Source organism: Lemur catta, chromosome 8 (assembly GCF_020740605.2).
Source record: "Lemur catta isolate mLemCat1 chromosome 8, mLemCat1.pri, whole genome shotgun sequence".
Taxonomy (NCBI): Eukaryota; Metazoa; Chordata; class Mammalia; order Primates; family Lemuridae; genus Lemur; species Lemur catta.
Genome location: NC_059135.1, coordinates 653,066 through 895,452, shown reverse-complemented (window position 1 = coordinate 895,452; position 242,387 = coordinate 653,066). Strand labels below are relative to the sequence as shown.

The 242,387-nt window shown below is 50.0% G+C and overlaps 4 protein-coding genes across 18 annotated transcripts; 2 read left to right on the top strand and 2 right to left on the bottom strand.

Annotated features, from left to right (window-relative positions):
• Positions 1–6,312: 6,312 nt before the first annotated feature.
• On the bottom strand, positions 6,313–76,833 carry LOC123643943 (high density lipoprotein binding protein). Of its 6 annotated transcripts, none has more exons than XM_045559884.1 (28): positions 76,568–76,833; positions 38,993–39,060; positions 36,811–36,922; positions 35,024–35,181; positions 33,761–33,976; positions 29,377–29,583; positions 29,035–29,250; positions 28,268–28,474; positions 27,959–28,066; positions 26,940–27,044; positions 26,483–26,561; positions 24,568–24,707; positions 23,013–23,117; positions 22,771–22,884; positions 21,833–21,919; positions 21,547–21,678; positions 18,096–18,314; positions 15,657–15,878; positions 14,627–14,845; positions 13,911–14,049; positions 12,018–12,172; positions 11,343–11,447; positions 11,049–11,183; positions 9,984–10,127; positions 7,807–7,992; positions 7,215–7,331; positions 6,926–7,054; positions 6,313–6,795 (listed from the first exon to the last, which is right to left on the bottom strand). In XM_045559884.1, exons 3-28 carry the CDS (start codon positions 36,884–36,886, stop codon positions 6,709–6,711), a joined length of 3,807 nt encoding a protein of 1,268 aa, XP_045415840.1. In that variant the 5' UTR covers positions 36,887–36,922; positions 38,993–39,060; positions 76,568–76,833; the 3' UTR covers positions 6,313–6,708. The 6 variants fall into 6 exon arrangements, with proteins under 6 accessions (XP_045415840.1, XP_045415841.1, XP_045415842.1 ...); XM_045559885.1 differs by lacking the exon at positions 76,568–76,833 and adding an exon at positions 76,104–76,280; XM_045559886.1 differs by lacking the exon at positions 76,568–76,833 and adding an exon at positions 42,919–42,974.
• On the top strand, positions 76,311–108,047 carry SEPTIN2 (septin 2). 2 transcript variants are annotated; one of them, XM_045559889.1, is made up of 13 exons: positions 76,311–76,608; positions 84,928–84,957; positions 86,082–86,202; positions 93,022–93,108; positions 93,910–94,033; positions 94,971–95,105; positions 95,264–95,381; positions 99,243–99,344; positions 99,731–99,876; positions 101,568–101,651; positions 102,827–102,884; positions 104,193–104,295; positions 105,944–108,047. In XM_045559889.1, the coding sequence occupies exons 2-12, from the start codon at positions 84,949–84,951 to the stop codon at positions 104,292–104,294; spliced, it is 1,086 nt and encodes a 361-aa protein (XP_045415845.1). In that variant the 5' UTR covers positions 76,311–76,608; positions 84,928–84,948; the 3' UTR covers position 104,295; positions 105,944–108,047. The 2 variants fall into 2 exon arrangements, with proteins under 2 accessions (XP_045415845.1, XP_045415846.1); XM_045559890.1 differs by lacking the exon at positions 76,311–76,608 and adding an exon at positions 76,893–76,968.
• A 1,766-nt stretch (positions 108,048–109,813) lies between these two features.
• On the top strand, positions 109,814–229,822 carry FARP2 (FERM, ARH/RhoGEF and pleckstrin domain protein 2). Of its 6 annotated transcripts, none has more exons than XM_045559874.1 (28): positions 109,814–109,873; positions 125,780–125,986; positions 163,556–163,660; positions 164,555–164,597; positions 165,849–165,927; positions 168,608–168,705; positions 170,855–170,969; positions 176,515–176,662; positions 185,038–185,133; positions 187,437–187,600; positions 188,280–188,348; positions 188,857–188,914; positions 193,904–194,159; positions 206,408–206,580; positions 211,552–211,641; positions 212,065–212,198; positions 212,747–212,828; positions 214,840–215,077; positions 218,153–218,283; positions 221,386–221,454; positions 222,196–222,285; positions 225,919–225,939; positions 226,165–226,247; positions 227,061–227,179; positions 227,446–227,609; positions 228,444–228,551; positions 228,768–228,919; positions 229,193–229,822. In XM_045559874.1, exons 2-28 carry the CDS (start codon positions 125,804–125,806, stop codon positions 229,350–229,352), a joined length of 3,228 nt encoding a protein of 1,075 aa, XP_045415830.1. In that variant the 5' UTR covers positions 109,814–109,873; positions 125,780–125,803; the 3' UTR covers positions 229,353–229,822. The 6 variants fall into 6 exon arrangements, with proteins under 6 accessions (XP_045415830.1, XP_045415831.1, XP_045415828.1 ...); XM_045559875.1 differs by having other exon boundaries at positions 109,818–109,859; XM_045559872.1 differs by lacking the exon at positions 109,814–109,873 and adding an exon at positions 112,161–112,294.
• A 106-nt stretch (positions 229,823–229,928) lies between these two features.
• Positions 229,929–240,473, bottom strand: STK25 (serine/threonine kinase 25). Of its 4 annotated transcripts, none has more exons than XM_045559878.1 (12): positions 240,291–240,473; positions 239,970–240,089; positions 235,394–235,624; positions 234,617–234,673; positions 234,140–234,248; positions 233,343–233,500; positions 233,071–233,256; positions 232,768–232,913; positions 232,416–232,530; positions 232,003–232,074; positions 230,971–231,107; positions 229,929–230,615 (listed from the first exon to the last, which is right to left on the bottom strand). In XM_045559878.1, the coding sequence occupies exons 2-12, from the start codon at positions 239,997–239,999 to the stop codon at positions 230,576–230,578; spliced, it is 1,281 nt and encodes a 426-aa protein (XP_045415834.1). In that variant the 5' UTR covers positions 240,000–240,089; positions 240,291–240,473; the 3' UTR covers positions 229,929–230,575. The 4 variants fall into 4 exon arrangements, with proteins under 4 accessions (XP_045415834.1, XP_045415837.1, XP_045415836.1 ...); XM_045559881.1 differs by having other exon boundaries at positions 235,394–235,694; positions 240,353–240,473; XM_045559880.1 differs by having other exon boundaries at positions 240,353–240,473.
• Positions 240,474–242,387: the final 1,914 nt, after the last annotated feature.

Below are 242,387 nucleotides of genomic sequence, written 5' to 3'. Positions count from 1 at the left end.
CACGGCCCCGGCCCCTGGTGGGCGCAGGCGCAGCGTGCGGAGGGGAAGCTCCGAGCGCGTCTCCGCAAAGACATCCTCCAGAGATCTGACCTCTTGACCACTTGTGACGCAGCCTCCCGTCCAAACCCTCGCACTGTTTCGGCCTTTTTAATATAAAGTTCACATTGACAGACACCTGGGTCCGGACTTAATGCCACAAGGGCGTTGTCCTCTCTCAGGTCCCCTCCACAGAATGAGAACTGAAGCCTGTGGCCACCAGGGCCCTTTCCACGTCCAGGATCCTAGAGCAGCACCGTCCGGCGTGGGAGCCACTCAGTGCCACACGTGGCTGTTCGGTTCAAATTTAAATTCATTAAAACAAAATTTAAAAGTCCGTTCCTTGGTCGCACTCGCCACCCTCTGGGGGCCGAGTCGCCAGGGCGTGTTACTTGCAACCTGCCTTCCCTCAACCCGGCAGGCCCCACACAGCCCCCGGGTGGCCCGGTGCTGGAGCCCTACACGTGGACTGCCACCACCAATCACGCCACCAAATATATTCCCAGACGTACAAAAGCTGACAGACGAGCTTAGCCAAGTGACGCTGGCAGAGCAGATCCCTGGCCGGCTGCTCCCGGCACCTGGAACCCAGCAAGACACCTGTGCTGCTCGAGGCTGTTTCCTTCCTTCCCTCCTTTCCCACAAAACACGGCTTGAAAAGCATCCACAGACCCAGAACCGTCTGAAGTAAGGACGGGACGGTGTCCCCAGGGGAGACCCCTTTACATCCTGTGCAGCACAAGTCCCTCACCGGGCTCCGCCGCAGCCCGTCCCGAAGGTCTGGAGCAGAGAGCCCGGGGCCACCGAGCCACTCTGCCACCAGGAGCAGAGGGCCAGGAGCCCCTGGGAGCGGACGTCGTCCTGGGATGCCCTTTGCCGGTGACTGGCCGGAGCAGGAGTGCGCAGGTGCATCAGGTCGGGGAAACGCCCTCCGAGCGCCCCCAGGATTGGCCTGAAGCCACCGTGTCAATGCCACCCGCAGGGCCTGCCGGGCCACACCCCTGCTGGCTCCTCCCTCCTTCCCAGTTTCCTTGTTCTGGTCCCGGCACAGGAAGCCAGGTCAGGGTCTGGGCAGGTGCCCCAGGCCCAGGGCACGAGGCACCGCTGCAGCCAGGCCTGCCGGGGACCTACCGCTGTTCCAGGGCCCAGCGCAGGAGACGTCAGGGGCTCCCTGGCAGTGCCAGGCCTCAGGCTGCTGGGAGAGGCTGTGGGGCCAAGAGGACGAGGGTCTGCCCAGAGGGATTTCAGCGGGGGGAAGATGGCCCTGGGGAACAGGCTGCTGAGCTGGGGGCTCCCCGGCGGCGCCGTGCAGAGGGAGGGCATGTGGGCAGTGGCTCCGGGGGGACAGGCCGAGCACCAGGGAGGAAGAGGCTGGACCCCTCCTCCTCCTGCAGGGGGCAGGGCCGCACCCCATCAAGAAGGGGCCTTGAGCGGGTGGGAACGTGCCTAAGGTCACACTCCAGGACGTGGCGGAGCTGGCACTGCCACCTGGGTCTTCTGGTGTCCCAGACCCTGGTGAAACCCTGGTGCCACTCAACACATGCTACATATAACCTCATGGAGCCTCAGTTTTCCCCCCTGTAAATGGAGCTTGCTGGGCTCCAGGCAGAGGTGACACTTGGGGCCGTCCTTGCTGAACTCCACCTCTCCCGACCCTCCCAGGCAGCAGCTGTGACAGCTGTGGCTGCCACTGAAATCTCTAAGCGAATCAGGCCCCAGGAGGTCGCCCTGTGCGCCGGCCGGAGCCACCACCGTTCTCACACCGAGGTAGGTCCCGTTCCAGCAGCTGGCAGGCCCTGCCCAGCCAGCGGTGCCAGGCCCCTGTCCCGCCTCCTCCGGGGACCAATTGCCGGGCAGGGTGCGTGTCCTCCAGTTTCCGCGACCACCCGGGCAGGGCCCCTCCCAGCCCTGTGCCCGGTGCTGGCCGGACCCTGCTGCGGAGACCAGGCTGGTGCCAAGTTGGCCCTGACCTCCGAGGCCTCTTCCGGAAGCCACTGTGCCAGGTGGGAACCCACCCGTGCCGCGTGGGCCACAGGGAGGAAGGTGAGGGGACAGACTCCTGGGGGCTGAGCTCACGCCCCGGCCCGTCAGGTGCCCCAAATGCCCTGGGGCGCTGGGTGGCACCACGGTGTCTCCCCCAAGCCCTTGGGGGCAGAAGCAACAGGGGCTCAGGGCGACTTTGGACACCAGCCCTCGGGAGCCTCCGCTTTCCCGCCTGTCCAGTGAACCCACCAGAGTGAGCACGTCACTCTGGGGGCCTTTGTGGCTGGAGCATCCTCTGTCCCCGTCCCTTCCGCAGAGAGCGCGGAGGAGGAGCCTGCTCACCCCGGGGGGCTGGGCAAGTGTGCGGATGCCGGTGTCACAACCCTTGGGGACCCAGAGACCTCCAGCCCTGGGTCGCAGCCCAGTCCTGGCCCTGGGTGTCAGGGCCCAGCAGGGCCTGGCTGTCTGGGCTCACAGCTCTGCCTCTCTGGGCCTCAGGTAGTCAGAAAAGAGGGGTCGGGCTAGAAAGCCGTCCCTCCCGACCTCCCACGGCCCCGCTGCAAACCCTGTGGACAGCGGGGGCCCAGCTGCCCCCAACCCCACCTCCCTCCCGCCCAGGTCTCTCACTCTTTGCCCCGTTTTGCCAACCCGTTACCTGAACAGTGGTCTCTGTCCTCCCACAGAGTCCCAGAGGGCGAAGGTGCAGCACAGCCAGACCCTGCCAGGGCCAGCCCAGACCTGTCCCTGTCACCCGCCTTGCCTGGCAGGGCTGAGCCGGGGTCCCGGTGTCAGGAGCTCGGGTCGCGCAGCCGCGGTGCTGACCTGGGGGCGCTGTCTGACCCCTGGCCTCAGAGGCCCCCCGCGGGCGGAGGGGAGCCGGGTGTCTGCAGGCCAAGCCCCCTCTGCGCGTCCGAGGGCCACCAACCTCTCAGCGCGGACAGCGCGTGGACACACAGGTGCCGGCCAGGCCTCCGGCACAGGTTTCCTGCCAGGTTCTGCCAGAAGATAAGTTGACATCTTTCCAGAAGCATCAGGCTGTGCGTTTCTTCATGCGGGGCTGTCGGGCTTCGCTCTGCGTGTTCTTAGGCTCTTCCTCACCCATCAGTGTTCCTGGGATCTCGGCACGGCCGAGTCTCCCCGTCACTTGTTCCTTTTGGTTCCTCGCCTGACCTCTGGCGGACGGGTAGAAGCGTTCCATGTTTCTTTTTTTCCTCGTTCCGCTTACTTAGAACGGATGGCATCTATTTCTGTTATTTTAAGGGTCACCCTTACATTCTTCGGCACATTCGTAACTACACATTCTGCTAACAGAGCCTGCGATGGATTCAGTTTTGTCCCCTTTCTGTACACGTAACAAGGACACGCGGTTTTTAAAGTGCTTTGATGCGTACGGCCAAACTCGTCCTCAGAAAAGGCTCTTTCCAAACCACACCCTCGCGACACGCCCAGCCCGCGGCCACACGGGGCACAGAGGGCGCCGCGCTCTGCTTGTGTTCAGGCTTCGCTCAGCGGGGCCAAGGGCACCCAGCCGCGCCGCCGCACACGCCTGCCGGGCGCCAGGAACCGGCACGGACCGCCGAGAGCGGAGCCCGACACGGGCTTGCACCCAGCAAACCCTTTATCACAGACTCCAAGTGTGTTTCCTGCCAGTTACTTTTATTGTTGCTTCTCACAAGATTTTAAGATAAATTTATTGAAACACAAGAAAATGCTCAGGTCACACCCTGACAGGTTTCCAGGTGACCACAGCATTGTCACCAGCGCTTGGGCCAAGGCCAGGGTGCCCCTCCCCCAGGCCCCTCCCCCCAGAGCAGCCACCACCTCAGCCACCAGGCCGGGCCGGGGCCGAAACCACAGAATCCACAGCCGCGCCCGACTCCTTTCAGGGGACGCCACAACCACCAGCTTTACCCGCAGCGGCGCGTCCAGCCGGCTCTCCCGCCGCGGGGCTGTGCCCATTCTGCCGGGCGTCCCCTTCTTGGCTTGGGGTCGTTTCGCCAGTGTGGGGTGAGTGACTCCCAGCTGGGGACCAGCCCGCCCTCCGCCGCAGGGATGCCACTTCCTGGTTCACGGCACCTTGTCCCACGCGGGCTGCGGTGGCTCCGCCCGCTCTGCACCCTCAGTCCAGCCTGACAACTCTCGAGCCGGGACCCGCCCGGGCCTGGCAGCAGGAGCCTTTCCCGGGAGACATCAGACGCCCGCGGTGGAAGCTTCTGGAGAGGCGTCCACCGCGACAGGGGCAGAGCCGCAGGGCAGCTGCCACTGGGTGGTGACCGGAGACCAGGCGGCCACCTGGGGTCACCACCGGCTCCTGCTAACACGACTCCAGAGGACGCAGTGCAGCCTGGGGCCGCCGGGAGAACCACCCCGAGGACGGGAGCCACCGCCAGCACTGGGTCACAGCGGCGGGAACACAAGTCTCAGCCTCCACATCTGCTTCCGGGTTTTATTTCAGAATTTATAACATTCCAGTGTCATCCGTATTCATGAGTCTTTACACACGTTTGCATATAATCTCCAAATTCCAAAGTTCAGGCCGAGGGCCGGACCTGGCTACCAAACAGACGCTACGGGAGACATTCAGCAGAGGACCCGCCCAGGGCTCCCGACGGCACCGCGAGCTGTGGCAGAGCCACCGTCCTTCCGTAAACTTTATTAACAAACAAACAAGGCGAGAGAGACCCCTGAAGAGATGGGGGAAGGGCTTGCGTCTGTGACACTCGGCATTGCGGGAAACGTGCAAGTCTGTGGAGAGTTTAAAATCTGCCTTCAGTGGGAGGGCAGGGGCCAGGCCTTGCTGGAGGACACGGAGGAAGACGGGACGGAACGGGGAGGGAAGCCACTTGCCGGTAGGAGAACGTCCCCAGACTCACGCAGACGGGAGGGAGGGGACGGTGCTTCTTGCCCACCGGGGCTCCCCAGGAGGGGCAGTTCCTGGGAAGGGCAAAGGCGCCTGCCCGCCCCGTCTGCATCCGCCCTCGGTCAGGGTCACCCAGCCAGTTAGGCCAAAGGAAACGTTCTCTCCTGTCCCAACTTCCCGCTCAGACCCGCCGGTGCTCGGAGGCTGCTTGGGCCGCTGGCGGCAGCGCGGGCTGAGCAATCCTGGTCTGTTTGGGGGTTCCAGAGCCGAAAGCCGACCCAGCTCGAGGTACTCCACGGCGGAGAAGCGTGGGGCTGGGTGTCAGGCAGAGCGACTGCCCCAGGGAAGGGCTGTGGGACCCGGCACAAGCAGCTTAGGGACTCATACACCTGGGACAGGGCAACGTGCTGGTGGCCCTGTCACCCCTTGGGGACAGGCAGGGAGGAAGACCAGAGGACTCAGAGACTAGGGCCCCATCCTTGGTCCTCACAGCATGGCAGGGATGCCTCTGTGTGGACCACCCGGGACCACCTTTCCTCTCGCCGTACACCTTCGGCCATGCCAGCTGGGGAACGGCCTCTCACGCCAAGGCCGGCGTCTGACACGCAAGGTTCCCTGCCATGAGCGTGAGGAAGACGGGACCCTCGGCTGGGACGGAGCGGCCCCTGCACCCAGCTGTTGAGGCCTCACTCGGCTTCACCTCTGGGTCCAGGCAGGTCACAGCCTCTACCCCAGGACCGTGAAGCTGCCTCTCAGGGCCAACGACCCGGGACCTGTCCCTCAAGCCTGGGTGCAGCGCCCCGGTGGCCGGGGCTGGCCGAGGGGCCACAGACCCCCCTGTGGTCAAGGGTGGGCAGCAGCCTGGAGCCCCGCACAGGGCACTCCCCAGCTCCACGGCAAACCCACAACCACCAGGAACGTCTGCATCGAGAGACAGGCGTGGGGTGGCACTAACTGCACACAAGGCCACGGCCAGGCGGGCTGCGATAGGAAGGTGGCGGCTGGACACGGGGTCCAGGGCAGGCAAGGGGGCTGCAGGTGGGCCACAAGCCCAGCTGCTACCTGAGGCCGTTTGCCCTACCTGCCCTGCCCGCCCTGCGCGTCTCAGGTGGCAGCAGGCACCGTGACATTCACAGGGGACCCGGATGGCACAGACAACCTGCACAACCTCACCTCCGGGCTTCGCTCGCCAGACCCGGGCTGAGGTGTGGCGGTGGGGCTGGGGGTGGAGACATCTGGCGCTTTCAGACCCCGAAGCAGGTGACATCAGGACCGTCGGAGAACCCTGTCACCGCTGCCTCCTGGGCCCCAGGGCACCGACCTCCCCCCGCCAGAGCCGGCCTTCCTCCCCCCAGGGGGCTGCCGGGCAGGCGTGGCGGCTGGCAGCGCCTGACCACAGTCCGGCGGGAGGTGGGAAAGGAAGAGGGCAAACGTTTTGGCTTTTATAAAGTCAAGGAAATTTATTTCCTGAGGTCATGACACAGGAAGTCGACCCCTAGCCACGGCTGCGGAGCTCTCGCAGTGAAGGTCAGAGTGTGACTGACATGCCGGGTGGACCAGAAGCTGGAGTCTGTCATCTCAGCACGAGACGCTCGATTACCTTTGCTTAGTGTTAACACGCGGAGGCCCGGAGCCCAGTGTCGGGGAGAGGCCCTGAGCGGCCGCCGGCCCGGAGAAGCCGCTCGGAGCCGGCCACGCCCGGCTTCGCTGCGGGACCTCGGGAGGGGAGATGTCGACAATTTGCGGAGGCTCCAGCCGCTGGGTCGGGTTCAGGCAAACCGTCGCGTGGCTGTTCAGGTCAGCAGGCTGGAGAGTTCGGCTGCTGGTCATTATCGTTTGGGGCCCCAAGGGAGGGTCTTGGGGGCCACTTGAGCCCCAAAGCTGGGAAACTCCTCGGAGCTGCTCATGTCCGGAGCCTGTGCAGGGAGGACACAGCCTCAGCAGGGCTCCCGCTCCCGACCGCGGAACCGCTTCCAGAGCCGCTGCAGCCTTGCGCCCAAGCCTGCCCCGAGCCCCCCGCCTGCCACCCCCCGGACGCCGCCTGACCTTGTCGCTGCTGCTGGCGGTCCAGGGAGCGTCACGCACCACGAAGCCTTTGGACGGCGCCTTGGACTCCTCGTGTGCTGGGGGCTTCATGTAGACCTGCAGCGCCTCGCTGTCCACCACGTCGGCCAGCTGCGGAGCACGGGCTCTGCTCAGCTCGGCCTGGGAGGCGCGGGCGGCGCCCACCTCCTCGCCCGCCCCCGCCTGCCCTGGGGACACACAGGCCACCTCCTCCTCGTCACCCAGAGCCAGGTGCCTCCGAGCAGCCTGGGCCGCCCCCGCCCCCACTCACGTATTCCTCCTCCAGGTTGAGGACGTGGTCGATGGCCTCCTCCACGTTCTCCGGGAGCCCGGTCACAGTGACGCAGTTGGGGTCCGGGGCTCCGCTCTGCGGGAAGCGGATGTCCACCTGGAAGGCGCAGACATCAGCTGAGGGGCTCGAGGCGAAGGCTGGGCCGAACGGCCCCACCAGGCGCCTGCTCCTAACGAGGGGTCTTCCCTCTGACTCAGTGACAGCTTAGAAATCAGGGTGCGGAGTTGTTCCTTCACAAGTCCCCTGCACCCTCAAGTTAGACCAGGGCATTTTGGCAGCACCTTGCTGTGCATTCTCGCATGAAGCTCGACTCACGGAGGAACCTGTCGGGTGACGGCCGAGGTCACAGGCTGGCTCTGCCCTCCCACGGCCCCCGCCCGGGCTGTGGCTGTGTCTGTGCTGACCAGGGGCCTGGCCTCGCCTCCTGGGGCCAGCGTGGCCTTCGCCCCGCCCCCGCCCTTGCCCCGCCTTCTGCCCTCGCCCCACCCCTCTCCCTGCCCTCACCCCGCCTTCTGCCCCGTGCAGCCTGCAGCCTGCAGGACACCAGGCCGTCCCTGAACGGGGGGCTCACCTTGAACTCATCCATGATTTTGCGAATGGCTTTGCCGCGGGCACCGATGATGCGGGCGTGGACACGGTGGTCCAGCGAAACGTCCTCCGAAACCATCTGCTCAAGCTCACCCACGATTCTCAGGATGGCGTCCCGGGCAGCTTCTGTGTTCTTCTCGTACCCCGTGATGGTAATTTGGTCCTGGGGCTAAAAAGGAGGGCGCAGTCAGAAACCGGGGCGTCTCCTGGGGCTCCGCGGCAGGCAGGTGCCGGCCCAGCAGCAAGCACAGGTGGCACACGGCGGGCACACCGGCGTCCCCTCGTCGGCCCGGAAGAGAGGAGGAAACCGCAGCGGTGGCTGGTTTAGAAAGACAGGTCAACAACGTCCATTCAGCTCCGGCCCCTCCTACGCCCCACCGGAGTCAGTTACAGGACCAGAAAGGACACCTGATCGGCGAGACCGAGGAGACGCTGGCAGGTGAGCGCTCCAGTCACCAGGACAGAGCAAAGGCCCCTCAGCCCCTTGGCCTCCGGCTGCTCTGCCCACGTGGCCGTGGTCTGGGGGTGTCTCGGGGTCACAGACTGACAGGCCAGCACCCCACAGCCCACGCAAGCCTCCCCACTCGGAGCCCCCACCTGCTCCGTCCTGCCTCGGCCCGGACGGATGGATGGACGGACGGACAGGCTCCCGTACCAGACTCGGCGGCCACAAACACAAGTTGGGGCAGACGGTGGGAAACGTGACAAGACAGCCCTGACTCACGACCTCCAGGGTGGGAGAGGACAGGGCACCCATAACGCAAGAGCAGAAACCACGATGGGGCCCGAGAACAAGGACAAGCTCCTAGAAAGGAAACAAGGAGCAGAAAGACCTGCCCCGGGTGACGGAGAAGACCCCAGGGGACAGCAGGGCAAGAGCCTGGGCGCCTGCCGAGACGACAAGCAAAGTGCACAGCAGGGGTGGCTCCCCCCCTCCCAAGTCACGGCACGGCCGGGTCACGGCATGGCCAGGTGTGGAGCATCACCGACAGCAGCGTGACTCGCCCCAGAGAAAGCTGCGCATGACGAGGGTCTGACTGCCCTGCTCCGCGTGACTCACGGGACCCTGGCTGAACTCGTCCAAACACTGAACAATGGCTTCAGAAACTGACGATTACTTGGGAAAGGAAAAGGAAACATAGGTGAGGGTGAAGGGTTTCGGGGAGCTGAACTCCCCAGACTGAACCAATGATGCTAACGAACGCACCAGCGAGACGCAGGAGGACGGCTGCAGGCAGCCCCTCCGGGCCTGAGTTTCAAAGCCTGAGAGGCAGCGAGGGGCCGGGAGACACGGGGCAGGTGGGCAGGAGACCACCACGGCATGAGCACTGTCTCCACGTGGCTAGAGAGACCATGGCCACCAGGGCGGGCTGGGCTCCTCCCACGTGCGAGGCAGTGGCAACCCACGCAGTGAGCAGACCCCCAGCAGGGCAGCCAGAGCTGGGGGAGGTGGCCCAGGGGGGTGCAGGGTCCACTGACACGGGGGCCACCTTGGAGAGCCCACGCCTGTGGCAGGGGGCGCAGCGCAGGCCCGAGAGCCCGAGAGCCAGGGAGGCCCCACATGGAGGATGGGACTGCCCCCCTGCGTGCGGCCTCTGGCCTCCCTGCGTGGAGTCTCTGGCCTCCCTGCATGCCATCTCTGGCCTCCCTGCGTGCGGTCTCTGGCCTCCCTGCGTGGAGACTCTGGCCTCCCTGCGTGCGGTCTCTGGCCTCCCTGCGTGCCGCCTCTGGCCTCCCTGCGTGCCGCCTCTGGCCTCCCTGCGTGCAGCCTCTGGCCTCCCTGTGTGTGGCAGGGGTGGGGGTGGGGGCAGGGGCGGGGCAGGTGGCAGATGTCTCGTGTCCACTGCCTGCCTTGGGCCCCAGGAGACCCAGGTGACACGTGAGCACACTGCACCTGTCGGCTCGAGCCGGAGCCCCCGCTTCCCTGGCAGGAGTCACCCTGCGCGCCCGACTGCGCGTGGTGCTGAGGACGCCTCTCCCGCCCGCACACGCCAAGACTCGGCCTGGGCTGAAACCAGCCCTTCGGGGACCTGCCGTGGCCCCCCATCTGGTAGCACCAGCAGGGTCTGCTTGGTCACCAGCCCCCAGGCAGGGCCAGCGAGGGCCCACCTGCCCCGACAGGCCCCAGCCAGGGCACCTCCCCCGGGATGTCACTCTCACCTGGCTGCCATCGTCCTTATCAGGAAACTGGATGTTCACATCATGTTCCAGGCGGATTTGGGTGATCACTGCCCCCTTTCTGCCAATGATTTTGGGATGGTATTTGGGGTCCACAGTGACGCTTAGCTTAAAACTCCTCAAAGCCTACAGGAAACACGTGAGAATGAGGCAGAGAACAGAGCGCTGGTCCCAGCGAGACACGGGCTGTCACCTGGGAAACCAAAGGGTGACGCCTCGGCTTTCTGTGATGCTCTGTGCTCCAGAATGGTTACCGTTCCCTCGTGTGACCCACCACCCTCAGTCCCCGCTAACAGCGAGAACCCGGGATGCGGCCACTCCACACCAGGCACAGAAACCCTTCAAAAACGGGCTCTTGCCAGGTTTCTGACAGTGACTGGGGGGGCGACTGGGCTTGGGAACTGGGGGCCCTACTCTGGCCTATGTGAGCAGGGTCCGACCACTACGTAAAAAACATCCTGGGTCTTCTCGGGCTGGGCCACGGAAGTCGGCAACCGGGTGCTAAGGGGTCTGTGGACAGGAGTGGCCTGGGCAGACGACAGAACACCAAGACCCGAATGGCCCGCGGGCAGATTTCCGAGCTCCGGCCTTCCCCTGAACACGCGCTGATGGGAAACGGGAAGTTCCGGCCCGCGGTGAACGGCCAGGCCCGACACCGTCACTCCGTGTTTCCTCTGCAGAGCAGCAACTGCCACCGCCCCCAGCAGCACAGCACCCACAGGCCTTCCCGCACCAGCCCTGCCAGGGGCAAGGTGGGGCCTCACCCCTACTTCCCAGCACCTCAGCCTGAGACCACCCTGTGCTGCAGAGGTCAGTGGGCCACCCCCAGCCTCTACCTTTTCAGGAAGCCCAACTGTGTCACCTTTCCACTGAGAACGGTGCCCTGTCCTAGCCCACGCCCCAGCAAGCCCTCTGGGTGCCGACTGCTCCCGGCACTGCCCGGGTCCCCCTTCCAGCCGCCCCCCTGTAACTGGGACACTGGATCCTAAGTGAGCCTGGGGCCGAGACCCACGCCCCGCCCCCGCCCCGCGTGCCACCCTCACTCACCCGGTCCTCCTGCTCCGCCTGCAGCTCCTTCACACGCTCCAGCAGCCCGGCCTTGGCCCGGTCCAAATTCGCAGCGAGGCCCGTGATGGCAATGACGTCAGACTGCAGCTCGGGCGCGGGGACGTGGATGTTCACCTGCGAGGACAAAGGGCAGACCTGACAGCTAGGCCCGCAGGGTAGGGGGTAGGGGGGCCGGGACGCCCACCCACGTGATGGCGGACTTCGGCGGGGCCCAGGAGAGGACAAGACGCGAGACCACCAACCCCGGGACGCGGCCTCCAGGGGAGGGTCTACCTCGAACTCATCCATCATCTTGCGGATCCCGCTTCCCTTCTGCCCGATGACGTATCGGTGGAGGTCAAAGGGCACTTCCACTTCGATGGTGACAGGAACCAGTGCCTGCAGGGAAGACGGTCATGGCTAGGCTGTGAGGGTGGAGGACAGAGTGACGCTGGCAGTTTGGCACCCAGACCCTCAACTCAAAGGTCCACCGCTTCACCTCCACGAACACCCACAGTGTTCGGCATCCCTGACGCACAACAGGCCTGTGAGTGGCCTGGCTCTGCCCCGCGGCACGCGGCTCGGCACAGCTCGGTGCTGTGGCACACGGAGCAGCAGCACTCGGCACTTGCTGCGCCAACAGCTCATCTCCGCAGGCCTGAGCCGGGCCTGGCTACAGCCCCATCTCACAGGGTGGCAAACTGAGCATGGAGGCCCATTCAGACCGCTGCAAACGCGGCCCTTCCCCGGCCCCCACAGCCGTGGACCAGAGGGCTGCCCCCCACATAGCTGCCCCGGGAAGGGGCCTCCACAGGCCCCGGCCAGCTGAGCACGGCCAGCCAGTGGTGTTCACCCAAGTTCACGAGACACAACTGAGACCCGGCAGCCTGCCCCCCCTCCAGCCCCCCCCACCCCGCTGCTGACTGGCCCCTGAGGCCCTGGGAGGGGCAGGGACGGGGCCAAACACACCTCCAGGGCTTCCTTGGCAGCCTCACACTTTTCTTTCCGGCCAGAGATGACGATGATGTCGCATCTCCTTGGAGAGCCAGGGTCGGCCTCCTTGGCCTCTCTCCCGTCCCCAGCATCGTCCCCGTTCTCCTGGACTGCCGGCTCCACGCTGTGCCCTGGGGGAGGGGAGAGGCACGGCTGGCGAGGGCCCTGACACCCCGTGCCGCGCTCAGCGAGCATTTGTTACCTCCCGCTGCACACAGGGCGGGGCAGGGCGGGAGGACCCGCCTGTGCTCTGGGAGGTTCCTGGTCTGAGCGGGGGCTCCCGGGCCGGGGGGTGGGGGAGGCCGGGCCGGCCCTGCCGGCTGTGCAGGGAGGCTGTGCCCGGCATCTCACTGCCCCACTCTGGAAATGGAGCTAACGGCAACTACGGCAGAGGCTCAAGTGCGACTGAACAAGTCAGTTTTCAGAGAAAACCATCAGGCCCCACAAAGCAGGCCCACTGCGTGCGTTTGTGGGGCCTAACAGTGGGGCAGGGCGCGCAGGTGAGCCGGCTCAGGTGAGGTGTGAGGGGCTCTGGAGATCTACGAGGGGCAGCGACGGAGACGCCACGACACACCCGCGCCAGCCCCGTACGTCAGTGTGATCCCACACTGGGAGACCACCTGCACCGGAACCCACGCCAAGCCACACCCGCCCACGGAGCGAGACAGTCCACGAGTCCACACGACGCACGGGGACAGACACATCTCCCCAGAGCAACTGCGGCCCAAGGCGGGGGTGGGGCCATGAAGGATGCTCTAAAATCCGGCAGTTTGAACAGCGACTACAGATTAGGTGATCGTGTTACATAATGTTAGGTCTGATCCTGACGCAGGCACCGTAACGTAATAGTCCTTGTTCTTAGAAAACGCTATCGATAAAGGCACATGTCTAAAAACCACACTCAAAGGTGCGTGTAAAGTGTGAGAAAGTGTGCGTGTAAATGGGGAAGTTGGCTCTGGATACGGGGAAACAGGGTGCTACTCCACACAGCTTTTCTCTACTGTGAGATTACGTAAAAATGAAAGTTTACGGTAACTATTCCAGTGTGAAACGTAAATGGTGTGCAGTGTGATTTTATCAGTAGTTTCCTTCTTAAAAGTGCCTGGGTTCTTAGGGAAACAGAGGCTTGACAGGCTGTGCGTGACATGCTCGCCGATGCCAAGACAGGGGACATCCAGTGACCTCGGCAGGCCTCAGGGTCACCTGCTAGACCAGGCAGATGGCCCAGGGCTGACACACAGAGAGAGGACACACCTCCACTCCACGCACAAGGCCGCAGGAGGGGGGGGGCCGGCCCTGCACCCCACGGGTCAGGTCACGCAGCGCCCCGCCACCAACCCTCTCTCCTGGCCCCCGTCTGTCTTCTCTGTCACGCGCACACTGGGCCACAAGGAGGGTACCCGGAGCTAACAGGCAGTTCTAGAAGAGCTGCCAGCCACCTAGATGGTGCCCTGCGGCCAAAGGTCGCAGCTGACCGACCTCACAGGGGCCGCACCCCGGCATGGAGCAGTGGGACAGGGACGCTGCTATGGGCGGGGCCGGCAAGACCTCGCCACACACTCAGAGCAAGTGAGGCCACGAGCACGACTGGGACTGACCGTCGGGGACTTCCCGGGTAAGACGCTGCGTGCCTCTTTACCCTGTCTTGTCACCGTGTGTCTCCAGAACACACCAAGGGCACCTTGTCACCCTGGGAGTAACGGACACAGCCCATCCTTCAGAGACCAGGGAGGGGACCCTGAAGTTCTGGGAGCCCCCGAATATGCGGATGGTGGCTCAAGCTGAGGCCAGAGCCTCACCCGGGTGCGCGGCAGCCCTCACGAGGGGAGGGACTGCCACCCACGGTGAGCACAGGCTAAGGGGGCCCACCTGGGTTCTCCTCTCTGTCTGGGAATTTAATCTGAACGTTGAAATCCCGGGTAATCTGCTGGATTCTGGAACCTTTGGGGCCCATGACAGATCGATGGAACTTCTGGGGTATAGCACATTCTATCACCACCTGAGCTTCCTGGAGGGAGAAACACAAACAAAAAAGAAATAAACAAACATAAATTCGTCAGCATCAACTAACTTTTCACACCGTCTCCCAAGGCTCTACAGCTCTGGGCGGCGCAGACGCCCCCTCCCTGAGCCGACCCGGAGCCCCAGGCGCCACTGGGGGAGGGGGAGGGCCAGGCCCCAAAGGGGGGGCTTTTTCCTTAAAGGTTTCCCAGGACATGAGGGGCCATCCCTGGAGGACAGCCACGTCAGCCACGAGCGGGGAGGGTCCAGACACATGGCGGGGTGTGCCGGAGGGGCGGGGCTGCTCTCTAGAGGGGGCTTCACTCTCACGCTGCTTCTCCACGATCCACGCTGGCGCCTGTTCCCCCTCCTCACAGAGAGGAGAAGAAAGCTGACCCCTCGTGTGGGCCATGCTGCCGCCCAGAGGAAGGTGCTCTCACAGGCAGCGTCCTCGCAGACGCCTGGGATGGGCCCGGGCAGGCCGGCAGGGAGGACGAGTCCAGGAGCCCCTTCCCGACCGACGGGGCTGCGGAAGAGCAGCCACCAGGGATGACAACCCCACCCCGAGCACCCCAGGCGCCTACCAGGTCCTCGATGATCTCCTGAATGCGTTTCTTGGCCGCCTCTACACAGTCCTTGGCACCCTTGAGGGTGACTTTGTCACTCTGTGTGCCAGAGCGCGGGAAGCTGACCATCACCCCGCCGTACTCCTCCGCAATCTCCCGTAGGACCTGGCCTCTCCGGATGACAAAGTGGCGGTGGTGCCTGGGGTCCACCAGCATGTGGTCTTCAACCACATTGTCCTGCGGGGTTGAGAGGAGGAGTGACAGTGACATGCCCCCGTGGCACCTCCCAGAGCGGCAGCCCAGGACCAGCCCTACCAGGCTCTGGATGAGGCCCCCCACCAGGTTCTGCATCAGGCCCCCCACCAGGTTCTGGATCAGGCCCCCACCAGGCTCTGGATGAGGCCCCCCACCAGGTTCTGCATCAGGCCCCCCACCAGGTTCTGGATCAGGCCCCCACCAGGCTCTGGATGAGGCCCCCCACCAGGCTCTGGATCAGGCCCCCACCAGGCTCTGGATGAGGCCCCCACCAGGTTCTGGATGAGGCCCCCCACCAGGCTCTGGATCAGGCCCCCCACCAGGTTCTGGATCAGGCCCCCACCAGGTTCTGGATCAGGCCCCCCACCAGGTTCTGGATCAGGCCCCCACCAGGCTCTGGATCAGGCCCCCCACCAGGTTCTGCATCAGGCCCCCACCAGGTTCTGGATCAGGCCCCCCACCAGGTTCTGGATCAGGCCCCCACCAGGTTCTGGATCAGGCCCCCCACCAGGTTCTGTATCAGGCCCCCCACCAGGCTCTGGATCAGGCCCCCCACCAGGCTCTGGATCAGGCCCTACCAGGTTCTGCATCAGGCCCCCCACCAGGCTCTGCATCAGGCCCCCCACCAGGTTGTGGATCAGGCCCCCCACCAGGCTCTGGATCAGGCCCTACCAGGTTCTGGATCAGGCCCCCCACCAGACTCTGGATCAGGCCCCCCACCAGGCTCTGGATCAGGCCCCCCACCAGGTTCTGGGTGAGGCCCCCCACCAGGCTCTGGATCAGACCCCCCTACCAGGTTCTGGATCAGCGCCTCCAGCTCCCTCTGCGCCTCCCGCACGGCGTCCTCCTTCCCCACGATGGTGATCAGATCCTGGTCCTTGTCCTCGGCTGCCGGGAAGATGATTCGGGCTCCGGTGCTGTCACGCACCTTGCGAATTTTGCCACCCCCTTTGCCGATGAGGAATTTGTGGTATTCGGGCTTGGCACGCATGTCCACGGTGAAGCTCTTGGTTTGCTGCAGAGACCAACCCCAAGGACGTCAGCTGGATGCCACCCACCTGCAGCACCGCACGGGCGGATGAGAGCCTGGAGGATGGCGCTGTCTGTGTGGGTCACCCTCCCCTTACAGTGTGACCTGCGTCCTTATATTTTGCCTGCACCCCCAGAATGGGGCTCATCACACCTCACCTAGTCCGACAGACAAACGCCCGGCAGACCATACTTGAACCTTTTCTCCACAACCATCGGGAAGATGCCAATGGGGAAGAGCAGGCGGACTGAGAACCCAGGTCCTGCCAGATACGAGCAAAGACCAGAGTGCTCCAAGCCACTCTTGTCCTGCCCGGGGGGTATGACAACGCACAGGATGAGGTGCTGGCAGGGCCCATGCCCTGAGGAGTGGGGTGCACCCGGCAGAGCACCCACACGCGGAGAGCTGCCTGGCTCCTTTCCTACACACGCGCCAGAGACTGGCCCACACAGACCTGCCGCCTTCCCACTCCGGCTGGGAGAGACACAAGCCGACACAGACACAGTTACAGAAGGGCCCTCGGAGCTTTCAGGGCAGCACAAGGCCCTCGTGTGACACCAAGAAACCAGGGCCCAGGAGAGCGCCCGACACGATGACCTCATTAGGACACCAGTGCGGTCAGCAGCCTCACGGGAGAACACGTCCCCTGCGTGACTCTGACGCACACGTGTGCCTCCTGCCTTCCCCTGGACCCGAGACCTGGCGCACAAGCATGAGGAACACAGAGGAAAAGACCCACCAGCACGCAACATACTAAGTAACTGACCTTTGCTACTTTTTTTTTTTTTCTTGCTATGTTGTCTGAGGCTGGACTTGAACTCCTAGGTTCAAGGGATCCTCCCACCTCAGCTTCCCAGGTAGCTGAGACCACAGCTGCCACCACTATGCCTGAGACAACCTGCTGCTCTTCAGACAAAGAGATTCACAGACAGGAGCATGGCTGAAAAACCGATGAACAAGGCAAGTCTAGTCCGGCAATATAGTAAAAGACGACCTATGGAAACCAAGTGGTGTTTACCCAAGGAATGCAAGGTGGTCAAACGTTAAAAAAAATTTAATACAATCTGACAAAAACAGGATCATGTCAGTAGATATAGAAAAAACATCTGACAAAATGCAACACCCGTTTCCCCTCAAAATTTTCACCAGCTGAGAACAGAAGGGAATTTGGTGGTGCATCTGCAGGGACCCACAGCTGACCCAGTGGACACCCTCGTCCTCCGCAAGCCTGTCCTCCCTCTGACCGCCACGCGCCGCAGCACTGCAGAGTCTGCACACACACCACGAGATCGAAACACAAGGCATACGGAGTAGAAGAAAGAAATGCAACCGCCCATTCACAGATGACTTGACTTTCACATATGAAACAAGAACCTACAGAAAAGTTACTACAACTAATCAGTGAGTTTCATTTAGCACTCTCACGAAGCAAGGTCAACACACAGAAATACAACGTATTTCCACACACTAACTGAGCAAGTATCATTTACAATAGCACTAAAGCAAAATATACGCAAGTTCTGTCGGCTAAAAACTACACAGCCCCAGTGAAGAATCAAGACCTGACACCAGAGCGGACGGACGGGGGGTCACAGGTGCGGCGTCCTCACCCTGCCCGGGCTCCCATGAGGGCAACACCGCCCCGTCCACGGCTGGCCCAGGCTGGCGTGCCTCCTGCCGGCTGACCCCAGAACGCACAGAGAAACGCGCAGGATCCAACAGCCAAAGCCATCGTGCAAAGAGCGAAGCCGAACGCAGCAGCCGCAGCGCCCGACGCCCAGACCCCCCGCAGCGCCGCGCTGTCGCTGGAGCGCAGGAGCCCAGACACACACCCGCATGCGGTTGAGTCGTCTGCAGGTGACGGAAACTAGCTTCTCACTGCTGTGGTGGTCACATGACTAAGTCTGTAAAAACTCAGAATTACATGCCAAGAATGGTGAATTTTACTGTAAGTCTCACTTACAGAGAAAGCCACCCAAGAAACTAATAAGCCAAAGAGCAAATTTTGTATATTACATACACGGGGGCATGTGGACCCGGCAAGGCCCTTCAGTAAGAGCAAAATCAAAAAGACGTGAAATTATAAAGACGTTTTCTGACCCACCGCACCACAAAGAAAGGGCATTTGGGGATGTCCCCAGTGAGCAAGGACCAAGCCCCTGTGGAGACCCACGCTGCGACCCCTGCCCGGGAGGGGCTCACCTTCTCCTCTGCCAGGTGCAACAACTGCTTCTTGGCCTTCTCCACATCGGAGGACGGGCCCCTGATGACAACAGTGTCGCTTCCAGAACCCTCCACGGGGAAGTGAATGTGGACCCCGCCACACTCCTCCATGATGGAGCGGATCAGACGGCCTTTCGTGCCGATGAGGGAGTTGTGCAGCTTGGCAGGGATGGACACCTCCACCTCGGCGATGTTGGCCTGAAACCAAACACACGGCAGGACGGAGAAGTCACATTTCTGCGTGGCAGACGAAGGCCGGGGACAGAGCTAAACCGTGGCCTGGGAGGTGCTGGGCCGTGTGCACTGGGCCGGGGTGGGGCGGGGGGTGGCGGTGCCCACGGTGCAGGAGGAAAGCTACGATTCCAGATCAAACACAGCGATTGGCTGCTTCAGCCAACGGCCTGGCTCTGCGGGCAGGGATGGGGCCGATACCCGTGGATAAACTCTTCCTGGTAAAGCAGAGTCTGCTTCTGGCCAAGACGGAACAGCAGGGCCTGAATTTCCTGCCCCACAGACAGGAAGCAGGTGAGCCCTCCGACCGCCCCAGCTGCTCCTGCGGCTCAGGACAGAAAAAACAGCCGCAGCCCAGGGGCCGAGGCAGCTGCAGTCTGAGGTCAGAGCCCCAAGACAGCAGCAGAGAGAAAGAGCCCGAGAACGGCAGACCACACACACAGTGACAGGTAGGAAAACTGCCGCAGGACTATGGGAGACAGCGCCTGCAGCTCACAGCCTGGGCCTGGTACTGTCCTCAGGAGCCAGACGGGAGAGCCGCAACCTTCTGGGACATTGGGTGTGACACTCACAAGGACCTGACCTCAGGAGTGGGAAATATTTGGGACACGCTGAACAGTCCTCTGATTCCACCTAACAAACCTTAAAAGCAAGTCCTAAAAGGAGCAAACAGTTTCAGAGCCACTTCACAGAGCTAAAAACTATTCAGAGGAATAAAAAACACCCAATTAAAAAATACCAGGTTAGCTGGGTGTGGTGGCCACACCTGTAGGCCCAGCTACTCGGACGCTGAGGCAGGAGGGTCACTTGAGCCCAGAGCTTGAGGCTGCAGAGCTGTGATGACACCACTGCGCTTCAGCCTGGGCAACCCTGTTTCTTAAACAAAATAAACAAAACAAAAAACACCCAAAAAAACAGACATGCAAAGAAATGGGGGAAAAAAAACCAAAAAAACAACCCATAATGAGGAAAGAAAATAGAAAACCACCCACAAATGACACAGATGTCAGAATCAGCTGGCCGAGGACACTGAGGTATTACATTGTCTATGATCAGAAGCCAAAGGAGAGACTGAACGTGTCAACCACTGACAACACGGACAGGATCAACAAAAGATGCAAACTGAACACGACAACAATGTCGACATGAGAAACGCGCTAGAAGGGACTACAGGCAGATAAGACGTTGGGGCAAACTAACAAATTTTTAAAAACACATGAAGAAAAACAATGTCGTCCCTTCCCCAAAGCCAAATAAACAAAGCATCATTAGGACCATTAGTCCCCAGGTGACTGGAGTCCCTGGAGGGAGGAGACCAAGAGTTTAACAGAAAAAAATATTAAGAAATAGTGACCAGCCAGGCGCGGTGGCTCAGGCCTATAATCCTAAGCACTCTGGGAGGCCAAGGCAGGGGGATCGTTTGAGCTCAGGAGTTCAAGCCCAGCCTGAGCAAGAGCGAGACCCCATCTCTACTAAAAAATAGAAAGAAATTAGCCAAACTAAAAATAGAAAAAATTAGCCGGGCATGGTGGCGCATGCCTGTGGTCCAAGCTACCCGGGAGGCTGAGGCAGGAGGATCGCTTAAGCCCAGGAGTTTGAGGTTGCTGTGAGCAAGGCTGACGCCATAGCACCCTAGCCAGGGCAACAGAGCAAGACTCTGTCTCAAAGAAAAAAAAAATAGTGACCAAAACTTCTCCAAATTTGATGAAAACTCTAAACCCACACATCCAAGAGGCTCACTAAACACCAAAGAGACATGAAAAAAATGGCAGTGAAGTCTCAGCAGCAGCCGGAGGGAAGACCCTTCGCGCATGGGAAGAAAGCAAAGGCCGTCGGGTTTCTCACCGGAAACACGTCCAGGGAGAAGATGCTGAAGCAGCCTTATGTGTTATAAGGAAAAACTGCCGACTAGAAATCTATATCCAGTAATATTTTTCAAAATTGAAGGAAAACTTTTAAAAGTTTCAGACATAGGAAAAGTGAAAGGGTTCCTCAGCAGCAGAGAGACACCTTCAGACAGAAGAATGAAAACACGGATCCCCACGATGAAATGAAGAGCTCTAGAAGTGCTAACTACAGGGGTAAACACGTAAATGTTTCTACTGTTTAAATCTCTCTAAAAAAATTGAGTGTTATGTTAACAATGTATCGCGAGGCCTGTAACATGCAAAAGGCCTGACCACAGAGCCAGGCTGGGCAGGAACCAGAGCTGGACTCCCGAGAGCTGGGAATGGACACCAGGAGCCTAAGGCAGCAGAACAATAACACAGTCGAAACAAAAAGAAAAGCAATCACAGTAAATGTAATTTAACCACATTCACCAAATATATGTAACAAATACGTGACATGTAACATATGTAACTATAAAAGTAATTAAATGCAAACATCACAATTTAAAAAGCAGAGACAAGTTTAATTTTGAAAGCAACCCTCTGAAAAGAAACTTCAACATCAGGTAAAGCAGACTGCACAGCAGAGCTGACCACCAGGGATGAAAGGTCACTGCACAATCACACGTCATGAACGAGGGGACAGCAGTATAGACAGCAAAAGGGCAATCTAGGACAACTCTAAAAAAATTCACAGTAATACATTCTGCAACTTGGATAAAACAGAAAACTCCGGAAAGGTCCCAGTTACCAAGCACACACAAAGACACAGATGACCCACCCAACGGGGAGACATTACCCTGCAATGAGAACAACGGTGGTGACACAGGTGACGTGGACAAGTGTCAGACACTTTGCAGAATGAAAGCAGATGGACCCACTTAACCCAAAGTACAGAAAATCCAAACGTGTTCACTGTGGCCGCAAGGCGAGGGGCTGGCGGGGGTGGGCGTGGGGGTGCTGAGCGGGACTGGGGGGGCGGGGGAGCCTGTCGTGTCTGCAGTGGACACACCATCCCGGCTGTGAGGGGCCCCACGGATGTCCGTCTCCAATCTACCAAACTGCACCCCGTAAATACGCCCAGTTTACTGTATGTTAATTTTTTAAAATGGAAAATATTGTGAGCACCAACAGATGTGATTTTCAAGTAGCATAAAAATTAACAAAAAGAAAATGTTTAATAAAACAAGAACCCAACTCAAACGGCCTCGTGAGCGAGCACTGTGAGCCGCACGGCGGAAAACTGACAGACGGACCAACGGGCACAGCCACACTCCTCACAAAACCGGTGACAGAACACCTGCCATTACCAGGTCTTTCTGAATGGACAGGATCCGGCTGCGGGCGGCTTCGCAGTTGGCGCGCTTGCCGGTGATGACGATGGTCTCCGAGTTGCTGTTCTCCGCGGGGAGGTCGATTTTGGTGTTGCTTTCTTCCCGAATCTACGGGAGAGACCAACACGAGGGGCTGACTGATCTCCCCGCAGCTGAGCCGCGCGCAGGGCTGGGAAGCGGAAGAGACCCCCGACCCGCAGAGGGAGCAGCGCAGGGCTCTGCACCGCGGGCGCCAGGCGCGAGGCTCGGGCTCCCCGGTCACCTTCTTGATGTTGGCGCCGCCTTTCCCGATGATGTTCTTGTGAAACTGCTTGAAGATCGGAACCGAAATCGAATAGCTATTTTCCACCTTACAGACAAAAGAGACGGCACAGCTCACACCCGCGGCAGGAGGGAAGCCTGGCGTCCCTCTCCCGGAAGGCGGCGCGGGCGCAGCAGGGCACCAGGCTGGGCACGCGGGGATCCCCCCAGACCCGACTCTTCTCCCGGCCTCTGGCCTTCAGGTCGTGAGGAAAAGGGAGATGCCGTGTCCAACAACCCACCAGGCGTGTCACGTCACCTGATGCGGGGCCCCCCGAGGCCAAGAGGGGATCCGCGCCACACACCACCAGAGCCGGCAGGGACCCGGCTCAGAGGGCAGCGCAGACCCGGCGCTCCCGGGAATCTGCCACTCGGGACGACGCGCGTCAGCACGCGGTGTGGGGTCCCGACACCACCTCTCGGGGAGGCCCTGGGGTCAGCTGTGGCCCCCCCGCCCCCGTGTCCGCGAGCATAGGCCTGCCAGTCCCCACTCGGTCACCTTCCGAACCTCCTCCCACTGCAGTGTTTGAGGAAAAGAACTCAACGTCTGACTCCTCGTCTCCCTTGTCCTACATCTCTCTTCCTACTGGACGGGAGTTTCTCCATCCAGGTGTCTGACGACATCTCAGGGCAACCGGGTAACCGGGCCTGAGAAAAGGGAACCTCGTCCCTTGACTCCCACAACACCCAAGTCTCGACAACTAACTGCCCCTCTGACCAACCAAGCATTAAGAGAGATGCCGTCACCACCGTCCCAAGTCCCAGGGATGGCGGCCAGCCCAGTGCTTATGTGCACGCCCCAGATCAGGGCTTCTGGGGACCAGGGTCACCTTTGATGCCCCCAGACCTCCACACCACCCCTGACCTGTCCCACAACAAAGAATTAAAACATTCCCCCACCAGATCTGCCACCATCTTCTGCATGTATTTTGTGCATTTTTCCACCTCATTCTTGGGCCCTCGGAGTTGGACGATATCACTTTTTTGTGCTGGGTCTGGAAAGTTGATGATAACCTGGAACAAGTCGTCAGGAGACTGAGTACGATTATTAGGAAGCACCGGATCCCAAACTACCAAATATTTCTAAAGAGTAAATCAGATCACTCCTAGACAGACAAACAATGTCTCTGCGAAACCTTTACCTCTGGAAATTTGTCACGAATTTCACGGATCCGTTCACCCTTCTGCCCAATGATTGTGCGATGAAATCTCTGCTCAATGATTAGATCCTTGGTACGCTCATTTTCCTAAAAACACAATCAGAGTCGACGATGTGCTTTACCACTAGCAAAGTAAGCAAAAGCCCCTTGCGCCAAGCGGCACCGCAGAGCCCTGGGGACAGCCGGCTGTTGCCGAGCAGCAGGTGAGGTGACGCAGCCCTGGGGCAGCAGCCACTGGGGTGCTCACTGGCGCCGTGCCCTCTGCCAGGGGCCCCGCGCTGCTGCTGGTGCGTCATTCTCCTGAACAAGGCACAATTAAAGAACTGATCGTAGGACCCTTCAACCAAAAGTGCCATTATGGTGGTGACAATCACCAAAGCCACTCAGTCAGTACTTCTGTTCTGACAAGGACTAGACACGAGCCGGCTCTTCCCAGAGGTCAGTGCTCCGCACAGCAGGAAGCTGTCCCTGCGGAACATGGGCTCGGAGCCCTTCCCTGCGTGAGTGACTGAGATGGTTCCACACAGGCCACCAAACACAGGTGGTTCTCAGCCTCCTCTGCATGTCACACACGACAGTTTGAAGATTTCTGGGAGACTCAGGATCAGACTGGTATCAGGTTGACAGAGAAATAAGGGTTCAGCAATCAGTAACTTGGTCTGGGCATCAGACATACCAGAGCAAGTGACCCTGGAAGAAGGATGAGGAAGAGGAGAACACAGGGCACAAGGCTGGGGACGAGCTCAGGGGAGGCCACGTGACACCATGGACAACAGCTGAGGGACATGGAAGAAGCCCTCCAACTTGGGAGCCCTGGTTGGTCACTCGGGGGACACGGTGAACAGAGAATGCCTGGGACGCACGCCTGGTGAGAAGCCCTGGGGCCTGGCCAGCCGCAGACGCTGCCACCGTCACTCGCAGAGCCCGACCGTCCTGCACTCTCGGGGCAGCCAAGGCTGAGAAGCACCGTGTGCGGCGGGACTCCCTGCAGCTGGGGCACCTGCACTCACGTGAGCACGTGCGAAGTGTCAGGAGGCCCAGAGCAGCCCTTTTGCCTAGAGGCAGCGAGCGTCAAAGCCCCCGAAACCCCCCGGTCTGCACACACGACACAGCAGCGCTGCCCAAGTCGGCTGCACCTGAGAACCACCTGGGCTGCCTTGAGAATTGGAATGTGACCACAACGTCCGTCACACTCTGGAGTTGGGGCCCAGGCGCCTTCCGAGGCCGAGACCCCACCCCACAATCGCGGTGCTTCTCCGGCACAGCACGCAGCCCCTGGGGACAAGACGTGCGGGTTCCCTGGGGTGGGATGAAACAAACTTGGCCCCAGGGGGTCAGATCCACACCCAACCCAAGGTGGGATTTGTGGGCTTCCATGCTCCAGGCCCGCACACCTCACACGCTGCTCCTGACAAGGAGACGACAGGCGTGAGGCCCCGCCCCCGGCTCACCATGCAGCAGACACGACGCCCCACCCGGGCTCACCATGCAGGATGCAGGAGGCCACACACCCGGCAGGCCCTGCCCCCCGGCTCACCATGCGGGATGCCAGCTCCAGCAGCTCCCGCTTCGCCTGCTGCACGCCCTGGGGGTCCCCCTCGATGCGGATCAGGTTGCTCTTCTCGCTGTCGGGAGGGATGCGCACAGACACCTTGTACTGGTCTTTGATTCTGTTTACTGCGACACAATGGAAACACGCCTTGGACACAGAACCTACAATGATCCACCAAGGACCAACAACCAGACAAGACGATCAGCCTCCAAAACGAGAATTTCCATGGACTGAAGTGAAAACCAGTTACGATCTTCACCCAATCGCAAGGCTTCTGGGGCGTGGGCCCCAGCCTCGACCCCACGTTGACACTGCCCTCAGCTCTTCCAATGATGGTGGCTGCCACCTGAGACTAAGCTGGTCTGGGGCACGGCTTGGCTTCAGCGCATTCAAAACCACACATGTTAACAGGAGACAAAAGCTCCCGCCAGCCTCTAAGAGCCACACAGCGGCCAAGCTGCTGCCCAGTGAGACCCGTCTCCAGCTCAGACTCAAACCAAGCACTTCGCTGTCCCTACGAAACAAGCACAGCTGCAGACCCTCCTGCTGCCACCTTCTCGGGAGAGAACCCTGTGCCCTCAGCTCCAGATCCAGGCCCCCAACTCCGGAGAAGCCACGTCACCAGGAAATGAGGCAGGCGTTCTGCCCATCGCGTGCAAAGCCAAGCCAAGCTCACTGGACGGGCCACCGTCCCCACCGGGTGCCCAGGCAGAGCCAGGAAGGAGGCCGTCTCTGCCCGGCTGACACGGAGATGCAGCCACTCCTGGTGACACAGCACAAGAAGAGCAAAGGACACAGGCGCTGGGCTGCAGACTTCAGAGTATGAAAAAGAAAATGAGTGTCAGGAAGTGGATCAAACAGAAAACAGGGCAGAGACAATTCTTCGACTACACTAAGCTAAGTGGTTCTATAATTTTTAGGAAGCAGAAACCAGAAATTAATGCCAGAATTACACCACTGGACCTCCTTGTATTTTTTGTCTAAGTAAACACTGCAGTTAACCAAAACAAAAAGCAACGCCACAGAAGCAAGCTGATGGCCTGCACATGCTTCGCGCCATGTGCAAAAGGCCAGCAGTGCCTGCGGTCACCCTGTGCTGAGATTCCTGACCCTGTCACACGACACCCACAGAACACGGGGTTGACACCAGAGCACACACACAGGCCACGGCAGAGCCGACGAGCTTATGTTCACCACTCACACAGACGGGCTGCACGGGCCCCAGCCGTGTTTCCACAGGTCGGGTTCCCACAACCCAGGACGGGACCCTCTGTCCACTGAACCACGCAGGAGCGGGGAGGGCCCCCGCACCTGCCACCCGAGAGTGGAACACAGGGGTGGCCTTGCTTTCAGAACAGGTCAGCACTGCCATGTGGGGACGGTCACGCAGGCAGACTCGCAGCTGAGTGCACGCTTCGCACGCTTCTGATGTCACCACACACTTGTGCCACATCTATAACCCGAACCTGGCTGACATAAGACACCCCTGCCAAGCTGTTTTACTTGGGCATGAATCTAGAAATTTCCTGCTCCTCAGCGAGCTCCAGGTCAGAGGCATGTTGAGGAGTGAACACACGAGTCCCAGAAACCGGAAGTAAGGCTGGAATGTGAAGCGCAGTCCCAGGGCCACCGGCAAACACCTGCCCCGGGCATTGCCCTGGAGGCTGACCAGTGCCGTTTCGGGGAGCCAGAACATTCACCTGCGGCCGAAGAGCTCGCAACCACACGCAGCCCCGGGGGAAGGAGTGGCCTCTGTCGGCAGGTAGAGGAGGGTGTGGGGAGGAGAGCACATGGCCAGGAGCTCGGCCAGGGCTGCCGGAACTGCAGTCCTCGTCCTCACAGCTGGCACTCGCTCCGGCTAAGGCTCCCGGCACCACTGCCACCCGCCAGCCCCACTCACTGTTGGCTCCACTCTTCCCAATGAGGTGTCTGTGGAACTTGTGGTCAATGTTGATCTCCACGTAATCCATCCGGTTAATCTGGGGTGGGGAGGGGGGACGGCAGGTCAACACAGACAAGCGCTTCGGTCCTGGGACGTGCCTGGCCGTTCAGACCAGGAGTTAGCACCCAAATCCAGAGCTGTCAACTGTTTCCTGTTCTTGCACTTGGCGGGCGGGAAATGCTGCAGGATTGCTCCTCTGGCCCCACGGAAGGCCCCTTCCTCAAAGTAAGGTCTCCTCTGCCCCCGTCTCTTCTGGGACTGCGGCAGCTTCTAGCTGCCCCAGGACCTGTGACTCAGCCCCTGCGGCAGCCTCTGGTGTCTCTGCACCCATTCACAAGGATCTGACGAGATCACCGTCCACCCACCGCACCAGAGCCTGCCTGGCCACCAGCACACAACACACGGGACCACCTACCAGATCTTTGACCATGACTTCGATCTGTTCCTGGGCTACATTTACGTCCTCGGTGGGGCCTTCCAGGGTGATCTTGTCCTCGCCTTCTGTGAACTCAATGTGGACCTGCCGCGCCACAAGGAAAGAGAGGGCTAAGACTAAACGGCATGGCTGGCTGTGCCCCTCGGCTCCCGGTGTGCAATCGCCGATCCTCAGAGAGCCCACGGCTGCTACCCTGGGGACAGCAGCTGATCCCAAACTGCTTTGCAAAACGACGAGGAGAGGCCAGATCCAGACACGGCGCAAAGCTGGCAGGGAGGCCCAGCACTCGGGACTCGGCGCTGTGGTCCCACGACCTCCCCCTAGCGACAGCACGGTGCTGCCCCTCAGACGCACCGTGTCCAGCGTTTGGGAGCCCTGCTGCTCCTCCGCTGCACACGGAACACGAGCGCAGAGGTGACATTTTAAGACAAGTGCGGGTGCCCCACGGTGGCCGCACAACTCGCTCTACGTGGACAAGGCCTGCCCCAGTTTGCCACACTCAAGGCGAGGATTTCGGGAAGGGAGACGGGCCCCACGGAGCCACTGTGTCTGTGTGGACCAGGGGTGTGAAGCTGGAAAAAGTGAAACAACTAAAAAGCAAGTTGGAAACTAAGTGTGAGCACAACAGGGACACGACGGGACGGGGCTCCCTGGCCGCCTCCTCGCACGTGTGGCCCCAGCGCCGCCGTCTCCCTCGCTGGACTGGGCAGACTTCACATCCACACTCACACGACACGGATACAGAGCTGCTCCTCACACTAGTAGGTTATTATGCCGCGGTCACTAAGCGAGACACGTTGCTTACACTACTTCCTTAGCCTAGCGATGCCCTCCCTCAGCTCAGCACTGAGGCCACCGTGTCAGGCAGGATGACTGAGTCTGGAAAACGCTCTGCCATCTCCAAAGACGCCCGCGGGACACAGCGCCGTGAACCGTGCTGGAAACGGATGGCAGAAAACAAGATAAATCCCGCATAACAGATTACGACGTCTCCTTACCTTGGGCATCTGCTGAGTGATCTTGGCCAAGTTCTGCCCTTTCTTGCCAATGATGAAACGGTGAAGCCAAGAAGGGGCAGTGACAGAGGAGACCGTGAAGCTGTTGGCCTAAGAAAAAGGGAGAACAGCCGTGGATTTGCAGAGCTCGTCGTGTCAAAACAAAAGCCAGGCCGCTCACGTGGCTCCCAGGGCCACTGCTCCCCAAGCCACACAGCCCCTGTCCAGGCCTCGGCGTCTGCGACTCGAGGGCCTGTCCACGGAGGGCCTCGGACCTCCCCGAGGAGACACGCCGCGCCGAGAGGCAGGTACCTTGGCATAGACCTCCGTCAGCGCCTGCCCCAGCTTCTCAGGCTCGCCCCGAAGTATCACGGTCTCGGAGACGCTGTCCGAGGGCGGGATCTCGACAGAAACTCCAGTTCTCTCCAGGATCTCCTGCAGGGAGTTGCCCTTGGGCCCGATGACGTACTTGTGCTGCGACTTCTTCACCTCCACTGCGATAGTCGTGGTCTTCTTTTTCTACGTGAGAGGAGCGTGAGGGTGGACAGAGGGACAGGAGTGGAGGGGGGTGGGTGGCAACATCACTGCCGAGAGAGCAGGAAATGGCCAGGGGGCCCAGACTGCACATGCTGGTCCCCGACAAGCGAAGGCCACAACCACGCAATCCTGACTTTCCCCTCAGCGTGGGCACCCGAAACTGCTAACTCCACCCGGAACACTTGAAAACACCACGTCTTTACCCCAAATTAAGGAATAAGTTTCAGACCACAAAGTCCGCTGAGTTGAGCCAACAGTTTAATCAAGGAAGCGGACAACTCTGTGCTGTACACCCTGCCCTGGGGCAGCCCCGCTGGCAACCTGCCAACACAGCCCGAGGCCGCGGGCAGGGACGCCACGCAGACAGGAGAGTAGGACACCACCTGCTGAGGGAGGCCTGGGCGCCAGTCTCTGCTGGACACCCCAGTGCAGAGATAATCAGCTCCCTGCTCCAGGGTAAAAGGCGACGGGGCAAAGCTGGGCCTTCGCAAGTCTCCAGACCCGAACCCTAGTCCCTGTCTGCGCCGTGAGGACCCGCACACCTTTTCCTCGTAGATCTTCCTGATGCGAGCCACAGCCTGGGCCAGCTGCTCCTTCTCGCCCGTGAAGACGATCTCGGTCCGGTTCACGCTCGGCGGGGGGATGTTGATGCGCGTCCCGGTCTCCTGCATGATCTCGCCAACAAGCCTATTGTAGGGCCCCGCGATGAACGGGTGGAAAGCTTTCTCCACTTCCAGCCTCTCCACAGCACGTTTGTCCTGGAAAGGAAAGGACGGACGGATGACCCAGGCCTCTGCGGACAGCTGGGGGCACACGGCTTTCCAGGGCCACAGGTGAGCCCCCGGCCGCAGGCGGGCAGGACACAGGTGTTCCCGAGTTCCCACCTGCTCGGCGGAGATGAGCAGGACTTCATGGCGAGCTTTCTCAATGCCCTCTTTGGTGCCAGTGATCTTGATCTGATTGCTGGGGTCATCTGGCCGTGGGATCTGGATTTTGGTTGCAGTTTTTAGCTCCAAATCTTGAAGTTTCTCTCCGTTTTTGCCGATAACAAAGCGATGGTGTTCTTTGGGAATGGCAACAGTTGCTGAGGCCTACAGCAGGAAGAGAACCAAAAAAACCCCCCCAAAATATTTATAGGTTCTCAAAGAACACGCTTTTCCGCGACATCCTCTCTGGCTGGGACGCCACCCTTGCCTGTTGTCACCCGCCAGCCCCGACCCGTCTGCCAGAACAGCGAGAGCCCAGACGCTGCGCAGGCGGCCACCTGCCCTCGACGCCGAGCAGGCATGAGGCCCAGTGTCCCTGCACCACTGCCCGACACCCACTGGACACATCCCCACAAAAGGAGGTAACAGAAAATGAAATAGCCACAAACGGACAGCAAGAAGCACAGGACCCAGAAACCCTGGGAAAAGTGCCACTTCACTGAACCCTCCTTGTAACAGGAGGCTTAGAACCCAGAAGTCAACAGCCTTAACTTGTGCCAACAACAACCAGTTAGAAAATGTAAGGAAAACACAGCATTTCACGCTGGGCACAGTGGGAGCACCTGTAGTCCCAGCTACTCAGCGGGCTGAGGCAGGAGGATCACTTGAGCCCAGGAGTTCACAAGCCTCTGTCTCAAAAATAAAAAAAAAATTAGAAGACACACCTTAAAAGATCTAAAAGGTTTAAATTATAAAGACGTCAATGATCAAGATTAATTTGAAAAGACTAATGCAATTTTGAATAAAAAGTTAATTATAAAAGTTGCACGACAGAGCAAACAAGAACAGATAAGACGCCCGTGAAGGGAACAGCACCACACACAAAACACAAGCACCGCCGTCGAAACGGGGAGGTCTCCCGCGCAAGGCAGGCCGACAGGGCAGAGCCGCAAACCCACAAACAGACCTAAGTCAGCAGGAACATGCAGGACGCAACAGAAGCAGCACTCGGACCACTGGGGCAGACGGTCTCTTGCAAACGGTGCTGACAACCGAGAGCCACACGGAAGACGGTGGAACCGGGTCGGGCCTCGCCCCACTCGCCACGCAGTCCAAACACCAGGAACTGAAACCAAGACCACCCTCACAGGCACCAGCAGAAACAAGGATACACTTTCTTATGACTGAGAAGTAAAAAAAACCCTCCTTGACAATGACTCAAAATAATAAAAGACTAATAAATCTTACTATGTGAAAATAAAACTTTCACATAGCAAAACACATCAAGATAAAAAGAAATGACAAACTGGAGAACATTACTTTTAACTTTCATCACTGATGGAGGGGTTTAGAAAGCCCTGGGATATTGAGCTACTGAAAACTGAGCAAGATGAACAATTGGATGGAAAAATGGGCGAAAGAACAGACATTTCACAGAAAAAATGCAAGTTAAAAGCATATTCAGCTACCTCGTAGACTGGCAAAACCCCAAGCAGTTGACGAGCCTGGCTCCCTGACGCTGCCGACGGAAGAGCAAACACACAACTGCCAAGGACGGGAGTCAGCTGCCGATGGCCGAGTCACACCTGCAGTCACCCTCGGACCCAGCGTCTCAGTTCCAGGAATCTACCGCAAGATGCACTGGGCCCAACAGGAACAGCACAGGCACATGGCTTTTACTGTGACACAATGCATGACACCCAGAGCCTGGAAAGCACCCAGACACCCATTCATGAGCGCCGCATAAATCATGGTGCCCCCACAGAGCACCACGTGGCTGCAAAAGCAATGAGGAAAATCACTATTTACTGACAGTCGACAGCTCCAAAAACAGTAAGGAGAAACGCAAGGTGTGGAACGGGCTTTGGCAAGCTGTGTTTCACTTCTGTTCTCAAACACAAGCAACGAGGTACAAGCCAGGGAGCAGGAACGGTCACCCAGGAGAGGAGGGAGGAACAGGGTGAAGATGACAGGCTGGGGAGATGTCTCTGAACAGACCTTATTATAGAGCTTTGACTTGCAAACACGTAAATGTTGAAATAACTGCTAAAAACTGAAAATAAAGGGAAACAAATGCACCAAACTATGTAGCAAGACGACAGGACAACCCAGAAAAAAGAATTAGTTCGAGTGATTGTAAAACTCTACCATATTTTATCTTAGTTAGAAAAATATTAAACTCATGGTTTTCTTTTGTTAAAAGAAAGCTCCACTTTCCCAGCTCTGTCCTCCGAGGAGGACCAGGAGCTCTGCCAGCCCAGTCGTAACGGGCACCTGGTGTCTAGAGTGGAGTCTCTGACTGCAGCTTCCTACTCAAAGGGTCCAGAGCTCGCGGAGATACAGCTGAGTCAAGGTCTATGGAAGGAAATACATAAAATTAGCCCTGTCGTCTTTCCATGTTGGAAACTACAGTGATAGAGCCTCATGGGCTGTGACGCTGTGACACAGGGAACAAACCCGCAGGCCCCTCTGGCTGAAGATGTGGCCACTTCAGCATCAAGGACGACTGTGACAGACACGTCAAGAATTCCCGAGTTCATAATGACACCACAAAGACTCGCCGATCCACACTGACGATGCCAGACTGCCGATTCAGTTTAAAAATTGGTAAGCGGGAAAGGATCAATTATTCAGCCAGTACTTCCCACTCGACTGTGGATGAAGCAAAGTTCTTTACAGAAATATCAACTCATGTATGAGCAGGGATAGAAGCAGAAAACCATGTTTGCAGCCCTTCCTGAATGCAGGCCAGGATCCCCAATGGATGACGAAACTATTAAGCAAAACACTGACGGGAACTTAAAGGACAGGTGAGCTAAAGACACTTTACTACCGACCGACCTCAGACCAGCGCACGCAGGAGGAGCAGCTACACCACACACACAGCGCCACCTTCGAAGTTCTTGCCAAACAAGCTGAACCTGGACGTAACCGAGCCCCTCGAGACCTAACACCAGTTCACCAGAAACAGCACAAGAAATCAAACACCCACTTTCCCCAATAAATCAGTGGCATTAAAAAGGGGGGCAGGGTCCCATCAGAGAACGATGGACTTGAGACTGTACAATCGAATGCAATGTGGAGACTTTGTCTGGACACTGATTTGAACAGACAACTGAAAACGACAAGTTAGAGAAAATAGGAAAAGTCTAAACACAGACTGGGTCAAAAATGTATATGATACTAACAAACCATCATCACTTGCAGTGAGCTAATGGCACAATGGTTACAGACACACCTACATAAAGAGAGGCCACACTGCAGTATTTATAGGTAAATAACGCGCATGAGATTTGCTTTAAAATTAGAACGTGGGCCAGAGACAAAGGCCTTCCAGTGGCCCGCACAGCCCGTGCTGCGTCCCTGCCCCCGCCGCACCCACGCACAGATGCGCCCCAATGTCCCCTGGCGAGCAGACACCAGCCACAACAGGAAACAGTTACAAGCACCATTTTAACCTTCATGACAACGATTTAATTCCATGAAACCAGCAGGGGCTTGGGACCATCATCCTGATGTGCCACGTGGCTGAGTCGCTGTCAGGGTGCACCAGCACCCGCCGTCCCCACCCCCCGCTGCACCCCAGGGTCCTGCACCAGGAGCCCCTCTAGGCAGGTTCCCATCCACCTACCACCAGGGCGAGCGCCCACTGCAGCCTGCAGAGACTCAGCCGCAGAGGAGGAACTCCCGGTTCTAAATAAATCCACCTAGCATGAAGTGTCACACCACAGTTTAATAAAATTCTCTATTTTTCTTGGTGTTTAAGTGCTGCCACTTAGGGAGAAACCCATCATGGACTCCCTTATTTACCACGATGGCTCTCAACGTCCACGTACTGGCATCAGACTGCCAAGGACTAGGGAACTGGTTTAAAACAAAACTTTAATTTATCATACGCTAAGTTTGAGGCCTAGAAACGTGTATTTCACAAATGCCCCAGCAAAGCGTTAGGAACGCCACCCAACAAGCCCAGCTCTGCCACGCATCTCAATCTCTGGGACAAGACTCACTTCCAGTGCAGCCTGGCCTCTAGCCCCAGCCACGCGCAAGACGGAGGCGGGAGGGCTGCTTGAGGCCAGGAGTGTGGTACCAGCCTGGGCAACAAGGCGAGAGCGTCTCCAGAACAAAAGAAAATTTTCAGTTCATTCACTCAGATAGCAAAAACAGTAGGTGTCCCAGTTCTATTATTAATTTAGTGGTTTTTCCCCTAAAAATACCAGGTGGCTCTGCATGTTGCTGTCCCACTGATAGGAAGAATCCCGTGAAGTTCTACCCCACGTCAAGAACTGGGGACATGGCACCAGTGCTGTCACTCAGGAGAGGGAGGACTGGGGACGCCCACCTGTGTCTGCAGTCTGGCGACAATGTCCTTCCGGGCCTTCATGACGGCGTCCAGCTTCCCTGAGACCATGATGGAAAGGCCCTGGTCTTTGGCCAGCGACAGCTCCAGGTGAGCACCGGTTCTCTGCATGATCTCAAGGCAAATCTTCGCTTGTTCACCTTCTCCAAACTGGTTCATGTCCTTGTATCTTCTCTCCTCCAGGGGCACGTGGAACACCTGCTCCGGATCAAAACAGACACAGTTAAGAGATCAAAGAACAGAAGGAAGGTCAGTGGGACCCTGCCCTCACTAAGCAGCCCCCACCTCACCCAGGCACTGAGCCAAGCCCTGGGACAAAGCAGGTAAAGGGCAAGAGAAAGCGCCTTCGGCAGGAGGCTGCCATTCTGGTGGGAAGAGCCACACCCACGACGCAGAGCAGGGCTGGAGAGCAGCAGGAGAGACCCTGTGACCAGGGTGTGCGGGCAGATGCCAGCAAGTCGAGGGGAAGAGCCCGGGTTTGCAGGCAGGAAAGGCAAGGAGGCAGCAGGTGGGAGTGGGCTCTGCCCAGCACCCCAGGGGACCCCCCAGTGGTGGAAGTCAGTGAAGGGTTTTAAGCAGGACACTTTCTGCCCGTGGCTCAGGGTCCTCCAGCGGCTTTGCACCGAATGGATGGAGGACGGGCAGGGTGGAAGGAGATCCGCTACCCTGGTCTGGGGCCTGAACCACCAAGCAGACAGTGCCACATCTAACAAAACCGTCAACACGGTAAAAGGTTAGAATGGAAGGACAGGGTGCGGCTGGTTATGAGTCCAGAGCTGGCGGGAGAAGACCTGCGGGCACATGGCTTCAATCACACAGGGGCTCTGAAGTCTGCCAACCTCTCAAATTCAGGTAGCAGAGAGAAGCACGAAGGAAGTCAAAGAAAAACAAGAAGCTGGTTAACTGCTTTAAGCAAGTGGGATGAAGGGCAGAGACACACCAGTTCTTAACAGATTTGCTGACACGGAAGGAGCAACCTCAGCAGTGGGAACAGGGAATGGACAGCAGAGAGGGGAACAGCAAACGGGACCCACGGCTCTGGCAAAGGCTGCCCAGAACCAGCCGTGGCCAGCCCTCAGGTGCACGGCACGCACGGCTGAAGCTCTGCCCCCACAAAAGCCTGGGGGAGACCAAATGTGAAGGCCTCATCCCTTCAGCAACCTGACGAATTCTCACTTTGCATGTGCCAGCACCCTTCCATCAGATCCCACTGGAGGGACAGGCTGAAAAGGGTGGCATTTCTACCTGAGTGATGACAGAAGCCTTGATGGGCCGGATCTTGCTACTCCAGGCTCCGGCAGGTTCCTGGGCACCTTCCAGGCACGCTGCTTTCTCGGGAAGTGGGGGGAAGGCATCTTTGTAGGTTGGAGGGTCGCTCTCCTCTTCTGAATTTAAAGTAGCAACTGGGCCAGCCGACGTGCGTAAGAGGACACACACCACTTTCAGTGCTGTCTGAAGAAACACTTGCAGGATACCAACTGCCCCATGGACCCCCCACCCACGGCCCCTCATCCCAACCCTCCTCATTCACAGCAACAGGGAGGGCCTGGGGACCAGGCCCGGCACCCTCTGAAGGTGTGACTGCAGGCGGTCAGGGACCCTCCCACCCTCCCGCAAAGGCGCCTGCCGGAGCAATTCTTAAGTCCTCAGGAGTCTTCTAATGTCATAGGAAAAAGTCACAACTACGATAGTGACAGGCATAGAGCAGGCCCTTCCATTTGTGAAACAAGACAGCGGCGCCCGTGAGAACCACTGTGGAGGCAAACTCCGGCTGGGCCTCCACCGCCGCGCACAACGCTGCGCACGGCTCCCGCGGGGGCTGCAGGCTCCGCTCTCCCCCAGCCCAAGGCAGGGAGCAGCAAGACTTGTTGGGGATCGGGCTCCCTGATTATTAATCATTGCCATCTTCCACAGTGCCCCAATTGGACATGTTTCTGTCCCAGAACCGAGATCTCCATGAAAGCAAGGACGTGACTGCTAGACAGCCACCAGTCCCCAGGGCTGTGTGGCATCTGGCAACAGCCATGCCCGGTGGAGAAGGCTGTGGAGCCCCACCGCGTCCTGGTCGCACGGCCACGACCCCGCCGGCGCCAGCCTCCCCCTCTGAGCAAGCGAGCAGCACAGCCCGCACGGCCTGCTGGGTTGGCCGGAAGGGTCCGGGCCCCGCACCCAGGACAAAGCGGCCGCAGCGGCGCCGAGGGCTCCACAGCCAAACAAGCAGCTGCCAGAAACGCGGCTGTGAAGCACGGCGGGTGCGACTGAGGACGTAAATTTTAAATTTTACTTAATTTTAATCTAACAACAGATACTCAGTTACTGGAAAACTTTTAAGTATGTCTGCAACAACCTGAAATAGAACAATCTACTCTTTCAAGTGAAATTTTTATGAAATCTAAATACAGATCAAGGATTAGCATTCAAATGGAAATTATCTGCAGTTGTAAATATACACCAGATTTCAAAGAAAAAAAGAACATGAAATCAATGTTTTGATTTTTTTTACATTAAAGAGATGTTAAAAGGACAATGTTTTATATTGGAATTAAGTAAAATACATCAAACTTAATTTCACCTGTTCCCTTTTACGTAACGCAGGGACCAGAACACTGAATCCCACACGTGGCTGGCGCTGTCCCTACCGCGCAGCCCCGGTGGCACCGCGGCTGCCCCCAGAGCTCAGAAGGGCGTAGCCTCCCCCTCAGGGAGGGCGCCGGTGCCCTGGGACACTGCACGGCCCACACTTCCCTTCACCACAATTAGGAAACAGCAGTTTTGAAAAGGATCACATTAACCACCAACAGTCAAACTCACCACCTTTCCAGACACCTGTCCGCACTGTAAATGTCACTGTGCCCAATTCACGCTGCATGCCTGGCCGATCCCATCCGCACACCCAGCAGTGAGGGGCCCCAGCCCTGTCCCCCGACTACAGGGCCGAAAGGTGCTTCTAGAAAAGGTGTGAGACGGGGCAAGAGCGTGGGGGGAGTGGTGCCCCAGGAGGCAACGAGAAGAGCACAGAAGGGAACCATCACCTTTGATCTGTTGCGGAACCAGCCCACTTCGATGTTCGGCAAAACTCTCTTGGGTCAAAACTGCAACGGAGCTCATGGTTGGTCTCACGCCCACACACAACCGGGTAAGCCACTGGAGCAAGAGAACAAGTCGAGACAACAAGAAGTCAAAGCATCGTCAAAGTACAACTCTTAATTATCTACAGATTAAGTTTTACCAGCAAACTATACATTTTTACTCTCCTTTCAACCGCTGATGTAGGCTGACACCCAAACTGTCACCACGTGATGAAAAGGAAAACCAAATGCCAGTGCAGGACGGTCCCAGAAGGGCTAACTGTCCCCGGGAAGCTGCCCGTGGTCACGCAGGCAGGGAAGCGCCTCCTCGAGCTCACCTGCGGCTACGTGACGGCAGCCAGGATGCTCGGGAGACACGCTCTGCACCCCCGTGTCCCCGGTGGCACTGACGCAGCACCACCCCGGGTGGGCAACCCTGGAGCCGGCCCCGGGCACAGGTGAGCACCAGGACCCCTCCTAGCAGCTGTCTCAGCCTTGTTCACGCGTCCACCGCATGCCCCTTGATGCCTACAACATGCAGCGTGACAGCTGCAAAAAAGCCAACCCGCCTCCACACGGGGCTCACCTGGGCTCCAAAGGGAGCCACCTCCCAATCCCGACTTGACCAGGAGGCAGGTGTGGGTGCCAGGGAGAAGCAGCCTCACAGCGCTCGGCTGTGACACCTGGCAGGCCACGCGGACCTGCCCACTGCCCCGGACATGGGCTGACCGGCCGTCCTCTCCCGACCGTCTCCCAGGTGTGGGAGGGACTCACAGCAGGGAACCGACCCAGGGACACAGAGTCCCACGGTGTGGGAAATGCACGCACTCAGCACTCTGGGGTAGCAGTGTCGGCTGCCTCTGCCTCTTGCTCCCCAGCTGCAGCAGGCAGTCCACACCGCCAGCTCCCACACACAACCACAGTCCACACCGCCAGCTCCCACACAGTCCACACCGCCAGCTCCCACACACAACCACAGTTCACACCGCCAGCTCCCACACACAGCCACAGTCCACACCGCCAGCTCCCACACACAGCCACAGTCCACACCGCCAGCTCCCACACAGTCCACACCGCCAGCTCCCACACACAGCCACAGTCCACACCGCCAGCTCCCACACAGTCCACACCGCCAGCTCCCACACACAGCCACAGTCCACACCGCCAGCTCCCACACACAGTCCACACCGCCAGCTCCCACACACAGCCACAGTCCACACCGCCAGCTCCTACACACGGTCCACACCGCCAGCTCCCACACACAGCCACAGTCCACACCGCCAGCTCCCACACACAGCCACAGTCCACACCGCCAGCTCCCACACATTCCACACCGCCAGCTCCCACACATTCCACACCGCCAGCTCCCACACATTGCACACTGCCAGCTCCCACAGTCCACACTGCCAGCTCCCACACACAGTCCACACCGCCAGCTCCCACACAGTCCACAGTCCACACCGCCAGCTCCCACACATTCCACACCGCCAGCTCCCACACAGTCCACAGTCCACACCGCCAGCTCCCACACACAGTCCACACCGCCAGCTCCCACACATTCCACACCGCCAGCTCCCACACACAGTCCACACTGCCAGCTCCCACACACAGCCACAGTCCACACTGCCAGCTCCCACACACAGTCCACAGTCCACACTGCCAGCTCCCACACAGTCCACACTGCCAACTCCCACAGTCCACACTGCCAGCTCCCACACAGTCCACAGTCCACACTGCCAGCTCCCACACAGTCCACAGTCCACACTGCCAGCTCCCACACACAGCCACGCACCTACTGGCACCACCTGGACAAAGAATGCCAGAGGGCCAAGTAATGTAATAAAAAGTGGGTTTTTATGTAATTTTGTGACATAATAAGGCCTCTTCTCAAGTTCGAGAAAATTCTTAAAGAGAAGCAAGACCCAAATTCAGATAATCCTGAATAAACATAATTCACATTTAAAAAAAAAGATTACAACAGAGGGGACATGGATGACGACCGAGGGGCGCAGGTCTACAACTGCTCACGGGAGGCCACAGGGACATCCCTGAGAGCCACGAGGAACATGGGACGCAACATGGAGACCAGGGACACACCCTCGCGCTCCCAGGCCCCACATAGCCCAGGGACGGCAGGGACACTCACCAGCAAAATGGTCAGTAGCCAGAAAGTCCGTCCTGGTCCTGGGGCCGCCTGTCAGCCGCCAGCTTTTGCTGTGGTGGGAAAGGAAGGGCCGGGGGAGGGGAAACCAGAGCAAAGTTACTCATCTACATTTCACAACCCAGGTCTTTTTACCTCCCAACAGCACAAATACTCGGGAAAGTTTCTTGGGGAGGGGAGGAGGAATCTCTGCTCTTAAAACACATCACAATAAGCCTGAACCAGCTACAACTTTCAGAGGACAACTTGTTCAGGGACCTGAGGAGGTGATCCCTTGAGTGCCAAACCCTTTAAATTTAATCATTTGATGTAAAATCCTCCCCAAATTGATGGTGTTCTCTTTCTTGCATGGCTGAGAGTACATGCGGTACACCTCCCCTGTACCCCATGTACCCTCTGGGCTGCTGGGCCAGAGGACGGGCTGTGAAGCCGGGCTCTGGGGTTCTTGAGCTTCTCGGGGCGACCAGGAGCTGCTATCTTTAAGAGCGCTCTGTAATTTTAAGGTTACGCTGTTCGTCTTGCTGTCATCCTGTGAAAGTCCTTCGGTTCCTTCTAATCCACTGGGGATTTAGAAACCAGGTCATAAAATCGCAGGATTGGAAGGAACCTTCAAAGGCTGGCTGGGGAGGACCAAGAGCTACTCTGCAGAGTAAGTGGGTGTGAGTCATTTCTGCCTCGGGGGACTTCTAGAGAGGTGAGGCCACTGGCAGGCTACCTGCCACTGTACGCAGCCACAAGTGCTCTTAGACTGCGAAAAGGTGGACTTTCTGACGGGGTGAGGCTGGAGTCTAACGTGGGAGAAGCAGTAACAGCAACAGGAATGTCCTCCTCACTGGAGACTCACACCCAGCAACCTTGCCCGAAAGACACGAGGTCAGGAGTTGAGAGGGTAGTTCACGGCAGTGGGGGGTGCAGCACATTGCAAGGGTCTCACCCTCCCAGCAGAGAACATGGACCAGTGGCAGTTCAGGATTACAAACCTGATCAAGACTTTTTAAAAACTCTAAATACAGAGCTGAGTCACGTAGGAAAACTGCTCCAAGCCAGAGGCCAGAGCCACTCTGGGGCCCCAGACACAGAGATGTACCCCAAAACTGAAGGGGGCAAGGTGGGACAAACTGATCCGAAATATTTAAGAAAACGTCTCTGTTAAATCAAAGTGTCACGGTAGTACAATCCCAAGTTGGCAAATGCTCCTTGAGATTCTAAGTATCTGGCCAGTCTGGGGCAAGATGGGGTGCCCCAGGCTGAGACGCCCCCACAGGCGCTTGCCTCTGCATCCTTGTACCCCCTTCCCCCCCTCGGCACCCCCACTCTGGGCTGCCTGCCCTCCCGGCTTGGCTCCACCTCCCACCTGAGGTGGTCCCAGCTCCACTGTCCTTTCTGAAACCCAGACACACACTCCAGCATCAAGCCACGTTCATGCACGCGAGCTCAACCACACCCATGCCTCTGTCCTGCCCTCCCACTGACCAGTCGCCCTGCTTGCCAGGACGGGGCAAACTGTCAGTGCCCAGTGACAGCCACGCCACAAGCCTGGGAAATGCAGTCACTGCCCACGGCAGCTCCCACTAACTGCAGCGCAGAGCCGTGACAGGCCGATCCCCACTCTGAGCTGAGTGCCAGTCTCCTGGGACACCCATTAACCTTTCAGAAGTCAAGTCCGACCAGCCCTCGTGCTGAAAGAAGCCTCAGCAAAAATGCACCTGCTCCCAGGGAGCAGCCCCCCAAGCGCCCCACATGCGCACAGTGGACCTCCAGACTGGTCTGACAGGATATACTGGGTCCCTGGCCTCCAGATTGCACATGGATCACAACCAGACACATTTAACATCCAGGGTTTTGGTGTATCAAGCAAGACAGCTTTTCTTCTAAACAACTCAAAACCTGTTTTTAAAGAAATCTATTTTAAACACATACTTGATGACCCATGTGTAAACTCAGACCTAACTCCCACCTGAGACTCTAGGGTGGGTATTACAAAAGGCTAGACTCACCCCTCTTTCTGTGACCCCAAGCCAGTGATGCCCGGCCCAGCCATCCACCTGCCTGTGGCCTAACAAGGCAGCACCTACGAAGCCGTCCCCCAAAGCTCCTGCCCAGGCCCCGAGCGCTGCCTTCACAGACGACACCCACAAGGTCCCATCCTGCTCCTTCTGGCGCCGTCCACGGCCACGCAGCAGCGGTCAGGGCGGTGTGCTCCCCACCCGGCTCCTCCCGACGCTGTCCCAAGTTCCCTGGGGACCCCAGGCAGGCCCAGTTATCAAAGAACAGAGGCCACACATGTGGTTTCTTGGAATCTGGCTCCAATAATATTGCTCAAGTCAGGACTGAAAGAGACCTTAGACATTACTCTAATTCAGTTTTTGGAGACCAGCAGGGACAGGAAATTTGTGGCCTTCTGAGTGAGCCTGGGTCCCCCTCTGCACGGCTACGAACCTTCTGCCTTCAGCTATGATGAAATCTCCAACTTCTTCTCCCCTTCTGGCCACAGAGAACATGACTCCTCTCCTACAACACTCCTGGGGCAGGTGCAGTCCTTCCTCCTGACTCCCTCAGCTCCCCCCATGCGGCCCCCAGTCCCTTCAACATTTCTGGTTGCCCTCAACCACGTTCCCCACGGGAAACTCGGATCAATCACCATTCAGGTCCACCCAATGCAAACCTCAAGCTACTCTAAACCTGAACTTTAAATTTTGTTTCCCAGAGTGTAAACGTCCACAGCAAAACAGTCACATCTCAAAATATAATTCTGCAGGAAACCGAACTAGAACTAAAAGTAAAGGGACAAGGTAGAAGCCCAGACCCTCTTCCACCCCAAGAGGCTGGAGCACCCCGGTCCCCGCAAGAGACGGAAGTCATGACAGCTGTGCCCTGCGTTTGAAACCCGCTAACAAACAGGCAGCAACACAAAAGGCTTTAAGTAAAAGATTCTACTTTCCTGCTTCTAAGCAAGACAGCGTTTAAGTGGATTCCCTCGCGGCACGTCTGCCAGCCACCCATGCAAGGGGCACGGAGCCCGACAGACGCGTCGGTGAACTTCAGCCCCAGCTCCTGGGACCCCGAGTGCGTCCCCTGCCGGGCGGAGCCGGGCCGGGGTGTCAAAGCCTCCAGCTGGCAGCAGGACTTCGCCTCCCCAAAATTAAAATCGCTTGCTTTTACCCCCAGGGAAGCCTCGCAAGGGACTTTTTCCAAGTTGCTCAAGATCACAAACCAAACTTGAGAACATAAACCAGGACCCCGCCGTGCCCGCGGCCTGCGCCCAGCCCGGAGCCGGACGTCCCGCACGGCCAGATGCCACCTCAGCAGGCCTCCCCTCCCCCGCACGGCCGCGGGCGGGACCGGCTTAAAGGGACAGGGCCGCTCGGCCTGGCCGTGCACCGAAGCCGGAGCCGGTATTTTCCGTAATGCGGGTTCCCGCGGCCCGGCCCTCCCGCGGCCCCGCCGAGCCGGGGCAGGTGGACGTGGCGGTGCCGCGTGGCGCCCGCCCGGCCCGCGCCGCGGGGGCGAAGACCCCGGCCCGCCCGCCCAGGACGCGGCCCCCAGCCCCGCCCCGCGGTCGGCGCGTCCGAGCGGGGGAGGGGCGCCCTGGGGGAGGGGCGGGCCCGCCGACGCCCCCGGCCCGGCTCGGGTCGGCCGCCCCTCCCCCACCGCGACGGCCGCGGACCGCGAGGCCCGGGCGCCCCCGCCCCGCCCGGCGGGAAGCGGCGCTCGGACGCGGGACTCGAGAAAGTTTCTCCACTTCTGGGGCCGGCGCGGCCCATGCGCAGTGGTGACACGTAGCCGTCCCCTCCCCCTCGGGGACCGCACGGCCGGGCCGCCCGCCGGCGCCGGGACGAGGGTCGCCCCCGCCCGCAGCCCACCCGCCGCCCCGCGCCGCCCCGCGCCGTCCCGCCCCGTCCCGCGCTCACTCGCGGCCGCCGCGCGGGAGGAGACGGAGCGGCCGAGCGGAGGGAGGAGGCGCCGGCGGCCGCCCGGCCTATATAGGGCGGCGGCTCCAATCCCGCCGGGACACGTCACCGCCCCGCCCCGGCCCGCTCGGGCTCCGCTCGCGGGGGCGGGAAGTCGCCCGCGCCCGCCCCCGCCGTGACGGCGCGAGCCGGCGGTGACAGCCTGGCCAGCGCAGGTGTCGCCCGCCCAGGTGTCGCCGGCCCAGGTGCCGCCCCGCCAGGCAGAGCAGAACGAAACCCCGAAGGGCCCCGCACTGCGCGGCTGGAGGCGTCCCGGGCCCAGGCAGGAGGCGACCGGCGGTGTCGGCTGCTGCTGCTCGGAGAGGGGGCAGCGGGGCCGGACGGGGATGGGGTGCGCTCCCCCGGCGACACCGAGCGGAGAGGTGACACCGAGCCGAGAGACAGAGGCCCACCGTGGCCGTTCAGCGCGAGGACGTGCGTTAGGGTCGCGCACTGGACAAAAGCAAGCGGCCAGACTTGGTTGTTTGCAGGCAACAGCGAGAAGGTCCTCACCAACTGGAGGAGGGGTGACAGGCCTGAAGGGCACAGCCGCTCCTGCCGGCCCCTCACTGAGGACAGGGCAGTGCGATGTCCTGGACAGGCAGGCGGGGCGGCCAGCAGGCCCGTGTGCACGCAAGGTCGGGGAGGCCCCCAGCCTCCGGGACATCCCACAGAAGGCAGAGAAAACCTGCTGCCTGAAGCAGAGAACCAAGGCCCTTGCCGTCAAAGCAGCGCTCTAAGTCACCAGGACGGTAAGTGGGCAGGTGGGACCTCCTGAGACTTGGAAGAGCCTCTTTAGGCACGAGGGAAACTCTTCAGAGCCCTCTGTGTCTCCCTGTGTTTGCAGGTAAGTCTTCCCACGGGAATCGACCAACCCGCAACCAGAACCGCGTTTTCTGCTGTTTTGTTTGCCAGGGTTCAGCACTGAGAGGAAGATGAGGAGAGGAGGGCTGGGGATTCAGTACCCCAACAGGCCACTGTCAAGGACCTCCCGGTGACACTAGGAAGTCAACACAGTTACGAAGTTGGCACAGTACCTAGTGCACTGGAGACCTTACAGAGCTGGTTAAAAAACATACAATTAGCAAAAAATATTGTAAAATCGAATGTTAAATTTGTGCTGCAAACCATCCCACAGTGTCTCTGTGCTGACAATCATGACCAGCTGTTCTTTCCAGCGAACTTTAGGACTTCCGTGACCAGACAGCGTGTGGGCTCCAGGGCTGCCTGCCTCCCAAGTGGAACAGCAGTCTGTGACATTTAGGTTTTCAGCCCTTGAGGGGACAGAGAGTAGTAGTTCAGGCCTGCTCAACGTAAAAGGTTAGAATAGAGACATTCTCCAACCCTACAAAGTCATGATCCCCAAAAGGGCTATACCCCGAACAGAAGGTAGGTATCCCCCGCCACAAAACAAGAACCCCAACAAAGAAAAGCCCACTAGCATAGCGAGACTACAGGATGCTTTCCCTGACTGCCCCGAGCTGGGAGGTAGGAGGTAGGAGCATCTCTTGACAATGGACTGATACTCTACAAGGGGTTGGGCTCAAATCTCTACAATGCCATTGGTGCAGGAACCCATAGCTGAAACTGAGAAATTAACAAAACAGAAAGCAAACCCATTCAGGAAAGAATAAATCTCATACCGGACTAACAAGGATACCCCCAGATCAACCCATGCTGCAGAGAGGCTAAAAAGTCTAAAGTTCAAAAAGGCTGAAATAGGAGCAGACTCAAGAACCTCAGATAACACAATTGTAAGACTGGGACTAAAAAGCATAAATTATAAAGATATAAGATATAAAAAAATCAAGAGATAGAACAAATGAAAGAGGGTTAAGAACCACGGATTAGAGGATGAGAAATTCCAACATATGTCTCACAGGAGTTCTAAAAAAAGAAAATATAAAGCACAAAAGAAATACTGGAAAAATGGCTGAGAAAATTCTGGGATTTAAAGATACAACATTCCCTCCTCTCCACGAAAAGACAGAACAAGTGGCTAGCAGGATAATTTAAATTCATCCACACCAAAACTTACTTCAGTGAAATCTCAGAGCACCAAAGACAAAAGCAGAACGTAAAAGCAACTAGAGAAAAAAGAAAGGTTCCCATGAAAAGCACCGTGGGACTGAGGGCAGACTGCTTACGATCAACAATATACCGGAGGATAATGCATTAACACCTATAAATTATGCTGAAGGAAATTACTGTCAACCTAGAATTCTTTATCTCATTGACCAATGAGAATAAAACAGATGCACCCAGACAGAGCTCAAGCAACTACAATCAATAGGTCACTGCTGAAAAAGACCTGAAAGAAGGAATATTGATAAAGAAACCACTAATCTAGATACAATGAACCAAGCATTGACCCTATACTAATAACAACAATAAAATTAGGAGGGAATGAAAATGTAAGAATTAAAACACTTGGAGGCAATAATGTAAGGTGGGAGGGAGATTAAAGTTACAATATTCCAGGATCCTCATTGTGTGAGGAGTGGCTACAGGTAATTAACTTCAGCCCTTGTTGACAATGAACGCTAAAAATTTAAAGTTTTTAACTTTCAAGCCAAACTCTCATTCAAATGGAAATTGTTGGCAATGTTCTAGATCCTAGATTAAGTGATATATTCAGAGGTACTCATTACAATATATATTATTACTTACCAGTTACATTATATTGTATTACTAATTACCAAAGAAAAGAGAGGAAATAAGAAAACAGAATAGAAGACATGAGAAATAAAAGAGAAGCAATGAAAAGGTAAATAAAACACAAAATACAGTAAGAGAAATAAATTCAAATATCTCAGTAATCTAAGTGTTAAGAGACTGAACTGGCCAATTATGAAATCAGCTACAAGCTACTTAACAGTCCTAAACCACAAGGACATGCAGGTTGAAAATAAAGGGATGGAGAAGTACCCCTGGCAAACGCTAACCACATGTAAGCCAGCTGGCGGTGTTACCTTCAGGTACCACAGCCTGTATGAGAAGAATCGTGAGAACAAAGAAGGTCAAGAATAAAAAATTCCATCAACTCTGATTACACATATCTAATAACACAGCTAAAACATGTAAAGTAAAAACCGAAGGGTATTAGGAGAAGTCGATAAATATATATCAAGACTAAAGGGAGAGACTTTTGCAGGACTGTGTCTCAGAGGTAAAAATAAAAAACACAAATAAAAAATAACAGGGGCGACTGATCCTTGGTAACACAGGCTGAGACCCGGCTGGGCACAGCGGTGCACACCTGTGACCCAGCTACTCGGAGGATCACTCGAGACCAGCCTGGGCAAGATAGTAAGACGGTATTTAAAAACCAAAAGGACAGAAGATTCAAACAACATAATTAATAAACCCACTATATTGATTGACACTCTTTTCCCCAATCATACATTCAAAAAACTGGCCAAGAGGTAAGTAAAACAAACAAACAAAAAAACCCAAAAACACACCTCAATAAATAGTAAAGAATAAAATCATAACAACATTCTCTGACCACACCTCAATTTTAAAATTTGCTTCTAAATAACTCATGAGACAAAGAAGAAATGTGAAAATATTTAGAACTGAGCAATAAAGCAGTTATACATTCAAACATGGAATGAAGCCAGAGTATATTCGTTAAGAGGAAAAAGTAAAAGTTAATAAGCCAATTTATCTACTGCTGAAACTAGAAAAACAAAGAATATACCTTCAAAAAACTAGAAGGAAATAAAGGAAACTAATGACATAAAAGACATGTACTAGAAAGGATAAACAAAACCTATAGCCAAATCTTTAAAAAGACCAGGTAGATCTCTGGCAACCATGATCAATGAAAAAAGAGAAAAGGCATAAAAAGGCAATATTAAGAATTAAAGGGGGATCAAAAACTACACCTATAAGACACTTGGAAAAATATAAAACTTCTATTAAAGAAAGTATTGTTGAAAATTTGAAAACAGATGAAATGGGCAATTTCTAGAAAAATGTTACCCAAACTGAGTTAGAAATGGAAAGTTCGAATAACCAATCCTCTGCAATCTTAAAAAAAAAAAAAAAAAAAAAAAACCCCAAAAAAACCCCCGTGTGTGTGTGTGTGTGTGTGTCTACATATATATACAAAAATCACAACAAAAAGGCAAAAGGAAGGCCCAAATGCTTTTGTAAGGAAGTCAAGAGACTATCTCCAATACACAAAGCTAGGAAACTTTGATACATTCCAGACAAGGCTAACAGGATAAAGGAATGTGTGACTCCTACCTAGGTACATAAAAGCAAACCGATTCAGAAATATAAAAATAAATATCATGATAAAGTCATGTTTATGTCAGCCCTATGAGGTGGTATAACATTGGAAAAATAAATAAAAGTAACTTACCATATCATCAACACCAAGGGCAAAAATAATTTACTCCTCTCAAAAGATGCCAATAAAGAATCTGATATAATTAACCTATTCCTGATAACAGCTAGGAATACAAGCACAGTTCCCAAACTAGATGGTGGGTGCCCACCAGAACCCCGCCGTGGGACATTCACACTGGAGCCCGGAAGACGGGGTGCGCCTGCGCTGCATCTATCTCAGCTCACACGAGATCCTCGCTAGGACAGCACAGCGGAAGAAGGTCTAAGGACTGGAAATGAATCAAAGCTGCCAGCTTCACAGCCAACACAACCATGCAGGTAGAAAGCCCAGGAGAATCTGCGGACACACTATTAAAACTCATTACAAAGTTCAGTAAGTTTCCTGGAAACAAAATCAACACACAAAAATAATCATGTTCCAAAACACCAGCAACAAACTGAGAAATCCAAAAGGAAAAGAATATGATTTATAGAGAATATTACAAAAACCCCTGTCAAAATACAGAAATGACCTAAATAAATGGAGACAGGCCATGTTCATCTAAAGGAGGACAATCATAAAGACTGATCCTCCCCCACACTAGAAATCAAGGTAAATGCAACTTAAATCTCAAAAGGTGTGTGCATGTTAATTTGAAAACCAGATTTTATGCAATTTTTATTTATACAAGATTTCTATGGATTGTAAAACATTGACTTGTAAAACAATATTTACATACACAATTTTTAAAATATTTCCATACATAATTATATTTATGTAACAAAATTTATACACAAGATCAAGGATGAAGAACAGCCAAGACAACACTGAGGACGACAAGGTGCAACTGCAAAGATGTGGAATCAACCCAAGTGCCCATCAATTCGTGAGGGCGTCAACAAAATGTGGTGTGTGTATACTGTGGAACACTACTCAGCCACGAAGAAGGATGAATTAAGGCCTTTTGCAACAATCTGGATGGAACTGGAGACTATTATCCTAAGTGAAAGTATCTTAGGAATGGAAAAACACAAGATGTACTTGCTATGAAATTGGAACTAACCATGAGCATACATGTGGCACAGAGGGAAGTAAAACTCAGTGGAAATCAAGTAGCAGGGAGGGGGGAGAGGATGGGCAAAAACCTACCTAGCAGGTACAGCGAACACTATCCAGGTGATGGGCATGCTTACAACCCTGACTCAAGCATAACAAAAGTGATTCATGTAACCAAAAACATTTGTACCCCTGTAATATTTTGACATAAAAAAATCTATATAATAAATTCAAATATCTAAAAAAAAAAACCCAAAAAATAAACAAGTACAAAAACCAAGGTGGAGGAGGACTTGCCCTCCCCACTATCAAGATTTTACAGCCCCAGTAATTCAGACAGTGTGGTGCTGGTGCAGGGACAGACACAGAAAACAAAGGGACAGAAAAGAGGTTCCCATATGGACATCAAGGTACACATGTCACCTGCAGCAGACAGGGCCTGGTGGACCAGCAGGGCGAGACAGACTATGCAATCAAGGGCTTTGGGAAAACTGGCGATCTACAGGAGAGAAAAACAACGTCCTTACTTCATACCACTCGCAAGGCCTAATTTTTTATTAGTATTATTATTATTTCAGAAGATTACGGGGGTAGAAACATTTTGGTTACATGATTTGCCTTTGTGCAGTCTGAGTCAAAGTTATCTATGTGCCTATCAACAAGATACTGTATCCATTAGGTATGAATTTACCCATCTTCTCCTCCCCACGACCATAGCACAAGGTCTGCTAAGCCTTAAGATGGAAATATTCCATGTGAGAACAATCTCAATTCTAGATATACACTTTAGGAAAGATCTCTCCCATGTGAGCAAAAGGAAACATGTACAAGAAATGTTTCACGCATCACAGTGTTGCTAATAATAGCCAACAACTTCAACAACCTAACTGTCAATGGACAAACGTGGGTAACGGAGGTGTACAGTCGATGCTGCCTATCCTCCCCTTGCTTTAGCAGACTGCGTGACAGGAACTCGCCGGTGTGAGGCCATGCCGACTGGGCAGGAGCAGCCGTGGACAGCGGTCACCTCCAGGGCTGTGGGACGGCGACTGGGAGGCACTCGGGCCCCTGCTCAGCAGCAAGACAGTCCTGCAGGAGGCAGCAGTAAGGGCGGGCGAACTGAGCAGTCATGCTCCCATACTGAGAGTGGTGGTCAGGTCAGGCCAGAGAAATGTTTTTACCCCTCTTGACGACTGAAAATCTTAAATTACATAATATATGTGGCTCGTGTTATATTTTTCTAAGTATAACCCCTTTTTAAGATTAAGCTTATTTATACTTGGCCTTGTAGCATATTCTAATAACAAATGTAGCAAAACTAGGTTCTTTTCTTTGGCTCAGATATAATATTTATTACTGTATGTATACTCAACTCGGAGGCCTAAATTAAAGTGGCACAAATTGAGATTGAGAGAGAAACAAACAGCCGCAGTCCAGGGCCTCCCGGGGTACCCCCTTGTTCTTTCTCCACTAACTATTTCTGTCAGTTTCACTTCTTTTCAGGAAGTAACAGGAAGGGTAACTTAGTATTTTCTTCAATGACACTGTTACTCTTCCTTAGATTCATGTATTTCTAGGTAATGTAAAAATATGTAACTTATGTTTTAGCTAAGTCACTACAGACACGTGTAATGAGAATAAACTGTATAAAGAACACAAAACCTGTTGCCAGGAAATCTGTGATCAGAATATTGCTTGAAAAAAAGTAAACAATTAAATTAAAAAAAGAATCGCTTGATACGATTTGAGCCACCTTGGTTAGTCGTTTCAGCTCTCAACTTTTACATTTCACATTTATAAACTTTGGGGGCCTTTTCTTCAAGTTGTCGAAAAGATAAGGGAGAAAACACCTAAAAAGAACCTGCCCGATAGTAGGTATGTCGCTGGGCACGTAATTCCACTAAATGAACACATTTAATGGAGTGCTCTATTACATTAAATTTACAAATACTGAAATAATCAACTCATATTTGTACAGCTGAGTAAGGAATAATATTTACTTAGAGTCTAGTTCAAGAACATGTACCAGATTAATATCCCATAAAACTTTTTTTAAAAAAAGAGGATGAGCAGCCAGGCACCCCCGTAATCCCAGCACTTTGAGAGGACAATGCAAGGCAGGGAGGATCACGTGAGCCCAGGAGTTCAAGGCTGCAATGAGCTATGATCACGACACTGCACTCCAGCCTGGGTGACAGAGTGAGTGAGACCCTCTCTCTTAAAAAAAAAAAAAGATGGGACAAGTGTTTTTAGGTTCATTTCCACAGAGATGACAGACTACTCTCTCTCAAACTGTGCTGACCACATGCAGCTAGTCTGCATCGATGTGCAGTGCATCTGAAACACAGAACAGATTTTGAAGACTGAGTACAAAAAAACACAACGTAAAATACCTTATCAGTAATTTTTATATTGATTACATGAATAAGATGATAATATTTTAGATTGGGTGAAACTAAACATATTATTAAAATTAATTTTGCTTTTCTTTTTTTATATTTTTAAGGTAGATATTTGAAAATTTTAAATCATATATGTGGTTTATACTTTTAATTTGAATAGCAGTTCTCCAGAGTGACCATATTTTCAAACCAAAACTGAACTATAACCTGACAAAGGACTTTTTTTCTTATTAGTAAACTTTATATAAGAGTCTTAAAGGGAAAAAGAATCTCAAAAGCTTTATTACAAATCTTTTATGTATAATGAGTAAATTCAGATTAGGGGAGAAATACAACATTGGTATTCACCTCTGTCTTGAAAGCTCCTCCTCCACCACAAACAGGGGTGTGGCCGCCCATAGCTCCTGGGGACACGGAGCAGGCTGAGTTTACACCATTTCTCCTGGACGCCAACCCATCAAAAAAAATGGGCCAAAGATACAAACAGACCTTTCATACCAATGCAGGAAACATTTATTTAATTTATATAAAAAATGCAAAAGAAAAGTAGGATGAGATTTCACATTTCTGTCAGTTTGGCAAAAATAAAGTTTGATGACTGGCAGAAAAGGTGTGGGCAGACTGGTGTGGCTCGAGGGACTGGCATGATCTCTTTAGAGAACATATGTATTTGATTACATATTGAAATTTAAACTATATTCTTTGACCCAGCACCTCCTACTGCTTAGAAGTCCTCACATATGTGCCCAAAGATACAAGCACACTTCATTTTATTGTGCTTGGCTTTATTGCGTGCCACAGATGTGGGGTTTTTGGTACATGTTTAAGGTTTTTGACAACCCTGTGTCAAGCAAGTCTATTGGCACCATTTTTCCAACAGTACGTATTTACTTTGTGTCTCTGTGTCACAAAAATGGTGCCAATTTTGGTAATTTCTGTAATATTTCAACTTTTCGTCATTATACCTGTTATGGTGACCTGAGCTCAGTGGTCTCTGATGTGACCGTGGCCTACTGCTGTGGGGGGGCCAAGGCTGCGGCCACGCAGGTCAGAGAGCTCGGCCTGCGGAGATCGTGGGCTCCGACTGCTCCAGCCGCCGGGTCGCCCCTGTCTCTCTCCTCCTCCCTGGGCCTCCCCACTCCCTGAGACACAATATCCAAATCAGGCCAATTAATAACCCTACAAAGGCCTCTAAGTGTTCAAGTGAAAGGAAGAGTCCCATGTCTCTCACTTTAAGTCAAAAGCTAGAAATGATTAAACTTAGTGAGGAAAGCACATTATTATAAAAGCTGAGCCAGGCAGAAAGCTGGGCTTCTTGTGTCAAACAGTCAGCCAAGTTGTGAATGCAAAAGAAAAGTTCTTGAAGGAAATTAGAAGTGCTACTCCAGTGAACACACAAATGATAAGAAAGCAAAATAGCCTTTTTGCTGTTATGGGGAAAGTTTTAGTGGTCTGGATAAAAGATCAAACTAGTCACAACACTCCCTTAAGCCAAAGCTTAATCCAGAGCCAGGCTCTAACTGTTCAATTTTATGAAGGCTGAGAGACATAAGGAAGCTGCAGAAGAAAAGTCGGAAGCCAGCACAGGCTGGCTCATGAGGTTTAAGGAAAGAGGTGTCTCCATAACATGAAAGTACAAGGTGCAGCAGTAGGTGCTGATGGAGAAGCTGTGGCAGGTTAACCGCAAGGTCTAGCTGATCACTGATGAAGGTGGCTGTCATAAAAAACATAGTTTCGATGTAGACATAACAGCCTTCTATTAGAAGATGCCATCTAGGACTTTCACAGCTACAGAGAAGTCAATGGCCTTAAAGCTCCAAGGGACAGGCTGACTCTTGCTAGAGGCCAACGCAGCTGGGGGACTTGAAGTTAAAGGCAATGCCCATTTACCATTCTGAGAATCCTAGGGCCCGTGTGAATGACGCCAAGTCGACTGTGCCTGTGCTCTATACGTGGAAGAAAGCCTGGACGACAGCATGGTTTACTGAATATTTTAAGCCCACTGTTGAGACCTATTGCTCTGGAAAAAAGATTCCTTTCAAAATACTGCTGCTCATTAACAATGTATTGGGTCACCCAAGAGCTCTGATGGAAATGTACAAGGAGATTAATGCTTGTTTTCATGCTAACACAAGGATCAAGGAATAATCCTGACTTTGAAGTTGTATTTAAGAAACACACTTTGTAAAGCTATAGCTGCCATACATAGGGATTCCTCTGACGCATCTGGGCAAAGTAAATTAAAAATCTTCTAAAAAGGAGTCACCATTCTAGGTACCATTAAGAACATGATCCATGGGAGGAGGGCACAACAGCAACACTAACAGGAGTCTGGAAGGAGGTGATTCCAACCCTCATGGACGGCTTCCAGGGTGCAACACTTCAGGGGAGGAATTATGAGTAACTGCAGATGTGGTGGAAATACCAAGAGAACTAGGATTAGAAGTGGACCCTTAAAACAGGAACTCAAAGTACTGTAAAAAGTTCTTTTTTAATTTAAAAAAATTAAAAAGTGGATCCCAAAGATGTGACTGAATTGCTGCAATCAATGATCAAGCTTTATGGGTGAGTAAAGAAGGTGGTTTCTTGAGATACAGATTACTCCTGTGAACACCGCTGAAAGGACAAGAGAAGATTCGGAATGTCACATCACCTTAGCTGACAAAGCAGTGGCAGGGTCTGAGAGGACTGACTCCAACTGTAAAAGAAGTTCTATGGTGGGCAGAACTCTACTAAACAGCATTGCATGCTGTTTACAGAGAAATCTTTCATTAAAGGAAAAGTCCATGAACGCAGCGAACTTCACTGCTGTCTTATTTTCAGAAATTGCCACAGCCACCCCAACCTTCAGCAGACGCCAACGCCAGCAGCCACCAACACCAAGCAAGACTGTTTACCAGTGAAGAGATTACAACTGGCTGAAGGCTCAGATGATTGTTAGCATTTTTTGCTAAAGTATTTTTCAATTAAGATACATATATTGTATTTCTTTAGACAAAATGCTACTGCACGTTTAATAGACCCCAGTATAGTGTAGCCATAACTTTTATATGCAGAGCAAAACAAAAAATATTTGGTTTATTCACTTTAATGTAGTGGTATGGCAAACCCACAATATCTGAGATATGCCTGTATACGTATTGCAGCATTTCTGTAGAATCAAAAAACTAAACATGTGTGGCTTCTAACAGTAGGGGACTGGGTAAACAAATGATGTCAGAGCACTAAGTGTCATAACTGACCTCCAAAAGTGACCCGCAGAACGACCAAACCCCCACCCCCACAGTAACCAGCGATGCCATGGGCAGACTGAGCACCAGCACCCACGACTGATGCTATATGCTCAGTAAGACTCAGCTTGACTTGCTCTCAAACTTGCTTATGCCAGTTTTGCTTGTTAATGTAACTACATTTAAGAATAACACAAAATAATGAAACATGAGTAAAGAGAAATGTTTCTATGAATATTAAGTTTGCCACATGGAAATTCCCAAGAAAATTAGGTGCTTTAAAAAAAATTATGTCAATTATGGGGGAAAAAAATCTTAAAAATATCAAATAATCCTACATTCTAATTGCTTTATAAGTTTCTTAAATTCTTGATCCACTTAAAAGAAACATGCTGAAAATCTTTGAAGTATTACGCATTTGACTTATGTTAAGAAGAGAACACGTAGAATTTAATCAGCAGACCCACCTCAAATAGGAGGTCTTAACCCTGTATCAATGGATCAGTGAATGAACAAACCCCTGTGCCTCAACACAGGTCAGTCAAGAGAGCTTCAGCCATGGACTGAGTGTCGCCAAACAAGGAAGGGGCAGCTCTGTGTTGTGCTGGTATGTGACCAGCGGTGCTGAAGGAAGAGGGATACATGTTTGTATGTGCACAAGATCTCTCTAGAAGGACGCTAGAATGTCACTGAGAATAGCAAGAGGAGGACGGGGGCCCAGAACCCAAACAATACCAACAAGAACTGCTCGAGGGGCAGATGGTAACCCTAAAAGACAGCCATACAGCTGGGGTGGTGGCTCACGCCTGTAACGCCAGCACTTTGGGAGGCCAAGGTAAGAGGATCACTTGAGGCCAGGAGTTCTAGACCAGTCTGGGCAACACAGTTGAGACCCCGTCTCTACAAAAATGTAAGAAGAATTAGCCGGGTCTGGTAGCACGTGCCTGTAGCTCCAGCTACTTGGGAGACTGAGGCAGGAGGATCGCTTGAGCCTAGGAGGTCAAGGCTGCAGTGAGCTATGAGCACACCACTGCACTCCAGCCTGGGTGACAGAGTGAGACCCAGTCCCTTAAAAAAAAAAAAAAGAAAGAAAAAGAAAAAGACAGCAATTCTACTGTTAAACTGTGGAATGTGAAGTTGGGAGGGGAACACATGAAAAACCAGCACGTTCGCAGACCACCTACCTCCTAACAGTGTGTTTACCAGGAGCTGAGTGCTCATGAGAGCTCTGTGCCAGAGGGGAGGGCACTGTGTTATGCGTCACTCTTCACTTTTTCGATAAAGATATTTTCATCTGGCTGGGGGGAGAGAGGTGCTTAAGTAGCATCGGCTACTGCAAAGCAGTGAAAAGCAGAGTCACAAAAATTATTTTCTTTGATGTTTTATTGAAGCGTATTATCAGCAGAAGTCTGAGGTAAGACTTTTTAGTTGTTAATTTCTTTGGGAGGGACTGGTGATTACTAAAAGGATGAGACTTTATATTAACCCATTAAAACCTTTGGGAACGGGAGAAAGGCAGGTAAGAGCTATCTGAAAGCATGGGAAGGGCAGTGCCGGGGCGGTTCCGTCCAGGCACCAGTGCACAACCAAGAGCAGCTGGGAGCAATCTGTCAAGACGCCTTTCACCTGCACGTGAACAACAGGGTGCCTGAGAGTGGGCACGCGCCCCTGGATGTGCCTCCTGGGGAGAAATGGCAGAGCCTGTTCCCCACTGTGCAGCTTCCTCCACTGGGGGGCTAATCAGCTGACAGGACTCCTGAGGGTCTCCTCCACCTCAAAACTCTTTGATGGGCTCATTAAAGAAACTAACCAATGCTTCCAGGTGAAAGTGCATCCGTGTGACCCTTGGGTTACCAATGTCTACGAATGCCATGGTAACACGAGCCCGCCACCTTGCGCCGTCAGGTGTTTGGCAGCGGCTGGTGTACACACGTCCTCCCCACGGGCTTGGGGCCCCACCGCAGGTCCCTGCCCCAACCGTGATGGTGCCTCTGGGAAGAGGACAGCAAGGGCAAGAAGGGAATGGAGTGGCTGTAGGGGAGGGCTTTCCTCCTCAGTCCTATAATTTAAAAAGTACTTTTAATTTCCCTACTATAAATCCAATTAAACTTCAAGAAACAAAATAATTTGAAATTTGACCAAGGGCAACAATTTAAACTTGAGAAGATTTTTTTTCTTCTTGCAATTTACACATAAAAGTTTCATGAGCTAGAATTAACTTAGCTCATGTTTATAAAAAAACTTTCTTATGAATACAAAGCTAGCTACAGCCATGGGTGGAAATACTTAAGAATTTGAAAGATTAATCTTGGGACCAGTCTTTATCCAAATAGGAATGTAACGCTTTTCTGCAAAGGAGGAAAAAACATCAAAAAAGCCAAGTCTTGAGGTTCTCCTCCAGGGTGTAGAGCACGGGCACTCAAAGGTACCCACTTATCTGTTTGGTGACACTGAGCACGCCACCCTCGTCACTTGGCCTCATTCGTCAGATGAGGTGGGACTGCACTGCATCTTCCAACACTGTCCTCCTTGAGTCTACTAGTAAGAGAGTAAAGCTCACTTTCGGATTTAAAGACTTGGCGGAAATTCTTCACAACACAGCTGTCTCTGCAAAGAGCTACTTCAACATTAAACTGCACTAATCCAAGGAAAATATCCAGACCAGAGCAGAGGTATTTCCTCCACCCGGAGTCAGACAACTGAGGTGCTGGACTCAGACTAGGACACAACCGTGGGAGAGAAAAACTGACATACATCTGGGCAGCAAGAGCTTAGGTGTTCCATCTGTCAAGAGAACAAACTGTGCAGAGCAAGAACAAACTATTCACCACACTGAGGAGGGAGGGAGAAAAAAGGGGGCCATGGCAGAGGCGGGCGGTGCAGAGTGAAGACCAGCCGAGAGGGGACAGGATCGAGCGGCTGGGTCCAGAGCTGGGGGTGCCCCCTCTAGAGCAAACGTCGACCACACACCGAGCATCCAATAGGGATGAGCGTGGTGGCAGGAACACAAGCATTAGACAGCGGTAACCCTAACTACTGTGTGAAGAATGGATTTTAGACGGGCAAGAGCAGGGACAGTGAGAATCAAAAGCTAAAAAAATCTGGAAACAAACACAACTTTAATAAGCAGACAGGCTGAATAAACCATGCTACATCCAAACAGCAAGGCAGTGAACAGCACAAGACACAGGAGGAAGCCCTCCACACGCTGCCACGCAGAGTCTTTAGGGTCCACGTGGTTAATGAGAAGATCCGTGGGAGAGAGCAGGTACGGGGGGGGGGGGCTGCCTTTCTGTAAGAAAGAGTTGGAAATACAAACACACATATATGATGGTTTGTATTTTCAAAATGGAACAACAGGAGACAGTGGGGGAAGGAAAAGATGGAGGACGAAACCTAAGCTCATCTGAATACGATTCATGGCTTTCCTTTTCAAAGCATATAGGTCAGAAAAGAACTACAAAAATAAATTTAAAAATACGTCTTGCTTCTTAATACTGGTTGCAAGAGGGGGTTCAGTTAGTGAAAATTCATTGAGCCACATACACTAAGGATTTGCATAGTTCTCTGAATATTTATTATGTCAATAAAAAGTTTACTAAAAAAAAGGAAAGAAACGAATCTAACAATGTCACATTGGTGGCATAATCAGAGAATACTTTAAAATACAATAATTAGACAGTATATTCCAAGTGGGATATAGCCTAATAATGTTATTAGCACTGTTACTCTAAAAATATTATGTTATAGGATAAAGAGAGTAGGTAATTAAGTTAATGTCATTAGGAAGCACAATTTTTAGCATAAGAAAAACATACTCATTGGAGTAGAAACCCTGTATGGAATTTATCATTTGAATTCAAAAAATCTAAACTCATGTCTCTTTTTTCTCCCCCTCCAAAAAAAAAAAAAGAAAAAAAAAGGCACTTCCAGGGACCGTTTGCCATGGAAAGTGATGCAGTGACAGGCAGACCGTGGTGTCCACACACCACTCCTGCCGCAAGGACTGGGCTCCTTGGGAACGCGGCTGAGCAAGTCTGCCAACATGATGGGATGGGACGTCCTGCTGGGAGACAGCTCGGAGCTGCACAGAGGAAGAGCACAGGAGCCAACTTGGGTGAAGTAACACGGGCACCAAAAATGGCGCCAATGGGTTGAAACACAATTATTAATATATAAATATTCACAAGTTTATGATGCTAGGGGGGAAAGCTACAAAAATGTATTTTGCCCTTGGAAGCTGCTAGTCCCAAAGCATTCTAAACACTGACAAAGAAATCATTCATTTCTCCTGTCTTCCCAGTAGGAACTGCATTTCAGGGCAACCAAAACTGACAAGAGAAACCTTCTTTAAAATAAAAATGCCAACTAATAAATGTAGAAACAGAATTAGAAAAATCTCCACTTTGTAACTGCCAGTTGTAGGCTGAACAATGGCCCCCAAAGATATTCAAATCCTAGTTTCTGGACTTGGGCACGTTAAATTAAGAATTTTGAGGTGTGGAGATTATCTTGGATTATATGGGTGGGACCTAACTATAATCACACATGTCCTTTAGAAGGGGCCACCAACCAAAATGTGGCCTCTGTAAGCTGGACAGAGGCAGACACTCCCCTCCAGCCTCCAGGAACCGGTCCTGCTGACGCCAGACTCCCGCCCAGTGTCACTGATCTCAGCCACACTGTGGCAATTTGTCACAGCAGCGACAGGAAACTAATACACCAGTGGAAGAACAGATACAAGCAAAGTGGCTGTTAAACCCAGTAGATAACTGGCTCAGAAAGAACTTTAAACGGAATGGAACCAGACTGTCCACACTGCACCCACCGATCAACCCGACCACCAGACCTCAGGCCTCCTGGTGCAGCCCAGCATGAACACGGTGCTGCCCATGCAATGTTCTTGACACCCTCCCCCAAACCGCCCCGGCCAAAAAATAAACACAGAAATCTGATTAATTAATCATCCAGACCTAGCTGCCAGTTGACAGGAAATGTGAGGATTAGAGAAACACATTAAATAGAGCCACAAACAACATAATCGACCAAACCCAGCAGTGGGACATTCTACAGCACGAACTGCCCCATCACCTTCACAAATACACAGCATTAAAAACAAAACCAAAAGAGGAAAAGGACTGTTACAGATTTTCTGATACTTAAGAGGCTAAAACTAAATGCAATGTGGAGACCTTCTTTGTATTTTGATTCAAACAAAGTGTAAAAATAATTTTTATGACATTTGGAGAAAACTGAACACACAACAGATGTTCAGTGATATTAACAAAGTATAGTTGATTTTGTTAGGTATGATAACGGTACTGTGGTTGTAATTTTTTAAAGCCCACATCTAAAAGTGCATGATAAAGTAATTAGAGGTGACATAAAGTCTGACATTTGCTTTAAAATACTCAAATGAAAAATAAAAATATGAGGGGTGAGCAGAAATAGGTAAAACAAAAATGGTAAAATGCTGACAACTGTTAAAGCTATGTGACAGGTATATAAGATATCATTATTCTCTTCTATTTTGTGGTAGGTTTCAAAATCTTCCTAACAAAAAGCTTTAAAAAAGAAAAAGAGCAAAGAGCACTACTTATCAACGTCTACAGGGATGCTGCCAAAGCTGCACTCAGAGGGTGAATCAAACTTGTAAATTTTATTATAAGGAAGAAGGAAGATAAATGAACTAAGCATTCAAGTCAAGATGGAAAGAGAAAACCAAAGAAAGTACAAAAACCAATAAACAAAAGAAGAATTGGAGAAATGAAAAATAAAAACAAAAAACCCAGCTACCTTGGGTCAATCAAAATCAAAATCACTTTCTCTGAAAATAGCAATTAAAGACCAATTAACTCTCTTGTCTATTGTAAGGGAAAACTCCAGGGCCAAGTTACAAAATTTTTATTTCTTAAAATACCTTGTGAGTCACTTTAAAATATTAAATCATATATTGTGATATTTTACATGAATTTTAAGTATACTTCATATATCTCCACATCTTTGAAAGGTACTTAATTGTTATATCAATAGTACAGGATTTCTTTCCCAATTAACCATACTGTTTATGGAACTGTAGATATGGATTTGATTTTACTGCCTTTACTCTTCATAAATAAAACTTTACAGAGATTTCAGAAGAAAAAAAAGGACACACATACACACACACACACACACACACACAAGATCACAATGATACAGTATTATCTTTGCCTGGTTTTGAAATAAGAAGTGTTACAAATGGTAGCAATTACTTCTTCCCATAGCTCCCAAGGAAATTAGAGCTTCTTTGTCCCATGAGGAACCCACACGATATTTTTGTATCTCACTGACATCAATTGGGTTCTGAGCCCATTAAGGGACCAATAACTACAGTCAAGGGGCCAGGGGGATGTGCCATGTGCTATCAGCCACAGCCACCAGGGTCCACCGCGCAGCTGAGCCACCCTGCCCAGAGCACCTGGCTTGTGCACAGTAGAAAGGCTGGTTCCTCATGGAGAACCAGGGCACCACTTTGCTCCCCAAACAACCAGTGGACGCTGCACAGAAGAGATGATCAATTACAAATCATTTTACAAACACGTAAAATTTTAAACAAAACACTAGCCCAATAAATCTATCACTAAATTTAGAGAACAAGACACCATGACTAACTAGGGTCTGTTCTAGGGATTCAGTAATGATTTAATATTAGGAAATGTGTACTCACAGCTCAAAGGAGGACAAATAAACATATATACATAACTGACAGATGACCATTTCAAAGATGCCCAAAAGACTAATGAGATTCAGCATCTATTCCTTGCTTCCTATAGAATTTAATTAACATCAGCAAATGGCCATATGAACAATATTTCTCAGAAGTAACATATTTACTGAAAAGCTGAAATTATCATATTAAAAGCTAAAATTACCAATATTAAAATTAAAATTAAAGCTAAAATTATCATACGTCATTTTCCTGAAAAGCTACAATTATCATGTAACTAAATTATAAAGATGTTACTACTGTCAAAGACTGCCAAACATGCAGTCTAAGGAGACATAATTCAGCAAGGAGACAAACACCACTGTTTGCAGATAGTCTTCTAAAAGCCCCTCTATTAACATGAAGCCTAGTGACACTGAAGGAGAGTTCAGTAAGTGGGCAAAACAGGGATTTCACATACATGCGTGAGAAGCATGACTCATGGAGAGGACACCAAATCTCAGCCAGGAGACTAGTCACAAAAGGTGTTTGTTCCCCTCCAGGTTCAGCAACATCCTAATGAAATCCCAAAAAACATCTGCAACAGGCTGAATAATGGCCACCCAAAGATACCAAGTCCCAATCCCTGAAACTTGAAAATGTTACTTTATTTCAAAAAAGGATCTTTTCAGATGTGATTAAGTGAAAGGCAGTGAGATGCAGGAGATGACCCTGGATTACCTGGGTCACACAAGTCCCTACAACAGAGAGGCAAAGAGCAGTAACAGACACACAGGGACAAAGCCACATGAGGATGGGGGCAGAGGTGGGTGAGATGTGGTTACAATCCAGGGAACGTGGGGATTGGCACTGGAAGACGGTAGCAAACAGTGGCCCTGCCAGACCGTGGATTTCCAACCTGCAGAGCTGTGGGAGCGTAAATCTATGCTGTTGTGAGCTACCAAGTTTGTGCGAGGAAACTAATGCAATATACCAGTAGGATTTTTTTTAATTGTGAAAGGATTCTTGAATTCACCTAAAAATAAAACCAGCCTAAGAAATAGAAATTTTGCAAAAAAAAAAAAAAAAAAAAAAAAAGATTGGGATTCACCTACAATTAGCAAAGCATACTACAAAGCAATGGTAATTAGTACTTGGTGTTACTGTCTAAGAAAGAGGCAACTGATGAACGAAACAAACTCGTTACAGTATCTATGAGTTCATCATTTGATACAATTGCCATTTCAAACCAGCAAGGAAGGATGCCACTAAAGGAATTAGGCCAATTTGCTATCTACTTTGAAAAAAATATAAAGTTTGATCCCTACCTCACAACATACTCCAAAATAAATTTCAACTGAATTAGAGATTTGGATGTAAACAATCAAGCCTTGATGAGCTAGAAGATTAAGGAGCAAAACCTGTGACTTGGGGTGCAAAAATCCTACAATAATACACACTGCAGAAACCATTAACAAAGATACTGATTCATTTGACCCTATCAGAGTGTAAGAATTTCATATAGCAAAGATAGCTAATATAGAAGTCAGGATTCAGTTTTCCTATTTGGAAACCATCTGAATAGTTAGGATATATGAACACACAGTCATAGAAAATTAATATGAACTGCTCATAAACACACCAATACATGTTCACTCTCATGCATCCCTTACTGCATGAAATCAGCAAAGATGAAGAAAAGTGATCACGCAGTTTTTATGATGGTAAGGGAAAAAGACTATGCAACAGTGAAGGATGCATAAAATTAGAAGGCAATTCAAAAACACATAACAAAAAATAGAAACATAATACACAATCTAATTCAACAATCACACTTCAAAAAAGCTACTCTCCAGACATGCCTGCAGAAGAACTCAGAAGCAGCGGCTGACAGCAGCACTGTCACAGGCAAAGCGTGCATCAGTAAGGAGGTGGTGACTACCCGGTGGGACATCAACACCATACAGTGTGACTGTGCTGTCACCAACCACAATGCAACAGCTCATGGAACACTCTGGAAAGGGTACAGACTACTATGGATTAAGTGAAAATTATCAAGTTGCAAAAAGACAGTATACAGGACTTATTTTTAAAAACTGGCAACATGGACTTCCCTGTGGAGAGTGTCCATATCCGCAGCTGGGGTATCAGAGCCCAGGTGGAGTAAGGAAGATGCTCATGGGAGGATGGGGGGCAGGGGGAGTAGTGAGGATGTCAGAGGCCAAGCAAGATGGATGGGGAGAGCACAGGGCAAGTTGCACAGAAGGGGCAGCAACAGGAGACTGGTTATGTACAGGGGGACTAATCAAGGAAGTAAACATATTAGGGACACTGCGATCCAGGAACATCACTATTGGAAGAACACTGCCCAGTTGGAAAGGGAGAGACTGGAATGAACCCTGTGGTGTTGTGTTTTTCAACACAGAGATATAAAGTAAAGCAGACAGTGTGTTAAAAATACGTGTGCAAGTACATCTGTCTGCGTTATGTGTAAATATCTTCACACGTGTACACAAGCACACACACATCCTGCAGCCCTGCTCACTCAAAGGGCCTGGGCACAGCACACTCCAACAACCACCTCCCTGGTGCCCAGACCCTGCTGCTCTGAGCACCATCAGCACACGGAGGGGAACCAGGCTCCTTGCAGAAAAGGCAGCACCCAGGTCTGGGGCAGGGAAAGCACAGGAAGAGCCCAGAATGTCCTGCGGTACCAGAAAGCAAGGACAAGAATGATGGGGACATGCCGGAAGGACATGAGAGGGGGAAACGGCACAGGAGCTGGTGTGAAGGGCTCCCACAGGCCAAGTCTGGGACAACATGAGAACCAAAATAATATAATGACAATAAGGTGATTATTCTGCTAAATTACATGGGAAACCAGGAGCCAATATTGATATAAATAAGTGGACTGAAAGTCTGACAGTCGGGGTTTGACTCAGTCTCGAACGCAGCTCCCCAGAATATACTCAGTCTCGAACGCAGCTCCCCAGAATATACTTAAGTACAAAGACCTCCCAGAGGTCGCCGGGAAGGCACTGCCTTACTCAAGTGACTAAAGTAACCATCACTGGCAGTGGGACACGGCAACCTGTGCCATCTGACAGGACGCATAAGAACCCAACACCCCTCCACTCTATTCCAGCCAGAGCAAAACCTAAATCTAAGCACAAGGCAATGCCAGGCACGCCCACGCCAAGGGGCACTGTGCAAAATAACTGCCTGTAATCACTGCAAGTGTCTAGGTCAGGAAAGTCAGTGAGGCAAAGGAGCCACTCCAGTTTGAAGGAGACCAAAGAGACCCAACAGTGAACTGTTAACTGTGATTCTGAAATGGATCCTTCGAGGAGGCAGCAACGCACTGACGGTGACCTTCCGACTGGGATGTGGCGTTGTGCTCGAGGAGGAGCGTGTCTTGTCTGTGGCAAACACCAGAACAGCCAAGGCGGGAGGTCTCACAGTCCCAATACTCTCAGGCAGTGCAGAAAGTGCTGCACCTTACTCGCAACTCCTCTGTGAGTTCAAGGCAGTTATAAAAAAATCAATGGTGGATACATGCTACTTTTGTGATTAGAAAAACGAAACACTTTGACTTGGAAATAAACACCTTAATGTGGGAAAGGAGTGGCAAACAGCATTGACCATTCAAATTCAAAGTCAAAACTCAAATTTTGATTATGTTTAATCATGTGTTCAACTACTAAGATCAATACACATTTCACCCCCATTTTAAGTAGCATAGCATAAAGCTACTGTTATACTAAAGATATTTTTATGATACTGAAGTCTATCACTCAATCATGTCTTCAAAGTTCATGAAAGCAGATTTTTGAACCATCAGAAAATGTCCAGGAAGCTACTGACAGGGCAGCCTAGACGTGCACAGCAGCACGGGGAGCCCCCCTGCCCACGCTGACCCCCCCAGCAGGAGGCAGGAGTCCTGCTGGAGTCCTGGGTGCTGCACGAGAAGCTCCAGAGGGCAAAGGCACAGGATATCGGCTCCATATCGCAGCCACTCGAACTGCAGAGCCCTCATCACAGCCTGCCCTAAAAGACCAGCAAGAGGCAAAACTCAGACACGCAGATGGAGCAGCCCACGACACACGCGAGGGCAGCACCGTTTAGGCAGGCTGAGAGGGGAATGCCCACATCCATCAGCAGTGACAGCTTGAGAGAGGAAAACACACGGGCACACACATGCACACTTCCCTAACGCTCCAGAACTGGGGGAACTAAACAGTAGGACAAGCAAAAGTACATACGGAAATGAAAATATTCTCAGGAGAAAAGACCCTGACATCACCACTCCCATCTCTGAAATGCCAGGTTCTCCTTAAAGATTCAGCCCCAAAAGTAACAGCAAAGCCTGAAACCCCAAGGTCTTCACTTGGAGGAAAGCGAGGGCTGGAGGTTCACACAAGTGCTCCTGCATGGGCCTGTGCTCGGTCTCTCTCCGGCTCAGCAGCACCCTGGGCAGTGAAGGAGACCCTCAGCCCCGGCTAACCAAGTACGAGAAGGTGACACCAGCCACGACAGAGTGCACACACTGCACATGTTGCTCCGAAAGCAAAAGCATCTTTCACAAGGTCAAAGGAAAACCAAACCACAATTTAAAAAATTAACTGTTGACTCTCCCCTAGTAAGACAGCCTTTTTGTCTGTGTTTGCCCAAACTTTCAGAAAAGAACTGCACTTACCAATCTCAAAGGGACATGATGGTGATCATCTTGGACACCTGTGTCAACTAAGAAGCAGCATGACAGGGCCCCCTGGCTGTGGCTGGCTCTCATCGGGACGCCCCGGAGACTGCAGAGCTGAGGCCATTCGGGCCTCAAAGGCACCTCAGAGCTTTGGTCTCAGGGGCTGGTGAGTCGCTCCAGGCAGGAGCAAATGTATCAAAATAGAAGCCTCATTTCAGAAGAAAAAAATTGTAGTCTTCAAATTGATCTCTCACACACACCAATTTAAGCCAATGCTAAAGACCACCTAATTTTGTACTTATCAGAAAAGGTCAAAAAAATAAACATAATTCAGTAATATCATTTGAAACACTTATAAGTGAGCTAAGTCTTAATAAAATTAGAAAGCATATCATGTAAGAGCAACATATACATGCTGCAAAATAAAACACATGAGGATAACTCAGTACACTGGACTTCACGGCCACCGTCCCACAAGGCTGGGAGGACAGCACGCATCTGCCGTCACAGGGCAGCACACAGCACGCATCTGCCGTCACGGGGCAGCACACAGTACGCATCTGCCGTCACGGGGCAGCACACATGCACGCATCTGCAGGCACCCGGGCAAAGGCACACAGCACGCATCTGCAGGCACCCGGGCAAAGGCACACAGGGGTCAGCACACGCACTCGAACACAGAGGACACAAAATCAAGGAAAAACAAGTTTAAAAGTTCTACTCACACGCACGTCAGGGTCTTCTATTTATAAGCTACAAGACACCATCAAGTAACAAGGTCCCTAACTGTCAACTAGTCACAGAAGACAGGCAGAAAGATCACACAGGGCCATTCTTTCCTTTTTTTTTTTTTTTTTTTAATTTTTAAAGGAAAAGTTCCCTATTCTAGATAACAAGGAGTCAGAAATCACAAATTTTACACTGAAAACAGGGAGCCTTGAGGGGAAGAACCACTTCTCAGCAAGACACTCACCTCAACGTCAAAGTCAAAAATGGGAAGAGTGCCAAACAACCCCCTTTCAAAAATTATTTCTCCAAACACTATACTTGTTGCTTTCTCTTTTCCTCCTTAGCTCTGTTTGTTCCACAGGTCTAGTCCTTTCGGGATAAGAGCCTTTTCCTCCACTCGCCCCATTTCCCCTGGGGCTGTCTGTCGTGGCAACCTCTCCAGAAGTGCAGCTCTCTCCAGAGCCTCCACCTGTAAGTCTGATCAGCAGGAGGCAGTTGCTATGCAGGGAGTCGCCAGCAGGGTACCCACGGGAAGACTGCTCTCCCTCCCCCGCGAACACACACGCCCAGAGGTCTGAAGGAGACCACAGAGCAGGTGGGCCCAGCCACCTTGTCCTTGTGTGCCTGATCCTAGGTAAGAGAGTCTCTGCTGACAGTGCCCTGCCAATTCCCATTAACTCAACTGCAGCTGCCAGGCCAAGTGTGGGGCAGGCCTAACGCTGCAAAACCACCAAGTTCACGCCACAGAATTTCCCTAGAAAGGGATTTAGAACAGTTTCTGCAGATAATGATGCACACTGACCGCACCTGGTTGAAGTCATTCTCCCCTCGAGAAAGAAACCACAGGCAGCACCTGGTCCAGCCAAACTAGCTGTGACAGAAAAGTCAGCCTGCACTGTGTGCAGAGGCCAGTGTCATAGGTGAGAAGACAGTGTGTCCAAACCTCTGGACAAAGTTGTTCCCCTAAGCCACACACAGAGGCCACAAACCCAACAGTGGCCCAAGAACACAAGAACAACATGTACAGAACCAGCCTCCAGAAAGGAATTATTTCTACATGGAGCACGTCCCTTAGAGCCTAAAAACCTAGTCTGGATTCTGGTAGCGTGTTATTATTCACCAAAAAGTCAGTAAAGGACAAGAGTTCAGAACATTTTGAGCCATCAACACCATCCCCCTATCTGTTCATCTCCCGAAAACACGTACGGGGCACCTGCCACATCAGGCTACTCTGCTAAGCCCCGGGGTCCAAAACAAGTAAAAGCATCATCAGTGCAGCAATACCCTAGCAGTGGCTCATCCTGCAACCCAGACTGGGGGCGAAAGCAGCAAAACAAAGAGGGGAGCTACTCGAGGAGACTTGTGTATTCATCAGATGAGGTCAGGGAGGTGGCTGCAGGCTTTAGAGCCGGACTGCTGACAGGATGATGCAAACACCAACCCAGCATGAGTCCAGACTGGAAAACCGATCCCCCAAAGGCAGCTGTAGATGGACTTGGTCCCAGTGCTAACAGGCAGGTCACTGCGGAAATGGGCCCTAAATGCATGAATGGCTTTAGGACTGGGACTTCAATTTGTTCACTTCTTACTCAAAACCTGCTTATCAATGTGTATTTAATATTTGGTGAAAAATAAATGCTGACTGAGTCAATCAGAGATATTCAAAATTCTAGGGTCACTGCAAAGGCCTAGCTGGCCTCACTCCTGGACTAAAAAGAGTTGTGTGGACACGATACCACCTTTTTGATTCCGAGCTTTAGAGAAGCTCACAGATACTCAAACACTAGGTAAATCCACCAAGGCTGAATGTTTAAACGTGTTAACTTCTAAAAGCGAGGTCCAAGATAAAGAAAAAATAATTACAAACCTTGACTACTCTGGGCCTGCCTCCTTTCCTGCAGAAAGGAGTTGGTATCAATACCCACCTCATGTTACTTGTGAGGACTGAGCTTATGTGCAGAGAGTACTTAACCCAAACCTGGCACAGAGCAAACAAGAGTGTGGATCTTCTATCACTATTATCACCCATGTGGACGCCAGCCGGCCGGCAGCACAGCCCCAACTCAGCCACTCCTGCAAGAGGCTTCACCCACCAGGCTCTACTCTCCCCAACCAAAAAATGGGGCCTGTGACAGCTACACCCTAGAGCCCTTAAGGACTGACCCTCTAAAAGAGGGCTTTTCAACCTCAGCATTGCCGACATCGTGAATGAGAAAACTCCGTGCTGTGGGGGCTGCACTGCATACCGCAGGGTGCCGAGCGTCGCTGGCCTCAATTACTAGATGCCACGGCACCGTGAGCCACACAACCCAGAACACCCCCAGACACTGCCAGACATCTGCAAGTCCTCCCCGCTGAGAACCACTGCTGGAAATAACGGGCATGATGACTGGCATACAGGAAGCAACGAATAAAGTTTTAATAGGTGAGTCTTTTGTATCACTTGTGCATTCTTGAAATGGATCACAAAATCAGATGTTATATGAGTGACTGTCGGCTCCAAGTGTTATCCTTCCAAATTTGAAAGCTAAATTTCTGATAAACTGAGTTGACCAAGGGTTCTGGGCTATCAGAGCTGTTTAAAAACAAAACAAAAACATCAAAACCACTCAAAGGTTCGGCCTCTTTAACTTAAAAAAAAAAAAAAAAAAAAGAGCTAAAGTGATACAGACCAAGAAGCACCCAAAGTCACAAGGCTGATTACAAATAGGTCGAAACTGAAGCGCAGGTCTCCCAACCTGCGTCCAATCAAAAACTACCATCCTCACCTGGATAAACATCCCAAACCCTCCAGGAACATCTGAGACTATCAATATCAGGACATTGAAATAAAAGGCAAACCCGAGAGGGTATTACGAAAATGCTTATTTGGAAAAAAATTCATAGTGATTGCTCACTGCTGCCTGCTAACTTCTGGCTTCTGCATCAGTCTCTCTGCCACTCCTTGTCCCAGAAGAGGCCTGCTGCCACAGCACCGGGGCTTTCGGGATACAGCTAAGCCTCCTGAGAGGATCCTTCACCCGTGGCGGAGTCTAGAATGGGATGGGTGGGGGCTAAATTCATACTGGTGGTATTAATATGTTAATACCACAGCAAGCTTGCTGTAGTGATGGTCTACCAATGAATGAAATTTTCAGCTTCAAAATATTGTAAAATACACTTCAACAAAAAAAGTAAAAATTGGCAATCCCCCATGACTCTTCCCTAAGAAATATCTCCAAAAGTATGATTTTATCTTTGCCAGATCCTTTTTGTGCATATATTAATACATGGTTTAGATAAAAATAGGATCTCATTATATGCACTCTATCACCACTTGCTATACCTATTTCCATTTAAAAAGACATCATGGCCACCCTTCTAAGTTTTACATAAAATTTACTGCACGTTGAATGGAGTGAACATAATAAATCCTCCACTGATGAGTCCTTGAATTAACTGCTTTTTTAAAATTTTGCAATTATAAACAACGCTGAAAACAATATCCTCTGCTCACGTGGGCCACCTCCACAGGGCGAATTCCTAGGAACAGAGTTATATTACAGGGAATGTACCGATAGGTATTGTCAAGGTAACATTATCCTTCCAAAAACTTAACTATTTACACTCATAATGTCTGGTTACAGTGTACCCATCCTCCTCACCCCTGACAACAACTAGAATGGTCATGTTTGTTTCCTCCCAGTCTGACATGGGGGAAATATGACTTCAATGGCAATTCCCCGATCATCAGTGAGAAATGAAATCTGGTTTAGCTCGTGGCTGTCTGACTTTCTCGACTGTGAAGACTGAACTATTGACAACCTCTGTTCACCTTTCTATCAGAGTGTTTGAGCACATATATATATATATATATATATATATTTTTTTTTTTTTTTTTTTTGGGAGACAGAGTCTCACTCTGTCACCCCAGCTAGAGTGCAGTGGCATGATCACAGCTCCTGGGCTCAAAGGATCCTCCTGCCTCAGCCTCCTGAGCAGCTGGGACTACCGGTGAGCACCACCAATCCCAGCTAATTTTTCTATCTTTTTGTAGAGATGGAGTCTCACTCTTGCTCATGCTGGTCTTGAACTCCAGATCTCAGGCGATCCTTCCGCCTCAGCCTCCCAGAGTGCTAGGATTACAGGCATGAGCCACCGTGCCCGCCCTCAGCACAAATTTTTAAGACAAAGCAAAATCCACAGCTGGGCAATAGAACAGTAGGAATGAACAGAAAGAACTACGAATTTAAGTGAAACTCAAGTTGTAAGCTAAAGATAATTGCTAAAGGGCACCCTTGCAAAACTGATGAGAAAATACAATGAAAGAGGACATCTTTTGCCTCCATCATTGACACAGTAGACGACAATGTAGGCTGATGATCTAAGATACCTAAGCCCACCAAATTCTACTTTAGTCACACATATTAACTACCCCACTTTAAGGGAAGGGCTCTCCAGAAGGTAATTTTGGTTGCAGAAGAGTAACAAAGTACACACTAAGTTTTAGGGGGTGCACAGACTTCTGGGTAGAGGGTAGACTGAGGCTGGCAGGGTCAGGCAGGGCAGTGAGGCAGAAGGTGAAGGCACAAACTCGGGAGCCAACCACAAGGCCAGAACCCTGGCTCTGCTCGAACTCCAGTCTTGGCCTCAGTGGCCGCCTTCCCCAGTAGACGGGGAAAAAGGAAAACGCTTGGGTGGTCTGGCCCATGGTCACCTCACTGGTGATCTGTCCCATCGGGGCTCAGTCCCCTGCCACAACTATCCAAAGGCGGCACTGAGGGCCTGGAGAGCCGACTGCTAGGAGCCCCGCCTCCTCCTTGGCACCCCCCTCACTCTGCTCCACGCTGGTCTTCTAGAAGCTGGCACCCCATCCCTCCAACGTGCTAAACACACCCCTGCTCCACACTCTCGCACTGCCTGTTCATTACCTTCAGAATGCTCTTTCCCAGAGAGCTGTCCATGGCTTGCTCGCTCAGGGCAGGTCTGAACCAGCTGTCACTCCAAGGCCATAGCAAGGCCTCCCCAACTAGCCGTACAAGCACAACAGAACTGTTTTATTCCTCATTGTACCCCACCTCCCAGAACAATGTCTAGCATGTGGCAGTTGTCAAATTAATACATTTAGTTTCCTACCTTCCTAAAGCACCACTAAAATGATAGTAAATAATTATTTTTTAAAGACACAAACCACATAAACAAAGAACATGAATGGAGGTGAGAGGCCAGAAACTGGAAACAGACCCAAATGGGCCGAGTCCTACATCAGCGACAGGAAAGGCGAGCAGCACTCGGAACGGACTGGAGAAATGGGTTAGAAACAGAAATGGTGCAAAAGGTAAGCAGCAGGAAGACCTCCAGATTCACCCCACAACTCTGCACCGCCAAGCAGCTGTCCCTTGCCTGCCCTGGCCGAAGGCTGGAGTTTTTTCTATGGAAAGATAAGAGGAGTTATTACATCCATGGAACAAAAAATAGGAGGTCATAAAACAGGAATAGAGAGAACAAGAGAAAGCTGTTTGAAATAGAGAAAAACTCAAGAGTGGGGCCAGAAGAAGGGTACAAAGCTTCAGTTCAATAAGACAATACGGCACAGCTTGGTGAATGTACTAAATAAGGTATCGTACATTTCAAAACCATTAAGAAAGTAAATCTTAAATACACTTGTTCACCACAAAAAATAACTATTTGAGGTGATGGATGTGTTAATTAGCTTGATTTTACTATACCACACTGTTTTCACAAATCGTAACATCACCCCATAAATATGTACAACTATAATTTGCCAATTTGCAATAAAAAAAACCTTTGGAAAAAAAAAAGAAAATGGAAGACCTAAGAAAATTAAGAGGGCCAATCCACAACGTGCAACAGTAGAGGTCTAGAGAGAAAAAACGAATGGGAAGAAATCAAAGTAAAAAAATCAAGAAAAATGCCCAACATTGACGAAAACAAGTTTCCAAGAAAAGGGGACCAAAGAGTAGGCAGGACATTGGATGAAAATAGACTCCAAAGGTCTGTTCTGGCTGCTTTGAATTTCACAGAAAGACGAGCCCTCAAGCTTTCATTGAGGAAAACACAGTCACGTACAAATATTATGTATCAATAAATAAAAAGAAGAACCAGAAAGGCTTCAGCCTTCAGCATTGGAAGCTGGAAGGCAGAGGAGCAAAATGACACCCAAACTTTCACTCACGTGTGAGGGCAGAATAAAGCACGTGCAGACACACAGGTTCTCAAAACTTTATCTCCCACGCACTTTTTCTCAGGCAACTAGCAGTGAAGGGTATGCTCCATCACAACCATAGTAAAACCAGAAAGAGGAGGACATGGGTTCCAGAAAACTGTGGGCCCAACACAAGAGGGACTGGTGAGACCTGCAGGACTGCGGGCACAGTCCAGGCTGCACCGGGTCGGCTCTGTGGAAGAGACTTACTCAAGATGAAATGAAGAGTGCCAGATTTCATCAGAGGGAAGGGACTGAATTTCTTGACAAGAGATTTAGACAATTGGTACAGAATTTGGGGTTGAATTTTAGTGATAAATATATAGAAAACTAGGCAAACAGCAACGAAATAAAAACAAGACACGTATTAACCTCAGAGAAAACAAAAAGTTATCCAGAAAAGTAATCCTAGTACACCATTTAGCTCAGCTGTCAATGGCACTGTGTAGTCATAATATAAACAATAAATACTGAACTAACCAAATTACGGATATACCTACTTCAAGCAGCCATGCATATGCACAGAGATGGCAGTGGGTGAAAGAACCTTCCTATTGACTCTCAGCGTCCAGTGAAGAGAACACACGCAACAGGGTGCAGGGATACGCACAAGCAAGCCGTGCCAACGTGCTCTTCGGGGCTGGAAGTAAAGACCCAGGGAATCAACTGAGGCTAAAGCCGACCCTCTGCAGGGAAGAAACATGGCCAGGAAAGGACACCAGCACTTTTTCCTTACAAGCTTTTCTAGAATTAGACCCTTTAAATTACATGAAGTTCTAACCTTGATTTGAAATAAAATTAATTTTAATTTTAAAATTCATATGAATGCCAATAAAAAGCAGCAGGGAGAACATGCACGGCCAGTGCTTTGCTACCAAGTTAACAGCAAGCATCAGCGAGGTGACTCACACAGTGACACCATGCCCAGACATGTCTCAGAACACAGCACAAGTCTGGTGCACCTTTAAAGGTATTCGAGGAACTTCAGCATGCCTGCTAAGACTACAGCCTACCAGGAATTTCACTTCTAAAACGTCTCTGATTCTAGAAATACAAAAATTAAAAAAATAAAAATAGACAAGAAACCTTGCTTTAACCCAAAATAATGTTATCAATTTTTAAAATGTTACACACGTGACAAGAATTTCTTTTCATCATCTTCTTGTTTTCAAAATGCTAAATGTTGTGGTTTTTACAAGTTAAGGGAAAAGCATTCTGATGCATTACACTGGTTGGGGTTCTCTGGCTGCTTTTCTACTTTGTCAAAAGCCTTTAGATGCATCTTTGACTTTGTGCCACCATAACTTGGCAACTGAAAGCTCAGCTGTGTGCTATCCTTCCTCCAGAGCTTGATTATTGCTTAACAGAAAAGGGAAAAGCTTTCCTATGACCACTTGCCCGTGGGATGGATGCACACTGAAGGGCCAGGCCAAAGAGAAACAGCACTTGTTACTCCAAAAAGCACGCTCTCCACCCAAGCCCTTTCGGTAAATGGAGAATCTATCTGAGCCGTGAAACATCGCAAGTCATCCCAGTGGACACAGTGTATCATCTGAAATCCCATCCAAGTCCGAGCGTCTTAGGACTGACTGAAGGGCATGAAGCCTTTCACCGCACGGTCTCAGCTAAGCCCTCTGACATTCGCGATGTCAGCAATATACCAAATGCGCAGCAGTTGCCCATACATGCCACCAAATATAAATGTCATTCCTCCTCTTTCCTAGTCTTCCTGTCTAGAACATCCTATCCTGTCAACTCCACCTGGAACAACTCTTATTCACCTCTAAACCCCAGTTAAGTACCACATTCGTTTATTTGAGACAGAGTCCTGCTCTGTCACCTGAGCTAGAGTCAACTCCACCTGGAAAAACTCTTATTCACCTCTAACCCCCAGTTCAAGTACCACATTCTTTTTTTTTTGAGACAGAGTCCTGCTCTGTCACCTGGGCTAGAGTGCCATGGCCTCAGCAACCGTAACCTCCTGGGCTCAAGTGATCCTCCTGCCTCAGCCTCCTGAGTAGCTGGGACTACAGATACGCACCACCACATCCAGCTAATTTTTTCTATTTTTAGTAGAGATGAAGTCTCACTCTTGCTCAGGCTGGTCTTGAACTCCTGAGCTCAAGTGATCCTCCCGACTGGACCTCCCAAAGTGCTGGGATTACAGGCCTGAGCCACTGTGCCGGCCAAGGACCACATTCTTTATGAAGACTTTCCAGCAAATAATCACTGCCTCCCGTTTCCTATGCCCACACCTTGTATGTATTTGTTACTGCACTTACCATACCACAGAGTAATTACTCTTTCACAAGTGCATCTCCCACACTAGACCACAAGCTGCTTTACCTTTGCACCCACAGAACCCTTAACAGTACACAACAATTTCCAGTAAATAAGTTTTGAATTGAACTGCTGAAGAAGTGTGCCTGAAAGTCAGACAATTGGAAGACCAAGACAAGAAAGCCAAAGGAAAAATAATGATTCAAGAAGAAATTCTCCCGTAAGTCCTCTGAGAAGTCAGCTTGCCCACTGGAGAGGGCACTGGCCCGGGTATCCACCTCAGCAAGGAGGCACGGAGGGACAACTGCATCCTACAGGTGCTCTCCTTACATCACTGCACTTTCACCTGAGTGACATCAATTTGACCCAAGGTAAGATGAGGTAAGCCCTTAAACAGTGCTTAGCACATATTAGAACTAACAGTAGTAACAGGAAAGTTTAATCCTCATTGTGAATTACTTAACTGGCTTTCAAATGCTGTCCCTGAGACTAGAGAAAGTACACTCCATTTTCTCCAAGTCTAAAACTCTCAGTATAGGTTGACTGATGGGTGATGTCTCAGACACAGAGATACGGGAATTCAAATAATGGAAGCCATTCTTAACCAAATGCCTTTTCAACTACTTTAAAACACTGCTTCCGAGTATCTTAATATCAAATGCACTTAATGAGTGTAGCCTGGAGGTACTTACAGCATACAGCATTCGAAATGATCAAAATATAAACCAAAGCACTAGGTTTCATCCAATGTTTTAGTGTCCCAGGTTTGCTTCCACAAATGAACCTTAAGCTTACTATGTAGTGTGGCACTACCAGCAGCCTCATAAAAAAATCTTGTGATTTACGCAATCTTAATAAGGTTTTAAGAAAGTTGCCTGCTAAGAAAGTGACAGATTATCCCTAAGCAGACACCAAAAAAATGTGAAGTCATTGCCTGATGGCTTGGGGTAGCTCTGAATATAAAACTCGAAACTGAAGGGCAGAGCACCGTTGTTACTAAACATTACGACTCATCACATCCCTCCAGATGTTTCATTTGACCATAAACACCGTTTAATAAGCGAAACTCAAGCTGATTTCTCCTCTGGTTTTACATGGTATCCCAACACCATGTGAAGTCTGACCCCTCATTTCCCAAGTCCAATGGGAGTGGATACGCAGCAGCGAACCCGGAGCACCCAACACTGTGCTGGGGAGCTACCCACGAAAACGCCCTCGCAACATGTCATGGTGTCAGAACAGCTCAGGTTCCCAACACCATGCTGGTCACCCCTTTGGGACCCAAGAAGTGTTTCCTTTCAGCCGGGGTAATCTTGGAAAGCTTCCTGTACGAGGGGTATTTGCGCCGGGCCTGGACGTGAGTCTCGGACAGGGGCTGGGCTTCCAGGCCACGCGGGAGGGATAAAGGGGCGCCCCAGGCCGGGGCCGCGCGCACCCGTCCCGGGCCGGCCGCAGCCCCCTCCCGTCCCCGAGCCACGTCGCTGCGAGCCGGCCCGCGGAGCGCTCCCCAGGTCTCACCTCGGGACCCGCACCGGGAGGAAGCTAGGGGCCGCGCCGGCTCCGCCCTCCCCCGCGGGGCGGCGGGCCCCTAGCTCGCGCGCAGAAGGGCCACGTCCCCGGGCGGGACGCCCAACTCGATGGTCTGCGCAGGGGCCCGCGCCCCACGTGACCCGCGCGCAGCCAATCCTAGGTAGGTTCCGTACCATCGAGACGACGGCGGCCGGAAGGTAGACCAGCTCCGCGCGACGACGGGCCGCCCCCCGCCCGGCCCCGCTCCGGCGCCCCCGGCTCGGTGCTGCAGCCATCTTCCTGGAGGAGAGGAGCGGAGGCGAAGGCTACCCCTCCGCGGGATCGCTCCTCACTCATGCTACCGCCAGCCCTCCCCCGACCGCCTCTTGTCCTCCGTGCTCACCTAGCTCCTTCTAAAGAAGCGCCCTTCCCCCTACTCTAGTTACCCACCACAAGGCGGAGATTCTCATTACCTGTTCCACTCTTATTAGCGTAAGAAAACCAGGCTCATAAGGTAGGAACTGTGGCGAAACAGGGACAAGCCGCCATCTTGGTAAAGGAGACGAGGCTACGCTTGACCTCCCCCCCACCCCCAGCCTCTATATGGCCAACCGCCGTGGGAGGGGCACAGCGCCTGCGCAGAGGCGAACAACGCGGCCGAGTCTGGGCCTGCGCACTCGGAGGCCGGCCGCATGGGGGCGGGGAGAAAGGCCGGGACGCCCTGGGCCAGGAAGGAGTTGGCAAAGGGGCGGGGCGGCTCAATGACGCAATCCGTGTGCGCGCGGGGCGGGGCGCCAGGCGACCGCCGGCGCTGGGCGGGTCCGCGGCGGGGTCAGTCGGCGCCAGTTCTCGGAGTTCTCGGGCTGGTCGGCGGGTGAGTGTCTCCCCGGTGGTTCCGGCCGGCGGTTTCCGCCGCCGCGGAGGCGCGAGCCGTGGGCTGACCCTCCCGAGGAGGTGCGGGGGACGCCCAGCTCGCCCTGTCCCCTCGGGCGGTGGTCGGCCAGCTCCAGGGGGCGCGCGGGCGGGGCGGGGGAGGGGTGGCCAGGCCCGGGCTCTCCCCACCGTGGACGCCTCCGTGGGAGCGGGCGGGGCCGGGCGCGGACGCGGGACCGGGGCTCCGGGGACCCCGTGCTGACCCTGTGGGAACCGCACCACAGCCTGAGTACCGGGCCGGGGGCGTAGAGTGCCGTCGAGGTCGGGGAAGTCTGGGCGGGCGTGGAGGGACCATGCGGGTCCGGGTCCGTCGCGCACTGGTGGGCGTGTGGCCATCTTGTCTCTGTAACGGTGCCATTTCGTCCGGGGTGTGGAGGACGCGCCGCCTCCCGGCCTGCCCGAGCTCCTGCGCTGGCCGCGGCGGATGAGGGGGCAGAGCGACGAGGCGCTGTCCGCGGCGCGCCTTCCGCGGGAGCGGGGACAAAGGGCTGCACCGGCGGGGAGAAGGGCGGAAAGCCCGGGGTGGGGGACCGTGGGCAGGCCTCTGAGCAGGGCCGCCGTGGTCTCGGTAAAGCCCTAACTCTGAGGTAGCCCGCAGGCCCGGACAACTACTTTTTTTTTTTTAAACCTTTTTGTATCTTTGTGGCGTCATTTCTTGTCAACACCACCCCAACCCTGTCTGTCCGTACACACACAAACACATGACCCAACCACGCTGAGCTTCCTTTAGCTTAAACTGCTGTGGTCTTGTACACATTTGGCCTTCACACAGACTTTCCTTCTGTCCGGAACGTAGTCACCCCCCACCCTCTGCCTTCCGCTTGTCCAGTCCCTGCTCCCCGCTTAGGGATTCAGCCGTGATTAGATTTGCTCCAGGCTGGTTTTCGTGTTCCCCTGATGTTCTAGATAGTAGTTGTCCACTAAACCGCTAGTGCTCTGAAGGGCAGGGCATGCGTTAATCGTGTCACCCTTACCTATTACCTAGATTGCTGATCGGCACATAGTAGGCTCTCAGGTATTTTTTGGCCAGATGTGGTGGCTCACCTGTAATCCCAGCACTTTGAGAGGCCCAGGCGGGAGGATTGCTTGAGGCCAGGCATTGAAGACCAGCTGGGTAACATAGCAGGACCCGTCTATATGAAAAATAGAAAATGAGCTGGGCGTGGTGGCACACGCCTGTAGTCCTAGCTACTTGGGATGCTGAAGAGGGAGGATCGCTTGAGCACAGGAGTTCAAGTGATGATCCATGGTGGAGCCGTTGCACTCCATCCTGGGAGACAGGGAGACACTGCATCAAAAAAAATATTTCTTGAATGACTCAAATTATTCTAATACTTCTAGGTATGTTTAATGTTTCAAAGTAGCCTTGCCATCATAAGGAAAAATACGGTGTCTTCCTGTTGCTTCTAACTTGAGACTCATTGTTTTCACTGATTATTTTTGTTAGCTCTCAATAAGGGATTCTTTGCACCACCCAGCAACCTAACTGGAAATGTGTATTGTGACATGTAATCTTGGCATTGATCTCCTTCTTAGCTGTAAAAGTCCTGATTTTTTTTCCGTTTTCCACCTTGATCTCTCTCACCAGTACCACAGCCTATGGTAAAGAACAAGAGCTTTTTGATCGGATCACATTTGCATTCTGACTGGCTATTGAACTGGCAGGGTAACCTAGGGAAAGGGAGTGGGGCTTCCCTCTGTCATCATTCTTAAGTGTGATTCAGGTCCCTTTTTATTCCCAATTCCAAAATAGAGAAACTGCTGTAAAAGAAAAAGTTGTGGGTTTTTTTCTGGTGGAAAGGCAACACCAAAACTCATTTGGCAGCAGAATCAAGGTGAGGCCACGTACATAGTCTGTATTTATCCCACTGTTGTGCTAATGGTCATGTACGTCATGTTGTGCTAAAGTTCATTTGATTGTGGCGGTACTGCCCGGGACCCTGTTGAAAGTATTATGTGGTGTAGTGTCTGTACCTTCCTCACATCCAAAGAATCTGAATGCCAGACCTTCTAACACCTTGGATAAGAGATCATGGACCTTCAGGGTCCTACATTACAGGGACATTTTGTGGATTTGGGATAATGTATATAAACTTAAGAATAACATGCCAGTAAGTGATAATTCCCGTTTATAAGTATTCCACTAATAGAAGTACCACTAGCAAAATAAGTTTATGTTACCAAAAATCCACTTTTATCCATCTGTTCTTCATCTCCCATCTTTTGTTTTGGGAAAATTGGTGTGGAAGAAGGAAGCTGTGGATCAAGAATAAAGAACTTTCAAACAATTTCTGACATCTGGAATAAGTATAATCTGAAGGAATAAAATTTTTATTTGACCACATTTTTGAGATTTGGGGGTTCTAACTGGTCTGTAACTGAGGTTTAAATTAATCACAGTGCTTGTCAGTCTGCTGCTGCATCAGGGCATTCTCACCGAAAACCAGTGGCTCAATCATTTTGCATTAGTTAACAGTAAGAGAAAATCATTGTGGATCCAAATTATGTTTCAGAGGAAAACTGAATATGGCAAGTACTAAGTAGATGGCAAGAGGACCTTGGTAAAATTCAAGCACAGTTGAAATGTCAATTTAAGACAAATGATTTCTTCATTTTCCTATATTTGCGCATCAAAATAAAGTCTTGGTGGGAAGAAACTGATAGGGAAGAATGAAAGTCCCTTTCCCTGCAGTGGAGTACCCTCAGCCATACTGAACAGAGGAAGGGACTGTGGGCAGCGCAAAGTGTGGCACTCTCAGGGTGTGCACGTGCAGGTGGTCAGAGCAGGCACAGGGTCCTTTCAGTGGCCAGAGTGGCCCAAGGGTCAGTGGGGCTAAGGTTCTGTGGCAGTACAGGAGAGGTGCTCCATGACATTCCTGTGTCACACTGTGGGTTTGGCATCAGATACATGTAGTAGCTGATAAGGCAACTGCCCACTCCTTTCTATCAGGCATTTATCCTCCTGTGTGAACTTGAATGTCATTTTATCCAATACTTTAAGAAAAAAGCCACACCATTAGGAATTTCAGCTAGAATTGGACCAAACAATGTACTAATTTGGAGAAAATAAGAATGATTTGATTGATGTAGGACCTGTTCTCTCTCTCCTAAATTTGTTCCTACATGATTGGAGGTTTTTTTTTAAACTATTGTGAATGGCATTTTCACCCTCACTTTCCATTCCTTGGTAGTCATTGCCAGTACAGAAAGGAATGTATTTGACATCTATCTTATATTCGATCACCTTACTAAATTATCTTATTCTAGAATTCTTTAACCAAAGTGTTTGTTTTCTGTGTATTCCTACCAGCAGAAAAGTTTTTGTTTGTCTTGTTTTCATTTACTTGTTTCACTGTGTTGACTAAACTCGCCAAGGTAATACAAAATAATGATGGTGAAATTTGGATATCCAGATCTTATTTGGATCCTGATTCAAGTGAAAAAAATAAGAAAGTTGAAAAATGTGAATACTGATTGGATATTCGATTACGTTAAAGAACTGGGTACGGATAATGATTTGTCTTATTTAGGAGCCCTTATTTTTAGATATGCATACTGATACGTAAATGAAATGTTACATCTGCTATTTGCTTCATAATAATCCAGGGGCAGTGGTGGAGGTGTGGGGATAGATGAAATGGCATTGGCCTTGAATTGCTGGATACTGGGAGTCTCGTGGGGGTTTTGTAGTTGCTTTTGTATGTTTGAAATTTTTCATATAAATGTTTTAAAATAATTATGGTAATGGATATTCCTGCAAAATTATTGATTGTAGTTTAGGCCGGGCGCGGTGGTTCACGCCTGTAATCCTAGCATTCTGGGAGGCCGAGGCAGGCGGATTGACCAGCCTGAGCAAGAGCGAGACCCCGTCTCTACTAGAAATAGAAAGAAATTATACGGACAGCTAAAAATTTATATATATATAGAAAAAATTAGCTGGACATGGTGGCGCATGCCTGTAGTCCCAGCTACCCGGGAGGATTGCTCGAGCCCAGGAGTTCGAGGTTGCTGTGAGCTAGGCTGACGCCACAGCACTCTAGCCCGGGCAACAGAGTGAGACTCTGTCTCAAAAAAAAAAATAAAAAAATAAGTAGATTGATCATTCCATTGTTTAAAGAATGGAATTTGCCATTGCTTTTCAGAAATACCCTGAATGATGTTTATGCGGTTTCCTCGCTTAGCGTGTCATCAGGGTTAGTTGCCAAGTTGTGCGCCTCATCAGCGTCTGCACGAGAGGCCTCTTCCTTCAATTCGTTGTTGAAATGGCTGATATTGACAGATGCTTTTGGTACATTTCTGGAATCTAATTGCTAGCAAATATTGAGAATTTTTGTGTTTATATTTATAAGTGAGATTGACCTATGGTATTCATAGTTCTTTGTTTCTTTTGACATCTCCATTTGGGTTTTTTATTAAAGCCGCTGTCATGATAAAACAAATCAGAGTGTTTCCCTTTTTCTGTAGAAGCTTGGAATAGATAAATGACACTGGCATTTTCTTTTCTTTTCTTTTTTTGTGCATATTATGGGGGTACAAATGCTTAGGCTACATATATTGCCCCTCCCCCTCCCCCCAGTCAGAGCGTCCAGCATGGCCATCCCCCAGATGATGCCACTGGCATTTTCTGTTCAGGATTAGATGGGATTCTTCTCTAATCCCATCAGGTCTTGGTCCATTTTTGTTGATGTGTCTTTAATCAACTGCCTAGTGGTGGTGTTCTAGGAAGGTTTTCCAGTTTGGGGGATTTTAAAAAAAAAATTTGATTTTACTATTTTTTTCATTTAGAGAGGGGGTCTCACTCTGTTGCCCAGGCTGGAGTGCAGTGGTGTGATCATAGCTCACTGCAGCTGAACGCCTGGGCTCAAGCGATCCTCCTGCCTCAGCCTCCTAAGTGGCTGGGACTACAGATACGCACCACTGCACCTGGCTAATTTTTTAAAAATATTTTTGGTAGAGACAGGGGCTCACTATGTTGCCCAGCCTCCCAAAGCATTTTTTATTAAAGGATGCCAAAAAAAAAAATATTGGTACTCAACAATATTAGGAAATGAACAAAATGACTCAAAACAGGAAGAAGAAATAAAGAAAAACTGAAATTAGGAGAAAATAAGAGGGTAAAGCCAAAAGCTGGTTTTCTGAAACAAATTCCTCACAAGCCCAATTAAGGAGAAAAGAGCAAATGTATAAAAGAAGGTATTATCACAGCCACAGAAAACTACATGTAGCATACTCCATACTCCATCCTGGGCAACAGAGCACGATCTCCTCTCTAAATAAAAAGTTAAAAGATGTAAAACCCAAATTCTCGTCTGAGTTTATAAACTTTCACTGGGTCCGATCAGTTTTGCTCTTCTCTTCTTTCCATTGCTTTCTAGAGCTAGCTCGTGGTTTTGCTTTTGTTACTCTCCTTGATCTAGGGGTTTACCCAAGAATGTGACAAATTCAAGTTATTTTTTATCTCTTTCCCTCCTAGTTTAAACAGATTGTGATTTGAGAGCATTGACGGAAAAAACTCGCTTTGAAAATTTGTTTAGACTTTTTTTTGTAGATATATGACTTTTTAAAAATTAAAAAAAAATTCTTCTCTTTATTGATTCAGCGTTCTCTGTTAAATTTATTGGTTGTAATACTCAGTTCTTCTCTGCCTTTGCTCATATTATGTTTATGCAGTCCAGTTCTAAGAGAGGTATTTAAAGTTTCCCACTTGAATTGTATTTTTATTAAGTTTAGCTTGTATTTTTCCTGGGTATTTATCTGCCTTATGTATTTATCTGCAGTAATTATTTGAATATACAGGCTTATGAATGTTATATTTTCCTTATAAGTTGTTCCTTTTATCATTGTCACTTAATGTCCTTGTTCGTCTGATTAGTTCTTGTTACTTTAAATCCTGCCTTGGATTTAGTAATATGTCTCCTACTCTGTTTGCACAAGGTGGTATTTTCATCCTGTCCCTTTTTTTCCAGCCTTTCTTTGCTACTTTGTGTTAAGCATATTCTTCTACATAGCTAAGAGCTGGGTTGGGTTTTTTTGTTGTCGTTTTGTTGTTAGCCTACTCTATCTCTTTTTTTTTTTTTCCCCCTCAGAGACAAGGTCTTATTCTGTTGCCCAGGCTGGGGTCAGTGGCGTGATCATAGCTCACTGAAACCTCCAACTCTGGGCTGAAGTGATCCTCCTGCCTCGGCTTCCCAAGTAGGTGGGACTACAGGCGTGTGCCACAGTTCCCAGCTAAGTTTTCAAGTCTTTGTAGAGACAAGGTCTCATTGTGTTGCCCAGCCTGTTCTCTAACTCTGGGCTCCAGGGATTCTCCCACCTCGGCCTTCCAACGTGCTGGGATTACAGGCGTGAGCCAACAGGCTGGGCCCTGTCTCCTTTTTTAAGGGGAGACTTTGTTTCTTTCACATTCTGATGACTGATATTCTTAAATTTTATCCCTTGTGCCTTGATTTTGGGGTTACTATTGATTTTGTTTCCTCTTGTTCCTTTTCCGTATTTTTGCTGGTTTTATCAAGTTACTGTTCCATGTTTTTTTCCTAATTTGGAAGTTCAACTGTAATTTTTCTTTAATGATTACCTTTCATAGTCAGATTCTTATCTCCTTATTTGAAGACAAGATGCCAAACTCATTCTCCTGCCAAAACTATCTGTACTCTATCAGACCCTTTCCCTTTCCCTTTAGGTGGTTTAATTCTCTTCTTTCACTCTTGCCCCCAACTCTTAGGTTTTGCTCAGGTAGTTTAATATTTTTAGTTCTAGACTATGACTAGGGTTTTCCTGGAGTATTCTTTCTAGTCAAATGACCTTAATTTACTACTGTCTTACACAATCCTAGAGAGTTGGTTAATGTATAGACTCTGGTCTGTTCTTCTCAGGAACACTTTCTTCTTTAATATTTTTTTATTTTTCTCTGTATCTCGCTTTTTCTCCTGGGGGAACTCGTACTGTTAACGAGGTAGGTAAGGCCAGTAAGAGGAGAATCAGGACTATAACCTTAATGTTCTATGAGATTCAATACTGCAGAGTTAAAGGTTCGTGAATCCCATTGCTGTCTTACCTTCCTTAATCAAGGGAGGGATTGGGGAGGCCCTCATTTCTTTCAAGGTAGTTGGAAACATTCAGCAGTGAACGGTATGCAGTATTCACAAATGTTAAGGTTTGGAGAGAAAAATAGGGAGACAAGATAGTGTAAGAAGATTTCTAATAAGTTTCTAATCTCCAGAGGGAATAAAGTTTGACTATAGTCATCTCTTTTGATGTTGTTACTGAAGGTTGGCCAATAGACTCCATGTTTCCCAAAGCTTCAGGGTTTATAAAATTTGTATAAAAATCCTACATATCTTTAAAACCATTGTCACACTTCTCAAACACTCAGATGCCTTCGGTCCTTTTTCCTTTACTTATAAATGTATAAATGTAGTTCACGTTGCTCCCTGTGGCCCAGTGTCAAACTCTAATTCTCATGTAGCTCCAGGAATCTCCAACAGATGATAAACGTGTTCAGGTTATAGTGTCCTGGGTAAGGGCATCCCTTCCTCCTTGAAAAGTTTGAGAGAAGGGAAATTACCATAATTGCAGAGGTCAGGAAGGTTTGTCTTTTTCATCCATTGTGTCCCTAGTGCCTGGCATGTAATCAGTATTGAAAAATAAATGTTTGCATATTGGTGAAAATATGGAATGTTCACGTGTATGTGTATGTATGTGTATCAGTTGCTTTCATCAACTTCTAATTTTTAAAATCTAATGTGTCTTTATAATGAGAGAGGATTGTTTCATTATTCCGGAGGAATTATTTGAGGTAATTGAGAAGCTAAGTGAAACAGAAGCTATTGATTTCTATGTATAAGTCTTTTTACAGGTCAAGTCATACTGTTAAATATGTGTGTGGTTTTTTTCTTAACAGATAAACGAAACTTCACAAAAGATGTCTAAGGTAAGATCACACTTCATCATATATAGTATAAAGAGAAACTGCTTTATGTTTTCAGACCGTTTATAGTCAAGATTTATATGATTCATTATTTTTAGTACAACTAATGTATTTGATTCATTAAGACAAAGAGGTCTAATTGTCATCCTAAAAGCTTTGAGCTTTCTGTTTTTTCAGGCTTCTATTCTCATTCTCTCTCTCTCTCTCTCTTTTTTTTTTTTTGAGACAAAGTCTCACTCTGTTGCCTGGGCTAGAGTGCCATGGCATCAGCCTGGCTCACAGCAACCTCAGACTCCTGGGCTCGAGCGATCCCCCTGCCTCAGCCTCCCGAGTAGCTGGGACTACAGGCATGCGCCACCATGCCCGGCTAATTTTTATATATGTTTTTAGCTGTCCGTATAATTTCTTTCTATTTCTAGTAGAGACAGGGTCTCGCTCTTGCTCAGGCTGGTCTCGAACTCCTGACCTCGAGCGATCCTCCCGCCCTTGGCCTCCCAGAGTGCTAGGATTAGAGGCGTGAGCCACCGTGCCCGGCCTCTGTTTTCTAAATACATCAGTAACAGTCCATTTATCCACCTAGATCATTCCCAGCAGAGCAAATAATAATTTAAAATTCTACTAATTTATTAGGATGGAATTGATGGGGCTCTCAGATTTGATAGATTGGTTTGGAACAGCCCTTGCCAGTTATCCAGACCCTGAGATAAATTCGTCTAAAGGGCATACGCTGAGAAAAGTGGAACTTATGGTTAAAATTGCAAGATTATTATTTCTATTTGCCTTTTATTGTTGAGTCTGTGGGTGTTCCTTACTACTCAGTGTAATCATATTGATTTTTGCTTTATATATAACTACTCGTGTGGAACACTTGATAAGCAATAAAGAAAATAAAAATTAGCCGTTCTTCTCCCAGCCAGAAATAGCCACTGTTAACGTTTCATGTAAATCATTTTTATACCTGCACTGTCAGTTTTCTGATAGAAGTAAGACTTTTTGGAACTGTTGATTTATCTGTATATATTTTTTAATTTGTGAGAGTGACTGATACTTTTTGTCACGTGTCTAACTTACTGTGTCTTAAAAGCAACTACTACTAAATCTTTTTTTTTATTTTAATCCTGTTTTAGCAACAACCAACCCAGTTTGTAAATCCAGAAACTCCTGGCTATGTCGGATTTGCAAATCTTCCCAATCAAGTACATCGAAAATCAGTAAAAAAAGGTTTTGAGTTCACACTGATGGTAGTCGGTAAGAAATTAATATATATTCTCAAACTTATTAAACAGGTATCTCCTTTTCCCAACCTGTGGAGTATAATAGCATGACCTGTAAAGTAAGAGGAAAATTCCTTTATTGGCAGAATCAAATAACTTGAGAATTTGAAAATATATATGTATTTTTTAGAAAATTTTACTCAGAAGTAGAATTATAATTTTTCTATTACTTCCTTATTTATATGTATGAAAAGGTTTTACTGTTTCTGTGGCTGCTGGCCTCCAGTGACCCTTGCCTCCTGGTATTCACAACCCTCCTAGACCCTCCCACACTGAATAGAGTTCACCTCTGTCACCAGCAGGGCTTGTGGAGATGGCAGTGTGAGACTCCTAAGACTAGGTCATAAAAGACACTGTGGCTCCCACCTTCCATTCTCCTGAATTAGTCACTCTGGGGGAGGCCAGCTGCCATGTTGAGAGGACACTCGTGCAGCTTTATAGGAAAGTCCCCCAGGCCAGGACCAAAGCCTGCCACTGGCTACCTAAGCGACCCATTTCAGGAACATCCTCCAGCCCCAGTTAAGCTTTCTGATGAATAACTACCATTCCAGCTGACATACTGACTATAACCTTATAACAGACCCCAAGCCAGAACCACCTACTTTTAGACACTCCTAAATTCCTCACCCAAAAAGTCTGGAAGATAATGTTTGTGGATGTTATAGGTCTCTAAGTTTTGCAGTAATTGTTACATATTAGCAGATAACTAATACAGTCGTATTTAATTAGAATTGTGTTTGTTTAATTACCATTTAAAAATTTACTAACTCCTAGAATTTCAGTGGTGGACTTCCCAGCCTCCAGAACTGTATGAAATAAATTTAATTTTCCTTTTTAATTAACTAGTCTGTGGTCTTCTGTTATAGCAACACAAAATAGACTAAGACAAGCCCTCCTAACGTGAATAACTAGAAGATTGGACAAAATACATGAAACAGCTCCTTTAAGACATTGGACAACAGGCAATGCAGGATTTTGATCCTTAAGTGAAAGAAAGCAAATTATATGACTATGAAGTCACTCTGGCTTTCTGCCATTTACCTGCCCTGCCATGGGGGAAGGTAAATCAGGAGCACAGCAGTCTCACAGGGCTGAGGTGACAGATCACAGTTCAGGGACGCTGACATGACTGGGGCTGGTGATAGTGGGGCTGAGTTCCATAAGAGAGAAAGAACTCCAGAAATACTCACTAGAGATCCCGTTGAAACCTTGGCTGAACAAACAACATACAGGTGGGTAAGAATCCATGAAGCTGGATGGAATATAACCGCCGGGAGACTGTAAGCTCAACTGAAGACTGCTCAGGATCAGAGAGCTCATGTGCTCAGGAGATGTTCGTGTTTCGGTCATGCAAATGAGAGAAATCTTACTGAATACCCAGGGCATTCAGTAGAAATTCCAGAAAATTTTTGCGTGGGAGTAGGGCTCAACTAGAAATAAAGGCTGTTCTAAAGCCTCCCAGGCAGAGCTTAAAACAAGCCTGGAAAGGATCAAGTCCATTTGCAAGTAAGTTAACTACTTGCTAGGGCAGAGTGATAACTCATTAAAGACAGACATCAAAATCCAAGCATTTACAGTGTAACATTTATAATATCTAACATCTAATAAATTGTGTGGTGTCTAAGAATCAAAAAAATGTACATAATCAGAAATATCAGATAATAGAAACAGATCCAGAGGTGATAGAATTGGCAAACAAGAACTTACAATTTTAAGTGTGCTCCCATACTGAAAGGAAAACATGAATGTAATGAGATAAATGGAAAATACAAAAAAAAAATCAAGTTGAGCTTCTAAAGATTAAAATACAACATCTGAAATGAAAAATTTTTAGGATAGGCCTAACAGCAGATTATACAGTACAGATGAAAAAGCACAAAAGATGGTATCTGAACTAAAAGCACAGAAGCCAGGCACCGTGGCTCATGCTTGTAATAGCAGCACTTCGGAAACTGATGCAGGAAGATCACTTGAGGCCAGGAGTTTGAGGCTAGCCTGGACAACATAGTCAGACCTGTCTCTACAAAAAATAAAAAAAAAAATTAGCTGAGTGCAGTAGCACATACCTGTAGTCCTAGCTATTTGGGAGGCCAAGGCAGAGAATCACTAGAGCCTAGAAACTGGACGTTACAGTGAGATGTGATCGTACGACTGCATTCCAGCCTGGGCAACAGAGTGACACCCTGTCTGGAAAAGAATAAGTAAACAGACTGAAGCACAAAAAAGGAAAAGCTGGAAAAAACAAGAAATTGAATAAACCTTCGGTGACCTTCAGTACACTATAAGCAGCCTAATATACGGATAATTATATCCACAGAGAAGAAAGGAAGGCAAAAAAATTGATCAAAAAATGAGGCCTGGAAATTTTCCAAAACTGGTGAAGATTGTAAATGCACAAATCCAAAAAGCTCAACCAATACCAGGCCAAATAAATATGAATATAAAGAAAACTGCACCAAGACACATTGTAACAAGTTGCCAGAAACTACTGGTGAAACGCTAAGTAGGCCAAACCTAAAGAAAAGCTAATCAGGTGAAGAGAAAAGTCTTAGAAGTAGCTAGAAAAAAGGAGAACATTGCTTACAGAGAATCAAGGTTAGAATGACCACTGACTTCTCATTATAAACAATGCAATCTATAAGGGAATGACATTTTCAAAGTACTGAAGGAATAAAACCATCAGCCTAGAATTCTGTGTTCATCATAAATATCCTTTAAAAATGAAGGTTAAAAAAATGAAGATGAAATAAAGACATTTTCAGACAGATAAGCTGAGAGGATCTGTCACCGTCAGACCTGCACTATAAGAAAGATGAAGTGGTTTTTTTGTTTGTTTGTTTTTGAGACAGGGTCTCACTCTGTTTCCCGGGCTAGAGTGCCGTGGCATCAGCTAGCTCACAGCAATCTCAAACTCCTGGGCTCAAGCAATCCTCCTGCCTCAGCCTCCCGAGTAGCTGGGACTACAGGCATGAGCCACCATGCCCGGCTAATTTTTTTCTATATATTTTTAGTTGTCCAGTTAATTTCTTTCTGTTTTTCAGTAGAAACAGGTTCTCACTCTTGCTCAGGCTGGTCTCGAACTCCTGATCTCAAGCGATCCACCCGCCTCGGCCTCCCAGAGTGCTAGGATTACAGGCGTGAGCCACCGCGCCTGGCCTGGAATTCTTTAGAGTCATGGAAATACTCTTATCGTGAGTGGAGTTGGGTTATCTGAGCATGTACTTTTGTCAAAACTAATCCAACTTTACAGTTTAATTGGGTGTATTTTAATACATGTAAATTATGTATCAAAGTTGATTTAAAAGAAAGCAAGAAGGGAGTTGAGGGTGAGATAGGTTGTGAAAAACAGAACTAGAACATTAACCACAAGGACCCACAACTTTTGAATTGTACTATTAGCTCGCGCAAAGTGGTAATCAGGCAAACCCCAGTATGCATAACTGATAAATGAGAAATTATGGAAGAGGAAAGACATAGCTTTTTACGTTGTGACAGACTTGGAAACAAACAGGCGCGTTCCCAGAGTGTCTGATGCAGTGCAGGTGAACTGCAGATGTTTGGGCAGCAGTCTGCAAGGGGCTCTGTACCCACAGATAGCTGGTGCAGAGACTTGGTGGAGGAGACCAAGTGGGAGATTGTCCCTGAGACAACTGGGTGACCGTGTTGCTGAAGATTCTTGTCAAATGGTGGTCATTTGTATTAAATTGTTTTCCCAGTCACATTTATGTTGGATGATGGCTTAATTTATTAATACAAAAAAAGCAAGATTAAAAATATGCAGCTTATTGTCAAATATATTACCTGATAGAAAGTTAGTAGGTTGTTAGTATGATCAAATTCACAAGAGGATTACAGAACAAGCACCTGAGAACTAAGCTCAGAAAATGAAAACTGGCCTCAAAGCTAAGATATGCTAGTAGCTGTGGTTGTGAGCGTGTGTGATGTGGGTGTTCCTTCCTAAGGGCACACAAGCCTGGGGGGGGCAGTTCAGACCTTTTGTGGGGCCTGCATGAGCTCACTCGCTCTCAGCCACCCGGCCATTGTTCTGGCTCCAAGAGGAATTGTCTGGATGGGTAAAAAAGCTGACCGCGTAGACCACTACTGCTCCGGGGCCTCCTGAAAAAGGCCCTCATTGCATGTTTGAGAAAGCAGTTTCATGACCTCTTGTTGCATGAAAATTGAAAAAACTAACGTGAAGAGAGATTCCCCCAAATCTGAAAGCTTTTTCTTTTTCTTAACATTACTGGCTTAGCCTAAATTTTGCTGTTTTATTTTTTAGCCTAGGTTTTAAAAAACTTTAAACTTTAGATTAAAATCTAAAACTTAATATGACAGTTTACCTGATGGCATTTAACTTTTTCTTACCCTGTGTATATTTTTCATTGTGATGCCACTGTGCCTGATACTGTTGTATTTCTTTCTAATCAGGGAAACATGGGCCATTTTGTAAGCTCTGAATACTTCCCATCTTTGCTATTGCTATTTTTAAAGGATAACTACATTAATTCTGGCACTTAAAAAAATTTTTTTGTTACGATTATAGAGTAAAACACACTAGCTCCATTGTGTTTTGGATGGTGCTGGATTTACACTGACCCAAATCTCTCCTCCTGTGTCTTGTTCTCCCATTTACTGACACCTGTTTACAAGATTCTTGGCCAGGACGGAGTCATTAGTGAAGGTGGAGCAGAGCTGGGCACTCTGAGGAATTCAGCCCAAGAGTAGCGTTGTGTTCTGAGTTCATGAACAAATTATGTATACCCTTAAAATTAAGATTTATGACTTGAAAGTAGCCAGTGAGATGTTGCAACTGCTTTTGTAAAAGAAGCTGTCTCAGATGCCTTTGCTCACCTGTCTTCTGTGCACGGAGTCCTTCTCAGCTGTTGCCTGCAGCTGTCGCTGCCCTGGGCGATGAGAGGGAGTGCGCCGGTTTGCCTGTCATCTCCCTGCTGGCTGCCAGGCGCCATGGGAGCAGGGACTTTCTGTTCCTTGTCGTACCCCAGTGCCGAGCCCTGTGCCAGCCACACAGAAAGGACTTAGCAAATATGGGTAAAATCCCCTTTAAATGGAGTAAAAATGTAAAGGAGCATTGCTGGACAGTTTATTAAAAGGATAACTTGATGGGATAGTAGGAATTTTCTCTGTTTTCACATTCATATTTGGACACAATCAACACATAATTCTAGTTTTGTCCTTTTCATCTATGAAAATTGCAATATAATTAAAGTGCAGCCCTAATTTTGTGTGTCTACATGTTTCATATTCACTTTTTGTTTTTGGTTTTCCCAGAAATACTGACTTTTTGTTATACCCTGTAAAGATTCAAAACCAGTTGTGGATTTTTGTTTTGCTTTGTTTTTTTTGATACAGTGTCTTGCTCTGTTGCCCGGGCTAGAGTGAGTGCTGTGGTGTCAGCCCAGCTCACAGCAACCTCAAACTCCTGGGCTCAAGTGATCCTCCTGCCTCAGCCTCCCGAGTAGCTGGGACTACAGGCATGCGCCACCATGCCCAGCTAATTTTTTCTGTATATATTTTTAGTTGTCCAGCTAATTTGTTTCTATTTCTAGTAGAGACAGGGTCTCGCTCTTGCTCAGGCTGGTCTCGAACTCCTGAGCTCAAACAATTCACCGGCCTCGGCCTCCCAGAGTGCTAAGATTACAGGCGTGAGCCACTGCGCCCGGCCTGTTTTGCTTTGTTTTTTAAGAAACCAGATCTCACTATGTTTCCCAGGGTGGTCTCAAACTCTCAGGCTCAAGCAATCCTCCCACCTCAAGCCTCCTGAGTGGCTGGAACTATTGTGCCACTGTTCCCAGAAACATTGATTGTTTAAACAAATATGTACTTATGCTCTACAGGACTTAGCAGAGGGTGGCTCAAACCAAGGTGTCCAGGGGACAGTCCAGCGCCAAGCACTACATAGTACCAAGGTCAGAAGTACCTCTCCATGTGAAATTAACCCTTAGATGATAAGCTACAATGAAGCAATAGAATTTGTTTCTGCTTACTTCAAATGTAAATTTTATTTTGGTATTTTGCATCTTCTTTGAAGTTAAATTTCAAATATGCAGAATATGTAGTCACAATAGTTGAACAGGGATTCTTAACTCATTAAGTGTTTGGATGGATACGTGTTGCCTGAGTTGGTCATTTATACTCAGTGATGTGAGCGGGGAAGTTGCCTGACATATGGCAGGTGCCAGTGATGGGGAACAGGGACGTGTGTGACACAGGAAAAGACGGGGCGGCGTGTGTTAGAAGGGGGATTGCTGCATGAATGTGCGCAGGTGAGTCCGCCCGACGGCAGGCTCTGCCCTTTACCCGTTGCGCAGCTCCGAGAGCACACATGCTGTTGACGTGGTTGGGTCGATGTGTTTGGTTTTCTGGAGATGTGATAAGCAGCTTAATGATGAGCAGAACTTAGAATTGAAAACCTGCTTTGCATTCTATTTGTCATAAAATAAAGACCAACCTTTAAAATTCATTCCACACATTTGTGAAGAGATAAAATGGTGTTTCTGACGTACGGTGTGGAGTTCTGGAGTCCCGCACACACGTGTTCAAACCGTGACCCTGCTCTGGCTGCTCTCTGATCTCAGGCAGCTTGTGGACCTTTGGGCCTCCTTCCTCCCCCGTGAAAGAGGGTGGGGGCAGTGCCAGTGCACAGGCATCCGATGGAGCGCAGGGAACGGTGTTTGCGAGCTGCTTAACCTGATACCAGGCGTTCCGTAGACACTCAGCGGGTTTAACTGTGTCACACAGATAAGGCCATGACGGTTTTCATTTTCTTTTAAAGGTGAATCAGGTCTAGGAAAATCGACTCTCATAAATAGCCTCTTCCTGACTGATCTCTACCCAGAAAGAATCATACCTGGAGCTGCAGGTAAAAAAAAAAGAAGAAAATTTCTAAGTTACTAAGTGTGATTCTACATGAAGTTGCCAGAGGGTGCATGGTTACTGTTCTGTGCCTTAGCTCTGTGTTCTGTTTGCTCTTGCTCAGCTTTGACTGCAAGGAAAATATCCCTTAGGTGGGGAAGAGTGCTGCACCTGAGGTCCTTGGAGCTTGGCTGTAGATTCTCTGTGACACATATTCACGGATCCATCCTCTCTCAGTGTTTTTCTTTGCCTGTAAAATGTAATAATACTTTCTGGGCGTGTTACACATTTGATGGCAGGACCAAATGAGAATGTTCTGTGTCGTTAGAAATGCCATGTACATAGAAGATTGCTGTATTGATAGATGGTGTCTGACTGGTTCATCTCCTGTGGGAGTGGTCCAGTGCAGGATACCAGCATCTGTAAGTGCTTGTTGAGTGAATTAAACACACAAAGTCGGAGCCTCGCACATGGGCTGCCACAAGAGGACAAGTATCCCTTTCACAAATATTTTTGAATTCAATTTTTAAATGAATTCATAAACTGTTTTCTTTATCCTAAGAACAGAAATTATAATTTTTAATATTGGCATTTTTTACTTTCCCAAGCAGCACGTTAATCTTAGGTTTGACCTCTCCCTTTCTGACTCTGGGATCATTTCTTACACAATCCTTATGTTACCTTCTGAGAAGCTGCCTCCACAGAGATGTCATGAACTTCCAAGTCATTTGTTGTAAGAATGTAAACAGTAGGTAATTTTTCCTTTTTGCATACTGCTTAGTAGCATTCTTTATTGTTTCTTTTCTAGAGAAAATAGAAAGAACCGTCCAAATTGAAGCTTCAACTGTTGAGATTGAAGAGCGGGGGGTCAAGCTGCGCCTGACGGTGGTGGACACGCCCGGCTACGGTGACGCCATTAACTGCAGGGACTGGTGGGTGCACAGACAGTTGTTTACGTTCATTTATTCTAATGTATATAAATTTATGCATAGTGTTAATGACTGTTAGGTTTGGGGTACTATATATAGTAAAACAATGATATAATTTAAAGCAAATTAAATACAGACTTTTTAAATAAGGAATTTTATAGAAAATGAGTAAAGTATTTTTTCTCTAAGAGCAATCTAATGAGATCTGAGGTCACAAAGCCTGCCATGCATAGATTGCTGGTAGAATTGAAACACCTTGATTTGACCTGTGGCCAGTAGACAAGATACTGTAATATACCCTTATGGGAGGAAGTGGAACTTGTTAGAGCCACGCAAGACACAGTGCCTGTCAGTGACTGCTCCTTGGTATCCTTTTCACAAATAAGGAAATGAACAAGTAGAAGGTAGAGCAGTCTGTGACGTGTGCTGTGCAGAAAATACCCTGTGTGTTGTACAGACTCTACTGGTTCCAGTCCCCTCAGCAGAAAGCACCGATGTTTTAGCACTGGGTGAGAAAAGGTTAGCGAGGGAAAGATCCTTCTGTCTTCGTCCTGCATCGGGAATTTCTCTTCTTACCATCATGTTTCACATCTCGGGTGACCCTGCTCCTGACCCATGTCCTCTGCCACCACTGTGCCCCTCTGCCCCTTCCTGGCCACACTCCTTGAGAGCATTGGCAGCCCCTGTCACCACTGGCCGTCAGGTGCTTCGTAACCTGTTCCACTCAGGCGTTTGACTCCTAGCACTAAGGGAAAGTTACACTTGGCACGGTTTCCGGAAGCCTCCATTTTGCCAAATCTAGGAGTCTCATCTTAAAAATGGATTATTAAATTATATATGTTTGGTGGGAGGTGGGGAGGAGGGAGAAAACTTGTTTTCCTTTGCAGTTAGGGACTGCCTGTCTTTCGTGTCCCATAATTAATGCTGATGTTTCTCTCAGCTTTAAGACGATTATCTCCTACATTGACGAGCAGTTTGAGCGCTACCTGCATGACGAGAGTGGCCTGAATAGGCGGCACATCGTTGACAACAGGGTGCACTGCTGCTTCTACTTCCTGTCTCCTTTCGGGCACGGGTGAGTCCTTACCGGGGACGCCTGCGGCACTGCCTGGGTTTGCAGGTCCCCCAGACTGTGTGTGTCCATGTAAGAGTAAGATAGTTTTGCAAGAGAAAAAAGCTTTGAATGATCTCATTTTTTTCCTAAATATGTGACACTTCTAAAATTATTGTTAGACTTAAGCCCTTAGATGTTGCGTTTATGAAGGCGATACACAATAAGGTGAACATTGTGCCTGTCATTGCAAAAGCCGACACTCTCACGCTGAAGGAGCGGGAGCGACTGAAGAAGAGGGTGAGTGTGAGACCAAGACTGGCCTCCTGTTCTCCCTGGGCCCACCGCGAGCCACCGGGGAGGGGAGTGGAGGGGAGGGCAGGGCAGGAGAGGGCAGGGCAGGAGAGGGGAGGGGAGGGGAGGGCAGGGGAGAGGAGGGGAGGGGAGAGGAGGGTCCACAGACGCCATCAGTCTGCTCAGGCACAGGGAGGCAGCATTGGGAATTGGTCCTGCATTTTGGAGGTGGTTTTTAAGGATCACCTAATACTTAGTTATTTTTTAATATTTTGCTTTCATGAAGATACCAAATTTCTCTTCTTTAAATTCTTAGATAAAAATGCTCTCAATGAGTAAGTAGCTAAGTGCAAAGTGATTCCATAATGTGTTAGGTAAATGACACAGATATGCAAGTATGAGCTCTCCATGAAGTTTTATTATTTTACCTAAATACTTCACTGTAAAAGATCCACTGAACGACACATCCCTGTGTGTGTTTATGACGGTGCCGCACTGCAGCTGCCGGCCAGCTGGTGCCCCTCCCACCCCCAGCAGCTCCTGCGCTGACCTATCTTCTCTGTGTCTCTATAAAGCCTCTTCGTTAACTTTCTGCTATTCATTTTTTAAATTATTTTCGTTTTTCTGATTGCTCCTTAAAGACAGTCCAAACAGTTTACATATGCTAAACTCTGAAAATAATTCTACTGTGCATTCCAGTGCATTGTGGCGAATTCCCTATTGATGGTTTTTTGGCTTGTTTGCTCTGGCTCCTTTTGATCTCTGACCACATTTCCTGTCACCTTGCTGTTCCTCAGACCAGATACGTTCCTACCTTCAGACCTTTTTGCTATGACACCCTCTGCCTGGACAGTTCTCCCAGATGTCTGGGTGGGTAACGCCCCATCGCCTGCCCCCGGGTTCCGAGGTCAGGAATCCTGGCCTTGTTCACTTACGTATTGCAGGAGTTCAGAATAGTACCTGGCATATAGTAGACCCTCAGTAAGGTGTGTGGAGTAATTATTGTTACAAACATTGGTACACATCCGTCTTCTCACGATTGTGTGAGTCAAATGAATTCTTAGGAAATAAATGCATGTTTAAATTTTTGAAAGATGGCTAAATTTCCCCCAGAAACAGTTTGTAATAGTTTACATTCCCAAAACATACTCTTCTCTCCACCCCCTATAACTATCCTGGACATGTTGCCAGTTCTTGTAAAGTGTTTTGTCCTGTGAGAAATTGTGTCCCATTTTTAATGTGCAGTTCCTTCCTGGCTGGTGTGCGTCTGTCCTGGTGTTTAATGCTGCTTGGTGCGTTCTCTCAGGTTGTAGGGCCTTGGCTATTTCTTTATCGCTTTTTATTGCTTCTTTAATTGATTTAACAGATATTCTTTAATTTTTTAGATTTCTAAAATGATTTCTCCTAGTTTGACTTCTGTGTTTTCACATTTTTCTTGTGTCTTTTGCTATGGCAGGATTTTTAATGTAATGTGTCAGCTTTTTCCTTCATTAGCTCAAGTTCTGCCAGTTTTTTAGGAAGTATTCAGGGCGTTGGTAGAATCCCTGAAAGCTTAGACATTTTTATGCTTGACGGTATTTTTGCAGCTCTTAGTTAAGGAAACTTTACCTTTTATATGCTTACATTAAATTTCATTAAGGTACAGGAAGGGGGGATGTCAGGGTTAGAATATTCTAATTTTAATCCCTAATCCTATATCCAAAACTGTCAGTGCTTGATTACAAAGTCTGAGATGAATTAAAATACTTCTAGCATTTATTCTTTCCTCCGTGGCCTCTTTTATCACTCTTTATGATTTCTTCCTGTATGCCCATCGGTTTTTTCATTCTGCCTCATCGAGAAGAACCTCTTGCCTCCTACCAGCCTCTCCTTTGCTTTAGTCAGACACGTCCTGGTTGTTAAATACCTTCTCCATGACCCTTTCACTCTGGTTTCCTGCCACCCGGCTCACGGGTGTTCTGTCCTGGGCTGGGCCGACAGTTCATCCTCACGCCTGGGCCTTCCCTGTGGAGAGAGCCACAATGGCAATCCTGCTCCTGAGGCTCCCCTCCTTGCCTCGGGGCCCTGTGTGTGTTTTGCTCTCTGCCTGTTTTTCCACCTTCCTGGTCCCTAACGGTCAGTTTTCCTTGGTCACATCATCTCGGTCTTTTGCTTTTCCCTTCCAAGTATCTTACTTCTTCATGTGAACTACATACGCAAACGGGAGTCCTCTTTGCCCCTCTGATGAACTCTTGTCCTTCTAAGTTCCCTGTCCCTTTAATTGGTCCCATAATTCTTGCAATCACCCAGACTGAGAAATGTGTAAGTTTTTTTGATTCATCCGTTTCTTACTTCTCTCTTCCAATTATGAGTAGTCTACTTACTAAATGTTTCTCAAATCTCCTCTCCATAGTTGAGGCTCTGTCTTTATGAAGCCAGCATAGGACAAAATACAGGGTCAGAAGGGATGGACAACAGACCAGGAAAGGGGCCATGGGATGCAGGCCGGAGAGCGAGTTCGTGCCTCCTGCTCAGGCCTCTCAAGAGTGAGCCGGTTCCTCCCATTTAGGGGTAAGGATTTATGTTAAGACTGAAGGTAAGGTTAAAGTAAAGGATGTAGAGAGGAGGGTCTTTTCTGAAGTTCTCAGTTAGTGCAGACATCGTATGAGACCAAGGTCTTTGACCATGCAAGGCCCAAGAGGTCACATTAGAGATTTCCATTCTCAGAACCAAAAGGCAAATCCAGTACAGAGTTTGAGGTTGGGAGTGTTTTCCACTCACTTTGCTCTTATTCTCTTCCCTTAATGGCCTAAGTTCTGCAGTGAGAGCAAGCGGAGCCCCGGCCTGCCTGGCGCCTCATAGAGTGTCTGGCATAGTGGGCATTTGGGGACTGGGTTTTTAATTGCTTGGCTTACTTACGACTGTGTATTTCAACGCCAGCCCAGTTTTTCCTCCTCTCTGCCACCCCCACTCCCCCAGCATTCTACTGCCTGGCTGATAGATCAGATTGTGTGATTTCACTGCTGGCTGCTTGCTGCTTTTTGAATAAAATGCAGACTCCCCAGGTCCCTACCCTGGTGGTCAGGGAACTCTCACCCCAGTTTTTGTTCCCTTATCCAACTAGATGTCTTGGATTCTGATCTTTTGAATTTCTTGTTACTTCCAAAACACATGTCACGTGTCATCTCCTGTGCCTTTGGCAATTTATTTTTTCCATCTGGGGTGCCTCTCCCCACCTCTGTTCTTTAGGACTTCTCGTGCCTGTAGTTTCTCCTGTGGCATCTGCCCTTCTCAAAGCTGACTGTGGTGTGAGTTTTAGAGCTGTTGTGCTGGGCTGTCATTTGTCTTCCTTCTCCTTTGTACGCTGAAGGTGGTGGTGTATCATTGCTAATGTTATTGTTTATTCTGGATAGAGGACCCCTCAAAATTCAAGCAGAAATGCCTTTTAAAAAAAAAAAAAGAAAGGAAGGGGTCTCTCTTTTCTCTGTCACTCAGGCTGGAGTGAAATGGCACGATCATAGCTCACTGCAGCTTTGAATTCCTTGCCTCAAGTGATCCTCCTGCCCCAGCCTCCCAAGTTGCTGGCACTACAGGCTCGCACCACCACACCTGGCTAATGTTTTAAAATGTTTTTAGAGACAGGGTCTCACTATTTTCCCCAGGCTTATAAATACCTTTTTAGCAGTTTATAAAATCATTTGAAAATAACTTTAGTAAGCTGTTTGATTCTTTTATTGACATTTGTGTGATTCTGATATATTCCCTTTTATTTTAATCTCTTCAAATTCCCTTTATCAGATTCTGGTATGTTTCTAATATGAGGAGTTAGATTTGGCTAGAATAACATGCAGCTTGGTAAAGTTGATCTTGGTTTTGTCATTGTTTCAGATTCTGGATGAAATTGAAGAACATAACATCAAAATCTATCACTTACCTGATGCAGAATCAGACGAAGATGAAGATTTTAAAGAGCAGACTAGACTCCTCAAGGTAAAAGTTGGCTTCACATACACAGTGTTTCCTGTCGTCTGTGCATTTAAAATGAAAGCGTAGGCAAAGGACCGAATATCCTGGAAGGCTTGGCCTCTGAAAGACCATCTGGGTAGATTCGATTACAATGGTATTTTTGCTTAAGCTACATTTTGACATAGCTATTTTCTAAGCCTCAGAAATTTTATTGCAGGTTTAATTTGTTTCCATATAATTTGTCCGATGTGGAAAACATCCCACACATCCCAGGAAAATGTTGCATGCCCCAGCTTTCCGGTCACATTTTGTAGTCAACAGCAGCGTGCCGAGTCTGTGCGAATTGACTTGTGCTTGCAGTGAGCGTCCAGGTTCTCTGCATGAAGCCCACTGTGTGTGTCTCTTTCTAGGCCAGCATCCCATTCTCTGTGGTTGGATCCAATCAGTTGATTGAAGCCAAAGGGAAGAAGGTCAGAGGCCGCCTCTACCCCTGGGGTGTTGTAGAGGTGGAGAACCCCGAGCACAACGACTTCCTGAAGCTGAGGACAATGCTCATGTGAGTTGTGTGGTGCACGCACTGCAGAGCTGGCGTGGAGAGTGTGTGCCTGTCCTCCGTGGCAGTGCGTCTGCAGGGCTTCCTCGTGGTGCTGAGTGGCGGGGGACTGCCAGTGCTCGGTGCTGAGGCCCCTCACCTGGGGGCTCTCTGTAGCATTACCAAACTAGCCTCTTCCTCCTGTGGCCTGTAGCTTCCTGCTCTTTAAGATCTCATATCTTTGAAGCTATCAGGAGTCTAGACCCACAGTGTGGTCTGGGAGAGCCCCGCTCTGTGAGGAGATGGTCAGGCTCCCGCAGGCACCGAGCAGCTGCTCCGGCCCTGCCAGCGGCCAGTGTGCAGACTCATCAGCCTGGGCCTCCCGGGACGACCCTGGTCAGCCTCGAAAGTCTTCTATTTTTAGCAACTATAACAGACTTGACTACAAAAGTAGACCTGTTTTGCTTACAAAATAAATTTTACATATAGAAACACGCGTGCATTGATGTTACTCTTGAATGAGGAGGCTGAACGACTGTTGCTTAAAATAAATACCTCTTTAATCAGGGAGTTCAAAGAGTGACTGATGTATATTTTGATTAGCTGAAAATTGCTATACATGCCATATCTCAACTTAGTTTAGCAATTTTTAGTGGATTAAAATCTGTAAGATGGGCCAGGCATGGTGGCTCACGCCTGTAATCCTAGCACTCTGGGAGGCCGAGGCGGGAGGATTGCTTGAGCTCAGGAGTTGCAGACCAGCCTGAGCAAGAGCGAGACCCCGTCTCTACTAAAAATAGAAAGAAGTTAGCCAAACAACTAAAAATAGAAAAAATTAGCCAGGCATGGTAGGTAGGCAATGTAGCCCAGGCAAGAGAGTGAGACTCTGTCCCAAAAACAAACACAAAAAAATTATAAAATCTGTAAGATGTTATCATCCAAGCTGTAGCAAGCATAGTAATGGTTGTATAAGAAATTAAAGTGCGCTCAGCCCCTTGAGGACTAAACCCGTGGCTGTTCAATCCCTGTCGTCGGGAGGGTGTGGAGGCTGAAGACAGGGTCTGGGAACTTGCACTTTAGTGTTTCTCAGAATGAGGGAGTGTGAACCGCCGCTTTGCCGTCTCTCAGTGTGTTGCCCTGCATCCTGAGTAAACAGGAGTGTATTAATATTATAATGTTCACCCTTTCTTGTTTGCTTAAGTGTTTGAACGAGCTGGGCAATTTTGAAAAACGTGAATGTTTCATAAGATGAACAGAAGGGTCACGGTTCTGTTTCTCTTGGATCTAGAGCATCAGTCCGTGTCTTTGCAGTCTTCTCTATAGCAGGAGCTCATCAGCTGTTTCTGATGTGGGACTAATACATGAATTTTAAGCTTAAGAAGTCATGAATATTTGAATAGCGTATTTCCGTAAGTTTTTAGAGAAGTGTGTTTGTTTCAGACGTGGTCTGTTAGCTTCCCTGCGGTGGTGCCTGTGGCAGGGACAGTGGGAAGGACTCGCTCAGTGCAGACCTGCGGGGGTTGCATGTAGCGAGGGAGAGCTACACCTCACTAGGTGTTTCCAAGGCCACGCTCCTCATCCTGAAATCCCAGTAACTGGTATACAGTTTACTAAGTAATTTTTAGTTGTTTATCTGTCAGTTGTTATACTTGGTCAGTTTTTCCCGGGAAATGGCAGCCTTGTGGCCGTCTGGATGCGTTTCTCCTGTCTTTCAGCACCCACATGCAGGATCTGCAGGAGGTGACCCAGGACCTTCACTACGAAAACTTCCGTTCCGAGAGGCTCAAGAGAGGCGGCAGGTCGTCATATTGTCCCCTCTGTATTGTGTCACCCCAAGTCATGTTCTCCACTCTTCTATGTGGCCAGCTGAGCCCTCTTGACCACTGAGCAACATGGTTTGGTTCTCTACTCAAAAGTTTTTCATCACAAAAGAGTTGCTGCTAATGTAATCAAAGTATGCCATTTTTGCCTTATAAAGAGAAGATAGATTAAATAATGTGCACGTAAAAACAGCTTTAGATGGTAAGGCCAGGGATTTGTGCTAGGCACTTCTTCAGAAGCGGCACTCTGTAACGAGGTCAGACTCGTTTGCCACTGGGAAACTGCAGTGCCCTAGTGCGGGTGAGCCCCGGGCGCATGGCTTTCGAGCAGCCCCGGCCGTCAGAGCAGCGGCTCTCCTCCCTGCAGACTCCTGCAGCCACCCTCGCTCACCGGTCCTTCTTTCCCATCTTGACGTGTTTCTGTATGAAACACGTATGTGACCTGGATTGTGATTTGTGCCTAATAAAATCACGTCACTGCTTAGACTAGAGCTTAACGAACATGCAAACATCATTTATTTAAAATTTTCTTTATCAGAGATCTTAAAATATTCACACTTTAATAATTTGGTGGATTCATGTATACCTAAGAGGTACACATGGAAGTCTAACTTAATTGTGTTATCAATTTGGGAACCAGACATTAAGAAAGGTTTTTTGAGGCAGTAAGAAAATTCCACTCTCAAGAGGCCACGCAGGCTCTGGACTGAGACCAGGACCCGGAGTGCACGGAGGAGACGTGTGGGCGGCTGCGCCTGCAGACCTTGCCTCGCCCCTCCCCCTCGCTGCACCCACCTACCCGATCCTCCTCCTAAGTGTAATGGTCACATCTGTGTTCACAGAGAATAACTTATCTCAAAGAGCATCCTTCCAGCAATACTTACTGTTTTTTAAGTTGGTAAAGATGAAAGCTTTTGTCACCTCAGCTTAGAGTAAGAATTCTCTTCGTTTTTCCATTTCATGTTTAGTCCTTTCTTCATCATTCTCTTCCCTTTTTATTTACGTCTTTAATCAGAAAAATAACAGCTATTAACAATTTTAAATAGATATGTGTCTCAGAATTGTAAAGCAGACTTTTCTTTTGGGTGTCTATAATCAGAAATAACTACTGTATTTGTTACAGTATTATGATTGTGATTTCTTTCAACTCTTAGGAAAGTGGAGAGCGAGGACATGAATAAGGACCAGATCTTGCTGGAAAAGGAAGCTGAGGTGAGTCAAGCAGTACTGTTCCTAGGACTGAAGTGTTTACTTCCCATCCAATATGTGAACTGTAATTAACCGATTATAGTTTTCCTTCCTTAATTTTTTGAGGAGGATATATTACATATAACTAATCTATTTCATTACCATATATGCACCTATACATAGTAATATACATATATACATATATAACGTACATAGCGCTTTACATATTTAGCTAAACTTGGAAACAGAGCTAGCTTAGTAACATGACTTATCTTTGTAAAATGTTCAAAAATCAGTTTCCCCATACATAGATAATAACCAAGTGGAAAATACAATGAAATTGCCATTCACAACCATTTAAAAAGAAATATGTAGCATTTATATGGGGGAAGAAATTAGAAAACTTGTAAAAACATTTTTAAAGATTATAATAGACACAAAACTTTTTGTGTAGGAACATTTAGTATGAGGATCACAGTTTTCTAAATTGAGTGCAATCTAGAAATCACAGCAGAGTTATATGTGTTTGCCGAGTTTTCTCTTTTAGGGGAGAGCTTGATAAAATAATGCTTATTTTGAAGAGTAAGAGTGAGAAACAGGAATTATTGAGAAGAGGCTAGAGCAGAGTGGCCATCCGCACTGCGTGCAGGCCTGACGGGCTGCTCAGGTAGGCGTCTAGACGTAGGTCAGAGACATGGGAGCGGCTGTCTTAAAGGCGGCGTTCAGACCTGCTACAGCTGGGGGTGCAGACACAATAATTGCTTGGTCAGTTACGTGAGCATCATGGGCCAGCCTTCTGGAAACAAAAAAAATCCACTTCTTGGTCAGATAAGTTGAACACAGATCAAATATGTAAATGTTAAAAACATAACCACAAATTAACTGAAGAAAGATTGGAGGCCTTTCTGAACAACCACAGTGCTAACAGTTGGTGCGGATCGAGATGGAGAAGGGCTCGCGGTCTCTGGGTCAGAACCGCGCTGCCTCCAGGGGTCGCGTTGGCTGTTCGCCGCTCCTTCGCACTCCCCGGCGAGCGTCCTCCGTCGCCCTGCCACGTTCTCCGTTAAAAGATGTCTCATTTTCTCCTCCTTGACTATTGCTTCTATTTTCTGAGAGGTTTTTTTTTATTTGAATTGCATATTCTTATTGTTTACTTGGTTTTCTATGGAGTTACTGGTTCTTTTATTGATTTGTAAAAATTTCTTGTATATTAACTCTTGGTCATGTTTTGGGAAAGCATAAAAGTTAAGATTTTAGGGATTACAGAACACCCATAAGTAATGTTCAAAGACAGCAAACCGTGAAAACCAGTAACGTGTCCTGTGTTCGCAGCTCCGCCGCATGCAGGAGATGATTGCGAGGATGCAGGCGCAGATGCAGATGCAGATGCAGGGCGGCGACGGGGACGGCGGGGCGCTGGGGCACCATGTGTGAGGTGTGTGCACGTGCTGGTGAGCCAGGGAGACGTCACCCTGGACACCAAGCCACTGTCACTAACGTCGGTTGTTATGGTGTCAACTGGAATGTAATGACAGGCTCTTCCTCCGCAAGTCTTACTGATGTTTTGCATGTTGAAGCTCTGTCGTTAGCTGACGTCACTGGCCTTAGAGGAGAAGGGGTCACTCCAAAAACACAGGAGCCACCACTTTGCCACCTTCTTTCTCATGAAGATTCTTTGTGTTTCCTAAGCTTGCAAACATGATTGACATTAGAAGGAAAATTATATATTAAAATACTTTTGTTAGTTTTACAATTGGAAATTTGTTAATGCTGAAAACGTCTCTTCAAAGAGAATAAAGTATTATTAAAATAGCTTATGCAGATAAAGTAAAGACGCCCTGAAGGGGAAGAATGATCCCCTAAGGTAGGCAAGGGTTCCCTTGAGGGAGGCTGTCGACTTCCAGCCCCTTGCGACAGTGCTGCTCTCTGGCCTGGTGTGCACTGGCCGCCCTGCGGGAAAGGAGTCTGCCAGGACTTGGGGCACGTGTCTGCTGTCCTGCATCCTGTGGACGGGGAGGGTTCAGAGCCCTCCAGGTGGCCACTCCCATCACCTCCCAGAGGAAAAGAGTGAAAGGTGAAGGTCAGACAGAGACCTGAGAGTCCAAAGGAGAGAGCAGCCACATGGAGCTGGGGTGAAGGCAAACACACCTCACGCAGGAGACATGAAGAGAGCTGAAGGAGAGTGACAGTGATCTGGGGAGGAAAAGCGGGTACTAGGTAGGTGGTCTCCACTGCAGTTTAGGGACCTGATTCTGGGAGAATGACAGTGTCCACGAACACGGGGAGGAGACTTGAGGTAGCTGACACACGTGACAGGGCAGATTAGACAGAAGGCAAGGAGTCCAGAGGCCTCTAGGACAGATGGTTAATGCAGGACCTAGAGTGACATGCTGGGGCATTGGTCACCAAAGCCTTGTGCAGCTGTATTGGGAAAGGTGTTCATTGTAAAATAGAGTGTGGGTCTGGAGAGACACAAAAATACGTACGGTTCGGTAGGTTCTTGTACGGGAACCTCCGCATCACCCCACTTGGGCCCACGTTGGTTGCTTCACTTTCATCCTCACGTTGAACCTTCAGAATATTCCTGAGGGTGTGTGCCGAGTTCAGACTTAAGCGGGAGGAAACTGATGCTGCTCCAGAGTTGAACCCTGTTTGCCCGCGCTCATGTCACTAGCTAAGTGGCAGCCTCCTACCTGCAGCGCTGTTTCTGCATGATCAGGTGTTGGCACCTGAGTGGAGAAATGACGGCATGGTGGGAACAGTCAGGGACTCTCAGGGGTGGGGCTTACTGAGGCAGGAGGGAGTGGTGTTTACCCACTTTCTCTGGTCGTCTTTTCTTTTAAAATTGTGAATTATGAAAATTTTACTCTAGATACATACAACTAATTTTTATTTCTGTATACTTAGTTTTGTGGTACTTCCAATTTCCAAGAGCCTCATAAATGGTGTTTTGATTTAATGTTGTGATCATATAAACCCAGCCTTTTGTTCAGCCTTTGTTAAGGAGAAAAGTAATACTGTTTGTGCTCAGAGCAGCAAACATCGTGTAACTCATTTAAATGTATTTCCATTTGTTTTTCTAGAAAACACTTTCCTGGATAAAAAGAAAACATTCCAGATGGCAATATAGCTGCATGTTTTCATGAGATCGTTGGAAGGCTACCCATCCACATTTTGCAGAACCTGTGCCTGAGAATTTAATTTTTTTTAAAACTTTTGATGGTTTTTTTTTATGAAGTGCTTTTAACATTTGTATTTCATTGCTGTTACACTTTATATTTCGTGGGGTGAACTTTCATTTTTATTTTCTTTTTCCTTAATCCTGATGTTAGAACTGATTTTTAAGAATCAGTCAGCATGTATAGTTTTAATACTGAATTTCTTTATTTAGCCGATCTAACTGACCAATCATTGGTGAGCACTCTTGATTTACATCGAGAACATTCAGATTTACCCAGAATGCTCCTGAGTGGTGGAGACATGTGCCTAGAGCTAGAGAAAGATGTGCTGACGAGGTGCAAGGCTGTTTGCTTACCAAGTCACACACTGTGGAGACTTTACTTCCTTGCTTCTGTGTTTGTGCACAACACCTAAAACCAGTTCTGCTGCTATAATTCAATACTGTTGATAGCATTTATCCGTTAACCAAGTAAAACAGAACAGAATTATCTAATGAGATGCATGTTAATACTTAAATAGCTTCTTTAAAACAGGCTTTTAGAGGTGAATTTTAAGAAGTCTCTGGATTCTGATGCTAGGTCATTTTTGAGACCACTGTGCAGAGATTCACACCACAAGCCACTTCTTGTAGTGTCTCCACTAACATTGGTTAGACTGTGCTACAGAGAAAAATCAGAGTAGCTATGAGCTCTGGTTTTCATATTGCAACTAAAATTCTTACCTGCACAATGTCAGTAAACTATTTTTACTCAACTAAATTTTAAAAAAAAATTTTTTAAGGAAAATTAGCAATTGACCTGTTCTGAAACCAACTTTTTTATATTTTATACTGCACTTTAGTGTATTTTCTGTAACTGTGGGTGTAGATCTGCCTTAGCTGTGCAGATTGGGCCCTTTGGCCGATGGGCCCATGAACCCCCAGCTCATCACTGAGTAGGGTTTCTGCCCTGACTCAGCTCCATGAAGCCCAGAGGCCTACCAGGTTTTCTTGATTTGGGTTTCTTTTAACTGTTCACTTTTTGAATGTTTTTCTGATGGGAGGAAAAATATCAGTGATCACTTTTTTATGTGCAGACTGTCTCATTTATTTTTCAACCATTGTCACTTCCTCTATTTTGTGTGATCCAAATTTCTCCATGTGCCATGTAAAAGTGAAAGGCATTTCAAATCTGTAGTGTAGGCTGGTCAGCAGGTGCACACAGTTGAAGCCACACCTGGTTTGCTTTCTGTGCACTGTGGGTGGCCTTGGCCCTCCCTCAGCTTTCCTGCCTTTTCTTCATGTGTCTCCTGTGGTACACTTTCATCATTTCTACTCACTCTGGGCAATTTGAAGCCCGGAAGTGACATGTGAAAGGACACAACGGTTATGGAGGGAGCGTAACCGGGTATTTTCATTTTACTACACTAGGAGGAATTGAGATGGATAAAAAAGCTTAATCTGAGGATGAGACAGGCTTTTTTGTTTTGGCCAGAAAAAAGATAAAATGAAACGGTCAAATAATCTTAGTTATGAAGGTATACTACAGAAAATAATCTGGTGATCTTGCTTACTTTGCCTCCTCACTGTTGCATAATTGTGAATGATCAAAACCTCATTCAGGTTTTTCCCAAGAAAAAGTATTGCATGACTTTACAATACATCCATGCATAGTCAATTATTTGGGTTTCTGACATTTAATGACTTTGCTAGAAAAAGCTGTAAAAACAAAAAACATCTGCAAGTGATTGATGTATGTCCTGTATATGTTTGAGTAAAAGTACTGTTGAGGGCAAGGTGCCACCTAATGATGGTTACGAAGGGTGGGAGGGCACACAGTTACACTGCTAAGTTCCCTTTTGTTTTGCTACTCAAATTAAATACATGCTTTTGCTAACAGAGAATTGCTTTAACGAAGAGATAATCTCTACCTATAGAAATGTATTTTGAAAACACTTATTTTACACAGCAATTTTGTATCCATTTAAACTAACCTTTTATCAATAAAGCGCTATTGTTTAGATATTAAATGAGTAGTTCTCTTATTGGTTCTTTACAAGGGAAAAGTGTGAGGTTTTCTGGGGAAGATTCAAAACCCTGACAATATCTGTGTATAAAATCATGGAAGAGGCTGGGTGCAGTGGCTCACACCTGTAATCCCATCACTTTGGGAGGCTTGAGGCCAGGAGTTCTAGACCAGCCTGGGCAACATAGCAAGACCCTGTCTCTACAAAAAATTTAAAAATTAGCCAGGCATGGTGGCCCACACCTGTAGTCCCAGCTACTTGGGAGGCTGAGGCAGGAGGATCGCTTGAGTCGTGACCCCGACACAGCACTCCAGCCTGGGTGACAGAGCAAGACCCTGTTTCAAAAAATAAAACATAAGATCAGAATTATTTCCATCAATAGCATCAAGTACTGAACAACTTTGTACATATTGGAGATCCCAGACAAAATGAATGAGAGAAAGATTAGAAAGGAATTATTTACAGGTGATCAGATCATTTACTTAGAAAGTACAAGACCATCTGGTAAAATAGCAATAATGAGAGAGGTCAGTGACATCTACTGACTAGTTAGAAAATGTAGCGGGTAAAGATCGCACTTACAGTACAACTGCGAAAAACCTGGAAATATATATGAATAACTGAAATATATCTAAGTAGAAATTTCTAGTTATTCTAAAGTATTTCTAAGAAGAGAGAGGTTAGGGAAGGCCTACAGCTTTATTAAGGGAAACTGAAAACCTGGACGTGAAGCCCGATCTGCCTGGACGCCTCCACCCCAAGGCCTCTGGCCCCGGCCTGCACTCGCCGCCCTACGCCCTATGCCCAACTGCCCACTTCGGGTCACCCGTGTTCACCTACAGCCTTCAGGGGTCAGTACCCGCCGCTCTGTCCAGGGTCTCCCTTGCACGGCGCCCCCGTCGCTGCGCGCCTCCCGGGGGTCCTGTTCTGGGGCGTGTGCGCTGCCCTGGGGCTGGCGGGGTTGTCGCTCGGCCGGTTAGAGGACAAGTCTGGGGAGGGCCGCCCCGCAGGGCTAAGCCCGGTCTCGGCGTGCCCGCCAGGAGCCCATACCCCTAGCATGGCTCGCGGGAAACGGAGGTTCCTCTGGGCCATCGTTCCTCCCGCCTTGGCTTTGGGGAACTTGGAAGGGTCGGGCTTCGCCCCGGAGATCTAGGGGAAGTCCCCTCGAGGACATGCCCGGGTCGCTCCTGGGTTTATCCCCTCGACAGCTGCTCGGGGACAGAGGGTCCCAGGGCCTGGCTCAGAGGGCATGCTGGGCGGGGCCTTGAAGGACGCGTAAGAAAGAGTTGAATGAACCCCTTGAGGGAGAAAAGGAGCGCGCTTCTGCGAGTCGCGGGCCTGGGAGGCCTGGGACATCGGGTGTCACGTTTCCATTCCGGGGTGCGGGCCTCCCCCGGGGCGGCCTGCGTCTGACGCTGCACACCACCGTGCGACCCTTCGGTGCTCCCCGGGCCCACAGCCGCGGTCGGGATCACCCGAGGCCTGGCGCGAGAGGGGGCGGCCGAGGAGGAGCAGGGGGGCTGCCAGCGCGCTCAGCGTGCGCGCCCCCGCCCCGCGCGCCGACGCTCTGCGCAGATTTGCTTTCGACTGCCTCGGTCCCCTTCGACCCGCCCCTTCTCCGTCCGCTCACCAATCAGAACTCGGGGAGGCCGTGGGCCGGGGAAGCCCCGCCCCGGCACCCCGCTGGCCAATCGGCGGCGCGTCCGCGGGGTGGGGGCGGGTCCCGGGCAGGGCGCGCGGCGCCGGGAGCGCCAGGGGCAGTCGGGAGCGGGCGGCGCCGGCGCGAGGCGGACGCGGCTGCTGGCTGCGGCGCAGGTCGGGCGAGGCCGGTGAGGACGCGGCGGGCGGCGGGCGGCGGCCGGGGAGCGCGGGGCTGGGCTGGGCCTCGCCAGGTGGGCGGTGAAGCCGGAGGCGGAGGCCAGGGCCGGCCGGGCGCGGAGGCCGCGGTCCACCGAGAAAGTCCGCGTCCGGCCTCTGAAGGCCTTCGTGAGGCGGCGGCCGCTCCTAGACTGGTCCCCGTTAGAGGAGCGCCCGTCTGCGGGGAGCCGGCCCGGTGGAGGCCGCGGGCGGGCGGGCCGGGGAGTGTCCGGCGTGGGCTCCCGGGGCGGCCGGGGAGTGTCCCGCGTGGGCTCCGGGGGCGGCCGGGGAGTGTCCCGCGTGGGCTCCGGGGGTGGCCGGGGAGTGTCCCGCGTGGGCTCCCGGGGCGGCCGGGGAGTGTCCCGCGTGGGCTCCCGGGGCGGCCGGGGAGTGTCCGGCGTGGGCTCCCGGGGCGGCCGGGGAGTGTCCGGCGTGGGCTCCCGGGGCGGCCGGGGAGTGTCCCGCGTGGGCTCCCGGGGCGGCCGGGGAGTGTCCGGCTTGGGCTCCCGGGGCGGCCGGGGAGTGTCCCGCGTGGGCTCCCGGGGCGGCCGGGGAGTGTCCGGCGTGGGCTCCCGGGGCGGCCGGGGAGTGTCCCGCGTGGGCTCCGGGGGCGGCCGGGGAGTGTCCCGCGTGGGCTCCCGGGGCGGCCGGGGAGTGTCCGGCGTGGGCTCCCGGGGCGGCCGGGGAGTGTCCCGCGTGGGCTCCGGGGGCGGCCGGGGAGTGTCCCGCGTGGGCTCCCGGGGCGGCCGGGGAGTGTCCCGCGTGGGCATGGGGGTGCCCAGTGGCGGCCCGCCGGGAGCCAGAAGTAGAAGCTCAGAAGGCAGTTTGAGTCTTTCCTTAAGTTGTATCTTAAAGGTGTGAATCAAGTGTTTAGTGTTAATATTTTTACTCTGCTGTGAGTCTAAAAATAATCCTAAGCCAGTGGGAAGCTTAATAAGAGAAAACCATGAAAATTGGGGACCAGAAATGGCCCAGCGCATTACAGAACCTGGATTATAAGCACCTTTTCCATTTTTACTAATCCCAGGAACCTCTGATGACCTTTCATGTGCCACTAATGGCTGTGAAAAACAAATTAAAACAAGGCACCATTGATGGAGATAATGTCAATACATAGTGTTGAGAAGGGATGGAAAGATTTAAAACCCAGGCCTAAATCTTTAAAGGGTGGATTTTCTCTCTAGGTTTGTTTTTTTTTTTTTTCCATGAGGTATTTTTGGCCGGACCACTGTGGAAATGTTTGATACCATCAGGTGGCCTTGGGGGAGAGTGTTGGTCTTGTGTAGACGGCATTGTAACAGGCCACACAGATTTTCTCAGCACCAGAGACATGGGAGAGGACATTTCAGATAAGGAGGAGGCATGGAGAAACCTTTGCTAGTAGGCTAAATATAATTTAAATTTTCTGGATCTGCTGTTTTTTGAAAAGCTTTTGTGAGTTCCTGGCCAGCAAAAGACGTTTGGGAAGCACTTCATGCCTGTTATTTATTCACTTCTCCTAAAATCTTCAGAGACGTGATGAGGTTGCACAGACTCATTTTGAAGTAGAGGAAGAGGAGATTCAGGGAAGTGGAAGGGCTGGTTTAGTATCACACCCTGGGGTATTTTCAAAGCCAGTCATCCGCCCGTCCTTCTGTGCCATTGCCGCAATGGGTATTTTCATTACGTGGTTTACTATTAGCAAATTAGATGCTGACGGTGCAGTTTCCTGAACTGCAGAAGTTTGCTGGCTCATTTATATACGGGACTGTCAGTTGTTAGTAGACTTCTAGGTTCCTTTTGTACTAATTTCTTTCCCGAAGAGGAAGTTGATATAAGATATGTTTATTTATCTCTGCCTCAGCTTCCCTATCTATAAAACAGGTTTAAAATTTACCTACCTCATAGGGTTGCTGTGAGGACTAAAAGTCAATTAAAAAGCTGTAAGATGCCTGGCACACAGTAAGTACTTAGTAAATGTTACCAATTATTATTATTACCAGGTAGAAGAATAATCTGAGAGGACAGTAGAACTAGTCAACCCTGGATATTTATAAAAATAAATAGAGAATTAGGCAATAATTAACACATTGACTGCCACACTTTAGAAAAAAAGTTTTGTCCATGGGGCCACGGTGTTTTATTATGAAAATAGAATAAAAACTTTGAAAACAAAACGATCCTTTCTAATTTAATGAAAAATTTGTTACTTTTTTATTGTTTTCTGTACGTGAGTTATATGCAACTTGAAAAATAGTTATAGTTCTCGCTCCCAAGGTGAAGAGATGTGTGAGTTACGTGTGCTTCACGAGGCCCCGGGCTCATGGCAGTTATGTGTTAAGCAAGGTTATCCTGCTTGGGAAGGATGTGAGCTGGATTGCCAAGGCAAAAGATCAGCACACGAGCAATTCCCTGTGAGTCAATTTAAATCCTTGGCCCAAGGAGTTCTGTTCCCTCATTTCTTTGCAAACGCTCCTGCTTCCAGTCACATCACTTCCTCTTCTGTATTCAGACGGCATCAGATTTTTCTCACTGCTGCTAACCCTTTTCAGTTCTGTTCTTGTTTTTCCTTCACCCACTTACATACCGGCTTGCCAGCTTACCACCTTACTCAGCACGTCGTGAGCTTCGTACACGCAGCGTAGTGCCAGGTAAAACCCCATTGTGACGTTAGGTGCTGAGCTGAAGTGACTCCAGTCATGTTCTCTGAGATGGGGACGTGGAGGGTTGTCTATAGTGTATTTGTCAATACTAGGGTTTTACCTTGGCAGCTGGGACTTGAAATTTGAGGGTCCCACAAAACAACATGGTAAAGCCTGGTGTTTGGTGGTTTTCTGGGGAGTGTTTATGTTGTTGGTGATTCTGTAAATTAGCCTAATCTTTTTGGAGAACAACTAGCAGTATGGTGATAAAGATTTTGATTTTGGAATCCCACTTTTGAAAATAAATAATCTGATAAGCAAACCTTGCTATGCCAGCATGGTGGAGCACTGCAGCCAGAAAAAACGCAGCAGCAGGCCCTTTGCCATCCTCCCCTCCAAGCAAAATTTGAAACATTTTGATCCATGGAAATATGCTTTAAAATATGCCTTAACTGAAAAGGCAAAATGGTGTGTACATAGCAATTAGAGTGTTGCAAAAATAGGTGAGGATGTAGACAGGACCAGGAGGGAAGTTACAGTGATGTAAGTGGTTTTATTGTAGAGTCATGGGATTGTTTTCCCCTAAACTGGTGTTTTAGTTTATAGCCATTTTGAAATTCAGAAGCTACAGATAATGTGGTAGGGTGTAACGATGCAGTGATGCATCTTGCTTTGTCCTGTCTCTCCCTCCCCAGCCCATCCTCCTGATTGCATCTGAAAATAAACATTTGATCACATCACATCCCAGCTACAAAACCTGCTTAGGTTTGGGATTCCATCCATTCGGCCCACGGGCGCCCTCACAGCCCAGCTTGAGGCCGCTTCCCCTGATGTCTTGGCCCAGCCACACTCAACCTCTCATCCTTTCCCAGCTGCTCCTGCAGTTTCTATACAGTTCCCCTTCCCGGTGCGCACACTGTACCCTCTGTCCACCTGGTCTCCTGCTCTCCTGCAAGGCCCAGCTCCAACGTATGCCTGGAAAGCTGCGCTGGGTCAGGCTGGCACCCTTCCGTGGTGCTGCCTCTTTCTTTCCGTTCTCTCTGTGACTGCAGTGGGCAGCTGGTACCAGCAGCTTATTCACTTGTCTCCCTTTCTGGATTAAACTCCTCTATCTCTGTGTGCCTTGTGTACACCATGGAAGCAGGGTGGGGTTGAAGCCACTTGTGGAGCTGAGTGACTACCAGCAAGTCACTCAGCTTTCCAAGCCTGAGTTCCCTGGTCTGTAAAGTGGGGTGCCAGCTGCACAAGGTTGTGAGGATTGAGATGATGTAAGCGAGGGGCTTGGCATGAGCCTCCCAGCCATGGTCACCTGGGGCATGATAGCTGTTGTAATGTGTGCCAGGGTGTTCTTGAGGCCTTGACTCGGGCGTTGTCTTCTTGTCTTCCTCCCTCCACCTGACAAATTCCTCTCTGCCATCTCACTTTCCCCAAGGCACTTACCACCATTTAACATACTGTACAGCTCAGCATGGTGGCTCACGCCTGTAATCCCAGCACTCTGGGAAGCTGAGGTGGGAGGATTGCTTGAGGTAAGGAGTTTGAGAGCAGCCTGAGCAAGAGCAAGACCCCGACTCTACTAAAAATATTAATAGAAAAAATTAGCAGGGCAACTAAAAATAGAAACAAAAAATTAGCCAGGTGTGGTGGCACACACCTGTAGTCCCAGCTACTTGGGAGGCGGAGGCAGGAGGATCGCTTGAACCCAGGAATTTGAGGTTGCTATGAGCGAAGCTGACGCCATGGCACTCACTACGCCTGGGGAACAAAGTGAGACTCTGTCTCAAAAAAAAAAAAAAAATACTGCACTGTTTTCTTTGCTTTTGCCCACTATATTGGGAGAGATTTTTCTCTTAAAAACTCCTGTATCCCTAAGGTGCTCAATAAATGTTTTAGTGAATTAATCAAATTTCATCTGGGGCAGAGGCAGATGCCAGGTTTTATGGAGCCTGAAGCATATGCAGTCTGGGGGGAAGGGAGAACTCTTTAAGAATACAAAGTTACAAATAAAAATTAATTTAGAAAGTGAATATTTAAATGAGAAAAAATAAGTTACAGATTTGAAAAAGCTGATCAATAATACAACTAAATAGAGAAAAATGGCATTGGTTAATATTTCTCTGGCTATGTACTTTTTTATTTTATTTTCCTGTGACAGTGAGAGGACAGATGCAGTGATCCTCTAGCATAGTTCATATTATTGATAAAATGCATAAAACGTGACTTCCCACACAGAGACATCTTTGCTGTTTCTAGTACTGCTATAGATTTGTGTCCCAGAAAAGCCGGCATTACAGTAAATTTTACTTTGCAGAATTTACAAAAGGAAAAGAACACATCTTAGGCACACTTACAATTGCACTGCTGCATTATTGACTTTTTCTGGCAGGTGAGGACTTCTGTTTTGACTGCTTAGAACTGAACTCTCCGCTTACACTTTAAAACACGTGTGATGATACATTTCCCACTAATGATCATCTGGCTCCCTGCATTTCAGACCTTGTTTCTTTTCTACCTCCCGTGCTAGGCTCCATGGGACTTACTCATATTGGCCTTGCTCACATTGCTGCAGGACTCCTGGCCCTGCACCTTTGTTTCATAAAACCCTGGTGACCCGGCACCGTGGGTGACAGCAGTATTTTTAGATGCTGTACTTGCATCGAGATGGCTGGTAATCACCTGAGCGTACACAGAAGTAACCGTAGACGGCATGAATGTGTCCCATTAAACCCAAACTCAGTTTGTCTCCAACTCAGTGTGCCTTTAGCTGGATCCCAAAAATGCCAACAGCCCCTCCTAAGCTACCTGACTTAAAAGGGAAGAGGGACAGAGGCATAGTTGCACTGGGAAAAAGGCAGCAGTCTTACTTGATTGAAATTAGAAATCTTTTTGGTAAATTTTACAAAAGCATATGATCATAGGCTGTGGTCTCCAACCTCTGGGCCGTAGACCGGGCTGCAGAGCTCTGGCCCCCCCCCGCCCACTGGTCTGTGGAAAAATTGTCTTCCATGAAACCGGCCCCTGGTGCCAAAAAGGCTGGGGACTGCTGACTTTAGGGACACTTTGCTTAAGGCCTTTCCTGGGACCTTGGAAGGAGCTGGTGGAAGTGAGGGGCCCAGAAGCCTGAGCCAGACGAGCTCTGTAGTCAACCTGCGTTTGTAGGGACAGTTTCCTGGCCCTGTGCTTGAAGCCAGGCAACCCGACAGAGGCATGTCAGGTGAGGGTGCTCAGTGTATCTTCCAGTGGCCAGTAGGAATGTGTTTGGAAGGCGAAAGTAGTTTTAGAAATGTGTATAAATTATTAGGATTTATTAAATCTTTTGGCCCCTTTATGATTAAAATCCCAATTTTAGTAGTACAGTAGTTAATAAGATGTATGTTGGGAAATAAGTCCAATGTCTGAGCAAGAAATAGCTCCCAGAGAGTGTTTAAAAATATTAACTTTTGTTTTAATTGAACTATTTTAGAAAAAAGAGAAAATACAACTCTTAGGGAAGAGACAGAATAGTTATTTTTGCTTTCTCTTGGAAGCTGAGCCATGGCGTACTGTACTTCTGCAGGATTCTGCAGAACAACCATCTGACTTCAAAGGTAATGTGTACTCATTACTGTAGGCCATTTCAGATACAGAAAATTAGGAAGAAAATAAAAATCACCTCTCCTGCCTCTCCCGGTGACAACCACTGCAAACATTGTGAAATGCACAGACGTGGAGCTCTGGTTCCGGGAGGTGGAAGAAGCTCATGCCACTTGCCTCTCCGACTACCTGTGGCCGTCACACCTGGACATGTGCAGAGCGCGCTGTTGGGTGCTGGCAGCTAACCAGGAACAGGCAGATGGGGTGAAGGCAGAGTTTGAGGTACCACTGTGCTAGCAGTAAGTTTCCTGTTTTCCTCCAGCACCCCCTAGCCTGCACTTAGGGGGTGGCAGTGGGTACCAGGTGTGAACAGGGAGAGCTTCCGAGAAACCTCCTAGTTTGGGCTCCAGGAGAGAGTAAGAGAAAACCACCATATTGTCTCCTGTCTCTCCAGTCAATCCTATGACAGTAGGAGCCTGTGGACGCCTAAAACTCTGAGGGAGTGGGGGAAACCCCTGTTGCTTTTTACCTCTTCTCTCCTGCAGCTTGGTCACAGGTGAGACACAGTCACAAGAAGTGCGTGGCAGAGCAGGGTAATTAAAGCCCCAGGTTTCTGGCTGGAGACTGAAAATGGGAGCCTGAGGCAATTGGGAGTTATACCAGGAAACCTAGGGAGGAGCTCAGGGACGTGGCCCCATGCCATGCTGATAAACTTACGGGCCCAGCACTGAGCTGTGCGTGCGTGGCTCTGACCCCCAACATCCTGCCAAAGACTTTGAGGCCTTGGTTAAGGGATAGAACATCGTCTGGGAGCCAGGCTGACGCTGGGTGCGTAGGGCACACGCCGGACATTGCTGAGGGGCACCACAAAGGCACTGGAGGTAGAGGTGACACTGAGACCACATTCCGCAGGAGGCTGCCCAGCCAGGCCAGTGCCTGCTCAACAAAAATATCAACATTCCCCAGAGGATTTAAACAAGGCCCAGAGTCTCTAACAGCACAGTATTAGAAATGTGCAGGATATAATGGAGAATTACTCAGGAAGGTATCAATTTGTATGAGAAAAGACAGGCTAAAGCCAAGATAGTGCAGATATTGGAATTATCTGACAGACTTATCCGTCATTACATGCAGAATTGTGGCCTCCGTGACCTTGACCTCCTCCTGTTTACCCTGGGAATGTGGGGCATACATGGCCAACACACTTTGCAGATGTAATAAACTGTACTAATCAGGTAGCCTTGAAATACCGAGTTTGGCCTAGATTATCCAAGGCCTCATGAGCCCTTAGAAGAAGAAATCTTTCTCTAGGAGCAGAAGAGGAAGGCAGAGAGACTGGAAGCATGAGAAGTTTTTGACATGCCATTACAGACTCCAGAAATGGAAGGGGCCATGAGCCAAGGAATGCAGGAGCCTCTAGGAACCAAGAATGACTGACAGCCAGCAAGGAATAGGAACCTCAGTCCTACACCCACATAGAACTGAGCGATCTGGGAAGTGCATCCCTCCCAACCCCCCTGAGAATCCAGGTAAGACCCCAGGCCAGCTGGCACCTTGACTTGGGCCTTGTGAGACCCTAAGCACACTGCACCCAGCCTCATAAACCACAGAACCTGTGAGATAACGAAAGGCTGTTAGTTTCAGCTGCTAAATTTGTGATAATCTCTTAAGGCTACAATAAAAAAAAAAAAAACCTAAAACTTTAAAACACCTATTATTAATATATCTCAAGAAGTAAAGCTCTCTTGAAATAGATGGATATATTCAAAGTCTTGGCAAGACAATAGAAGATATAAAAAACAAGTAATAGAAAATAGATGATATAAAGAAGCGAAAATTATAGTGAAAATACAATAAATAAAATGGAGGTGCTAAAGGAAAGGGTGAATTCATAGTGCATGGATGTACAATTCTTTAAATCAAATTTTTTTGTTTTTTAATCTTGAGGAATTTGTGTTATAATCAATTAGACTGGAAGCCAAAATGCTGGCTGCTCGTCTGGCTTTGTGCAGAGTGGGTGTGGCCTTGAGTGAGCAGCTTCATCCGGGACTGTGGTTTCCGTGGAAGGTGGGACTGGGCCAGCTTTTCATAAAGTAGAAGCAGGAGCCTCGCTCTTCCTGTCTCCCAGCTGTGAACTCATCCAAGGATTCCTTGAATCCTCATGTGCATCAAAAATTGTTGCTAGATTTATTGTTTTTTGTTTGTTTGTTTGAGACAGAGTCTCGCTCTATTGCCCGGGCTAGAGTGCCGTGGCGTCAGCGTAGCTCACAGCAACCTCAAACTCCTGGGCTCAAGCAATCCTCCTGCCTTAGCCTCCCCTGTAGCTGGGATTACAGTCGTGCACCACCATGCCTAGCTAATTTTTTCCATATATATTTTTTAGTTGTCCATATAATTTCTTTCTGTTTTTAGTACAGATGGGGTCTCGCTCTTGCTCAGGCTGGTCTCGAACTCCTGAGGTCAAACAATCCGCCCACCTTCGCCTCCCAGAGTGCTAGGTTTACAGGCGTGAGCCACCACGCCCGGCCTGTTGTTTTTATTTAACTCTAGAAATTCCAAACATCCACAAAAGTAGAGAAAATAATATATGAAAGCCATGTATCCAGCTTTAATAATCAACACTTGAGCAATCTTTTTTTTTCCTATATCCCCCTCCACTGTTCCCCAGCTCATTGAGTTATCTTAAAGCAAATCCTAGACATTATTCCATTTTATCCATAAATACCTTACTATTTATCTCTAAGAGATAGAGACTTTTTCTCCTTCATATACCCACAATACCCTAAACACCAAGAAAATAACATTAACTTTTAAAATATCTGATATACCTAGTTAGTATTCACATTTCTCTGATTGTTCTGTAAATATTTGATTCAGTATTCAAATAAGGTCCACAAAGCATTTGGGAGGTAACATCTTTTAACAGTTTGTATTTCCTCTCACACACACACACTCTTTTTTTTTCCCATTTATTGAAGAGAGGAGATCATCCTATAGAACGTGCTATTCTCTGAATTTCCTTTTAGTCCTTTTACTCCTTAGGATGTATGTTGCTGGTGATGTACAATGCAGTCACTGGGACTAAAGCCACTGGGAGTCATTCTCTGTGGAGTTTAGCTGCTGTCTTGATACAGATTTAGGACCATTTGTTTCATTTTGTTTGGGTTTTTGGGACTTCTTTAAAATACTGATTTAATTTTGCTTTCTAACTCTGTAAAAACATTTATGAAGTTCCCAAATAACAGTTAAGCACAGTTAAAAGTACAGTTTCCAGCATTGTCTTTTCCACCCCTTTCACCTGCTGCCCCATAGGTAACTGTCTTCATTAGTTTTTGGTTTATCCTTCTGTTGCTGTTGTTTTTGTGAATATAAACAAATACATATATTTCTATTCCTCCTCTTATAACAGAAGTTAGTGTGCCGCGCACCTGGTTTTGCACTTTGCTCTTATTCACTGTTACACCAAAGCAGCATACAGAGACCTTCTTGCTTTTTCTGTGCGGATTTGATGTTATATTGGGCAGCTTCATACTATCCCCCAAAAAAGTGTTGAGAAGCTGTCAGTTATCCAGATTCATTTCAGCTCTTAAAACTCATTTTTCTGTTTATAGAATTTTGTTTAACATAAAACCAGAATACCTGGTTGCAGAGGCTCTGAAATACATTCTAAAGGAAAGACATCTGACTAGTTTTCAGGCAATTAAAAAAAAACCCTATGGAGTAAAAGTAAAATTGTAAGGTTTGCAAATATTGGTTATATACAAAGAAATCTCTTTGGAACAATGTCCATGTGTATACTGTGGTGTCGAATTTGTGTGAAAGTGATCTTCCTTTTCTTGCAGACATTTAGCCACTGTTGCGTATACTAAGGTAGGAAGGCTCTGATAGCATGATTTTATGAGGTATATTTATTTTTGGCTACTGAATACTACAAAGAGCTGGAATCAAGAACACATCTCTTTTCAATTTATTTTCACATTCAGCTTCCTTATCACAGAATCATGGATTCTTAGAGTTGAAAAAAATCTGATTAACTACCACCCCCCACCCCGTCCTGCTGCCGTTTTCCAGGTGACAAAACCGGGGCTGGGAGTGGTGCAGTGACAGAGTTTGTTAATGGCAGAGTTGGCATTGGAACCAGGTGTGCTGGCTCTGGATCTCTGCCATCCCAGGTTGCTGCTGCTTCCTTCCTTGTTCCCTACGAGTGCCTGCCTTTTTATGTGGCCTTTTGTAAATCCCAGCTTGGTGGACACCTTTCTGTGTTGGTACGCTGCCCTTCCAATGCCAGAAGTTCTTCCTGGTGTTTGAGGGACAGGGTTGCCTGCCTGTGGTCTCTCCTCAGTCATTCAGCTTTATGCAGGTAAAACAGCCACCCTGCAGCACCTGCTGGAGAAGTGCGTGCAGCTGAGTTCTGTGGCCACTTCTCCCCAAGCTTATGGTGCCAGATGTGATTGTTGTGATGCTTGTCATTGCTGTGCAGCAGTGAAGTGGCCTTTGAGGCAGGTGTGTGTTTATGCAGCCACATTCTGGGCAGGGACATGGAGGCCAGCCCCCACCCCTGCCTGCTGCCTCCCCAGCCAGGGGTTTCTCATCAACTCCTTGAGGCTTCAGCTTTCCCACATTTACTAAATTGCTTAGTTGCTTATTTAAAAAAAAAAAAAAAATCAGTCCTGGTTAGAAAGGAAATACAAAAGGACCCATCTCTTGCTAGTGAAGAGGGACTGCAGCCCAGGGTCCCTCAGGGAAAGCACATCCGACCACCTGGGAGCATTTCAGGCCTGTCAGACAAGTGCGATGAAAGTGAGAAGTGTGTATTCTGCTTCCTTTGGTTGGTCAGTACAGGAGGGTTTTGTTTATTTTATTGATTCTCCTAGAAAAGACAACCAGAGATATCTTAAGGAAGGTAATTTTTTATTGCATAATAGAAATTGTAGCGAATTCCCTTTACTGTTGACAGCAGACGGTGGTAGGTGGACAGTCTGGTAGAGCACAGTAGTCCCAGGAGCCGGTGCCGGTTTCCAGCAGAACAGAAAGGAAGAGTCCTGATGGCCAGTTTCGGGCCCAAGTCTAATCTCTGTCTCTCTGTCACTTCTGAGTTATGTGTTCTTTGGCAGGCCTTTTTTTGTTTGTTTGTTTTTTAGTACATTTTATTTTTTAAGGGCAGTTTTAGGTTCACAGCAAAATTGAGCCTCACATAAGCACAGCATCCCATGTCATTCTCACCCAAATCCTTGGCAGACTTTTGAGCTGAATTTTCCAACTTTAAAATGGAAATGATATGTCACAGGGTTTTTTATTGCTATTAAATGAGAATATATCCACAGGGGCTGAGTTTGCAGTAAGCAGTACTGTCAGCAGTGGAAATTGTATCCAGCCTCCAGAGTTTTTACGAATGAAGACTGCAAAGCATTTCATTCACGTGGAAAGGAGATGGAAAATTAAACCTGATTCCCACAGATCCTGGGTCTGTACGCGGCCACTTTCCGCTGGGTTCCGTGCAGTGTCTCTGGCAGGAGTGGAGACGTGGGTGGGACTGGCGTCAGCCTCCCGGGACTGCAGAACGCTGGCGCGCTGAGCCCTGCTGGTAGCTCTGCTGTGTTTCTGGTCTAGCCTGGGTGTTCTTACCTCTTTAATATTTATGTATAAGCACACAAAGCAAAACAAAGGTAATTTTTGTTAGTCATAATTTATGTAAAACAGATTCAGTGCATAAATGTTTCCTTTCATTTTTTCCCATCGTCAGGCTGGAAGAAGCAGTCAGGCTGTGGCAAATGGCGTTGAATGAGCAGCCTGCTGTTTCCACAGGGAGTGTCCAGTTACGCTGCTGATTCTGAAATAAACTGATAGACCAAGACCAAGGTTAAACGACATTCACAGCCTTGGGCTTACCTATCAGTTTTCTATTAAAGTCTTTTTAAGCTTTTGTAAACTTAGTAATAAACTTAGTTTTAAAGTCTTAAACTTGAGAAGTCTTAATCTTACACCTAGTCTTAAAGCTAAGTAATTATTAAGTGCATGGTTTCTGCCACATTGCTGTTGTATAACAGCAAACATTTTTTTTTTAATAGCAGCAGGGCACCCCAGGGATTCCTCCAGTGAATTTGTCTTCAGGCCAGGCTCAGGAGCAAGTGTGTGCCGTGGCCCTGTCTCAGCGTCAGCCATGCTGGCGTCTCCCTTTGGACTAGGGGGAAACGAGGATGAAAGCTCTGCTCTGAAGGTGTGCAGACCTGCAAAGAGTTCCGCCCAGCCACGTGTTCTAGAAGAGAGTTTTGGTATTCCTTGAGCCAAGAAAAATGTTTTTCATTTGTCTAATATGTCTTTTGTTCTCAGGAGAGATGAAGCAATGTTAAATAAAAGTGTGCTGTTTTAAATGTATTTTTATTATAAAGTAAACACAGATATAAACTGCACAATAAAATGTATGGCTTCATGGATTACGAAGTGGACACTGTCCAGGTCAAGAAATAGAGCTGCGTTGGCAACCCCAGGAGTCCCTTCCTGGTCCCCATCCCAGTGACAGCCCCTCTGTCCCACCAAGAGGGACCATTATCCTGACCTTCCTAGTAATAACTTCCTTGCATTTTCTTTTTATAGTTTTGCCACCTGGATGTGTATCTCTGGGCACTACAGGTTAACCTTGTTTATTTTTTTAGAGTATGTGCTTACACATGACTTTCTTGTGATGAGTAGAAGAGAAAGAACCTGAAGAAAATTTTCTATATAAAATTATCAAGGAAAAAAATGAGAATTACACAGTAGAATAAATAAGAGAAATGACTTCTGAAAGTATGTTTTGGTTATATATATGTTTTCAGAATTGTAGCCTTACTCAAAGAAAAGAATCACTTTGGCAACCAAGATAAAAGATCCTCTGCCTTGTTTGGGAAGAACCCACTCTTGGTGGCTCAATATTTGGTAAATGTTGTGAACTGACTAAGAACTCATAGGTCATTTATTTGTATTCTCACCTGCTTTCCCATTGGAGGTACCTTAAAGATGGAAGTCTTCACTCACGTGCCCTAACTTCAGCATTAACTACTCAATAAATAAAAGTTTGTAGAAAGACAAATATCGCATGTTCTCATGGAGGTAGAGAGTAGAATGATGGTTGTCAGAAGCTGGGAAGGGCAGCTGGGGTGGGGGGATAAAGAGGGCTGGTTAAGGGGCACAAAGGTACAGTTAGGTAGAAGGAATAAGGTCTGGTGTTCAAGTAGCACAATAGGGTGACTATAGTTAACAGTAATTTATTCTATATTTCAAAATAACTAAAGGAGTGGATTTGGAATGTTTCCAATGCAAAGAAATGATCAATGTTTGAGATCATGGATATCCCAAGTACTCTGATTTGATCTTACACGTTGTATGCTTGTATCAAAATATTACATGTACCCCGCAAATATATACAACTATTATGTATTCATAAAAATTAAAAATTAAAATGTGTGGAATTGAAATGAAAATGCTCATATTTATAGTTCTGAAAATGTCATATATCTCATGTTTAATGTTAGTGTTGTGAAAACAGTACTTTTATAAGGTGATGTTGTTTGTGCTCATAGTCTTTTGTTGCTGTCACCTGTATAATACGTTGCGTGATGAGACAGTGGTGTTGGTGCCACTGACTTCAAGTAAACTGAGCAAACATTTGCAGTCAGGGTTCAGTCTTGCCCTCAAGGAGCGTACGGGGCAGGGGAGAGGCTCGAGAAGGTGATGGGTAACTGCTGACCTGAGCCTCAGGGCAGCAAGTGTGCCAGTGAGAGGAGCTGTCTGTTCCTCGGCGTTTGCCCTGGCTTCGTCCGGAGTTGGGCGGGAGGTGCAGGGAGAGAGTGGTGCACCGCCTCGTCCTGTCTCTCCTGCTGCTCACACCGCGCTCTTCCAGGGATTTCATCTTCCTTGTTTTCTACTTTCTCATTTGATAGATTGGACCTGTGTGGAAATTCTCACCCAGATGGCTTGGATTTGTCTTTGTGGGGTAGGGTTTAAAAGTACAGTAGCAGGTGCTTCGAAGTAAGTCACTGAGAAGATACTTGAAACTAATTCAAGAGATAAAAGGTTCTTTTCGTGATTTATCTTGGTAACAAAATAAGCATGAAGAAGAGGAAAGGGCCAGGAGACTTAGAGCAACTAAGTTGACATGGAAGAGCATGGTCTAGGAATTTAGAGATTAATGTAGGGACTCTTTTTTTCATTTTTTGCTAGAGACAGGGTCTTGCATGTTGCCCAGGCTGGAGTGTAGTAGCATGATCTTAACTTCTGAGCTCAAGTAATCCTCCTGCCTCAGCCTCCTGAGTAGGACTCTGTGGACCTGTAGGACTACAGGTGCACACCACCACACCTGGCTAAGTTTTTTTGTTTGTTTGTTTTTGTTTTTTGAAACAGGGTCTCCAACTCCTGGGCTCAAGCAGCCCTCCAGCCTAGGCTTCCCAAAGTGCTGAGGTTCTAGGCATGAACCATCGGGCCCAGCCTGGTTAATTCTTGAAAAGTTTATCACACAGTAGTGGAAGCCCCTGAGGGTGATTCTCTGAGGCAGATGTCTGCAGCAGTGCTGCCAAGTTCTTTGCTAAACATCGGCTGTCTCACCTCCACCAGTTTTGTAACGTCTTTTGCCATACTCTGTTTCACTGTTAAATGGTTTTTAATTGACTTTCAAACATAAATAAGACATTTAAGAAGGAAAACTGCCATAAATAATAGGTAATTATATTATAAATACAATGAAAAACAAGCTGGTATTATTGGATTCTAGCTGATACTTAGCCTGCTCTTACTTTATTAAAAACAATGAAGAGACATTTTACTGTCTATATGTATCCCATAAGACCTTGTTGCAAACCTCAAATATACAAAAGCAAGTTTATTTACAAAAAAAATACCTGACTTGAATGTTAAAAAATAAAAAACTAAAATTCACAGTGCATTAAAAAAATGAAGAGATTAGTCCTGTTAGACTTAATAGCTTGCAAACAAAGGCCTTTCCCTTGGCACGACAAGGAGGATTGAAAAGGATGTGGGTTTCCCCCGGGCAAGGTATTTGACCCTCTTGGACCCTCAGTAGTGTTGTCTGTTGGGTGGGCTGTGGGTGGTGATAGGAGCTACTGTGAGGATGGGGACAGGCAGGTGCCTCCTTACCCTCGTCTGGGCTGCCATTCAGGACCCACCTGAAATCACCTTCTGAACTACCAGTAGCATCCACTCCACCTGGTGAGACACAAATTGGAAAAACCAGGGATTATCAAGCCGGCAAAGCCAGGCCACGAGATTGCGTGGTTGCTTCAGAACTTGCCGTGCGTTCCCTGGCACACGCTGCAGCTGTGTGGGGTGGAGCCGGCACCTGTGCTGGGAACCGCACTTTCCGGTGCTTCAAAAGGGTCGTCAGCGTCTCTGGGGTTGGTGGAGGGAGCTGTGCCGGGGACGGGGCAGCAGCCCTGGCTGTGAGGTCTTGCGCGTTAAATGAGTGGTTCACAGAGCACCCAGAAGTACTGTGGTGCTTGTTTTATGCTCTGCTAAAGTGTGTGTGAGTGGAAGGTGATCCTTTTGAAGTCTTTATTTTGAGGTAATTTAAGACTCGCAGAAGTTGGAAAAATAGTACAGAGGGTTCTTGCGTACCTGGTAATTCTTTTTCTTACGTGGTTTTAATATCTACATTGTGTGATAATTTGTCCATGTTTTTTTTTCTCGTTTTAGTGTTTTGCTCTTGGCTGGCGAAGCATGGGGGAGATAGAAGGGACATACCGAGTCCTGCAGACCACGGGGACACGCCTGGGTGCCCAGACCTCTACAGGCGTCAGCACCCTGGAGCCTGGGCAGGCCCTGTCTCCCAGAGCACAGGAGAGGCACTTACCCGTCCGAGTGAAGCTGCTGGACAACACCGTGGAAGTGTTTGACATTGAGGTAAGAAGCATGGTTTCTGGAGGCGTAGTTCCTTATATTTTCTAAAGGTGAAGTATTACGAACCAAATTCCATTTTGCTGGTTAGACTTTGCCTGTTAAGTTGACCAAGAGTGGTTTTGGTAATAACGAAATCCTTGGAAACAGAGAATCTGAGTTCCTCCTTTTAATCTGAAAAGTGTTATTTCCTGTCTTCCATTTAAAATTCTAATACAATTCAGTCTTTCCACTCTCACGAGAGGCTGAATAAGAGGACTGCTAGAGCAGAGACCGGAGCCGGTAGCTGGCTGCTCACAGGCCTTCCCAGCGTGGCCACCTGGGTGCCTGGGGGGGCACCACCTGGCCTCTGTGTGTGGCAGCTTCCTCGGCTGCAGTGCCAGTGATCACAGTCCCCCTCAGGGTGGCCGAGGTGAGGGTTCAGCAGAGCCACGCAGACAGTAAGCGCATGTGACTTGCTTCTCTGGGTCAGCAATGATACAGTTTTTATTTTGCACATTTCCTAATAGATTGCACTGATGTTGGCAAAAATAAAAATATGTGTGTGTATATCAATACTGAAGTAATAATGTTTACTTTTTACACCCATGTAATACATCAGAAAACATTTTCTGTTTAAATGGTATTGGAATGAATGTTGTTTTTCTTTCTTTCTTTCGTTTTCCTGGCTTATTTCTACAAGAAAGGAATGAATGTTCTTTTTAAAAATTATTTATTCTCATATGTAATACATAAGTAAATTTTCTTTTTTCTAATTTTTTTTATTGGTTTAAAGTAACATCTTTAGAAGATTTTCTTACTCTTAACGTCAAAAAGGAAGGACGAGAGAATAAACTTAAACTCTAGGGATTTGTGCTTAGGGATTTCTGTTTAGGGATTTCTGTTGAGGAGTCAAGATGCTACACAGAAAATGAAAAGAGTGTTGAGAAGTGGGCCGGGCTGTGAAGGAAGCCTCCTTTAGGCTCTGGCCCCTCGTTGCAAAATGCGCTGCACAGGACGGGGGAGGGCTGGGGCTGGAGCGAGCACCGTTCTGGACAGAGTGGTCTCTGTGCGTGAGTGCTGTTTGGTGGCAAGTGCCAGTGACCTTAGAGCTTAAGGGGACCCTGAATGCTTTTCTTAAGGTCTTACCTGAGGAGGAAGTGAAATTTTTCATCAGGGTAGGGGTGACGGAAACTGGTAGGACCTGTCTGTCCAGCTCTCCGAGTGGTTCCTGTGGCAGGAAGGTCTGAAGCGGAGCCACCTTTGAGCCCTGGAGAACTAGCCTTGCCCCCTCTCACCAGCTCGTGGTGACTCCCCTGCGGGAAAGAAGGTGAAGGTCTGGAAACATGAGGGGGCTCCTGACTCTGTCCCAGTGAAACGTTTGGAAGAATTTCCGCCACGTAGCCACTTGCTGTACTCTGGGCATGTAACAGGTTCAAAGCTTAAAAAGGAAAAGAAATATAAAAGAATTACACTCTTTAGGGTTTACTTTTGGAGTTTTTTTTCTGTCCAGCTTAATGGTCTTTATCAATTAAAACTAGAACCCAGAAAAACAGCACATATTTATTGTTGAGTCATAAATAAGATATAATCTTTCTCTTAAAAATTCACTTTTACTGAGTATATGGGTCATTTTGTAACTAAGGAAACTGGAGATACTAGTTTGTGAAAGTTTCAAAATTTTTAAAGCTTATCAGTTTTAATAAGTTGAGATTATTGTTTCTGTTAATCAAATATAATTATCATGTTTGATATTTGGTAACCCTGTTGGAATTACCAGAAGTTAAAGAATTTCATTTGAAAAAAATATGCTGTTTTGTATCCTGAGTTGGATGAGGTACTTTTTATGTTGTGTTACCCATGGATACACACCTTTTAGGGGGAGTTAAAATTCAATATATTGTTTTATAAGTTAATTGTATTCTACTTCCAAGTATCCTGTCTTCCACATGTGCATCAGTTAGTTTTGCTAAGTAACAAATCACCCACACCAAATTTAGTAGCTTAAAAAAACAAACATTTAATAATTTCCACAGATCTGTGTATTTGTTTGGAGGTTCTCCTGGGCTGGCTAGGAGGGGCTTTGGGGGTCGGGGATGACCTTACCCCTACGTCTGGGGACCCAGGTGGATCCTCTCTCTGTGCAGACTCTGATCCTCCCTTGAGCCCACCTGGCCTCATTCCAGTGGTCCTAGAAATGTTTTCCCTGTTTTATTGATCAAAGCAAGCTACGAGGCCCTGACTCAAGGAGTGGAGAAGTGGAATTACCTTGATGGGGGAGTGGCAAGGAATTGGTGGCCACTTTCCGCAGTCTACCCTGACAGCTGTTGCCAGTGGAGCAGGGTGCAGCCTCTGGAAATACGACTGTCTGTGGCACTCTGGGTTCAGGTGTCGTCGGTCTAGGCGGGTGTTTGGGGCCTGCCCTCGGGACAGTGGCTCCCCTGCCCTTGCAGAGGCAGGTGTGCCCTGCTCCTTCGTCCCCACTGTCTGCCGGGGCGCTGTGGATCGGGGCTGGTGCTGACTTGGTCCCCCGTCACTGTCCTGCGGTTACTCATCCCCTGGCCTCATTCGCATTCTCTCTTTCTGCCTCCTTTTTATATTTGGACTGCGGTCAGGTGGTTTTTGCTGTTGCACCTGTGAGCTGGGGCAGACTTGTGGCAGCAGGAGGATGTAGGGGCAGTGGATGTAGGAGCATTGAGAGCCCAGCCTGGGCAGGTTTGTCCCAGTGCCGACACTGGGTCCCAGTGCCTGCCTGGGGCTGCCCGTCTAGAATGCAAGTTCTGGGAGGGCAGGAGCTTCCTTGTAGATACTTCTGTGTCTCTAGTGTGTGGAACAGTGCCTTGCTCAATTGAATGTGTGTGGAATGAATTCAGTCAAAAGTTAGATTTGGTTAGCATGTTTTCTTTAAAAGCATTTTGAATTTTTTCCCCCTATTGCAGTATTTTCTTTCTTTTTTTTTTTTTTATTTCTGCATATTATGGGGGTACAAATGTTTAGGTTATGTATGTTGCCCTTGCCCCCCACCTGCCCCCCGAGTCAGAGCTTCAAGCGTGTCCGTCCCCCAGACAGTGCACATCGCACTCATCATGTATGTATATGCCTACCCCTCCTACCCCCTCCCTATAGCAGTATTTTCTAACCTCAGGGATTCAATTTTGTTTTGTTTTGGGGTTTTTTGGCCATATACACCTGTCTTATTGTCTGCTCCTTGATTTTTTTTTTTTTTTTTTTTTTTTTACTTAATTCTTAAGCAGCAGTGTATTTCCAGGGAGCTATGCTAACGTTATACTTGGAAAACACCAGTTCTGTGTTCACGTGGTTACGAAACCTGGCATTGTGCAGAACCCTCTAGTTATTGAAAGTTTACATTTAAGGAACCTTTTCAACATAGGGAAAAGTTTGACATTTAGTTGTTTTCAAAATGCTTATTTTTTTGCTTTGGTGAAAATACAGACAGCGTGGCCTAGAGTCCTCCATGTTGGTGCTTGTGTCCGTCTGTCCATGCAGAGTCCGTGGTTAACTGTTTCACGGATGCCTGCAGCAGGCAAGCCCTGGCTGTCCTCGTTACTTTTTCTTCAGAACAGTAAGCTGTGCACATCCCCAGTTCCATTTATATCTCCCATCGCCCAGAGTGTACAAAAGAAAATTTATTTTCTATCAAGGCAGACTGCCACAGGAATGGTGAATTGATTCTATCTTTTTATTTTTTATTTTATTATTTTTTCGTTAAAACTGTTCTGGTATTATGGCAAGTGATTCTAAAGCAAAAACTGCCGACATGGCAGCTGGTGGAGCTGATTGGGGACAAGGGAGGCTTTTGTCCTAGCTCCTCCTTCCTAGGCCTTCTAGGTAGCGCATGCGTGTTTATCCTTCCCGCCCGTATGCCAGGATGGTTTGAAGCTAGCAGCTAGGGTCTGCTCTTTCCTGTTCAGTACGTAACGGTATTGGAAAGTAAAGCTGAGCTGAAATTTTTTAGCAGCTTTATATAGATATAAGTCACAGACCATACAGTTCACCCATTCAAAGTATGCAAGTCAGTGGTATTTAATATTCATGGAAATGTGCAGCTGTCACCACAGTCAATCTTAGGCCATTTGATCACCTCGGAAATCAACCCCACATCCTTTAGTTGTCACCTCCCATCCTCTATCTCCCTTCCCCTCAGCTCTAAGCAAATAGAGCTTATATCTGCTCTCTCTCCCTGTAGATTTCCCTGTTCTGGACATTTCGTATGAACGGGATCATATAACATATAGTCTTATGTGACTGGCTTCTTTCACTTAGTATGTGTTTTAAAGGTTCCTCCTTGTTGTAGCTTATATCATGACTTCATTCCTTTTCGTGGATAAATATTGCATTACATGGATATACCCCATTTTGTTTATCCATTCCTCAGTTGACAGACATCTGGATTGTTTCCACCTTTTGGCTATTATGAGTCATACTGCTATAAAGATTAACGTACAAATTTTTATGTGAATGTGTTTTTGTTTCTTTTGGGTATACACTATACAGTCAGTCATCCCTCTGTATCCTTGGGGAATTGGGTCTAGGACCTCTAAGGATACCAAAATCCACAGATGCTCAAATCCCTTACATAAAATCATGTAGCATTTGCATATAACCTACTTTTAATCATCTCTAGATTATTTATAATACCTGATACAATGGAAAAGCTATGTAAATAGCTGTTACACTGTGTTGAGTTTTTTTGTATTTTTTATTGTACTGTTATTTTTTATTGGTTTGTTTTTTTTTTTTTAATATATTTGATCTGTGGTTGGTTGAATCTGCAGATGTAGAATCTGTGGACTCCGAGGGCTGAGTACCGAGTGGAGTGGCTGGGTTATGTGGTAACTCTGGGTGTAATTGTTAGAGGAACTGCCAGGCTGTTTTCCACACTAGCTGTACCATTGTACATTCCCACCAGCAATGCTGCATGTGCCAGTTTCTCCACGTTTTTGCCAACATTTATTATTTTCTGACTTTTATTCCAGCCATCCTTGTAGATATGAAGTATCTCACTGTGGTTTGAGATGATATTTTAAAGGTTATTTTTAATGGCCAGCAGGGACAGTTTTGAGCCAAAAATGTGAGAATTGTATCATGAAAAAGTTATCTTTAGGGGGGTTCCTTGGACTGATTGTGAGTAATTATGAAGTTGACCCTGTTGCAGAGCTCAGTTACTGGCTACACAAAGAGCGTTTCCCAGGGTGTGGGCCTGTCCCTGTGAGCCTAAGGAGACAGAGCTGGCCAGGGCAGGTGCTAACTCCTAGCCTTTTTTTTTTTTTTGGAAGAGACAGGGTCTCATCATGTATGTTGCCCAGGCTTGAATACGGGGCTGTTCACAGGCACAATCATATCGCAGGACAGCCTCGAACTCCTGGGCTCAAGCGATCCTCCTGCCTTAGCCTCCTGAGTAGCTGGGACTTTATAACTTTTTTTTTTTTTTTTTTTTTTTTTTTTTGAGACAGTCTCGCTCTGTTGCCCGGGCTAGAGTGAGTGCCGTGGCGTCAGCCTCGCTCACAGCAACCTCAAACTCCTGGGCTCAAGCAATCCTCCTGCCTCAGCCTCCCGAGTAGCTGGGACTACAGGCATGCGCCACCATGCCTGGCTAATTTTTTCTATATATATTTTTAGTTGGCCAGATAATTTCTTTCTATTTTTAGTGGAGACGGGGTCTCGCTCTTGCTCAGGCTGGTCTCGAACTCCTGAGCTCCAGCGATCCACCCGTCTCGGCCTCCCAGAGTGCTGGGATTATAGGCGTGAGCCACCACGCCCTGCCAACATACTCAAAATTTTTAGCGTGGCCTTTCTTTTTCTTTTCTTTCTTTCTTGCTTTCTTTTAAGAATTGCAGAAGCTTTAGCTTTAATATGTGACAAGTAGGAGGACAAATTCTGAGTCATGAGGTTCCACGCTAGAAGACTGTAACTTGTTATTCCAGTAAAAACTTAATGTTTTCATTCTGGCGGGAAGAAATAGTCAAAATTCCAGAAAGTATTGTAGCCAGATGTTTCTCATTGCTCCCACATGAACACCCTAAATATGGCACGTAAACTGCCTTGGAACTTATTTTGGTCTGACCTCAGAAGAAAAAGTTAGCAATTTAACATCTGAAATTTGGAGATAATATAGGTTTTATACAAAAGCTTTTATGTGTTTCTAGGATACACAGCTATTATGTGACTCTGCCCTAGCTTTTAAAACCTGTTATTTTGTCTCAGAAAGTTGATCTGCTTCTTGACCCTGGTGCCCAGGAGTATGGGGTGGTGCATGGCAGAGACGTGGACGTTTTTGTTCCTAGCTACCCAGTTGTGATGTTGGTGCTCCCGGGGCCAGCTCCGCCAGAGCCTAACACACATGCACAGGCAAGGTTGGTGTATTACGATGTGTATTAAATTATAGAGTGATAATGACTGATGAAAACGGTAGGCTAGCAAAGAGTAGGGCAGTGTCATTCTGTTGATCCCTGTATGCTTAAAAGTCCCATGACCACGGTGGTTTAACAGAGAATAACGGAGTTATTTCATGATCTCAGCAGAGGGTCACAGAGATGAAATTTGCCAGTTGGATTACCTTGACCTGTAGTGCTGTTTCTTAAGTGCCTAAGAGTTCCAGCACTTGGTGTGGTTTACCTCGTGTCACTGGCAGTCCCAGCAGGAGACAGGGTAGCAGCTGGCCCGTCTGAGCTGTGGGCCTCTGCTGGGAAGCGCCGTGCTGCATCCGCACCTGTGTGACACTCCCACTGTTGACTAAGACAGAATTTGATTCTGTTGTCACCTGATTTCATGGGAGGCCAGAAAAGCTGAGCCTGCACGGTTGAGTATCCATTATCTGAAATACTTGGGACCAGAAGTGTTTCAGATTTTTTTTTGGGTTTGGAAAATTTGCATCATACTTACCAGTTGAGCATCCGTAACATGGAGATGTGAAATGTTCCAATGAACATTCCTTTGAGCATCATGTCAACACTGAAAAACTTCTGTACTTCGGAGCATTTCAGATTTAGGATTTTCAGGTTAGGGATGCTAAACCTGTACCTTATTTTATTAGGTTATAAAGTGTGAAATATCCAATCTCTTTATTATAGGTACTAAGTTTGACAGTTGATATCTCTGACATTTCACTTTGACACTTGTTTTATTTTTATCGTGAAGGTCCATCCTCAGTCTTTCAGACGCACGTTTTGGCTTTTGATTGATTATCTTTCAAACTTTTTTAGAGCAATTTTTGTGAAACCCTGGATAAGGCAAAAATTCATGTTATTTTTTAATGTGAGTTCCATCGTGGAACCAGTGCGGCGCAGACAGCTCGAAATATTAACGAAACGTTTGGAAGTTCCATTCTGGTGATTTTAATCTTGAAAAGGAGCCACATGGGCAACCTGAGACCAAGGTGGATGATGATGAGCTAAAAGCTGTAGTGGAAGCAAATCCATCTCAACCTACATGTGAACTAGCAGCAAGGTTTGATGTTACTATTCCAACAGTATTGGACCATTTGAAACAAATTGGCAAGGTAAGGAAGCTGGATAGATGGGTTCCGCGTGAATTCAGTGAGTGTCAGAAGAGAAGTCATCTCGAAGCTTGCCTCTCTTTGCTGTCACAACATAAAGGCGAACCATTTCTACATTGTATTGTTACCTCTGATGAAAAATGGATTCTTTTTGACAATTGCAAGCATTCGGCACTATGGTTGGATAAAGATGAAGTGCCAAAACACAGTCCAAAACCAAATATTTATCACAAAAAGCTAATAGTGTCTGGTGATCCAGTGCTGTTATTATCCACTACAGCTTCATGAAAGCTGGTCAGTTGATTACAGCGGACGTCTACTGCAACCAACTGGATGAAATGATGAGGATGCTTGCGATGAAGCAGCCAAGATCGATACCAACCAGTCCTCTTGCAAGACAAGGCTCGACCACGTGTCACACAAACAGTGCTGCTCAAACTACAGAAACTGGACTTGGAAACTCTCCGTCATCCACTGTATTCACCAGACCTCGCACCAACCAACTACCGCTTCTTCCAGGCTTTGGACCACTTCTTGCAAGGGAAAATATTCCATTCTCAACAAGCTGTGGAAAATGCCTTTCACGATTTCATCGCCACTGGCTCTCCAGGCTTCTTTGCTGCTGGTATAAACAAGCTACTGTTAAGATGGCAGAACTGTGTGGATAGTTTAGGTGCGTGCTTAGATTAGTTGTACTGCTTCTTGTTTGAGATATAATAAAGTACACTTTTGATTCAAAATCAGACATTTCACATTTATTGACCTAATACTTGATGATGCTTCTGAATTTCCTTTACCCGTCAGTTCTTTTCATCCCGTCCATGGAATTTTAAATGCCTGTGTTCTTGGCCCAACGCTCCACAATGAGGTCGTCCACAGGAGGAGGAGAAGGGTGGGTAGCGCTTGCTGGACATGCTCCTATGCTCACTGAGCATATTGTCCCCCATTCTGCAGTTGGCTTCCACCTGAGGCAAGTTAGGACCAGGTTTTAAATCTCAGCCCTTAGCCACCTGGTGGAATATGGGCATGCATCTCTTCCAGGTCTGGAGATCTGAGAGAGGGGATTCTTTGGAACAGCTTTGGTCAGATGTCCCACTTGGACATATGTCCAGAGGGTGGAGTGCCATAGGCACCTGTCTGCTCCTGCTGGGGCAGTGCAGATTACAGGCCAGCGAAGTCCCCAGAGGACAGAAGGACCCATAGTTCTCTGCAGACCTTCCCTCAGCTGCCCACCACATACACCCTGGTGGTCACATAGCACTTTCAAAAACGCCTGACATCATTGGACTGTTCTACTGACCCATATTGATATGTGTAGCTCCAGCTCATTCTGCTGCTTCCTGAATATCCTACAATTTGCCTTGTTCCTGTTGGTGAACAGTGAGGTGGTTCCCAGTGTTTGGATGTGACCAGCAGTGTTGCTACATGCATTCTTGTGTCATCATGTGCACGCGTCTGAGTTCCTGGGTTGTGGGGTGGGCCCATCGTTAGCCCTCCCTAGGTGCTAAGGGATTGCTCTGGGAAGTGGTTATGCTGTTTGTTTTTCTTTCCCCCACATGGGAGCACTTCCAATTGTGTTGCCTGCTCCCCCCACACTCTGCCAGGCCTGTCGTTCTCTATGCGCCTTCCTTCCCCTGCTCTGGGAACTTCGCTCTTCTGCAGGCTTCTGCTGCTCTGCCCAGCTGACCTGTCGTGATCGCTGCTGCCAGCCTAGTGGTCCTCTAGTGCCCTCAGCCTTTGGTGCACCTTGTAGACCCCGCTGCAAACTGGATATCCAGGTGGGGCATTGTACTGCTGAGAAGCTCCTCATGTGGCTCTAGGTGGGGCTGAGGACCAAGGGCTTTGAGAAGAGTTCACAGGTTCTGGAATACATACCTCTCACCTGAGCTCCCATTGGCATGCCACCATCTGTGCGTGCCTTTTGCTGATGCCATTTCTTCCTCCCCGTGTGCCTTCCCCTGTGTTCATTCAGTCTTTTTTCTTTTTTTTTGGTTTATCCTTTTTTTTTTTCAAACTTTTTTTTTTTTTAATTTCAGCATATTATGGGGGTACAAAAGTTTAGGTTACGTATATTGCCCTTGCCCCCCCCACCCTGAATCAGAGCTTCAAGCGTGTCTATGCCCTAGATGGTGCACATCGCACTCATTATGTGTATATAGACCCATCCCCTCCCCGCCCCCCATATCTGCCCGACACCCGATTAATGTTCCTAAATGTGCTCTTAGGTGATCTGTGAAACCAATTTGATGGTGAGTACATGTGGTGCTTATTTTTCCATTCTTGGGATACTTCACTTAGTAGAATGGGCTCCAGCTCTATCCAGGAAAATACAAGAGATGCTATATCACCACTGTTTCTTATAGCTGAGTAGAACTATGTGGTATACACACATCACATTTTATTAATCCACTCATGTATTGATGGGCACTTGGGTTGTTTCCACATCTTTGCAATTGTGAACTGTGCTGTTACAAACATTCGAGTACAGATGTCTTTTTTTATAGAATGTCTTTTGTTCTTTTAGGTAGATGCCCAGTAATGGGATTGCTGGATCAAATGGTAGGTCTACGTGTATCTGTTTAAAGTATCTCCATATTGCTTTCCACAGAGGTCGCACTAGTTTGCAGTCCCACCAGCAGTGTATGAGTGTTCCTGTCTGTCTGCATCCACGCCAACATTTATTGTTTTGGGACTTTGATAAAGGCCATTCTCACTGGAGTTAAGTGATATCTCATTGTGGTTTTGATTTGCATTTCCCTGATGACTAGAGATGTTAAGCATTTTTTCATATGTTTGTTGGCCAAACTTCTGTCTTCTTTTGAAAAATTTCTATTCATCTCCTTTGCCCACTTTTTTATAGGGTTGTTTGATGTTTTCTTGCTGATTTTCCTGAGTTCTAAATAGATGCTAGTTATCAGTCCTTTATCAGATATGTAGCATGTGAAAATTTTTTCGCATTCTGTAGGTTGTCTGTTTGCTCTCGTGACAGTTTCTTTGGCTGTGCAGAAGCTTTTTAATTTAATCAGGTCCCATTTATTTGTTTTTGTTGTTGCTGTGATTGTCTTTGGGGTCTTCTTCATAAATTCTTTGCCTAGGCCATTGTCTATAAGAGTTTTTCCCACATTTTCTTCTAGAATTCTAATAGTTTCACACCTTAGGTTTAAATCTGTTATCCACCATGATTTGATTTTTGTGAGAAGTGAAAGGTGTGGGTCCTGTTTCAGTCTTCTACATGTGGTATCCAGTTTTCCCAGCACCATTTATTGAATAAGGATTCTTTTCCCCAGAGTATATTTTTGTCTGCTTTGTCGAAGATTAGATGGCTATATGAGGATGGTTTTATATCTGGAGTCTCAGTTCTGTTCCACTGGTCTGTGTCCCTGTTGTTGTGCCAATACCAAGCTAATTTAATAACCACAGCCTTGTGGTATAGTTTGAAGTCTGGTAAATTAATACCTCCCATTTTGTTCTTATTGCCTAAAATTGCTTTTGCTAATTGGGGTCTTCTCTGGTTCCATACAAAGCGTAAAATTATTTTTTCTACATCTGTGAAAAATGATGTTGGTAATTTAATAGGGATTGCATTGAATCTGTAGATCACTTTGCATAGTATAGACATTTTAACAATGTTGATTCTTCCGATCCACGAGCAGGGTATGGTTTTCCACCTGTTTATGTGCTCTGCGATTTCCTTCCTCAGTGTTTCATAGTTCTCCCTGTAGAGGTCTTTTACCTCCTTAGTTAAATATATTCCTAGGTACTTTATTTTCTTTGTTGCTATTGTGAAGGGTATTGAGTCTTTGATTTGGTTCTCAGTTTGACTATTATTGGCATAGATGAATGCCTCTGATTTGTGTGTATTGATTTTGTATCCTGAGACTTTACTGAATTATTTATCAATTCCAGGAGTCTTTTGGTTGAATCCTTGGGGTTTTCTAGATACAATATCATATTATCAGCAAAGAGTGAGAGTTTGATCTCTTCTGTCCCAATTTGGACACCCTTGATTCTGCTCTCTTGCCTGATTGCTCTTGTAAGGACTTCCAGCACTATGTTGAATAGCAGTGGGGACAGTGGGCAGCCTTGTCTGGTTCCAGTTCTAAGTGGAAATGCTTTCAATTTTGCCCCATTCAGTATGACATTCAGTTCTGGAATAAAGCAGACAAAGGTTTTCTTTTCTCCATCCCTATAAGGTACCGGTCTCTTCAAGGCTCTGTTATAACTTTACTTCTTCTGTGGAGCAAAAATTCTACATCCTGCCAGCACCACTTAAAGCTCATTTTCAGCATTAAGAAAGCTAATTCTATGCTATTGATCCCTTTTAGATATAGAAAGTAACCAAGCTCCATAAAGCTAAGAGTAGAATCACAATTATCTATCTCTGTTCTTTCAAAGAGAGCATTCTGCTTTGTCACCTTACAGAATGTTTTATATAATTTTTTAGAGTTATTTTGTTGTTTCACTAACCACATGTTCACAGTGCTCTTGCACTACAGCATCTTGGCTTTCTGGGATGCAGCTGTCCCCTGAGGAGACCCATTGAGTCCCTTCTGCATGTCGAACTACATGCTGCCATTAAAAGACAGCTAAGGCATCGCTCGGGACTCCTTACACTTCTTTTTTAAGAGGGAATTCATCTAAAAAATTCTTGTTCACTGCAGCAAAGTAGAAACTCAGTGGCCCGCAGCCAAGGGAAACGACCCAGAGAGAACAGCCATGCACATTTTTCTGAATGCCTTTCTAGCTTTTATATATTCTTCTGTGTTAAACAAAATTGCGACCAGACTTAAAAAATTTTGTAGTTTTACTTAAAACTATATTCTGAACAGTTTTTAATATAATTGCTCTTTTTAAGTTTTTAATGGCTACATAGTTTTCTGCTTTCAGTTTCTCTGTAATCTTTATACACGTTCTCAGTTGTCTCCTTTGGATGAACATCTGGAAGTGCAGGTTCTGCCTCCAAAGGCGTGTGGCTCTGAGTTCCCCGGCGCATGCTGCGTGGCTGGGCTCCCCTTCACGCCCCTGCCCGTGGCAGGTGCTGTTTTCTCTCAGCATTGTGAACGTCTCATATTGTAATTTCCAATAACTTTCCAGTTTAACAGGGAAAAGTTAGGTTTCTTAAGGCACAGTTCCATCACACTTACCTGTTTTGCTTTTAGTTTTGTGGGACTTTTTGTGTTTTTAGGCAACATTGTATTTGAAGTTAGGAAATGGGAAGTTAAAGTTGGGAAGATATTAAATATATTGTATTTGAAGTAAAAGGAAAATAGGAAATAATAGAGTCGGGGAGTACTGGAGACTTCACAGAACGTGACTACTCACAGTGAAGAAAAGGATGGAAAATTATGGAAAGCGTGCGTGAGGACTGGTTGTCGGTGTGAGCTCTGCTCAGCCAGCGGCCTCTGGCCAGCGTTTCCTTGGCAGGTGTTTGCTGAGCGTCTGCTGCAGGAGCCTGGGCACAGAGGCGAGCAGGGCAGATGCCAGCTTTGCCTTCGTGGCCATCACTCTGCAGTGCAGAGCTCCACAGTGGACAAGCCACGCTCAGGAGAAAGGTGACGCAGGGAGGGAGGAAGAGGTACGGGGGTTGGACTCGGGTGGGAAAGCCCCCGGCTTCCTGAGGTGGGGGGGCTGGCACAGATCTCTGTTCTCAGGAACAGTGTTCAGGTGGCAAGAACAGCACGTACAGGAGGCCCCCGTCTGACATGTCTGGAGACCAGCAAGAGATCAGGGTGGTGGCAGTGGAGCAGGTGGCATCCAGGAAGGCATCGGCTTACACAGAAGGGGACAGGGCTCCACAAGGACATAATGACTTGGCCCGGAGTCAGGCTGGGGCAAGAGGGGAGGCTTTAGGTGACTATGTTGGTGACCTGGGACAGGGTGTGGGTAAGTGGGAGCAGGGGAGGTGGTGAAGATCACTTGCATCCTGGAGCTGTTTGGAGGGTGGAGCCTGCAGGACTGGCCAGTGCCCGTGTGGAGTCTCGGGAACCGAGGAGACAGATGACACTAGGACGGGGCCCACACCCCCATACCTTGTGCTGGGCGGCCATAGGGAGAGCTGCTGTGGTTTGAGGCCATGCGGAGTTTGAGAGGCTCCTTAGGCGTCTGTGCAGAGGACTCTCAGGCCCTGGGCTGAGTGAGGAGAGGGGTTGTCACCATGTCCTCGAGCCTGGACTCTCTCCAGTGCACAGGTGGAAGGGGGCATTGCCATGACCTTCCAGAAAGTGCTGGCGTTGCCCTCTGTGAAGCTGTCAGAGATGTTGCACTGTTTGGACAAGGAGGCATGTTTTCTAAACTGTCATCAGTCCTCAGCTTCTGAGTTGCAATAATTATAGGCTTTTATTTTTAGAGAAATTCTGACTAGTTGTTTAAGACAAACACAAAAAGCATCTGTAGGTGCTTCAAAACTGTTATTGGAGTGTTCTGGAATGTTCTGTGCACATGAGCGATGCTTTACATGTATAGTTTGTATTTTATATCTGCGGTCCCAACCCCCAGGCTGTGGCCTGTAGGAAATGGGCCGTGCATCACTGCCTGAGCCCTGCACCACCCTCCCCCGCCCACAACACCACACCCCCCAGCACCTGGTCCGGGGAAAAGTTGTCTTCCATGAAACTGGTCTCCGGTGCCAAGGTTGGCGACTGCTGGTTTGTATGACAGCTGCTTTTTGCCGCAGTAGCAGAGAGGATCCCAGTCCTCTATCGCAGCGAGCTGCACTGCAGCCTGGGTCTCAAACAGAAACTTAAATCTAATGTTCCTGACTATGAAAAATACATTCCATCTTTATCTTCTGGGAGGTTTTGGCGGGGGGCGGGGGTTGTTTGTTTATTTTTGAGACAGAGTCTCATTCCGTCAGTGCAGTGGCATCATCATAGCTTCACTGCAACCTCAAACTCCTGGGCTCGAGCCATCCTCCTGCCTCGGCCTCCCGGAGTGCTGGGACTACAGGCAAGGGCCACAGCACCCAGCCTTATCTTCTGGTTTTACATATTCATAAGGTTCCCTCATAATTATGCGTTTTGGATTTCTTTGGTTCTTACTAATATTCATTCATATGCTTTTTGCATGAGTTGGTATTTGAAACCGGTAAAGTCAGATTTTTGTAGCAGAAGAAAAGCCCTTTTTTATTAAAGCAATTCTCAACTAAGACAACTCAGAAATGACTTAAAGGCTCTAGACATTATCCTCCTAGAAAAAATGTTGAAACATGCATGCTGAAAATACATAGTGAGCTCTTCTAAAGCAAACTTGTGTTAAATCAGGGATATTATAGCTGTTTGCTTCTGGCTTTAATTTATATCAATCTTAAATCTTTTAAAATCATATAAAATAATAGAAACATATCCTAAATGTGAATACAAATTGTATTAAGAAATGAAATTATAAATTATATGTAAGTCCTAACGTCTTATAAAATTAGACTTGTTAGCATAGTAACATAAAGAATAAAAATACGCCAGGCGCGGTGGCTCACACCTGTAATCCTACCACTCTGGGAGGCCGAGACTCCAGGACAGCTCGAGGTCAGGAGTTCAAGACCAGCCTGAGCAAGAGCGAGACCCTGTCTCTACTAAAAATAGAAAGAAGTTAACTGGACAACTAAAAACATAGAAAAAATTAGCCGGACATGGTGGCGCATGCCTGTAGTCCCAGCTACTCAGGAGGCTAAGGCAGGAGGATCGCTTGAGCCCAGGAGTTTGAGGTTGCTGTGAGCTAGGCTGATGCCATGGCACTCTAGCCCGGGCAACAGAGCGAGACTCTGTCTCCAGAAAAAAAAAAAAAAAAAAAAGAATAAAAATAACCATCTTGGGAATCTTTCATTAACTCTTGCTGAGGACACAGGATTTTATAATGAGTCTTCAATTTTTACTTATTTAGAGGAATCAAATTTGGAGAGAACTGAGAACACTAGAGGACGGCAGACTTGTTTTGGAAAATTGTTGCTATAATGAAAGTTTTGAAAAAGTAAAGCTGTTTTATTGCTGTTAATTTTCCTTAGTTTAGAAATCGATGCTGCTTTTTTAATTATTCAAGTCAAATGGATTTATAAAATGATAGCATTTTTCTCTTGTATATTTTACATTTTCCACCCTAGAAAGTTTTTTTCATATATTTTTTCAAATTATGAAATTTATAAATGCAACAAAAAATTCCATAAATACAGAAGAGTATAGAGGGAAAAAATGTAAATTACCTATTTGCCCACACCCAGAAATAACCTCTTCAGCATTTGGGTCACACCATGCGTTTAATCCTCGCAGACGTGTTTCTGCACTTGGCGAGCCTGGACGGGCACCCAGGCCCTCGGAGCCCTGCCGTCATCTGTCTCATCACTTCCATCTGAGAAGAGTTTACTTCCTGTCGTTAGTGTGTTTATGGCTGTTTCTCTGTTTATCTCCTGTAATTTCATGAATGTGGACATGATGTTAATTGGTGCAGAGGTATTCATGACTGTTACATCTTTTTTTTTTTTTGAGACAAAGTCTCACTTTGTTGTCCTGGCTAGAGTGAGTGCCGTGGCGTCAGCCTAGCTCACAGCAACCTCAAACTCCTGGGCTTATGCGATCCTACTGCTTCAGCCTCCTGAGTAGCTGGGACTACAGGCATGCGCCACCATGCCCGGCTAATTTTTCTATATATATTTTTAGTTGTCCAGATAATTTTTATTTCTATTTTTAGTAGAGACGGGGTCTCGCTCAGGCTGGTCTCGAACTCCTGACCTCCAGCGATCCACCCGCCTCAGCCTCCCGGAGTGCTAGGATTACAGGCGTGAGCCACCGCGCCCGGCCCATGACTGTTATATCTTGATGGGCACAACATTATTTTTCCTCTTATAAAATGTCCTTTTTTCTGTCTCAGTGCCTTTTTTGCCTAAATTCAATCATGTATTCTATCAAATTCAGGTTTCCTTGCTTTTTTTGTTTGCAATACGTATACCTGGGACACCAATGCCATTCTTTCATTTTCAACCTTTCTGAATGATTTGTTTTAATTGTATTTCTCACATACAACCTAATGGCCAACACTGTTTACCACATTCCAGATGCTGTTCTAAAACCTTCCGCATGTGTTATTTTACTTAATCCTCACTGTCAGAGCTATTATTAGTTCTGTTTTATGCTTGGGAAAACTGATGTACAGACAGTTTTTAAAACTTACGTAGTACTGGGGGTTCTAGCCAGAGCAATTGGGGAAAAAGGAAGGAGGGAGAAAGGGGAGGGCATCCACATTGGAAAGGAAGTGAAACTCTATTTACAGATGCCAGGACCTTGTATACAGGAAACCCTAAGAAATCTACTAAAAAATAAAAAGCTATTAGAACTAATAACAATTTCAGGAATTTGCAGGATACAAGATCAATATACAAGGATCAGTTGTATTTCTATACACTAGCAATGAACAATCACGAGATAAAATTAAAACAATTCTGTTGGGCTGGGCGCGGTGGCTCACGCCTGTAATCCCTAGCCCTCTGGGAGGCCGAGGCGGGTGGATCACTTGAGGTCAGGAGTTTGAGACCAGCCTGAGCGAGACCCCGTCTCTACTAAAAATAGAAATAAATTATCTGGACAACTAAAAATATATATACAAAAAGAATTAGCCGGGCATGGTGGCGCATGCCTGTAGTCCCAGCTATTTGGGAGGCTGAAGCAGTAGGATCGCTTAAGCCCAGGAGTTTGAGGTTGCTGTGAGCTAGGCTGACGCCACGGCACTCACTCTAGCCCGGGCAACAAAGTGACACTCTGTCTCAAAAAAAAAAAAAAAAGAAAAGAAAAAATAAATTCTGTTTACAGTAGCTTCAAAAAAGAGTAAAATACTTGGGAATAAATTTAACAAAAGAACTTCAAAACTGAAAACCATAAAACTGTCTAAAGAAATCAAAGATGATATAAACAAATGGAAAGACAATGTTCACAGGTCAAAAAGCTTAATATTAAAATGTCAATATTCCAAACTGATCTACAGATTCAGCATGACACCCATCAAAATCCCAGCTATATGTTCTTCAGAAATTGACAGACTGATCCTAAACGTATATGGAAATGCAAGGGATAGCCAAAACTTAGAATAACCAAAAACAATCTCAAAAAAAGAAGAAAGTTGGAGGAGTCACACTTTCCCGTATCAGAACTTATTGTAAAACTCTAGTAATCCAGGCAATGTGGTACCAGAATAAGGATAGACATATAAACTCACAAATAAACCCTTACATTTATGGTCCATTAATATTTTCAAAAAGAGTGTCAAGACAATTCAGCGGGGAACTGACAGTCTTCACCAGGTGGTGCTGAGACGAGTTTGTGTCCACGGCAGGGAATGAAGTTGAACCCCTGCTTCACACCATACGCACACACTAATTCAAAATGGATCAATGACCTAAATTTCAGAGTTAAAACTGTAAAACTCTTGGAAGAAAACCTAGGAATAAATCTTTGTGACCTTCTGTTAGATTGTGGTTTCTTATATATGACACCAAAGCACAAGTGACAAAAGAAAAAACGGATAAATTGATCTTCACTGAAATAAACATTAGTACTACAAATCATGCTATCAAGAAAGTGAAAATAATGAGAGAAAATGTTTCTAAATGATATATATCTAATGAGAATTTCTATCTATATTTTTGGGGTTTTTTTCCTCCTCTGCTACTGTCCATGGTTTCATAGAATATATTTTTAGAAATAATTCTTATGACTTTTATGCTATGGACTGAATGTTTATGGCCTCCCCCCAAATTCTTATGTTAAAGCCTAACCCCAATGTGCTGGTATTTGGAGATGGGACGTTTGGGGGGTGATGGGGTCATGAGGCTGGAGCCCCCGTGAAGGGGAGCAGGGCTCCTCTGGGGAGAGATGGGAGAGTGCTTGCTGCCCCTCTGTGCCGTGTCCCCGTGTGGTGCGAGAACACGGCCATGGAAGCCGGGAGCCGGCCTCACCAGGCCGTGTGTCCGCTGCCACCCTTGCCTCAGACTCTGAGGATTAGAGTCTGCTGTACAGCCACCCAGTCTGCGCTGTGTTTGTTCCGGGAGCCTGAGCGAAGACATCTTACGACTGATAGTAAAAAGACAACCCAGTTTAAAATCTCACCCACGTTACACAGGAGCACAAGGTTCACCCTGGTATCATTTTTCTTTGAATAGCTGCTTTCTTCTCTTTCTAGAGCTCTGATATCACAGCTTTGTGTTCTTGTATTACAGAGACAATTGCTTTATTAGCTATTCCTTAATTTTGTGCTCAAATGTTGGCCAGAGTTTTCATCTCTAAGAGGCAACATTTTTCTGCTGAGTGTTCGTCTGATATTTGTGTTTGTTTCCTCCTTTTATCTTGAATACCTTTGCATATTTGCAGTACTTATTCTATTTTGATCATCCATCTGTAAAGCAGGAAAGTTGCTCATGGGTTGGCTATTTCAAGGAGGTTCTGGTGGGGGTGGCTGGCTATAGATGGGTGGAAGTTAGAATGCTGCCTCCTGTGACTCAAGGTCGGCGTGTACGTGTGCGTGTGGCTTGCCTGTGGCTTCTCCCTCGCGCTCCTGCCTGTGCTTCTCCAGGCCAGATGGGGCCCAGACTTGGCCCTGCTACCCATCCCTCTTCCCACCCTTGCTTCTGCAAGCAAGGGACTTAGCTAGGGTTTGCACCTGCGTGTGCCCCTCACCTGTGGCAGACATTCTTGGAGGCTCCCACTGAAACTGGCACGGTAGCCTCGTGCTTGCTCCCTCCCCACCGCTGGTGGTGCACCTCACACCAGTTTTGTGGTGCGAGATTTAAGAGATTCCTAGTTTTGCTGAAAATGAAGTTCACATACTTTCGTTTCTTATTTTCCTTTTTGATGTTGAATGATTCCAGCAAAAGGCTGAGGAGATGACAACTTACAGTACCATCTTCAGGACAGGAGCCACCAGGTGTCTTCTGGATTGTCACCCCCCCCCCCAGTAGCTGCTACAGCCCCCGCTTCTGGTTCCTCATATATACACATTTATGATTCCCGAATTTGAACTTTCTTTCATTATTTTTATCTCTAGAAAAATGCTTCTGTTATTTTTCCACACCACTGATTCAGATTCAAGTCTTGCCCTCTATTGTTCAGTCCTCCTGTGGAGGTTTGGTTTCTAGAGTTGTCTTAATTTCCTCTTTTATTCTTTAGTTGGATTTTTTCCCCAGAGTAGCCTCTCATTTTATGAATACTATGACCTTTTACACTGACCTTTTCGAGGATCTTATTTTTTAAGTTTTCTTTGGTATACCACATTTGCTTTGTTCATTAGAGTCTAATTTCTCTGCTTTTCAGATAGGTATCTATAGTTCAGAGTTTGATTTAAGTGTCTGGTTATTCTTAGTTGTCCGTATGTTTTTGCAGATGAAGTTCCAGGCTGATCAGTATTGGTCTTTTTGACCATTGTTTTGAAGGCCACTGTTTCATTTTCCCAGGTAGGAATGACAGCCTCCTGGCTGCAGTGCCGTGGGAGTGAGCCGTGTCCTGGTGTGGTGAGTGGGTGGGGCACGCCGACGGACAGGTTTCCTACTTGTGCGTGAGTTTTCACAAGTGCACACAGGTAAGGACAGGCCGGCTGACGGGAACCACTTCTGTTGATCAGGAAGAAAGAAAGGAATTACCTGCGAGTCTCACTGCTTTAAGAGATTTTACTGCTGATCTAAGCTACCCTTCTGTTTTCCTTTTTTCCTGATGCCAAAGTAAAAGACAAGGAAGAAAAAAAGATCATATGTCGCCCAACTCCTGAAACACATCAGCTATAGCAGGTTGCTCCCCTGACTGCGGGTGTGTGGTCCTCGTGGGACGTGCACAGGGCAGCAGGGTGTGCGGTGAGACAGCCGCTCACGCTGGGACGCGTCCTGTGGGACGTGCCCTGCTCGGGTGGGGGCGGGGACTTGGACAGTCCTGTCTCACGTGGGAGAGCCTTCCACATCCACCTCCTTTTGTGCCCACATCTCAGTCCCCTCCGGTTTCCGGCAGTTTCTCGGTCAGGAAGCTCATGACAGGTTCTGTGTTCTCAAGCCCACCTTCCCCCACTCGTGGGAGCTGCTGGAAGGCAGTTTTTCTGCTCCTGATGAATTCAGGGATTCAGGTAGGGAACTGGAAGAACAGACGCCTAAGTGAAGCTCTGGTTAGTTACTTTGCTTCCCCGTGAAGCCCCATCTGGCCGTGCAGAGCTTCTGCTGCCGTTACATCACAGTGGCTGCGCCAACAGCGAGGGCTTGGAAAGTGATCTGGCTTTTTCTCTCCCCACTTTTGGAGCCTTCTTTCCAAGCTAAAGATGTTAAGGCTGTACAGTCCCCAGGCATTTTCCAGAGTATACCGTGGCCTCATTCAGGGTCCAGTCAGGAGACAGAAACTACTCCAGTAATTTGACTGGAAAATTTAATAGAAATAATTACCAACTAGTAACAGAGGATTAAGTACTGAGGGACCGGGAGGTACTAAGGCACACAGGCATAGGAGGCGTCGTGAGCAACTGCCTCTCTTGGGGCTGAGGAGAAGAACCCCGAGAAAGCAGAGACTTGGAAGAGGCCTCCCCCGCCAAGGCCAAGTCCAGACCCCTTGGATCACTAAGATGTCACAGAAACAGGCTGGCAGGTGGGAAACTGCCCACTGGTGGGACTGGAGTGCTAGCAAAACTCACCCGATAGTGGGGACCACCGGCTGTCCTGCACCCAGCGAGCAGAAAGCTAGAAGCCCCCGACACTGGAAGAGAAGCCCCTTTCCTTGTCCCGTCTCCCCGGCGCCCTCTACTGGCAAGGCCTGGTGGTGAAGGAGGAGTGTCTACAGGGTCCTGCTGTTGGTGCCACAGTCAGGGCAAAGAAGGGTGGATTTGGAATAGAAAAGCAATAAGTAAATAACTGACTCACCAATACTAACAGGTTCAAATTTGGTGATTCTAAGTTGTACTGTTTCCTTGAGTAGTTTAAGAGAAACTTTTAAAAAGAGCTGAGGTGTCAGTGGAGCCGTTGATGCGTACGTTCATTTTTTGCCCACGTCTTAGGGTAGAGATGATTTATGTGCCAGTTGGTCTCTTGGGTGTAGGAACACAGAATGCATGGGGTTCACTTGTCCCTCTGTGATACAGAACCCTTCCCTGAGAAGCAGAGCAGAAATCCCAGTTAACATCTTTGTGCTCTCAAATTTAACGTTGGTCTTAATGGCTCTCAGTGCAAGTTGGGGAAGTTTGGGGAACAGTATTTTGGGAACGTGTGGTGAGAACCCAAACCCAAGATTTGAAAGTGCGCCAGGATGAGAGTGAAATGCCTGTCAGAAGATCTTGGATGAATGTAGCTACAGTTTCCTGTGAGCTTTCAAGATTATTTTTCTTGTACAGCATAATGTTATAAAAGGAAATTTGGGGTAAATCTAATTATCAGACAAGAAAAATCTTAAGTAATGAAACTAACTACAGATTTGAACTTGTATTGGGAGTAGGCATCTAGATACATGGAAGAGTTATGATTTGGCAAATGAACTGTAAATGGGCACATGAAGCAAACAATTTAAAGGACAAAATCATGCTGTTTCAAGAATTTTCCCACAGTGCTTAAGACAAAGAATAAAGAAGTACTTTGTTAGGCAAGCTTTTGTAGCCCATTTTCATCTAGACAAAATCTTTAATGGCACTTTTGTAAATGTAAATTGTTAACAATATGCTTTATGTCTATGCTTGGAGGAAGACTTGGACTCCATGACTAACTGGAAAAATGGAAACATTGAACAAAAAGTTTTCCTTTCTAACCCATATCTTGTATTTTTTTTTTCCTTTGAGGCAGGGTCTCACTCTTTCACCCCGTTAGAGTGCTGTGGTGGCATCATTACAGCTCACTGCAACCTGAAACTCCTGGGCTCAAGCAATCCTCCTGCATCAGCCTCCCGAGTAGCTGGGACTACAGGCAGTCGCCACCACGCCCTGCTGATTTTTCTATTTTTTTGTAGAGACACGGTCTGGCTCTTGTTCAGGTGGGTCTGCAACTCCTGGCCTCAAGCAGTCCTCCTGCTTCAGCCTCCCAAAGTGCTAGGATTACAGACATGAGCCACTGTACCTGGCTATATTTTATATTCTGATCATTTGCTACTTTGAGCATTTGCAATGGGTATTACAGTCCAACTGATGGTGAATTTCTGTATTTTTAGAACCAGAAGGTAAATTTTAAGGATAGAAGATGTGAAAGGGTAAAAGTGGAGTGAGGCAGATACAGGTGACACTGATTGCAGCGCTTAATGAGCTCGGTCATGAGGCACCTATTGAAAATTAAAGACCGTGAACCTGTGAAAAATTATTTTGGCAAGAAATCTTGGAAAGTATTCTGAAAGGTTGATATCTTTAGCATACATCATGGAAAAGATGGTGTTTTTGTATGTTTTACTAACATGTTGGCATGAGAAAGCAATCACTAGATGCCATTTTGAGTAACACGCCCCCATCATAGAGCCTAAGGGATCTCCATCCTCTCGGTCGTCCTGCCGTCTTTGTAGCCCTCATTAAGAAGCTGCTTTGCACATGTGAGGACCTGTCCTAAAGGAGCCATGCCCAGGAGGGGCGCCAGCCCTCTGCGTGGCTGAGAGAGGTTTCTGGTGATGCTGTTGTGTGTGTGCACACGAGTAAGGGCTGCTTTGGACCCGGATACCATCACGTGTCAGGCAGGTGCAGGGCAGTTTTCCTACAGCTGTTCCTAAAACCCTTTCAGGGTAAGAATTGTATTCTTCAAATGAGGAAAACTGAGGCTCAGCATACGCACCACGTAGAACCCAGGATTCTCGCTCCAGAGCCTGCGCTCTTCTGACTGTATGACAAAACTTGTTCCTTGTGATGATAACTCAGGAGCCAGGAGCCAAAAAGTGCCTGGATGATAGCTACGCCTGCACTCTGAGCAGAGAATGACTGAGCCTTGGGGCGGATGGTTGTCCGTGATGTTTTGGAAGTAAGTAGGCAACATACCAAAAAGGTAACGGGACTAAAAACGTCTATTTCTGTACCTTATTTTATATTTCATCATCTTGACTATCAATGCTTCCTTATATTTAGCTATAAAGTCTAAACTGTTAAACCTTCTTCTAGTTTGGGCTTCTTTAGGTTTGGGAAATAATGGGTTGACATCTTCCTAAAATTTTTGACATCCTTGGAAACCATGCATTTATGCCACTGCAGGGCAGCCCCAGAGTGACCCAGAGGCCTGTGGCCGCCCTGGCCGGGCCTTGGCTTTCCCTGTTTGCAGAGCTTCTCTTCAAGGCCTGCGTTGTACCACACGCGACGCCCGTGGCTTCTGGCCGTGAAGAATTGTTCCATCTTTTAATGACTTCTGTCATGTTGGACCTCAGCATTTATGGTCATAAGGGAAGCGTTTCTTCTAGTTGTTAAGGGATTTATTTATTCATTAAGAGACATCTGAGTGCCTATTATGTTAAAAAAAAAAAAAAAAAAACACCGTGGGTCAAAGACTCTCCTGACCATTTTTTTATAATCTGAGGTGAAATACTAAGAGCTACCCAGGATTCTGCTCTCAGGGAGAGCTCTTTCTGTTGAAAGTCTTTAACAGTGTGGTGATTTGTTAATTAACGAACAAAGTTCAGAGGGCAGAGAGTTCCCACTCTTCTGAAACTTACAGTCTAAGAAATTATTTCCCATTTTAGGTTCAGTACTTTAAAAAATGATTTATTTAAAAACTAAACTAGGCCAGATGTGGTGGGTCATGACTGTAATCCCAGCCCTTTGGGAAGCTGAGGCGGGAGGATTGCTTGAGGCCAGGAGTTCAAGACCAGCCTGGGCAACATAGTGAGACCCTGTCTCTACAAAAACTAAAAAAAAATTAGCCAGATACAGTGACTCGCCTGTAGTCCCAGCTACATGGGTGTCTGAGGCAGGAGGCTCCCTTGAGCCCAGGAGTTCGAGGCTACAGTGAGCTGTGAGTGCACTATGGTACTCCAACCTTGGCAACAGAGTGAGACCCTAAACCCTGCCTGTCTCTCTCAATTTTTTTTTTTTTTTTAAAGACAAACTCTCGCTCTGTCACCCAGGCTGGAGTGCCATGGCACGATCATAGCTCACCCACAGCCTCAAGTTTCTGGGCTCCTCCTGCCTCAGCCTCCCAACTGGCTGGGACTGCAGGCACATACCATCGCACCTGGCTAGTTTTTTTTTAATTTTTATTTTTTATAGAGACATGGTCTCACTATGTTGCCCAGATTGATCTGGAACTCCTGGCCTCAGCTCTTCTCCTCAGTCTCCCAAAGTGCTGGGATTGCAGGCATGAGCCATTATGCCCTGCCAAGACCCTGTCTCATTCATTCATTCATAAATAAATAAATCTAGCAAACAGAGTAGATTGATGTGTGTTTTGGTATAGTGCCCTTGGAAAATTTGCTTTCATGGAGTGCACAATTTTGTTCTCTAGATAACTTAACTTGCAAAAACTCCATTGTGTAGGTATTGTAATGAACTGTATTTTGGGGGTGATATCTATAATATGTGTTTTGTTCTGGGTGGCCATTTTTAAAAGGGACCTTGGTAAACTGGGTTGTGTCCAGAGAAGACCAATTAGATGAGGATTTAGGGAGGTAGAAGCTGGAGAGACGTTTTGGCCAAAGGCTGAGAATTCCTTCCGAGCAGACTGTCCCACAATAGAACCAGCTACCTCATTAAATTATGAGCTCTGGGCGGATCAAACGGGTTGAGTTGACAGCCCAGAGATTTTGTGGAGAGGATTATTATAAAAGGTGAAAGATCAATTTTCATGAACTCTGAAGGCCTTTTTATTATACCTCTTTTTTCCTTTTAATTACATTCTTACTGAAGTGTAAATTACATAGGAAAGTACACACATCTTACCTGTGCAGCCTAGTGAATTTTACATGTGTACATCTATGCACCACCACCAGATGCAGCTGTGCAGCAGGCTTTCTTGTGCCCCTCCCAGTCAATTATGAGCCCCCCCCCCAAAAAAGTAGCTACTATTTTGATCTTTAGCACAAAAAATTAGTTTTTCCAGATCTTGAATTTCATATAATTACTCTGTGAAATTTATCAGTGTTGTTGCATATAGTAGTGGCTGGTTGTTTTTTTCCAATACTTGGTAGCATTGCGTTATAAAATCAAATCCCTATTTATCCATTCTGCTATTTAATTGACATTTCGGTCATTTTCAGTTTTTGGGTACTATTAATAAAGCTGCAGTGAACATTCTTGAACGTGTATTTTGGTGTCTATAAACAAAGTTTTCTGTTGAGTATACACCCAGGACTGAGACTGTTGAGTTACAGACTTCGTGTGTAGCTTTAGTAGATCCTGTCAATCAGTTTTCCAAAGAGATTGTACAAATTACAATATATGAGACTTGCACTTGCTCCACATTCTTGCAAACATTGGTATTATCCATTCTTACATTTTTAGCCATTCTAGAGGGAGTTTAGTGGTTTCTCATTGTGGTTTTAATATGCGTTTCCCTGATGTCCTATTGCCCAACTTTTATTATTCATTGGCCATCTGAATATCTGCTTTTGAGAAATGCCTATTCAAGTCTTTTTGCCCATTTGTCTTTAACTGGGTTGTCTGTTTCTCTCTTATGACTTGTGGATCTTTATATATATTGGCTACAAGACCTTTGATGGGTTTTTGTATTGCCAATATCTTCTAGTTTGTGGCTTGCTTTTTCCTGTGTTAACAGTGTCAATTCATCTAATTTATCAATCTTTTGTGGTTTTTGTGTCCTGTTTGAGAAATATTTGTCTACCTCAAGCTTTATGGTTTTACCTTTCCATGATTCGTATTGAAATGATTTTGTGCATATTGTGAGGTTGGGGTCAATGCCCATTTTCTCCCATACGGATATTCAGCCCTTCTGGCACTATTTGTTGAAAAGATCATCCCTCCTGCACCGAATCACAGCGGTGCCATTGCTGTCAGTCAGGTGACTGTGGACGTGGGGGTCTGTTTCTGGACTCTGTTGTGTCCCCTGGTCTCTTTCCCTGTCTGCATCGGTGCCATACTGTCGTACACTGTGGCTGTAGAGTAAGTCTTGACACCTGGTAGTGTAAGGCCTCCAGTTTGTTCTCCTTTGATGGTATCTTTGCTATTTTGAGGCCTTTGATAGTTCTATAATTTTTTAATCTGCTTGTCAGTTTCCACAAACACAAGCTGCTGGGATTTTAATCGGAACCACATTGAATCTGTAGATGACTTGGGGAGAGCTGACATCTTATGTGGAGGGTGTACCATGATCATAGACTGGAGACTTTCCTCACAGTGTTTTATAGTACTCAGTACAGCAGACATCTGTATATTTAGACTTATTCCTAGATAATTGATTTTCTTTGCCAGTATAAATAGCATTTTTAGAATTTTTTCATAAATCTAAAATTTACAAACTATAGTTTATGGTTAGTTTATAGAACTAGAATTGCTGTTTGTCTACTGATTTTGTATCCTGTGACCTTGCTAAATTAACATTAATTCTAATAGTTCATGTATAGATTCTTTTGTTTTCAATTGCTAAAATTCTGTATTTTTAATTTTTTTAGCTTTTTATTTTGAAGCAATTTCAGACTTACAGAAAAGATGCAAAAATAGCCAGAATCTGGCTATTTTTTTCCCATGAACCATTTGAAATTGAGTTGCCAACACTGTGCCCCAGTACTGTCATGGCCTTGAGGGTATTTCCTACAAACAGGGAGGTTCTTCATCCGTGTCATTCAGGACGATGACACAGATCCATTTCTGCTGTCTGGTCCTCGTGCCCCGTTCCAGTCCCCCATTCATCCCAGTGGCATCCTTTACAACAGTCCACAGTCACACCTCTGGTCTCCCTCAGCCTGTGACTTTGCCTTTCACCACCTTGGCGCTGTTGAAGATCACAGCAGGTACATTTTTAGATGAGTCTCAGTTTGAGTTCGCTGTTTCCGTATGACTGGACTGGGCTGTGCCTCTCTGGCAGGGATAGCGCAGACGAGATGCCAGGTTCTCGCTGCCTCCTGTTACATGGCCCCGGATTTCAGTTCATCCCATTTCTGGAGGTGGTCACTTCGACTGTTTGATTAAGGTGGTATCCAACAGACTTCTTTAAAGTGAAGACGTTCTTTGAAACCGTGTGCATGTCTCACTGCCTGTCAGACTTTCAGCTTATTCATTTGTGGACTTGTGGGTTACTGCTCTGCTCAAGGGTTTTCATCCACCCTAGCATGCCTGCTTTGATGCTAATGCCCAGATTCGGCAAGTGAGGACCGTTCCTATGTCCTTGGACAAGTCTCCGTCACTCTTGCAAGTGCTGGTTTGCCTTGTGGCACAAGATGTTCTGGGTTCCTCTTGTTCCCTCCCTGCCCCAGACCTAGCACCAGCCTCTTTCTCCAAGGAAGATCTGTGTGTGGTGTGTTCCTTGCTTCTGGAGTCTCGCTGTTCCCAGGACCTCTCCGTGGCCAGGCTAGGAGCTCTGGCCCCCTGTGTTCGTGCCCCCCACACTCCCTGCCTGCCACTGTGCTGGCACTCCTGCCCCCCTCGTGCTGCACCCCTCACCCTGCCTGGCGCGGACATCCTGGGCGTGGCCTTTGTGCACAGCCCCCTCCCCTGCCCATACTTAGCTTTAGCTTTTTCTTGTTTTTTTTTTTTAGAGAGAGAGACAGGGTCTCACTGTCACCCAGGCTGGAGTGCTGTTTTGTGATCAGAGCTCACTGTAACCTCGAAATCCTGGGCTCAGGTGATCCTCCCACCTCAGCCTCTCAAGTAGCTGGGACCATAGGTGCATACCACCATGGCTGGCTAATTTTGTTTTTTAATTTTTGTAGAGACTTTATTTAAAAGGAAAGTGTATCATTGCCTTAAATTGAAAACTACTATATCACCTGTCACAAATAGAAAATAAATATATTTGGAAGGCCGAGGTGCATGATCGTTTGAGGCCAGGAGTTTGAGAACAGGCTGGGCAATAGTGAGACCCTCATCTTTGCAAAAACTAAAAAAATTAGCTGGGCGTGGTGGCATGTGCCTGTAGTACCAGCTACTCTAGAGGCTGAGGCAGGAGGATCACCTGAGCCCAGGAGTTTGAGGTTATAGTAACCTCCAATGACACCACTGCACTCTAGCCCTGGCAACAGAGCCAAAACCCTATCTCCAAAAAAAGGAAGTAAATATAAAAAGTAATAACTACTACTATTAAAGTTGTTTGTCCATGTTCCCCAAAATCATGCCACATATCCCACTTGGGGAAATACTGTCTTCACCCAAGGATATGACTCACTAGTAGTGAGGTTTTCAGGCAGCCGTAGCTGGGTGGTAGGGTGTTTTGGGGTAGGCAGGCCTTCAGAGGGCCCCTTAAATGCCATCCTCTCCATGTGGCTCTGGGATACTAGGAAGGCCACGAAGGGCTGGGTTTACAGGCATGAACCATAGCACCTGGCCTTATTTTTTTAGTTTTTAAAAAGAATGCATAGACTTTCCAAAAAATGGTTTTAGTGCATGTTCATGATACAGATTTCAAAGAGTATAGAAGGATATGTAGTCACATTGTTCTATTGTGTGGAACCAACTACCATTCCTAGTTTACTATGATCCTTCCAAAGAGAGTCATGCATTTACCTACAGACATATATATATTTCCCTCATCATACAGATGGTGGCATATGTACTTTCATACAACACCTTGCTTTTTTCTCTTAACAGCATATCCTGGAGATCTTTCCGTTTTAGTCCATAGAGAGCCATCGTGGTCTCACTGACTTTGCCTAGAGTCTCACTGTCTGGATGTGCTATAATTTAGTAGTCCTATACTGGAAAATTTAGGATATGCTTAAAATTTTACTATTAGAAGCATTATTATAACAAATATTCTTTTCTTTTGCCTGATTTTACATTTGTGAAATACTGCTTAGGAGTGGAATTTTTCAGATAATAGTGTGGACGTTCAGATTACAGTAGATGGTACCAGCCTGGCCCTGCCAAGACTATAGTTTGCACCCACCAGCCGCGTGGAGATGCTGTTTCCCACGCTCTCTAACGCAGTATGATTTCAGACTCTGAGTTTTGCCAGTGGGTTGGACAAAAAAATGGTATCTCAGTGTAATTTTCATTTGCCTATCACTAGTTATGAGAGCAGCAAGCCTCTTTTCTGTGTGCTCAGACATCATTTATGTTTCTGTTTTTGTGAGCAGCCTGTCCTTGTGCCCATTTTCCTTTTTTCTTTTCTTTGCTTTTCTTTTTTCTTTTGTTTTTCCACATCTGCCAGTTTATTGTAAAGGATATTTTAAGAGGTGCAGATGAACAGATGCATAAGGCAAGAGCTGCCAGGCCCGGGGTACACGCCACCCTCCCAGCACCCCCCCATGTTCCGCAACCTGGAAGTGCCCCATTTTTCTATTAAATTCCTAATCTCTTTTACTTTTACTCATTTTTGCAGTTTGGTAAGTTTTAAAGAAATAGCCCTTTGTGAGATGAGTTATAAATGTTTTCCCCGTTTGTCTTTGAAGAAGTCTTTTGACTTTACAGTGTTTCTTCCTGTACAGAGTTTTTCTTTATTTTTGTGTTGTCCAATTTAAGTCTCCTCTTGCGGTTTTTAACTTCTGGAGTGTGCTGAAAATGGCCTTCTTCCCACCTGCAGTATGCAACACAAAACACAAAACGTTCTCTTTGCAGTACTTGGATGAGTAGATGGTTTTATGTTTAAACATTTTACTCATCTTGAATTTATTATTCTGTAAAGCAAGCGTGAGGTAGGATACAACCTAATTATTTTCCAAATGGATATACCCAAAGTATTTATTGAATAATCTGTTTTCCCCCACTGATTTGAAACATCACTTTTATCAGATATGCCCGTCTTTTATATATTTGAGTGTCTTCCTTTGCCTCCTGTTCTGTTCCATTGATGTGTCTGTGTAGACATGCACTCCTACCAAACTTTCTAATTACTGTAGTTTTTTCAATAATTTTAATTGATAAGGCTACTCCTCCCCTATTTCTCTTTCTCAGAACTTTCTTGGCCATTCTTGCATTTTTTTGCAATAACAACTTTGGAATCCACCTGTTAAGTTCCTCCAAGGATCTTTTTGACACTTTTGCCAGGATGGCATATGGACTCCATAGGTGAATGCTCGACAGACTATCTCTGTAAAGGTGCTTCCACCCAGGGGACACCTCTGTCCCCTCACACCTCTTCTCGGCCCCCTTTTCCTCTCATAATAATGTTGTAAAAGTTTTCTCCATGAAGCTTTCTTTTACTGTTAGTTTATTCCTAGATATTTTTTACTGAGTATATTTAAAGTGCATAGCATGCCGTTTTGATACACATATACATAATGAAGTGATTAGTACAGTCAAACTAATTAATATATCCATCACCTTCCATAGTGTTCTTTTGTTTTGTGGTAAGAGCACCGAAAAACTCTCTTAGCAAATTTTCAGCATACAGTACAATATTAACTGTAGTCCTCACGCTGTACATTAGCTCTCTAGACGTTCATTCTGCATAGCTGCAGCTTTGTACCCTGTGACTGCGTCTCTCCATCTCCTGCTTCCCTGCCCCCGGTAACTTACTCTTTGCTTCTATATATTCAAACTTTTTTTGGATTTCACATGTAACTGAGATCATGCACTATTTTTCCTTCTGTGTCTGGCTTATTTGCAGATGCATCCATTTTGTCACAAATGGTCATATTTCCTTTTATAAGGCTGAACAACATTCCATTTTATATACTGTATGTACGATTTATCCATTCCCTCATCAGTGGGCACGTGCGTTGTATCTCGGCTGTGGTGGACAGCGCTGCAGGTGCCGTGGGGGGTGCAGACGATCCGTGAGGCGCTGACGGCGTCTCCTTTGAGTACATACCCAGAAGTGGGGTTGCTGCGTCGCGTTGTAGCTCTGTTTTTAACTTGCTGAGGAACCTCCATACTGTTTTCCATAATGACTGTACCAATTTACGTTCTCACCAGCAACATACAAGGTTTCCTTTTTTTCCTCACATCCTTGCCAATACTTCCTATCCATTGCCTTTATATGATAGCCAGCCTAACAGATGTAAGGTGTTCTCATTATGGTTTTAATTTGCATTTCCCTGATGATTAGTGATGTTGGACACCCTTTTATATACCTGTTAGTCATGTGTATGTCTTCTTTGGAGAAGTGTCGGCTGAGGTCCTTTGCTTATTTTTTAATCTAGTTATTTGTTTTTTGCTTTTTGGTTTTAGGGCTTCCCCTCCCCCACTGTTAAGTTGTGTGGTTCCCTATATGTTTTGGATATTAACCCTTCATCAGACATGTGGTTTACAGATATTTTCTCCCAGTCCATAGGCTGCCTTTTCATTTTGTCGATTGTTCCCTTTGCTGTGCAGAAGCTTTTTAGTTTGATGTAGTCCCACTTGTCTATTTTTGTTTTTGTTGCCTGAGCTTTTGGTGTCATATCCAAAAAGTCATTACCAAGGCCAATATCAAGGAGCTTTGCCTTTATGTTTATTTCTAGGAGTTTTATGGTTTCAGGTCATATATGTAGTTTTCGGGGTTTTTTCTTCTTTTTAAGAAACAAAGTGTCACCCTGTCACCCAGGCCAAGCCTCCTGAGCAATTAGGTCTACTGGCCTGCACCACCACACCTAGTAGCTAATTTTAAAATTTATTTTCTGGCCTCAAAGAGTCCTCTCATCTCAGCCTCCCAAAGTGTTGGGATTACAGGAATAAGCCACTGTGCCTGGCCCTTTAATCTGTATTGAGTAGATTTTTGGGTATGGTGTTAGATAAGGGTCCAGTTTCATTCTTTCGCATATGGATATCCAGGTCTCTCAGAACCATTCATTGAAGACTGTCCTTCCCCATCGTCTCCTTGTCGAAACTAGTGACCGTATATGTTTGGGTTTATTTCTGGGCCCTCTATTCTGTTCCGTTGGTCTGTGTGTCTGATTTCATGCCAGTACCGTAGTGGGGTTTGGGGGGGGGTGTTGGTTGTTTTTTGTTTTTGGAGAGAGTCTCGCTTTGTCACACAGGCCAGAGTGCTGTGGTGTCAGCCTAGCTCACTGCAACCTCAAACTCCTGGGCTCAAGCAATCCTACTGCCTCAGCCTCCTGAGGAGCTGGGACTATAGGCATGTGCCACCATGCCCGGCTAATTTTTTCTATTTTTAGTCGCCTGGCTAATTTTTTCCTATTTTTAGTAGAGAGGGGGTCTCTCTCAGGCTACTCTCAAACTCCTGACCTGAAGCACTCCTCCCACCTTGGCCTCCCAGAGTGCTAGGATTACAGGCGTGAGCCCCCACACCTGGCCCAATAGTGTTTTGATTACTATAGCTTTATAATATAATTTGAAATTGGGAAGTTTGACGCCTCCAGCTTTGTTTTTCTTTCTCAAGATTGTTTTGGCTATTTGGGATCTTTTGTAGTTCCATATAAACTTTAGAATCATTTTTTTCTATTTCTGTGGAAAATGCCATTGGAATTTTTATAGGGATTGCATTGAATCTGTAAAATCCAATTATATGTTGTCAATAAGAAACACACTTTAAATTCAAGGATGCACATAAGCTGAAAGTGAGAGATGGAAAAAGATATTCCATGCAAACAGCACCCGAAAGAAAGCAGGAATGGCTATACTTATATCAGACAAAGTATACTTTAAGTCAGAAACTATCTTTAGAGAAAAGGAAGGTCATTACATAATGATAAAAGGGTCAATTCATAGATATAACAATTATAAATATACACCCAACATCAGAGCACCTAAGTATATGAAGCAAATATTGAGAGATCTGAAAGGAGAAAATTGAGAACAATACAGTGATAGAGTCTTCAGTACCCCACTTTCAATAATAGGTAGAACATCCAGACAGAAAATCAATAAAGAAACATCAGATATAAACAACACTATAGACCAAATGGGCTTATTCCGAAATATTTCAAGTATTTTGTTGCTGTTGCCAATGTGGTTGTTTTCCTTTATTTTTTCTTCAAAATGGTATTTAATTGTATATGCAAAAACTGTTGATTTTTGTATAACAGTTTTTCCTCAGCCACCTAACTGAATTTCACTTTTTCATAATAGTTTTTAGTTGATCTTGAATTTTTCAAAGTAAATAATCGTATCTTTGCAAATAATGATAGTTTTACTTCCTTCTTTACAGTCTTTTAACCTTTCATTTCTTTCTCTTATTTTGATGTCAGCGTTAAACAGAATTGGAGTCTTGGGAGTGGACCTCTTTGGGTAGATGTTAAAGAATCGTATATCTTTTCCTGTTTTATTAAGAATTTATATCACTGGCCGGGTACAGTGGCTCATGCCCACAATCCCAGCACTTTGAGGCAGGGCCAGGAGGATGCTTGAACCCAGGATTTCAGGGCTGCAGTGAGTTACGATCGCACCACTGCACTCCAGCCTGGGTGAGAGAGTGAGATCCTATCTCACAAAAATGTGTGTGTGTGTGTGTGTGTGTGTGTGTGTGTGTGTGTGTGTTTCAAGAGTAAAAGTTTAATTTAATCAGATGTCTTCTGACCACCTCAGATTCTGAGAATAATCATAGGATTTTTTTTTCTTTGCATCTCTAGTGACATATGTCGAACTGTTCTTTCTTTTTGAAAAAGCTTTACTTGGTTATGGTGTATTACTCTTCTAGTTGTTGCTGGCTATACTTGCCAATATTCTGTTTTCGTTGACATCCATAAGTGAGAATTTTTCTGTAGGGGTGTGTGTGTGTGTGTATTTCTTTGGAGTCTGGGGGTTATTTTCCTTAAAACAAATTTGGGAGAATTCTTGCCCTACCACTTCCACCCCATGATTTGGAGAAATTTAAATAGCTTTGGAAATGTCCCTTCATGGTTTGTGAAAACACCTGATTCTGACAGTTTTTGTGGGAGCCGAGTATGTATTTAATGTTTCAGGTAGCACAGGGAATATGAAATAACTTTCGTTACTCAGACATAGGGTAATTGACTTGGGAAAACTTACTTAGTTTAGTAAAATTTTCCTGCAATTCAGGTGGTTAAACACAGCGTGTGTACACACAAAATACCCGTGCAACTAAATGGATTTCTGTGCCCACGTTGAGGAGCCCTGTTCTGGGTGTTGGACATTGCAGGATAGCGTGTGCGTCGTGAAGTGCTCGTGTGTGTCTGAGGCGTTAGCACAGGCCCCGTTCACCAGTCTGGTCGGGCAGCCTCCCGAAGGGAGCTCAGGCTGCACTGCCCTCAGAAGCGGTGGCCTTGGGTAGGGTTGTGGACCCGACCCCCTGACTGGCTCACGGAGGGTGGCCAGGCAGGTGAAGAAGAGGGGAGGGGTAAGGGAATGTCATATTCCCTGTGCCAGCTGAAATACAGGCTCAGCTCCCACAAAAACCATGAGAATCGGGAGCAGGGGACGGTTTCGGAGTTCGGCTGTTGGTGGCGCACCTCCCATGTGCTAGCCTGGAGGTACTGGGATGGAGAAGCTGCAGCCCCTGCCCTTCAGTGTGCCATCTAGTAGGAGGAACGCACCCAACAGGTAAATAGGTCAGCGGCAATGCCAAAGGGCAGTTCTGGAGTTAAGTACCACGTAGTGTGGTAACTAGGTAGAACTGAGTGAAGTTAAGGGGAACCTCACAAATGAGGTGACTTTTTTTTATTACCAGATTCTCAAAGGTGCTCTAGAGGCTGAGAGAAGGGACATGAAAGGGAATCTTCCCTAAGGGAATAGCCTAGATGTGCACTGAAGTGAAGCCAGGTGTGGGTTCAGTTTGGGGTTGTATCAAGGGTGTACGTAGCCCCCAGGCCCCCAGCCCACCCCCAGTCCTGACTTGACTAGTTCTGTCAGCAGGGAGAACCATGAGGGGACTGCCGTGGTTACCCTGGTGAGAGGGGGTGGTGTGTAGGCTGAGAGGGTGGCTCTGCAAGAACGTGCCAGGGTGGTCGTAGAACCCAGGTGGTGCTGGGGCCTGTAGGGATGGAGCTGGTTGCAGCAGACTCCGTGGTTCCACGATTTCTGCCTGGTCACCCACCCTGGGGGATGTGATTGCCCCTTAGTCTGAGAAGCCCTGGTGTGGGTGCATGCTCCCCCTCCTCCTCCCAGACCGCAGACGTCAGAGTGGGCTCTCCCTGCGAGCCTGTGAGAGAGGATGTCAGAGCAACTCCACCCAGGAGAAGTTACTCTTTTGTTGTTTGTAAACTGTATTTACAATGTTAGGTAACTTTGTAGCTCACCTTCCCATTTGAAAGAGGTATTCATTGCACTTTGTTACAGTGGATTGCAGGGTTTTATTTCTTTAAGTAAGAATTCTCCTTTTTAGGAGCATAAACACTTTGTGGGTACACAGTGAAAAAATCTGGTATTTAAACTTCAAGGAGGGCCGGGCGCGGTGGCTCACGCCTGTAATCCTAGCACTCTGGGAGGCCGAGGCGGGTAGATCGTTCGAGGTCAGGGTTCGAGACCAGCCTGAACAAGAGCGAGACCCCGTCTCCACTAAAAATAGAAAGAAATTATATGGACAGCTAAAAATATATATAGAAAAAATTAGCCGGGCATGGTGGCGCATGCCTGTAGTCCCAGCTACTCGGGAGGCTGAGGCAGGAGGATCGCTTGAGCCCAGGAGTTTGAGGTTGCTGTGAGCTAGGCTGATGCCACGGCACTCACTCTAGCCCGGGGGACAGAGCGAGACTCTGTCTCAAAAAAAAATGAGTAAATAAAAATAAAAAAATAAACTTCAAGGAGCATAATGTACTTTGTAACAGTGGAGATTTGCCTCTCTCTTCATTTGCATATGTTATTTCTAATTGCAAAAATGATACATACCTATTAATGAAAAATTCAGACATTACAGAAGTGAGGAAATAAGAAAGCTCTTGCTCCACCCCACGTCCGCTCAGTCCTGTAGGGGTGGTCACCTTCAGACACTCGGTGCACAGCCTCCCAAACCTACTGTGCATAAATGTATGCATGAGGTAAGTGTGTTTTATAAAACGGAATTATTATGTACACTGTATGGACGTGGGGACCATTTTTTCCCTCTGTATGTTATGGACTTTACTCCATGGTAACACGTAGAGAGTTCTGTGTTCTTCTTAGGGGCTGCATAATTTTCGGCTATAGATTTACCATTATTTACCGATTCTTTACTGAGTTCTTACATGCTGAGCTCTGTGCAGTTGTATGAGAATATCTGCAGGAAAAAAGTTCTAGAAGTGGAATTGCTGGAGCAAAGGTAATGCACGCTTTAACTTTTGAAATGTTTTCGTATTATTCCCCCGAAGGTCATACACAGTAACTTCCCCTCTCCCCGGCGCCCTGGGGGAGGGCTCTCTCCTCACAGACACGCCAGTGTTGGCTTCATCATTCCAGCCCTCTCTGATGGGTGAAAAATGATACCTCACTGTTTTCATTTTTCTCATTATTAGAGAGGTTTAGCACCTCTTTAAATGCCTAATAGCTGTTTGTACTTCTTAATTCATAAGAGCAAAATAAAAGATAAATTGTAAATTTTTTCAGTGTGATTCTAGATTGTAACTTTGCTAAATATCTTTCTATTCAGAAGTTTTTCATTTTTATTTAGTCAAATCTGTCTTTCCTTTGTGCTCTGCTTAGGAAGACTTTACCTTTCCTGAGATGGTACAGATTTCTTCTCTATTATAGTCTTCAGTCCACTGGAATTCATTTTTGTGAGTAGGTATATATAATAGGGATCCAACTTCATTTTTCTTCTAAATGTAGAGCTGATTGCCCCGCCTATTTTTGAACAGTCCACTCTCTCTTCTCACTAATATGAAATGCTACCAAATAATAAATTATTCACTGAGATCTTAAACAGAGACTACAGGAATCAGCTTTTTAGTAAATATCAAAATTATTTGATAAAATGCTTATCAAAACTAGAAATGGTTTCTTTAGCATAAAGCTACAAAGAAATATGACTGAAAACATACTAAGAGTGTAAAATTGAAGGAATTTTTTTTTTTTTTGCTTTATTTTGGTATCAGTTTCTGAGCACAGACTCCTTTATTTGCTTTGTAATAATTTGTAACTCTTGTATGCTAGAAGGCAAAATGAAGCAAGAAATCAAATAAGATCTTATATGTGGGACATACTTGATGCACGATTTCCATAAATCCTGGTTAGTCATTCAGTCCTCATGATGTTTTCCATCTCCTTCCTCACAGCCAAAATGGGATGGCCAGGTATTACTGACGCAAGTTTGGACGCGTTTGAATCTGTTAGAATGTGACTACTTCGGACTGGAGTTTCAAAGCCTCCAGTCCTACTGGGTATGTGCTTTTGATTTGTTTTTGGGAACAGGCTGAGGTATGTTGTAGAATGTTTATGATGTGCATGGTGCACAGAGAGCCTTTCGGGACCTACTGTAATGATACAAGCAAGATACAATTGGCACATCATGATTATCAAAGCCATGCTGTTAAAATATTTTATTGTTGGCTATAGAGAGTACATTTGCCTCTAATCTAAGCCTAAATTTTCATCCTCCCCAAATTTATTTTGTCCATTAGCACATGTGCCAGCGAAATTCCTTCATAAATTATAAAAGCAACCTCTAATACATCCTGTGTGAAAATCATTTTGAAAGTGAGTTTTGAGCAAACTTAACTGGTTATGCTTCATTTTATTTAACAGATGTAACCTTAAAAAGTGTGGAGTTTTAATATTTATAGATGAACTGTTTTAAAGAAGCCTATATCAACCCGTTAGTTCAAAAAGCACATCAGTGTTACAAGCTCTGTTTGGCCTTTCAAATACCCTTAGCAGGACAACGTATTTACCCAAGTTTCTCTGCTCTGACAGCACAGCATGCCTCTCACTCAGTAGCCGCCTTATCGATTTGTTGTTTACAAATGCAGTATATGCCAGATATTTGTCTGGTGTTAACAAATATCCCCCAAAATAATTATTGGTGCCCATTCTGTGCATATCAACAACTACATTCTGTCTGGCTGAGTGGAGATGTCAGTGTAACAGCAGCCTCAACCCCTTCCCACACTTCCTGCAATTTGTTTCTTGAAGATTCTACTTGTGTGGGGGGCGATTAGAGTCAAAATGTTCCTGTCACAATTTCTCTTCATTATAAACATTTTTGTATTTTATAGCATACTTACTAAATAGAGAAATCATTTAATAGCCTTGATCTTCTGTTAAATCCTCTTTAGATTTGGCTTGAACCTATGAAACCTGTCATCAGGCAAATACGAAGTAAGTCCTTTGCTTAACTCCATAAACTTCTGCTCATTTAAGATGTTTTGTCTTCAGATGTTCAAATTCAAGGCATATTCAGCTGTTCCTTGTCGCCGCTGTGTATGAATAGCAGTAAAGTCATCACTGACATCAGATAAACTTGGAAATCACTTTGCTGCTAAGTTTTAAACTCAGTAGACCAGTTTGGGAGGGGTAGGGGCAGTAAACTAAATCAGATGGTTCTAGATGACTTTCTTCAAATTTGGAAGTAACGATATATGCTGTTGATATCATCTTAATTCTTGGACAGTATGCAAAAATAAGTATGCAGTTTCACTCCAGGTTATGAAAAGACATTGAGAGTCCTCCTTTAAGTAGCATTTTAACAAAATAGTTATAGTGTTTTATAATTATAAACATAATTGTGAGCATGGTTATTTTTGTTAGTCTCTTTATTAAATTTAAAAAATTAAAGCATATAGTACCACCTCCTAGTTTTTATGTAATTGTGTAGGATAAAGTCTCTAGTTGTCTGAATCACCCATAATTTTTTTTAGTGCAGAACTGAGGAGAAAAGTATGTATAGAAGTAACTTGGTTTTGTACTAAATGCCATTTAGGTTGCCATAGCATTTCAGCAAAATAGCTCCTTTTTTGTTTTTGGTGAAAGTTGCCTGTTATTAAATCTCAGTGACATGAAGATAATATCGGTGAATATCTTATGCCTTTTTTCTTTTAACCTTTGAATAACCACTTTTTTTATCAAAAAATATAACCAGGCACCTTTAAATATTAGAGAATTTTGTGGAACTCTTTGGCTACTAAAAATGCCTTTTCTTTATAGTAATTAGATTGTTCTAGTTCAGTATAGTAAGTGGTGATAACATTTTGCTTTCATTGAAATGTATATGGATTTAAAAAATGTGTTTTTTAATTACTACTACTAATAGTGTAAACACCTTAACTTTTTTTATCGTTTTTTTCCTAAAACATAAAAAGGAATATATTTAAATTTTTTAATGTATAGTTTCGTACTTGTTTTTAAGGTTTCTTTGGGTGATCTCTGCTTAAAGCAAAAGATTTTAAATTTCTCTTTGATATATGTGATCTTTGATAAGTTCGTGTATAGGAAATTTCTTAATATCTTATTTGAAAAGATTTGCTTTGACAGTTCATTTGAAAGCACTAGCTCAATTACACAGTAATATGTAGAAAGAGTAAATACAGAGACTGACTTTATTTGTGAAGTTTAAATTTTTTCTTTCTATAGGGCCAAAGAATGCAATGCTTCGCCTAGCTGTGAAGTTTTTCCCACCGGATCCTGGCCAGTTGCAGGAAGAATATACGAGGTAAAGAGCTCACAGAGTCTGGGACTGTTGACAGCAGGGGCTTATATCCACCTGGTGTCTCCCACAGCACATGGCTCCTTGAAAGAATGAATGAGCTGAGTATACACAAGAAAATTGTAATAAATGTGAAGTAGTTAAGAGGAGCTTTTTGGCTGTTGACTCTTGCACAAACACAGATGTGACTAGGACATAGGAGAAAAGTTTTTGGTACAAAATAGAATGGATGATAGGGTAATTTTGAACCAGTATTCTCCAAATGAGCATAGCTTTATGCATGTTCATAAAGTCTTTAGGAATCTTCCTATGTATGTACTTATTTGTCAACAAAATGCACTTAACTGGCAGAAGTACCCAGTGTGATTGTCCTTGTGAATATAAGGAGAAGGAATATTTTAGGTGATATCTTTTGTGCTACTCTTGAATTCAAGCTGATTCTTTGCAGAAATGATTGAAAAAAAAATGTTAACAGTCGTTTCATCTGGGCAAGAGGATTATAGAAGTATTTTCCTTGTATTTTTTGATACGTGTATCAATTTTATAATGAAGAATAAAGCAGTAACCTAAAAATCACCTCAAAACCCAGGGTCAGATATAAGATAAAAGAGAACCATGATGTTGTAGCAGAATGACTTTTTAGCCTTCCTGGCTAAAAGTGGATTCTGAAATGAATCATGGGTGTCTCATGAACTCTCTCTGCTTGTTTTTAGTCCACCCCACCCGCCCTGCCAGTGCTGCAGCACTAGGGTCAGAGCAGGAGGCAGGTTTTTGCAGGTCATTTTAACGTCACAAAATCACTGGATGTCAGCTGCAAGGAAATGGAGAGGTCACATTAGTTTTGCCTCTCGTTTTATAGGTTGAGGAAACTAAACTTCAAGGGTGGCAAAAGTATTTTGTGAATGAACACCGATTTTATCTTAATAGTATATTAAATGCCTGACATTTACCAAAAAAAGTCCCTTTTGAAGGAATCACTTTCAAATATATGTAACTGAAAATTACGGGTAGCAGAGTGTCCCTAATGCGGGATCCTGGGTCTAAGTCTTAAGACTCACAACAGGAAGTCAGTTTTATAGTTACTGCCTTTTCCCCTATTTTTGTGCAGAAGGTCCTATTTTTTATTTATAAAAAAGTACATGTTTTGGTAAAAGAAAAAAATTTTAAATAAAGCCATGTAAAAAGTAAAAGTTCTCGCCGGGCGCGGTGGCTCACGCCTGTAATCCCAGCACTCTGGGAGGCCGAGGCGGGTGGATTGCTCGAGGTCAGGAGTTCGAGGCCAGCCTCAGCAAGAGCGAGACCCCGTCTCTACTAAAAAAAAAAAAAAAAATAGAAATTATCTGGCCAACTAAAATATATATATAGAAAAAAATTAGCCGGGCATGATGACGCATGCCTGTAGTCCCAGCTACTGGGGAGGCTGAGGCAGGAGGATCGCTTAAGCGCAGGAGTTTGAGGTTGCTGTGAGCTAGGCTGATGCCACGGCACTCACTCTAGCCCAGGCAACAGAGTGAAACTCTGTCTCAAAAAAAAAAAAAAAAAAAGGAAAAGTTCTCTATCACTACCCACCCACCCCACTTTCTGCAGGTACTAACACTTGAGTGTGTATCTTGTAGATAAATGCACAGATACACAAATAAACATGTAAACATACGGCCTTAAAGAAATTATTATGTTACAAAGTAGTACCAAATGATACATAGTGAACTGTAAGTTGATTTTTTTCCCCACTTAATAGCATACCATGGACACTTTTCCATGTTAGTATATATGGCTGCAACCTAATTTATGTAACCATTCTCATGTTTGTGCATATTTATATAGTTTCCAATTTTTCTCTGTTATGCTGCAAAGGAACATCATTATCCACATACCTTTGTATTGGAATATTACTGTAGGGAAGATTCGTAGAGATGAAATGCTGAGTTAAAGGGTGTGCATATCTTAATTTAAGAGAATTTTTAATAGGTTGCTTAGAGTGTAAATTCCAACAGAGTCAGGGAGTTGGTCCTGCTCACCATTGTATCTCCAGCTCCAGGAACAGTTCCTAGAACATAATACATGCTCAGTAATTATTTGTTGATGGAGTAAATGAATATATAAATGTTTTTGAATTTACCTTCTCCTGTTACATTCTCACTAATGATACTCCAGAGAGTGCCTGTTTCTCAGATCCTAGCCAAGACCAGATATTATCAATCTGTTAAAAAATGTGACAACCACATTTTACGTTGTGTCTTAATCATATATCTCTGCTGTTTCATCCAAAATTGTGTGTGCGGTTTTGTGTGTGTACCAGGAGTAGTATGAATTTGTGAACTTCCTCCTTGAAGGTACTGCTGCAGATAGTGTAATTACATGCCGTGTGGTTCGCCTGAAAAGGCTAATTCCACTTTCCTGCTGTGGGTATTGGAGTGCCTCTGCGTGCTCAGCACTTTCTGCGCGCTCTCTGATGTGTGAGACTCAGTCTGCTGAATTGGTTTGTCATCTGACCTTTACTTGGTGACCACTTGTTGCGTGACAGGCCTTTTGTGACTGCCTGTTTTGTGGTGGCCCTGCATTTTGCTCACTGTTGGGTTGCTGCTGCTTCTTGGGGCCTGTTTGCTCTCTTGCTGCAGAGACATGTCTGTATTACGTTCACAGAACCTTTGAGTTGAGCCCTGTCTTGTTTTTAACCCCCTTCTAGATACTTGTTTGCCTTGCAACTTAAGAGAGACCTGCTGGAGGAGCGTCTGACCTGCACCAGCACCACAGCGGCCCTCCTCACGTCCCATCTTCTGCAGTGTTGGTGTCTAGTGTGTGCCCCGGGGGTGGGAGGGGACATCTGCTGCTGATGTCACAGGTGCACCAGCACTCGGGCTGTACTTAGTCAGGGCTGGTGCACATGCACCGCTAGCGAGCGCGATCAGGACTGAGGTATTTCAATCCCAGTACTTCCCTGTAGGCTAAAGACTGACTTCTGCAAAGGGAGCTCTTGAGAAACAGTCTCCACTGGCAAGCAACACTCAAGGCCACAGTCTGTAGCCTTGTTCCCTCTTCCGGACTGTCTCTCGTTTGTGCCTTTACACATTTTAACACTAATACATCTTCAGTCACGTCCACCACACTTCCAGCACACCCTGAAAAGGGCCTCGTTAGGAGAAACGTTACGATCCTTTATGATTAGTCAAGCATTAACCATGAAGGAAAAGGAAAACCTTGCTTCAGTATCTCACATGGATCAAGAGCTGGTTCAGAAGTATGTGCAGAATTATAGTTACTTCAAAAATAAACTATGAGAAGTGTTAAGAGGTCTGGAGAAATGGCTGTGTGCCCTCCCGTGGGCTTGCAAAGCCTCCAGCTGTAGGAACAGGAAGAAGGAAATACATCGCGTCTGGACTAAAGGCTGAACCGCAACTTCCTAGCACAGAACTAATGTTTCTGAAATTTGAATGTAAGAAATTTGATGTAGAAAGTTTCAGAAATTTTAGGAATTAGTAAGTATATGGGTTATTCGTAGTTTCCTTGGTTCTTCCCCAGACACACCTTCTTCAAATGCAAATTTTATCATAGGTTTGCCGTCCTGCACCACGGGACTTGTTGACTATCATTAATAAGTTTTCAAAGTGAATTGGGTTTTTTTTTTCATACGGCCTGAAGACTTGTCAGGAAACCAGATGGCTTTCAGTGCATTCTTTGGAACTGCTGTTTAGTAATGCCACTTGCGCAAGGGCTCTGCATGGTTCAGTGGGACTGTTAAATTATAATGACTTGTCCAACTGTAACTTTTACCTTAGACCTGTGCTGCTTAGATTGAAGGGCCCTAAAGACACACGACAGCTAAATGCAGTGTATGATTCTGAACTGGGCCTTTCGGTATAAAAAAAAATTGGGCAGTTGGTAAAATGTGAATAAGGTCTGAGTCTGGGGTAGAGCAGCAGATCGTGGCCCCTTTCCTGATGCGAGCGGTTTCACCACGGTCGTGGGTAAGAGTGTCAAGTCCAGACTAAACTGAGTCAGGCCTCGTGTTGGCAATTCACTCTCAAACCGTTTGAAGGAGGAAAAGCTCTCGTACTGTACTTGTCACTTTTCCGTGAGTTTGAGGTTGTTTCAAAACAAAGTATGTTACTTTAAATTATTGGACTTTACTACTGTTTTTAAAACATTTATGGCCTTAAAATATATGAGATTAGAAAGCGACATTATTCCTCAAGAAATTTGAGAAGGCCTGAAGGAAAAAATGATTTAAAATACATTATTCTGAAACAAACAAAATACATTATCCTGGTCATAATAGTCTTGAGACAACTTATATATAAAATGTGGTTTAAAAAAAATAATAAAACAGGCCAGGCACAATGGCTCACACTTATAATCCCAGCACTCTGGGAGGCCAAGGTGGGAGGATCGCTTGAGCTCAAGAGTTTGAGACCAGCCTGAGCAAGAGCGAGACCCCGTCTCTACTAAGAATATTAATAGAAAGATTAGCCGGGTGTGGTGGCACATGCCTGTAGTCCCAGTGACTCGGGAGGCTGAGCACTTGAGCCCAGGAGTTTGAGGTTGCAGTGAGCTGTGATGATGCCACTGCTACCCAGGGCGGCAGGTGAGACTGTCTCAAGAAAAAAGGAAACTTAACCTCCCTCCTCGTTCTTCTCTTCATATTAAATAAAAATTTTTTAAAAACTAACGAAATAAACACATTGAACTCACAGCTCCGTGTTTGCCTCCCAGAGTCATTCATCAGAGTCTTTGTTCTTTGAGTCAGGCAAAATTCTCTTCACCTGCCTTTATATTTGCCTTTGGAAAAATAAAATAGAAACTTTAGGAATATATTATTTTACTACAGATATGGGATAATTGTTTTTACTTTTAGTTTAGGCGTTGACATATACAAATGCTTGTGGTTTACTTTATTTAAAAATTAGAATTCCTGATTTTCATTATCTCATCTCAGCGGAAATAGGAGATTATGATGAAACCCTGGATCGAGAGCACCTCAAAGCCAATGAGTACTTGCCCAGCCAGGAGCGCTGTCTCGAGAAGATACTGGAATTTCATCGGAAGCACATGTAAGTCGGTCAGAATTGGCTGTTGACACGTTGTTACACAATAGTGACTAAATACCGTATAACCGAAAGGGAGCTGCTGTTAAGGACTTTGCACGGTTCTGACTGGAGCGAGGACTGTGGCTCCCTGGGGCTGACGGGGCCACACAGGTGGCATCCTGGCCTGGTGCTGCCCCACGCCTGCCAGGTGTGCTGCATTAGGAGCGGCCGGCAAAGACGTGGGGCCCGGAGAGGAGGATGCCAGTGAGCAGGACTGCACAGCCGTCGTGGTGGTCCCCTGCGGCCGGGGCAGGAGCTGTGCTGTGTCCCTGCAGCATGGCAGGAGGGTCCTCGACGAGGAAGCCGTGCTGTGGGAGGGGGACAGGATGGTGTGGGGCTCGTGGCATCTGCCTGTGCTGGGCGCTGGTGGCCGTGCTCTGTGACGTGCTGCTTCCGTCTCCCCGAGACCTGACACTGGTGCGTCTTCCTGGGTTGAAGTGAAGGAGACCTGGAGCCAGCGAGGGGAGGAAGGACTGGGAAGGGCTGCGGGCTCTGGCAGGTGGCCGGAGCCTTTTCCCCCACAGGGAGAGCTCGCCTGGAGAAGTCACTCTGGAAGACTTAGCCCTGCCTGCAAGGGAGCCTGTCGCGATGCGAGTTTGTTTTGTGCGATGATGCCACGTGTTAAGTAGTTCAAGCTGTGCTGGAAGCTACTGCCGGCTGCCCTTTCACTGCATCAGCCAAGTTTTGGGTGCCAACTACGTGTCGGTCCCTGTAACTGTCAGCACTTGGGGGGCTGGTTTGAATAGCACGACCAAGATTCCTGCCCTCGTGGCCTCACTGCCCACAGTGCTGGGGCTGCCTTTGTGTGCCTGGCACCGTGGCAGACGCTGGAGACACAAGTAACCCTGCAAGTGGGCATGTGTGGAGCGTAGAGAAAGAGCCAGACGACAGACAGCACCACCCGGGGGGGCAGAAGGTGGTGCAGGGAGGGCGCAGGAAGGATTGAGAAGATGCTGGGGAGATTTCTGCAGAGCCAAGCAGGGAAAGGGGGGCGGGGATTCCAGGCAAAGCACCAGCCTGGGAAGGGGCGGGGGGGGGGGGGTTGGCTCCAGCCTGACACTGACAGTTTAGTCGAGGTGAAGCAAGTGCACGTGCCGGCTGGCAGAGCAGGTGCCGTGGTGGCGATGGCAGACGCCCTACGGGCATTTGTGCGTGACCTTTACTCCCCCACGCAGTACGTGCAGAATGAGACTGAGCGTGCTGTCTCGGATGCCACAGTGTGGGGACCCCTGTGGGTCAGAGCTTTGGCTGTGAGGCCACGCGCCCGGTCTGACCTCGAGGAAGCTGCTGTCTCAGTGTGTGTTCGAGCTCTGGCTCCATTTTCCTGGATGTGCTTGGCTTTGCCTCTTTCATGCGTCGCCTCTACTCTGGTTGGGAGCAGGGAAGGTGCGCCTGTTCCGAGTGTCACGTCCAGACCCTGACACCTGTGGAGCAAGGGTCCTCTCCGAGTGTCAGCCCGAGTCACGGGCCCTTCCCACCAGGAAACAGTCCCTGGGTCGGGATTTGTTCCTGGAGGTGGGGAGAGGTTGCTCCCTGCTGAGACGCAGGGTGGGCTGGACAGGAGGAAGAGCAGATTGGGCACTGCACTGGGAAGAGTCCAGCTGAGGTGACAGCCCCAGGGGACAGATGGCTTGGGGATGCTGGGGAGCACGTTGTCAGCACATAGGCCGTAGGAACCTGTGCAGTGGTGGGGTCAACTAGGGAACAGGTAGAAACAGAGCAGGAAGAGGGGTGAGCCCAGAAGGGAGCCCCCCAGAGCTGGCCTTGAGAGGCTAAGAGGCACCCACGGGGGCTCTGAGCAGCCAGGAGCGTGGGGGGCACAGGCGCTGGTTGAGTGTCTTAGCAAAGTGGCCGCAGCCCCTTGGGTTGAGGCTTAGCACCCGGCCTGGGAGGTGGGGACGGGAGTGTGTCTGTGAGCTTGGCAGCATGGGCGTGCCTGGGGCCTTTGGCAGCTTTGGTGAGTGTTGAGGGCGGATTCTTGGTTCACCTACACTGAAAGTGCAGTGAAGAAGTGTTACGTTGAGAAGCCCACCTGTGGAAGGGAGCCAAGAGTTAGACCTCAAGGTCGCTATGTGTGTGTGGGTATGTTCCTGTATGTACATGTCTGCCTGTGTGTGCATAAATGTTCCTGTGTGTCCCTATGCATGCACTGTGCGTGTGTCTGGGTGGCTTGGGTGTGTTGTGTGCTGTGGTCATGTGCATACACACTTGAGTCTGTGCGTGTGTGCGCCTGTTTGCATGGCATACATGTGCTGGAGAGGTGTGTGTGCCTTCAGGCACAAGCTGTAAAAACTCTAGAAAGCCGGTAGGGAGGGAGGTCCAGTGCTCTGCCTCAGACGGGGACCCGGCTGGACTCTGCTGAGGGAGCCGGGAAGCAGTGAGCTCGGCTGTCTCTGGGCACTGACTGGTCTACCACAGTCATCAAAACTTACCACACATGCTTTTCTTTTAATCATTCTTTGTATAGTTTGGGTACATGCCCCCTCAGAACCTCACGTTGAAATTTGATGCCCAAGGTTGGATTGGGCCCTGGTGGGACGCGTTTGGGTCATTGGGGCAGATCCCATCATGCACGGCTTGGTGCCCTCCGCGGTAGTGAGTTCTCGCTGTGTGAGTTCATGTGAGAGCTGGTTGTGTAAGAGTGTGTGGGCACCCCCTCGAGTCTCGCTCGCTCCTGCTCTCGCCGTGTGGCACGCCTGCCCCCTTCTCCTTCCACGCTGAGTGGAAGCTCCCTGAGCCTCCCCAGAAGCACGTGCTGGCACCAGGCTTGTGCAGTCTGCAGAACTGCAAGCCAGACGGACCTCTTGTCTTCAGAAGTCAACCAGTTTCAGGTATTTCCTTTATAGCAACACAAAACGGACTGACACAATGTTATACTTTATTTTAATCATTATAAATTTCTCACCTTATGATTCTAGTGATTCTTCCATGACCCACTGGGAACACCGTTGTAATCACTGAATAGGATATTAAAGTGTTTTTCTTGACTTTGCCATATGCATTTTGAATCTTTGAGATTGAAGAAAAAGATTTGAAAGTTGGCCAGAGTTGGAGGTGCATGATGGTCGCTGGTGTCTGTGTAGATGTACAAAGTTAATATTGAAATAAATAGCTAAATATTATCTGTCTCCTTTCAAATGGAGGTTTTCTAACTTCTGAAGATTTCTAAAGTATGTCCTAGGTTTCTGAAGGTACAAGTTTTCTTCAGACACCAAATTTTTGATTCTTTTCCACAAGTGGATTATTAGCCTACACGTTGAAAGGTAGAAAGTTGTATTTAAACGTGGCTGGGCGTGGTGGCTCACGCCTGTAATCCTAGCACTCTGGGAGGCCGAGGCGGGCGGATCGTTTGAACTCAGGAGTTCGAGACCAGCCTGAGCAAGAGCGAGACCCCGTCTCTACTAAAAATAGAAAGAAATGATCTGGACAGCTAAAAATATATATATAGAAAAAAAATATTAGCCGGGCATGGTGGTGCATGCCTGTAGTCCCAGCTACTCAGGAGGCTGAGGCAGGAGGATCGCTTGAGCTTAGGAGTCTGAGGTTGCTGTGAGCTAGGCTGACGCCACGGCACTCTAGCCTGGGCAACAGAGCGAGACTCTGTCCCAAAAAAAAAAGACAGACCGTGAACACGAGGCCTCACAGCCCTTCTGATCTCGTGGGGGTTTTTGGTTTGTTTGTTTTCTTGAGACAGAGTCTCGCTTTGTTGCCCGGGCTCGAGTGAGTCCCCTGGCATCGGCCTGTGACCTTGTGGGTTTTAAGCAGGAGGTGTCAGAAAGTCACCACAGGGATCACCAGCTTGTGGTGGCCAAGCGTTCATGGTGACGTGCTTCTCAATCCTTCGGTGTCGGCTCTTCCTGTCATTGGGAAGCAGAGTTCGCCGAGCGTTGGATTGTTCACCACTGATAGGGAGCGTGAGCTGGGTTTTGACCGTCGTGAGACAGGTTAGTTTATCCTGTTGATGTGTTGTTGCCATGGTAATCCTGCTTGGTCTGCGAGAAACCACAAGTTCCCACGCTTAGTGTACATGCTCGGCTGAGGAGCCAACGGGGCGAAGCTGCCGTCCGTGGGATTGTGACTAAACACCTGTGAGTCAGAATCCCGCCCAGGCAGCCGAGGCGGCAGCACCGCAGAGCCTCGCATGGCCGCAGCTGGCCAATCCCCTGCCACCCGGTGCAGGGCGCCCTTGTCCTGGGAGACAGGGTGTGGCCAGAAGGGCAGCACCCCCTTGTCCGTGGTGTGGTGCGTGTGCATGGGGAACCTGGTGCTAAGCCATTCAGGGTGACCTCCTGCTGGGTCAGGGTTTCGCAGGTGGCAGGACAGCTCCCTCACGGCGATCTGTGGAAAGTCAGCCCTGGACATTTAAAAAAAAAAAGAAGAAGAAAAAATCTTCACTAATAGCCTTACAAATTAAATGCAACTTCCAGAATTAGGACTTCTTGGAAAGTGGTTATGCCACATGCTAGATGTTACTTCTTGTTGACAATGAGTTATTAAAATAAGAGCTAATAGTCAGGTGTCTGTATCATATTCAAAGAATGTAAATTTTAGGCAAAGAACAGAAATCGCAGGAACTGCATAACCCAAGTCCTTGCGTTACTCCTCAAAAGATTCAAAAGCTTAGGCATTTGGAAGTAAGAAGAAGGAAAAGAATTGTTAATGGAAGACGCCATGTGTAGGATTCAGGCGTTGAACATGGTGCCCTAACGGGAGCGTCGTCCCTTCGCACCAGCTGCGACTTCGCACGAGCATCGCTTTTCTGGAGGCCGCTGGGTGGCGTGCAGACTGTGTACTTTCCTTTGCGTGATGTGACCATCCGGCAGGGACTCGGTGAGCACACTGCGTGTTGGAAGACCTTTATGTGGATAAAACCAGTTGTTGGTGTGACTGTGTAATTCTTATAAAAGTGGTTTTGTTTTTTGTTTTTCTCGTGAGACAAGGTCTTGCTCTGTCGCCAGGGCTAGAGTGCAGTGGCATCGTCATAGCTCCCTGTAACCTCAAACTCCTGGCCTCAAGTGATCCTCCCACCTTGGCCTCCCAAAGTGCTAGGATTACAGGTTTGAGCTACCGCACCTAGCCCAAAAGTGTACTCTAATAGTTAAAATTGCACATTATGGAAATACTTTTTTAAAGCATTAAAATGGGTTTAATAAGATACTAATGTTATCTGTGGTATTTCTTATGATTTAATATTTGTCTCTGCATATAATGTTTGCATATTACCTTATCACTTTCAAGGACAAATCGTAAGGCTGACTATCTAATGAATGCAAAGCAAACTTTCCACCTAGAGTGAAGTGAATTACAGAAGAGAAGGAGATTGCTGGTTTCTTTGGCCTGCGTGTTTGTTGTGTTATTTCTGTAGTGGGTGAATGTGCAGGTGGTGAAAACACAGAGCCTTCCTTGTTTGTTTGTCTTGTTTGTTTTCCTGATCACTTCTATAACACATTTTGGCTCTTTCAGAAATTGAGTGTTTTTAGTGATGTCGTCACACTGTCCTTCATCATAGGGGCCAGACGCCAGCCGAGTCGGATTTCCAGGTGCTTGAAATTGCTCGAAAGCTGGAAATGTATGGTGTCAGATTTCACACGGCTTCCGACAGAGAAGGAACCAAGATTAACCTGGCAGTGTCCCACATGGGTGTCCTCGTGTTCCAGGTAGGCCGGGGGCAGGCAGGGTGGTGGGGTCCTGCAAGCTGGTGGGGCTGGTTTTTACAGATCTTGGGAAATGTTTGTTCGGATGAACGAGGTCTTGGGTTGGGAAGAGGAGCTTTGTGTGTTGCCTGATCTGACTTCTTACTCAGCAGGAAGGCAAGTGCGATCCTCTCTGTCATGGAGCCCACTGCTTCCTGACTGACCCTGCACCCTGTTCTGCCCACTGTGACCCCTGGCCCCCCACTGCCTCCCACCCCACTAGGACCGCCCACTGCCCTCCAGGGCTGCCCAGTCCCCTGGCACTGCCCACTCCCTCTCGGGGCACCCACTGTTCCCTTCCCCCTTAGAATTCTGCTCGAGTCTGGCTCCTCCCTGTGGAGCAGTCTCTGTGCTGTGGGTGTGAACCGTGGGACTGTGAGAGCTTTGTGACGGGTCTCAGTCATCATTTAAGCAAGACAGAATAGACTAGAAAGTCCCGGAGGGCTCTGTATGCGAAGAGTCAGTGTTGTCTTACAGAGTGTTTGTGTTGGCTGTGAGGCGAAGGGACCTAGTTCTCTCTGTGGTTATGTGTGTCCTGGCCTTGGTGACGGCAAAGAGGTTTGGAAGCGTCTCCTAGGCTAGCACAACCTTGGGGGAGCTTTTCTCCTTTTTCGGGCCCCCACCTCTGTGAAGACTGGGGAGAGGCTCCCGGAGCCCTCTCAGCAAACTGAGTGTGTCGGGGCCCTGTGATCCCCGCCCTGGGGGAGCACTCTCGTCACCGGCCCTTGTGAAATCTGCGCCCTGATTGGCACCTGGAGGAGGTCTGCCCCGCGCTCAGTGTCGTGGGAGTCCCCGTGCGTGTCTCCACCTGTGGCTCTTTCCTTCTGTGGGCTCCTTTTCACCTGTGATCACCTGACACACCGGGTCTGATCCAGGCCTCCCTGATCAAGCCATGCTTGTTTTCCTTTCTTTTCCTTTATTTTTGCTAACCTAGCCATCAAATTTCAATTTCCTGTCAGAAAAAAATTAAATTTTGAACCTAGAATGTTAATTGTGTTATATGCCATACTCAGTATGATCAGAGAACAGTAAACACCCGAACCAGGCCTGCACCTGCCGATAGCAGTCCCCCCACCTGGGGCAGGGTTTAAATCCACACGTCCAAACTGAGCCCTTGGCATATTTCCCGAAAAGGACAAAAAACTTACAGCCTGAAGAAGTTGGAAAGGCAAGGGAAGAAAGACTTCAGATTAAAGATGGGACATCGAATACATGCATTTATTTTTACTCCCTCAAAACTCCCATCAGAATGACAGTGAAGGAATTTTTTTTAACATTTAAATCCGTAAGAACAAAGAGTAGAAAAGCAGACAGGAGAAGATGGAGGATGTCGGCAGTGCGCTGGAAGCTGGGAATGAAGAGGTGAATGGGCACTGACTTTGTGGGGTGGAAGAGGCTGGAATCTAGGCCTGCAGCCGGGAGGCCACGGAGCAGGCCCTGTGTCCCCAGGAAGCTGGCGAGGGCTCAGAGCTGGCCACACTGGGTTACCTCTGGTGGCCAGGGGCAGGCTGAGGCTGGAGACAGCCTGGGTTCATCTGTGTGAGGAGCTGACAACCAGGGTGGCCCTCCCTGTGCTGCGGGACAGTGTCTCCTCTCCCCGAGTGCAGAACACAAGGCAGGGCTAAGGCGCCTCCCTGGAAATGAAGGGAAGCCTGTGATCAGAACAGCAAGGCAGGCCATCCGTGTCTCGCCCCTGAGGGACATTGGCCAGGTCGGCGCTTGGAAACCAAGGACTGCAGTCTGCTCCAGCCGGTGGTGGGCAGGGACCCTGCGGATGCTGACGCTGACACACCCCCATGGCAGGCCTGAGTCCCACCAGCTGATGGGCCCACACAGAGCAGCCTGCCAGCATCTTGGAGCTGCCCCTTTATATGACTCATTTGGAAACACTTTCAAACTTGGAAAAGCTGTGAGAGTTGGAATAGCCCTGAGAGCCCCTGCACCCTTGACCCAGGCTCCCCTCGACCAGCATCTGCCTCTTTTGTTCTGTTGCGTGTGCTCAGTTGCCTAAATTCCCGCTCCCTGTCCGCCCCCGACACACGGTGTTTTCTGGAGCATTTGGGAGCACACTGCGCTCATCAGTGGCCTCTCACCCCTGCATACTTCACCGTGTGTTTCCTAAGAGACACCCTCACGTAACCACAGTGCAGTTGTCCCTGACACCGTTGACACGGTTCTTTAATCTACTGTTCAGTATCCAGTTTTGTCAGCAAGTCCTGTGATGTCCTTTATAGCTTTTGTTCCCCTCCAGGGCAGGACCCGGTCTAGGGCAAGACAGTGTTGAGCTGTCATGTCTCCAGTCTGCTTGGATCTGGAACATTTCCATGGCTTTTCTTTTTCTTTCTTTCTTTTCTTTTTTTTTTTTTTTTTTTTTCTTTTGAGACAGGGTCTTGCTCTGTGGCCCAAGCTGGAATGCAAAGGTGCAGTCACAGCTCACTGCAGCCTCAAACTTCTGGGCTCAAGTGATCCTCCTGACTCGGCCTCCCAAGTGGCTGGGACTACAGGTGCATACCACCCCTAGCTGACTTTTTATTATTTTTGTAGAGATGGGGTCTCATTATTGCACAGGCTGGTCTTGAACTCCTGGCCTCAAGTGATCCTCCAGCCTCGGCCTCCCAAAGTGTTGGGATTACAGGCATGAGCCACCACACCCAGCTTTTCTTTATCTTTTATGATATGGACAGTATTGAAAAACTGTTGCTTTTGATTTTTAATAGAAAACTCCTCATTTGTAGCTGGTCAGATGTTTCCCTATGATTAGATGCAAGTGGTGCATTCCCAGGGGGAACACCACCAGGTGACGTTATATCCCTTGGGGTGTCACACCTGGAGGCACTCGATGGCCATCTGTCCTCACTGGTGCTGTGAATCTTGACCCCGTGTTTTCTCGTTCGTCCACCACAGAGTTGCTAGTGTTCCTCTTTGGGCCAATCACAATCCAGAGGGAGACATTTCAAGACCGTGCAACATCCTGTCCCTCATCGGCTTCCCCAGATTTAGCGTCCACTGATGACTCTTGCCTGAGCTGGTCTTTACTTGGTGGTTACAGACTCTGGCACTCCTAGAGTTCACTTCTGAGCACATGCAGATACCCGAGCAGCGCCCGACAGCTGAGGATCGTTCTGTCGTGAGGGGCAGGTGCAAGATTTGTGGGGAAAAGGGGACTCAGAAGAAACTGACCCAGTGTCAGGAATGGAAGAGATGGAAAACCAAAATCTACCATAACGTGAGGAGAGCACTATTTTTTATCTATCAGATTTTGGCAAAATAGAAAAATTGCTTTATGCAGTGTCACGTGCATGAGAAGTAGGAATACCTTTTACCAGAAATGTAAAATTTTTATCTTGTAATTTTTTATTCCAGCCTTGTCTGTGGTGTGAAAGTAGATTGGGAATCAGCCATTAGAAGGCCAGTGAAATGCATGGTGGTGCAGCCACCTCCTGGAACACCGGGCAGTTGTGTGAGGGGCGAAGACGCTCGTCGTATCCTCATACGTGAAATACTGAAATATATCATCATATGGCAAAAAGATTCCTGCCCTACTGCCTGTGGGGGAAAAAAAGGAGAATTACACACTATATATATTCTGTACAAAATAAACTGGTGACATCAGTGGCCCCCAGGAAGGGTGACTGCAGCTGGCAGGTTTTGGGCCAGGGATGAGAGAGAGACTTTTCACTGTGGACTCATTTTTATGCCTTCAGAATTTCAACCTTGTTAATGTATTGCTGTGTTACATTTTCGGAAAACCCTAGTAGAAAGAAGAGAAAACTTTGCATCTCTGAAACAAGAGCAGGATGCTATGATAGGAACAAAGAGAGAACAAAGAAATGTTTGCAAATTTAAAAATAGGATAGCAGAAGTGACAGTGTTGACAGAATGAGAATGGTTGAAAGATAAAGCCGAGGAAATCTCTACAAGGCAGAATAAAAGATAAAAGGAAGAAATATAGAGAAAAGTAAAGAAAATTAAAGGAGCAACCCAGGAGGTCCCACATACAGGAATTCCAGAGGCAGAACAAAGAAAGCAGGGGAGGAAATTATTAAAGAAATTATGTGAGGAAAAAATTTCAGTACTAAGGCACAGATTTCCAGATGGGAAGTGCCTACACGTTCTCATTGAACAGATGAACAAACATTTCCATGAGATACAAGAGAAGATCCAAGAGCTTCCAGGAAGAAGAAAGAGAGAAAGAAATATGAATTAAATGGTGTTGGACTTGTTAGTAGCAACACTGGAAGCTGAAAGGCAGTGGGACAAGAAGTGGCTCAAAAACTGAAAGAAAATTATTTCCAACCTAGAAGTCTGTGGCCTGTCCCACACAGCTTCTGTACGGAGCAAATAAGGTGTTTTTCGCATGTGCAAATTTTCAAAAATTTAACTCCTACACTTGCCACTAGAGGAGAGAGTAAGCCCAGAATTGTGGAAACAGGCTGCCCCCTTTAAGAGGCAAAGGAGGGCTCAGGCTCACCCTGGGAGCAAGGCCACCCAGCAGCAGCGGAGCAAGGACAGGGCTCCGAGGGTGCTGCCAAGGCGGGTAGACCAGCAGGCCGTTTCTTGTGCTGGACCGCGGGGAAGGGCTCTGACTAGCGATGGGTACATACAAAATCAAGCAAATAACGAGGGGCAATTAGTAACTCAAGGAAAATTTAAAGTAAAGAAGGAAGCAAAGTATAGTTATAATTCATCATGGATTAACTTGTAATACTTACGTGATAAATAACATAAATAGCAAATGTATAACTTACCAAAATTGGAGTGTGGGGAGGGTCAGTTTGAGGTAGTGGTGGTGACCAAAGTTCAAGAGGCAAGGTCTCACAGCAGGAAGCGTGCCGGTGGTCTCAGCGTGCTGCCTGGGAACGCGGGCGAGTGAGCGAGTGCCTGAACGCAGATGCCAGGGAAGGCAGCCCAGAGAGCTGGCGGTGGGTCTGCCGGGAAGAGGACTCCAGGGGCAGCAGGCGCAGCAGGCGACCTCTGAGCTGCCTGGGCTTGTTTCCAGCCTTGCAGTCTGTTGGGCATTTACAGACAGACCATGGATTATTGGATAAAAGTGAGAACGATGCCAGGCGCGGGGCTCACGCCTGTAATCCTAGGACACTGGGAGGCTGAGATGGGAGGATCATCTGAGGTCAGGAGTTTGAGACCAGCCTGAGCAAGAGCCAGACCCTGTCTCTACAAAACTTAGAAAAATTAGCAGGACGTGGTGGTGCATGTGCATAGTCCCAGCTACCAGCTACTCAGGAGGCTGAGGCAGGAGGATTGCTGGAGCCCAGGAGTTTGAGGTTGCTGCGAGCTATGATGACACCACTGCACTCTATCTGGGGTGACAAGGGGGAGACCCTGTCTCAAAAAAAAAAAAATGAGAAAGCAGTAGTTCTCAGTGTTCCACAGCTAAGTGCTCAGCTTTAGAAGTACTGTCTTAGCCTGTCTTGTCAGGGTGCAGTGATGAAGGCTCTCATTGTCCTTGAATTTTCTATTAATTGCTCCTTTTGTTTTGTGACAGTGGTTCAGACCGGGGTATACACAGTCATCCCTCCATATCAGCAGAAAAAAGAATGTAACGAAAAATAATACAGGTTTAACATAATACAGTATAACAACTGTTCACGTGTATTAGGTGTTATAAATAATCTAGAGATGATACAAAGCAGCCGTCCCCAGCCTTTTTGGCAGCAGGGACCATTTTCATGGAAAACAATTTTCCCACACCCAGGGAGGGGGGATGGTTTTGGGATGATTCAAGCGTATCACATTTGCTGTGCACTTTATTTCAGTCATTATTACATTGTGATATAGAATGAAACAATTATACGACCTACCACAGGTTGGGGACCCCTGATGTAAAGTACACAGGAGCGTGTGGGTGGGTCATGTGCAAATACGATGTCGTTTTTATCAGGGACTTGAGCATTTGCAGATTTTGATATTGGGGTGGGGGGGACGGGTCCTGGAACCAAGTCCCTGAAGGTACTGAGAGATCCCTGGTGATTTTTACTCTGACCAGAAGGGGGAATGGAAGCTCAAACCAGCAGCTGGAAACAGTGTCTCCCGGGCAGGTTTCCATCTGTCTGGGGGCGCGTTTCTTCCTGCCCCTCTGGCCGTGGGCTTTTTAAGGCTTTGCCCTGGGTACATAAACAATGTCCAGAGCTGGGGCTGTGGGGATTTTGCTTTGTTTCCTTTTGTTGATGTTTTGTTTTGCTTTGTTTTTTAGAACATAATTTAGGAGAGGAACTTTGAGAATGTAGCTGAAAGTCCTCCAATGTTTTGAGTAGAAATTAGAGTAACTTCATGTTTGGGCAACATTTTGGGAGCTAGGATGCTTCCATCCTCATTTAGACCCCAATATTTGTAACTTGGCTTTGAGGACACCTTTTAACTCAGGAATTTTTTTAGGATATTTGCAGAGTTGTGAAACTATCACTACTATCTAATTCCAGAATATTTTCATCACCCCAGAAAGAAACCCAGCACCCATTAGCAGTAACTCCCCAGCAGCCACTGGTGTCCAGAATAGGCAAAGACCAAGGTGTTTCTGTCTCCACCTATTCTGGATGTTTCACAGAAACGGGATCATACATGTGGCCTTTTGTATCTGACGTTCCCTTGTTTTCAAAGTCCTTCCGTGTTGTAGTGTTTTGTTCTTTGTTACGATTGAGGGGTTATGGGTTTGTTTTGGGTTTTGAGCTGGCTCTGCAGGGACCACACCCCTCACCTGCTCCCATGTGGAGTTTGCAGAAAAGGGTAAATGCTGGTGATGGAGAGTAGAAGCTAAAAGGCCAAAGCTGTGTTTTCATACTTTTTTTTTTCCGAGACAGAGTCTCACTTTGTTGCCCGGGCTAGAGTGAATGCCGTGGCGTCAGCCTCGCTCACAGCAACCTCAAACTCCTGGGCTTAAGCGATCCTACTGCTTCAGCCTCCCGAGTAGCTGGGACTACAGGCATGTGCCACCATGCCCGGCTAATTTTTTCTATATATTTTTAGTTGTCCAGATAATTTTTATTTCTATTTTTAGTAGAGACGGGGTCTCGCTCAGGCTGGTCTCAAACTCCTGACCTCCAGTGATCCACCTGCCTTGGCCTCCCAGAGGGCTAGGATTACAGGTGTGAGCCACCGTGCCCGGCCTGTTTTCATACATTTTTTAAATCTTATTTTGAAACCATTTAAAACTTACACAGAAGCTGCAACAACAGCACAGAAAGCTCCTGTGGTCCCCTCCCTCAAGACGCTGTCCACCTTTCACCGTTGTCCCCGTGTTGCTGCCACAGAAGGTCCGACCTAGGCGCAAATGCTGCGCCTTGCCTTGTGTCTCTCTAGTCTCTGCAGTCTGGAACATTCTTCCTTCTTTCCTTGGTTCTCGTGACCTTGACATTCTAGAAGATTACAGGGTGGTCTTTATAACGCCTGCAACGTGCGCTTGTGCAGCCCTTCCTGCTGATGAGACCCTGGACTCGCCAAGTGACAGTGTGTCCTGGTTCGTGTGGCATATGGGGTCCCTCTGAGACTACGTGACTGTCCTGTACCTCCTCCCGCTCCCCTCCTGGTGGGATCACTGTGACGGTCCCCAGGGACAGCTGTTTAAGTTCCATTCTTCCTGCTACTGGAAGGAAGAATTTTCTCCCCATTTATTTAGTTCATGTCACTTTGGATTCCTGAATTCAAATCTGTCACTTGTCTGTTGCTATCATTATTTATTTCCATATTTAAATTGTCCCATATTTGGTCCCAGGGAGCCCCTTCAAGCTGGCTCCTGTGTCCTTTTGACATGTCTCTAGTTTTTCGAGCACTGTTTACTTTCTCACACCAGACTGCCCTTTCCAGGCCACTGTCCTTGCAGGGGTAGGCTTCAAATAATGTGTAACATTAACATTGGTAAAAAATAATTTGTGGCCGGACATGGTGGCTCCCGGCTATAATCCCAGCACTCTGGGAAGCTGGGGCAGGAGGATCGCCTGAAGCCAGGAGTTCAAGACCAGCCTGAGTAAGAGCAAGACCCCGTCTCTACTAAAAATAGAAAAATTAGCTGGGCGTGGTGGTGCACACCTGTAGTTCCAGCTACTGGGGAGGCTGAGGCAGGAGGGTCGCTTGAGCCCAGGAGGCTGAGGCTGCAGTGAGCTGTGATGACACCACTGTGCTCTAGCCAGGGCAACAGTGAGACTGTGTCTCAAAAAAAAAAAAATTGTGATAAAACCTTGTCAAGGAAATCAAGTTGTCTTTCTATTTTAAGATTGGTGTGTTGGTACTAGCACATGAAGGGTGTGATTTAAACATTCTTTCATGAGAAAGGGAAGTATGTGTTTCAAGTACAAATGTGCCACAAATGACTATCTCTTGACTTTCAGGGCACCACCAAAATCAACACTTTCAACTGGTCTAAGGTCCGTAAACTAAGCTTCAAGAGGAAACGGTTTCTTATCAAACTCCATCCAGAGGTTCATGTAAGTATTATTTTGAGCACTTTTTAAATTATGAGAGAATGTATTCTGCTAGTCTATTGAGGGGTTTTCTTTAAAGCTACTTTGTAAATCACTTCGGCGTACCACACACAAGAGTCTAAGGACAGGATTTGGGATTGGGGTCTGGAAGGGCTTAAGAACAGTCTGCCCTGCTGGTCTCACCGTGACCTCCTCCGAGAACCTTGTCACCTGTACACCCCTGAGCACCACCTCCAGGCTGTCGGATTCAGCAGGTTTGGGGTGGGCCCAGGCAGGTGAATGTCTGACGGGCTCCCAGGGACCGCTGAGATCCGCTGGTTGCTATGGCGTCTTTGTTTTCTAGATGATGAGGCTACAGTGCAAGGTGTTCAATAAAGTGTTCAAAGTCACCTGAAGCCCACAGCAAAGTCGTGTCAGCTTCTGCTCAGAGTGAACGGAGGGGTGTCCCCAGTGTTCTCATGTGTCTTTGATTCAGAAGTTGACCTCTGAGTAGCTCTAATTGAAAAAGCCTTGATTATCAGAGAATAAATATTCCTTTCTTTAGAGGTTGCCGGTCAATAAAGTAGTAATTACATATGAATTTACTGAAATGAGTAAAAATGGAGAAAGTAAATGCCTGTATAGTCTGATATTTGGGAAAAATCCAGTATGTCCAATTATTCAGAGATGTGCGAATCATCACATTTCTGTTGTCCGGGGAGAGGCAGGAAGTAAAAGGTGGGCGAGCCGAGCCACCGTGGGGTGGGGCGTAAGAGGCGGCGGAGCCTGTGTTGGTGCAGACACACTTGGGGTGGCAGGAGAGTCACAGCCCTTGGGCAGTTGGAGGAAAGGCTTTGCCTGGGCGTTGCCAAGGCCCTTGGTGTGGTTGGCAGCGCTTTTCTCACACGCCGGGTTCACGTGCAGTGTGTGTGTGACCGCTGGTGGGCGGCCTGAGAGGATGGCTGCTTGTTCAGGTAACACGCAAAATGCAAGGAAAAGGCTGCTTTTTTCTCTGTGAGTAAAAAATGTTTCTTGCGGTTATTCTGAGAAGATGGGTATTGGGGAAAATCCCATGACGGTATAGAAAAGCCACCCTCCAAAATGAGATGGAGACGAGGGACCAAGGAGTGACTCTGACAGGCCCAGCCTGGCGAGGCAGATGAGTTTGTTGGAGGTTCCTGGCACAGGTGCTCGCTCCTGGCAGCACGGGAGCTCCCTGGAGGGCAGAGCCACACAGCCCTCCCCGCCTGTCCCCCGCTGTCCCTCTGCGGAGAGTGGTGCACGGAGCTCTCGCTGCGTCTCACCTGTGCCCACACGAAGCAGACTGAGCACCTGCGGTGCAGTCATTTGCCTTCACGCGGCCCACGTGTTCCTGACAGCCCCATGCTCAGTCGGGCAGGGCTGTTAGTGTCACAGACCGGGTCAAGCAGTGAGGGCTGGTGTGAGCCATTTGTCTCGAGGAAATACTGAGGCACATCCTGTGTGCCTCATGGTTGTCTTGCTGTGGCGTGGTCTCTCCTGTGGCCGTGCGGGGCACCCCCGTGCCCATGCTCCTCCCCGTGTGCTGAGGAATGTGTTTTCCCTCAATAGGGACAGAAGAGAATTATTGTGCATTGAACAGTGCGGTATTTCAAAGCTCAGAATTGTGTTTGTATCTGCACTTGGCAACATTACATTTTACATCCCCAAGCACTTATGTTTTTAAGACTAAATGTAGAGATCAAAGTACTATATAGACTTTCTGGGAAGAATTAATAATTTAAGATATATCAGAAGGTTCAGAAATGTGCACTTTCTGTGGTAGAGTGTTCCTGGCAAAAAGAAAAAAAAAATGTACATTGTCTTTGAGCTTAGAATTCTGTTTCTAGGAATTTATCCAAAGGAATAACTGTGAGAGAGAGTGCAATGGTTTCTTCGTAATATTTTTGAGCCTGAAAACCATGTGTCCTGGACATACAAAACATCCTAGATTTTTTTTAAAAACTACGGATAAACAATTCAGCAATAGCATATAAATATGTCGACTAGCATGGAAAGATGCCACAGTTTGGAGAAAGAGTGGTTCCAAGAAACACTTCAGACTTTTGACAGTGTGTGATTGTGGAGGACTTCATTTTTCTGCTATTTCTACCATGAATATATACAATGTTGCTTTTCTCTTAATTAAGTAAATGGAACCAGGAGTCTTTGTATACAATTTTTAGAAAAAGTTCCTAATTTTTAATTTTGGAAGTGCCTGTTGTGTGATCTGCTTCCTAAATTTACTTTCTCTTGTCCAGTACTTGATTCTTGAATTAATTATTTGAACCTTTGCATGTTGTTTCTAGGGACCTTACCAGGACACATTAGAATTTTTGTTGGGTAGTAGAGATGAATGTAAGAACTTCTGGAAGATTTGTGTGGAGTATCACACCTTTTTTAGACTTTTTGATCAACCTAAGCCAAAAGCGAAAGCCGTCTTCTTCAGCCGGGGCTCCTCCTTCAGATACAGGTACGGGCCCTGCCACAGGTTGCTCAGGCCTCTCGCCAGGTTGTAAAGCTGGGAAAACAGATAATACCTAGTGAAGACAGAAGTGTTATAAAGTATTTCAGAGAATTTGTGCAAAGTGTAGCTACTGTAAAAGATAGTAAACTAGAGAAAGCATATAAAATGTGAAAAAAATAGCCAATAACAATTTTATTAGAAAGTCAGTTATGCTAATTACAAAGTATTGATAAAACTTTTTTTTTTTTTTTTTTTTTTTTTTTTTTTAAACAGTCAGTCTCTGTCACCCTGGCTGGAGCTCAGTGACGCAATCATAGCTCACTGGCAGCCTTGAAACCCTGGGCCCAAGTGACCCCCCCCCCAGCTCAGCCTAAAGTAGTTGAGTCTAATGGCACATGCCACCACATCTGGCTAATTTTTTAATTGTTTGTAGAGACAAGTCTTGCTACGTTTCCCGTACTGGCCTCGAACTCCTGGGCTCAAGCGATCCTCCCGCCTTGGCCTCCCAAAGTGTTGGGAATATATGCGTGGGCCACTGTGCCTGGCCCCACAGTACAACTTTAAAGTATATATGTGTGTATCTGTGAGAGAGGCAAATCGTACTTTTCCTTTGTCTTCTACTTTGAAAAGTTAATGCTGTGAGTTAGTATTGATTCTTTTTAAAAATCTGAACCTTTATTCACAGTGGAAGAACGCAGAAACAGCTAGTAGATTATTTCAAAGATGGTGGAATGAAGAGAATTCCGTATGAAAGGTACGTTCTGCCCTTTATGATGTTAAATGTGTGCTTCTAAAATTAGTATTTTAAATATTTTTGATCTTGAATAAAATTCATTTCGTATACATAAATGTGTATTTTGACACTTGAGTTCAGTTTCAGTTTTTTAAAGAAAATGGGTTTGCAACGTCTTATACAGGTATTGTGCATGTATACAGATCCTGCTTTTTAGTTTCCAGTCTGTGCAGCTTGGCTTACACATAATGTTTTTACGTAGTACGGTAAACTTTTAATCTGAAAATTCATGTTGTTTCTCTGCATGTGGAATTTTTCCTTTAGTGTGGGTGTGTAACTGTACCTCCTTTGAGGTATCTTTTTAATTCTCATTGTCTGTTCTCCTGCCCCTTTCTAGTTAGAGGCCTCTGTCTCAGCCGTGTTTTTATGTGAGGTGGTCCTCTTGGGCACAGTACCTGCTTGCTGCTTTAAAAACGGGTACTGAGAAAAGGAGGGCTTGGTTGCTCACAGCTTGTTCTCTGTTTTGTAGACGGCACAGCAGGACCCAGATGTCTGTCCGTGCACTGACTGCAGACGTGCCAAAACAGGTTAGTCTTTTCTGGTTAAAAACATAGGCAATATTATTCCTCTACTCTTTTGGAAAATAATCTGGCAGTGTTGTAACAGGAGTCTTAAAATTACTCATAGAATTTAATATACCAATTCCAGTTCTGGGACTCTGTTTTCAGAAAGAAGTCCTAGATAAAATGCCTTGTGCATTGAGATGTGCACCGTAGTGTTGTCTGTGATACCCTTCAGAATCCTAAACAACACTAGCAGCACTTTTAGCTGTATTCACGTAGTGGGGTTTTTTGTAACCAGTAAAAGCACTGCTTATAGAGAGCATGTAGTAGCATGGGGAAATTCTTGCTGTTAGGGGTGAAAAGCAGGAAACAAATTTATATCTATGTGTTTGGCATAATTGCAACTATATCAGAAGAAAGACCACACACGTGGGCTTACCCAAACACTTCATAGGAAAACATTTGGCAAGAATGTCCTAAAACATGCTAGTAGCTGCTCTGTGCCTCTGTGACAGACCGTTGGTGACCTTTTCATGTCTCAGATCTACTTCACAGTCCCTTCCCGTTTTCACATTTGCGTGTTAACTTCCACACACAAGCATGTTTTAAATTTTTTTTTGATCAGGCAACACCTCATTCTATGCCATAGAATGTGTGTTTCCCAGCAAGCATATTCTTACACAGGATCTCGCTATTTTCATATAGTATGTCATAACTTTTTCCTCATGCTGCTACAGTTTCGTATTTATAATTTTATTTCTGCACAGTGTTCGTTTTTGGTGATGGTTTATCATTTATGCTGTCGTAGAATCTCCAGGAGCTATACTTGCACCTCATGTATTAAAGCTCATGGGTCCTAAGCTTTTTTTTAATGGATGTTTTAAATCAAAACCTTCTTTAACTCTTCTAGGTATACTTTCTCATTAGAAATTTCTTGTTAAATCAATTGAAATTAAAAGAAAATGTATTTTTAATTGTTTCTTTACAAAGTTCAAATTTAATGTCAAAATATGAGTCATCTAAAAATCACCTTTAAGCTTTCATTTCTCTTCTGTTGCATTTTAAAAGCCGCAGGAGAGTGTTGAATATGGTTGAATGGTTAAGAAAAAGTAATATGATAAACATTTGAAAATAGACTAATCTTACAGACCTCCTATTTTATTTCTGAAAGGTTAGTTGCTGGGCCTGCTGCCATTGCATTTGCTTGTATTACGTACTGTATTGTAGACTTACACATATTGCCTGCATGTATGCTGCACAGAAAAGTATTCAGCTCTGACAGGTTTGGTGGTTCATGCCTATAATCCCAGCAACTCAGGAGGTTGAGGCAAGAGGATCGCTTGAGGCCAGCAGTCTGAGACCAGCCTGGGCAAGGCATGGTGGTGGGCACCTGTAGTCCCAGCTACTTGGGAGACTGAGGCAGGAGGATCGCTGAGCCCAGGGGTTCAAGGCTGCAGTGGGCTCTGTTGCACCACTGCACTCCAGCCTGGGTGGCAGAGCAAGACCCCATCTGTTAAAAAAAAATAAAGTTCCTCAATTCTGTTTGGTTGTATTTTGGTCTGACTCCCCTCTTAATGATGTTGCATGTGTATGTATAATAAGGGGTTTTCTCAAGGCGTGAGCGTGCTCGGTAATGGCACTCGTGAGGAGAGACCCTTGGCAAGCAGAGGCCTCATCTTGCGTGTGGGACCGTGAGTGAGGATGTAGTTGCGGCACCCGTGCAGTGGCAGGTGGGGCAGTGTGGACTCCTGACGTCTCTGGCCACAGCCCTTCCCGTGCTTCCTCGTCTGCTCACAGCCTCTGCTCGCACTCACTCAGGGCCCTTCCCGTGCTTCCTCGTCTGCTCACAGCCTCTGCTCACACTCACTCAGGGCCCATCCCGTGCTTCCTCGTCTGCTCACAGCCTCTGCTCACACTCACTCAGGGCCCTTCCCGTGCTTCCTCGTCTGCTCACAGCCTCTGCTCGCACTCACTCAGGGCCCTTCCCGTGCTTCCTCGTCTGCTCACAGCCTCTGCTCGCACTCACTCAGGGCCCTTCCCGTGCTTCCTCGTCTGCTCACAGCCTCTGCTCGCACTCACTCAGGGCCCTTCCCGTGCTTCCTCGTCTGCTCACAGCCTCTGCTCGCACTCACTCAGGGCCCTTCCCGTGCTTCCTCGTCTGCTCACAGCCTCTGCTCGCACTCACTCAGGGCCCTTCCCGTGCTTCCTCGTCTGCTCACAGCCTCTGCTCGCACTCACTCAGGGCCCTTCCCGTGCTTCCTCGTCTGCTCACAGCCTCTGCTCACACTCACTCAGGGCCCTTCCCGTGCTTCCTCGTCTGCTCACAGCCTCTGCTCACACTCACTCAGGGCCCTTCCCGTGCTTCCTCGTCTGCTCACAGCCTCTGCTCGCACTCACTCAGGGCCCATCCCGTGCTTCCTCGTCTGCTCACAGCCTCTGCTCACACTCACTCAGGGCCCTTCCCGTGCTTCCTCGTCTGCTCACAGCCTCTGCTCACACTCACTCAGGGCCCTTCCCGTGCTTCCTCGTCTGCTCACAGCCTCTGCTCGCACTCACTCAGGGCCCTTCCCGTGCTTCCTCGTCTGCTCACAGCCTCTGCTCGCACTCACTCAGGGCCCTTCCCGTGCTTCCTCGTCTGCTCACAGCCTCTGCTCGCACTCACTCAGGGCCCTTCCCGTGCTTCCTCGTCTGCTCACAGCCTCTGCTCACACTCACTCAGGGCCCATCCCGTGCTTCCTCGTCTGCTCACAGCCTCTGCTCACACTCACTCAGGGCCCATCCCGTGCTTCCTCGTCTGCTCACAGCCTCTGCTCACACTCACTCAGGGCCCATCCCGTGCTTCCTCGTCTGCTCACAGCCTCTGCTCACACTCACTCAGGGCCCATCCCGTGCTTCCTCGTCTGCTCACAGCCTCTGCTCGCACTCACTCAGGGCCCATCCCGTGCTTCCTCGTCTGCTCACAGCCTCTGCTCGCACTCACTCAGGGCCCTTCCCGTGCTTCCTCGTCTGCTCACAGCCTCTGCTCGCACTCACTCAGGGCCCTTCCCGTGCTTCCTCGTCTGCTCACAGCCTCTGCTCGCACTCACTCAGGGCCCTTCCCGTGCTTCCTCGTCTGCTCACAGCCTCTGCTCGCACTCACTCAGGGCCCTTCCCGTGCTTCCTCGTCTGCTCACAGCCTCTGCTCGCACTCACTCAGGGCCCTTCCCGTGCTTCCTCGTCTGCTCACAGCCTCTGCTCGCACTCACTCAGGGCCCTTCCCGTGCTTCCTCGTCTGCTCACAGCCTCTGCTCACACTCACTCAGGGCCCTTCCCGTGCTTCCTCGTCTGCTCACAGCCTCTGCTCACACTCACTCAGGGCCCTTCCCGTGCTTCCTCGTCTGCTCACAGCCTCTGCTCGCACTCACTCAGGGCCCTTCCCGTGCTTCCTCGTCTGCTCACAGCCTCTGCTCGCACTCACTCAGGGCCCTTCCCGTGCTTCCTCGTCTGCTCACAGCCTCTGCTCGCACTCACTCAGGGCCCTTCCCGTGCTTCCTCGTCTGCTCACAGCCTCTGCTCACACTCACTCAGGGCCCTTCCCGTGCTTCCTCGTCTGCTCACAGCCTCTGCTCACACTCACTCAGGGCCCTTCCCGTGCTTCCTCGTCTGCTCACAGCCTCTGCTCGCACTCACTCAGGGCCCTTCCCGTGCTTCCTCGTCTGCTCTTCCCGTGCTTCCTCGTCTGCTCACAGCCTCTGCTCACACTCACTCAGGGCCCTTCCCGTGCTTCCTCGTCTGCTCTTCCCGTGCTTCCTCGTCTGCTCACAGCCTCTGCTCACACTCACTCAGGGCCCTTCCCGTGCTTCCTCGTCTGCTCACAGCCTCTGCTCACACTCACTCAGGGCCCTTCCCGTGCTTCCTCGTCTGCTCACAGCCTCTGCTCGCACTCACTCAGGGCCCTTCCCGTGCTTCCTCGTCTGCTCACAGCCTCTGCTCGCACTCACTCAGGGCCCTTCCCGTGCTTCCTCGTCTGCTCACAGCCTCTGCTCACACTCACTCAGGGCCCTTCCCGTGCTTCCTCGTCTGCTCACAGCCTCTGCTCACACTCACTCAGGGCCCATCCCGTGCTTCCCGTGGGCCCCTCTGGCGTTGGCAAGGAGCGTCTGAGGCAGTGACCCTTGACCTTCCATTGCATATGTGAACGAACTGATACGTGTTCCCACTCCCTGGGGTCTGTAAGCCTGACGGACGAGTGCCCGTTACTGTGGCGAGTGCCCGTTACTGTGGCGCTGGGACTTGCTCCTCAGGGTCAGCAGGTGGTTTAAGTGCTCACTCCTCTCCAGCTGTGTCTCTCCCCTCGGCACAGTGACAGATGCCCACAGGCATTCCCTTGCAGCTGCGGGGGGCAGGGACTGCCACAGAGACTGGTTCTGCCTGATGGAGATTTTCTTCATTGTGCACATTTCGTGGCATAAGAGGAAAAAAATGGAATCGTAAGTAAATGTTTATAAACAGATGATCCTGCATCTACATTTACAGATCTTCAGTTCTAAAAGGGAAAGTCTGATCAATTGCCCTTTTTTTAATTACTCATTTTTATTTTATTTTATTTTTTGAGACAGGGTCTTGTTCTTTTTCCTGGGCTAGAGTGCAGTGGCATCATCATAGCCCACTGCAGCCTCTAACTCCTGGGCTCAAGTGATCCTCCTGCCTCAGCCTCCTGAGTAGCTGGGACTATAGGCACATGCCATGCCCAGCTAACTTTTTTTATTTTTTGCAGAGACAGGGTCTCCCTATTGCCCAGGGTGGTCTCAAACTTCTAGGCTTCAAGTGATCCTCCCGGCTTAGCCTCCCAAAGTGCTGGGATTACAGGCATGAGCCACCACACCCAGCCCAATTGTCCCTTTTTGTAAAAGCTGTGATAGAAATGTGTGGATGCCCTAAATTGGGCCCAGCTGGCTTTGCAACTTCTAGTGGTAATTTGTGATTTTATATGTTCCTTTTTTTTCCCCCCCTTTTCTTAATTTTCACCCCCAGAGCATCTCATTCATGGAAGGATTGAGGACTTCTGCCTCCCCATCTTCAGCAAATGCCTCGTTTTACCCACTGCCTAGCTCCCCGCTGACCCCCACCAGCCTGCCCGATTTCAAGGACAGCAGCAGCTCCCTCGCAGACCCCCAGGTCTCCTACATCAAGAGTCCAGCTGCGGAGAGGAGCAGCGGAGCGGTGGCCAGAGGCCCCAGCATGCAGCCGGCCCAGTCCCCTGGGCCCCCCGCACTCCAGCCTGGTTCAGGTGTTGAGTTTTGTCATGTCGTGAGCAGTTGTGGTTCCATCTGTCCCCAGGGGCAGGGTCTCGCTGCTTTAGACCTAGACACAGGGAGGGCCAGCAAGGAACGCAGAGCTGCTTGTAAAAATGACAATGGTGAGGATGACTTTACCACAGGCTCATTCCCTTCCAGTGGGGAGTACCGGTGTGACCGGCAGTGCCATGGGGGGGGCCCTGTTTTCACATTGACAAATGCCCAGCTGCAGGTGTCGGAGGAGTTCATAGATGATGACCCAGCAGACATCTCTTTCTTTGCTGGAGGCTCTGAGGCGTTTTCGTTCCGGTTTAGCTCTTTAGTGCTGCAGGAGCCCCAGGTGCCTGCCCAGCCCTCGGCGTCCCCTCCCTTGTGTGGTCCAGGTGCCTTCCAGCATCCAGTGTCTGCCCCGTCCAGCCCAGACAGGTACTCCACTGAGGCAGTAGACATGAACATGGAAGATGATTTTGAATTTGAGGAGGAAAGTGACTTCAATGGCAATGTGCACCCTGCAGACACCTCGGAGCTGTTCGAGGTGAAGGCACAAGCCAGCCTGATGCAGAGCCTGTTGAGTCCTTCTGAGACGAGCTCGCTCAGGAACAACCAGTCTGAAAACAGCTCCCTCAATAACGTGCCACTGCATGGCGGGCTGTCTCTGCACACGTCCGGCTCAGCCAATCAGTCTGAGGCCAGCTCCATGGTCAACTTCCCAGCCTGCTCAGTCCGCTCCGAGTCCAGCTCGGCCTTCCAGTTCTCTGACATCATCGACCAGTTAGAGCAGCTCAGCTACCCGCCCACGACAGCCGAGGACTCCAGCAGCACAGACACAGATTCCTGGGACTCTGAGGCCGAGGCCCCCCTAGATGTGAGCCTGTTCTTCAGCACCCCTTTTGCACACACAGGTAGAGAGAGAATCCCTTTTGATTTGCAGAACAATTTAAAGAACTTGACTCCAGGAGAGCGGGGAGATAAAAATCCGTCTTGATCTCTCTGGGTTCCTTTGCAGGGTCACCCGGCCACCTACTCTGTAGTTTAGAGCTCAGAATTCTTTGGTTTAGACATAGAAAGTGATTTCGAGTTCATGGCTAGGTATTCAATTGTTTTTAATTCCCTGATTTATTATCCTTTTTTGAATGTCAAAGAATTAAAATTTTCACTTGGAATGATGTTAAAAGCTATGCATCCAGTTTAAAATAGATGAATATTTCCAGCTAGTCCTCCTAGAGGGCTGATAAATTAGTCTTTGTACCTTTTTTTTTTTTTTTTTTTTGGCATATGCTTTGATTCAAGGAAAAACTGGTGCTATACATTTTGAATGTTACACAGTTCTGATTCATGCTGATCTTTAATAGAATATGTGTATTACACCTATTAATGCTGCTTTTTAAGATGAGCCGTGCTGCCCGTAACTGATTAGGGTGGAGGTTTTGTGTGACGTGTCTCGTCACTGCGCTGCACAAAATCTTGAGTGTCCTCTGCAGAGCCCTGACCCCGGGGAGGCAGGTGCTGTGGTCTTCAGGTGCACTGCAGAGGGGAGGGGGTGTCCCCGGAACTGTCCCAGTGCCAAAGGCATCGTCTCATTATTGACTTGAAACCTTAGGAAATAGCGCTGTGTTTAGATAGTAGTCTTGGAGAAGCATTGGTGTAAAGTGCACTTAATGTGCATTTGAACTGTTTTCTCGGGTTCAGCTTAACTGGAGGTATAAAAGATACATGGTTGCAGAAGAAGTAGAACCAGACACACAGACGGGCCTGAGAGTCCAGGTATAGCCGGTGTGGGAGAGTCCATCTTTTGACTGGCAGAGTAAGTTGTAATTCAAATAATGAGCACAGTAGGAATCCCCCAGAATGTATAAGGGGCTTGAACTCAGTCTTTCTTCAGGATGACATTTCTTTTATGCCAGCTGGCCTGTAATATGAAATCACTAGCTGGTCGTGTAGATGCCACCCTGTGCATCGTTCTGTCCAAGGCGGTGGGAAAGGTCATGTGAGCAGATGGACCAAGGTGGCCCTGCCCACCTGTCCGGTGTGCCCTATGGTGCGTGGGCGTTCAGGGCCCTGCTGGGTACCATGTGGGGGCTCCCTGGTCTAAACCACCATGAGCGTCGGGCTGACACGTGTGCGCAGAATGTAGGGATGGCAAGGCAGCAGTCACTGCCGTGCAGCCCCGCACAGCACGCGCGCTGGGCTCAGACAACCCTGTGGGACTTGTCAGGCCCACAGACTGGGTTTTGAGCTGTTGTTGTTGTTTGTCTTTTCTCATCTAGTAGTGCAGTACCATATTTAAAGTTTAATTTTCTTTCCAAAATGTCCTGTGGAAACTTTAAACATGGATTCCAATCATGTGTGAGGCCTCTGAGTCTTGTTCTGGAGGGATTTACAGTGGCACAGAGGCCGCGTGGCTTGGGTGTCTTTTAGAGCCGCCAGGGCGTCTGGCGAGTGTCAGTGTCTCTCTTCTTACAGTGTTAGCTGGATTCCAGCAGTGGGCTGTGGCCAAACGCGCTGAGGAATTTCCCGTCTCTGCGGCTGTTAGACCTAAACCCCAGCCTCTTCACTGGACTGCTCTACGCAGCTGGCATTCGCAGTGCGTTTAGCTGTCCGTTATTCTGTCCCTTGGCAAGACCTGCGTCTCGATACTTCCGAGGCCACTTGGATGCAGCATTGCGCTTGGCTGACTGGTGTCTGTGAGAAGGTGAGGTGACTGCAGTGGAAGAGCAGATGGTGACCCTGACGTGACAGCTGCCTCCCCCCATGGTCGGTGCTGCCTGTCGAATGTGCTTGTTGATGCTGTGAGCTGACAGTCGTGCTTTTTCCTTTCTTTTTTTTTCCCTTAAGGGAGCCCATGCTAGTGTCCGCCCAGCAGGTCAGGTCCGGGTGGCTTCGAGCCGACACCGCTGCCGGGCGGGCGGCCGCTCCCTGGTGCAGCCAGTGCCGTGCGAAGGTGCGGCGTCCCCTCCGCCAGGCAGGTGTCTCATCACCCTCCGTGCCGGACATTCTGCATAAACTTTCTTCTTAGCCATCCGTGCCTCCTAGAATATGGGTTCTGTTGTTGTGGTTTTTGTTAAGGGAACTTCACTTCTGAAGATAATTTTTTAATTTTTTATTTAACAAGTTTGCAAAATAGGCTGGGTGTGGTGGCTCACACCTGTAATCCCAGCACTCTGGGAGGCCGAGGCGGGAGGATCATTTGAGCTCAGGAGTTCGAGACCAGCCTGAGCAAGAGCGAGACCCCGTCTCTACTAAAAATAGAAAGAAATTATATGGACAGCTAAAAATATATATAGAAAAAATTAGCCGGGCATGGTGGTGCATGCCTGTAGTCCCAGCTACTCGGGAGGCTGAGGCAGGAGGATCGCTTGAGCCCAGGAGTTTGAGGTCGCTGTGAGCTAGGCTGACGCCACGGCACTCTAACCCGGGCAACAGAGCGAGACTCTGTCTCAAAAAAAAAAAAAAAAAAAAAGTTTGCAAAATATACAAAAGCGGAAAGAGGAGTATAAGGAACCCCTGTCAGCCCAGGTTCAGTGTTACCGACCTCTGCCACTCTTGCTCTGTCTGTGCCTTTTTTCTTCTCTTCTGCATTTTGCTGCATAACATTTTCAGGAAGACCCCAGTCATGACAATGAGTTTGCTCAGAATTTCTGCACGTCTCTCAGAAACAAGGACACCTTCTCACCTAACCCCACACATACATTCTTGTACAAAATTAATAATTTCTTGGCATTATCTAATATTGAGAACATACTTAAATGCCCTAGTTGTATTTAAAATGCCTAGTAGTAACATTTAGTTCAAATAAGGATCCAAACACGATCTGCTCCCTGCATCTGACCTTCACGTTTCATTTGGAAGACCCCCCTGCCGCCACCCCACCACACCTTGTCAGGCCAGTGACTTGGGGCAGAAGCTGGGTGGTGGGCCTGCTGGGTGTCACACCGTCTGGACCAGCCCCTCCAGCCTCTGTCCCCCTGGAGGCTGGGTCTGCCACCGCACCACCGCCCTGACCAGGACAGAGCCACCAGGCACGCATCACCGCCAAGTGCCGGTCCCTCACTTGCCCCGATTTGCACAGGCCCTGTGGTTGCAGCTCTAGGACGGGCCCAGCAGCCCAGATGCTCTGTGGACAGTGCCAGGGAAGGTGTGATTTTCAGGTTCAGGTTGAACTTTCTGGCATGATCTGGAGAAATTCTGAACAGCTTTTCTTTTCCAGAGTGTTTATAATAACTTCTAAGTGTCAGAGCTTTTTCTTTGTAATGAAACAGTTTATTTAAAAATAAGGCCAGGTAAGGTGGCTCACACCTGTAATTTTAGCACTCTGGGAGGCCGAGATGGGAGGATCGTTTGAGCCCAGGAGTTTGAGGTTGCTGTGAGCTAGGCTGATGCCACGAGACTCTAGCCCAGGCAACAGAGCGAGACTAGGCCTCAAAAAAAAAAAAAAAAAATTGAAAAACCAGCTGGTTTTCTCCTGAGTTACTGCTCACAGCTCCCCTTCCTTTCCCTTCTCAGCGGGTTGCAACGCCTGCCCATCGGGACTTGGAAACGGAAGGAAAGGCTGAGAGTGCAGGTCACAGGGTCTTTAGAAGCCAAAGAACAACGCTTCCTACTACCAATTATGCCTCTCTACATGAACAGTTGTTAGGCAGTAACACCGTTCTTTCTCACCTTGATGAAATGGTTTGTAGTGGTTAAACATTAAGGCGTCCAGAGCAGTCTGGCCTGAAGCCACGGAGCCCTGAGTCGGTTTGTTTGCAGGAGTGCTGGGTGGTCGCAGCCAGGAGGCCTGGCCAGGGAGGCCCAGGCTGCAGGGCGCGGTGTGCAGACCGGAGGCCGTGCGTGGACTCCAATCAGCGCGTCTCACACCTGCAGACAGCGGGCTCAGAGCGTGTAGGCGAAAGTGCCTGTAACACGTTGACAGTTTTCTCCTTTAATCTATTGATCTCCTTAGTTACACCCAGAACCTTGAAGTTGCACAGTCGCCAGGCTCTGCCTGCAGCCTGTGGTCTCGGACAGGAGCTGCCATGGTGACTCTCAGGAGGGCTCCCCCGTGGGGTGCAGTCACAGCCAGGTGTGTCCACGCAGACAGGTGACGATCCTGCAGCAGTCCCTACAGTCAAGGCCACCAGGGGCAGTGCCTGTGTGCCCATGAAGTCCGCCACTAATAACACACTCTGCCTGGGCAGAATATTTATTTTTGTTAGTTACCAAGTCTATTTTTGTATTTAAGTTTCCAAAGTCAAGGTAGTTTATATAAGCCAATGTATGGGTACTCTAAGTCTAACAGCAGTACAGTTACGTGTTAATATGATTGACCACACTAAGAAATGCGTTATGCTATGTATTATAATTGTTGAAATCATTAAGGTATTGATACGTGCCTTTTTATATTACAAAGGGATTCCCTGTTCCAGTTAACATGTATTTCTAAATTAGTACTAATGAGAGAGGGATGGGCACTAACACACCAAAAAAAAGAATTTAATATGAAAAACTTTTAAACCTGTTGGTTAAGTCATCCCCATTATTGTCATTTGCCGGGGGTGATCCAGTCCTTTTTAATTACTTTGGTGTACAGGTATATTTTGATTTTTAATTCAAGGTCCTCTCTGTTCCACTGCTCTAAGGAGTAATTGTAGCACATCACATGTGCTGTGGTCATGATCACGTGATGACATGCATAGCATATGTGTCCGTAGCTGTTACGAGTTTTTGTGACATTTGATACCAATACGTATGTCTTCAAGGTACTTACCCCCACCTGGCTCGTGGAACATGAAAAGAGAAATCCCCTGCTAGAACCGTTACTCCGTAGATGAAACGTCAGCATCCTCCTGGAGGCTTAGAGCTGAAAGTGTGTGCGTGTTCGTAAGACCGTGCGGTAGTATCTGCCGTTGTCTCCCTTTGGTGCCTCTCTCTGGGCCACATGTAAGAAAGATGCCGTCACAGGTGAGGGACGCGGGCAGGTGCTGCCGTCCTCTCTCCACACGGCACCCTTGGCCGAGTGTCCCCTAGCTCAGGAGATGCTGTCTTCTGCATGAAAACATGTGCATTCCCGTAGGAAATGAAGAGAAATGAGCTGGAATTTCCTTATGCATTTGGACTTGTTCATTCTTTAAAGAGACATTCTTTGTCTGGTTTGTGGTACTTTTAAAATTTGTTTCCATTGAAATTGCCATTTATAAATTTGCAGATATGTACTAATTTAGAATTTTTTAATTGTTCAATAAAATAAGGAAATATTTACTGTGAATTTTTAAATTGGCTTTTCAGCTTTCTTTCCTTATTCTTATAGTTTTGATTAACATAAGTTAAAGATTATTTTGCATATTAAATTAATCTCCAAAACAGCTACATACTTTTTTACATCTTCACTGATGTCTCCTTCACTTCTTAGGCTTCTGAGCAACAGACACGGTGACGTTTGTAGGGGTTATCCTGCCTTCAATGTGGGTGGTGTCTCTGGGAAGGCCAGCGGGGGAGGTGCCTTGCTGCTTCTCTCTCTCAGTGCTGCTGCTCTGGCCGGGCGGGGCCTGTGGCAGGGGCAGGGGCCGGGGATGTCTGCTGCCCGGGCCTGCCCCAGGCCCTCAGGGCGCGACCTAACATCCTTCGTGTGCTTACTGTGCACAAGCAGGTGCTGTTGGCTTCTTAACCCTGAAAGTAGGAATGTCATTACCTGTTCTTTGCCCGGTCAGCTGGAACCCACCCTGTAAAGCCCCCGACCTGAGTGTGGCAGTTCAGATTCTGGGCAGGCCTCTTCTCCGGCTCTGAGCGTGGATTTCCCGCTTGGCCCGTAGGAGTTCCTGCCGCCCGTGGATCTGCCCACACCTCGCCAGCCCCACTCGTGCTTTGGGGTGTCTTGAGCCCTTTGAGGGCGAGCTCCTCACCTTAGCCTGTGGGGTGCACCGAGCATGCAGAGATGCAGAGCCACAGCCACCGACACCAGGAGGGCGGTGGTGCCTCCCCGGGGTTGGAGGCACCTGGCACCCGTGGGTCAAGTGGGGTGCCCGGCACCGAGGTGGGAGGCATCTGGCAGCCGGCCCCTCCCGGTGCTCTGTGTCCCGACACGTGCCAGCACCGGAGCCATGGTGGCAGCACGTTCGAGAAGGGCCCCTGTCGGAACAAACTCATGGCCCTTCAGTCACGTCCCCACTTAGGGGAGAGTGGTGAAGTCACGGGGCCTTGCTTACCCTCCACGTCACACTGGCCTTGTCCCTGAGCCATACCCTCCCGGTCCCGGGGCCACCACTGCCCGGCACCCACCGTCGGGACTGAGGTGGGAGGCGCCTTGGTGCCTGAATCCAGATTTCAAGAAACTGCTCAAAAGCATTTCTCTGCTAGATCCATAGGGTGACTAATGTAGACGGCAAAAACTATATGGCCTTTGTGTTTTCAGAATATGCCAATTGAGATCACATTTCCTCCCTAACGAACACCACCCTGTAGACCTACTTCGTTTGTTGGAACAGTCTGTTTCAGACCTTGCCTCCGTTGCTCCAGGAAGAGGCCTCGTGAGTCGCAATGTGCTTCTTAGTGTTTTAGACAAAACGTGTCAGTTCTATTAGAACAGAAACAGGCTCTGGACCTCCTGTCAGGCATGAGGAGGACACACACCTGGCCGGCGGCTGATCTGGACAGACGGCCACAGCACGACTCCGTGGTGTAGGTTAGTGCACCCATTTCCCCTAACAAAGAAGGGGTCTTGTTTATTCAGAACAGAGCAAAGGCGAAAACCACGGAAGGTGAGTGGGGGCACTGTGTGTGCTGAAGTCGCTCCGAACTCCGAGACGGCAGCCGCGGCCGCTCCCCTGAGCGCCCTGCCAGGCACTGGCCGGAGCTTTGCCTGCCACCTCCTCGAGGCTCCAGATGCCCTGAGCACCCTCACACCCCCGTCGTAGGCATGATGGCGCCAATACACAGAGACAATCTGGTACTTGCACCCCGTGTCATTAGCCGGTTTCCTACCTCCCGCTTTTGTTTTTAAGCCAGATTTTGTGTAAAAGTGACTGGTGATGCCCTAGTTCCGTAGTGAAGCCAGAGATAGTCTCCTGCTGACTCGTCAAGTTCACACTTACCTGGATCCTTTGGACGGTTCAGCATCTTCCTTTTCTTCTGGGATTAACGGTCCATTGTTCAAGTCGAACTTTCTATTTTCTTCACCTCCTTTTCTCAAATTAACCTTCAGCTTGACCTTGAATTTTGCCAAACAGGAGCTGATTCTTCCTCCACTATTAGGAAATATTTTCAAGAATCATTTATTTTAAAGAGAATTTAAACATGAAATAAATTTACCTTTCCCTCCAAGTGTGGTATGTCTGTTTCATCACCTAGTTAGATAAATGAAAACAGTGTCTTGAAGGAAAAAGTGAAGGTAAGCACACAAATATAATGCTGTGGTTTTAAATGATGAATTTCAACAATTATAAGGTGAATGCTGAGAAAATTTTGGAAATGAAAAATGCCACAAAGAAAATCACCAGCCAGAGATGCTCGCTGTTAACAGTTTGAAACAAGTTTTAAATTTTAAGTATCTTTTGAAGATGATCAAACCTAGTAATTTGCAGCTGTGAGAATGTATCAAATGTCTTTCTTCCCAAAGTGCAGTTTGTGCGGTGAGGCCAGTTGGTGAACACCCAGTGGACAGCTTGTGATCCGCCCCAGCAGAAATGCAGAACTTAGTAAAACATAGCTGCTGCTTGTATCTCTCAGTTTCCAATAGTTTACTTTTGGAAATGGAAGAATTTGCTGTCTGCAGGTAAAGAATTGGTCGTGCTTGACGACATAGTGGGATAGTTTTGAGCATCATGTCTGCCCATAGTAGGTGTGTTGTGTTTGAATGAATTTAAAGTAGCAACTCTTGTAACTCAGAACAGCCTGATTCTTTCTGGCTGTTCAGTGGAGGACATTGGTCATAGGGATCTGTTTTCACAAGTACTGAAGGTTAATTCTTCACCACGTCAGTTACGGGTAGACACATTCTGTGGCATCTAAAGCTTGGTATTTAGCATGTCAAAAATTCTTAAGAAGGCTGGGCGCAGTGGCTCATGGCTGTGATCCCAGCACTTTGAGAGGCTGAGGCAGGAGGATCACTTGAGGCTGGGAGTCCGAGGCCAGCCTGGGCAACATAGTGAGATCCTGTTTCTACACAAAAAAATTAGCTGGGCATGATGGTACGCATCTGTAGTCTTAGCTGCCAGGGAGGCTGAGGCAGGAGGATTGTTGGAGCTCAGGAATTCAAGGCTACAGTGAGCTATGATCTCACCACTGCATTCCAGCCCGGGCAACATAGCAAGACACACCGTCTCTTAAAAGATTCTCAAGACATCTTCCTTTTAAGTCATTAATTCTGATACGTGTTGTTAATCTCAAAAGGATTTTCTAAGGCAGGGGAGCCCTAGGCCAGGTGCCTTTTACATTATCAGAGTCCAAAAGAGCAGAGTCTCAATTTCACTGGCTTTATTCTGCTGTGTGTCACTTCTGGAAAGCACCCCTGGGGGCCACAGACCCCATTTGTGGAGTATATGTGACTTCAACTAAAAATGTTTTCTGGGTACAAAGACAGTGACTCATACGAAACAGGGCGTGGAGGCAACAGCCTCATGTTTGGGAACTTCACGCATTGGCTGAGTGGTGGCCACGTCTGTAATCCCAGCACTCTGGGAGGCCGAGGTGGGAGGATCATTTGAAGGCAGGAGTTCAAGACCAGCCTGGGCAACAGAGTGAGACTCTGTCTCTACAAAAAAAAAAAAAAAATTTCATTTTTTAAAAGACAGGGCTATTTAAAAAAAATAAATTTTACACATTGACGGCCACTTGCTTGAAAGAATATCTCACCACAGATGTATTTACTTTATCATGCAGGATCTGTCTGTGTAACGTGAAGTAGGTAGGATGGTCTGCTGGAGCCGACAGGTTTAACTGGCGGCCGTGTTGACGCCAGGCGCGTGGCACACGCCTGTAGTCCCAGCTGCGGGGCAGGGTCGCTTGAGCCCAGGAGCACAAGTCCAGCCTGGGCACCGTGGGAAGACCCCGTGTCTTAAAAAAAGAAAAGAAAAGAAAAAGAAATGTTTAATGGCAGTCTGTGGCACTTTTTAATCTATTTAGTTAATAGATTTGCGGCTAAGCGGCGGGTGAAACGCGCATTCGCAACAGGAACACGGTGACGTGTGCCGCGGTGGCCTTGCCGGGCTGACAGGGCAGCAGCTCAGGCCGCCACTCCCGACAGACGGCCCTGAACAAACTCACCCAGGACGGACCCTCCACAGCTGGACAAACCACTTTCAGTTCTGCGGAGGTTAAAAGTCGCCACTTGGTATCATTGTAAATACTGTTTCACAAATAATTGTTAACTAAGTTAAGTCAGATTTCACAGCAACTTTCCGGTGGACTGTGGGCTGGTGACTGGCTGTGGGACGGTCCGTCTTTGGGGGAGGTGCCGTGGGGACCCCCGGAAGACCCAGCGTAGAATAGTGAACGCCTGCTACCTTCATGACCAATGAATGTAAATGTTTTAGCTGTTAGTTGTGAAGAATAAATAGATAAGTTATTCGTAGCTTCTGGACTTTTCTCTGGGTTTTCATTATGTAGAGTTATCTCATTGTATAATTCCGGCTTATTGGGGACAGAGGATTCTGGATCCCAAACCCTAAATAGTGCATATTTGGAAATGCGCCTCTTCTCTGTGTAGGACGCGATCCATGCTTCAGGGACTAGCCCTGCGTCGGTCCCTTCGGAAGTGACAAGGACCAAGCTGGCCTGGAGTGGGGGAGGGGGAAGTAGGAATTTTGTATTATTTTAAGGTTGCTTAGCATATGTCAACCAAATGTGTGATAAAAACAGCAAGTTCTAATTAATTGGTTAATAATCGCACATAGTGATGTTGCCTAGGTTTCCTACAGCAATGACAGTTTCCTCGTGTTTTAATTGTGTCTTGTGAGAAATTCCGAAGGACGCTGTGCCGTCGTGAGCGCTGGTAGGTGGGACCCCCGCGAGCTGCAGGCGAGGGCTTTCCAGGCCTCTGAATTTGTCAATGTGAAAAAGGGCTTGGTCCCTCCATCACCCGTGTCCCACTGAAGGGTTGACAGTCAGTCACTCCTGCCCAGCCCCTGGGCAGGGATCAGGTGGCTGTTCTCCCAGAAGCTACTGACACCAATCTACCTTCACACTCGCATGTTTTAGGTTAAATAAACCAAGTTCCGGTATTATAATCTGCTCACTATTGGCAACTGCATTTGAAGACTCCAACGGTGCTGTAAGGGAATCTTGCTTAGAAGCAGTTGTGGGTGGAGTAAGGGTCCCTCGGTGTGGTGGCACTTACGTAACCAGGGGCTCAAATCCAGTTACTGCTATTCCAGCATTTGGTGAGCCAATTTATTAATAATAATCATGGTTAGAAATAACGGTAGTTTCAGTGTTAAAACACTGTACACTTGAAAATGTAAATTTCCATCATCAGTAGTTTTTAAACACTAGCTAAATTTTCCTTATAAACCTCTAATGATACGGTTAAAATTTGGCACTTACTAATTACTGGTTTTCCATAGAAAAACCACAGAAATTAAACTTTGAAAATTTTTTAAAAACAGATAAGGAAATTTCTTTATTATAAAACATGCGATGAAATATGTCTCATCGTTAGCCACCTTAGACTGCGCTGCAACTTTGGCACCTGTGTATTCAAAGCAAACATCGTTTTAAGAAGGAAAAAATTAAGTATTATTGTTATATAATTCTAGAAAACTAAAATTCTCAATGAAAAACTCAAGGAACTAGAAAACAATAGCATGAATTGAGCAATTTTATGAGATTCCATTTTTTGAGGAATGTTGATAAGTTTGGCCTCAAGACAGGCATTGCTTTTCCAGATAAGGTACAATTGGTTTCACATCTTGTATCTCTAACCTCCACCGACACAGAGAACATCCCTCCCTGACAATGCCCTCGCATGACAGACTTTGTGATGCTTGCTTTTGTCCTCATTACGTCTTCTCTAAAGCAAAAAGAAGCCCCCAGAAACACAAGGCCCCCCAGAGTTCTGGGTGGGGCGTCCACACCTGTGTTGGTCTCTGAAATTGGACACATCAACCCATTTTCAGTGTGATGGAAGCTCTACGCGCGTGTTCCAGAAAGTGCCCGGCGGCGGGCCGAGCTCCTGTGGGGTCTGGCAGGTGGCGAGCTGCACGGTGGCAGTTCTCAGCCCGCGTCTCGCTGTTCTCATTTCTCACTCCACCCCCGCCCCGTTCATTTCCAGGCCTTTCCGTGGATAGTCCTCAGCCTTCTCCCTCCAGCCAGAAGAGCCCCCTGCGCCCTGCGCTGCAGGTGACTTTGGGCCCGGCCGAGCAGGGCCCGTCCCCCCTCCTGAGCCCTGTCCTCAGCGACGCTGGCGGAGCCAGGATGGACGGCGAGGACGAGCCGAAACCCAAGGTGGGCCTGACCTGAGGCAGAGGGGCCGCGGCTGGGATGGAGCCCCCTGGGGAGCCTGTGCCCCCCACAACTCCGGGAGCCTCCTGGGCAGAAGGGAGACGCTGGGCCAGCACCCCAAGCGAAAGCCCTTCCTGAGATCTTCCGGTTACCTTCCGGGGCCCTTCAGCTTCCTCTGTGCGAAGACAGTTTCCTTGTTCCTTCAGCAAACACTTCCCGGCACCCGTGGGTTCCGGGGTCAGGCTGGGTCCTAGGGATGGGTGGGAACAAGAAGGGCCCAGCCCCCTCCTCCCCCTCCCTGCCCTCCTCCTCCCTGCCCTCCTCCCCCTCCCTGCCCTCCTCCTCCCTGCCCTCCTTGCTTGGCCGGGCTTCCACTTCCATGACTGGCCAGGTGGGAGTGCAGATCTGGGGGCCCCGCCGTGGCTGGGGGCCAAGGGGACCCTTGGGTGGGAGACCTGGCGGAGGCGGGGGGGAGTGGAGGAGCCCGTGCGTGGGCGGTGAAGGAGGGAGGGTGCGTGGGTGTGGGCCGCAGGCAGCTGGGGGTCCGTGGTGGGAAGTTGGGGCAGTGCCTCCTGCGGGTCCCTTGCCAGAGGGGATAGGAGTGAGACCACACACCAGGAGTCCTCAGTGACTGAGCAGAGAAGGCTGCTCGTGGCAGAGCAGCTGGTGGTGGCACCGTGGCACCAAGGCGGCCTCCGCCCTGCAGCCGGGGTGATGTCATGGGGACGGTGGTCCCTGGGGGTCCTCCCGTGGCTGTGGCTTTGCAGTAGGCAGTACGGGCACAGGGTCCCAGGAGTTTGAGGTTGGGGAAGAGAATGGGCTGTGGACGGTGTTGGGCCCGGGGGGCCGCAGAGAGGAAAGACACGGGGGTCCCCGAGCGGCAGCCGGGAGGGAGAAGGTGGGGGGCCCTGGGCGGGAGGGGCACCACCTCAGGTGCTGTGGCTGTAGCACCTCTGCACTCCCGTTTGTGTCGTATCCCGAATTGGCCAGAGAAAGTCTGTTCTGCCCAGGACTGTGTCTTCCAAGTGGCAGGGCCACCCTTGGAGCACTTCAGATCTCTCGGCAGGTGGCATGGTGACACGCTAACTCATGTCCGCGTAGTGTGGGGCGGGTGCCTCCTTCACCCGCCCCGGCCGCCCCCCTGGGTGAGAGCAGCCCCCAGACCCGGAAGGCAGCGGGGCGGACACAAGGCTCACTGCTCTGGGCGGCCCGTGGCGAGGGCAGACCCTAGTCCCGGGGCCACCACTCCGTCCTTGTCGGCTTCGACCTTGTCCGCCCGGCCTACAGAGGCCACTGGTGGCCCTTGGACAGTCCTGTTTGTCAGTGAGAGGGTGGCCGAGGGACGTCTTTTTATGTGTATATTTTGGAAGCCTAACAGCAATCTGTTTAGCTCACTGTTTCTTTGGTACAAAAACACAAGTGTCTAGGAAGCAATCTGTTTCTAAAACTAAGTTCTCATTTGTTACTTTTTATATCACAAGACATAGTTGATTCTTTGGGTGGTTCTAGGGGGTGACAGCCTGTCACACCTGGGGGTAACTGGGCTGATGGTGTGTGGCCCTGAGAGAGGGGCTTGTTAATCTCATGCCACCTGGGGAACAACTGTGACTCAATTCTGCATATCTAGGCGCACGTAGCAGGGCTGGCATCCAGCTCGGGTGGGCTCCAGAGGGGCAGGACGGCCTTTTCCCCGCTGCCCCAAGGCGAGCCCATTCCCTGGGCACGAAGGGGTTGCTGAGCAGACTCGGGCTTTCAGGTGAGCGGCCGTGGGCTGGTCTGGGGGCGGTTGCCACCGGTGACCCCGCCGAGGCTGCAGCGGGCTGCAGGGAGGCTCCGCAGTGTCCCGTCGGGGGCTGGAGCTTGTCAGGCTTCTGGCTCGCGTCTGGCTGCTCAGCTGTGGGTAGAGGAGCAAGGAGCTACCTGGCCCTCTGAGCCCCCAGGGGTGCCATCTTGTCCCCTCCTCCCCAGCGTCTGCCACTGATGCAGACGGGGAGACACTCCCATTTTGCACAGAGACTGAGGAGGAGGACAGTCTCTGAAAGGTGGGAAAGCGGCAGGAGGCAGGCGTGTCTTTCCGTGTGTGTGTGTGTGTGTGTGTGCGCGCGCGCGCGTGGCTGAGAGCCGTGATGGCCCCCCTGCTTCGGGCACTTCCTGTGGCGACCGGTGGCAAAGCTTGCAGGAAGCGTCCTCTCATCCAGGACTGTCCCTTGCCGCCCACGTGTCCCTGAGCAGCAGCCTGGCTTGCCTGACGCTCAGGTTAGACGTCACTCCAGAGACGTGGGGGACGGAGCAGCGGCTCCTGCACTTTCTGTCCCCCAAGAGTTTCCTTCAAGGTTTTCCGTGGGCTACGGGAGCACAGGGTGGGCCACGTAGCCGCCCCTCCCAGCCCCCCGTCACCCACCGGCGGAGCCCGTGCTACTGTCCTGGGGAGCCCGTGCTACTGTCCTGGGGCGCCCGTGCTACTGTCCTGGGGAGCCCGTGCTACTGTCCTGGGGCACCCGTGCTGCTGTCCTGGGGAGCCCGTGCTACTGTCCTGGGGCGCCCGTGCTGCTGTCCTGGGGAGCCCGTGCTGCTGTCCTGGGGCGCCCGTGCTGCTGTCCTGGGGAGCCCGTGCTACTGTCCTGGGGAGCCCGTGCTACTGTCCTGGGGCGTGCGTCTGCCTTGACCCCGGGAGAGGCTGGGCTGGCTCTGAGGACCCCGGGAAGGCGGATGCAGTTAGGAAGCCGTCTCTCCTGCACTGGACTCCCCCCCCAGGGCCCAAGGCTGACAGTTTTGGGGTGTTAGTGTCCAAAACCCCCGTCCCTTAGTCGTGTGGGGGAAGCGGGGCCTCCTGGACCATAAACATGGGCCTGTTGGGGCCAGTCTGACCCCAGGGAGTTCACTGGGCATATCAAGCTTAGGTGGAGAAAAGACTTCTTAAAAAGATTATACTGAATTTGGATTTGAAAAAGTCATGTTTAACATCGAGAAGCCCAAAAAGAAAACGTGGGGAAAGTGAAGGCTGGAAAGGCGACTCAGCTGCTCCGCGGGGTGAAGGGCCGGTGCTCCGGGGTAGAATTCGAGCGGAGCATCTTGCTGACAGGCTTCCCTTGCGGCCGGCTGTGTCGGTGGTCCCAGGGCACCTCTGTCACCCTTTCATCCACAAGGGGCAGGCCGCCCTGCAAGGGTGCCCCAGCCTGTCCTGAGCTGACCGGGGCACCGGGAAGACGACGTGGGCCCCGAGCACCGGCCTCCACGGGTGCCCAGTCGTCCCCCCTACCCCCGCCCGGCCTCCGCAGGTGCCCGGTGCCCCCCCTCCCCCCGCCCGGCCTCCACGGGTGCCCAGGGCCCCCCCTCCCCCCCGCCCGGCCTCTGCAAGTGCCCCCCCTCCCCCCGCCCGGCCTCTGCAGGTGCCCAGTGCCCCCCCTCCCCCCCCCCAGCCTCTGCAGGTGCCCGGTGCCCCCGCCCGGCCTCGGCAGCACACTCAGACTTCCCTGGTGCAGACCCAGCCCGCCCCCCCCCCGGGACCTGCCCTGTAGCCCTCCCTGCTTAGGCGGCGCCTGGGCTTTCCCTTGGCTTAGGCCAAAATCGGCTGCAGTTGTGGCCACCTCCGTCCCTGACACGTCACATCCGCACCAGAACCCAAGTTGGCTCAACCCAGACGGTGTTCGGGATCCCACCCCTCTCCCCTCTGCGTGTGCCAGCGCCGTCTCCCTGGCTGCAGCGAAGGGCTCGTGCCGGGCTCCGGGTCGTCACACAGACCCCCAAGGGCCCTTCCGGCCCACGTGGCCTGCCTTCCCCTCCAGGAACCTGTCTCACCCCTCCTGCCACCCCTGCTGCCCCCCTGCTCCAACCCCTTGACCTCTGACCTGTCTGCCGGCTACCCTGTCCCCTCTGAGTGAGGCTGTGGCCTGTCCCCTTCCCCCTGCCTCCACCCCCTGCCCTGCTCTGCTCTGTGCTTTCCTCGGCCTTTTTCTGCCGCGATCTGGGACTTCCTTGTTACTGTTGTGTCGCTTCTTGCCTGTCTCGTCCTGGGAGGATGGGAGGATGCCAGCTGGAGGGGAGCGGGGGCCTTTGCGCCTGGGCACGTCCCAGGTGCCTGTTCAGAGCTGGCGCTTGCCCCATCGATGTCTGCACAGTGAATGCAGGCACCGTCTGCCCTAAAGAAGTGCGCAGTGTGGCGGTGGGGCAGGCAAGCGGCCCGGGGCTGGAGCGGGACCGTGGTCGCTGGGAGGTGGGAACGGATGAAGGGGCTGTCGAGCTGGGCCTTGGCAGAGGGCAGCTCCTGGAGGGGCTGGGGGGCAGGGGTCCCAGGTGGGGCGGCCGCTCCAGGGACAGCACAGCACCTGCCAAGGCTGTCGTGAGGACTGTGCTGTGCCAGGAACGCGGAGCTGGGCGAGGTGCACAGGGTCCCCACCGCTGACCTGCCCGTGTGGCACCAGCACGTTGGGCAGAGACAGCCCTGGCAGATTCGGGAGCTCCCGGGGCTGGGCCATCTCTAGTCCTGCCGGAAGCTGGGCTTGGGGTCAGCCCCACCTCTGCATCCAGGACGTCCACTGATGCTGGCGCATCTAGAATGTGCAGTGTTTGGTCATTACAGTGACTTTTTTCCTGAGTAGGTTTAATTACAATCACACTCACACTCGTGGGTCTGTGTTAACGAGCTATTCCACTGGCAGTGATATCTGAGCCATAATTTTATCACAAAACCAAAAATAAGCTTCAACCCTGTTTACATATATCATCTGAACAGCAATTCTCTTCTCCAAAAGAATTAACATAAAATGAGAAAAACATTTGAGGGAGATACACCTGGGCTTACTTGTGACTATGACTTTACTCAGAAATAAATCCCTTCAGGAATTAGGGATGAAAACCCTGAGAAAGGTGTCAGCTTATGCAGAAGGAAGCGAGTGTTGGGAACTTCAGGCCCTGCCCGGGCAGAGGGGACCGTCCGACAGCCGCTTGCTCACAGCCCGTCTCTGCTTCTTTCAGCGCCTGCCCGCAGACGAGGCCTATTTCATAGCAAAGGAGATTCTCGCTACGGAGCGAACGTACCTGAAAGACTTAGAAGTCATTACTGTGGTAAGAAAGTCCTTGATTACTTTGATTTTTTTTTTTTCTTAATGCATCTTAAATCTCAGCACAGACAGAGGCTCCGTCCTGAGAAATATCTTTTGATAATCATGAGACTTAAATGTGCATATTTTATTAAATATATCTGCCTTAAAACATTTGTTCTGAGGCGAGTCAGAACACCGAGGTCCAAGTTTTTGCGAAGCAGTGAGGATGAGCACGTGCCGTTTGAAACTCTTGGCCTGGAGTTGTTTTCTCATGTCTGAAAACTGGATGGTGCGGAGGGTGGCTGCAGTGCTGATTTGAGCCGTCTGTGGAGGCGGTGACTGGAGGGTGGCTGCTGGGTGTCGTGTGGTCACAGGCCCTCAGGGGCACAGTTTGTCCGTCCCCAGCGAGGCCCAAGCCCCCGGTCACACCGAGCTCCTCCCGCAGTGGTTCCGCAGCGCGGTGGTCAAGGAGGACGCCATGCCTGCAGCTCTGATGGCCTTGCTCTTCTCCAGCGTCGATCCCATCTATGAGTTCCACAGAGGCTTCCTGCGTGAGGTGGAGCAGAGGCTGGCACTCTGGTAACACCGCACACTGGGCGGCCCCGTGCCCTGGCCCCCACACACAGGAGACGCCCACATCGATAGCCCCCATGTCCTGGACCCCCCACAGCACACACTGGTGGCCCCCTCGCCCTGGACCCCCACAAGGGTAGCCCCTGAGTCTTGGACCCCGATGTGAGCAGCCCCCGCCCTCATCCCATCCCTGCTCTCAAGACTTCCCTTCTTCAGAACCTAATTCAGAAGAACCACTCTTTGAGTGAATTACATTTTAAGATCCTGGGGGAAGAGGTAGAAATGCAATAATAACCTTTATTCATTCTATTCTAGAAGGAAGGAGCAAGTTAACAGTGGGTGACCCTTTGTAGGCTCGTTATCTTTTTTAGAGAGTGGCCAGACGTGTAATAATTACTTCTGTCAGGTGCAGGCCCTGACTCGGGGCCTTCTGCCTCAGAGCAGCTCCTTGACGTTGGTCTGACGGATCAGGCAGCCAGTCACACTAGCATGAAATACGGCACCTTCCACAAGCGTTCACAGGGTTTGAACTTCCTTGTTCCTCTTCACTTCAGGGAAGGGGCCTCCAGTGCCCATGCCAAAGGCAGTCATCAACGAATCGGGGACATTCTGCTCAGGAACATGCGACAGTTAAAGGTAGGACGAGTTTTCCTGGTGGCTCCAGGCCTAGCACAAGTACCGTAGATGAAAGTGCGTCCATCCTTCCCCTCAGAACAGCCTTCCCAAAACAGGCTCCTATCAGGCCGGTGTTCTCCTCAGGCTAGCAGTCACCTCAGAACCGTGATCACCTCGGAACAGCATCCTCTCAGAACAGCAGTCACCTCAGACCAGAGTCCCCTCAAGACCGAGATCGCCTCAGACCCCTCAGACCCCCTCAGGACCAAGATAACCTCCGACAAGGATCTCCTCTGACCAGGGTCCCCTCAGAGTAGGGTCCCTTCAGGCCACCGTTCCCTTCAGACAGTGGTCACCTCAGAACAGCAGTCACCTCAGAACAGGGGCCCCCTCAGACCAGATGACCTCAGGACAGCGATCACCCCACACCAGGGTCACCTCAGACAAAGGTCCCTTCAGAACAGCCATCACCTCAGATCAGGGTCCCCTTGGAACAGGGTCTCCTCAAGCCAACAATCACCTCAGATCAGGGTTACCTCAGGACAGATACCACCTCATACCAGAGGCCCCTCAGGTCAGCACCCCCTCAGGAGAGTGATCGGTGGCAGACCAGGGTCCCCTGAGGCCAAGCGATCACCTCAGACCAGGCTCCCCTCAGGACATAGATCAGTTCAGACTGGGATCCCCTTAGACCAGGCACCCTCAGACCAAGTCCCCTCAGGACAGAGATTGCCTCAGACCAGGGTCTCCCTCAGGACAGCGCCCCCCAGAATAGGATACCCACCAGGATATGGTCCCCCAGAACAGAGTCCTTCTCAGAAGATCACAACATGGTCCCCCCTCAGGGCAGACTCCCCCAGAACAAGGATTTCCTAGGACAGGGTCTCCCCCAGTACAGGGTGCCCTGGGGACAGAGTGCCCACAGCTGGTGTGGGGAGGACGAGGCTGCCGGCTCATGGTCCAGGGTCTCCTTTGCGTGTTGGAGCTCTGGGAGGGAGCGTGCCTAGGAAGACAGGGTCAGTGCCACGTGGGCAGCGAGATGCCCTCCGTTAGGACCAGTTGCCACAGGTGTTCACGCCCACAGTGCAGGTGCACAGGCGCTGTTCAGGGGTCTTCCTCCTGGTAAACAGACGTGGGACATCCCCTCATGCCGCACACACGCTCCCCACGGCAGCCCCGAGGTGCGGCCGCTCCTGAGCCACTTGCTGTGACCACTCCTAGGCTGCCTCCTCCTCCATCCCTCTCCTGTCCCACGTCCCCCCAGTCCTGCTGGACTCTGGCTACCCCCGACACCTAGAATTCACTCTGTTCTGTCTTTGGAGAGCCCCCGCCTAAAGAGTTCTATTCTGCCCAGACCCCCTTTTCCTACCCTGATGCCTTTTTGGGTTTCTGAGCCAAGTTGTTAATTAGAAAGTTCTATCTACGCACTAATTTAAAATGGAAATATGTACAACAAATCTGATTGGTCAAGTGTGTCGTACCACACAGGTCATCTTGAATGTTCATTACAATAAATTGGCTTAGTAATAAAACCTTCTAGAGGGTACAGACTAGTTGAATATGTCCGTGTAACACTCAGAGTCTACACATGTGCACACTTGACGTGTGCTGCAAAAGCGTCAGGCGTGGTTATTCCGACAGCTGGGAGCCAGCAGCGAGAGCGGGCAGAGCTCGAGCAGGCTGTGTTTAGTCCCTGCCGGCGCTCACTCGCTGTGTCCCTCCCAGCCTCAGCTCTTCCCCTGTCGAGGGAGGAGGCGGCCACCGGTCCATTCACGGCATGAGAGGTGGGGACAGCCGGCGGTGGGCCCGGCGTCTGGCTGCAGTGAGGTTCAGGTCACAGTGGAGTCTGCGGTGGGCGAGACAAGCTCCGGCTCACACAGGCTGGGCCGTCGGTCCCTGTGTGCCCCGTTGGGACTTCCAGGTGGCGTGTGAAGTGCACGGTGGGGGCTCTGTGCAGGCAGCAGGCCGCATCCCCCCCCGGACCCTCCTGCGCGTCTCCTGACCCGCACACTCTCCTTTTGTGCCTCAACAGGAGTTCACCGGCTACTTCCAAAGACACGACGAGGTCCTGACAGAGCTGGAAAAGGCCACCAAACGCTTTAAGAAGCTGGCGGCGGTGTACAAAGAGTTCGAGCTCCAGAAGGTTTGCTACTTGCCGCTCAACACATTCCTGCTGAAGCCCATCCAGCGGCTGGTGCACTACCGCCTGCTGCTGAGCCGGCTGTGTCGGCACCACGCTCCCGGGCACCACGACTATGCCGACTGCCGCGGTGAGTGTGGGCGCCAGGCCCTCGCGGCTCGAGGGCTGCTGTGGCTGGGAGGCAGGAGTGGCCTCAGTAAACCCGCGGGCTGCGTCCTTAACTGGGAGTGCAGGGTGCTCTGTCCCTGAGGCCCAGGGACCGCGGCGGGTGGCCCTGGCTGCTGGCCGCCCCTCCCTCCAGCGGCTGGGGGGGAGCTCGTCCCGGCAACACCGGGTCTGTGCCTGCTCTGTCCCACCCCCCTCGGGCAAGGCCCTCTCGATCCCAAACCTGAGCATCAGGGGAAGACCTCTGATTGCCCTGCGTGGATCGCAGGGAGTGGGGTGCTGTGACCAGGGCAGTCTCCTGCCAGGGCCCCCCGCGGCTCCCACAAATGCACCAGGGAGGGGGTGCAACTTCCAGAGTGACCTGTTGCCGGTGAGTCCTGCTGTCCTGGGGTTCTGGCACTGAAACTTACACACATTGGCCAAGGTGGCCTGTTAGAAATTTCTGACATAGATGGACTTTGTTGTTTTGATTTGTGTTAAAGGGACGAAAGAATAAACTCTGACGTTTTTAACCTACAAATATGACTTCTATTTGTAGTGTAAATTTTGTGCAAGAAATTGCTATCAGATTTTTATAAGTACATTTACCATTGTCATTAAAAGTGTAAGATGAAAAACTATTTAGCATTTCCTTGTAGCTGGTTTCCTGTAACCTTGAATGGATGTCAATAAGGTGCTTTCTGACTCGCAAGAAACCAGAGGGGCCATACGATGTTGAATTCTCTTCCTCTTCATTCTGAAAACAATGTTTCATGTATGCTAAAAAGGAAGAGGACAAAATTATTATTATTATTATTATTTTTGAGACAGGGTCTCACTCTGTTGTCCAGGCTAGAGTGCCGTGGCATCAGCCTAGCTCACAGCAACCTCAGACTCCTGGGCTCAAGTGATCCTCCTGCCTCAGCCTCCCGAGTAGCTGGGACTACAGGCATGCGCCACCATGCCCGGCTAATTTTTCTATATATATTTTTAGCTATCCAGATCATTTCTTTCTATTTTTAGTAGAGACGGGATCTCGCTCTTGCTCAGGCTGGTCTCGAACTCCTGAGCTCAAACAATCCGCCTGCCTCGGCCTCCCAGAGTGCTAGGATTACCAAAATTATATTTTAAAAAACACTTTTAAGCATCTTACGGGAAATGTGAAATAATTACAGTATGTTTAAACGCTTCTCGTTGCCAGGCGTGTCCCACAGTGCTACGAGGTCGGCACGGTGCCGGGGCAGAGGGCGGCCGGGCCCCGGTGATCGGGAGGCCGTGCCGGGTGCAGAGACCTGGGCTGGGTCCCTGTGCACCACGTGCTTGGGAGACCTGGGGGGGCCCCTGCACCTCGTGACCTGGCAGGTTCCTCATCCGTAAAACTCACCTCATAGGCTGGTACAAAAACTCCGTGAAGCTGCGTGTGTGACGGTGCTTTGTAAGTTGTTCACGCAGCGCAACGCTGATAACCCTCAGCCTCGACGGGTTTGCTGCAGACGTGAGCCAGCTCTGGAGAGCGTGGGAAGCCCGGTGGCTCACGCGCCTTCCCAGCTGACCCTTTCCCACCACGAGCCCCTGTGGGCACAGGCACGCCTGTCGCCAGGGGCCTTGTTGGGAGACGCCCCTGGGTGTGCAGACGCCACCAGCCATCTTGGTCTTCCTGGAACTTGGGCTGGACTCTCTTGGACAGAAGGGGGGGTATCTTCAGGTTGGGGCCTAGGGAAGGCGGCCTTGAATTTTTATTTGTCCTTCATTTCCGTGAGGGCTTCCCAAGAGCACGTGGCCTTGCTAGGTGCTACGTGGCATCGGCAGGTACTACATGTATGTTGGTCCGTTAGCACCCCCACCTGCTCTGCTGCCGCGGGGGATCCTGTGGCCGACGCTGAGGAGGCACAGGGGACACACAGGCACGTCGGCTGCCATTAGGTCTGAAACGGTCCCCAGTGCCACCCCCAGTGCCATGCGGAGCCCGGGCCGCAGTCCAGGCTTCCGCCCTGCACAGTGTGGGCGCGGCGAGCGCTGCCCAGCGGCTGTGCAGGAGGACGGCTCGGCCCAGGCTGGGAGGGGGGCGAGCAGGGGGGGGGGGGGCAGAAGCTCTGCTGGTGGGGCCGGCAGCCACCTAGACCTGCGCAGGCATCACGGAAGTGTTCCCTGATGTTTTCCGTGTCACATGCATGTGAGCCGTGAAAGAGCGATTCTGCCATTTGTCCTGACAAGTCTCCATGTGCTTTGTTCTTTTCTGACTGTTGTCTGCAAGCTGTGAAGGGGGTGTTGTCACCTCCACTGAAGGGGATAGAGCTGGAGCTGTCCCAGGACTTCAGGCTGACAGACGTGCCCAGTGCAAGGGCTGAGTGCAGGGCAGTGCGGGGGCAGGGCTGGACCTCGCCCAGCTGTCATCACGGGAGCCACGAAGCGCTGTGGCCAGGCAGCGGGGGGTTGACAGAAAGCAGGGAGAGAGTGGCCCCCGGCGGGTCCGGCAAGGAAGATCAGGCACCGCGCTCGGGCAGTGTCGCCGGCAGCGCCAGGTCCGGCCAAGCAGCCCTTCCCCCACGGCCCGCTCGGGGCTGGGAAGACCCGTCTTAGTATCTGATTTTGTGTTTGTCTTAGTAAGTTTCCCTTCTTGGTTATAAACCTCACATCTTTGCTCAAACTATAAGATTAGCATCTGTTCCTCCATTCGAAGAGAAAATTACAGTCGTTTTGAAGGTGCAAATCATTTAGCTGTTAACGTTCAGTAAATCATTTTCCTCAAAGAACAAATACTGCCTTACCCAGGATGGTAAAGTTATTTTCCTTCATCTTTCTCTTTACCAAGCCGGAGTACTGGCTCGTCAACGGTTTGGGTGGAAAAGAGTCGGAGCGTCGGCGCCACCCGGGGGAACCCGGGCTTGCCGAGTGGGGCCTGGTGGGCAAACGCAGTGGCAGTGGCCCTGTGGGCACCCAGGCAGAACCAGCCTGGAGCTAAAACCACCCTTCCCAGGCCGGCTGCCGTCACCAGGTGGCGGGTGGAGAGTCTGTCCGCACTGCTGCCCGGGGGCCTGCACTGAGGGGTCTCTCTGCGCAGACGCCCTGGAGGCCATCACGGAGGTGACTGCCACCCTCCAGAGCAGCCTGGTCCGGCTGGAGAACCTGCAGAAGCTGACGGAGCTGCAGAGGGACCTGGTGGGCATGCAGAGTCTCGTCACCCCAGGCCGGGTGAGTGGCCTCGCTCTGGGGCAGCTTGTGAGCGCCTCTCTCTCTCTGTGTTGAGATGCAACCAGTAAAATATATCTCAGTAAGTTATGTTGAGATCTAATTCACACACAACAAAATTCGCCCTTTTAAAGAGCATTATTTAGTAGTTTTTAGTATATTCACAAGGTTATGCAACCATCACTGTCTAATTCAGAACAGTTCCTTATTTTTATTCAAGGTTTTTATTTTTATTCAACCATAAGCAAACAGCAGAATTAATACACCATTCAGCAACTCTAAACCGGCTTTTCTTACCCGAGGAAGATTGATCGGTTTAACGGACACAGATGCAGCGTTCCTGACAACCCTGGCTGGCACGCGGGCCGCGCCCCCACAGCAGCAGGGCCCCGGCAGTTCCCAGGATCCCGCGTTGCAGGGGCCGGAGCCGGACGCTGACGCCTGTGAGGCCACAGTTCAGAACAGTCTCACGCCCTCACGCCTGTTAGCAGCCACTCCGCACTGCCCCCCCTCACCCTGGCAACCACTGATCCACTTTCTGTCTCTAAGGAGTTGCCTGTTCTGGGCATTTTGTGGAAATTGAATCGTACGTTATATGGGCTTTTGTGACTGGCTTCTGTCACTCAGAATGTTTTCAAGGTTCGTGCGTGTTGTAGCGTAGGTCAGTACTTCATTTCTTTTTCTTTTGTTTTTTTTTGGTAGAGATGGGGTCTCACTATGCTGCCCAGGCTGGTCCTGAACTCCTGGCCTCAAGCAATCCTCCCACCTCAGGCTTCCAAAGTGCTGGGATTACAGTCATGAGCCACCGCGCCCAGCTGAGTAGTTCATTCCTTTTTGTGGCTGAATAATAATCCATCCTATGTGTACCACATGTCCATCCATTCACCTGCTGATGGACGCTTGAGCTTCCAGTTTTTGGCTACTATGAATAGTGCTGCTATGAGCATTCATGTACAGGTTTTGTGTGGACACATGTTATCAATTCTCTTCATGAGGCAGGGGTCCGACTTCGCTCCTCTGCGTGTGCCTATCCAGCTGTCCAGCACCGTCTGTTGCCCTGGCTTGGCACCCTAGTAAGAGATCAGTGGACCACAGGGTCTGGATTTATTTCTGGACTCCCCATTCCATGGTCTTTGTGTCTGTCGGGCTGCTTACTTTCTGTCACCAGAGCTTTTTGCTTTGAACTCAGTACGATAAATGTAAGAAAATCATTTTAAGAATTTCACGAAAGGCCAGCCGCGGTGGCTCATGCCTGTAATCCCAGCACTTTGTGAGTCCGAGGCGGGAGGATGGCTCGAGCCCATTTCAAGGGTTGCAGTGAGCTATGATGACACCACTGCACTCTAGCCCAGGGAACAAAGCAAGACCCTGTCTCCAAAAATAAATAGAAGTTAAAAATTGCATGGATATGTTTCCAGTCTAAACACAAATATTTGTGCATTAGAGTGTGTGTGTAAGTCGTGTTCCTGTGTTAGCCTTATTAGAAGAAAGTTTTGAGAACATGGAACTATGAGCTCAGAAAACGAATTAGACTGGAATGTACAGGAAGGTTATGAGAGTTTGGGCTTTGATGGATACTAAGATCGTTCTGTTTCTTTTTCTCCTTGGCTAGTGTTGCCGGCTGGAAACTGCAGGCGAGGGGCTCGGTTACACATTGACATGTCTCCTAATGGCCCCGGGGGCTGTCACGGGAGAGACAGACAAGCCACACAGGGCAGTGGGGGCTGCAGGCTGCCCACCCCCTCAGCTGCAGGGTTGTGGGGACCAACGGGATCAGCTGCCCAGCTCGGGGCCCTGCGCGCAGTAGGTGCCGTGCAAATGCGGCCACTGTGACTGCAGTTACTAGACAAAATCTCCAGAGTCTTTAGAACCGAGGGTCTCTTGTCTCCCTGAGTTGAACGTGTGTATCAGTCCGGAGACAGGAGCTACACCGTTACCCGAGCAGAGCCCTGGTGACCGGGTCTGGGGCTGGCTGCCAGGCACCGGTGGGCAGACAGCCAGGGAGGAGCCAGGTGGGGGAGGACCAACTGGGGGCAGCAGGTGCCTCCCCAGGGCTGGGGCACAGGGCTCAGCCGGGGGCTTCAGACTCAAGGGCTTGGCGAGGGGTCCGTGGAGCTGGAGCTCGGGGAAGAGGGCATCCCCGGGCCTGGGGCGCACCCTGGGGGGGCTCTGAAAATGGGACTGCTGCTTGGGAGTTCTGGGGTCCCCAGGGGGCGACGGCCCTGGGTCTGCACGGAGACCCTACAGGCAGGACCTGCGGCTGCTGCTGGGGTCCGTCTCGCCCGAGGCCTCTCCGAGCGGGGTGGGGGGTGACGCAGAAGCACCAGTGCGACCACGGGGAGACCCTTCTGTGGGCCGGTGACCTCGCGTTGTCTGTGAGGGTCACCTGCACAGTGTCCCTTTCTGTGCTTTACACAGAACACTGGGCTGTCCACACGCTCTCAGGGCGTATGAGCTGCCTCTGTAGAAAAGGCTCCGGAACAGTCCGAGCTCGCGATGCTTTGGGCCTCCCAGGCCCCCCCCCATCAGCACCGGTGTCGGGGACCTCGCGGGGCACATGCGTGCGGCGCCTGGGCTGCGGTGCTCCTGGTGCGGGTGGGAGAGCTGAGGGGACATGCCGGCCAGGGCCAGGGCACCTCCTCGCTCCGCGGCTCCTCCCGGGGCCTCAGCCCCTCGCTGCTTCGGAAGCCAAAGCCTGTGTGACGTTAGGGACTCTTTTTCCTTATTTAATGCCCCGCGGCAGCTAGCTCAGGTTGCTCGGTAACATTTGTGGGGACCCTCCCCTGCTCCCCCCGTTCCTCAGACCTGCTCTGCCCAGTTTTTCTCGCAGCAGAACTCAGATGGCACCTTTGTGGTGGAACCTTCCAGAAGCCTCTCCTCACCGAGAACACCCTTCGCTTTACCTCTTGGTCATCTCAGGCTCCAGAGCTCCTGGCCCAGGGCGGGCGCTCAGTAGACACCTGTGGGGACTGAGTTAGTTGCCACCAGGACAGGACGTGGTGGCTGAGGGTGCTGCTGACGGCAGGGGGGCCGCCGGGGGGCCACGCAGCTGTCCCTGCGCAGGGCTGTCCCCGCCTCACAGGGGACCTCGTCTGTGTCTTCCAGGAGTTTATCCGGGAGGGCTGCCTTCACAAGCTCACCAAGAAGGGCCTGCAGCAGAGGATGTTCTTTCTGGTGGGTTCTGTCCCCTGCGTGAGCCGCCGTCCCTGAGGAGCAGGTGGCCGTCTGAGGCGGCTGTGCCCACCAGCAGCCCCCAGCCTCTGTGCAGGCGGCACCTGGCGGCCTTGGCTGGGGGGGGGTGGGTGGCATCGGTCAGGAGCCGGGCAGGGTCACTGTGTGGCAGGGTCACCGTGTGGCAGAGTCACCGTGTGGGAGGGTCACCGTGTGGGAGGGTGCGGATGCCGCTGTGCCAGCCAGGGCCGCCCCCCTGCCGCCCCCCCCCCGCCCTGGGCACGTGTTGTGGGACACGCAGAAGCTGGGCGTGGAGAGGTCCCCACGCTGTGGCCGCAGGAAGCGTCTGCAAAGAGCCCCGTGGCCAGGGGTCCTGCTGCTGGCCCAGAGCCCGGTTCCAGCCCCCGGGACCCTCAGCCCATCCTCCCCACCAGGTCCTTCCTCGGGCCTCAGCGGGCTCCAACCCGGACCCTATCGGGGAGGCTGAGTCCCCACCAGCCAGAGTCCCTCCTCCTTCCAGCCAGTGACCCAGCCCGCCTGGTGGCCCTGGGGGCCCTGGACTGGCCCATGTGGTACTTCTTATTTCTGGTCAAAATGATCAAATGAATGAAGTAAAAGTCCCTTTTTGCCAAAAATCTCCAACAAGCTGAAAAGAGCTGAGAGCCACACGACGGGCACCGGGAGGCTGCCAGGACGGCGGTCACTGTGCCGTCTCTAGTTCGTCACTGAAGCTCTGTCTCTCAGTTCTCAGACATGCTGCTGTACACGAGCAAAGGCGCCTCGGGGACCAGCCACTTCCGGATCCGGGGCCTCCTGCCGCTCCGGGGCATGCTGGTGAGTGGTGTCTGCCTGGTGCGCTGGGCGGGCACTGCCCCCCTCGGGCAGAGGCGGATCCCACCCGCGGGGGCAGAAGCGCCCTGGGCCTCCCTGGCTGTCCCGTCTCAGGCCAGCGCGGTCACCATTCCTGCCGCTGCCTCCGGCGGCCTGGGACCCGCTGGGCTCGGCCGAGGTCTCGGCAGCACAAGGCCTGCGCCGCCAGCTCAGAGTGAGCCTCTGCAGGGACGTCCTCCACAGCCACCCCCTGTCCGTGACACCCACCCCCTGTCCATGACACCCACCCGGGGTCACGTGCGGCTCTGGTTTGCCCTTTGACCTACCTGGGATCCGTCACCTGAACAGCCCCACGCTCAGCGTCCTCTGGCGCTGGACACAGGCCGTTTGCCTTGAGCTCCTGGGGTGGGACAGTGGCTGGACCAGGGACACTTTCATTCTGTCTTGTGAGGGGGCGAAGTGCTTCATTTAATGTGATGCCGCTTGTCAGCCTTGTCCTTTGTGGTACCTGCTTTTCGTGGTCGATGAAACTGTCCTCGGTCGTGGGCGGCTCCCGTACAGACCTGAGCCCCCTGCCCGTCCGCCTCTCGCCGTCCCTTCCCTGGGCCCGGCAGGGACGCCGGGAGCCACGTCCAGGCCTGGCCACGGGACGTGCTGCTGGCCCAGGACAGCTGCTGCAGCGGACGGGCCCCCCCGGGCCTCCCACGCGGGGGCCACTGGCTGGGGCCTGACACCAGCTCCGTCCTGCCCGCGGGTATCCGTGACGCTCGCTCTGCTCCTCCAGCCCTCGGCTGGGGAGGTCGGGCTGAACGGCCTCATCTGCCGTCCCTGGAACCAGACCCCATCTGTTTTAAAATCACACTTTCATTATAGAAAAAATACCTGAAAATGTAAAATAAAAACAGGTCACAGTTGCAGCACCCAGCAGGACCGCGAGAGCATTCTGCAGCGCGTCCCTGAGGTCACACGTGAGGAGTGTCCTTGTCCCCACAGGGGGATCACCTTCCACAGGCTGTCTTGTAACCCACGCTGTTTTCACTCAGCACTTTGTCACGAGCATCTTCTCGTGTCCCCTGCGCCGTCCTCACGGCAGAGATGCCTGCTGGCCTGGGCGGCCGAGCCCAGTCACCCCGTTGCCCGTCACTGGGCTTGCGGCTGCGTCTAGCTGTGGAGGCTCGTGCGTGGCCCTGGCAGGCCTCGTCCGTCCACACACCTGTGATTGTGTCTTTAAGATCCATCCCAAAACACAGATGCGTTTGAGCAAAGGGTCCACGTGCGGTTACGGCTCTGAGTGCTCCCGCTAAGGCGCGGCCGGGCGCCGGGTGTGGACGTGGCCTCCGTCCGGCCCTGGTCCCCGGCTGGTGAGTTGAGCGGCCACTGCTTCCCTTGGCATCTGTCGGGCCGTCCGGTGACCTGGCTCCTACTTCCTGGCACTGTTTTCTCTCTGGTCTCCACGTGAGCTGCTTGTCCACGTCTGTGAAGCCTTTACGTAAAATAGTAGAGAACCCTGACAGGTCAGAAGTACCTTCCTCAGTCGGTGCCGGCCTCTCTCTTCGCCCGCCGCCTGGCTCCACCCTGACAGGCCCGTGCGTGCCTCATTCCGGAGTGGCACAGCGCGGGCACCCGGCAAGTGCTTGTTAGAGGAGTGAAGGTAGACATTTGCCGTCTACAGGGGCTCCTTGACTTGGGGCAGGGCTACGTCCTGATAAACAACCCAATGTAAGCTGAAAATAACAGACATCAAAAACGCGTTGAATACAGCTCAGCCTTGCGTGTCAGCGTAGCCAGGCCGACCTCAGCCGTGCTCAGAACACGTGCACTGGCCTGCAGCCACACAAAGCCACTGCACCCCGAAGTGTGGAACACCCCGTGTCATTCGTTGACTGCTGCCCTGGCGGTGAGACAGGGTGGTCGTCGGGCACTCAGAGCTGCCCTGAACGTGTCACCTCACACCAGCGTAGAGCTGAGAGTCAGGGACCGTCTGGAATCAGCTCTGCCGTTTCTTTCCCTGAGGGTTTCTGTCCTTCGTACGGGGCTCAGGAAGTTCTTCCTCCTGCCAGTTTTACATTGGCACTTTGTTTTTGAGGCAGAGTTCAGTGGAGAGCAGTGGCGTCATCGTAGCTCACAGCAGCCTCAGACCCCTGGGCTCCGGTGACCCTCCCACCTCAGCCTCCCGAGTGCTGGGGTTACGAGCGCCGCCCCCTCGCCCGGCCTGTTGGCACCTTTTTGTGGTTTCATTTTCCTCATCTAATTAGTCTGCCTAGAATTGGTTTTCATAAATGTTATTAGATTTAGAGGTGACACTTTCTCCCCATTAGTCACTTGTGCCCATTATTGGTTGGGTCCTTCCTTGCTCACTGATCTCAGAGGCTGCCTTTGTCCCCTAAGACCTCTGGGCTCTGTCCGTCCTCAGGCCACGCTCTCCTTAGTGTCCAGTGCGGTGGTGTTTGTGCGGATGAAGACGTCCATCCCTTGTTCTTCCTCCTGAGAGTGTTCTTTGCTATTCTCAAGCATTTAATTCTTCCACGTAAATTTTGACGTCATTGGACAAATTCCCCTCAAAACATCATCGAGATTTTAATTGAAATTGCATTAAGTTTATGTATTAACTTAGGGGAAGACTAACTTCTCAACAAGGTTTTACCAACCATTGCTTTTTTTATTTTTTTTTTTTTGAGACAGAGTCTCACTCTGTCACCCTGGCTGGAATGCAGTGGTGTCATCATAGCTCACAGCAACCTCAAACTCCTGGGCTCGAGTGATCCTCCTGCCTCAACCTCCCGAGTAGCTGGGACTACAGGTGCCACCACCATGCCCAGCTAATTTTTCTATCTTTAGTAGAGACGGGGTCTGGCTCTTGCTCAGGCTGGTCTCGAACTCCTGACCTCAAGCGATCCTCCCGCCTCAGCCTCCCAGAGTGCTGGGATCACAGGTCTGAGCCACCGCGCCCGGCCATTGCTTGTGTTGCTGCAGACCTTTCTGCTTGTCTCTCAGGCTGCAGTGCAGTGGTGTCATCATAGCTCACTGTAACCTCCACCTGCTGACCTCAACTGATCCTCCCGCCTCTGCCTCCCAAAGCGCTGGGATTACTGATTCAGACCTTTAATGTCCAGGGTGAGGCTCAGCGGTTGGGACCCCACAGGCCCCGCACAGGGAAGCTCTGGGTTCTGTGGGGTCATTGGTGACTGGCTGGTCCTGGGGACACAGAGCTGGCCCTCATTCCTGACTGTAGAGGGAAGGAGGTGGCTCTTGGCATGAGAAAGGCGACCTTTATCACGTTAACATTCCCCTCTATTTCTAATAGGTATTGTCAGGTGTTTGCAGCACGTGGGAAATGATCACGTTCCTCTCTGATTCTGATAGATGAAGTTACCAGTCAGCTGACGCCAAACTGTCCTTGCGTCCCTAGAACAGCCCGACTTGATCGTGGGGCAGCTCCTTGTGTGCACCTCTGGGTTGGCTGTGGGAACACATTCAAGCTATTTCATGCAGCCACTCACAGCTAGGACTGGTCTCTAATAGGTTTTCTTTCACTGTTAGGTTTATAAACTCTAACCAGGTTTAGAGGTGAACTGTCTAGAACTCTCTTTTTAATAATGAAAATGCTCAACATTTTCTCCTTTGCTTGATTTTCAGCTAATAGTGCTGGACCCCCCGGTGAGTAGTTGGTGGCCCTTGGCCCACAGCTCAGCGCCTGGTGGCGGCTGCAGTGGCGTGGGGACAGCGGCCTGGCCCCCGTAGCCGCCCTCGTAGAGTCAACGTAGACTGGGACACGGGGCTTCAGGCTGGGCGCCCGTGTTGCCGGCGGTCCCCACTCGTGCCTCCGGCGGGGGTCAGCCTGCTCCGTCCCCCTCCATGAGACCCCTCGTCTCCCGCCCGCAGGTGGAGGAGAGTGAGAACGAGTGGCCCGTTCCACACTGTTTCACCATCTACGCGGCTCAGAAAACAATCGTGGTCGCGGCCAGGTAGGGCCCTCCCGTCTCCGTCCCACGCAGGCTGGGGCGCAGGGGTGGGGACTTTGCTGTCACGAGTCCTCAGTTGCACGGGGGCCTTCCCTGGAGCCCCCGGGCACGTGCCCCCTTTGACGCTGAGCTCTGCTCCAAGTGACGCAGCCAAAGCTGCAGCCTCGGCCTTGTCCGGGGAGGGTGCTTGCCGACCTGTGAGAAGGTTCCAGAAGAGCTGCTCCCTACACCCTCGGGTTCAGTGCGTGACAAGGATCCCACGCTGTCCAGGGCTCTCAGGGATGGGGCAGGCGAGTGGCCAGGGTCCCTGCGGTCAGTCTCCCAGGGTACAAGCACTTCCCAACCCTCCCGTCAAGGAGAACAGTGCGGGGCTCGTGGGAGAAGCCCCGGCAGGCGGCTGCACCAGGCCCAGGGAGGCGCTGCTGCTGCCCTGGCGGCCGTAGGGGCTCCCGTGAGGCAGACCAGGTGCCACCCAGAAGGAAATGGAGCCTTCCTCCTTCTCCCCAAACCAAACGCACCAGCTCACCAGGTGGTGGCCCTGCCGCGGTGCCAGTACCAGGCTGTGCCCGCCTGCAGGGCGCTGCCGACGTCAAGACAGCACAGGGCACTCGGCGCCCAGCAGGACATGCTGCCACTCAGCCCCACCCCGGAACCCGCAGGTCGGCGTCCGAGACTTAGAGATCAGGACAGCTGAGCCCGGGGCCCCGTTCCGTGCTTAGGCGCCGTGGCCCTCCCCGCCTCTCTGGGCTCACGGAGCACAGGGTGGCGCGGCCCCCGCTTCCCTCGTCCTGAGCCTCGCCCCCCACCCCCCTGCAGCACCCGGCTGGAGAAGGAGAAGTGGATGCTGGACCTGAACGCCGCGATCCAAGCAGCCCAGGGCAGTGGCGACACGTGCCCCGTGCTGCCGGGGGGCCCTGTGTGTGCCCACGCCCCCGGTGAGTGGTGCCCAAGGCCCCCAGGAGCGCCCTACTGCGCCGCAGGAAGCTTTCCTGGAAGTGTTTCCCTTGGTCACAGGCAGCCTGCCGCGCTGCCGTGTGCTCCCTTCCTGGAGGAATGTTCCAGGCCACGGCCGGGCAGGCGGAGGGTCCTCGAGCTGCCCTGGCTGCCGCCTGGGCACTGCGGGGTGCGGGTGTGCTCTACCTGTGCTCCCCTCTCCGGCACAGGCTGCTGCCCCGTTAAACTGTGCCGTCCTCGCCCCCAGGACACCCCGACGAGGCCGCTCCGGAGCAGGAGTTGGAGGAAGATGCCCGGGACGCCCGCGGCTCCCTGGAGGGGCAGGGCCCGCACCGGGCCAACACCACCATGCACGTGTGCTGGTACCGCAACACCAGCGTGTCCAGAGCCGACCACAGCGCGGCTGTCGAGGTACAGGTGGCTGCAGAGAGGGGCTGAGACGGGTCCCAATTGGCAGGGCTGGGCCCCGGCGAAAGTTCTGGAACCTTCTCAGAAGTTCTGCTGAGAAAGTTCAAGAACAACGGCTGGCAGAGGCTCTGGGTGGTCGTCACGACTTGTTTGTTCTACAAAACCCCACAGGTGCGGCTGTGGGGGACACTTGGTACAAGTCCTCTGGGAAAGTCCCTCTCGTCCACTCAAACCCTCTTTGACAGGGGTGTCCCCCCCCCAGGTCTAAGTCTGGTGTCCTGTGGAAGGTTCTGAGAAAAGCCCCTGGGTGTGTCCCTGTCACCACCTCCCCACAGCTGCAGCCTTTCGCCCCAGGCTCCTGCCCTGGCCCACCTTCGCGGGACCCCCTCCCCTCAGCCTGGGCCCACTGTCCCCCCAGAGCCCCTCTCTCTGGGCAGCAGCCAGGAGCCCCCCTGGTGACCCCAGAGCACACCCTGTGTGGGGGCTGACCCTTGCTGACCCTGCCAGAGCGGGCACCACAAGCTCGGGGATGGCCTGGGGCAGCCTCTCCCCCACCCATCACTTGAAAGAACCTTCCAGACTTGGCTCAACATATTGTCTCTTGAGGTATCTTCTCTCCTCTGGCTGCTGGGAGGCTGAGGTTACTGTACTCAGGGCACTGACTTTTTAAATAAATTCAGTGTCTAGATTTTAAGTGTCGACAGCGACAGCGTCAATGAAGAAACTTCCGTCCGGGAAGGCCTCTGGGGTCCCCGGGGGCCAACCCCCCCTCCCGCGGCCCCAGGAGGACGAGGCTGCCCCGGCCTGCTTATGCCCCCGTCCCCCTGCTCTCGACAGAACCAGCTTTCAGGGTATCTGCTGAGGAAGTTCAAGAACAGCAACGGCTGGCAGAAGCTCTGGGTGGTCTTCACCAACTTCTGTTTGTTCTTCTACAAAACTCACCAGGTACGGGGGGGACCCCAGCCCCGCCCTCCTCATCCTCTGCATTTCGGTCCCCCCCGCCCCCCCCACAAACTCGCCCGGTGCCCCCCGTGTGAGAGGGCAGGAGGCACCCGTGGCCCGTGGGTCTGTGTCACGTGCAGGGAGAGGCGGGGGCCCTGGGGACAGCACCGGGCCCTCCCCGGCACTGGTCAGGGTGGCCTGAGCCCCTGCCCCCTCCAGGACGACCACCCCCTGGCCAGCCTCCCGCTGCTGGGCTACAGCGTGAGCGTCCCGCGGGAGGCCGACGGCATCCACAAGGACCACGTCTTCAAGCTCCAGTTCAAGTCCCACGTCTACTTCTTCCGGGCCGAGAGCAAGTACACGTTCGAGAGGTGATTCTGGGGGGCAGCCCTGGTCCGCTCCCTGGGCCGAGCACTTGGTGCCCTGAGGAGCCTCAGCGTCTCCTCCTCCCACTCTTGGAGGCAAATCTTCCGGGTCCTGGGAGCAGCCGGTGCTTCCAGGGTTTCTAGCTGACCCTTGCTCCGGCCCAGCCACCCCTCTTCTGGGGTCAAGTCTTGGGTGCAACCCACGGGCTGATGGCCAGACGGTGCCCTGCCCACCAGCCGAGCACCCTGGGGCTTCCTGATGCCTGGCCTCTCCCCCAGGTGGGTGGAGGTGATCGCGAAGGCCAGCAGCTCGCCGGGGAGGCCCCCGAACCTCACGCAGGAGTGCGGGGAGCACTCTTCCAGCCCCCAGGGGCCGTTGGGGGGAAGGAAGGAGGAAGCTCGTCCTGCCGAGGACTCGTCGCAGAGCCTCGGGGTGTGAGCGGACGAGGAACCGCGTCCCCCCAGAGGACAAAGGCAGCTGCGGCCTCACCCTGTCGGCTCCGCGGCAGTACAGGTGGGCCTCACAGTGACATTGGGGGCTGTGTCCCCTCCCAAGAGCCAGTGCAGCCCTCGCAGCACTGGGAAGGACGTGCAGGCCTCACGCTTGGCGCCGCAGGCTCCTGGCTCGAAAGCCGTGGGCAGGGACCCGACCCAGGCTCGCCCCAGAGCAGGGCCCTGCCGGGGACGGGCCTGGAACAAAGCTCAGGGCAGGCGGCCACACCCACCCTCTCTTCTGTCCCTGGGAGGGCCAAGGGCCCATCTGTCTGGGTGACCACAGAGGAGTGGTCTGGTCGCCACTGGGCGAGTCTGGGGGGGGAGGTCCCCGTATTTATTAGGCCCCCATGTTCCTTCCGGTGGGGAGCAGACGTCACGTGTGTCTTGTTAAAAATAAACCGCATCGCCCGCCCACCTGCGTGCTCTTCTCTGCCTCACTGTGGCGCGGAGTCGGGCCGGGCACTGCCACCAGGAGACCAAGGACACAGGGACGCGCCTGCCCGAGTTGCCACACTGCACATTTCCAGTTCAGGTCTTTATTGAAAGTGGTGGGGGCCTCTCAGTGTGCTATGAAAACTAACACCTTAACCTCAAACACTTGGGGAAACAAGCTCACTTGTCTTAAAAAACACAACAGTCTGGAGAACACGAATACTTATGAGCAGACACAGTACCTGATCTGACACCACAAGGCAAACCTATGACCATCTTGGGCCACCATGGGCCCAGCAGGACATGTCCCAGGCAGGTGAGGAGGACCAGGCTGTTCCTCTGGGGGCTCCCCCGGCCCCACGCTGCCTCAGGGGGCGAGAGGCAGAGCTGCCCCCACAGTCGCTCTGACCCTTGGTCTGGGCGCCAGGTGAGTCCACAGAGGGCCGGGACCAGCTCCCGTGGGATGCTGCGGTGACTGGGCCACGCCGGCTGCCACGGGGCTGCGTGGTCCTCTGGGGGCTCCGCTGCCAGGCACAGCTTCCGACAGCCAGCAGGGGGAGGACGGGGTGGGCGTGTGGGACCGCACACTGCAGGGAAGGGGACCGTGACCTGGCGCGTGAGGCCCATGGGCTCTGACGTGTCCTGCAGGCAGGAGATGGCACGCAGGCCTTCTGAGTCAGCACAGTTGTCACGGAGCTCGGGACAGGCGCGGTCCCTGCTCTGTGACCAGCAGCCTCAGCGGGTCGCCGTCAGGTGGTTCCGACTGTGTGAGAACCTGCAGAGGCGAGAGCCCACCGCTGCTCCGCCCCGCCGCAGCCCGGCCTCCCGACGGCCTCCCGGGTGGCGGCTGGGGCAAGCAGCACCGCGGGGGTCCACAGGTGTCCCCGACACACTGGTCTCGGGAGCAGCGCGGCCAGGACCCCACCCCACGAGCTGGCGGGGGATGGTCTGTGTGTGCAGGCCCCGGGCCGGCACCGGGAGGGTGGGGCGGGACGCGGGCAGCTCCGGCGCTGCAGGGGACGCCTGCCACCCCTCAGCGCAGCTCCTGGACGCCACCAGGCAGAGGTCAGCTGCACAACCGGGCCAGGCACTGCAGGACGCCCCGTGAGGCCACGGCGGGCTGCCCTCACCTCTGCACGCGCTCCACCAGGTGCGCCATCAGCGTGTCCGAGATGCCGGGGCAGGCCTCCTCCGCCAGGCTGAAGGCGTTCTCCAGCTCCTCCAGCGCACCCACGCCGCCGCCACTCTGCCTGTACTTGTCTCTCAGCTGCAAAGAGGCCACGCGCCTGACGGGCCCGACAGCCGCCTCTGCGGGCACCACAGGCTTCGGGGCCCCGTGCCTGTGACCTGAACCTGGCACAGCCGCCGGCCGACGGGCCTCAGTGGCCCTGACACCACGGAGCCCGCCCCACTGCACTCTGGGGCCTCCGTCCTCAGGGGACCAGGTGGCTTCCTCCCCGCTGAGGGTCACAGCAGCACATGAGCAGGCTCCACCCAGACACGCCGGAGTGCCCTGTGCGCCCTGTCCCCTCACACCCAGAGGGCTCTGCCGCTGCCTACGGCTACACCGGGGGCTGCCAGCATCTGGCCCCAGGCAGCCACTTCCTGCCCGGGCCTCCAGGGGGGCTGGGGCTGCCCCACCGTCTCCCCAGCAGCCTCTGCGCCCCTTCCTGGGCTGCAGGTGCTGCCTGGCCCGAGGGGGACTGAGGCCCCTGGAGGGCAGACCTGGCCTGACCCCTGCCCAGGCCCCAGGGCCAGCACGGGGCTCCTGTCTGCATGGCCTTTCTGGGCATGATGCTCATCAGGTGACGCTGACACAGGGTCACACGGCCGCGCTGCCCTGGCACTGACCCCAACGTCAAAAACTAAACCTTCTATTAGAGTCGTCCAGCGCGTCTGCGCCTTGAGGAAAGACTCTCAGGAGGTCAGTTCTTGTGCAAAGCCAACCTGGCCACCAGAGGACCCCAGCAGGTCTGGGAACATAAACGGGTGGCACTAGGACAGTCCACCCCCCGAGGGTCTGGGTCCTTTCCCCCAGAAAGCCGCCCCCGAGTCTAAACCACAGTCAGCCGGCCGGATGTAAGCCTGTGCCCGGGGCTGGCAGGGCCTGTGCCAGGCGACAAAGGAGGCACCTGCGTCCCGCCCCAGGCCCAGCCCCTCACCTCCCCGAAGACGGGCCGCACCAGCGTGGACAGGCACTGCGACCGCGGCTGCCTCTTGACGGGCTCCACGGGCTGCGAAGGGGAAGCCAAGGCGGGTGAAGGGCCGGTTTCTGGTGTCCTTGGAAGGATGAGGCACACGCCCTGGGGCGGCCCCGAAGCCACCAGGCGGCCAGGCCTGAGGGCCTACGACCCCCCCACCCCCCCTCGGTCCGTTCTCCCCACAACGTCAGCTCTGGACAAGCCCAGCCTTCCCACACACGTGGGGTTTAGGGCGTCCACACCAGGCCCACGCTGGGCTTCAGACCCCGCGTGCACAACACCGGCTCCAGGCACAGGGCCCCGCACCCGGCCCGCCCTGCCGCCCGGGGGAGCCGAGCCGGGGCCGGTCCTCTCTGGGGGGACCAGGGACAGACCTTCTGTGAGCCGTGCAGGGCCGTCCCCTTGTGCAGCTTGCTGTGTGGACTCGGCCGGACGGTGGGGGGAAACGTCCAGATGGGGCCCTGCTCCCCGTCCTCAGCCTCGCCGTCACTGCAGAGGATGACGAGTCACAAGGGCCTTGGGAACCCCCCACCCTCATTCCCTTCTGGGGCCCCTCAGGGCCCAGAGCGAGACCCAAGTGCTGGGTGGGCTCCGCCAGGCTGCAGAGCCCAGGGGCACTCAGGGACCCTGCCCGACGTCACAACTAGCGCCCAAACCCCTGCCCTGCGGTGGGGACCACACCCTTGTCACGGCCCAGGGCTGTCACGAGGACGGGCAGGGCCCTACATGTCCGAGTCCTCGGAGCTGGACTCCTCGCCGTGGCCCTCGGACTTCCAGCGCTTGTAGCGGTCTATGAGCTCGGTGAGGAAGGACGTCTTCTTGGTGTAGCGCGTGATGAACTTGTGCTTCAGGAGCTCCTTGGCCGTGGGCCGCTGGCAGGGGACAGACACCAGTCACCAGGCACAGCCCGGCCACGCCCTCAGGAGAGCAGACACAGGCTGGAACGGGGCTACGGGGGCTGGGGTGGCCGGCGGGCCGTGCCCCTGGACCCAGCTGCCCACCCCAAGCCCCCCGGCCCCCAGGCCTTACGAAGCGGGGGTCCTTATTGAGGCAGGCCTCCACGAACTCCTTGAAGGGCTTGCTGTGGCGGCCCTCCAGCGTGGGCGGGCTGTTCTTGGGGATCAGGAACAGCACGCGCATGGGGTGGAGGTCGGAGTTCGGAGGCTCCCCCTTGGCCAGCTCGATGGCCGTGATCCCCAGGGACCAGATGTCAGCCTGGACAGGACATGAAGACTGTCACTGCCCAGCGGCACCCGAGCCAGCCGCAGCCACTGCCACACCCGCCCGCCGGCCACACCCACCTTGAAGTCATAGGCCGACTGCTTGATGACCTCAGGCGCCATCCAGAAGGGGGTGCCCACGAAGGTGTTCCTCTTGATCTGCGTGTCCGTGAGCTGCCCGGCCACCCCGAAGTCTGCCAGCTTCACGTCGCCCTGCTCCGAGAGCAGCACATTGGCAGCTGCTTGACACAGGACAGGCAGGCATCACCCTCAGCACCACGCGGGCCCCAGTCTGGGCAGCCCTGCGTGCCGCTGCCCGAGAGGTGCCAGGGAGGTGTCCACCCGGCCTCCTGGGGACACCAGCAGGGCTATGTTCGGGACCTCAGCTTTCCTCGCCACTCTCAAACCCAGGGCCACCTGAGTTCCCCCAGCCTGAGTGCCAGGAATGCTCTCCCTGCCTTTGTCACCACGAATCCCAACCACAGAGCAACTTCCCTAACGGGCTCCTGAGAGGGGACCCTGACCAAGGGCATGGCCGACATGGGCCACGAAGTCCCTTGCTCGGCCAGACTCACCCCCCACCTACAGTGGCAGTCGCCCAGCCCACGGCCGACACGGCAGGCGAGAGCCGCCATCTGCGGCCTCAGTCTGAGCCCTCCCTGCTCTAGGTGCACAGTCGGTTGGCTCCGCAGCCCGTGGGGAAATTCTGTCACGAGCAGCATCTTCAGGAACCGGGGCAGGACAGAACCACTGACTCTGGGAAGCCGCAGGGCTCCCACCCCTCAGACCTCGGACACCACCAGCCACTGAGCCCCGACAGGCCCGGCAGCTCCAGGCTCAGTGGGGCTCAGGACGGGCCGTGCCACCCCCGGCAGGACCTTTGATGTCCCGGTGGATCTTGCGTTCTGAGTGCAGATAATCCAGGCCTTTCAGAATCTCCCGCAGGATGGTGGCAATGTAGGTCTCCTCCAGGGGGCCCGGTTTAAGCTGGACGGGAAGGTAGGACAAGGGGGCTCAGCTCCAGCCCACCCCAGGCCCCAGCGCTGCCTCTCCAACAGGGGAGGGGCCCCGGGGGCCTTTAACTACTCTGGGAACAGAACTAAGCTGCAGACCCAGGTCGGCTGGGGGCACAGACCCGCCCGCCCCCCCAGGGCGGCACAGACCAGCACCCGTCAGCACCAGGCAGAGCTGTGAGGAGCAGCTTGCATTTGGCAGGTGATTCCTAACTGACACCCAAGCTGCTGGGCACCAAAGGAGAGGTGGCCTGAGGGAGCCCTGAGCCCGAGGCTGGTGAGCCCTGGGATGTCACACGACCCCCCACAGCAAGGTGTCCACTGCCGCGGCCCACAACTCACCAGGTCCAGTGCGGAGCCGCCACCCAGGTACTCCATGATGATCCACAGCTTGGTGCTCTGGGACCAGAGAGATCCCGTCAGCCGTCGGCAGTGAGCGCGGGGGCCGTGCCCAGGTGTGGGGCCACGGGCCAGCCCCTCCCAACTCCCCAGCAGGCGGAGTCAGCCAGGGCTCAGGCCACGTGGGCCCAGCAGGCCTGTCCCTGGCAGGGACCCGACAGCAAAGGGCTCCGGCAGCCCTGCCCGGCTCCCCTCCCGCCACACCCCTGCTGTCAGCACCTGGTGACGGACCCAGTGCTCACAGCGGGGGCCAAGTCCACCCCACCAGTAAACACCCCCTCAAAGCCCAGGCTGGCGACCCAGGCCCTCTGAGTGACCACGGCCAGCAGGGGTTGGGGCCCCACCTGCAGGGGTCCCCCGAGTGCTGTGAGCAGGGCCCTTGCGGCCACCCCATGGACTGCCCTGGCCACAGGAGGCACTGCTGGCAGGCGAATGGGTCCCTCCGGCCAATGCAGAGCCGACCGACCCTTACAGACCCTGCCCACGCCCCGCCTGCCCCAGGGCTGCCATCTCCTGGAGGGTCTGCTCCGCCACGAAGCTGAGTCCATGTGAACTGTCAGGGCCTCCTTGCCCTTCCAGACCGGGACCCCTCGCACCTGGTGGCCCCCTGCCCCTCCCCGCTACCCTGCCCCACCGGGTGTCCGCAGGCCCATCGCTGCCCCCTGGAGATGGAGGAGCGGGCCTGGCACAGGGCAAGCAGCCCCCACCTCCCCGCAGCACCTTCAGGTAGGAGCCGAAGTAGCGGGTGATGTAGGGGCTGTCGCACTGGCTGAGCACAGTGATCTCCTGCTGGATGTCCTCGATCTCATCCTCGGCCTCCTCCAGATCAATGATCTTGATGGCCACCACCTCCTTGGTGTGGTTGTCGATGCCCTTGTACACCTCCCCGAACGAGCCCTTGCCGATGCGGTCGAGCTTGGTGAAGAGCTCCTCAGGGTCCACTCGCGGGTGCTGCGGGGCCGCCGGGACAGAGGCAGGCGGCACCGGTCAGCTCTGGAGCCCGACGGCACAGGCTGCCCTGCTGGGATGGGGGACCCACAAGTGGGGGGTGGGGGGCCAAAGAGGGCACTTCGACCCCTTCTGGTTTCTGTGTCCCTCTTTGCTCCGAATACCTACACTGAACTCTCCGTGCCAGGGAGACGTCCCCACACAGTCCAAAGCAGCCAGGGTTCTGGCGGACACAGCGAACCCTGACTTAACCACGCGCCTCGGGCAATGACAAAGTGTTGACACTGTCTTGTGAGCTGTCAACGATGCACCCCCCAATGCAAGACATTAATAAGAGGCTAACGCCCCCGGGGGAGGGGGAGCATGTTTAGGAACTTATTTCGCTATAAACCTGAAATTGCTCTAATAAACTCTATTACAAACAAAAAACCCAGCATCTGATAACCAAGTTTTCTTGCACTCCTGAAAGCCACACCCCTTAGAAAGGGCCCCTCACCCCCAAATCGGTTCTCCTGACAGCCACACCCTCACACCAGCACCGAGTTGAGACTGACGCTTTCTCAGACGCACAAAGCTGTCGCACAGGGGCCTGTTTTAAACAAACAAGGCCTACAGGCGGCTGAGCCACTGCTGTGGAAGGTGCCCACGTCCACGGCACAGTGGGCCCCAGTGGCAGGAGGTGTGTCCTCAGGCCTTGACTTTGGGCAGCCCCCCCACCCCCGCTCCGCACTGCTGCCTCGGTACCAGGGGCTGAGATGGTTCCCAGAGCTCGTCCAGGACAGAGGCCCCCGGGCATCCCCTGCCCCCAAGAACACTGTGCTCCCCACACCAAGCACCAACCAGTCATGTTCTCAGAAACGCCAGGGGTGGCCCGCACAGGCCAGGGTGACAAGAGGGCGGAGGGAGCCAGCACACGCTCGGCCCACCCTGAGCAGGGCCTGCACGAGGGCCGGGATAGCAGCCTCGCATCTCGTCCAGACTCGGGCAGTTTCCCCAAGCCCTGCTGGGTCTCACCTCCACCAGGAAGTGCTTCCCGACGAGGGGCTGCCCATGACAGCGTCCTGGTGCCAATATAACGTGGCCAGGCACAGAGGCTGGGGCCAACTGGACGTCGTCCCAGCCAGAGACTACGCTTCAGGCTGAAACTGCCAATTAGCTGCTTTCCAGGGTTTCTGACCAGGAGGAGGACGGCTCACGGGCAGCTGCCCAACCGCCTTCCGAGCGCCAGGCCTCGAGGTGACAGGAACTCTGGAGAAGAGCCTGCCAGGGCCAGGGGACGAGGGCAGCATCTCAACAGAGGCCACGCAGTCCTTCCACGCAGGCTGGCTTGGCAAGGCCTGGGGCGGCCCCCGCGCAGCAGCCAGGGCAGGTCGGCCGCCGCAGCCACACACACCCGGGCTGAGCCGAGGGTCGGCCACTCAAGGACACGGCAGCCAGTTCAGCCAAAAGCGACCCTTCTCACCCCCTCACCAGAACCGGCAGCCCAGCCCTAAAGCGCGTGGAGGACAGAGCAGGGGGTGCTTAGGGCCCCCCAAGGCCAAGGTAGAGGGACTTGGCCAGACAGAGAGGGCGGCTACTGCTGGGGTCCCTCAGGCCTCGCTAGCCAAGGTGAGCTGCAGCTGCCCCAGTCTCCCCACTCCAGACCTCGCACCCTAACGGGAGTCACAAGCACTCCACTGTCTGCAGGCTGGGGAAGGTGGCACAGACAAGATCAGAACCAGCCCGGGCTGAAGGAAAAACCAACCCCCGACGCGCACTCTCGTCACCAGCCCACAGGCCGAGACCGGCAAGCGGACTGCGTTAAAACATCACCTCCTGCCGTGGGGCACCTTCCCCACTTCCCAGTGGGGGACCAGCCGGGGGGACCGCCATCCCCTGCCCGGTCCCGGACGAGGGCTCAGCCCCAGCCTGCTTCTGCCTGCCCCTCCCCCATCAGGCCCAGCGGTCGTACCCAATCCCCCTGCGGTGGGCTCAGCCCGCCAGCGCTTACCTGGCACCCTGCAATGGCACTCCACCCACCTGGCCTCAGCGCCAGCCCCAACCCCACCCCGGTACAGCCCCAGGAGACACCTCCAAGGGGCCATCTTGGTGACTCCAGGCCTGGTGCCCTGAGCATATGTCTTCCCGTCACTCTGAGGACAAAGTCCTCTGCCTCCTAGGGTGCCTAAGAGAGGGCCCAGGGGAGGCGGGCCACGGCCCGGCAGCATCACCCAGCACCTCTGCCCCTCCGACCCTCAGGGGTCCCCTTCCCACCCTCAAGCCTCTGCTGATGACATGTCCTCCCACCCACTCTCTCCACACAGGGCCCGGAGCCAGGCCGGGTCCCCCACGGCAGCCCAAGAAGGGAAACCCCTGGGCAGGCACTCTGACTTCCACTGCCTCACAGCAAGAGAACGCAGCAGACCCCTAAGCCAGAGCCTGGGCTCGGCAGGGAGGGTGGGACCCCAAATCCCGTGCTCTTTGGGTGCTCACCACCTGGGGTCAGCTTGAGCAGAAACGGTATGACAAGAACCCTTCTTGCTGCGACCCTGACCCTACAATGACCTCGCAAGGACAGTCCATCCCCAACCCCACCTTGGTGAAGTTAATTTAAGTGGCTTTCTAGGCTGGGAGGCCTCAGGCTCCTCTTTCGGACGGTGGTCTGATCATGCCACTTGACTGGCTCTGACCCTTAAGACCCCTGTTCTCCAAAGCTGCCCTTGGGCTGCCAGGTCTGGGGCCTCCACATGCCAACGCATCTGCCGTCACTGTCGCCCCACGAAACCAGGGGAGCACCCAGTGCACACAGCCAGGACGCCCCCGGCCTCCACCCCACAGGGAGCAGCTGAGAGCCCACACGCTGCCGCAGCACCCACAGCCAGGTGGGGGGAGAAGCACAGCCTGCAGGGCCGCACCCCCATTATCCCATAAAGGGACGGCCCCGCGGGGCCACAGGACACCGCGGCAACCATCTCAGGAGTAAACAACAACCCTACTAGGTTTCCTGATACTGTCCACAGTCAAGTCTCTCACGGTGCAGGCTGGACAAAGGGGCCCCTAAAAGCAAGAGGGCACATCTTACCTTCCGGGTCCCTTCCAGTGTCCCTGCATTCCCTCCCCTGGCTCTGACCAGACCAAGAACCATCAACACACAGTGACGGGACAGCTCAGCTCTAATTTCTCATCCCGTGACTCACAGGAGCTATTCCTGCAGTTCTTATAAGCTGGAGACAGCTTTTCCTCCCAGTACCTTAGTCATATAATTCACCAGACACAAAATGTCAAAAACAAATAAAAGAAAATCTGTTAGCTTAATTCAGCATCAGTCAGCAGGCCCCAGTTCCCATTGGTGACTGCAGCTGGTCCAGGATGCCCTGCCCAGCAGCGGCTCCGCTGTTCCGGGTTTCCAGGCTGGTCTGGCTTCCTCCAAGGAGCCCTGACTGCAGTTCCTGCCCCCATGCGAAGGCCGCGCTTCCTGCCCCTCGGCACTCCCAGCTCTCGAGAACTCAGGCAGCAGCAGTGAGCAGGGAGGGCTACTCCGTCTGGAGAGGTGACATCAACACCTTGCAGCGGTTGGCCCAAGGCCTGGCCCCAGCCAAGGCATTAAGGAGAGCGAAACCTACGGTCAGGATGCAGGAAAACCTAGTGGCCGGAGTGCTGGCTCGGCTCTGCCATCTTTGGATCACGTTAGCTTTGAAACACAAAAGCCAACTGCTCAGCCCCGAGGCTGGCTGCCCTCGCCCTCCTGCCTCCTGCCCCAGCGGTTGCTCCCATTCCGGGGAAACCCCGACAGGGCTCGCAGTAGTGGGTCCCTCCGAGGTGGCCGGTTACCATACAAGGCCAGAACTTCAAGGTGGCTCTATGTTGGCCGTTACAAGACCCAGCTAACCGAAGAAGACAGACATTAATAACTCGAATCTTCCAGGTGCAGCTCCTCTGGGCTTAAACAGGTTCTGCAGAGCAGCCTTCTCCACCTCCCCTCGCGGAAAGCAAACACACAAACACACTCTCGCTCTGATTTCCCTGCTTCTCCGGGGACCCTCTACAGCCTCTGCACCTGCCCGGCCCGGCCCGGGCCCCCGTGCACCGACCTTCCCGGTCCCTTCGATGCCAGATCCAGGTGCCCGCACGATGCCCCCGAGGGGCCCAGCCCTGCGGACTGTCCCCGAGTAAGGTGTCCCTTCCCTGACCTCGCACAAAGAAAGCCACCCTGCGGCTCTATTTTCAGAGGCCCGTGAGTTCCTGCCACCCAAAAAGCCACGAGCACGAGGCCCTCCCCCTGCCCCACGCCCCTCGCGCGGGAGCGCCGCCCTGGCTCCGGGTCGGGCCGGCTCGGGGCGCGCACGCGCGGGCGGACGCCGAGCCTCACCTGGGTGGCGAATCCCCGGAGGTGAGCCATGGCCGCGCCGCCCTCGCACCATCCGTCCGCAGCCCGGGAGGCGCCGAGGTCCCGCGCGAGGCTCGGAACCGGCCCGCTCGCGTCAGTCCACTGTGAGGGACGGCAGGCCCGCTCGCCGCCCGTTCGGCCACCGGGGGCCGAGCTCCGAGGCGGCGGGCTGGGGACGGGAGGCCCCCGGCGACCCCCGCGCCCGCCGCCCCCCGCCGGTGCCCGCCGCCCCGGCCCCTCGGGCCGCTTCCTCCCGGGCCCGCCCCAACCGCCCCGGCGCGGCCGGCCCGGCAGCGCGCCCACCTCCGCGGGGCTCCATCCCGGCCTCCCCCGGCCCGCTCCGCAGCGCCCGCGAAGGCTCCCACCCGCAGCCTCCGTTCGCCCGGGGACGCCCGGGCCCTTCAGCCCACGGAGCGGCGGCGGCGGCGGCGGCGGGCGTGGCTCCGTGGCCCGGCGCACGGCTCTCTGGGACACCGAGTCCCGCTCCACCCCGCACCGGACGCCGCCGGCGCTGGACTACAAGTCCCGGCAGGCCTCGCGGCAGGTGGGCGGAGTCATGGCGCACATGCGTGCCGCGGGGCTCGCTGGGACGCCGAGCCCGGTTCCCACCGAAGCTGGGACGGCGTCTCCTGCGTCTGCCCGGCGCGGCGGGGCGGCCCGGGCCGGCGACTCGCCGCCCCACCCGCAACGTCCTCCCCGCCTTGTCCTCTCGGGTGCGAGGTGCCCCCACTCTGGCCACGCCGCGACGCCCTGTCCGCACTGGCCCGCCCGGTCACACGTACGGGCCGTCAGGCCTTGGAGACGCCGCCGGCACGGCCCGTTGGCCTCTCCTGCCTCGGTTTCCCCATCTGTGAGGGGCTAATAATGAGACCTCCTGGGCTCACGGTGGCGGGACGCTGGTGTCACTGGCCGCAGGGAGGTCAGGGAGGGACACGGGTGTGCCCCCGCGGGCACCGCAGGGCTCCCGCCTGTCCGGGGAGGACGGCTGTCCCTCCTGCGCTCTGTGCGCCCCAAGGCCCTGGGTGCCGCGGGGGCCCCGCGCGACTTCCCCGCTGCCTGCCCCTCGGGAGGACGCTGGCCCTTCTGCTCGCTGGTGGGTATTTTCTCGTGCGCTGCCCTGAGCCCTCCAAGTCGCTAGGCTTCCCGGGCCATGCACCGGGACAGCCCCCGCACCCCGTGTCCCCACTCATCGCCCGTGGCTCGCTACACGACTTGGTCCTGTGTGTCTGTCTCCCCAGGAGAAAGCGGGCTTCCTGCAAGCAGGGCCGTGCCCCCGCCCGCGCGGGCACGTGGCAGGCACTCAGTAATGTTTGCTGCGTGAACATGTGAATGCATGAACGTAATACAGGCGCTTAGTGTACGTAAATATTAATAAATGATTACTGCATCTCTGGTCTTCATGTGATCAGAAATCAAGTACCTGGAAGAATTCTGCAGCCTTTATCTGTTCGCCGCCAAGTGCTTTGCTCCCAGCTGCTGTCTTGACTTGAACTTCACATCCTTCCCTGCGCTGACCTTCCAGGCTTCCCATCCTGTTTCTCATATTTTCCGTTTCCTTGTTTGTTCTATACTTCTATTATTCTTCAGTTTTATCTTTCAACTTTTATATAAAATTTTTTTCAATTCTGGTTTGCTTTTGGTTTGGGGGGGGGGTTTTGTTTTGTTTTGTTTGTTTGAGACAGGGTCAAACTGTCATCCAGGGCTGGGATGCCATGGCATCATTGATCATAGCTCACCACAACCTCAAACTCCTGGGCTCAAGTGATCCTCCTGTCTCAGCCTCCCAAGTAGCTGGGACCACAGGGACACACCATGACATGCGGCTAATTTTTCTATTTTTTGTAGAGATGGGGGTCTCAATCAGGCTGGTCATGAACTCCTAGCCTCAAGCGATCCTCCCATCTCAGCCTCCCAAAGTGCTAGGATGACAGGCATAAGCCTTTGCGCCTGGCCTCAATTCTGTTTTTAATTTCCACGAAATTTTGTTTTTTCTCTGGTTCCTCAGTTTCTTCCTTGGGAATATAGACATAATAGTACTTTCCTTGTGGGTTGTGAAAAGGACAAAGTATGCGCAGAGCCTGTCCCCTGGAAGGCACTCAGAAAGTCGCTGTTTTTATTACTGGCACAGGCCGACCTTGGCTGGGAACGGGGCCTTCTCGTGATCAAGCCCTGACTTTCACCCTCGTACCCAGTCACTTGGCGACTGCAAAAGCCCTTCAAGGCAGGCAGGGGTAACCAGCTGCATTTTAGTGATGGGGAAACAGGTTCGGAGAGGTAGAGGGACATGCCAAGGGCCACAGTCATCAGAAAATGGCAAAGCCCGGCCTCCTGCACCCAGTTTGCGCTATGCCACAGAGGACCCAGGTGAGTCACGTGCAAGGGTGAGACTCTAAGCAGTGG

Coding starts and splice junctions, on each gene's coding strand:
- LOC123643943 (XM_045559883.1), bottom strand. CDS start 35,305: ATGAGGAGGGTTGGGATGAGGGGCCGTGGGTGGGGGGTCCATGGGGCA. Junction 24,708..26,482: donor TGGGAAGAGTGGAGCCAACA/GTGAGTGGGGCT, acceptor ATTGTGTCGCAG/TAAACAGAATCAAAGACCAG. Junction 10,128..11,048: donor AGGCGGAGCAGGAGGACCGG/GTGAGTGAGGGT, acceptor TGTTTCCTGTAG/GCTTTGAGGAGTTTTAAGCT.
- STK25 (XM_045559878.1), bottom strand. CDS start 239,999: ATGGCTCACCTCCGGGGATTCGCCACCCAG. Junction 233,501..234,139: donor GATCCACCGGGACATCAAAG/GTCCTGCCGGGG, acceptor TGTGTCAAGCAG/CTGCCAATGTGCTGCTCTCG. Junction 232,075..232,415: donor CCCTGCACGGCTCACAGAAG/GTCTGTCCCTGG, acceptor TCCCCTTCGCAG/CCCGTGGAGCCCGTCAAGAG.
- SEPTIN2 (XM_045559889.1), top strand. Junction 99,345..99,730: donor AGCAGACTAGACTCCTCAAG/GTAAAAGTTGGC, acceptor GTCTCTTTCTAG/GCCAGCATCCCATTCTCTGT. Junction 102,885..104,192: donor TGCTGGAAAAGGAAGCTGAG/GTGAGTCAAGCA, acceptor CTGTGTTCGCAG/CTCCGCCGCATGCAGGAGAT.
- FARP2 (XM_045559872.1), top strand. CDS start 112,166: ATGTGTGAGTTACGTGTGCTTCACGAGGCCCCGGGCTCATGGCAGTTA. Junction 165,928..168,607: donor TTGCAGGAAGAATATACGAG/GTAAAGAGCTCA, acceptor ACCCCCTTCTAG/ATACTTGTTTGCCTTGCAAC. Junction 170,970..176,514: donor GAATTTCATCGGAAGCACAT/GTAAGTCGGTCA, acceptor CCTTCATCATAG/GGGCCAGACGCCAGCCGAGT.